The sequence below is a fragment of the Taudactylus pleione genome, unplaced genomic scaffold (assembly GCF_031769625.1).
Source record: "Taudactylus pleione unplaced genomic scaffold, aTauple2 ptg000179l, whole genome shotgun sequence".
Lineage (NCBI taxonomy): Eukaryota > Metazoa > Chordata > Amphibia > Anura > Myobatrachidae > Taudactylus > Taudactylus pleione.
In genome coordinates this window covers 36,449,222-36,737,579 of record NW_028284581.1, presented here as the reverse complement: position 1 = coordinate 36,737,579, position 288,358 = coordinate 36,449,222, and the positions used below count along the sequence as shown (strand labels likewise).

General features: G+C 45.7%; 2 protein-coding genes and 1 pseudogene across 3 annotated transcripts; 2 read left to right on the top strand and 1 right to left on the bottom strand.

Annotated features, from left to right (window-relative positions):
* Positions 1–48,853: 48,853 nt before the first annotated feature.
* MIMS1 (mitochondrial inner membrane scaffold 1) lies at positions 48,854–107,541 on the bottom strand. Of its 2 annotated transcripts, none has more exons than XM_088475932.1 (5): positions 107,376–107,541; positions 88,732–88,842; positions 82,589–83,017; positions 57,377–57,488; positions 48,854–51,165 (listed from the first exon to the last, which is right to left on the bottom strand). In XM_088475932.1, the coding sequence occupies exons 3-5, from the start codon at positions 83,005–83,007 to the stop codon at positions 50,896–50,898; spliced, it is 801 nt and encodes a 266-aa protein (XP_088332058.1). In that variant the 5' UTR covers positions 83,008–83,017; positions 88,732–88,842; positions 107,376–107,541; the 3' UTR covers positions 48,854–50,895. The 2 variants fall into 2 exon arrangements, with proteins under 2 accessions (XP_088332058.1, XP_088332056.1); XM_088475930.1 differs by lacking the exon at positions 107,376–107,541 and adding an exon at positions 106,867–107,029.
* Positions 107,542–107,560: 19 nt separating this feature from the next.
* Positions 107,561–224,363, top strand: RNMT (RNA guanine-7 methyltransferase). Its single transcript, XM_088475929.1, has 14 exons — positions 107,561–107,781; positions 112,228–112,369; positions 113,294–113,458; positions 122,331–122,495; positions 140,146–140,310; positions 153,957–154,092; positions 176,546–176,671; positions 184,882–184,994; positions 186,580–186,761; positions 189,109–189,273; positions 203,547–203,664; positions 205,766–205,867; positions 206,326–206,359; positions 222,818–224,363. The coding sequence occupies exons 2-14, from the start codon at positions 112,340–112,342 to the stop codon at positions 222,853–222,855; spliced, it is 1,539 nt and encodes a 512-aa protein (XP_088332055.1). The 5' UTR covers positions 107,561–107,781; positions 112,228–112,339; the 3' UTR covers positions 222,856–224,363.
* LOC148520003 (5S ribosomal RNA) lies at positions 210,769–210,886 on the top strand (annotated as a pseudogene).
* Positions 224,364–288,358: the final 63,995 nt, after the last annotated feature.

Sequence of the window (288,358 nt, the reverse complement as noted above, 5' to 3'; positions counted from 1 at the left end):
AGGGTAAAGCAGTGTAGGCTGGTAGACAATCTGATGGGGTGAGTGGCAGATATCAGAGAAGGGGAGCAGCTTGGGAAAGGTTTATGATGTGGGATGTCGCAATCCAAGAAGAAGCAAAACGACATTGAGAGGAAGTGTGGACTTAGATGAAGTCAAATGTAGTAAGGGGAGGAGCGACAAAGTGCCTTGAAGGTTAGGGTGAAGAGTTTAAATTGTATTCTGTAAGGGATGAGGAGTCAGTAAAGGAGCAGAGAGGTTGAATTAAAGTGACGTCGTAGGAAGTTAAGACGATCTGCAGCATCGAGGATAGATGTAAGGGAGAATCTGTAGAGAGGAAGACCAGAGAGTAGGTGGTTACAATAGCCCAGACGAGAGAGAAGAGCACGAATAAGAGATTTAGTAGTAGCATCACTGGTGAGGATCAAGGATGACCGCCAGACAGGAGTGAGGACCATGCTGGCAGCAGTAAGGAAAGGGGGTTCTGAAGAGAGGAAGGCAATAAACTTTGTTTAAATAATATTGAGTTTAAGAAAGCGCTGGGACATCCAGAAAAGGTTGGAAGAAAGACAGTTGGAAATGAGAGAGGGGATGGAAGGAGTACAAGGGAGGAGTGCTATATTTCAGGATCATCAGAATAAAGGTGGTACAGTACAGCTCAACAGTATTTTGAATTATCGGTTTTCACGTTTAGGGGCAGATTCAATTAGCTGCAGGGTTTTCCCCACAGCTAATTACTGCGACGAACCAATTCAATTGCCGGGGATTCCTCGCGTGTGAGTCCCCGCAGTTGGACTTTACCTCGCACCTCCATGAGCTGCCCACAATCCACATTAAAACAACCAAATCAGCCTCGTGTGCGGAGAAAAGACACATTGATTCTGCAGTTTATGCGGAATCAATGTGTTTACGCGCGAGTCCCGATTTTACGGCGTGGGAAAGAGACTATTTAATTGAATAGCTTTTACCCGCTCCGCGGGGATTTTGGATGGCAATTAGTCACGGGGAGATCCCCGCGGCTAATTGAATGCCCCTTAGAGTTGGTAACAGTGGTTCGCTTGTCTGAATTGACACTCGAAAGCATATAGAAAGTACACTCATTTCACCTCAGCACAGGTACTTCAAGGATTTTATCAAATATTTTGGGTTGATGGGTCAAAAGTCTTTTGAGGTCTTTGATTGGTAAGTTCCGTCTCTACTGAAAATTGTTTACATTAATCATAGACTGTGTTATGGCATTCCCGACAGGTATGGAGAGAACAGACAGAATATTCAGCAAACGTAAGGGAGGCTGTCATACATTCTTTAAGGCAGGGGCATAGTCAATCAAGCATTGCATGCAATTTTGGCATCTCGTGTCAAATAGACAATGTTTGGTATTGTCTCCAGAGAGTCTGGAGACATGTCAACAAAAAGCTGTGGCAATACCATCCCAGGAAATCATGATCAGGGTGGATAGAAGTGTTATGGAGTGATGAGAGCAAATTTAGTCTGGTGTCCTCTAACCAAATAAGTTTATCCATTGCCCTAAAAATCCAAGGTAGCAGATACCCAGTGTGGTGGGGGACATGTCATGGTTTGGTGGTGTTTCTCTAGCAAGGATGTTTGTCTCATATATCATGTTGAGAAAATCATGTATCGGTTAGTTTACGGGGTGATTTTAGATAAATTAATGCTACAACTTGCGAAAAAGAACATGTCCCGAATATGAATCTTCCAACAAGACAATGATCCCAAACACTGGGCCTGATTCAAACCCGGTTGCAAGCGCTGAGCGCTCGCAACGGGGTCGATGGTGGCCCACAGCACATGCGCACGACGGAGCCGTCTCCGTCGTGTGCATGCGCGAGACCCGGCTAGCGACAGGCAATCCGTCGCTCCGGGTCTCGCACCAAAGGGAGAGAGCTGTCGATGTTGAGTGACAGCTCACCCCCTTTGGTGGGCGGGCCGGGGGGGTGGATTTCCAAACACCTGCCGTTTGGGGGAGGCCCCACTGACATCACAAGTGATGTCAGTGGAGAGCTTCCGGCTCTGTGAGAGCCGAAAGCTCTCTGGGGCTTGCGATGAACGAAACCCTACCACAATGGTCTCGTCGCAAGCCCGATGGTCGCGATGGTCTTGACCATCGCGACCATCATCATGGCCACTCGCTATAGCTGTGGGTGGTCACACACAGTTATGCGAGCGGCCAGGAGGCCGCTCCAAAAAAAAAAGCCCGGCCCTGATTCAGAGCGAGCGGCTCTGAATCAGGCCCACTGTTCCAAAATGATTTAGGACTACTTTCACAAAAAGAAAATCAATGTACTGGAGTGGCCAAGTCAAATTTCCAACCTATAGATGTGTCCTCCTACATCATTGCTGCTGTTGCTCTAAACAGCCCCTCTAGGCGCACCAGGTTCCGTGCAACCCTGCTAGCACCAGGCATCCTTTTTTCTTTTTTTACCAAATCGGGTGTCTTTTTTTTGCTGAAATGCATCTTAGTTGCAATGTGACATGATCAGGATGCATCATGAGACTGTGCTGATTAATTTGATATGCGACACTTGTATATCTGTGTGCGACTGAGTCTCTGAATCTGTACACGAAGTGCTGCAATGTAGCGGCCGCAGCTTTTTTCCATGCCAAGTTCCACTGTGCTTGGTATACAGACTCAGTCGCACATGGATATAGGAGGGTCGCATAATAAATCAGTCAGTGCAGTTTCCTGGTGCATCCTAGTCCCATCATATTGCAACTTAGAAGAGCTTTCGGCAAAAAAGACGTCCGGCGCTAGCAAAGTTGCAGGGGACCTGCGGCTTACTCACACCAGGCGGCGTATTGAGGGTAGATTTATAAGATCACATCTGTAAGTCCCATTTAGCACTTGTGGGAAGAGCTAGTCAGTCATGTATGTAGCCAAAAGTACTTAAACCAGGACACACAAATATTCCTCAGGAACGTTTACTCAATCGTAGCCCGTAGTATCAGCAAACTGTTTTGCAATAAAGTGCTAGTGCTGTTGTCTTAAAATATGCTGTTTAAAGTTATTTTGTTAAGAAACAGGTGACAGGTGAACAAGCCCGACTGTGGTGAAACGTGCATACTGTCTCTCTGACACTTCCCCGCTGCAGGGGGAGAGTGCTTGCGGCAGGCAGCAGGCTCCTCTGAGACAGATTCTCTTCAAGTCAGGTATTTCCTTTTCAGGTGGGTCGCGACTTACCCCGATGGGGCAGTCGGCTCCTGCAATACGTTAACTAATATGGCCCACCTAACACCATGCATGGACGCACTGTCCCCCACGACTCCCTTTTGTTTCTGTGTGTTCCTCTCTCATCCCAGGTCCGCTCAATTTGAAGACCTGGGAAAGCAGAAGTAACTGGACCTTCACACAGTACCTAACCATTATTTGTCCTTTTTGAACCTCTTTGGTTCTTGCTGCCAGCTCATTTATGAATAGCAGTGTTCATGTATTTTCCCCCAATTGTTTTTCCATGAAGTTTAAATAATAATCACAGGAGACAGGGGCTGCAACATTGTATACATGACTAGATGTGTCATTTATTTATTATTGTCTATTATTCGTTTCCAATACATGATACTGAATTGTTGGCATTTATGGTTGAGAGTAAGACAGAGATAAAACAAACTATCTCTCATATAACAAAAGTATATCAAGAATATATCTGTCCTATATGTATATACTATATCTGCAACATTTATCAAAACCGTTATTAGAAGAATTATAGTGGTTAAATTCTAATTTATGTGTATGTTGGTTGCATATAGTGCTACTACATAAATGAATTAATGAAGAAAGGGAGTGAATGTACTAACTGCTAAACCTGCCTATATTACCCATTAGGGGATATATTGTTAATGATTAAATCTGATCACCACAAGGTAATTATTTCATACACAATTACAGAATGTCTAATATATTTATATGTGCTTATTGGTGGATATGATATTTATGTGTGCTTATTGGTGGGTGACTATCATATTTTCATAATCAGAGTCATAATAATTCCCAATTTATTTTAAAGAAGAAGCAGATTAAAATGATTATGTTTCAATTATGTTCATTTTCTGATATCAACTATATGGTATTTATGGGTGTATTTTGGTGGGTGACTCTGTCATATTTTCACACTCAGAGTCAAAATAATCCCCAATCTCTTTAAAGAGGGAACCGATTAAAAGTTATATTGTAATTATGTATATTTCCTGATATCAATTACATCAATTATTTTATTATAAAAGAGTGCCCCCAAGAAGGAATCACTTGCTGCACATTGGCCGAGGCCAATGGAAGTTTTTTTCTAAAGTTATTTTGTTGCAGGCTATGAATTTAATGAAAGGCTTTGTCCTGTGAGAACACTATGTGCCTCTGGATATTGTATTTTCTTATCATACACAGAGTGTCCAGTGACCAATTTTGTTACCACATTTTGTTCTAAGTTTATAAAATGAAAATCAGCATTTGTTGGCAGTGGGGAACAATAATGACATTATAGAAACCTATTGCCAATAGACTTTTTTTTTTGTATCGTAGCCCGAAGGCTTTATAAGTGCAGACCGAGCAGCACAGGTGACCCCCCCACCCCTAAGATTCTGGGTTCCATTTGTTTCCAGATCAATTTTTATTTTAAACAAAAAAGTAAAATGGTCACATGGCCCTTGGCACCCACCTAGACACCAATTCCACAAGGAAGCATTTTAACCCATCTCACTTCAGGTGTCCCCCTGTTAGAGGAATGAAAAGGAGTGAGATATTTAAAGTTACATTGGTTATTAGAATTTTTACATATTGTTAACTATAGATTTTTTTTTTTATTTTAGAGATCATTACTTTGGCCATCTCGGCAGCATAGAGACTTTTATAAATAACAGCTAAAATATATCTGTATTTTCTTTAAAAAGCTAAATATCTGGTGCTATTGTTCCTATGAAGATAACATCATATATACTATCATCACTAACTTTGAATAACTAATTTTCTATCTCTACCCTTTCCCACATCTAACTCCTTCCATTACCTCGTACTCTGCTTCTGACATTGGGATACTTTAAGTGACACTCTACATGTATCAATTTGAAATCTCACCTCCTTACAAACTCGTCTATTGGTGTATATAAACCATCAGAAATATTGAAGCCGCAATGTAGTGTCACCCTTTAATGCAGTGATATACTGTGAATATTTCATCATCAGTCCCTTCTCTAGTGAAGCTTATTTTATAACAAACACGGAGAATAAAGTCCAGTCAAATAGTACCCTGGTGGGACTCACACACAAATCTGTGAGGCAGTAATGCTAACCACTGTACAACCATACTGCCCAATTTGATATTTAAATTTGTTTCTACTAGTGTAAGTGGACTGAATCCCATAGCAGTCAGCTCTGTGGGTGTTTAAGCGCACCCAATATTTGAGGTGCCACAGCCACAAGTCATGTAAGTTTGAGCTATTTTGAATCATATGGGCGAGGGTAACCTAGCCACCCACAATCATTTTTAAAAGTCATCTGAAGCTAAAATGTTACACACAAGGTAAGATTATTTTATTTATGTAGACTATGCATCTCAATACAAGCAATCATCCTTCACTTGCCTCTTGGAGTTTCCCAATTTTGTTCTACAGTGTGCTCAGATTCCTCTAAATGCAATGGTGTGGCCATATTAATATGTAATTCTGGTACCTTTTATACTTGCTGATTCCAAATATAACCCAGATGGATGATGGTTTCTCATCACTATTTAAGAATTTCCAGTATTGTATAACATTCGTACGGATAACACCTCTGACATGAGAGGAAGAGGGCCATTTAAAACTATTAGTTCTCTGGCAACCTTTGTAAATTAAATGTGGTCTAGACTCTAGAGCAGTGATTTTCAACCTTTTTCAACTCGAGGCACACTACGCAAGATTTTAAAATCTGAAAGGCACACCATCCACCGATGCAGCGTGCTTGACGTATAAAAAAATAAAAAAAACATACATATTGGCTCCCACATGAACACACCCATTGGCCTCCACATAAAAAACACACAACATTGGCCTCCGACAGGAATAAAACACCACATTGGCCTCCACAGGAATAAAACACACCACATTGGCCTCCACAGGAATAAAACACACCACATTGGCCCCCGCAGAAACAAAAAAAAAAAAAACACATTGCTGGCCACACAGAAAAAACAACACATTGTTGGCCACACAGAAAGAATAAAAAACACATTGCTCCCCACAAAAAATAAAAACATTGGCTGGCCCACAAAGAAAAAAACAACACATTGCTGGCCACACAGAAAAAATAAAACACATTGCTAGCCACACAGAAAAAATAAAAAACACATTGTTCCCCACAAAAAATTAAACCATTGGCTGGCCCCAAAGAAAAAAAAAACACTTGGCTCCCACTCTCCAAAAAAAAAACAAATTACACTGGCTCCCACATAAAAATTAAATAAAAAATGTTCTGCCCCTACCTGTCCCTCATCGGCTGGGGGTGCACACAGTGCAGAACTGTCAGCAGCGTGCAGGCGTGCTTATGGGCGGGCAGGCGGACAGGCTGGCTGGATGGCTGGAGGGCAGCAAGGCAACGTGGCATGCATGACCTGTGATGTCACGCCGCCACGTCTGCATAGGTCACGTCCCAGACATGCCTGAGCCTCCCAGAAAAGCTCAGCGCTGACCAGTCCGCAGTACAGCAAAGGCGAATCTGATCGTGTGGCACACTTGACAACCGCTTGGCACAGCGGTTGAAAAACGCTGCTCTAGAGCAGGGGTGGCAAAAGTGTTGATCGCGATTGACTGCTCGACCGTGGACACTCAATCGATAGATTGCAGTGACGTCCAGCAGCAGCCAATAAGAATCAGGCTGATTCTTATTGGCTTGCTGTGCTGAAGCCGCGGCTGTCCCTGTCGGCTGTCACATGTGACAGCTATAGCCAAGAAGAATCAGGCTGATTCTTATTTTATGATGCTGTCTCATGTAACAGCTTCCATTGTGCTGGCGCCTCTCGCCGGGGGCCCCCTGGCCAGACCCAGGAACTGTCACTTTGAATTTCTGAAATGAAAAAGATTACAGCTGTGAGGAGCTAATCTGTATGCTTATCACAGCTAGTCCTGAACAGCTATTCAGGTACATGTAATGCCCATTGCGGGGCACACTGATGCACAGAAGGTGGTATTTGATGGAAAAAGTAGTGGGCAGTGGGGTATGTACAGTAAGTGACAGATTAGTGGCCAGGGGTGGCATGTGAGTGACAGGTTGGTGGGTAGGGATGACTTACAGGTTGAGTCTCCCATATCCAAATATTCCGAAATACGGAATATTTTTAACTTGACTGAGCTAGTGAAATCTTTGATTTTTGATGGTTCAATGTACACAAACTTTTTTTAAGGCACAAAATTATTTTTAAAAAAGTATAAAATGACCTATAGGCTGTGGGCCTGACTCTGACCCGCTCGCGAGTGCTGAGCGCTCGCAAGCGGGTCGATGGTGCCCAAGTGTGCATGCGCACGACGGAGGCAGCTCTGTCGTGCGCATGCGCGAGACCCGGATAGCGAAGGCCAAGCCGTTGCTCCGGGTCTCGCACCAAAGGGGGCGTGCTGTCGATGTTGATTGACCGCACGCCCCCTTTGGTGGGCGTGCCGGGGGCGTGACTGCCCAGACGGAGGTGTTCCCATGGGAACACCTACCGTCTGGGTCCGGCCCCACTGACATCACTAGTGATGTCAGTAGGAGTGCTATTGGCTCTGATAGAGCCAAAAGCACTCCTGGGCTTCCGCAGGGTCTCGTCGCAAGCCCGATGGTCTCGCTATAGCTGTGGGTGGTAGGGACGGCCCTGATTCAGAGCGACCGGCTCTGAATCAGGGCCTGTGTGTATAAGGTATATATGAAACATAAATAAATTTCATGTATGTACACAAACTTAGTTTGAGCCACAAAATGACTGAAAATATTGTATAAAATTACCTTCAGGCTGTGTGTATAAGGTGTATATGAACCATAAATGCATTCTGTGTTTAGGTTTAGGCCCTATTCCTAAAACATTTCAATATGGTACACAATTATTCCAAAATACAGAATATTCCAATATCCAAAATACCCCTGGTCCCAAGCATTTTGGATATGGGAGGCTCAACCAGTACTTCTAACTATTATGTAGGTAAAATTAGGAGTACCCGAGGGAAACCCACGCAAGCACAAGGAGAATATACAAACTCCACACATTACGGCCTTAGGGGGTCTATTTCTTTATGTGAAATATCCGGATTCAGGCGGACCCGGATAATTAACATTTGGAGCCAGGGCAATTCATAATTGCTCCGGCGCAGAGATAGCTGATTCTAAAGGAGCAGTGAAACTTAGCACTGCCGAGTCTGAGCTAGAGTTCCTTGAGGTGGACAAAGCCCCAGCGTCTGGTGGAATGATCCAAAAGGATCCCACTTCGCAGTGGGTGTGTGGGAGCAAACGCCATCTGAAGATGGCGAATGCTTCCGCAGTCAAGCTCCAAAAATATTGTAATATCTCCCGTGTTACCTTTATGCTATATGGCCCCAAAACTTATTTTGAACAAAAGCAGGTGAAAATGTTCCACAGGGCCTTATGCAATAGCCTGCAAGATGCATGCATGGGGGTAATTCTGGCGAGATAACCCATAAAGCTTTGCCTTTTAAATGATCGCTCCTTTAAAAACGCAGGCTAACTCACCTGAATCAAGTATCTCACAGGCTACTATATAAGGACCAAGGTACAGTAGGTAGATATCTAAAGCATTCTCACACTGGTAGCGTACACAGAGGCTGGCACACACCACTGGCCCATCAGGAGTGACCCTTTGTTAAAAGGTGGTTTTCGTTATAGACTTCAAAAAATAAAGCTGCATACACACATAAAGATTTTCTGTCCAACCATCCGACTAGTTGATTGGTTGGAATGAAAATCTGGTAATGTATGAAAGCAAATGACAATCAGCAATTTGCTCCCAAACACCGGAAAATGGGCAAAAACTGTTGTGTGAACAAATTTGTATGTGTGTACCCAGCTTAATTTTCACTCAGTGCTACTACCCGTATCCTCACAGAGTGATCTGAATGTATAATACATAAAACAAAAAACAAAAACACAGTGTGTAGTGTAATATGGTCTAAGCAACTTCATATTCCTAATACATTCCACCCTAATGTGTTGAAATCCTAAGTGATCAGAATGTTGCGTTTTATCCATCTCCAGAACAGGAAAGAAGAGTACATCCACCACACACCAACTGGTTACTACTGTATACCCTTACCTCAAAGGAAATCTAATCCCAACCTGGAAGATGATGAATACATCCACCTTACTTAATATGAAAGCATAAGAGCCTTTCAACAATATACTGAGATTGTTTTAACATCTCCAAACCAAATGGTCAGTTTCAACATATGAAAAAAAATAAAAAAAAATAATATAAGGTGAATCAGCCAGTGGATGAACACTACCAGTAAATGAACATTTTCAAATTTAAAAGTATAAAAAAATAAGCATTAATTTTCGAAGATAATCATGACAAGTATATACATTTCTGCTTTGAAGCCTTCTGGTGTTACATGGATTTTGATTGGATCCTGAAGTCCTAGGACTAGGTTCCAAATGGATTTTCTGTTTCTGGTTTGAACTAGTCTGAGCTGCTTTGCTCTCAGTTTACTAAGGTAATGTACAGCCTAATTTGTATTAAACACTTTATAAAATAGCAATGTACAGTGTTTATACCTCAATGCATACGGGTAAAGGCTTTAAAAGGGTTAGAATTGTATACCCTGAGGTGAAAAACTATGTGGGTAGCCTTGGATAAGGTAAGAAGGAGGTGTTCATTTACTGGATAGCACGATAAGTTTTTTTTTTTTAGTAAATTAATAAATTGTTAAATTATTGGGTTTTACAGATTATTGGTGTTTGGGCGCACAGGTTTAGCCGATATATATGCTGTTAAATATGATCTATTTAGGAGCGTCATGAGTGAAAAACTGAAACAATTGAATATTGCCCTGTCCGTTTAGATGGGCAATAGGGGGAAATTCAATTGTTTTTGAGCATCCAGAGAGAATATATAGAGAATATAAATGGAGGCCAACACATGGTCAAAACTGACTATGTTAATGTAGAATATGAGGGAGCGTTTCATGCGGGAATAGTGAAAGATAACATCAATAACCAGGTTGAAGTAAGCACCATGACCATGCCGGGTCTGACTTCTTTGAAATGGCCTGAGAAAGAGGACCGAATATGGTATGATAGCAACATGGTGCAGATAAATAAAATGGCTCAGAGTATAACTGGGCACCGCAGGGCAGGAGTCGTGCTGTTTGGGCCTGTCAATTTTCCAGTTTATTATCATCTCACTTGTAGCTTCCTATTCTTTTATCCCCATCATCTCCTGGCCTTCCCTATCTCTTCCCTGGCCCTTCCCCATGAGGCATTGGCCCTTTTCCAGGTGCTCTATCTTATCTTATGTCCTTATTTAAAAAATGGGTGTGGGGGGGGGGGCGCCAATGCGTAATCTGGCACAGGGCACCAAAAAGTCTAATTACGGCTCTGGGGACAGTAGAGAGAGGTGCAGATTGGACAGCTGGGAAAGGGGGTAAGGGACAGCCAGGAAAGGGGGTAGAAGGACAGCTGAAGAAGGTGGCAGAGGGACTGCCAGAGAAGGAAGCAAAGGGACAGCCGGGTTAGATAGGTAGAGCTACAGCTGGTGAAAGGGCAGAAGCACTGCTAGTAAAGGGGACCTAGAGACACTGGCCCTCATTAAAAGGCGGTCGCAAGAAGCGATCACTCTCTCTGAATGAGGGCGGCCGCTTGTATATTTAAGTGGGGCCTCCTGGTCGCTAGCTAAGCTGTGGGTTACCACCCACAGCTTAGCGACTGACCAGGGTGATGGTCGCGATGGTCAAGACCATCGGGGCTTGCGACGAGACCCTAAGGTTGGGTCTCGCAACTGCAAGCCCCAGGGAGCTTCCTACTCTGATCGAGCAGGAAGCTCCCCACTGACATCACTGCTGATGTCAGTGCGGCCGCCCACAAAATGGCAGGTGTTCTGTCAGGAACGCCTCCGTTTGTGTAGCTACCCCCCCGCACCGCCTACAAAACGGGGCGAGCTGTCGATCACCATCGACAGCCGCCCCAGTTGTAGTGAGCTCCAAAGCGAGAGAGTTTCTCTCTCGCTCCGGGCTTGTGCACGCACAGTGTGGCCGCTGCACGTGCGCAGGGCCTTAACATCGACCCGGTTGCGACCTCTCAGCGCTTGTGACCGGGTCTGAATGAGACCCACTATCCTTAGGGGTTTACAGTGCATACACATTCAAGGTCTGGCCAATGGAAGTAATGGGAGAATTATGTGGAGGAAGGAAATACAGCTTGTCTGGAGGCCCCTCAAATAGATGGGATCCAAGCCCCCAACTACAACTCCCTGTTCTGCCGCTGATGACAGGGAAGCCCAATGCTGCCAGAGTGTAGGGGTCAGGAGAGTGTAGGTAAGAGACTTGCGCAGGGATTAGTGAGGTGTAGGAATCAAGTAAAGTACCTGAGGTCCCCAGTCTAACTCCAGTATAACATCCCAGTCCACATTTTGCAGGACCTGCTGCTGAGGCTGATGAATGCAGGGGGAGGGCTGCTACTGCCATCGTTGAGGAATGTACACTACTGCTGCACGCTGAGAACACGCAGGGGGGGCTTTGCTGAGTACGGGGAAGGTGTCCACTGCTGCCAGCGCTGAGGACACGGGGGGGCCCGCTGCTGCCAGCAGTGAGAACGTGCGGGGGTGCTTGCGCTGAGGACGGGTAAAGGGATCCACAGCTGTCGGCGCTGATGACAGGGAAGGAATCCACAGTTGCCGGCGCTGAGAACACGGGTCCCGGCGTTGAGGATGGGGGAGGGGCTCACTGCTGCCAACACTGAGGACACAGGGGGACCCGCTGCTGCCAGTGCTGAGGACGGGGGGGTTCCTGAGGCTGTTGGCATTGAGGATGGAGGGGCCCAATGCTGTTGGCGCTGTGGAGGGATGGTCCCAATGCTGGTGGCGCTGAGGAGGGAGGGACCCGATACAGCTGGCAATTGAAGTAGTCTGACCCTGCATGGCCCAGCCTCCCAGTTAAAGTGGGCGGAGTTACAAAGCAGGAGGGCCCACTGGGGATTTACCCGACTCCCTGGCGGCCCAGTCTGAGCCTGTATGTCTGATATATTAGCATAATACATCTTCTTCTGTCTCTCACACTCCATATACACAGCATGGCTAGCTTTGGTTACATATTTTGTAAAAATAGCATATTATGGTGCATATACAATTGGAAGATTATAAAACCCCTTCAGTAGCTGTACCTGGAAGTGACGTGAGTGAGGGGGGAAGTGGATGTTTTTGCCCACACTTTCCAGGACAATAAGAAATTCTGCCCCTTGTGGGCTTGCTTTGCTTGCCACACTGCGGGCACGGTGGCTTGCTTTACTCGCCACAGGAATATATTCCCCCTCTATACCCATTTGGATGATAGGGAATGACGTTGGACACTGGCTGATGACATCATCGTTCACAAATGGAAAGGGATCTATGTCATTCCATACACAATTGGGCGCAAGGTTTGGCGAGAAAAAAATCTTGCGCCCCTCGCACCCAATTTAGGAATACTGCGGGTATGCGCTCTCCCGATACCTGCGGTATTCAAATAAAAAAATAGTGGTCGCGGGGTTTTCAGTTGCTTAATTAGTCCTAATGGGGGAGGGGGGTGCCGCCGGGGTGCCAGAGCAAGTCCCACTGATTTCTACTAAAATTTGTGATTTTAGGAATAATCACGCTTACTCTGGAGGTGCGAGAATAAAAACCTCCCGGCGTGCAAAAAAAACAAAACACACCTAATTGAATAGGAAAAAAATGCGCACTTGCAGGAGAAACCTGGCAGGTGCGGGTTTTTTGCTATTCTCGCACCCAATTGAGTATGCCCCTATATATTTTTGTACAGATTACTATACATTTTTGATATATGTTTTCATTCAATGGCACAACTATATATATATGGTTGGAGTATGACTATGTTTCTGTACTCCCTTCTACACTTAGGACCAGGTTTTTGTTTTTTTTTAGAAAATCTAAAGGACATAGGACTGAAGATTTATAGATTTTTGGACTCATATGTCTATACAGATTATGAGCATTTCGTCACCAATCATTAGGAATTAATATATGCATGTTACTTCTGTGGAACATTCTTTCTTGTTTGCCGTAATATGGGACAGGATACAACTGTGCACCATGGGAGATGCATCGATTTAGAGCGTCTGGGAAGTTTAATTGTTCTTTTGTGATGATTACTCTCACACACAGTATTCCAATCAACAAAGTCAGCCTTCTCTAAATGTTTTTGGGAGAACTGATGAGACTATTGTTTCCTAGTTGTTACCATGGATTTGATGGGGGTGGGGGGTTCGGTGCCATGCAACAGCAGCATCCAAAACCATCCCCCCACCCCCCATCTTGAGCCATGGTAACAATCAGATACACTATCCATGATCGATCTCCCTCCCCTTCAGAAGTTAACTAGTTTATACTTATTTTAGGTAACATATATAACATCAACTCTATTCCTCCTTCTACTAAGGAGGTTGTCTATGTCTGAACTCATGTAAGTTATGTTGTACAATTCACCTAGATATGTGCTCATGTCATTTTAAACTGTAAAATGTCCTAAACCCCTCAGAATTATAATCCAAGCTTTTCTATACTAGCTGTTATGTTCATGGTAACTAGATAACATCTGTGATGGCTCCGATAAGCCGCTACCTATGGTATTATCTGTAGTTTGGCACTTATTTTCCTCACCATACTGGAACCTTGTTATGTCTTGTTAAACCCACTATTATTATTACATAGTGTTATACAGATGTTTCCTCGTTCATCTAGCGCAGGCATGTCAAACTCAAGTACCAGTATAGAACATGCCCCACTCACCTGTGCAGTACTTACCGTTCTTCACGATGGCTGCTGGGCACTGCTCCAGTAAACGCCATCTTCACTCCCACCGTCCTGAGTAGACACTGCCACTGACTGGATCTAATTAGATCCAGAGCGGCAGGCACAGGCTCCTCTCATCACGGGTGATGTCATGACATGCGTTGCCAGCTTTAAATAAAGTAAACACTGTCCGATCGGAGCAGGGGTGTGGGCCGCATATTATATATATGTGAGTCCACACTGTCGGGCCTCATAAAATGTTTATTCGGGCCGCATGTTTGACATGCCTGATCTAGCGTCTATACACCATACGACGCGAGAGACGCCCGGCGCAACTAAGATGCTCCAAGAGGAGTAGTGTACCGTATTTTTCGGTACATTTTATATAAATAGCAGAATCAGCGAAAAGCCGCCTCCAGTGTACTAGAGACGCTCGGATGCAACATTAACTGCACCGGAATTGGTTTTACACATGTACAAAGTTGCAGATTAAGTACAATGGAACTTGGCGTGAGGAAACACCATGCCCACTCATATCCAGCCCCTTTTACACAAATTCAGACCCAATCACACACAGATGTACAAATGTGTAATCTAGCAATGTCATTGTGTCGCTTCCAGTTGTTTGATTTACTTGAATAAGACACACATTATAAGCAAGGCGTTCAAAGTGGCTGAGTCACCTGGAACCTGGCGCATGAGAGGGGCTTTTTGGCATGAATGAAGGCACATAGGGGTATTCAATATGGAGCGAAAACGCCGTTTTTGTGAGGTTTTCGCTCGGATGACGTCATTTTCGCAGGTTTTACTTTTACACCGTATTCAATTTGAAAACTTTTTGCCGGTGCGAAAAGTATATTGCATTCAACCCTGCGGAAAAGTATCACCAAGGAATGGGTGGCGAAAAAAAGTGCAGAATTGGGATGTTGGGGTGGAACATTTCGGAAACCACCCTGCAACCTTTTTAGGGGTACAAAGTTAAAAACTAGCAAACTACAATCTAGGGGGGTCCCCAAGTATGCCCCAGGTGTTTTTTTCATTGCAGGTGTTTGCGGCAGGTGTTTTTTTCACGGTTTTTAAAACTTCACTTTAGCAACTTTTAAATATGCTCACCCCCATTTTCAAGAACCCCAAATTTGCTGGGACTACTTATTTTCTGCAAAAAAAACCTTCTAAATACTATTCTTCACCACCTTCCCATATCCCCAAAATAGCAGCCATTGAGCCCGTTTAAAGACCCCAAAAACCTTCAGCAGGGCTAATCGGGGGTATCCAGAGTGATCCCCCATGTCATAGCATCTTTTTGGGGGTGTTAGGGTCATTTCCCCAAAAATCAGCGAAGTTTTCGCTGATTTCACATTCGCCGGGTGCCGTTTTCGACGATTTCATATTGAATACGGGTATAATCGGGGGCGCGCGCGATACTTTTTCGCCTGCAAAAGCTCCGATGTGCGGTGAAAACTTCGACGGCGAAGTTAACGTTTCATATTGAATACCCCTCACAGTGTAAAAATGGCATATCTGTAATATTGCTTAGTGCTTTCAAGCCAATACTCATCCCGTTCTAGTTTACAGTCTAATTAATCTATTTACTATTGGTCAACATTAACTAAGATTTTTCTATCGCTGCAATAAAAAAATCTTTATTTTTTTTTTCTTCAGCTAATTTAACATTAAGGGGTCTATTTACTAAGTAGTGTTAGGAGAAGTGAAAAGTGATAAGGTGCCAGCCAATCAGCTCCCAACTGGCATCTCACAGGCTGTGTTTGAAAAATGACAGTTGGGAGCTGATTGGCTGGCACCGTATCACTTTTCACTTCTCCTAACACTGCTTAGTAAATAGACCCCGAAATTTTGCCGCTCCTTGGTGATATTGTCTAGCAGTGGTAAGGTTACTTTTATGGCTTTACCAGGCAATACTCAAAGTCTCTGCGCATGGATGACCCGGCCTTGCCAGTTAACACATGTATAGTGGACTGAAAGCCCGGACTTGGGCTACCAGTTACACTTTCTTTACAAAATAAATAAAACTTAATAGGAAAAAAAATAATAAGAAAAAAATGTAAGATAATTTGCAAAAAAAAAAAGTATCTATTTTATAAAAAAAATGCTTCATTTAAATAATGGAGCATATTTTCCTAGAGCGGTTTCAATGATAGTGATAAGAGGTGTTCACACCGCCGCAATAATTACATTAAATTCTTAAGTATTTAATTTATTATTTATTTAATTATTATTATTACTCTTTATTTAACCATGATCTGGTGACTACTTCATGGGGAAATTGTGACCAAAAACCCTTACTGGGTAACCCTTACCCTTATTAATATCCAGCTGTGATTTCACCAGCAGAAAAAGTCTGGTAATTAATGAGAAGCTCTATAATAAATAGTCGTGCAAATTCACTATAAAAACAGACATAGGATACATTAACCGACCACTGGACTGTGGGAGAAAAATCAACCATAAACATGGGAGAACATCCAAACGCCAGACAGATCTTGCAGGCTTGGAACGGAGTCCATGGCTCCAGCACTGTGAACCAGCAAAGTTCATTTGGATGATGTTATTGCCAATACCATTGTGTTTTCAATGTACAGATGTGTCCTTGTTCATCTATCCTCAATGCGCCATGCAGCGCAATATGCTAGCGCTGTGCGTCTTTTTTTTACCGAAAATGCGTGCACCAGGAGACTGCTGAATTATTTCATATGTGACACTTGTATATCTATGTACAACTGAGACTGTAAACAGAACTCTGTGTCGAATTACGCTGCGGGCGCTGCATCTTACCACTTTGCATGCTGATTGAGAGACCTGTATTCAATTAAGGCCTGTATTCAATTGCTGGCGAAAAGTCCCGGACTTTTCGCATGCCACAGTTATTGCTGTCATCGCCAATTCAGGCTCCGGAAAAGTATCGCTCTCGTCACCGCGATTCGCCCTATTCAATTGCAAAGGATGTGGAAATGCGTCCCGGCGAAACTCAAACAGACGAAAAGTCCTGTCAGATATGGGGAAATCAGCCTGACACCCCCCAAAAGATGCACTGACATGGGGGATCACTATGGATACCCCCAAATAGCCCCGCTGAAGGTATTTGGGGTGCTGAAATGCTCTCAATTGGTCCTATTTAACGTCTTTACACAAGTGGTAAAGAATAGCATTTAGCAGGGGTTTTTTTTTGCAAAAATAAGTAGTCCCAGCAAATTTGGGGTACATGAAAATGGGTGCAAGCATGGTTTAAATTAGCTAAAGTGCGTTTTTAATAAACATAAAAAACACACCTTCGTGCATGCAACAACAATAAAAAAAAAAAGCTTGGTCATACTTGGGGGACCCCTGGAGTCTATTCCACTACTTTTTAAGTTTGTCCCCCAACTTGGTTTTTTTTTCGCCCCCAAAATGAAAGTACTTTTTTGGGGTGTTTTAGTGTTTTATAAACTTTTTTTTAACTCAGTTTACCTTTGGGGGACTGTCTGATGGCTGCAGGTGTGTTCCCGCAACTTTCCACCCCAAACCCCCAATTCTGCACATTTTTCCGCCTCAATTCACAGGTGAATCTTTTCCGCTGGTTACAAGGCGCAGACTTTTCGCACCGGCGAAAAGTCTTTCCAATTGAATATGGCGGAAAAGATTCCGCCGGCTTGAATATAGCCCTAAGTCGTACACAGATATACAAGTGCCACATATCATATGACTTAGATGCATTTCGGCAAAAATTTCACAAAAAAAGATGCCTGGCACAGTGGCACTAGCAGAGCCTCACGATACCAGGTGCGCCAAGAGGGGCTGTTTGACTCAACTGCAGCAAAGATGACTGAGGACACATCTCTATATATCATCCTTAACAAACTAATTACCTCATATAGGGCTCCATTTACTAACGAAACATAACCCCTTTAGCGCTCACTAAAGGGGGTATGCCACCTTTCTGCATTTAATAAACAGCATCGCTCTCGCCATCTTTTACGAGATAACGAGAGCGATGCAGTCCCCATTGCCGGCAATGGAGACTCGGCAGTGCCTTTCCGGCTTCAGCGAAGCCTTCCAGGCACTGCCAGGTCTCCCTGTCATGCACATGCGCAGACGGACTGTCGCACATGCGCATAACACTGGAGCCCCGTTGCTGTCAGCGTTAGGCTGCCAGCAGCCCAGCAGAGGACCTCACTGAGGAAGAGGACTTTGCGGGAGGGGTGAGTATTATACTAGTGGCAATTTCATTTGTATCACAGTGATACTAAACGAACATTGCCGCTGGTATTTTTGTTTGTTTATAAATGGGGCCCATAGATTTAGTAGATGCTAGTGAGTAACATTATTTCTGATATCGTTTTGGGGAAAATAAACATTTGGTAAGGGAACAAACAACAATAATTATACATGTGCTGTCAATAATAATCATCCTCACACGATTATCACAGAATTAAATATTAATTATTACCAGACGACTAAATCCTCACAATGCTCCAAACTATGTAAATCCTTACAATGACTTGTAAACCGTTAAGGAGATTAAAGCGGTTATGTGGAAACCTTCATTTTGTGTGTTCCAGAAGTTTTCTTGAGAGTAGATTGCAGTCAGCTCCTACATTTCTAATCTCTGAAATGAGCACAGCTACAACCACTAACTATAAGTCTTTATTTCTCCATGTACCTGTAAAGCTTGCTGTCTGTTATGTGCACATTGGCTTCAGCAGCATTGAAAGACATTCTATTAAAATAACCTTCTGTTTGGAACAAACCCATAGTTATACAATAGTGCAAATAGGCAGCACAGACGGTGTAATGGTTAGTATTACTGCCTCACAGCACTGAGGTCATTACAGTGCAGAGTTTGTATATTCTCCCTGTGCTTGCGTGGGTTTTCTACCACACTCCAAAAATATACTGGTGGGTTAATGGTTCCCAACAAAATTAACCCTGGTGTGTAAGTGTGTGTGCATATGGTAGGGAATTTAGATTGTAAGCTCCACTGGGCCAGAGACTGATGTGAATGGACAAATATTCTCTGTAAAGCACTGTGGAATATGTGTGCTCTATATAAATAACTGGTAATAAATAAGTAGGTAAAGTTTCATGTAATGAAGAGACGCATTCAGTTTTCCTAAGCCAATAATATTTCACTGATATATAACTACAGTAGAATGCAATGTATTGTCATGATAAGGCTGGAGCACACTGTCTAGCTGCCCCATCAGGCTTTGTATGCGTTCCGTGAGTCAACGAGTGGGTCACCAAATGCACAAATTTATATTGCCTGACTTGGATAACTGGATTTCTTTAAATACTTGTAATAATAAGTATACGATACGATATTTATAATACTCACTCTTGTTTTAGTGCTCATTGCTAATGGTGAGTGTACATTTAGGTGCATGTCTGTTTATATCCACTCAGGCTATACTCTAATGCCCGAAAAAAAACAGGTTGTGGTAGTATTTATTATATGTGCATTATTCTGACCAACCTTCTGATACTGATTTTATTTGTACTTTATCCTGCTTGTGTGCTTTGGACCCTGCCTGTGGCCTGTTCTACTGTTCCTGGACCTTCTCTGTCTACCCTTACCTTAGACTAACTACTGACTAAGTAGTCATCTGTGGGTTCCCACAGTGACATCCATCTCTCTAATTATAGGGTTCCTGATGAAAACCAGGGTTCCTGTTATACTCATGCCTTAGATCTTGTCAGGGCCAATTGCTAGCAGTAAAGTGATTTCCATCTAAGTAAACTATTTACAGAAGGTCAGAAAGAGTGAGCGTGTGTGTGTTTTTTGTCTAGAGGACTAAATCCTCCATGTCCCTTTAAAAACAAGTACCTTCCTGTTGTGTTATTATTAGCTATACTTACCTGATAGCTGACTGCTAAAGCTACTGAATCTTCGTTCCACACAGATCCCCGGTTGTCATCCAGCTGGATGCAAACTGACATATTGACAACTAAAATCTCACCATACAGCCTACACATTTCTATCTCACTATAATAACTATACTGAGATAGCCTAATATGACACATAATACTATCAAACATATCACAATATAGTAAGGTAACAATGCATTGGTATTTGGTAGCTTGGGGGAGATCTGAGCTGTCAGTCTATCAAATGATATCCAGGCACTTTATAGTGGGTGGTCAGTAATCTGTACCATAGCAATACTGAAACCTATCAAATTAGTATTGCTAGTAATATGAAATCCTTTTGTCTCTTTGGCGGGCTTCAGATATAATGGGCATCTTGCATAAAGAGACTACAGCTACAGTTCCCAGGGTGTTATAGTGGTGACCAGGCATCGAGTGCAGAAATAGGATGGGTGCAGGGAGCAGGATCTCTTAATCACTTAAAAATATGTTTCTCTAGGAAGCTGGGAGACAGCAAGCACAGGAACTAAATAGCAGATAATGAAGCATCTGCAGTAACAGCTTACATTTAGGAGGCTGAATTAAACTTGTAGGAGTAGGTGAGTTTTAGGGATCTCGCTGTCATTCATAGGTTTGGACATTTGTTGCAGTACTACTACACTTGCTCTCACCAAGTGCACTTCTTAGAAGAGGTCAGAGATCACCTTATCAGACAGTTGTATCCATACATATTGTGATAGAAGCGCTGGAGCAGTTTTGAATGGCTTCTATGTCTGTCCCAGATTCCTGTCATATGTGTTTTAAAACCCCCAGGAGAAGTCTGTTTGGAAAAACAGACTAGAAATGTCGGCTTTAGTGAAAAGCCGGAATGGGTCCTGGGGGTGTGGATGTGAGGAGAGGGAGGGCTCCATCCACAGGCCACTCCAGGTGTTGGGCCTTTCAGCCTGGTAGCAGGCTCGTTAGGGCTTGCACCTGAAAGTGGCTCAGATAAACTGGGTTTTGTTATAGCTGAGTGTCTCATACCTGGGAGGGCAGGCCCGCAGGCTAGTTTGCTCTGAGACACTGTGTGATACCACCTGTAAGTACTGTGGACGTGAACTTATTTAGTCTTCTGTTAGTGAGGGAACCTGCTGTCTAGTTAGAGCCCAGATGGGCTAGGATTTTGTTTGTGTTTTGTTTTATTTATGTGTCCGGTACAAAAAAGACTGGCTCCAACCAGCTTGCACAAGAACTCCAGAATTGTGGCCTTTTTTCTCCGGCTGCTGTGTGTGTAAAGAGGGAGTCCATCTACCCAGGAGAGGGACCCCTATCCCAACGGTGTCACAATATATAAATGACTAAAATAACAGATCTAGGTGGCGCTTATACACACCATACACATACTATATTCAAATTAAAAAAAAATAATATTTATTCAATGAACACATTAATAATTCCTGGGAGTGGGCCAATAAAAAGTGGCTTGCCACAAGCAATAACCTAAAACTGCATATATAAAGTACACAATCATTAGACACCAGCCCTCTGTAGTAGTTCTCAGTCTCGCTTTGTATATTCAGTCAGCACAGATAATAAAATCATCATTGGTGTGCTAGGTGAAACAGATCACTCTCTGTACTCAGACAGCTGAATCCATACAGATAAATTGCTATCTTAATTTGAATGGATGCAAGGTTTAAGGTATTGCTCACAGAGCATAGTTTATCTGGCCATGCAAAGGTGAATCCACCAAACTTATACAGAGCATCGTTTTTACCTTGGAGCTTAACCAGCCACTGAGGCAAACTCTGTCTTCCAGAATGAGGTGAGATAAAGAAGCACCACCTTGCAATATGTGCTTTGTATGATGGCTATACAAGACAGAATAGATGAAGTATAAATGAATAAATTATGTCAGATATTATTTTGTTCAGTAATACATAAGATTTCATAGATTTTAACACACAATGGGGCAGATGTACTAAGCTCTGAAAAGTGATACATTAGATAGTGATACACTACAGCCTGTAAGATGACAGTTAGGAGTTGAGCAGCTGTTAATTTATCACTTTCCAGAGCTTAGTACATCTCTCCCAATGTGACTTTACTTACTCTTCATGAAATGCCAAACATATCAGCATCAAAAATAGAAAATTGCATTTTTTTATAAACATCACAAATGAATAAAACCCCAGGGCCTACAAAGATTGCACACCCCAAAGACTTGTTCTCTCACAATGATAATTAGGCGCATTGAACATTACTATACAATTCATTTCCTCACCAGTTAATCCTGAAGTTAATCATGTGATAAAAGGAAAAAGCCTTGCTGTACAGCAGGAAATAGGGAAATACACACCCCATAGCCTTCATTTTCACCCATTGTATTAACCGACCAGGAGTGAGAATAATGATTCAGACTGCAAGGTTAAATCCATTCTTGAATAAGCTATGGGAATATCATCTTGCTATTTGTTATCCTGTAACTGTCATTTTGTTTATTTAATAGATGGGTGACTACACTAATACTTTACCCCTATTTAATGAATGGAGCCTTATGCAGAGATACCACAGTCAGTCTATAACTGAAATTGTCTTTCTAAACCTAAGTCTTCTGCCATGTTTAAAGATTAATAAGTGTTTGCAGCTCTGCAGGAATAATGGACCCTTCTTGTATTACCTCCAGGCTCCCGATGGTTCTAACCCTTATTAACAATTCCATATCCCAAACACTAGCAAGTTTTTTCCTCCCAAACGCTGCGTTTCTAATGAGAGTTTGTTCAGCTAAAATTCATTACACTTCTCTCATTATCGTTATGCTGAAGTGCACCATTTTACATTTTAATTAAAATGCACATTTTAAAACAGCCAAGTTGAATGTATTCCAGTCTTTTTCATAGTGTTTGCTTCTGTGGCATGATTTTATTAACAAAAGATTTTGCAGTTCCTCAGCTCCCACATGAATTGAATAATAAATAATAGCATTTATGGGGAATTTCCAAGAATCACAGTCTGATTGCTAACCTGTTGCTTTTACTTGCAGTCTAACCGAAGGCTGATGTCTCAGTGCTGAAAGGGGTTCCTCTTTGGAGATATGGATAAAATGGTGCAATTATTTCTGAGTTGCCAGTCTATAGAATGTATTTTACACATAATGTTTTACATTCATAAATTCGTATTTTATTATTTTAAAAGTGTGATTTAAAAAAAAAAAAGTCACCCATTATTTTAGTAATACGTTTTGCTATACTCTTAACACTAACTAGAAATAAACACTCAGAGGCATAAATGGATTTAAAGATGTCACAGCCGTAAATGTATTTAATCGAATTAGAATTGTAATTGAAAAGATCGGTGGCAGCAAAAGCGGTGCTCCTGGGCCACAGTCTGATAGAAAATCTAACTAAATAAATAAAGAGGGCGGATCCCCGCCCTAGCGTAAACTGGCCTGAAATGGGACCATTCCCCTCTAATTGGCACAGCCCTGAGCCCTCCCTAAGATGATGTCTTAGCCCCTGCTTTAGGAGAATGACTAACTTGCCGCTATCAAGAGGAAAATGCCACTCAGGCACTCTTACGCCAATAATAGGCTGCCCAGGAGCACTGATTTCAGCCAGGCTGTACCTCCACCTGTTGAACAGAAAAAGAAACAGAAAAATTGCACAATCCAACAAACAGTATACAAACCACATATGTCGGGTGGGCTTGCAAAAACTGCCAAGAGGAAGATGGCTCCTCTACCTTGGCTATTTATGGGACTTAGCAGAGGCCTTGCCTCCTGCTGGACTACAATAGGTTATAATTTTGACTGACACTCTCTAGCTACGCCTTCTCAAACCTTTAACCCCCTAACTGCAGAAATCAGCAAAACTCCTAACAAAACAGGGATGCTTATTTTTCCTCAAACTTATGTAAGTATTCAGAGTCTTACAAATTAATTTGCAACTGCAAAGACCTAAAAGACAACAAAAAAAAGAAAGAATTGTGACGAGACCTCACATAATAACAAACAAGTATTAATAAATATGCAGGAGCTGTACTTCTCTATTTAAATCTAAAATAGAACTCACCTATACTATGCCCATAAAAAACAGTATACGGTCCATACAGCAATCACAAACATAGAATAAAGATAATCCAATAAAAATGAAACCCTAACAGTCATAATATGTATTTCATGAACACTGAAAGCCCCTAACTGGTTTCCATCAATCGGGCCATTTTCAAAGGTAATTTGTGTCTGACTTTTTGAATCTCCACCAGCGTATCTTATTATAACTATTATTTATAAAGCACTGCCATATTACAGTATGCAGCACTACACAATGAGGGGATCATAATGCAAACAAGCAACTACAAAACGTGACACAGAAGGTAAAGATGGCCCTGTTGAAATGTATGTACAGTCTAAGAGGTATGAAGAACACATGATACATAAAGTAGTGGAATAACAATTGTAGTTGCTGGTAAGGAAATTGTGAATGGCTATTGTAGAACAGCCACATTATCTGCCGCCAATAATAAAGTGGTCACTGGTAATTGGTGTTTCTCTGCAGCTACTGCTGGTGGATAACTGATGGAATGAAGTTAGACACCATATTTGAACCAGTCACTGTAGATATCCTAAAACAGTCAGCTGATATTAACCATAACTGTGCTTCACTATTTATCCCAACTGAACCTCCTTTCTCTTCTGGTTCTAGAAAAGGCTTTTAGTTTTGTGCTGCACAGGATCATCCCAGGGGTGAAGTAGGGCTTTCTGTCATTTGTGGCAGAGACTCAACTCAACACCTCTCACCCCGTTTAACAAACAAGACTCAAAGGAAATTATTGCTGCATATACTACACTATCTCACCAACCACAGTGCATCCCAATGTTCACCATACAATACACAGAGCATCACAATGACCACCATACAATACACAGAACAGTGATTGCAATATAATACACAGAGTATGACAATGACCACCATACAATACAGCGACCATCAGTGATTACCATATAATTCAGAGATCGGCATATAATATAGAGATCCTTACAGTGACCAGCTTATAATATAGAGGGCATCACAGTGATTGGTATCTAATACAAGGAGCTTCACAGAGACCAACCATATAATACAGAGAACATCACAGTAACTAACCATATAATACTGAGAACATCATAGTGACCTCCATATAATACAAAGAGCATCACTGTGACCCCATTTAATACAAATAGTGTCACAGTGGCCCCCATACAATATAGTTAGTACCAGTGACTATCATACAATACAGAGTAGTTGTGACCACCATATAATACAGAGAGTATTTTTGGTTGCCAAAAAAAATACAATTAATTCACATTAATTAACCCTTCCTCAAAAATCATTAACTACTTCAGCATCATCATAACACCCTATTCAATACAATTAACCCCTTTACAATCATTACTTCCATAATCTACATTATTAATTAGCCCCAACATTATCCATTAATTCCATTCTTGTACATTAAACCCATAATTACCCATTGTTACCTTCTCTTAGCTATATCCATTCCTTCCTATACCCTAATTTACCTGTTCCTAATCCGATTATCCTCTTGTTGCAGCCACAAGTACGGCCAGAGTTCAGAAAGCGAATACTGCTGAGGCAGTGTGGAGGTGGGCCCATCAGAAAGGATCTGAATCCCACCCAGGATGGTGGCTGATCACTGCTCCCTTGCCTGTACCCTCCCTCCTCCAGCACCCAGGCATGTGGTTTCTGCAGTTCTCACATCTAATATTAGGGTGGCTGGACAGTACTGGGTCATAAACACTCCTTACTGAAATCCATAATATAATAAGCCACCCTTGGCTCATACAGTTAACTGAGTGTAAAGTATGTGTTCCATTATCGGATCAAGTTCATGAGATGCTACCAAAAAAACTTTAATATTGTGACCAATTATTGTTAATATAATTTTCCTGAAAGAGAATGGAGGAAAGGACTAATAAAGTCAATAGGGGCTACAGCAAAAAAAATAATAATACAATGTTGCAAAATGTAGTTCTTAAGGCCCCTGACAGTCCAGGTTTTAAGGTTATCCATGCTTGAGCATAGATGGTTACATCAAAATGACAGAGGTATATTAGGTCCCCTGTGCTCAAGCATAGTTATACTTAAAACATGGACTGTTAGAATGTCTTGAGAATTAAGTTTTGGAAGCAATGCATTCATTGTTGGAATAAGAAAATAATTCTGGTGTCTTCAGTGTTTATGGTGTACATAAGCAACAATGTAAATCTAACTGTTAATTATTACAGATACTTGTTGGCACCTTGGATTTCTATTCCAGGAATGGAACTTGACTGATTTCTAAAATCCTAATAATTTCAAGAACCATTATAATTTGTTATCCCATATTTATAAGCTAATAGAAAGTTATGCCAATAAAACATCATTGTGATACCCTTGTCATACTGACTTTATTCTGAGACATCTACATTGGATTTTTTTTTGTATTTTACTGGTTTCATTAGATAGTTCTGTCTGTTTAATATGCGAATAGAACAGTTACAAACCCAAAAGAGCAATAATCATCTATGTATTATTTACACATTCCACCCACGGATTACTGCAATCGCACCATAATCATGCCAATGAATATCTTTCTTGGATATATTTTATTTGTGCTACAATGAAGTATTGAAATTGGTATGATTATTACTATTAGTCTATAGGACAGCAGAGAGTAGATAAATGAAGCAAACAAAAGCTCAAATTAATCAAATTAACAAAAGGTACGTATTTCAAAAGCCCAGCAAATGTACTCTGAGCAGCCTATAGAACAGTCATCCTATCTATTGCTGCATAAAATGATTAAGTTCATACCCAGTAGGTCCCATCCATTCCATTTTGGAATGAGTCATTCCAGCACGTCTAGTCTTTGGCTTGTGTCCAACCTATTTTGATACATGTCTTGAACTAGTCAACCTCAGGTTCAAATGCAACTGTTCAGATAAATTCCTTCTTCAACTGAATGAGCTACTCTATTGGACGTGAAGTGGGATGTGGGCTAGAAACACGCAGAAGGGTATTATTCACTGTCTTCAATCTATGAAAGCTGGAGACAATTCATCCCTCAGGGGGGATACCAGTGTGGAGGTCCAAGAATGTGGAGAAATGAATGATGTCACTCTATGTAATGACAGTTGGTATTTGCACCCCTGCTCTGTTTAAATGTATGCATTGCTTCACATTAAGGCTTTTTGTGTATAATATTTGGAATAACACGTAAAGGGCTCTATTTGAATGTGAATTGTGTACATTTGTATAGATAAGATTTTGTATTAAAATTTATGAGAAAATGGAGAACCAGAACTGGTACTAAGACACATTGCTGCCAGGGGATATTTCATGTTCTTTGGGTCTTTGTTATTTTTTATAGTCAATTGCTAGACTGATAATTAATTTATAATAATATGTAGGCCTACTAGGTATTTCAAGATTACATGAATGCTGGCATGATACACAGATATTTTATTATGGTCACTGGCTGAACTGAGCCTGTGATCTATATTTGTACAGATCTTCAGTATTACAGAACTTACAGTGCTATGTACAAAATATATTTTTGTGTTTTAAATAAGAAAAGAAAATAGGAAAACACAGTAGCAAGTATAAACTCTAACCATTATTATTCATTAAATATTACATATTTGACAGAGGAAAGAATTTTAGACTGCGCACCACTCCCTTAATTAATTAAGGTCTCAAATGCTCTTAATTAACGGAGTGGTGCGCAGTCTAAAATTCTTTCCTCTGTCTACTGCTTGTGGGAAACTGCACAGCTCTTTTTTTTTGCCTAGCGCCATCTTGGTTTCCAATTTATTAGTATTACATATTTCAGTTGTAGGGTTTAAAAATGTTTCACATGTGCAAATTATAGAATATATTTGTGGTGCTTTTCTGAAAATATATTGGGAGTTTCCCCAGCTATATTTCAAAGGAAACACCATTTGGGTAAGCTGCCGGAAAAATAGAATGGCATAGACATTCATTGATCTCTAATAGGTACTGACTCTCCTCTACACACAAATAGCACTGATATGTACAACTCGGAAGTTGTTGCAGGACTATAATCTCCAGGCCCTTTCCAAGCCGCATATATTACTGCTGTCTATGTGAATAGCAGAGGTAGTGTAGCATTGAGATCAATGAGCTCTACATTGTGCTGTTTCTCCAGTCATTTTCCTGACTTGGTCTGGATTTGAAATATTGCCTGAGAAACTGCTCATGTGGACAAGCCCTTGTATAGAAACATGAAGAAAAAAAAGTTCCCCTTTTGTTATTTTGTGGACGGTTCCTAGCACATACAATTATACATAGTGCTGTACACAGAATTGGTTAGTCACAGTTGTGCCACACATTCAAATTCAGTTTATTGGTGTCTGGGCCATAAGTAGCTGACACTAAGAGCCGGAATGGGGTTTCCAGTATCTCAGAAACATTGTTATATGATCATCAGCCTTAATCAATGAGCAAATAAAAAAGTGCTGGAAAAGCGCTACAAGCACATACACCTCAATGGAATTATTGATGATAAAGGTATTTAATAAACGATCTAAACAATATAAAATAATGACAATACATATGTCATATCATACGAGTAAAATGCAGTCATATATAACAAACAACATATGCTGAGTCTCCTGTATCAATTCTAACACCAGAGTACTTATAGTAGAATAGGGTATAAAAAATGTACAAAAACCAGCTGGGGATACTATTTATCCTATTGGGCAACAATATGTTTTCTGCGGGCTGTGTGATACAAAGTGTCCATTGGACTGCAGAGCAATATAAGTCAATCCCTTAGATGGAAAAAAATGGTGACTGGAATCAATGAGCAGCCATCTTATATACTGTAAAGTAAAACCTATAGTTATATATAGTTTATAATAGGTGAGCCTTACATTTATCTAGATTTGTGAATAACTGCCTTACATCAAACCTAATCCCGTGGGCGTGGCTATGAGGAGTATGTGAGTGCACGCAGCTTGGTGCGCTCTCCTCTATCATCTATCCGGTCCGCTTATCCTGCCAGCTCCCCCAGGATTTTCGACTGCCTACCTGGCTGGCTAAAGGTGCAGTGAGTGTGGTGCACTGTCTGTCTGCGGCTTCGGCGGCTTTTGTACCCGGCAATCCGAATCCGAGTGCGGAGGGGCCTGGTCACGTGTCCCGCTGGCGCCATCTTCTCCCAGAGCGTGGTGTCCCGGCGACTGTCTGTTTTGGAGACCCAGAGGCGCTTCTCATCGGCGGCAACAAGCGGGGCAGTCGTATTAAAGGAAGGTATTCCTGCTGTGGCTGTGTGTGTGTGTGGCTTCCTTCATACCCTGCATATTGGATTTGAGATCCCTGTCAGTGTGCAGCGCTGTTATCTCCCATGCAGCGCTTCACAGGCTATGGTTGCCTACCCTTCACTATACCACCTGGCAACTGCTGCTATTGCCACAACTTTCCTCTGTGTCCCATACTATTAAGGAACAGCAGTCTGTACACTCTTTCTCACAGCACTAGTATCTGTGCTATACAGTAATATACACCCAGACCCTCTCCTGGTATACAATCTCATGATGGGGAAGAATTCCGCGGCTGCGGCGAAGCTGGAAAAATTCTCCAGGGTACCCCCTGCTCAATCCACTTCTACTGCACGGGGTGACAACTCTCCACCTACATCTCCAGCAGAGTCGACAGTGTCGGCTGAGCCATCTGACGCTGCGCTGCAACGCGTTCTCGAGGCAGTGACTGCCTGCAAGACTAGGCTGTCAGAAAAAAATGGAAAAGTGCAGTCGGACCTCTCAATTATTCACCATGACCTGCGTGCGTGCGTGAGCGAGTTGGCGAGGTGGAAACTCGCACTTCTACCCTGGAAGATAAGATATCACCTTTAAGTGTTCGAGTCAATTCTATGGATTCACAGCTCCTTTCTATACAGAGGAAAATGTCTGACATGGAGGGACGCCTAAGGCGAAACAATATTCGCTTCGTGGGGCTACCAGAGAAGGAGGAGGGTCCTAACCCGGAAAAATTCTTGGAAAAATGGCTGTCACACACGTTTGGTCCTACTTCCTTCTCATCATATTTCACAGTGGAGAGAGCTCACAGGGTTCCCTTTAGACCCATGCCGCCTGGGGCGCCGCCGCTCACTCTAATTGCAAAGTTCCAACACTATCGTGACCGTGACTCTGTTCTTAGACTGGCCCGCACTAATGGTCCCTTACAATGGAACGGGACTCGTGTCTCTGTGTTCCCGGATTTTGCTATGGAAATACAAAAGGATAGGGCCCAATTTATCCCAATTAAAAGACGTCTTCGTGACCTTAACATTTCCTATGCCATGATATACCCTTCTAAACTCCGTGTGGTGGCAGATGGGGAAACCAAATTCTTTATGACACCGAAGGAGGCGGCGCTGTGGCTGGATCGCCGCAGACCCGCCAGAGAAGCATTGGCTAATGACTGAATCTGTGTTAGTTTGTGCTACATTAATCCCTTGCCATTGCACGGCCATTGCCTATTTGTTGTGTTTTATACGGTTTGTCAAAAAATGTTCCGTTTTATATGTATAGATACAATAAGAATATAGACGGGTATTCTGGTAACAGTATTGTATACTTATGGTCCTATATCCGACATTCAGTGATATATAATGTCCGGGTGGGGTAGCTATTTCGACCGTCTTTTGTGTGCCTAATTTATACAATCTTTTAGTGGTGGAGTAATATGTGTCGCTCAGCTAGTTAGGTGTCGACTATTTATATACTGTAAGTTTTCAGATGTGTGTTGTTCCCGGGGGAGGACTTCGTATAAGGAGGCCTCCATGTGCCTTGCTCTATTGCCATTATATATTTTGCTTCTTGTTTCTTATTTTTTGTTTTTTAGTACGGGGATATATTTCTATAAATTGTATTGCCTAGTTTAATTTGATAGCGTGGAATAGGGCGTTCTGGTATAAGGTATGCCTAAGTTGGGTCTGGTGTACAGGGTGGGGGGCGGTTTGGGGGTTAGGCCCATATTAGTTGGTATGGGAATTTCTACTATGTTTTTGTGTGTAATGGTTTTCTTCTGTTATGTGTGGTACCATAGAAACCTTCTCCGTCTGTTGCCATGGCTGTTTGAATCTTTTAAAGATCATGTCAAATGACGGACTCGCAAAAGGTTAATATTCTCACTTGGAACATGAGGGGTTTAAACGACAAAGTCAAGAGATCATTGGTGGTTCGACAATTGAAACAGTATGCTTCAGATATAATTTGTTTGTTGGAAACTCACTTAGTAGGGGAGAAATTGTTGTCTTTGAAAAAACCGTGGATAGGCTGGACATATCATTCTACACACACTTCTGCATCAAGGGGCGTGTCCATATTAGTGCGTAAAACTGTCCAGTTCTCTATGGAACAGGTGCAGTGTGATGAATGGGGTAGATATGTGTTCCTAAAATGTAAAATTAACTCTATGTCTATACTGCTGTTGGCATTATATATCCCTCCACCATACTCGCATGAAGTTCTAAAAAAGGTGGCTGAATATATGGCCTTATTCCCGGACACACCTGCTCTGTGCCTGGGAGATTTTAATAATATACTTGACCCATTGTTAGATAGGCATAGCAGGTCTTCTCCAGATATACGGGGGAGGTGCGCTGGGTTTTCAAATATGGTCCGGGGAATGGGCTTGGTAGATGCCTGGAGGACGAGATATCCTACAGTGAAACAGTACTCATGCTTCTCATATACGCACTCCTCGTTCTCCAGGATAGATATGGCTTTGGTTACAATAGGTTTGCTGCCAAGGGTTCATAAGGTTATATATGAAACTAGGGGTATATCTGATCATTCCCCATTGACAATCAGTTTGGATATGGAGGGTCTACGGGGTCAACAATTCTGGAAATTTAACCAGTTCTGGCTGTCACGAATGGGCACTGGAGCAGAGTTGGAGGCCGCTTGGACAGAATTTTTTCTATTAAATAGAGGCACTGTATCCGCTGATGTCCTTTGGGATACATTTAAGTCATTTTTAAGGGGTTCTTTAATTCAGAGAGTTGCTAATTTAAAGTCTTTTTATAAAAAAACAGAATTGGATCTGGAAGCTTCCTGCAAATCATTAGAATTAGCCTATATATCTGATGAATCAGACACAAATTTAAAAGGCATGGTGTGAGGCCCAAAAACTGTGGAAGGATTGCTTATTGGATAAGGCCCAATATAAAATTCTATTTAACTCGCATGTACAATATGCAACAGGAGATAGACCTGGTTCGTACTTGGCTAATTTGGCTCGAATAAAACAGAAGTCATCTAATGCTGTGGTTGAACTAGTTGGTTTAGATAACGCTACTTTTGTGCGCACCCCAGAAATTGCGGAGGAATTTGTTAGGTTCTATCAACAACTATACAAATCTAGGTTAGCATATACTCAACCAGAAGTGCATGGTTTCCTATCTGACATTCCATTGCCGACATTGTCTCCAGAGGCGAGGGTTTTTTTGGATGCTCCCTTGACACTGGAGAAAATTGAGGTGGCATTAAACTCATTTCCCAGTGGTAAAGCCCCAGGTCTAGATGGGATCCCCCTCGAAGTGTACAAAAAACATAATAAAATACTTGTACCCCATTTATTTGATATCTTTAATCAAATGTATATAAACAATACACTTCCTAAATCAATGTCCGAGGCTTTAATAATTGTCCTACCCAAACCAGACAAGGATCCTACCAAGCCCGATTCCTACAGACCTATATCACTCCTTCCAACAGATGTAAAAATCTTAGCAAAAGTACTGGCCTCCAGGATTAATCAAGTTATAACTCAACTGATTCACCCTGATCAGACAGGCTTCATGCCTGGTAAGTCTACGGCTGTCAATTTACGTCGTTTATTTACACATTTACAATTACAAAGGGCAGACGCACAATCATCTGTTATTGTCTCATTGGATGCTGCTAAGGCATTCGATTCGGTCGAGTGGTTGTTTTTGTGGGAAACTATGGAACGCTTTGGTATTGGCCCGGGCTATATTAAGTGGGTAAAACTTTTATATATGAACCCTGTAGCAAGGGTGTCGGTAAACGGCTTCACCTCTACGGCATTTCCATTGTATAGGGGAACAAGACAGGGTTGCCCTCTGTCACCCATCTTGTTTGCTATGGCTATGGAGCCTTTGGCATGTATGATTAGAGGTCACTCAAACATTTCCGGGTTTCAGCTGGATCCTAGGGTAGATAAAATTGCATTGTATGCTGATGACATATTACTATTTATTTCACGCTATGAGATCTCTATGCCCACGGTCCTTGAAATTATCGACTTATATGGGAAATACTCAGGTTTACTAATTAATTGGGACAAATCTTGTATCCTTCCATTCAGGGGAACCTGCCCCAAAAACCCTACTATAGATCTTCCCCTGAAGTGGGTTGACTCGTTTAAATACTTGGGTATTTGGATTTCCAATACACAGCAAAAATATTTATCTTTGAATGTACAACCGCAGATTGAATACCTTAGGTCCCGCATCCCGGTATGGGGTAAATTGCCATTAACTCTAACGGGTAGAGTAAACATAGTCAAAATGGTCCTCCAACCTAAAATTCTGTATATTTTGAATCACTCTCCAGTATACATTCCTCAGAAATTTTTCAAACAGATTGATGGTCTATTGTCCTCACTACTTTGGGTCAATAAGAGAGTTAGGATTAAATTAGACACTCTGACCAGATCCCGTGACAGTGGTGGCCTGGCATTACCCCTTTTTAAATTATACTACTACGCTGCACAGCTATCTCATATATGGGAATGGTTAAATGATAAAAGTTCTGAATCCCTGCCTGCCCTTGTAATGGCACAGTCCAAAACAGGTTTAACGCCATTCAGCCTACTACTGAGTGATAATATAAATATACATATAGTGGATATCCCTTTAGTTAGGCAGGCCATCACTATTTGGAGACTTGTTTCACGTATAATGCAAGCAGAAGGCATAGATCCAGATACCCCGCTGGCTCATGCTAAGTGCTTCAAGGAACTTCATGCTATCCAGGTTGGAGAGGCTTGGGGTCAGTGGAAGGTAGTATCTGTGGGACAGCTATTTCAGGCGGGTGTCTTAAAATCTTTTTACCAATTGCAGCTAGAGTTCGGGGTCCGTAACCATTTTTTCTTTCGTTATCTACAGCTCCGGCATGCTATTAATGCCCAATTCTCTGAGGTTCCTTTATCCATGCAGGAATCTCCTATTAAAACTCTATTATTATCGGTCAGTTCTGGTCGCTTGATATCTGTGATTTATAATAACTTATTGAGCAAGCATCACAAGTCTGATTTGGTATCCATAAAACAATAATGGGAAAATGACATTGGGGTACTGTCGGAAGATGATTGGAGCATAGCCCTTGCCAGTCCTCGCCTTGCCACTATGTCTGTAATATTTTATATTACATAGGGTATATATGACACCTGTCCGGTTATTGAGAATTGGGGGTAGAACGGACTCAAAGTGTCCCAAATGCAATTCCTCAGAGGGTACCTTCTGGCATATGTTATGGCTATGTCCTATAGTGAATTCTTTTTGGCAGAGTGTGATCAGAATTATTGTCTCTACAGGTGTGCCTCAGGACATTTTTACCCCTGCAGCATGCGTTCTGGCTGCTTTAGATGTAGACATTATTGACAAGCCTGTTGTGAGATACACTAATAACCTTTGCACGCTTGCTAAAGTGTGTATAGCAAGAGAATGGATGGCATCCTCTGGGCCTAGCCTTGAATCCTGGATATCTTTGGTTGGAGCTGTTGCCGCACATGAAAAATTTGTTTACACTGCTAGGAGTATAATACTGAAATATTATAAAGTATGGGATAGATGGTTGGACTCTCCATTTGGTCGGTCGGGTGTGAGTTCTCTTTGCCCATGATTTGGTTAGCTCCAAGAATTATATTAGTCGGTCACTACTTCAAATGCAGTGATGTATGTGTTGACATTATTATATGTGTTAGAGTCAGTTAAATTTGTGTCTTCCATTGTTCATATGCGGAGGAATGTGTTGTATGTAATGCTACTGATACAGACAGAAGAGAAACCACACATGTATATTAAGTATTTTAATTGTTTAATAGCAATTTTGTAATGTTTACAATTGCTTCAATGTTGTAACTTTTCATGTACAAGAAGAAAAATTCCAATAAAAATTTATTGGATTTAAAAAAACAAAAAAACAAACCTAATCCCGTGATCTCATGATGAGGCCCTACAATTGGAGTCACAAACTCCTAGTTTACCTCTCGCTGGCAGGAGGCTAGTTGCATAAAAACATTTTCATTGTACAATTTGTGTTTCTACTTCACCGTACGACACTATCGTTATTCCCAGGTTTCCATCACTGATTAAACTTTCAATGTTAATAAGGATTGCCGACACCCTTTCTTATGTTTAATGACTGAAATCAAACTTTTCCTGTTGTGTCAACCCTTATTTTTGTTTATTGACAGTGTTTAACATTTCTATTCAGTTTTTTATAACTTAATAGTGCCTACGTGATTTTAATTAACACTGGCAGAAATTAGCCTGCAGGGAACAATGGGTTTTATTTTTCAGATGCTTATAACCTTTGATTCCTCTGTCAGTCATCAACACCTGCTAATTCATTATGTACAAAAGACAACCGTGTCGGAAGACTGCAATATGTGCAACCTCTAATAATATGCAGAGATGCTACAAATATCCTTTAAATGTTCTATAAAAGTCACTTTGTACAAATACATCCTATTGGATGCTGATAAACCAAGCTCCGTATATTCAGAAGGATAAAATCAGATACAGGGGCGTATTAATAGAGGAGGGGGCCTGTATTTATTTTCCAAGTGATTTTCTACTGCGCATGTGCAAAACGCTGGGGAAATGGCTACGGCAGATCTATTTACACAGACAAAAATCCCGGGTTGATGTGCATCAATTCGGGATTTTTAGGTCGGTGTAAAAGGGGGTTAACTAGTGAAACACTTCACAGGACTGCATCTGATTGGAGTAAAATAGCCAACAATTGGGTTTCCCAGGACCAGCCCTTAACTAAAGCGGCCCTTACATCAGCAATAACAAAAAAGATTCACAGATTCTGTGATTTATTTTTACCCAATTCAAAATTCCCCAATCCACCAATCTGTGCCCATACATTACAGATGTTTCAGTAATTCGCAGATCATTTTCAGGAAAGACATCTGCCAATCTTGAAAGGCTCATCATCTTACTAGTAACCATCTGCAAATCTGCTGATTGTTACCATACACTACCAATCTACAGCCCATATTGGTCTGTGAAATCCAACATGTTGGGACAACCTGATTCACCAATCCCAATAACTTTTTGGTCAGAGACCCCATACAGATTTTTTTTTTAAAGAATCATCTGCAAAACTGCAGATTTGCCCCAATTGATTGCTGATGTATGGGGGTCTTAAGCCAGACATATCTGGTTTAGCTGGTTATACATATTCATGTGTAACTAAGTTTATGCTTGTTTTACTTCAAATTCCAAGGTCATTGAACATGGGTTTCAAGCTTGAAACCCTTTTACACCGCAGGCAGGCCCCAGGTTACTGGGCCTGCTGGCGCTTGGAGACGACATCATCTCCAAGCGCTGGTGTGCTGGATCTTTATAGCAGTGGTTCTCAAACTCAGTCCTCAGGACCCCACACAATTCACGTTCTCCAGTTCACCGAGCAGGTGCACAGGTGTGTTCATTACTCACTGACACATCTTAAAAAATCCACAGTTGCAGCTATTTATTCCACTGGTGATTCTGTGAGACCTGGAAAACATGCACTGTTTGGGGTGCGGAGGACCGAGTTTTAGAATTTGTGCTTCATAGGGTGTTAATGCATAACCCTGCAGTGTGAAAGGGTTACCTGGGTCATCCGTTCACACTGCAGGGTTACATGTTACCGTGTTCAACCTTGCTCGCTACCCAAGTTGGATTGCTGACCCGAGAATCCAACCCTTTTACACTCATTTGTGTCCTGGGTTATTTGGCCAGGGTAAAAGGGGTATGAATGTGCTACTCAACGGAAGAGACCAGCTGCAGGGCTGTGGTGGTAGCAGGCAGGGGTTTGGAAAGGATAGAGCATAGCTGGGTCTGCACACCTGAGATTGTAGTTCTATATACTACTGTACCTAGTCTCAGGAGCAACAAACGGACACAACCACTACACTACTTGCAGAAAGACCTGCTGATCTGTCCATATAGATTTACTTTTGAAAAACATTTAGGAAACTGTACATTTCCTATAAGATTTCTTGATATTATTTATGATTTATTTTTTGTTTTGTGTAATTTGTTGGAAATAATTATGGCAACGTTTCTTATAAGCACTTGTTGCACATTCATAAATGTCACAATTGTTGCATAAATAAGTTATTTCATCAGGCAGCTGATAGCACAGATTAATCGGGTCCTAAGGGGGAACCCCAAAATTCAGGAAACGGAGAGCGGATCATTACATATTTTGTGTATAAGAAGGTTGAATTATACAGTAAGTCTGCAATGAAATACTGGATCTAGGGAAGAACTGCAGTCATATTGAGGCACAGATGTGCTATATTTCTCATTTTCAGAGGTCCCATGGTATGAGGCACAGGGTAGTTACTGACCAAATGACTACACGATGCCACAGTTCTCATAAACTGCGCCTCTGTCTGACAGGCTTCGTAGCTGATTCTTCCTCACAGGTCCAGCTGGGCTCATACATCAGGATAGAGATTTGCAGCATTAATCTTTGTTGACAAAACTTAACTCTTTAGATGAAAACCTTGAGAGTTTGGACCATAACATATAATGTGCAAATAAGAAAATAGCTTTCCTTAGATGAAAATTCTGTTTAAGAAAAAACCTCACATTTCAAGTTACATATTGCTTATCTCTTTTTACAAATTTGATTGTTTATACGACCAAAACAGATTCTACTGGTTTATTTTGTACAGATCAGTGGTCGAAGTGGGGCGGTATACGGCGGTATGACATACTGCCACTTCCCGGCCCCACTTCATTTTAAATGCAGAGGAGAATGTACCAGCGCTGGGATCCAGTATGGGATCCCAGCGCTGGAACAGCGGCGGCAATGTGTAGAGATGTGTCCCGCAGGGGACACATCTCGATCGGGGCAGCGGAGGCTCTGGCATGTAGCCAGGACAAATTACCGGGTCCCGGCTGCACTAGAAGCACCACCACCACGCACTGGGGGGCCGCCAGCCAATGAGGAGGCTCGCGGCCGCCAGCCAATGAGGAGGCTCGCGGCCGCCAGCCAATGAGGAGGCTCCCGGCCGCCAGCCAATCAGGAGGCTCCCGGCCGCCAGCCAATCAGGAGGCTCCCGGCCGCCAGCCAATCAGGAGGCTCGCGGCCGCCAGCCAATGAAAAGCTGCAAAATGGCAGCTTCTCATTGGCACGCATCGGCGCCAGATCACTGCAATGAGGAACCGAGGCTCCCGGTGGCTCCATTCCAGCAGGTCAGAGGGAATTAGAGAGAGGGGAGGGTGTGAGAGAGGGGCAGACAGAGGGAGGCAGGCAGTTAGTATTGTAGGGGGTGAAAGAGAGGGAAGCAGTAAGTGAGAAGGACAGGGTGTGAGAGAGGGGAGCAGGCAGGGAGAAGTTTGTGTGGAAGGGGGGGGGGGTGAGACGTACAATGGGATGTTATGGAAGCAGGGGCCCAAAGGGGGGGGGATTCAATCTCCATACCCCCACCTCTAAATTCCCACTTCAAGCACTATTACAGATCATTAACAATTATTTTACAAGAAATAAACAGAGTAATCTTTCATAAAATATACATTATTCTATCTACACACATCTAAAGTAAAACACAGAGGTGATATCAGATAGGTATATAAATAAAAGGGATCTCAGTGTCAGGAATAGACGAACGTTTTCACACATTAACATAAAATATAATGAAGGCAGAAAATGCCACATTCTAATTCCCTTGGCTCTATAAAGTTCTGGGTGAAGTTATTTAAATCCCAATTTATTCATTATTTCTTCCAGCATGATATTAGCTTACATTTCTCCTCCCCTCAGTTCAGGCTTCTTTGCTTTCAAATTGATGATCTCAAGAAAGGGCTAAAGTTCTCAGTGGTCCTCTTCCCAGCTCTATTTCTGCAGGAATGACTGGAGATTTATTTCTCATTATTTCCTATACACAATCATTATATCCTATAACCAAACTTCAGCTTCTGCAACAGGCAAATCAAACAGATTCCATTTAAGTAGGAAATTATCTTCTCTGCTGTAAACAGTGTAAGCCCAGGAGACTTCATGTAAAGAAGACATATGTTTCTGTGAATCATATTTCTAGGCAAGCAGAGTCAGCATCATGACTTAGTAGCCCTATTATATGGGTTTGCAGGAGTTTAGTAAGAATCTTGTTGGTAGTAGTCAGGGGCGGATTGGGAATTTAAAGTGGCCCTATGTGCGCACGCCTTCGGTGCGTGGCTGGAAAAGTGGGTGTGGTCTCATGGCAAGGGGTGTGGAATAATGTGAAATGCCGTGCCCACAAGCCACTCCCCCATTTTATTCATGCTGGGGGCAGGCCCACAGTCCCTCTATCCAGTGAATAAGCACAGAAAGCATGTGAATGAGTATTTTCTTACCTATATGATTTCTCTGCAATGGGGAACCTCTGAAGAAATTGATCCTCCCTGCATAGGCAGTGTCTTGAGTTGGTATTCACTATTCATGCAGGAGATCCCATGGTCTGGAAGCTGCCTGTTTGTGCTGCAATAAAACCAATGTTATCATCATGCAACAGATGTTCAACCAGATAATAACAGAAGTTTTGTGGAAGGACGAAATGTGAGTTTCCAATATCAAACAATTTTATATTAATAAAATATATTTGCTCATATGGTACCATTTGCATCAGTAATATGATTTCATTAGAATTGTTATCTTACTGATGATTACTCTCCACCAATCTTTTCCTCTAATAGTACTAGCAGTCCTACCATCCTCTATGTGTGTCTCCAGCACCTCCTTAGTGTGTCTCCATACCATCCCCCCTACGTGTGTCTCCAGCGCCACCCCCTGTCTCTCCAGCTCCATCCTTCTGTGTCTACCCAATACCATCCTCCTGCCCTAGCACAGAATAGCCCCCACCCCCACACACAGATCATCTTCCCTTAGCACAGAATAGCCCTCCTCCCCACAGACAGATCATCTCTCCCTCAGATTATCATCCCCTTTAGCACAGAATAGTCCCCTGCCCCACAGACAGATAATCTCCCTTTAGTACAGAATAACCCTCCCCAGACAGGTGCCAATGGGAGTCTCAGACAGTCTTGTATGTTTGTCTCCCAGACAGCCAGCCCTGATTGTCTCCTCTCCACTCTGCCCTGTCCCCAGGCTGTGAAGTTAAAAGTTTAGCTTCACAGCCTCGAGAGGGCACATAGTGGAGAGGAGACAATCAGGCTGGCTGCCTAAGCGTCCCCGTTACTTACCCCACTTGCCGTGGACCCATGGCTCTCTTCTTCTGGGTGCTGGCAGTGTACGAGACAGCCCCCGTTTCTGGTGCAGTTTTAAACAGTAAATAAAGCCTTTTCTTGCGAGAAGAGGCGGGCCGCGGGAAGCTGTGAGCTAGATTAACTGTGACAGGCAACCGGGCTGCCGGTCATGCTAAAAACAAGTGACAGCTGGGTGACACAATTCAGGGGGCAGGGCCACAATTGACAAGCAGCCCCACGGACCAATCGGCCGACCAGGAATCAACCCACTTAAGGTAAGGCCAATCCGCCCCTGGTGGTAGTGGTACCTGATTGAAAGAGATTACTGGCTCCTTTCCTTGTAGCCCATCCAGATGGTGATGATGGATAAACCACAGGGAAAATAGGAGTCTCGTAAGTATATCTTCAAGCTGACTGGTGAAGATGGAGTCTTAAAAGGGGTAAAGTAGGTGGGTAAAATGTAAACAGACACTAGGACAGTCACACTATTAGGGAGTGTAGAATGGATCTAAATTCAATAGAATCAATAGTGCATCTTCTAACTGAACAAATGGAGCGAGATGGTATAACAAGCAAATGCGCAATGCTGCATTAGACTAGGTGGGCTAAAAGGAGAGTTATGGTAAAACTTAACTTTGTCAACTCTCTGTCTTCGAAGTCCATAGGGTCCACAGGGAGACAATGTGGTGTAGGTGGGACCTGGATGACCAGACACCAACAGCAAAGCTTTTCAATCCCAGGATGATCCACTCCTTCCCCCTATTCCCCACCCACAGACTGAGGGCAACTCATTTTTGATAACAAGCCCAAGCCAGGAGCAGGAGAAGAGAGAAGGAAGACTGGTACACTGAAGAATAACACACTCACACAGAAGGATACAAGTGATCAAGAGAAGAAACCCATAGAAGCCAGAAGAAGAAGAAAGAGTTAACAAAGGTTTTACCATAACTCTCCTTTTCTTCTTCAGGGTCCATAGGGCTCCACAATGAGACAATTGGGATGTCTCAAAGCAGTTGTTCAAGGGCGGGAACACTCCTGAGCTGACAGGAGAACCCTACGCTTGAAGAAGCATCCTGAGAAGCAAATGTATCAAAGGCATAAAACCTAAGAAAGGTGTGGACAGAAGACCAGGTGGTCTCCCTGCACAGCTGTTCAGCTGAGGCGCCATGCCAGGCTGCCCGCAAGGCACCCACAGAGCGAGTAGAATGAGCAGATACTGTAGCTGGCACAGGAAGGCCAGACTGTGTGTAAGCCTGTGAGATAGTCATGCAAATCCATCTGGCCAGAGTCTGTTGTTAGCTGGCCATCCCTTCTTGTGGAACACATATAGGATGAAGAGGGAGTCTGATTTCCTGATGGAAGTAGTAGAATCCACGTAGATCTTCATGGACCACATCCAAAATAGGCCTCACTTGCCGAGAGGTCTGATGATGGAAAGGCCGGAACCACAATTTCCTAATTTGGGTGAAAACGAGAAACCACCTTGGGAAGGAAGGCCGGATGTGTTCTAAGAACAGTCCTGTCCCAATGAGAGATTAAAAAGGGGGAGCGACATGAAAGCACCCCTAAATCCGATACCCTGTGGGCAGATGCGATAGCCAGAAGAAACAAGAATCTTCACAGTCAGCCACTTGACATCCACTTATTCCAGGGGTTCGAATGGAGGTTCCTGAAGTGCTTGGAGAACCACTGCCAAATCCCATGGAGCTACAGGAGGGGCAAAGGGAGGCTGTATATGTAGAACACCTTGCAGGAAGGTGTGAACATCCGATATAGAAGCAAGTCTGCGCTGGAACCAGATGGACAAAAGCAGAGACCTGCACTTTCAGAGATGCTAGGTGGAGGCCTAGATCCAATACAGCCTTAAGAAAGGCAAGATTTCTAGACACCTTAAAAACCTGAGGGTTTCTCAGAGCACACCATTGGAAATATGTATGCCATATTCTGCGAAAAATCCTGTCTGAGGCAGATGTACGGGCTCTGAACATGGTCTGGACCACAGAGCTGGAAAATCCCTTAGCCATTAGGAGGGATGTGTCAAGAGCCAAGCCATTAAAGACAGACAGGCTAGGTCCGGATGTAGACATGGACCCTGGGACAACAGGTCTACTCATAGAGGAAAATGAAGAGGAACGTCTATGGAGAGACTTTGGAGATCGGAGTACCAATGGTATCTGGGCCAAGACAGAGCTTTCAACCGGACTGTGCCCCCTTCCTGCTTGAACCTTCGAAGAATTTGAGGAAGCAGGGATATTGGGGAAAGAAATATGCCAAATGGAAGGTCCATTTCATGCACAATGCATCCACGAAGGCTGCGTAGGGTCCCTTGTCCTGGTTCCATATATTGGAAGTTTGTTGTTGTGTCTTGAGGCCATGAGATCCACATTCAGCAGACCCCATTTGTCCACCAGGAGCTGAAAGACTTCTGGATGTAGAGACCACTCTCCTGCATGCACATTGTGATGGCTGAGGAAATCTGCTTCCCAATTGAGAACTGCCGGGATGAATACCGTGGAGATGCAGGGAGATGGCGTTCGCTCCATGTGAGAATGTGGGACACTTCTGCCATCACTGCCTGACTTAGAGTGCAATCCTTGGTAATTGAGGTAGGCCACTGCTGTGGTGTTATCGGACTGTACTTGTACTGGCCTGCCCTGAAGAATATCCTGAGCCAGAGTGAGAGCTCTGTAGATGGCTCGAAGTTCCAAGACATTGATTGGTAACCCTTCTTCGACTGGGGTCCAGCAGCCCTGAAAGGAGTGCTGGTCCATCACTGCATCCCACCCTCGGAGGCTTGCGTCCGTGGTGAGGAGAGCCCAGTCCGGGATCCAAAAGGGGCGACCCTTCTCTAAATGGAATGTCTGTAGCCACCAGGCTAGGGACAGGCAAACCTCAGGGGGGATGGCCCATCATCTGTAATCGAAGTAGGTGGGGTAGCCTGTTCCACCTGGAGATGATCAGGTGTTGTAGGGACCTGGAGTGAAACTGAGCGAACTCCACCATGTCGAAGGTGGACACCATTGATCCCAATGTCTGCATTGCAGCCTGAATTGACACTTGGTGACTGCAGAGCAGTCTGCACACTCGGCGTAGTATTAATGATATCTTGTCTGTTGTCAGGAAGATTCTCTGAACTTAAGAGTCCAAGAGGGCTCCTAAATGTACCATTCTTTGAGAAGGTGTGGAAGACTTTTTCCAGTTAATCGGCCAACCATGTGTTTGTAGGAAGGCAATTGTTACCTGCAGATGGCGGTGAAGAATCTCTGGGGAGCTGGCCAACTGCAAGAGGTCGTTTAAGTACGGGAGTAGTCTGATCCCTTGACAACGAAGGTATGCTGCCATAACTGCCATGATTCTGGTAAAGACCAGAGGGGCCGTTGAGAGGCCGAACGGTAGAGCCTGAAATTGGTAAAGCTGCTGCAGGATAGCAAACCAGAGATATTGTTGATGAGAAGGCACTATAGGTGCATGTAGGTAAGTGTCCTAATTGTCCAGAGGCACCATAAAATCCCCAGGCTCCATAGCTAGGATAATAGAGCGGAGGGTTTCCATATGAAACCTGGACACCCTGATAAAATTGTTCAGAGATTTGAGGTTGAGGATTGGCCGATGTGACCCGTTGGGCTTCTGAACCAGGAAAAGTTTAAAATAACAGCCCTTGCCTTGTTGTGAAGAGGGTACTGAATTCAGTAAGGACTGAATGGCTTTTTTGGAGCAACAGGTACTTGCTTGGGTCCGATGTCAGTCCTGTGCAAAAGAACTGCTGGGGGGGGTCGCCTTAGGAAGGATAGGCCATATCCATGGGAGATCACTTCTCTTACCCAGGCATCTGATGTGGTCTGACACCAAAACTGGTTGAAATGAAGTAGTTGGCCTCCCACCCTGGGAGCCCCCAGGGAGAGGCCCGCCCAGTCAGGCTGTAGACTTGTCCTCAGAATTGGCAGGTGGACGTCTAGCAGTGCAGGCTTGTTTGGCCCTAGGCTTGGAGGCCTTGCAGATTCCTGCTGCAATAGAAAGGACTGACCCTTAGCTTTTCCTTGAGGGTGAAAGGACCAAAAGGATGATGTCCGAGGCTTTGTATTATATGCAGAGGGCAGGAACGCCGTCTTGGAAGCTGCCAAAGTAGTCACAATTTTACCTAATTTTTGACAAAATAGGATATCTCCAGAATAAGGAAGAGACTCCAGAGCCCTTTTTGAGTCTGAATCTGCTTTCCAGGAATGGAGTCAAACAATACAGCGGGCAACTACCGGAGTGGCAGATATCCTGGAGGTCAGGAGAGCCGTATCCATAGTTGCTTCTCCCAAGTAGGAGGCTGCATCTCTAATGTGAGATATGTAGGATAGTTATTCCCTTGAAGTATCAGGGGGAAATGTCTCTTCTAGAACCTCTACCAAACTCCCAATGGCTTTTGACACCCAGGTCGTAACCCTAGCAGGTCGAGTAATAGCTCCTGTAAGAGAGTATATGGATTTGAGATAAGCTTCTATACGTCTGTAGTCTCATTCAAGGAGGTTGCAGTATTGATGGGTAAGATGGCATTCTTAACCAGACGTGTTACATGAGAATCCACTGCTGGGGTAAAACGAACTGAAACGTTTTGGAATTTGAAACCTTTTACCAGGCATATTCGAAGCTTCGCTCATGTGATCAGATAGCTGGTCAGAGTGAGGAAACTCTAGTAAAACAACCTTTTGTCGTTTAAAAAGTGGTTGTTTTTTTCTTAGGAGCGGGTTCTTCCTCTTTTATTTGTAAAATAGATTTTACAGCTCTCACAAGAGCAGGTACAGTATATTTAATTTAGAGGGTGGCTCCTCTTCTCCTGAGATGGCGTCAGAGTGAGAGAGGTCTGCGTTTACTGCCTCCCCAGATGATATCTCAGAATCAAAAAACTATATGGATTGGGAAGATACAGTACGTTTAGTAGGTAAAGGCTTTTCCTTTTGCAGCATTTCCTGAAAAACTGTAGAGGTATTAGCCAAACTCTGTACTGAGGTAGACAGTACATCTACCCATGGGGGAGGCATCGGGGCTGAGGGGCCTGAGGCTGTGTAACAATTCGTACAAAGACCACCCTGAATGAGGTCCTCTGGGGCTAAGCCCGCTGAGCAGGACTTACAAGACACAGAGTAGGAGCAGCAGCAGCATCAACCTGCTTGTTATTCTTTCCTCTGCCAGACATAGCCACAAGAATAAAATACACAATATGATACAGTGCAGTGAACACCCTGCAGTATGTGTAATATGGCACAGTGTAGTGTGCAACCGCACTATATAGTATGTGATAGCCCTCACAAATATAGAGGAGATGTGAGGTACAATAAACCCTCTATGCCATAGTATGTCAGGGTATAATAGAATAAAGGGAAAGGTATAAGCTGTACAATATAGAAAGTAGAGATCAGCGCTAGCACAAGTCACATACAAACGCAGAAAAACACACTATATATCTGCAATTGGCACTACCATCAACTACACAGACCACAGTGGCTAGTAGGATATAGCGCTGTATAACCTGGCCCGTGAAAGAAGTATACAGGGAGACTGGACCCAGCGTTCCCGGAGACCTGTGAAGTAGAAAATGGCTGCCGCGCCTCTCTGAGGGGGCGGAGGGTGAGGGAGGAGCAGCTCAGGGAACAGCTAGACCGCAGTGGAATGGTGCCCTAAGCTGGGGGAGGGGCTGCAGGGAGAGCACCTTCTCCCAGTGCTGACATTAACCACCGGGTCCCCTGGCCTCTAAATATGCCCTGCCCACTATATTAAAGCCCCGGTTGTCTAGTGGAGTCGTGGGCGCACCAGTGTCCACATCAGCATCTCCGGTCTATCTCCTGAGACCGGAGGCTAGACTGCGTAAAGATGCGGGCCACCACAAGCGGGGGTCCCCATTACCAATCCCCTGGATTCCGGGCTGCAGTCTGGGGTCCGTGGTGCCTGCTAGCTAGTCCCCCTCAGAGCCCCATCTGGGAGTACCTAGCCGGGGCTTGGTGTCACGGCACCGCGGAGGGGTGATGGAGCAGCAGCGCAGACGTCCAAGGGACAGTCTTTTGCTGCGGCTCAGTAGTCAAAACACTAGAAATAAAATCATAAAAATAAGCTCCTGCCCAACACCAATGAAACTAAGTTGCCCTCAGGCTGTTGGCAGGGTATAGAGGGAAGGACCGGAGCACTCTTGGATTGAAAAGCTTTGCTGTTGGTGTCTGGTCCTCCAGTTCCTACCTACACCCCATTGTCTCCCTGTGGAGCCCTATGGACCCTGAAGAAAAAAAATCAGTATTTAGGGGAGTGTAAAGGCACATATCCACTAGACGACAGGCAAAAGACTGCACGACTACGGCATTGTAATCGTGCAGTCGTTTGTCTGTCTGTGATGTGCCTTCACTGAACGATATCTTCAATCGTCTAGTGCAGTGTTGGCCAACCTGTGGCTCTTGAGCCACGTGGTTCTTCCGTTGTTCTGATGCGGTTCCAAAGACTGACACTGACTGCCTCCTCTGATAGGCACGCAGCTGTTCAAGGAGGCTCGACCTTTGTTACAGCAGTCTGCTCTGCTCCAGAGGCATGAATGGGCGATGTGGTGATGGCACACCGCAAACAGGAGGGGCTGGAGTGACGCCAGGGGGGGTTGGATTGTATTATGTGAATCTATTTTCTTTGTGGATGTGGCTTTTTCAGTGTATTTTATGTGGATGTGGCTTTTTTCAGTGTTTTATGTGGGGGGGGTTCTGCGCTCTGGATTTGAACCCTAGTATGTTAGGGACCTACCTGGATATGGTGGGTAGGCCCATAACCTTGGCCATGATTATGCTAAAAACCTCTGATTGCAAAATTTTATTGCATTTATAGTTGTGCACCTGAGATTTGTCTGTTTCTGTGCCTGCAATTAGTCTTATCAGGTAGCACCTCCCATTATATATATTCAGGTTGTGCAGTCCAGGAATCTTTCCCATATACTCCACTTTATGTGGATGTGGCTTTTTGCAGTGTATTTTATGTGGATGTGGCTTTTTGAGTGTATTTTATTTGGATGTGGCTTTTTGAGTGTATATTATGTGGATCTGTCTTATTTCAGTGTTTTTTATGTGGATCTGTTTTTTTCAATGTTTTTTTATATTATTTCTGGCTTTTTCTTTCCCTTTTAATAGTTACCTCCACATCATACCAGGGGCGTGGCATAACTGTGCCACGTCACTTTTTGCATGTGCGCCTTCGGCGTGCGCATGATCTCGGCTCTTTGATATACCTACAGATATTTTTTGGTCCTTTTGCCTCTGACTGGTTGGCCACCCCTGGTCTAGTGGATGTGTGCCTTTACTCAAGAGTGGGCCAAACAAATGCAGCACATATCCATGTCATTATGAGCCCAAACCTGCTCCATTGGTTTTGTATAGTGATTAGCGTGTCAGAAAAAGTATATAAAATTATTTTCTAAAAAAATAAATAAATAAAAACATTAAGACAAAGAAATAAGCCCAAATAGACACATCTTGCTAACAGAGCATTAATCGAGAGAAAAAAAAATACATATATTTTAAAACACTTTACAAAACGGCCGCTGCTTCTCAGCTGGTTGACCCCCGAAACTTAAAATGGCAATGCTATTAAAAGCAAACACTGTGAACTTCCGAATATATTTACTAAAGTGTGGGTTTTTAGAAGTGGAGTTGTTGCCCATAGCAACCAGATTCCACTTAACATATATCTAGCACCTACTAGAAGATAATAGTTAGAATCTTATTGGTTGCTATGGACAACAGTCTCCATTTCTAAAAACCTGCAATTTAGTAAATATATACCCTTGTGTTAATTTACTGTCACAACCAAAATGGGAGAACACCGCTTTATTGGGACCTCCATGTGCACCTATATTTAGTATTTTAGTACATTGCTGTGACGGGAAGCCGATGGATAGAATACCGACTGTCGGCTTCCCGGCTTGGGGTTAAATGACAGGCGTCAATATCCCGACGCCTGTCAGTTCTGCGGTGTGCCTCTGGTTAATTTTTCACCTCTCTACAGACCTAGGTACACTTTTGGTTTGAAGAGGTTTTCTCAAAAGTACAAGATGCAGTAGGCGCACACATTAAAGTCTGCTGGGCCGACCAAGCATGCCAAGGCATTAAAAGTGAAAAAATAACAAAAAATGCAATCTATTTCAATGGACAACTTGGTCACAGTGTTGTTAATACAGATATGAAATTTCCCAAAATGTTTTGCTCATCGCTAGTGTTGATAAAATCAGCAAATATTAATTTATTCTATCTATTATGCCACGGGCCAAATCACATGAGTAGGGGAAAATATCAGTTTACCTCAGTATCGTGATGACCTATACTAAATGGTAATTCCACATCAGTAATATAATGAACTGAGAAATACAAGACATTTATATTCCAAATAAATGGTGAGTGTTGTATACAGAATAAACATAGCACAAAACAATCAGGATATTCTCACTGCAGGCTGATTTTTCTAGCTGTATCCCATCCAATCTGTGCAAGGAAATGGCTTCTGTGGTAAGATAGATTACACACAACCAGTAACACAAATACTTTGAAAATGTTTTATTTCTCCCCTTAGGAAGGCTGATGTCTCTGCATTATTATCCATTAATAAGTCTCAAACAGAAATGCACACATTTATATTATTTCTGCCATATAATAAAATCTTAAACTTTTCTAAGAAGTAAATCAGTGCAAAGTGTGTCAGGACCGGAGGAGGCTGTAGTGAGTGTAAACAATCCGATATGGGATAAGATGGACACTAACCCTGTGTAAATGCTTGTAGGCAAAATGTAGGAGAACTGTAAGTGCTTGTAGGCAAAATGGGATAAAGTCACATGAATATACATGGAAGGAAATGGCTACAGAAAATGTTTTAATGGCAAATGCTACATGGAAGATGGAGAGAGGAAATCAAGCATGGACTTTTATTTCCAATGTAAGCACCAGAGATTATAGAACCCAACTGGAACTAAAACAAAACATGACGTATACTTATCATTTGTGTTTACCTCCCTTTTTGCTACCAATTTAAAGTTACATCTACATTCAGTATCAAAATGAGCATTTCTGATTTAACAGGGCTTTCCTTCTCCACACAGAAAGGGCACAGACTAGGCTAAACATGGGGATCATTGATCTATACACTTAGAACCATTTAAACACTGAAGGGATCAAAAAGAAATCATGTATTGATGTCCATCAGTTGTTCCACAAAAGATAGCTGTCTGGATGGAGGAGAGCCATGTAAGTACATTTACTTAATAACCGGGTACAGCCAGCAACAGCTGCAATATACAGGGAGAACAGGCTGCACTTTGGCTGAGTGATGAGGGCTGTCGTCAATGTAAGACCAGTTTCTGGTATTTATCACCAGTTCACTCACAGGCTTTCAACAATGTATTTCTATGCTGCACAGAGCAAAGAATTATATATTTGCTGTAATTCACACAATTCAAACATTAAAGATGCTGCACAACACACTTAGGAAATTACAAGAACAAAACAAAACGTCTGTATAGTCGTTTCAGAAGAGACAGTTATGCTGGCATTATGGTGCGGCAAGGACTCCGCTCCTGTGGTGCTACACCCGGCATGTATGCGAAGACCTGTAAATCTGGGCTATAATTCTGATGACTATGATCTGTTACAGCACCTGTGTGCCAAGTTGTTAAATAAGCCATTAAATAAATTATTCCTATATAAAAGTACTTCAAATAGCACATATACATTGAAGTTTACTTATTTTAAAACTTCACCATGCTAAAAGTGTAATCATGTAATTAAAACTATTATATGCAGCATGGGGGCACTTATGTCATAAAGCACAACTGTGTGTTGGCACAAATGATAAATTAATTATCGGTGACAAAGTAATATTTGTCTTCAGAAACATTTAGTTCTGATCTGCAGGCACAGTAACAAATAACTGCAGGCACAAATCACTGTGCAGCAATATATTGTACTATATGGAACATTGGGAAATACCTTTAAGTGTGTAGACAAGATAATTTAAAGCTATAAAGCCACTGTCGACTTCTCATATAAATAACATTATGCAGACTGGCACAGCTGAGAGACTACATTTCTGCACGGATTGCCCATTGGTATTACACGAGAACACTGGCATCTGCCTATTACCCTTTTCATTCATTAAGAAGTATAAGGAACTGGAGCACGTCTTTAAGTGCAACTAGTCGGTAGGTCATGTTCCACATTTATATTGTTGGCTCTCATTCAGAATTTATATGATGGAATTTTTCAGCAGTCGTCCAAATTATTTTATGCTCTAGCTCTTGAGAAATTATACATTTATATTGGATTTCATTGAAAAAGCTAATATTACGTCAAACTGTATGCAGACATTAAGACATGCTGTACAAAGCCATAGACACGAATAACAGTGCTCTAACCTATATGATTTCTAGGAATATGTGTCGGTGCAGACTAAAGAAATATATTGATGTGTTCAATAGTTCATCAGCTTTCTGCAAAAGTCATATCAAAGCTGGATAAAAAATCATGGTGTTTTCTGCACAGAATTGCAGTAATGTGATAATGTGCAATACTGAGAAATGGTAAATATCACTTTATTCCTCTTTCTTCTTCCTAAAAGATAAGGTATCTTTGGTTTCTTGTATCTTTTCAGTGATTCGATCTTTTGTTTCTTCCATCTTTTCACTGATCAAGTCCCTTGTTTCTTCCATTTTCTCACTGATGCGTTCTTTTGTCTCCTCCATTCGGTCCTGTATATAGTCTTTCACCAATGGTGGCGTGGACAAGTAGCCATATTTCCTGAGATATTTAACACTAATGGAAGTTCCCCCTAATGTGACAGTATATCGAACTGGCGTTGCAATCTGCAAAACAAGGAATATAAATTAGATTTCTGAGTTTTGTAAATCTACTCACACTTGTCATTGTTATACCATCTAACACATGAAAAATACATGTGGTTTTAGCGATACCTGTTTAAATGCTTTGATGAAGACACCATGCAGTTGAATGAATAAAAACATATAGCTTGTTTGCATGGAAATTAGCTCTGCAAGGCACCATACCGTCAACGCAGGGACGTGAGTGGACTGAATATGCACCTAGGTTGTTTTCATACACTTTTGATGCAAAAAAGAACACTGACTACTAATGTGTTATTAAGGGGTGTGGTACGATATGTGGACAGTCATATGTCGACATTCATCACATAGACACTGATGAAATGTCGACATTTTAGAATGTGAACATATTGTCCCTGGTGGCCTAGTGGTTACTCACCTGCTCCCGACAGCTTGAGCGGGGTCTTCAGTGTCTCTTCCGAAGCGGACATACTGTATGTCGGAGCTGTGTTCCAGCAAATATAGTCCCCCTTAACCCTAATGCTTCCTCTAGTGCAGGGGTCTTAACCCTTGGCCCTCCAGCTGCTGTGGAACTACACATCCCAGCATGCACTGCCACCTTTTTGATATAACAGCATGCTAAAACTATGGCAGTGCATGCTGGGATGTGTAGTTCCACAGCAGCTGGAGGGCCAAGGTTGAAGACCCCTGCTCTAGTGCCTAACCCCGTAACCCTTCCCTCCATAGCCTAAGCCAAACCCCCCACCGTAGCCTAGCCCTAAGTGCCCAGTAGTGCCTAACCCCAACGTCCTGAAGCACAACCCAAATGTGGACATGTTGCCTGTCAACATTGGTGTAAATGGACTGAGGAATCTGTATTATTTCTAAAGAAACAATCAGACTACCATTATCCCCAGCATTTCTCCTGTGCCACACGTCTGCTCCCGGAATTATGCAGCTTTTCTCCTTAGGTGTAAAGAAGTGTAAAGTGCTAAATAGTAATCACAGAGATGGCTAGATACAAATAGCCAGCCCACTTTCCTGGAGTGTGAGCTTCAGGTTATATCTCATTAAATACATAAAACAGTAGTAAATCCTTTCATGGTAGCAGGGATATGTCTGCAGTACAATCTCAGCTTTCCTGGTAAGGACAATGTGACAGTTCCCAATCATTACAAGTTCTGGCGCTGTGTCTGACATGTACATGCTCCTGGTCCCTTCACCGCTATGGGCTAATTACTAAGGAATCCAGAGATCTTGTGCAGCTAGCTGTAAGGGACAAATAATCTTATTCTTTGTCAGAGAACCCCAGCCAGGTAGAGATGCTAATTTCTACACATTAAATAGGATTTTTCGTTTAAATTTTGTTACAATAACCATCATAAATACTCTGCTGCATGTTATAAAAGGATTTAATATCACAAAAAAACCCCTCTAAAAATAAAACAAAACCCCTGCTATGTGCAGGATTGAGAAGGCTGCCTGGGGGACTGACACATGTTATACTGACCATGCCTCCAGGACACAAGTCTAATCACCCCAGTAAGAATCAGATATTCACCTAAATACGTTTTCACTCCACGAATGATCAGAGACAGGAAAACGTGTCACATGGATTGTTCAGCTCTCTCAGGCACCTTATGACTGGTTACCACATTTTACATGAGACCGTGTTTCCTCTATATACCCCCACGTAAGAACACAGCCCAAAAAGGCACATATAAAAGTTTCATTTCTCATATATAACATGTGGTGCTAAGCATTATAAAGAGTGATGACTATCAGCAATTAAATAGAGCCCTGTGGTTTACCAATTTAATCCTACAAATGGCTGAATGGAGAAAGGCTTTCTTTAGTGTGTGCCTGCATGTAGTACTTCTCTCAGGCTGTGACGTATCAAACCCTGGCCAACACCAGCTTGTCTCTACCCCTTGGTGGGAGGCAAAGCACCTGCATATGGGGACCACACTACTGCCATAAATCAGTGTCTGACGGGAAATTCCATTGGCTGATTGTAGAACTCTAAGCAATACCTGAATATATGTAGACTACCCATTATAGACATTACATTCTCTATTTTTTTGTATTATTATTTAAATAAGGAAGTAATCCCAAACATACATACTTTTTTTCCTTGAATCTATTTATATATATATGCTGGGGTCCATAACCACCCAAGGCAGAGAGCTGTAACGTTATCATTAAACAGAACACACATCATGCAAGTAGTTAGCTCTCATATATGCCATTTTAATTAAACCCTAATCATGACTTTCAGCACTTTTACTTTCGCACAGTACACACAGAGCGGATGTACCAATATTAAGCACTGGTAAGGTAAGCAGCTTTCTACAAGCTGAAAAGCCTGCTTAACAGTCTAGACATGGGGGAAACATGCTGGAACGGGTGGATAACACAGCTGCAAGCAAGTACAAAATCTGCTCAATTTCAGACTGGTCACGTGCCCTAGATTATATTCACACCTACAGGACTGGTCACGTGCCTAAAGCTGGGTACACACCTAAAGATTTTCTGTCCTACCAGCCAACTAGTTGATTGGTTGGAATGAAAATCTGGTAAGGTGTGAAAGTAAATGACAATCAGCAGTTTGCTCCCAAACACCAGAAAATGGACAAAAACTGTTGTTTGAACAAATCGTTTAGATCAAACATTTAACAAACTTGTCTGACGTCCATTTTCATCTGTTTTCTGGCATTTAGGACCAAATTGCTGATCATCATTTATTCCCATACATTACCAGATTTTCATTCCAACCAATCAACTAGTTGGATGGTTGGACAGAAAATCTTTAGGTGTGTACCCAGTTTTAGATTATATTCACACCTACAGACTGGTCACGATCCCTAGATTATATACACACATACAGACTGGTGACGTGCCCTAGATTATATTCACACCTAAAGACTGTTCACGTTCCCTAGATTATATTCACACCTACAGACTGGTCACGTGCCCTAGATTATACTCACATCTACAGACTGGTCACATGCCCTAGATTATACTCACATCTACAGACTGGTCACATGCCTTAGATTATTCTCACACCTACAGACTGGTCACGTGCCTCAGATTATAGTCACACCTACAGACTAGTCACGTACCCTAGATTATAGTCACACCTACAGACTGGTCACGTGCCTTAGATTATATGCACACCTACAGACTGGTCACGTGCCCTAGATTATACTCACATCTTCAGACTGGTCACATGCCCTAGATTATACTCACATCTACAGACTGGTCACGTGCCCTAGATTATACTCACATCTACAGACTGGTCACATGCCTTAGATTATAGTCACACCTACAGACTGGTCACGTGCCTTAGATTATAGTCACACCTACAGCCTGGTCACGTGCCTTAGATTATAGTCACACCTACAGCCTGGTCACGTGCCTTAGATTATAGTCACACCTACAGACTGGTCATGTGCCTTAGATTATAGACCTACAGACTGGTCACGTACCTTAGATTATAGACCTACAGACTGGTCACGTGCCCTAGATTACATTCACACCTACAGACTGGTCACGTGCCTTATATTATATTCACACCTACAGACTGGTCACGTGCCTTAGATTATAGTCACACCTACAGACTGGTCACGTGCCTTAGATTATAGTCACACCTACAGACTGGTCATGTGCCTTAGATTATAGTCACACCTACAGACTGGTCATGTGCCTTAGATTATAGTCACACCTACAGACTGGTCACGTGCCCCAGATTATACTCACACCTACAGACTGGTCACGTGCCTTAGATTATAGTCACACCTACAGACTGGTCACATGCCCTAGATTACATTCACACCTACAGACTGGTCAAGTGCCTTAGATTATAGTCACACCTACAGACTGGTCACGTGCCTTAGATTATAGTCACACCTACAGACTGGTCATGTGCCTTAGATTATAGTCACACCTACAGACTGGTCACGTGCCCCAGATTATACTCACACCTACAGACTGGTCACGTGCCTTAGATTATAGTCACACCTACAGACTGGTCACGTGCCTTAGATTATAGTCACACCTACAGACTGGTCATGTGCCTTAGATTATAGTCACACCTACAGACTGGTCACGTGCCTTAGATTATAGACCTACAGACTGGTCACGTACCTTAGATTATAGACCTACAGACTGGTCACGTGCCCTAGATTACATTCACACCTACAGACTGGTCACGTGCCTTATATTATATTCACACCTACAGACTGGTCACGTGCCTTAGATTATAGTCACACCTACAGACTGGTCATGTGCCTTAGATTATAGTCACACCTACAGACTGGTCACGTGCCTTACATTATAGACCTACAGACTGGTCACGTACCTTAGATTATAGACCTACAGACTGGTCACGTGCCCTAGATTACATTCACACCTACAGACTGGTCACGTGCCTTATATTATATTCACACCTACAGACTGGTCACGTGCCTTAGATTATAGTCTCACCTACAGACTGGTCACGTGCCTTAGATTATAGTCACACCTACAGACTGGTCATGTGCCTTAGATTATAGTCACACCTACAGACTGGTCATGTGCCTTAGATTATAGTCACACCTACAGACTGGTCACGTGCCCCAGATTATACTCACACCTACAGACTGGTCATGTGCCTTAGATTATAGTCACACCTACAGACTGGTCACATGCCCTAGATTACATTCACACCTACAGACTGGTCAAGTGCCTTAGATTATAGTCACACCTACAGACTGGTCACGTGCATTACATTATAGTCACACCTACAGACTGGTCACGTGCCCTAGATTATACTCACACCTACAGACTGGTCACGTGCGTTAGATTATAGTCACACCTACAGTCTAGTCACGTGCCTTAGGTTATAGTCACACCTACAGTCTAGTCACGTGCCTTAGATTATAGTCACACCTACAGACTAGTCACGTGCCTTAGATTATAGTCACACCTACAGACTGGTCACGTGCCTTAGGTTATAGTCACACCTACAGACTAGTCACGTGCCTTATATTATATTCACAGCTACAATCTCAATTTTATATCATATGTCTGAAGGGAAAAAAATCTCTCAACTAAAAAGATAATTTTTTTGGCAGACAAAAATCTAGATTACAAGTGCAGAGTAGTAACGTAATACAGTGGTGGAAACGTCCCAGGCTTTATGTATTTGTGTTTCATAGGAAGACACATAAGAAAGTGTTTACAGTGTAGATATGTAGGGACTGCAATTTGAAGCTGCTTCATTTGATTTCAAATCTGTACAGTTCCGAATGATTTCCTGAATGTATTTAAAGGGAGGCAGATCCCCCATAGACTGCACACAGGTGTCAGTCATTACATGGCAGGAGGATGTTCTTTTCTCCCACAGATAAAGAACTCTAGCTCGAAAGTTTAACTCACAGAAAGTAAAATTAACATGGAATGGTTAATGCATGTGAAACATGATAAGGGTTAATGTTTTATACCTCTACAAAGCAAATCTATAGCCACTTATAGTAACTATAGAGTTCTCCAAAGTCAGACATGCTGGAGTGCTCTCGTCGTAGATGATGCAATCAGAGGCGATTTCACTAAAAGCAGCATGTGTCAATGTCAAATATTTGTAAGGATAAAAAGACAATGAAGAAAGATCACTTACTACACCCCCACCAGCCCCAACTCTCATCACCATGACTCCTCCAGCACAGGGCTGTCAAACTTGCCAGTGTTATAATGAGCAGGCAATAATGTGGCTTTGTTATCGAAATATATCACTACAAAAAGGGGATTTAGTATGTACTGGCCGCAGCACAGAATGACTGAAGGGCATACTGAGATAATTGATGGCAAGTTAGCATTAATCCCAACTTTGATTGTGCAAGTGAATGAATACAGGTCACAAACAAGTAAGCCAGTGATTGAAGGTGGTCTGTATATCTAGAAGTGTTCGGATTTGTGTTACACATTCCATCATACATCAAGGTTTTTTTTTCTTCTTTTAATTCAGTGATGTCATGCAAGTGGGCAGGGCCTATGAGTTTAGTACATCCAATTCAATACACCATTTACATGCAGTAGGCACATCATTGCAGGTACAGCAGTAAAAGCTACGGGAGCTGCACTGTATGTGTTTTTCTTGTTTTACTGATCTTGATGGAGCATCTTCTATCTGTATGAAGTATTTTAGAGATAAATTAGAAGTCTATGCAAACACAGTACAATAATTCTGTTCTGTTACCTTATACATGGCGTAGGCTGTGATTACATTCCCACTCTGAGAATTCTTCAGAATGTTCACTATACTTTCCGGCAAGCCAATGAGCTCCAGGAAAGGAACCACATTTACTCCTCTGTGGGTAAAAACACAACACTGAAAGACAGGTTTTATTATTCATGCAATATAGATTATTATGAATTTATACTGTAATGTAACAATACACTAAGAATCTGTTCTAAAAAATTTATTTTGACAAATCAGTGCTGATACAGTCTCCCCCCCCACTAAAAACTATAACATCATAATATTGTCAAAGCATTTACTACATAATGATCAAGTCCTGATGACAAAATGTAGTTCACATTCCTGCAGCATTTCTAGTCATAGTGCGCCCTCTCCTGGATGTTTTATGCAACTGTAAACCTAAAGATAGCTAAAGCTTTTCCCATGCAGATTAATCAGATAAAATGACACATTGTAAAGGGGCACATACGCTAGGCGATATTAAAGAGCGATTGTACGATTACGACAGCGTAACCGCGCAATTGCTCATTAAATCGTGCACTATAATGTTGGAAACGACCATTGATGCGCGCTCCCGCTGGTCGTCTCCGACATCATCACCCGAACATGCCGGTCAATTTGTCGATAACGACAGATTGACCATATTCAGGGATGATAGAGGGTGCCTGCACTGAACGACTAATCATTCAGTATAGGCACTGCAGGGGATGGTGAACGACGGTAGGATTACGATGTCGTAATCGTACTGTCTTTCCTTGGTCGGCATGTGGATGTGCACCTTAACATTGGTTGCATATTGTCACAAAGCTACATGTAAACGTTTCATACTTTTATTGAATATGAGAAGTTTACAGTGGAGATAGAAAGGGCATGATTCAGAGATCTATGCAATGCCGATATTTATGCAAATTGTTTGCCATTGCGCATGCGTGTAAGCCATACTGCGCACACACAGCGATTGTTTTGCGATTACAGAGAGGATTAATTTGCAAATAGAGTGATAGGTAGTCAGCATTTATGGGAGGTAACGGGTTAGTTGGGCAAACACAGACGTGTCTGACTGTTTAATAGCCTTTTCATACGCATGCATAAATAAGCTATTGCAATCTCCTTGGCAGAGCGCTCAGCGTGTCAGGAGAGGTGCAGTGTTTCAGGCAGGTCAGACTTGACTCACATGCTGTGTGGCTGCTTGATCTGCGTATATGTTACCGATGGTTACACTATTGAACGTCATCGGATGAATATAAGAAGGCAGCAGTGGGCGTCCCTATGCTCGGGTAAGCTTTGGAAATATTAGCATATTTTCGCACCTGCGTTCCATTCAAAATCGCAGCTGCAATAGCATTACATCTCTGAATCAGGCCCAAAGAGAATAACATCTGCTGTGCAGGAAAAGCCAGCTTTGGCCCGGGGTGGGTACTGGATCCCGGCGGTTAGAATCCCAACTGGGTTAAAATGTCGACAGGGTTTGAGCTCTGCTTGCAAATTCCAGAGACAGAGCATTGTACGTCTAGGTTCTCATAGTACTGCACAAACCAGGTTACCTTATTCAGATTCCTTTTGTCTTTTGTGGGTCCTGTGCTTTATTTTTTTCCAGTGCAATATATTTTTATGGAACATACGAGGACAGTTCACAACCAACTTTTGACAACTGCACAAACAGTCAATTAGCATAATGCGGAATGGGTATGTAATGCTGGCAGCCGGGATGCCTCCTGTCAGAATACAGACAGTGGCATCCCGATGGCCAGGTAAGTTTACTTACCCTCCCCCCTTCCCCCCCTAACCCTCCGTTTTTGTAGCCTAACCCTAACCTACCCCACCCCGCACCGTAACTCTTTCCGTTAGTGCTTAAACCTAACCCTCCCCCCCCAGTGGTGCATGACCCTAATCCTCCCCCCTAAGGGTGCCTGACCCTAACTCCCCCCCCACCCCAAAACCTAATGCTAACCCCGCTACACTCCCTAAACCTAACCCTCCCTTCCCCCCGCAGCTAACGCTAAGGGCGCCCTGGGCTTACCTCGTTTGGGCTGGCGCAATTTCGGCGTTGGGATGAAGATAGGCGTCTGTATTTCAACCCTTAAATCCCTTGTCGGGACTCCGATGTCAGTATTGAGAGCAAACTACATCCCGTTTAATCCAATCCATTAAAATATATTTGTCAATAAAACTGGGATAATTAAGAAGTCAACTAATTTATCATATATAAGTTATTTTTTGACAAAACATTAAACCTTGTAACAAGCAGCAATAAAGAAAACTGGCTTTGAAAATAATTATTTCTCAGTGTAATCTCACCAGAAGAATAGAATTGCAACACTAAACATAATGACCTTTTTAAATCAGAAACTTTGTTACATTTGATCTTAAAACGTTCCTCTCCTCATAGCAAAGCCCAAACAATTGTTACCATTTTAATATTATCTGCTACCAAATAGGGCACATATTCTGATATGTATCATTTTCTATGAAACACAAATCCCTATGAGAAATTATGTTACCAGATCGATGGAGCCTGGAATGAGCCCAGCACTAATGGTGTGTACACACTGGACGATCGACAATGATATCATTGTTCGATCTCCTGGGTGTCCTGGATGATCGATATCGATCATCCAGCACACCATGTACCTACCAACGACTATAACTACCCGTGATTCCCTATAGTAAATTGCTCTATATCGAGCAAGTTAACCTGCATGTACGGACGATGGTCGATATCGACCATACGTGCCTGCGCATTGCAGGTCATTGGTGAGTTTGTAGAGTCCTAAAAATTATCGATTTAAACGATAACCATATTTGCCTGTAACTAGGGATGTGCGACCGGTGCTGCCTGTAACTAGGGATGTGCGACCGGTGCTGCCTGTAACTAGGGGTGTGCGACCGGTGCTGCCAGTAATGAGGGGTGTGCGACCGGTGCTGCCTGTAACTAGGGGTGTGCGACCAGTGCTGCCTGTAACTAGGGGTGTGCGACCAGTGCTGCCTGTAACTAGGGGTGTGCGACCAGTGCTGCCTGTAACTAGGGGTGTGCGACCAGTGCTGCCTGTAACTAGGGGTGTGCGACCAGTGCTGCCTGTAACTAGGGGTGTGCGACCAGTGCTGCCTGTAACTAGGGGTGTGCGACCAGTGCTGCCTGTAACTAGGGGTGTGCGACCAGTGCTGCCTGTAACTAGGGGTGTGCGACCAGTGCTGCCTGTAACTAGGGGTGTGCGACCAGTGCTGCCTGTAACTAGGGGTGTGCGACCAGTGCTGCCTGTAACTAGGGGTGTGCGACCAGTGCTGCCTGTAACTAGGGGTGTGCGACCAGTGCTGCCTGTAACTAGGGGTGTGCGACCAGTGCTGCCTGAAACTAGGGGTGTGCAACCATTGCTGCCGCACAGAGCACAAGGGCTGTCCTCTAACCTTGCTTCTGGCAAGCAGGGTGGCACCCTGCAGCCAGGATCGCTTGTGCAGTGCTCGTGGACGCTCCAGACTGGCACACTGCAGTCTGTGCAGCCGACCAGGATGCTCAGTCAGCACTGCAGTTACCAGTGCTATTGGCCCTGTCCCCTTTGTGCAACTGCAAAAGGGGCAGGGCCAGCGCTGGGTACATTTGAGGCCTGTTATGGCCCTGCAAACTTATCAAATGTATTTGCACCCCTTGCATTTCAACATGGGTTGTCCAGGTGCACAGTTACCTGACGTTTTTTGCTTTAATTCCAAATCAGAATCAGGCCCATAATGTATATCAGTTAGTCAGACAATTCAAAGTAGTGGAAAACAGAGAGCGTGGTCATTAATGGTTAAGTGCACAGAGGAATAAAACCATTTACATACATTATAACAAAAATCTTGTATTGCTAAGTTTATGTAAGTGTCAGTTTCATCGTTGGACGTATTAATGGAGATAAAGTTGAACCCTAAGAATTGAAAAAAGCATAAAGTGTGATTCAATCAGTATAAAATGTCAGAACACAACACATTCTGCTGTCTGGGTCAAAGACCTAATACTTTAATAGCTTGGAACATATAATGCAAAGGAGTACGCTAAGTTTAGATTGACATTTGGGATCAGTAGCTGCTAGAAAGGGCAATAATGCCAGCTGGTAGAGGGTAACTAAAACAAACACTTGTACTAGAATATTCGCTGATGTCAAGTGCTTAGCTTTCCAGCTGTAGGCTGGGTATGTGTATACAGTCTGCCATTGACGTGCATTACACACAGGAAATTGTTTTCCAAAACAGAAACAGGTGTGGAAACAAAACCACAAGCTACACACTGTCAGCGGGACAGACACATTTTATCATCAATGAAGCCATTTTCAATGCAGTTTGTTAACGGGGAAAGGAATCTACTTATACGAAATACAACCTTACTTATGTTTGGCGATTTATGGTAGTTTATTTTCATTATTTATTGTTAACTGTGCTAGCTACACTTATGGGACAGTTTCACAAAATGATCACAAAGATAACAAAACACATTGAAACCAAACTATATCTATCTATCTATCTATCTATCTATCTATCTATCTATCTATCTATCTATCTATCTATCTATCTATCTAATTAAACACATAGGGGTATATTTTCTAAAGGTCGATTTTAATTGATTTAAACATCGATGTTGTGTATCTCTGGGGCTAAATCACACCTTTACTAAATCTAAAAAAAAACAAAAACAAATCACAAACTGACCATTAGTACATGTGTGACTTAGCATAACATTGATGTTGATGGCTTTTCATCGAAGTTAGATAGTAAAAATGAGTAAATCCACCCCTCAGAGTTGGTGGCCTTGGGCCCATACGTACAAAGCTTGTGGGCTAAGCTGGTATAAAATGAACAAATGGCTAATAAATGGTTATGTTTGGCTAGCTTAAGGTTTTGCTAGGCAATTATTGTGCTTACGGAGTATAGTGCAGTACTAGTCACTTTTCCTAGGATGACTGTAGCACGAGCATATAATATATTTTTATATTGTATTGGTATTTTACAAAATAGACAAAACAAAACAGTTTTTCCCAAATCTTCCTAAATCTACCTTTACACAAGTGAAACTTCAATTTGGCCTCCCGACAGTGTGCATTTTAAGCTTTGACAAATAGGGCAAACACCATGGGCACATATTTTACAGGTTATGTTATGCAAGATATTAGCTTCAACTAGACGTGGGTGTAAATAAACATTTTTGCAATAGTGCTTAGGGTGACAGTAACAGAAGATGGGGCAAACAAAACGATGGGTCTGGTTCCTCTTTTGTGGGCTTGGCTATCATTTATTTAACATTTTTCCTACTTTATTTTAGGTCACTAGCTGTGTAGTAGTAACAGATGAAGTTCTCCTCTGCACATCACCATTGCTGGATCACTAGTGATATATGTGATCATTCTGCTTTAAAAATTACAATACTAATTACTTGGCATTTCCATAGCAAATCAATGTAAAGCCATAACTGGATTCTATATCTCTCAGGCTTGTACAAGTCCAGGCTTTGAGGGCTGCTGAGTGATTAGATGTTTTCTGATGTGTTAAAGCAATTACAAATGTAATCAAGCTGACAGTTAGCCTCTGTGACACAGAATTAATAAATGTTCCTTGTTGGTCCTCAAGTTGTGCAGCCTTGGGAAATAGAATATTTATGCAGAAAAGCATTAAAATCTAATACAAGTATCCATAATAGCTCTGCACAGTACACTGTGAGGCCTCTACTGCAAGCGCTCTATGCTCTAACGTCATAGCCACAAGTAGTGCTGGGAAGCACCTGGACACCTGCCACGTTACATCTCACTTATTACTCTGTTCAGTGATTCTTCACTAATAAGGAGGTATGAGGTATTGTCATATGAAAATCTAACAATTTTCAGCTACTAAACACCCATTACTAATCTAGGTTTCTGTTTTTATAAGACAATTATTTGTGTCAAGTGTTTTTTCGTTGTAATTAGGGTCATATTTTTTAGGTTTCTTATCTGAATTTTACAATACTATCCTGTAATTGCAGTTACTGCTTTTAAGGACTTAGGGGGAGATGTACTAAGCCTTGGAGAGACATAAAGTACCAACCAACCAGCTCCTGTCATTTTACAGGTTGCGTTTGAAAAATGACAGGAGCTGATTGGTTGGTACATTATCTCTCTCTCCCCCATAGACTAGGTTGTACACAGTATAATTTGTTGCTTCAGTAACTAAAGTGTGTTAGTGACAACACTAAAAGGGCAACTCAATTAGCATTGATGGCTGGAAGGTGCACCCATATCAACCATTTCTCTGACACCTAGTTGCCACCATCATCACAGATTTGTCTGCCACCCCTTAGAGGTGCGCAGGATAAATATGCAATGTTGCTGTACTATAACTATTGTGGGTTGAGCGCATCTGATCGTCACAGCCGGTATAAGTACCTAAAAGTCTAAAAGATGCTCAAGAAGTTTCTAATTAAATTTGTAGTATGGAGCCGATAAAAAGCAAAAACTACCTAGTGATACATAAATTGATACAGGGCTGCTATAAGGGCTACTGTACACTGGCCAAAAAATCCAGGAATTTAATATGTAATAAATATAGGAGATGGCCTCAAAATATATTACTGGTGAATATTTCCCTTTTATACAGGTCTCCACTACAATCATGTCACCATGTAAAACTCAAGAAGGTGTCACTCTGGAAGACTTTAAATATAGACTCTGGAACCCCACAGCAGGGTCTAGAGTCATTATTTAAAGTTGTCCCAAGTGTCACCCTCTTGAGGTTTACATGAACCTTTCACCGCAAGGAGAGATAATTTGGAGGGCACCAGACGCTATTATCCACTACAGACTTACAGACATATATATATATATATATATATATATATATATATATATAAAAAAAATATATACTGTATATATACACACACATATGCTGTAAGCTGTTATTATCCAGTTTTGTTCTATTAATGCCTACAATTGTAAAGCGCAACGGAATATGCTGCGCTATATAAGAAACTGTTAATAAATAAATAAAATAAATATACATATATTATATAGACACCTACATATATGGGTCATTATGACACCCACCAACTCAGATTTTCAGGAAACTTGTACACATGATACTACCACATAGCTACAAACCCATGTACATTTTTTCTTCTCTAGGCCTCATAGTTTTTGAGATATATGGGGTCAAAGTTTTGAAAAATTGCTCGGAAATGCCACTCCTGATGCTCCGTGTTTAGTGTGAGTTGTATGTGTAAACAAATTCCCATCTCAGTGCCTAATCCACATATCACTTTGAAATTTTGACCCTTCATCAGTCAAAATATGGGAGGTTTCTTGCAAGCTTGGCTGCATTTCAGCAAATAGAGTTGGAGATTTGGTCAGGTTTAATGGTGTCCTCAATGCTGAGAAATACAGGCAGGTACTTAAATGACATGCAATACCATAATGGAGGCATCTGATAGGCTACAAATTTATTCTGCAACAGGACAACGACCCCAAGTATACAGCCAATGTTATTAAACCAATGTAAAGAAGAAGGAGGAGGAGTCCTGGTAGTGATGATATAGTCCCCACAGAGCCCTGATCTCAACATCATGGAGTCTGTCTGGGATTACATGAAGAGACAGAAGGATTTGAGCAAGCCTACAGCCACAGAAGATCTGTGGTTCGTTCTCCAAGATGTTTGGAATAACCTCCCTGCCGAGTTCTTTCAAAAATTGTGTGCAAGTGTACCTAGAAGAATTGACCAAATATTGATTTGATTTAGATTTATCTTCTGTTTATTCACTTTGTATTTTGTTAATTGATAAAAACTAAACTATTAACACTTCCATTTTTGAAAGCATTATTGCTTTGCAGCATTTTTTTTTCCACACCTGCCTAAAACTTTTGCACAGTACTGTAAGATATATATATATATATATATATATATATATATATATATATATATATACACACACAATATATATATACTGTACATGTGTGTATGTATGTGTGTATATATATATATATATACATATATACACACATACATATATACACACACGTACAGTATATATATTATATGTACAGTACACACACACACTGTATGTACACATGCATACATACACGCACACGGTTTAGGTCAGCAACTATACCAAAAATATATTTGTTATCCTGGCAATAAGAATGAAATTCAATCATGGAGACATGATTGAGGTGGAGACCTGTATAAAAGGGAAAAATAAATGAAACAGTATAAAGTTGTTACTTGTATTTTGTATGGAGATTTCATAATAAACACTCACATGGTTTATCTTTCAATAAACACTATGAGCAGACGCCAACTGAATGTATGATATATGGGAGACAGAGATTAAAGAAAATAATGTTATATGGTACTGTGTAGCTCTTGGATTGTGGAGATAGTTATGCATAGGTTATAAGGAACCCTTAAATACACCATAAAGCGTCTATGCATACAATGTCCATTGTTCTCAGGTCCACGATATAAAAGAGAAATCCATAATAGTGTAATAGTGTCAGACATAAATTAGTACACTACAGTAATTACACTCACATTGTTAGAATCACAGATAAGATGATGTTTCAATCACAAAGAAGTAATTAATTTGATATCTGGAAAGCCTTCAATGTATCTTCTATACAGAGTGGTCAGTTTTCTCATAGGTGTATAGAGGAAGTAAGTCCAAAATAGTGTGATCTTGAATAATATACGATAAATACATAATTGTACTAGAACATAAAAGACCTTCCAAGTGTAGAATTAAGTATGAACATGACTTCTAGGGATTACATTGTTATGCATCTGTCATGCTATCTGTATTGTGTACGTGTCTGTCACCAGACAATGTGGCAATAAAGCATGGAAAATAGTGATGGTAAGCCCAGGAAAATCCTCATAGCTGAACTGCAGGAGCCCTTGCACCCACCAGGGGTTTGGACTGAATGTCTGTTTCAGGGTAGTGGGAAGGGACTACCGCCAGTATTTAAACAGTCACTGCCCAATCTAAGACTAGTTCCTAGATAAAAAAAACACAATCATCCCTTTGCTGCTTTATATTGTGTGTATAAAACCTTTCATATCACATATAAGTATATAGCTATGAAGGGAAGCAACGACCCCCTCAAGAGATCTTAGAATGGCATACAATGCCCTGAAGAAGACATTCAATTGAAATACATTGGCAGCACATGCCTGGTTGGTGGAAGGTCCCCATGCAGTTCTACCGTAGAAGCTTGCATTGGAATCTCAGGCTTAACATCACAATCTTTCAGGCTTTATTGCCACCTACTGTCTGGTGAGGCTCATACACTGGGGAAGACATTGATTAACATCTTCACAATTTTGATGCAAGATGCATAGAAAGTAAAGCTTTGGAAGCAGCTTACTACTGTATATTCAATACCTTTTATATTTTATATGCAAGTACAATTTTTATAGGCTATTTATCTTTTATTATATGAATGTCTCTGATATGGAATAAATGGGCTGTAGTTGGCAGACAGGCGGACGGCAGGACGCTGTTCTGAATCCCAACGGTGGAAGCTTGACATGGGAACTTAAGATAGGCGTTGAAACAGGGGCGTCTTAAGAGAGGGGAGGGGCCATGTGCATTCCCCGTCCAGAGCCCCCTCTCCTCTCTCCCCGGCGGCCGGCAGCTGACTGACGCGGCTGGCCGGCCACCGCAGCATCAGTAGACTCTGGGCACTAGGGTGTGCCCAGAGTCTACTGCGCTAGTGCAGATTGACAGGGAAGTGGCATGGCCACCATTTTCCCAGTGATTTCCTCACTATGCATGCGCAAAACACCAGAAAAATGGCCACGGCGGCCATTTTCCAGCATTTTGTGCAGGGCTGAGACAACCCCACGCGGGACCTTGGAGAGGTAAGTTTTAGATAATATGGGTGCGGGGTGTGCTAGTATAGGACCAGGGGCCCCGTGTGCATTGCACATACTGCACCCATTATAGACACGCCCCTGCCTTGCCTATCTTAATCTCAACACCGGAATACAGACAGACGCCAGCCCAAAAGAGGTACGTCGGGGGTTGCCTTAGCTTTTAGCTGTGGGGGAGGGGTGTTAGCTTTTGGGGTGGGGAGCTTAGGGTTAGGCACCCCTAGAGGGGGGAGTTAGGACCACTGGGTCCGGCACGAAGGGGGAGTGTTAGGCACGAAGGGGGAGGCAGGTTTAGGCACTAATGGGTACAGTTAGAGTGCGGGGTGGGTAGGGTTGGGGTTAGGCTACAAGAAGGGAGGGTTAGGGGGAGGGTAAGTAGACTTACCCGACTCTACCGACCTTCGGGTTGCCGGTGTCGGTATTTTGACAGAAGGCATCCCGACCCACGGTATTACATACCCATTCCAAATAAACTTGTATAATTACACATAGTATACTAATGTATGTGTAACAATACTACACTATTTTGAATTTTTCTTTCTCTATATGGTGAAAATGAGAATGTAATTTATATAAAAAGATGAGCAATTCTTTCACTAGCATTCAACCTGGGGACACTGGTTGGATATGATGATATGATAGAGTGCACATATAGGAGTTTGGCCACGTTAAATGTGCCAGTAAAAAATAGAATCTCCTCCACTTTCCTATCAGGAACTCCTCTTGGGGATGGGTGGGGGGAAGGGGGCCATTGTTACTGCTGCTGCAGGTAGTGACTGGGATACCCATGCCTAATACAAACATATGGCTGAGACAGGCATCACACTGCGTACCGAAGATGCGGCAGCCAGATTAGTGGCTCCCTGATCAGAGGGGGGAGCGAAACTGAAGTTACAGTATGGCTAAGTTAGCTGTCCTGTGGACGGACGACATCCTGGGGTGGGGATGTGCTGGTCCCTAGGAGTGAGGTATTATGCCTTTGGGACTTCCTCCTTAGTGTGGTTTCCCACTTGGCAAGCCCACCAAAATGAACAGAGTAGAAATGTTGTGGGAGTGGCCAGCAGTAGTAGCTCCTTCTCCTCCTCACATTCTGCAGGTAAGTAGTGGAGAGGTGTATTGGGGTGCTGGATATTCTGTTGGCTCTTCCCTGTCTCTGGCCTGTGAATTCTGTAGCCCCACATTATCCAGTTTTGTGCAGCTTCAGCTGTCCTATCAGTTTCTTCCCTCAATTTTTCTATGTCTTGGAAGTGAAGTACTTCCAGGGCTAAAAGTTTGAGCAACAGCGAGTTAAATGTTTGCCTGCTTCAAATGTCACTCAAAAATGCTTAGTGGCCAGACCAGCTACGGTAGCTTCATAGACATACAAAGGCAGATCTGTTCTTCTTTAAAATAAAAGGTTTCTATTTCTTTCACACAATGTCTCATTTATTTTCTTTTTATCCATTGACAGTAGGACTATAATTTAGACATTCACATAAGCCCTTGCTCCAATGGAGCTCACAATCTTTATTTTTTGTACCTACCAGTATGTCTTTAGATTGTGGGAAGAAACCTGAACACCTGGGGAAAACCCATGCAAACACTAAGAGAACATACAAACTACACACAGATACAGCCCTGGCTTGAATCGAACCAAAGTCTTCAGAAGATGCTTAAAAATAAAAATTAAATAATGAGGGCAGTTGGGTGATTTTTGCAGCACTGACTTGCCTGGGAGGTCTTAGTACTTTTTGAACATGTCTAGCATTCCTAACATGGTAGTGTAGCGCCTGCCTTTAAGACATGATTTCTCAAGCCAGGGCCCCTTTCATCATCAGTTTACCTTGGCATGGCTGTTGAAGGCAAGATATTTAGAGCTAAAGGTTTTTTTTGATATTGTGGTTCAGCTCATTCGAAAAACCTGTTTCAGACAAGACTTACAAAGGTTTTCAAAAAACAAACCAAAAAATATATACATAACCTGGTAAGAAACAAAGGGGTTTCTTACTGTACAGCTTAATAGTGCGGTTTCATCTAAGGTTTCTGCAGGATGTTCTGGATGGGTATTTAAAAATCAGCTCTTCGAAAGTTCAGGTCTCAGACCTCTCGTTTTGCTTCCAGAGAAAACTGGCTATGTTGCAGACCCTTCTTACAGGGCGTGTTGCACGTGTGGCCTCCTTACATTCTTCAACAGCTGGTACCGACTGCTTTGCAGCATCATCTTGTGAACAAATGGAGTCAGTGGAATAGAAACTCCTTACCTGGAAAACGGTCTTCCTGCCACAGCTAGAAGGGTTTCTCTGTCTTGTAGGTCTCATTTTCTTATCTTCTATTCTGAAATCTAAACTTTTCACTAAGCCAAAATTGGTCTTTAAGTTTCTGTATCAGACTGGGATTGGTCTTCAGAAGAGAGATGCTGTTTTTGATATATGGACTGTGTAAGGGCATTGATAATCTATGTCCAGAGGACCTAAGTCTTGCGCAGGATGCTTGGACATGTTTGTCCACAAAAAAAGAGACTGGAAACTTTCCAAACAGACCATTGCCAGGTAGATTACTTTGGTAATTCACCAGGCTCACCTTAAGGCAGGAATGGCCATTTCTGTACATACAGTCAGGTGCATAAATATTGGGACATTGACAGAATTTTCATATTTTGGCCTCTATTCACCACCACAATGGCTTTGAAATGAAACAAACAAGATGTGCTTTAACTGCAGACTCCGGTGCATTCTTTCTTTTAAAGAATGTTCCAAACAGTTGATTTGGCCACACCTAATGTTTTTGCTATCTTTCTGATGGGTTTGTTTTGATTTTTCAGCCTAATGATGTGTTGTTTCACTGATAGTGACATCTCTTTGGATCTCATATTGAGAGTCGACAGCAACTGATTCCAAATGCAAACTCCAGACCTTTTACCTGCTCAATTTCTAATGAAATAACGAGGGAATAGCCCACACCTGTCCCTGAAATAGCTTTTGAGTTGATAGTCCCATTACTTTTGGCCCCTTAAAAAGTGGGTGGCACATATAGAAACCGTTGTAATTCCTACACCGTTCACCTGATTTGGATGTAATTACACTCAAATTAAATCTGAAAGTCTGCAGTTAAAGCACATCTTGTTTGTTTCATTTCAAAGCCATTGTGGTGGTGAATAGAGGCCAAAATATGAAAATTCTGTCAATGTCCCAATATTTATGCACCTGACTTTAAGAGGTAGCATTCCACCTGATCAGAGGTGGGTGGCACAGTACAGGGCTTCTGCTGAGCATGTGTGTAAGGCCGCCATCTGGTCCTTAGCACACAGCTTCACAACATTCTACAGAATATGTCTGCATCCACAGATGCCAGTTTTACATGTTGCGAATGTAAATTAGGAACAGCTATGGGACATCCCGGTGGCATCCAGCGTCCCCCAAATTTGATGCTAGAGAAATAGCATTTTAGTATTTACATTAAATGCGTTTCCCTCCGGCCATTGGGGGACATTTCTTCTATCACCATTATCCTAGCCAAGAATGTTGCTTTTCTCTCCCCTTCATTCTATTCTCCTGGTTCTATCCTCTGAAGTTCTGTATGTGAAGACACATACTAAAAGGTAACAGGCAGCCTATAAGGGTGTAGAGGGCAGTGGCGGAACTCCCAGAGACAATGGAGTCATTTGCCGCCGGGCGTCAGCCCTGAAGGGGGCACCTGGCTCCATTGTCCCCGGGAGCTGCATGGAGAAGGAGCGCCGCTGCATGGAGAAGGGCCTCACTACTGGGGGCAACTACAGGGGCCTCACTACTGGGGGCAACTACAGGGGCCTCACTACTGGGGGCAACTACAGGGGCGCTCACTACTGGGGGCAACTACAGGGGCGCTCACTACTGGGGGCAACTACAGGGGCGCTCACTACTGGGGGCAACTACAGGGGCGCTCACTACTGGGGGCAACTACAGGGGCGCTCACTACTGGGGGCAACTACAGGGGCGCTCACTACTGGGGGCAACTACAGGGGCGCTCACTACTGGGGGCAACTACAGGGGCGCTCACTACTGGGGGCAACTACAGGGGCGCTCACTACTGGGGGCAACTACAAGGGGCCTCACTACTGGGGGCAACTACAAGGGGCCTCACTACTGGGGGCAACTACAAGGGGCCTCACTACTGGGGGCAACTACAAGGGGCCTCACTACTGGGGGCAACTACAAGGGGCCTCACTACTGGGGGCAACTACAAGGGGCCTCACTACTGGGGGCAACTACAAGGGGCCTCACTACTGGGGGCAACTACAAGGGGCCTCACTACTGGGGGCAACTACAAGGGGCCTCACTACTGGGGGCAACTACAAGGGGCCTCACTACTGGGGGCAACTACAAGGGGCCTCACTACTGGGGGCAACTACAAGGGGCCTCACTACTGGGGGCAACTACAAGGGGCCTCACTACTGGGGGCAACTACAAGGGGCCTCACTACTGGGGGCAACTACAAGGGGCCTCACTACTGGGGGCAACTACAAGGGGCCTCACTACTGGGGGCAACTACAAGGGGCCTCACTACTGGGGGCAACTACAAGGGGCCTCACTACTGGGGGCAACTACAAGGGGCCTCACTACTGGGGGCAACTACAAGGGGCCTCACTACTGGGGGCAACTACAAGGGGCCTCACTACTGGGGGCAACTACAAGGGGCCTCACTACTGGGGGCAACTACAAGGGGCCTCACTACTGGGGGCAACTACAAGGGGCCTCACTACTGGGGGCAACTACAAGGGGCCTCACTACTGGGGGCAACTACAAGGGGCCTCACTACTGGGGGCAACTACAAGGGGCCTCACTACTGGGGGCAACTACAAGGGGCCTCACTACTGGGGGCAACTACAAGGGGCCTCACTACTGGGGGCAACTACAAGGGGCCTCACTACTGGGGGCAACTACAAGGGGCCTCACTACTGGGGGCAACTACAAGGGGCCTCACTACTGGGGGCAACTACAAGGGGCCTCACTACTGGGGGCAACTACAAAGGGCCTCACTACTGGGGGCAACTACAAGGGGCCTCACTACTGGGGGCAACTACAAGGGGCCTCACTACTAGGGCCAACTACCGGGGGCTCATTACTGGAATGTACTGCATAGGGGGACCATTACTGGGGAGCACTACATAGGTGGACCACTACTGGGGGCATTATATAAAAGGAACCGCATAAGGGCGGCAGCTGGGGCTGGCATAGGTGCTGGAGGGTGGTACATTTTAGTTTGGAGGGGGGGGGGGGCCACCGACATTTATCTTGCCTCCGGGCACCTGGGATGAAGTTACGCCACTGATAGAGGGGGAGGCGCTTGAGATTTTTACCAGTAAACTTAAAGTGCCCATGGTCCTGCCACTGCATTCTATATATTAATACAGCCATTGAATTACCATAACAAATATGAGTCACAATATTATACTATTCTGCCTCTTTTCCCTTTACACTTCTCCACTACAATCTATTTGGATTGTTTCCATGGATTTAATTTCATCCCCATTGACTCGTAGATATGACAACGACTGTCTGTATATTAATGGATATACTTGTATATCTCTGAGAACATAGACTATGAAGCACTTTTGTGATCTACATTATTTGGTATTTTGTATACTGGAGGTCAGGTGACCTTCTTGATTTTATACTAATCTGCTTACTTCAGTGTACTATGAATTGATATTACTATATGCCTCACCTGCATCCCTACTTTCACTTAATGTTGTTGCTGGTGATAACTATATAGTTTATTCCTCAAATGACCCTGGATCTATAGGTACAAATTCTGGAGTGTGACTATTCAAATTTCACTTGTTGAAACATCTTAATCAATAAATACAACCCCCCAATTAATAAAGTATTAATAAACAAACAAGTTAATAGAGAGTATTAATACACACACACACACAGCTGGTAAAATAAGTATTGAACACATGAACATATTCCTCAGTAAATATATTTGTAATGGGGCTATTGTAATGAAATTTTCACCAAATGTCAGCAACAACCCATGCAATCCACACATGCAAAGAAATCAAATCATAGATGTCCATAAATTATGTGTAATAATGTGAAATGACACAGGGAAAAAGTATTGAAAACATGAAGAAAGGGAGGTGCATAAAGGCATGGAAAGCCAAGACACCAGCAGAAATCTATCAGTAATTAGAATGCAATCCTGACCCTCAGTGCAAATTAATATAAGCTGGTTCAGTCCCAACTGATGGCCTATAAATAGGTGTCTCATTACCAAGGTGTCACACAAGAAACATCTCATGATGAGTAAAAGCAAAGAGCTCTTTCAAGACCTTCGCAAACTTATTGTTGCAAAACATACTAATGGCATTGGTTATAGAAGGATTCCTCCGTTTGTGAAACCACCCACCGCCACGCCTACGAAACGGGGCGAGCTGTCGATCAACATCGACAGCCGCCCCTTTTGTAGTGAGCTCCGGAGCGAGAGAATTTCTCTCTCGCTCCGGGGCTTGCGCTCGCGCAGTGCGGCCGCTGCGCGTGTGCTGGGCCTAAGCATCGACCCGCTTACGAGCGGGTCTGACTTAGGCCCATAGTCTGGTCAGATGAGACCAAAATGTAACTCTCTGGATGCCATAATAATACACACCATGTTTGGAGCAGAAATGGCACATCACATCAAAAACACCATACCAACAGGAAACACCATACCAACAGTGAAGTTTGGAGGTGGGAACATCATGGTGTGGGACTGTTTTTCAACATACAGTACTGGCATACTTCATATGATTGAAGGAAGGATGAAGGAAAAATGTACAGAGACATTCTTCATAAAAATCTGCTGCCATCTACTAGGATGCTGAAGATGAAACTATGGTGGACATTTCAGACAATGATCCCAAACACACAGCCTAGGACACTCTCAACAGGTTTTAGAGAAAGAAAATAAAGCTGCTATAAAGGCCCAGCCAATCACCTGACTTGAATCCAATTGAAAATATATAGAAAGAACTAAAAATCGGAGTTCATAGAAGAGGCCAACAGAACCTTCAAGATTTGAAGACTGTTTGTGTGGAAGAATGGGCCAAAATCACACCTGAGCAATGCATACAACTAGTTTCTCCATACAGGAGGCATCTTGAAGCTGTCATTACCAACAAAGGCTTTTGTACGAAGTATTAAATAAATTTCAGCAAGTGTGTTCAATACTTTTTTCCTTTGTAATTTTACATTATTACACACAACTTAATTTATGGACATCTATGGTTTGATTTCTTTGCATGTGTGGATTGCATGGGTTGTTGCTGACAATTGGGGAAAATGTCATTACAATAGTCCCACTACAAATATATTTACTGAGGAAAATGTTCGTGTGTTCAAAACATATTTTACCCGCTGTATGTGTGTGTGTGTGTATATATATATATATATATATATATATAATATGAGATATGGTAAGAACTTACCCTTGTTATCTCTATTTCTACGAAGTCCATAGGGTTCCACAGGATACCTTGGGGTATAGGTGTGACGTTAGTCGCTGGGCACCAAAGAGTTAAGCTTTTCAGCCTCCCAGGATGCACTAGGGTCCCCCTCCTATACCCCGCCCCCGAGCCAAGGCACCTCAGTTAGTTATCAAGCCATAGGCCGGAGGAGGAGAAGGAAGAGAGAGAAAAAAGATCTGGACACATACAAGAATCACATTCTCACCAGAGGGAGACGGAAAACCGGTGACCAGAGCAAAGCCCATCTGCAGCACAGGTGCGACAGGTCGGGAGTCCTGTGGAACCCTATGGACTTCGTAGAAATAGAGATAACAAGGGTACGTTCTTACCATATCTCATATTTTCTACTTCAGGGTCCATAGGGTATCCACAGGATACCTTGGGGATGTCCCAAAGCAGTATCCTTTAAGGGTGGGGACGCTCCTGTGCAGAAAGGAGAATACGCCGCCCGAAGGAAGCATCCTGAGAGGCGAAGATGTCAAACCTGTAATACCTCACGAAGGTATGGACAGAGGACCACGTAGCAGCCTTGCAGATCTGAACTGCCGAGGCACCACGTCGAGCTGCCCACGAAGGACCCACAGACCTAGTGGAATGAGCCAGAGAAGGAGGGACCGGTAGGCCTTCATGAAGATAAGCTTCAGAAATAGCCATACGGATCCAGGCTGCCAAAGTTTGCTTTGAAGCAGGCCAACCCTTTTTACGGAAGCCATAGAGGACAAACAAAGCGTCCGACTTCCTAAACGAAGAAGTGCGGTCAACATAAGTCCTTAAGGCCCGCACAACATCCAAAGAGGCCTCACCCACGGAAAGACCCGGTGAGTTAAAGGCCGGAACAACGATTTCCTCGTTAACATGAAACTGGGAAACAACTTTGGGAAGAAACTCGGGCCGAGTGCGGAGCACTGCCCTGTTCCCATGAAAAACCAAGAAAGGGGGTCTACAAGAAAGAGCCCCTAACTCAGAAACACGTCTGGCCGAAGCAATGGTCAGAAGGAAAACAGTCTTAGCTGTTAGCCATTTAAGATCCACTGAGCCCAGTGGTTCAAACGGCGGTCCTTGGAGAGCCCTCAGGACCACAGCCAAATCCCAAGGCGCCACAGGTGGAACAAAGGGCGGCTGAATGCGGAGAACACCTTGCATAAAGGTGCGCACATCCGGGATTGTAGCAATCCTACGATGAAACCAGACAGATAGGGCCGAAACCTGTACCTTCAAAGAAGCAAGGCGAAGCCCATGATCTAGTCCCGCTTGCAGGAAGGCGAGAATCCGAGACAGACGAAACTCCCGCGGTGCATAACCTCTCGGTCGACACCACTGGAAGAACGTATGCCACACGCGATGGTATATCCTCGCGGAAGACGGTTTCCGAGCTCGTAACATGGTACGCACCACAGAGCTGGAAAACCCCCGGGACCTCAGCATGGCCGTCTCAACAGCCACGCCGTCAAAGACAGCCGAGTCAGGTCCGGGTGAAGACAAGGACCCTGAGACAGAAGGTCCGGTCGTAGCGGCAACCGCAGAGGACTGTCCACGGACAGACCCTGAAGGTCTGAGAACCAGTGCCGTCTGGGCCACGCGGGAGCTATCAACAGGAGCATCCCTCCTTCCTGTTTGAATTTCCGGATTACCCGTGGAAGAAGGGAGAGCGGAGGGAACAGGTATGCGAACCGGAACGTCCACCGGACGGACAGAGCATCCACCAGAGACGCCCCTTCGTCTCTTGTGCGAGACCCGTACACCGGCAACTTGTTGTTGTGCCGGGACGCCATGAGGTCGATCTCTGGAAGACCCCACCTGTCCACCAGCAGTTGAAAAACGTCCGGGTGCAGGGACCATTCCCCCGGAAGAACGTCCTGGTGACTTAGAAAGTCCGCCTCCCAATTTAGCACTCCCGGGATGAAGACCGCTGATATGGCCGGAAGATTGCGCTCCGCCCAAACCAGGATCCGAGAGACCTCTACGAGAGCCGCCCGACTGCGAGTTCCTCCTTGCCTGTTTATGTAGGCCACGGTGGTAGCGTAGTCCGATTGGACCTGCACCGGGTGACCCTGGAGAAACCGCTGTGCCTGCTGGAGAGCATTGAAGACCGCACAGAGTTCCAAGATATTTATTGGAAGCTCCGCTTCTGTCGGCGTCCACCTGCCCTGGAACAAGTGTGGACCCGAAACTGCTCCCCAGCCCCGAAGACTGGCGTCCGTTGTCAACAGGACCCAATTTGGAACCCAGAACGGACGTCCCTTGTTGAGGTGGGTCGTCTGTAACCACCACGCAAGGGACAGGCGAACCTCCGGGGTGAGCACAATCGTCTGGGACTTCAGAGACTGAGGCAGCCCATTCCACTTGGACAGGATCAGGTGCTGCAGAGGTCTGGAGTGAAACTGGGCGTATTCCACCATGTCGAACACCGACACCATGGAGCCCAGTAACCTCATCGCCGAGTGTAGGGACACCCGGCAGCTGTGCAGACAACTGCGCACCCTTGACTGTAAAGCAGAGATCTTGTCCTCCGTCACGAAGATCCTTTGCTGTCCCGAGTCCAATAAGGCTCCAAGATGCAGAATCCTCCGAGACGGGATTAGAGTGGACTTCTGCCAGTTGATTAGCCAGCCGTGCCGTTGCAGCAGTGCAATGGTCAGGTCCAAGTGGCGTAACAGGAGCTCTGGAGATCCTGCCACCAATAACAGGTCGTCCAAGTACGGCAACATGCGGACTCCCTGCAGCCGCAGAAAAGCCGCCATGACCGCCATCACCTTGGTGAAAACACGTGGTGCTGTCGCCAGGCCAAACGGTAACGCCCGAAACTGGAAGTGGTCGCTGCGGATTGCAAACCTGAGGAACTGTTGATGGCGCAAAAGAATAGGGACATGCAGGTAAGCGTCCTGCATGTCCAATGACACCATGTAGTCCCCAGGTTCCAGCGCCAGAATGATGGACCGTAGGGTCTCCATCCGAAACTTCGGGACCCGCAAAGACTTGTTGAGTGCTTTGAGGTTGAGAATCGGACGATACGACCCATTGGGTTTCTGTACCAAAAATAGATTTGAATAGAAACCCTGGCCCCTCTGGGAGAATGGAAAAGGCACTATAACTCCAGCCTGGAGCATAGTGTGCAATACCTTCCGCAGCTCCGTAGCCTTGTTCCGGGCCGATGGTAGACCCGTGGTGAAGAATCGAGCCGGGGGTCTGTGCCGGAAGGAGAGGGCGTATCCGTGGGAAACCACCTCCAGAACCCAAGTGTCTGTCGTAGTGGCCGACCAACACTAGGCGAACTGCAGCAGGCGGCCTCCCACCCTGGAATTCCCCAAAGGGAGGCCCGGACCGTCAGGCCGCAGGCTTGTCATCTGGCTTGGGGGCCGGACGTCTGGTACTCCATGCCTGCTTCCGGGGCTTGGCCGATTTCTTAGGACCAGCCTGTCGAGGAAACGACTGTGGTTTGGGCCTGCCCTGGGTCCTAGATGACCGAAAGGACGATGGTCCAGAACCAGAAGGAGCAGCGGCCGATGGGAGACAAGCCGATTTGGCTGCCGCCAGCGTGGCCACAATCTTATCCAGATCCGGACCGAAGAGAACTTCTCCGGTAAACGGCAACGCCTCCAGACCCTTTTTGGAATCTGCGTCCGCCTTCCAGGATCGCAGCCACAAGGTGCGACGAGCAGCCACCGCTGCTGAAGAAATTCTAGACACCAGAGTACTAATGTCTAGGGCTGCCTAGTTGATATAAGTGGCCGAATCACGGAGATTACCAATCAACTCCGCCTGTTCGGCCGGACAGTCGGAATCAAAAGAAGCCTCTAATGAATCCGCCCAGCGCTCCATCGCTCTGGCAACCCAGCAAATGGCCATAGCCGGTCGTGCTGCCCCCCCCCGCAAGGGAATAAGCGGACTTCAGGCAGATCTCCACCTTGCGTTCCGTAGCATCCTTAAGGGAAGACATAGATGGCATCGGCAATGTGGCACTACAGACAAGACGGGTCACGTGAGAATCCACCTGTGGAGGGGATTCCCACTTTGCAAAATAATTATCCGCGAACGGATAAGCCACCGCCAGGCATCTCTGCGGCTGGTACCTTTTGCCAGGCTATTTCCACGCCTCCTCTAAATGGTCCACCAACTGACCCGAAAGAGGAAAGACTGTGGCATCGCCCTTCACATCTTTGAAAAAGGCATACTTAGATTTAGCCGCTGGGGGAACTTCGTCCTCAATCACCAAGGCTGTGCGGACCGCCCGAATAAGTCCAGGAATATATACTTTGGACTTAGCATCAGCGTCCTTAGTATGGAGAGGTTCCTGATCGTAAGGATCCAGAATCTCCCCATCATCAGACGTCCCCTCGTCATCCTCATAAGGAGCCGACAGAGACGCCACCGGCCGTTTATGCGGCCGCATCACAGACTCCCCTTGCAACACATCCGACAAGTGCTGTACAGAACTCGTCAGGGAGTTAACCCACGCTGGCTCCTGAGAAACCGGGAGCGGGGAAATACGGAGATTGTGGGGTACCACCAATTGTCGTGGGAAACCCTGCATGGGTGACGACACCACTGACTGCTGGGATAAACCCATCGGTGTAAACGCGGGCTGCGGAGCTAACTGGCCCACTAAGGCTGTAAGTGCCTGCGCGAAACAAGCCCAGGGCGACTCCTGTACCGGTGCTGTAACCGTAAGAGGCCACGCCATGGACAAACACTGCCGGCAAAGGCCCTCCGCGCTACCCTCCCCCTCCGCTAACGGTACTTTACACGTAGTACACTGTAGCCGGAGGGGAAAATCACTTTTGGACATGATGGCACCACGTATGTGACCTCTCTCACCAATTATAACTTAAATAGGCGAGAGACCACCCTGCAGCACCGCACCACAAGGGCTTAGCAGAAAGAACAGGGACAGTAATAAAGCTGACAGTTTAGAGAAAAGTTACAGGCAGCAGCGCTAGCACAGTCACATACAATGCAAAGAAAATCAATTCCTGCACTAACAGCGCTGATCACTCAACTACGCAGACACAGGGCCTGGTAGGACACAGCGCTGCATACACAGACCTGACCACAGCGGAGGAGAGGTATGCGGGGGGACCCAGACCACGATGCTTCCGTCCAGCGCTTCCAGCAGCGTTCACCATGCGTTCTGGAGAAGATGGCCGCCGAGGAGCAGAGAGGAGGCTGGCCTGGAGGAGGAGCGCTGCCACAGGACCAGTCGGCAGCGTGCAGAGAGGGCTGTGTGCAGCGGGGGAAGCGCCGGCTGTGAGACAGGGAAGGCGCGCTCCCCTGGCATGCATTTAACCCCTGGGACGCCGCAGCGCTACCGCTCTGCTGCGGTCCGCTGTCCCAGGGGGTAGTGGAAAGCGCAGGTTGGTCGCCTGGCTCCACGCTGCAGCCAGTCCCCAGGGAGCCCCCTGCCTGGGGACTTAGGACCCCGCTGCTTACCTTTGTCCCCCTTGGATCCGGCCATGGTCCGGAACATCTGGGGTCACCGCTAGCTGTGACCCCAGATGCTCACCAGCATCCCCGGATCGGTACCGGCGTTCTGGTACCGGCGGGGGTGTAGGGAAGACAGCATGGACGTCAGGACTGACTGTCCATGCTGTACATCCAGATGTGCAGCCACAGCTGCACTGAAGAAAGCTTCAGGGGCTCTTCTAGCCCCCACTCCGACAGGTGCACCCGACGCCGGCCGGGCACCAAACTAAACTGAGGTGCCTTGGCTCGGGGGCGGGGTATAGGAGGGGGACCCTAGTGCATCCTGGGAGGCTGAAAAGCTTAACTCTATGGTGCCCAGCGACTGACGTCACACCTATACCCCAAGGTATCCTATGGACCCTGAAGTAGAAATATATATATATATATTATATATACACACACACAAAAACACACACACACACACACACAAATGTCAGATTTTTTTTAAAAGAGTGCACATATCCACATAAAATAATTTGTTCTGTTTCTACACTGTCTAGCATTGCTGAATTTTGAGACATTATAAATAATATATATAATAATAATAGTGCATACTGATTTGAAAGAGCACTGCTATGCTGTACTTAGGGAGGTATTCATGAAAGCTTGGCGAGAGATAGAATTGTGAGAGATAAAGTACCAACCAATCAGCTCCTAATTGTTATTGTGCAGGATGTGTTTGAAAATGACAATTAGGAGCTGATTGGTTGGTACTTTATCTTTCACAATTTTCTCTCTCTCCAAGCTTTCATGAATACCCCTCTGAATCTCATCTCAAATCAGCGCTTCAAAAAGTGCTTTAAATGGAGACAAAAACTTGTACTCACTTTTAGAGTGTTCACAGCAGGTTATTAGTCTCCTTTCAGATCAGTAAAGCAGCAGGAGGCGTGAGCATTACTATATTACAGCTATCGCAGCTATAGCTAATGCGTCCTCTGCTGAATCTGTACTGCACACCCACAGAACTCCATTGCACTGTAACAGACTTAAACGCTGGTGTATGCTACTGTCAAAGATGAAATGACACTAAGCAAAACTAACATTTGTCAAGTGTGCGCGCAGGTCTTTTCACTTACATTTTAGACTATCAGTTAGTGTTTATCTTTACAAAATTACATAGAGTCTGTATAAAGCGCAATAGAATTTGCTAACTGTTAATCTTATTATTAACGCTCATGTGTAATAGCCCTAGATACCTATATTACCACCGATGATATTTCCAACACAATTAAACAGACAATGCAACCAAGTGCCGCGGATTCCAAATCCCATTTATTTCCATTCTAAAATCGTATATCTTAATATATCCTACTGATGTGGAAATGTGCAATTAGATCACATGGACAAGGCGATTTAGCACTAGGTTTTTCCCACCAAGTACCAACTATACCTCAAAAAGTTATTATCCACATGCACTTATACATCTAGCCTCTATACGCCATGTGGCGCAAGGCACATACAAGTGTCACACATCACATTAATCAGTGCAGTCTCCTAAAGCGGTGTGTCGGATCCGTTTGCTATTAAGATGCAATTTCGGACGAAAAAGACGCGAAAAAGATGCTTGGCGCAAGTTGAGCCACACAGGACCTGTGGCGTCGAGAAGTGCTGTTTGGCACGACTGCAGCTATAGTGTATGAGCACACATCTGTACCTGACAATATCTATGATCGGAAATGGGGAACAAAATAGTCCAAATCTCCATGCATAAAACCCCCACTAATATCGGAATCAGTATGACTGACTGCCGGCGGTTCAAATCCCAATGCCGGCAGACTGGCAGCAGTGGAAATCCCGACAGGGGATTTAGGTAAGTATAGCTAACCCTAACCTCCCCCCCAGTGCCCAACACTAACACCCCCTAAGTGCCTAAACCTAACCCCCTCTTCCTCGCAGCCTAAACCCAAGTCTCACGGGGGGGGGGGGGGGGGGGTGCATAGCCCTCCCCCCCCCTCCCCTCCCCTAACCCTCCTGAGGGGGTGCCTAACTTATCCCCCTCCCCCCGGGAGCCCCTAACTTAATCCTCCCCCCTGCGGCTGTCCGCGCCCGCCGCCTGGCTCTTACCATCGATCGTTATGCGGGGCGTCCGGCTCCCGGCGTAGGTATAATGACAGGCGTCGGGATTTCGACGCCTGTCATTAGTACCCTGCCAGGATTTGACAGTCCGAAAGCCGGCGGTCGGCATTTCGACCGTCAGCTTCCTGACTGCATTCCCCTAAGATCAACTCAAACCATACTCATGTATATACGGGATGAGGTTACACTCTTATGGCATCTAAAAATCAAAACAATCAGATGAAAATCAGGACTGTTAACATGAGGTGCTGGGAGCTTCCCATTTACTCCATACAGAACAGCTAATACAGTCATATTTTACTAACACAACAAAATTCCCTTTGATTAATTGCTGTACAGATACTTACTTCATGGCTGCATAGTAAAAGGCTCCAAGCCACACACTGGATGTCAGTACATGGACGGTAACCATAACTTTTCCATACTGTTTAAAAGTCTTTTTAAACCTCTGGACTAGGCCGATGGACTTGTCTTGTAAAGGATCTGTGTCATCTGCAGCATCAAGAGGGTCATTTGTGGAGAGAGCTTCTTTACCTTTGAGTGAGCTATTGGTATCAGGAGGACGACTGTGAAGGGACTTTTGGTCACGTGGTGAATCTTGCCCAGGGAATGAATGAAGCCTTTGCTTTTCCACTAAAACCGGGCATCCAATCCTAGCTGAAAAGAGGTTTCTCCTCTGCTGTCTACATGCTCGGAATGACAAGGTGGACACGGAGAATATACTGGTTGAAGAACATCTCAGATGTAGTGTCCTCAGTAGATGCATGATGACAAATCTATAAGAAATGAGGAAACATAAAACAAGAGATATTAGCATATTTTCCACAAATTTAAAGACTGAAACAGGGACTTGGCTCAGCATGATTCAAACACAATTACATTCTCCCACAGCACCTTCCATTTTAGTCCTGATCTATCTTAATTGGTCTTCCAACATGAATGTTTTGTGTATGTCACAATAATTAAACATAAGCAAGTCTACCAAAAGATTTCACTTACTAGGGCCATGGACCGCAGCACATTGTAAGGCTATTATGGTTTTATTAAACCAACTGCCATCTGGATAGTGATTTGTGGTCTCTACATGTTAGAAAGCTAAAGAAGTGTTTCTAAATCTAGTGTGGAGAACATCATCACAGAGTGGTGCTCCCTCAGGAACAATAATGATTCTCTAAAAAGGGCCAGAGAATAATATCCTCCAGATTACTACCTGTGTACTAGCACTCAGTACACCCATAAACAAGCAATCGGCCTTTGTACTAGCACTCAGTACACGCATAAACCAGCATGCGGCCTGTGTACTAGTACTCAGTACACGGCAAGCGATCGGTCTGTGTGCTAATACTCAGTACATGCATAAACAAGCACTCGGCCTTTGTACTAGAACTCAGTACACGCATAAACAAGCAATCGGCCTTTGTACTAGCACTCAGTACACGCATAAACCAGCAAGCGGCCTGTGTACTAATACTCAGTACACGGCAAGCGATCGGTCTGTGTGCTAATACTCAGTATATGCATAAACAAGCAATCGGCCTTTGTACTAGAACTCAGTACACGCATAAACAAGCAATCGGCCTTTGTACTAGCACTCAGTACACGCATAAACCAGCAAGCGGCCTGTGTACTAGTACTCAGTACACGGCAAGCGATCGGTCTGTGTGCTAGTACTCAGTACATGCATAAACAAGCAATCGGCCTGTGTACTAGCATTCAGTACACGCATAAACAAGCAATCGGCCTGTGTACCAGTACAAAGGGGGTGATTCAATTATACCTCTTTTCCACCTAAAACCCGGGTCTGACCTTGGTTTTCAGACATGGGAGCTGATTCAGACGCGCTCGCAAGCGGGTCGATGGTCCCCCACTGTGCATGTGCCGCCTCCAGCGTGCGCATGCACGAGACCCGGCCAGCGACGGCAGCTCCGTCGCTACGGGTCTCGCTACAAGACTATGGCCCTCATTCAGAGCCGTACGCTCTGAGCAGAGCGCACGCTCTGCATGAGGGCCGGGCTCCATTTTCATGGAGCGTCCTCCTGGACGCTCGTATAGCTGTGGGTCACCACCCACAGGCTATACGAGCGTGCATTTTGATGGCCGCGATGGTCGTGACCATCGCGACCATCGAAATTGCGAGCCGGAGCCTGCGGTTGAGGTTTTCAACCGCAAGCTCCGGAGTGATTTTGGCTCTATCAGAGCCAAAATCACTCCCACTGACATCACTAGTGATGTCAGTGGGCCGGCTTCTGACGGGAGGTGTTCCCGTGGGAACGCCCCCGTCAGGGAGGCACGCCCCCGGCACGCCCACCAAAGGGGGCGTGCTGTCAATCAACATTGACAGCACGCCCCCTTTGATCGGACACAACGAGCGAAGGAAAGTCCTTCGCTCGTCGTGTCTGGCGCATGCGCACGACGGAGCTCCCTCCGTCGTGCGCATGCTCAGTGCAGACCATCGACCCACTTGCGAGCGGACAGCCGCTCGCGAGTGGGTCTGAATCAGGCCCTATGTCAGTAGTGGACTTCCTGCTCTATTGGAGCAGGAAGTCCACTCGGGCTTGCGGGAGCCGAGACCCTACCACAGGGTCTCGTCGCAAGCCTGATGGTCGAGATTATCGCAACGGCCTCCTGCCCGCTCGCAGAAGCTGTGGGAGGTCTCCCACAGATTTGCGAGCGGCCGGCCAAAAAAACAAACAAAACGCCCTGACTCGCCAACAGCAAGAGGCTCTGAATCAGGCCCATGGTTCCAACCCAGGTCAGACACTGTTTACACAGCACCATCGATCTGGGTTATTCTCAGGTCAGCCCCGTTCACACCTGGGTCTGCCCTGCTAAACTTGTAACATCATAAAAAGTGGGAGGTGACTGCTCCACAGTCACCAATCAGCTAATTTTAAGCATGACCCAGGTCTGATACCCTAGGTTGCGCCGTTTACACTGCACCATTACCCAGGTTCATCCTGGGCCCAACCCTGATAGCTACCTGGATTGGATTGCCAGGTCACTTGACTCGGGTTATTTTTCAGGGACCCTTTTACAACCCGGGTAGACTCAGCAATAACCCAGGTTTTTGCTCTGGTGTAAAAGGGTTATTAATGGCTTGGCAGCTATGTGTCATCCCGCAATGGAACCTCATGATCAGCAACAGTTCTCGTTTTACCTCACACCCACTAGAGGAGAGCATGAAAACTTGCGTTGAGCCTACTGTAATGGGCAAATATGTGCGCAGTTGAACAAAGCATTATGTTCGGTGGCACATCAGCCCCAATGTGACACAAAGCCGTAAAAACTACAGTAAGTGCACCCAACTCATGGGGTTCTCAGACTTATGCACAGAGTAACAACCACAGTAAATTCACAAAACTACTGACAGTATGGATTGTACACTGGCATAAGTGACATTTGATTCGTAAAAAGTAATAAAAGGACACAGGATAATTACACATAAGTGCTTGGAAGCTATGAGAACCGTATTTTGTAGGATTGCCTTTTGTATTCTTGTTGCGGGCAGTCCCTCTGCAGACTCCAACAGTAGACGGCCATCATGTAACAATCCCACTTTCCTTGATATATTTTTTCCATTACCTGATTACCCTGGTGGAACTGTTCACCCTGTTCTTCACTTAACTATATTCCACAACTAGTACACTGTCTCCAAGAAGAACTCATTTTTTCAGCTACAACGTTTTGTTTCACACATTTAGTGCGAACTCAGAACAGAAGCCAAGGACGTACTGAACAAAACAAGCCCAAAGGGCGGGAAATTAGTTGTGGTGGGACAGAGAGAGCCGAACAAAGGTGTGCTAACTGCGTCCCTCCGTCCTCTCCGTTGCTCCTCTCTGTATGCTGGGAGGAGGCGTGGCTGTGATCTGAGGAGGTCCCAGCATTGCACTGCCACGCCTCCTCCCAGCGTTAGTGAGGTGATATGAATGTGTTATGTGTTGCTCCTTTCTGTATGCTAGAAGGGGGCGTGGCTGTGGTCTGAGGATGTCCCAGCAGGATCAGCAGTGCACTGCCACACCTACTCCCAGCGTTAGTGAGGAGATATGAATGTGTTATGTGTTGCTCCTTTCTGTATGCTGGGAGGAGGCGTGGCTGTGGTGTGAGGATGTCCCAGCAGGATCAGCAGTGCACTGCCACGCCTCCTCCTAGCGTTAGTGAGGAGATATGAATGTGTTATGTGTTACTCCTCTCTGTATGCTGGGAGGAGGCGTGGCTATGGTCTGAGGATGTCCCAGCAGGCTCAGCAGTGCACTGCCACGCCTCCTCCCAGCGTTAGTGAGATGTGAATGTGTTATGTGTTACTCCTCTCTGTATGCTGGGAGGAGGCGTGGCTGTGGCCTGAGGATGTCCCAGCAGGCTCAGCAGTGCACTGCCACACCTACTCCCAGCGTTAGTGAGGAGATTTGAATGTGTTATGCGTCTCAAACTTGACTACCAGCTACGTTATCACAAATAAAACTAATTCTTGTTATTGTTGAAAGAGGGTAGTTGTTAAAAAAGCAAAACTAAGTAAATTCTGTTAAGTATAGCAGGCCTAGCCTAATAAGGTACTTCAAATGGGAAAAAATTATTGAATTTTATAATTTTTCATTAATTGAAAACTGGTGCCAATTCAGCTATAGCGGAGATTTAATGCGAAAATAGGACCTGCAACTACTCTCAAACCAATCTTAAAACCTTGGCAAGAAAAAAATAAATATTTTTTTGTTCTCCAGTGTTATAGTACAACCAGAAACATACTCGTATAAGGAGCTTCCCTCATTTGCTTTCAGAGATTGATGGATTATTGCATATATGAAGATTACTTATCACCAATCTGATAATGATTCCATAGACATGGTTATCAGATTGACTTTCCTTGGTTTAACACATCCTATAAAATTAATCGACTCCTAACTGACATTTTTCAAACACAGGGGTCTATTCACTAAAGGTGGGTACACACTAGGACGACGGCCGCCGTTCTGACGATTGGTAAGTGCACACACTTACCAATCGTTGGCCCGTTGTGTCGTGATTAACGTCACGACTGGGCGAGCATTTACATGTGCCCGCCCAGTTGTGATGTCAGTCACCCGTGGCCTGTGCAGATAGATCGGCCATCGGATGTGGTGCACAGCTGACGTGATAGGTCTGTGAATTACGTTGCTCACAGGCATATTGTCTGTACACACTGGCCGAAGCACACTCGATATATCGGCCATTCAACTAAACGGCGGATATGTCGGCCAGTGTGTACCCTGCATAAGCCTTGGAGAGAGATAAAGTGGAGAGAAATAAAATACCAACCAATCAGCTTCTGTCATTTCTCAAACACATTCTGTAATCTTAAACTTGAGCTGAATTTTATTCCTCCCTTTACTCCCTGAGCAGAGAAAAGCATTGCCAGGCAGGGTTGGCAATCATCCAACACACAGTATGATCCTGCTACATGTCATGTGAGTGGTAGGGCACTAGGATACTTATCGGCATGCTGGGGCCCATTAGTATAGATGAAAGATGGTTGCAAACACAGGCCTATTGAGGTGGTCTGCTGACTGCACTTACCAAGATATCTGAGAATGAGGCTTGATTTGGGAATATGGGCATCATTCAGCATAGATCGCAAGTCTGCAATCGAACGCACCTGCTTGCTGCAAAATTATGCAAATCAATGCGATTGCAGCATTATACCAAGACGCCCATTTCAGGCAAACGCAATCTTGCCATATAAGCTGAATGAGGTCCTCTATCCATAAACGTGATAGAAGGTCAAATGTTGTAAACCCACAGCCTAACGACCGAAACAGAGGCGGCCGGTCAGGATGCAAGCGGCCGCCCAGTTTCTGAGCAACCGCTTGCATCCTCCGGACCGCCTCTGAATGAGGACCATAGTGCCTTGGTTACAATCAAACACATGGCCCCAATGTTGCGAGGTAGCAATGCTGTAGCATAGTGCCGTGGTGATATTTATGTGTCTGTATAGAAGGACAAGATCCTGGCCAGAATAACTCATTAGTACACCTTTCCTGCATGAGGTCCTTAAATACAATGGGCCTCGGGAAAAATTGAAAGTACACCTATTGGCGCACTGTGCATGCTCCGCAATCAAGCCTACTCAAGTATGGGCGATACATAGCTATGTAAATTTTAAGCACAACTACACTTGTGACTGAAGGGCATAACTGGGCATTTTCATACAAGCAAAGTTCAGATGGTGATGGAATTGTGGGCCATGCAGAGTTGGTCAGAAGCATAAATAAGTCTATTTCCAGTATGTAAAGTTTAGAAATGCGTGCCAATGATGAGAAGTATCAAACTAAGCATATTGAGGAAGGGCATATGCACTCATATACGGCAGATCAACACATCATCAGGCCCAATACTGCTGCCCTCAGCTTCTACGAGAACCCCCACAACATCATTATTGCATAGAGCCAATAGTGTAAATACAATAGTGCATAAAAACCGCCTACAAATTAGGGACAGAAACTTCATAGCATTACCGTACCTTATCGGGGCACATATAGCAAAGCAGCCAGCGACCCAATATCCAGATAGGAGCTCTCAAGTGTTGTCACAATGATGCCGTGCTTATATCCAGCATACTGTAAGCTAGTGCCTGAGCAAAACAAAAGGGATGAGAGACATTAGGGAACTCCACATACCTATATAATCAGCTTGGTGATGGAACAGCCTTATTTGAAATTATTTAAAAATGCATTCTGCTATTTAGCTTTATGACATGCAGTAATATAGTAATGAGAAGTCAACCCTGCAAAAACATCCGAAAGTATTCAAGCACAGGAATCATAGGGAACACAATGTGTTTTTTTATTTTCGGTTTATAAACTACATTTGCACAGCTTACCTTGTTGCATAAAATACTATTTATCAAGATTCTGTATAAGCGTCAAAATTAATATCTGGAAAACTCAAGAAAGTATTTTTGTGATATTTTGGCAATTTAGGGCACTGAAAATTTTGATAAATCCTCATAAGAAGCCTCCCTCAGTGTTTCATGTATCGACGTCAAAGGAGAAAACTTTAAATATATTCAGTGCAACAAAAGGAAAAAAAGAATGATGCATTTATGTGTTCATATTTTATAAACGTGCAATTGAAATTAAACGCCACAAGTATGTGGTATCAGGACTACAGTAAGGTAAGTTTAATCATTACCCTACCCATAGAATTTTTTGTCCAGGAATGATGATGTTTGTCATCGAAAGATGACGTTTTGCCTCTTTCTGAGCCCCGTTTTTTGGAGGAAAATCTCCGAAACTGGCATGCAAATCCGAACTAATCCGAGCCTGCACATTCCTAGTTTAAAGTGTGGTGTGTTTGTGTGTGTGTTTTCTTTTCCAATAATGTTATTATTACTCAGTATTTTTCCTGACATAGCAGGCACTAGATGCTGAAGCATGTTGTTGCCTGTAGTTATACAAGCACCAGTATGTCCTGGTAGCCATGGGTTTATTTATTCTTCCACAGGCACCAGCATATCCAAGCAGGTAATGGCTACAAGGCTTCCTGGACTTTGCAGTGCAAAGGAGTAATGCTGAATATCTAATTTGCCTCATTACTAGACTAAAAGGTGCCTATCCACTAGCACAGGGTTCGACAAATTTTTCTAAAATCTAGTAGCCAGCTTAAAAATATAGGAGCCAGACCGTCCCAAACCAAAACATATGAAACCTTTGTATACACTACCACACATGCTTGGGGTGGCCCACCTATTAGCCTTTTAGTGACCTGGGCCTAACGCCCAGGTCACTCACACCTATTTTGGGGGGCAGATACCTTATATTGGGCCTAATGCCACCTATGTAGCCCGGGCCTTGTGCCTGCCTATATGCACACAGGCCTATTGCCGGATTTACCCCACGGGCCTAGTGCCCGACAACCCTGGTGGTCTAGGGAGGGGTTAATAGTAGGCCTCACAGAGGGCCTACCTGCTACGGTGAAAGAGGCTGCGGGGGGGAGCTTCATTAGCTCTTTCACTTTCCACCCCTTCAGTCCTCTCCGGTCCACCTCTTCTTTTCTTCTTTCAGCCGGCGCCTCTGCCGGAACGCTTCTCTCTTCTTCAGGAGGTCTTGTCTCCTCCACCTCCGCACTGCTCCTTCCTGCTCAGCGGCGTCTATGACGCGGTGAGCCGTGACTGGCTCGCCCGGTCTGCCTCTTATTGGCTGCTGGACCACGGCTCGCGGTCAGAGCCAAACACCCGCCGCTGTATCAAGGCTACCGGGTGACGGGCTACAGTAAGCCCGCAGACGGAGGCAAGTCCTGACCGCCGCCACTTTACTTTGAAAAAAAAAAAAATACATTACGCTGTTTTTTGCACCAATGGAGGAAAACCAGAAATGCAGTATTAGATGTATTCAATATTAGGGTGTCTAAAACACCCCCACTGTTTTATGCAGAAATGATCTGTTGTGCAGAGCTATAATAAAGGAGTGAGCTAAAAACATAGACTGAAAAAAACCCCAAATGACTATGACAAAGTAATGCTGGCCATACACGGGACGCTTTTCAACACGATTTTGGCAATTTCTACAGGTTGGTCAGACCAACCGTTACTGAATGGATGCCGTGCGCAGCAGTCCTTCAGACTCCGGGTTGCACAGCTGTGGAGGTGGAGGTCCCCAACCTTAGATTTCACCACCTGCGGGCCACTTCGGCCCACGGGTGGAACAGTGGGACAGTACTGCACTAAGGAGTCCTTCCTGTCTTTGGGAATAATGGTAATATAAGCCTCCATGGATTGTCTGGAGGAATTCATATTTCAAGAAATGGCAAACAAAAAAGCATCAAGGAGAATGGGAGCGAGTTTATCTTTGAAAAACGAATAGTAGGTAACTGAAAATCCACCAGGACCTGGAGAAGAGGAATTGGCTTGCACCACTTGCATAGTAAAAGGTTTTTCTAAGGAATTGTCAGATCTAGGTGGGTTTTTGTCACCGACGAGATGACAAATTTTTCTCATTCACATTCATTTTCGGTACATATTACAGGGTGTGTGTCTACAAATCTAACAAGACCTGAATCAGTACATCACAATAAACCATATGTATACTGTGACAGGAGAGGGGCTGGTGGAAGCCCAGCTAGTGAGGCTCCCCCCAGCCTGATGTTATTTGGAGGTGTGCCATGCGGGCACGCCTCCAAATAACGTCACACAGGGGGCGTGGCCTATGTTACTTAGGCCACGCCCCATTTTTGCCCACACATGGGCACCCTATTAAGAGCCAGCACAGGGTGCTCCGACTCCTGGAGCCGGTCCTGATGAGGGGAAACTATATACTACCTCCTCGTTTACTCCCATCTGCTAGAGACTCCCCAACTACTATGATCTTAATGATCAATCGTACACCATTTGACCACATCTTATGAAGAATTTCAAGGGAAATCGTACAACTGATCTTACCAACTTTGAATCTCACCGTGTATGGGGGCCTTAAATTCACAATATCTACACTACAAGCAACTGCAGTCTGCATAACCTAGACAATCATCACTGGACTCTGGGCCTGATTCAGAGCCATACGCAAAAAGCGTGCGCTTGCTCTGAATCAGGGCGGCCGCTTTTTTTTTTTTTAAATCCGGCCTCCTGGCTGCTCGCATAGCTGTGGGTGACAACCCACAGCTTTTGCGAGCGGCCAGGAGATGGTCGCGACCATCGGGCTTGTGACGAGACCCTTGTGGTAGGGTCTCGTTCCCGCAAGCCCCTATTAGAGCCGGAAGCTCACCCACTGACATCACTCATGATGTCAGTGGGGCCGCTCCCAAATGGCAGGCGTTCCTTCGGGAACGCCTCCGTTTGGGCAGCCACCCCCCCTGCCCGCCTCCAAAACGGGACGAGCTGTGGATCAACATCGACAGCCGCCCCTTTTGGATGCGAGCACCGGAGAGCGCGCTTTTTGCGCTCGCTCTGGGGATCGCGTGCGCACTGGCCCACAATCGACCCACTTGCGAGCAGGTCTGAATCAGACCCTCTGTTTGTGTAAGAACTTACACTTTACTTGCTAACATTTGTACTGACTCTCTCATTTCACAAACTCCTGATACCTTACTGTATTCAGTGCCAATTTCAGTTTATTTCTTAGAAATAATGTCTTCCTACCTTTTTTCATTTCCTAGCCTGTCATCTGTCTTCTAATTCCGTTTACTTTAATATTCCATTTCTTTCCCATTAAATCTCCTCTTTTCCTCTGCTCAATAGTAGTTTGGTAATTGTGCAGGCACCTTTTCCTCCACTGTACTATTACTTGATTCTCTGCAAATCTCCTTTACTTCCTTTAACACTCATACTTTATTCCTACTGTACATCTAGTTTTCCTCCCCCTATTCAATTCATCCACACCATTATCATGTGTAATTCAACCTCAACTCATTGTCTATCTAATCCTCTGCTCTGCCCCCTTTTTCCACCTATATCATTTCCCTCTTGTCTTCTCCACCTCCTCCTTCCTTTATCTCCCCTCCTCTGTCTGCCGTCCTCCCTCTCCTCTCCCATTACTCCACTTTCATTCTCTTCTACCCCTCCTATGTCCTACTACCCCACTGGTAATCCCTCCTCCAAACCTCCTCTCCATGTCACCCCACCCCCATCATATTAAACTCCCTCCCTGCCAACCACCTACAGGTTCCCTTCCCAGCACCGGTCCCCGCACAATCTCTCCACTACATTCATCTCGGCCACCCATATTAAACTCACCTTCTCGTTACAGCAACCTGATAATCTAATTCACATCTCTCCCACAAACATTGTCCCTCTATCCTGTGCCCTCTGGAATGCCAGATCAGTCTGTAATAAACTCGTACCCACCCATTACCTTTTCATATCAAACAACTTGCATCTCCTAGCCATTACTGAAACCTGGATTGCACCCTCTGACACCACTTCCCCTGCTGCTCTCTCCTCTGGGAGCCTCATCTTCTCTCACACCCCTCGGCCTGGGGGTCGCCATGGTGGTGGGGTAGGGGTCCTTCTATCCCCCGGTTACTCCTACCAACTCCTACCATCTGAACCATTTCTTACTTTCTGTACATTTGACTTCTCTCCCCTATCCGGTCTCTCTCCTGCCCTGAACAAGCCATTTCCCTACACAATAATTCCCTTACTTTTGCTCTAGACTCTGTTGCTCCGGCGATCACTATTCACCCTCGCAGATTCACACCTCAACCCTGGCATTCCAAATGCACCAGATACTTGCAAAAGTGTTCACAAACTGCCGAGCGACAGTGGAGAAGATCACGCTCTAAGGCTGATTTTCTCCATTTCAAATTTATGCTCTCATCCTACAGTGATGCCCTTTCCCTCTCCAAACAGTAATATTTCAAGAACCTCATCTCCAGCAGTGCTCAAATCCCTAACGTCTCTTCACCACCTTCAACTCCCTCCTCCGCCCACCCCCTCCTCGCTCTCTGCCCTTGACTTTGCTACCTACTTTACATTGACTCCATACGACAGGACATCATATCCCACCAGTCCTCCTGCTATCCACCTCCTCCTTTCCCGGATCATCCCTCTCCATCCATTTTACCGACTCTAACATTCTTCTCCCCTGTATTTGGAGAAGAAGTAATGTCCCTCATCCGGTCCCCCCCCCCTTGACCCTATCCCTTCACAGCCTGCTCCGATCTTGCCCACCTCCCTCCCTATAATCAGGTACTGTCCCGTCTGCATTCAAACATGCCCTTGTCTCCCCCACTTTTAAAAAACCTTCCCTTGATCCTAACACTCTCTCCAACTACCGTCCCATCTCTCTCCTCCCTTTTGCCTCAAAGCTCCTTGAGCGTGTTGTTTACAACTGCCTTACCACCTTTCTTTCCTTCCACTCCCTCCTTGACCCTTTTCAGTCTGCCCTCACAAAAGTCACTGCCCTCACAGTGTCTATGTGACACTGCTCTCTCCTGGCTATCCTCCTACCTCTCTGACCGATCCTTCTCTGTTTCCTCTCATGACTCCTCTTCTCCCCCACAGCCTCTTACAGTAGGTGTTCCCCAAGGTTCTGTTCTTGGACCTCTCCTTTTCTCACTCTATACGTCCTCACTAGGTGAACTCATCAGCTCTTTTGACCTCCAATATCATCTCTATGCGGATGATACTCAGATCTACCTTTCCACCCGACCTCTCCCCCTCTCTCCTCACTCATGTCTCCAACTGTCTCTCTGCCATCTCTTCTTGGATGTCCCAGCGATTTCTTAAAAATGTCTAAGACTGAGCTAATCATTTTCCCACTCCCCAACATAACCACACTTCCCACCATTTCTTTATCACTTGATGACACAACTGTCTCCTCTAGCCCCAAAGTGCGCTGTCTTGGAGTTATCCTGGACTCCTCCCTCTCCTTCAAACCACATATCCAGAATCTCTCGCAGTCCTGTCATTTTCATCTTAAAAATGTTTCCAAGATTAGACCCTTTCTCACCCAGGATGCCACTAAAACCCTCATACACTCATTGGTCATCTCCAGATTGGACTACTGTAACCTCCTCCTATCTGGCCTCCCCAGCTCACTTCTCTCCCCTCTGCCGTCTGTCCTCAATGCTGCTGCTCGGCTCATCTTCCTCTCAAAACAGTCTGCATCTGCCTCCCCTCTCCTACAAGCTCTCCACTGGCTCCCCATCCCTTTCAGAACCCAATTTAAGGTTCTCACACTCACTTACAAAGCCCTCAGCCATTCTTCTCCCATTTACATCTCGGATCTCATCTCCCTTCACTCTCCTGTCCGCCTTCTTCGTTCAACAAATGCACACCACCTCTCATGCCAATTGATTACTTCCTCCCACTTCCGCCTCCAAGATATTGCCCGCACTGCTCCCCACCTTTGGAACTCCCATCAGACTCTCCACCTCTCTTCAAGCCTCCAAAGAATCTCTTAAAACCCACTATTTCATCAAAGCCTTCCAGCTCTCATCTTAACTTGCTGCTACATACTCCTTCCTCCTTGCCTACCCCATCTGTGCCACACCTGTTTGTCTGTCCCTCCCCTTTAGATCGTGAGAAGGGCCCTCTACCCTCTTGTGCTTCTCCTTACTCTACTTTCATCTACTTCTTACTCTCTACTGGGGCACCACACACTTGGTTGCTTTGCATTGTTGCTAATCTGGGTGTCATGGTCACAAATGTAGCAATGTATATTATCCATGTCCTGTATTGTATTGTAAGTCACTGTAAATCAACCTATTTGTTTATGTACTTTGTAAGGCGCTGCGGAACACTTGTGGTGCCATATAAATAAATGATGATAATAATAACATTTAAAAATGAAAACACTACTGTTACCTCATTGAAAGAGTTCAGCAATTCAGAATTCTCATTAATGAAAGTGAGAATTCATCAATTTGTACAGCTTTACATTAGTTTCCCTTGGGATGTAGTCGGCATCTCGGCGGTCAGGATGCCAGTGGTCAGAATCCTTGCGCCTGAATCCGGAACAGCAGTCTGAATCCTGGCTCCAGAATCCCGACCGCTGACATCCCGACAGTTAGTATTAGGGTTAGGTATTAGGGGGAGGGCTAAACTGTGGGAGAGTAGGGTTAGGCTGCAGGAAAGGTGGGTTAGGGTTTGTAAACTTACAAAATAATGTCGCCATCCTGTCGACCTATTGACTGTCTAACATCTGGTGTCTATCTAGACATTCAGGGGTATTCAATATCGGAGCGAAAACATCATTTTTGCGTTAATATCGGAGGTATGACGTCATTATCGCAGGTTTTACTTTTACACCGTATTCAATTTCAAAGACTTATCACAGTTTTGAAAAGTCTTTGATAAAAAACGGGGATAACTTTTCACCATTGAATAGGTGTCGAAAAAAAGTGCAGAATTGGGGTTTAGGGGTGCAGGCTTAAAAAAAAATAGCCTACACCCCTGGGAATGACATTTAAAAAAGAACTGTGTAAAAAAAAGTTTAAAAAAAAAATAGGGACACCCCAAAAAATTAATTTAAAAATTGGGGTGAAAAAAAAAAAAATTGGAAAAAAAATTGTATAACAATAGGGAAATACGTTCAGGGCTATTCTGCAAGTATGTGGCAGGTGTTTTGAAGAATAGAATTATAGCGGCAGGTGCACAAATGCAGAATTTTTAAAAATTTACTTTAGGGACTTAAATATATGCTAGTACCCATTTTTATGTACCCCAAATTTGATGGGACCACTTAAAAAAAACCGAAAAAATTAACCTAAGTGCTCTTCTGCAACACTTCTTCAATGTCGGGAAAAAAACACCTGCTGCGGCTATTTAAATCCCCGACTTTCAATTAAAGGCTAAAACGGGGTACCCATAGTGATCCCTCATGTTTTTACAACTTTAGGGGGGGGGTCTTACAATTTTTTTAAGGAAAAATTCGTAACTTTACGCAAATCCAACTTTTTCCCGTTTTCGTTAATTTTATATTGAATACGGGGATAAGCAGGAGCGCGCCCGATACTTTAATGCAGGTAAAAACTCTGATATGAAACGTTAACTTCGACAGTGAAGTTAACGTTTCATATTGAATACCCCTCTATGTCTACCTTTTTACAGTAGATCTTTAGACTTGATTCCATGGGAAAGAAGCTACAATAAGCTACAATCCACATACCTTTCCCATAAGCTATCCATTTTTTAGTTCAGAGGAGTGACATTATAACGTGCCATTGCCCCATTGAAGGATATAGCTTACATCTAGATCGCCTGCCCCTTCAGCTGGTTCTACATAGACTTAAACCACCTGCACCCTATGTACTGTGAACTGTGCAATCTGATACTTGCCTCCTGCCTGAAAGGATGGCATATCAAAGTCTCATCATAGGCCTTTTGCTAGAATTGAGAACCTTGATGTGAGGATACTGGATCTCACCATTAATCCCCATAAAGTCTAGAAAGATGGCCCCTTGTAGCTGCCCATTAGGGAGCGTCTCAGTTTAACCAAAAGGGAAATGCTTTTGGTCTTGTAAGTGTAGGGCTTGGCTTCCAAATTTAGGATTTACAAACGTAATCAAAGTTAAATACTGTGGGGGAACGTATAGAGTTGAACGTATTCCCCTTTTGCAGGGAGTATTTTCAGGCTATGCATGCTCAAAAATCTAGTACATGCAAATGAGTGAAAAACAACTGAATTCCCACTATAGTGTTTACCAGTTTTAGGGGCATATTCAATTAGGTATGGGGTTTACCACTCGAGGAAAGCTCCAGGTTTCACACCAGGGGTTAAATTCATTTTTATGAATCACTGAAATCTCCTGAGATCAAATTGAACTTGAGCAGCAAATCTCAAATCTACTAAGAATGGATTTTGCTTTCGATCTTCAACTCGATTTCGATCTTGTTTCAGTTTAAGAAGGGATTTGCTGTTCGATTTGGCACATTTATGTCCAAATCGAACAGCAAAACCCCCTTCAAAACGAACTGCCAATCCCCGACTGAAAAAAACTGCTTCATGCTTTCACTTTCAGCATGATCAATTAGTTTTCACACAGATACATGCATACATCAGTGAGATGCCTGAATGTATCTTATTGTAACAAGCTTGGAAAGAGTTACTGTTTAATATAAAAAGTGACTTGGGGTCCCCCCTAAATACACAACCAGCCCTGGACTTTTCATAGCCAGTCCTGGCTGTGTAAGTACAGGAAAAAAAATGTGTAGGGTTCCACTGTACTAATCACAACCAGCACTGGGCTCCGATCCGGTCCTGGCTCTGGAATTACAGGGGGAAAAATTCGTATGGTCCCCTGTAATCTCTAGAAACGGACCTGTTCTAGCGGGGGGCTGATGCCACTGCCAGGGGAGCCCTATCACCGGGCCTCGCAACTGCAGCATCAGCCCTGACCGCTAGTCAGCCCAGGCCAGTGATCCCTGGGGAGTTGGGGACCCCCCCAATAAAGGGGTTCCCCTCTCCAGGGCACCCCTAGCCTAGGCTGATAGCTAGGGGCTATCCCCACCACCCCTGGCCGGTGGCGGGTTGATAGTGTAGGTGTAGTGCATTTGAAATAGTTTGAAATATTGTCTTTTGCTGTGGTAATGTAGGTATGTGTGAGCGTGTATGTATGTATTAAAACTTTATTTTCACGGTGTGTGTCTTGTGTTTATTTAAACATTTTTTTACAGTTGCACTACAGGTACCAGCGGGCCCTTAATGCCCCGCATGCTGGTACTTGTGGTTCCCAAGTGCCAGCATGCGGGGGAGGCTTACTGGGACCAGCAGTTCTACTGTAAAGACAATGTTTACATTAATCTGGCCTGGGCTGACTAGCGGTCAGGGCTGATGCTGCAGCAGGGGGGCCCGGTGATAGGGTTCCCCTGGCTGTGGCATCAGCCCCCCGCTAGAAAGGGTCCGATGCTGGTTCTGGAGATTACAAGGGGACCCTACACATTTTTCCCCTGTAATTCCAGAACCAGGACAGGATCTGAGCCCAGTGCTGGTTGTGATTAGTACAGTGGAAGCCTACGCAATTTTTTCCCTGTACTTAAACAACCAGGACTGGCTATGAAAAGTCCGGGGCTGGTTGTCTATTTAGGGGGGGACCCCACGTCATTTTTTTTTAACACTTAACTCTTTCCAAACTCTTAACAGTAAGATACATGCATGCATCTCACTAATGTATGCATGTATCTGTGTCAAATCGAACTGCTCATGCTGAAAACGAATGCATGAAGTTCTTCAATTTATTTGGGGATTTACTGTTCGAGTTTGAGTTCGTTTTTCATTCAATTTACAAATCGAACATTAGTAAATGAAGGGATCCAATTGTTCTCTATGCGAAAACATCAATGTTTTTCAGAAATTCGATTTCATTTGAAATTCATCGTTCTGTTCGATTTGGTCTTTAGTAAAACCTTTCATATTAAAAAAAAATACATAAAAAAAAATAAATCAAACCAAAATCGAATGCAAAATTGAATAGAAAACAAAATCCTACTTTAGTAAATTTACCCCCTGGAGCTGTTCAATTATTCTGCATTTTTCCTCCACGGTAAACCCAGGGATAATGTGCGGTAACCCATAGATTCTGTGTAAAATGCTGGAATCTATGGGTTTCCCTGCGGGTGAGACCTCAGAGGCTGCATTTACTGCAAATTTTTCCTTGCAGCTTCTGAGGCTGCAAGGAAAAGTCAGCATTACACATGGGAATCAGCACCTGATTGAATAGGTCAGGGCAGTCAATTAGCTGTGGGACTATACTAATATTTTTTTGTCTTACAAGTGTTGAACATTCCTAAAGCACACTTTCTGTTTGTTGCCTGACAAGATAACACATTAGGGAGGTCAGCACCGTCTTCCCTGGAAGTGTTATTTAATCTTCCCACCACATATAGCAGTGAAGAAACCTCTTATAGTAGTGCACCAAGTTCAGGCACCAGGGGCACTAATCTCCTCAGCCCTATCTTGCCCAGCAGAATGTGACTTATTAGAAAGCAGATAAAAAATACAAGTGTATATTTTCTGCTTGTGGATTTTCTATTTTCAATAGAGCAGTAACTATATAATAGATTTTCTATTCGCTTCCAAGAAGGGCACCATATACAGATTAGGCAGCCTAGCAGGAACACTATATATTACACACTGGGGGGTAGATTTACTAAAGCTTCTAGAACAGACAAGTGGTGGTGTTGACCATAACAACCAATCAGATCCCATCTATCATTTTCTAAGATGCAATAGAAAATGATATCTATAATATGATTGGTTGCTTTGGGCAACACCACCGTTTTTCATTTTTACTACAAAAGAATAGTTGCGCAACCAACATCACCCACTTATTAAATAATACACAGTATTGACATAACAAAAATGTAAATACATAAAATGTCGAGTTCTGAAATATATGTGTAATATTCAGTACAAAATACAAATAATAATAACACAAAACTTTGTCATGCATCCAATATATTTAGAGAAGTACAAATGTCTGTTTGAATGAAAATCTCCTTATAGTGAGGAAGTATATAAATAGTTGCAAAAATTGAAATGTTGAATGTAAAGTGAAATGTGCATTAATCGCACTAGCCCAGGGGTGGCCAACCAGTCAGAGGCAAAGAACCAAACATTATCTGTAGTCAAGCTAAAGAGCCAAAACCATGCGTGCGCCAAAGGTACGCTAGCAAAAATGAAACGTGGCCTAGCTGTCACAAGGCCACGCCCCATTTTTGTGTGCACGCCTTTGGCATGACATTCGCAGGAGCATGACCTTGTCTCACACCCCCATTTTTAGTCACACTGCGGGCGAGCCCAGCACGTTGAAAATACACAATTTATGTAACAGTGATCGCGCTCAGCTAAAAAAATTGTGGGTCCCAGGGACCCCTCACTTTAACAAATTGGGGTCCTACTCCAGAGTTTCTGGGTCCCATCACATATTATTATGCTTTTGCGCTTGCCATATACAGTAGCATCAGACCACCCCACATGCCCTACACATAGATCATGGGAAGTCACTCATATTACAGTACGGATAAAGCTTATAATTACATTGCCTTGATCTTACATGGCCAAAAGGTGCAGTGCTGTGGGCAGAGAGGGGGTGAGGGCAGCAGTTGGAACAGTACTGGGGGCAGGTATCAGTTGGGGTAGAGGAGGTTAAGTGTAGGAAGCAGTTGGGATAGAGCTGGGGTAGAGGGGGTTAAGGGCAGACAATGCTGTAGGGAGGTGGGTGAGGGCAGGCAGCAGTTGGAACAGTGTTGGGCACAAGTAACAGTTTGAGTAAAGGGGTGTAAGGGCAGGGAGCAGTTGGTGCAGGGAGGGGGTAGAGGGGTGTAAGATCATGTTGCAGTTGGGGTAGGAAGTTGGTTAAGTGTAGATAGCAGTTGGATTAGTACTGGGGGGCAAAGAGGGAGTTAGGGGCACGCCGTGCTGGGGATAGGGCGGGGATAAGTGTAGATAGCTGGGGCAGTACTAGGGGGCAAAGAGGGGGTTAGGGGCATGCAGCACTGGAAGTAGGGAGGATAAGCAGCTGGGGCAGTAACTAGGGGGCACGGAGGGGTTTAAGGGCATGTAGTGATGGGTATAAGGGTAGATTGCTGGGGCAGTACTAGGGGGTAAGGAAGGGGTTAGGGGCACACAGTACTGGAAGTAGGGAGGGGATAAGGGTAGATAGCAGCTGGGCAGTACTGGGAGTTAAGAAATGGGTTAGGAGCAGGCAGTGCTGGGGGTAGGGAGGGGATAAGGGTAAATAGCAGCTGGGGCAGTACTTGGGTAAGGAGGGGCTTAGGGGTAGGCAAGTGCTGGGGGTAGGAAATAGGTAAGGCGCTAACTGATTATGAACACTAACAGTCCTGAGGGACTACCCTCCGGACCCCCCTCCGGACCCCCCTGCGTGCATGCCACATTGATTAACTGCAGAGTGTTAGCCGTTAGCCTCCGCGGCACCCGCATCCTGTTTGTATTCTTAGCTGAAATGCACCAAAACACACCCCCTCCCACCTTCCCTCCTGCCCGTTACTCGTTTAATAACACTTACTTTGTTCCAGGTCAGAGAATGCAGGAACGTGTAGAGTGACACCTATTCTTCTATAGCCACCTGTATAACGCCAGAGCCGCCTTCATGCCGGGGGCGGTATGTATTAATGCTTACCGCAGCGGTCTAGGCTCTGAATTGAAACCTGATCAAGTCACTGCTGCAAATTCAGAGCCTAGACCACGGCGGTAAGCATTAATACATCCCGCCCCGGGTGTGCCAGCCTTCTATGCTTGGGTCGCCTTCATACTCGATACTCTGTCTGAAGCAGTCTGTCCATATAGTGCCGAGTGCCGGGTCCCACAGCTGCTGTATCTTAGAAGGGTGCCAAAGTGCTGGCTCCTCCTCCACTTTAATAGTCCTCCCTGCCATAGGTAAAACTAGAGATCTGGTAATGGGTGGTCCCAGTTTTAGCATATTATGTATGTATAATCTAGAGTTGCAGGGGGGCTGGGTGACTGTTAGAGAAATGGGAACTTTTGCGCGTGCCTAGAGCGTGCTCCCCCAAAAGGGGTGTGGTCACTCAAATAGGGGGCATGATTTTAAGACACACTCTTCACATTCCACAGCGCTTTACAGAGAATATTTGGCCATTCACATCAGTTCTTGCCCCCAGCGGAGCTTACAATCTATATTTTATATATCTATACATGCACACACATATACATTACGGTTCATTTTAGCTAGGAGAGAATTAACCTATCAGTATATTTTTGTAATGTGGGAGAAAACCAGAGGAAGCACGCGCAAGCACAGGGAGACTATACAAACTCCACACAGTTCGGGCCATAGTGGAAATCAAACCCATAACCTTGGTGCAGAAAATGGGTAATTCTGTAGTGGAGCACAACCTTGCATTACAGGTAAGGGAGGAGGGATTGAGTGGTGCACTGCCTAGCATCACAGGGGGGTGAGAGAGGCACAGCCTGGCATTGCAGGGCGCGAGTGGGGCACAGCCGGGCATTGCAGGGGGTGAGGGAAGGGGGGTAGGGCACACAGCTGGTACGGATGCAAGTTTATTTAGGCAGCACATGGTCTCAGTCACCTGGGTATTGGTTCCTCCCGGGCACTGTCCTCCTGCAGTCCCGGACTCCATGATCACAGCCAGTGACGCTCCTGCCTCTGATTGGCTGCTCCGTTTGCAATCGATTCAATTCAAAGACCGGCCGGGGATAGGGGGGGGGGGGGGACCGTGGAGCCCTGGTCCCAGCACTGGCAGCTCCCTCCCCTTTCTCACCTCAGCGGCCTGCAGCAGGTTCTCCTACTCCGGCATCACCCAGCTCCCCGGCTTCCACTCCCCGCTCTCCTCTTCCCCGGCACCGCGTACACGCTCTGCTGCTGCCAGCCCGGGGACAAGGGCCGCACCTCGGCCGCCCGCTTGGTGGAATCCCCTGAAGAGAAGAGCACCACCTTGGTTTTGCTCCAGCTCAGCCGCAGGACCTCTGAGGGCTTCTTGCAGCTAGGGGAATAGCCGGGGGGCAGTGCGGATGCGGCAATGGCTGCCCGCGTTCTGCTCCTCCCTGGGGTAACCAGCCTCCGCTTGTCATCCCCGCCCATCAGCAATAGGGACTCCCTGCTGCTGGGCCAGGGAGCTGTCAATCAATTTACAACTAGCCAATCCTGGTGGAACGCGTCCCCGGGGACCCACCCCTTTTGAAAAAGTGAGTCCCCTGTGTCCATTTCCGAGTAAAATATGCGCTATAGCGCGTATTTGCGAACACTCTTCCCAATATCATTTTTTTACTGTTGAAGCGAAAGAAAAAGCCAGAGCAATATAGAAATCATTGAAAAACCCTGTTCACATAAAATACACAGAAACAAGCCAGATCCACATAAAATACATATTGAAATCCAGAACCACATAAAATACATTGAGCATGCCAGATCCACATAAAATACATATTGAAATCCAGAACCACATAAAATACATTGAGCATGCCAGATCCACATAAAATACTTTGAAATCCAGAATCACATAAAATACATCGAAAAAGCAAGATTCACATAATACACACTTCAGCTCCTCCATGTGTCACTCCAGCCCCCACCCTTGCCATTCCTGCCCACATTCATGTCATTGCAGCCAGAACCACATAAAATACTTTGAAAAAGCAAGCTTCACATAATACACACTTCAGCTCTTCCATGTGCCACTCCACCCCCCTCCCTTGCCATTCCTGTGTCATTGCAGCCTCCCCGCCCCCCCATGCAATTGCAGCGGCCCCTCATGTGTCACTCCAGCCCCCCCCCCCCCGGAGTTCTCTCAACAGAATCACTGTGCCCCCTGGAAGCAGGCATTATTCCCCCTGCTCTCAGGCTGCCCCCACCCACTGGCTCTCAGGCAGTAGTGCCCATTATGCTGTGCCTCCGGTAGTTGTGGCCCTTCTGCAATGCCTCCTGTAGTTGTGCCCATTAACCAATGCCCCCAGTAGTTGTGGCCCTTATGCAATGCCCCCTGTAGTTGTGCCCATTATGCAATGCCCACAGTAGTTGTGCCCCTTCTGCAATGTCCCCAGTAGTTGTGCCCCTTCTGCAATGTCCCCAGTAGTTGTGCCCCTTCTGCAAGTCCCCTCTGCAGTTGTAGACCTTATGCAATGCCCCCTGTAGCTGTGCCCATTAAGCAATGCCTCCAGCAGTTGTGGCCTTTATGAAATGCCCCCTGCAGCTGTGCCCATTTTGCAATGCCCCCTGTAGTTGTGCCCATTAAGCAATGCCTCCAGTAGTTGTGGCCCTTCTGCAATGCTGTGCCCCTTCTGCAATGCCCCCTGTAGTTGTGCCCATTAAGCAATGCCCCATGCTGCAGTATGACTCACAAGCTCTAGGTGTAGACGACTGCTGGTAGTGCTGCACCTGCAGCAGCAGTAGACCCTTCAAACAGCCGTTTGCAGGGGTGTAAATACAGGAGGCAATGGAAGGCAGTTGCCTCCTGGCGCCAGCCTCAAAGGGGACACACTGAACTTCTCTATTGCTCAAGGGTCTGCCTTATGCGCAAGAATAAGTAGGGAGCCCTGGGGGCATGTGCCATGGTTCTACCTCTACCAGGGCCCCCACCCTGAAATTGAGTCTCTAGAGATGGATATCCAGCAAGGAACCACACCAATGTACATAAAAGGGACATGGCATAGGCTCGAGTACATGGCCCCTCCCCCTCACACATGTAGGACCTGCTCCCTTTACTGTTGCTGTGGGAGCAGCAAATAGCGAGAACAGAAAACCCTGATCAGCAACAGGTAGTATTTGTGTGCTGGGGGTGTTGGTAGTTAATTGGGGGAGGAGTGTGTGTCTGGTAGCTGCTGCTGCGGTGTTGGCATGGCAGTGAAAGCAGGGAGGGAGAGTGTGTGTCTGGGTGCTGTTAAGCTGTTAATAGTGAATGCAGGAGGGGGGGAGGGTGTGTGTCTTGGTGCTGCTGTGGTGTTGGCAGTAAATGCAGTAGGACAAGTGTCTATGACTAGCTGCTGCTGGGGTGTTGGCAGTGAATGCAGTAGGAGGAGCTTCTATGACTTGGTGCTACTGGTGTGTTGATAGAGAATGCAGGGGGAGAAGAGTGTGTGACTGGGCACTGCTGGGGTGTTGATAGTGAATGTGGGTTTGGGGAAGTGCGTGTGAGTGCTGCTGGGACTGGAGTGTTTGTAGTGCATGTGAGCAGAGAGGGGCACTAACAACTCTCTCGTCTCCAGGCGCCTGGTATGAACCTACGCCCCTGGCCGGGCACAAGCCTGGAGCCGGCTGTGTAAATCACCAATGAAAGTGCTGCTTGTAATGCATTTGCAGCAAATATCAGATGGGAGATTCCATGTATGTGCCACAAGCAGACAGCTGCATTCAACGGTTATGGCACTCTGAGTGCACCTGAGTCGGCGGCTGTTTTGGCTTTGCCTAGGGTCCTGATGCCAAAAACAAAGTGCTCCAAGTGGCGAATGGGGTTTTCGGTTGCCCAAGGATCTGCAGCAGCTGGCGGTCTCCTGTCTCACGTGTGTCTGTGTGATCAGTACAGACACACAGTTGGCTGTTAGTAGATAGACATTAGGCAGATCCAGTAGAAATGAAAGCAGCTAGGTTCAATGTGTTACCCTGTCAACCTAAATCCATGTCAACCTTTTAACCGACGACCATTTCTGATGACACAATTGTCGCTGAATTGTGACATCATGGCCCCGCCTCCTGCTTCACAAGGCTGGTAATCTCGGCATTATGTAGCGGTGGCAGAGCCATGATGATGTGGCCACGCTCCGCCCCTAATGCTTGGTAAAGTCCCAGCAACGCCCCCTATGCCGACCTGGCTGCCCCCTCCCGGAGTATGACCTAACAAATTGCTAAAGAAAACCCAAACACCAGGAAGAAGCCCACAGGGGGAATGTTCAAACTCCACACAGATAGTGCCCTAGTCAGAATAGAACCCATTGGCCCCTTTGCTGTGAGGCAAGATTCATTCAGTAAAGCACTTTTTTTGCTCTTAGTGGAGATTTTTCTAGGTTCTCGCCTTACACTGAATAAAATATTTTAGGTCAGTTTTTGTCTAGATAAAAATCACCAGTAACTCTGTAAAAGTCACTAAAACTTGGCATAGCAGCGCTGTTTATTCATGTTATAAATGTGTAATATACTAGTTTGAGAAATAGAAGGCAATAAACACCTTACAGCCTAATGTTTTTCTTGCCCAACCCCTTCTGAGACACTGCCCGAGAGTTATTGCATCTGATTGCATAAGGCTCCCCACGAGTTTGTATGCTATCCCCCACGAGTTTGTATGCGATCTCACAAGCTCCCATTCATTGTGTCCAGTAAGCAGGAGGATTTGTATCACATTAGACAAGCAGTATGGGTGCAGCTACAGGTGCTCACAGTCACATATCTCAGGTATCAAACACAACATGTCCGAAGGAGTAGCCCAGAGATCACTCCTTGCAACCTTGACCCCTGGTGTATGAAGCAATGGGCAGCAATCATCCCGTAATACAAAAAAGGAGGATGAACAATGCAAAAGCGGAGTAACCAGCACAGCAATGACATAGAGCCAAGGGTAATACTCTTGCCAGTGCCCAGGTTATACAGAGTGTAGGATCCTATACAGCTGGGGACATGCAGAAAGGGGACACTCAGGCTGCTGCTGTCCATGCTGTCACATGAAGGGTATGTACTAAGGCCCAATGCGTGGCCCTCAGACAGGGCATTGCCAGTCTCTGAGAGACCCCTGTACCTGTGCCAGCCACCGGGCTACAGCCTCCTTCTGTGCTCCTACTCAGCGGCTGCAGATGACAATGATGTGGTCTCACTCTGACGATCACAGAAGCGGCAGCAGCAGGGAGTGGGGACCATGCACGGTGCTGCTCCCAGCCCCTCCCCCCCGAGTGTGTGACAGCCCAAGCAGCGGGGCATCATGGGAGTTGTAGTCCCACTCTGCAGGCACTGGCATAGGCCATGTGCTACAGTCCTGTAAGAAGTCGCAGCTGCTGCAGTCATAGACACTGTTGTGCCTGCCTGCAGTGTCCTTAAATTCTGCTGCTACCAGCTATCCAGCTGCAATGAAGAGAGCCTATAAGAATTGCGTTTTATTAAACCCATGCTATCGCACTAGACTCCGTGCGGGGACAGCTCACTGTTATTACACAGCTGTATGGACTATAGTCCATCTACACTGGAGAAGTCAGATCTAACCTATCTACTTCATACATGGACCACATGCATACTACAGCCCAATGAGTATACCTGCCAGCAGAAATGTGCGTCACTGGGCTTAAACTATCACAGTCTAGAACTGATCGTTACATCACCAGGATATATTATCCCAGCCGGTGACACTTTCTGATGTTGGTGGAGGAGGCTGGAGTGGATTCTGCCTCTCCTTGTTGTGGCCGCTGTACTGTCTCCATCCAGCCACTGGGGGACGCTGAGCAGGCCGTGGTGCTGCGCACTTCCCGTCTCGATGGTGTATGTCCCGGATACACAACCAGTAACAGATACATTACACACACACGGCGGCTAGTGGAAGCCCGGGAATATTGGGTTCGCTGCTGCTGCTGTTCCTCTCAGCTCTGTCTGCCCGGCTGCGGGTGCAGCGTCTCTTCTCTGTGATCGCCTCAACTGGAGATACCCGTCGCGGCCCCTCATCCCGGTACATGCCTGTGATGATGTGTATTGCTGCTTGTAGTATGGTGTCACTGGCAGCCAGGAAGCGGGTGTACGTAGGGCAACACTCTCGGGAAACGGGTGCATGTAGGGCGACATTCTCTTCAAGCTGGCGTACGTAGGTAGGGCTTTAGTATTGCGGATGATTTGCCCAGAAGTGTCTGAAATTCGTGGCGACCAGGGACATGCAGCCTGGGACGCTAGAACCGTTCTTCTGTTCCAGGAGGTTGTAGTTTATAGTTAGGACGTCTTGTCACTTTCTCAGTCTTATTGGTGTATATAAGAACTTCCTTTCAGCAATGTGGTTATAAAAAAAAAAAAAAAAAAAAGAGGTTGTAGTCGGTGTGTACTGTTGCACAGTGGTGTATGGTCTAATATAAATGAAAATGTAGGACAAACTGAAAACTGTTGTCCTGTCGTGCTTGCTCTGCAATGGATGGATCTCTTTTTAAATCTGTGTTCGGTGTTGTGGTTCCAATACTTCTGGAGATAGGGGGGATGAAGCAACATAGATGGTGGTTAAGCCTCAGCCAGTAATGCTAACGTGGTAGGAGCTGATATAGCACTGTTATGGTAATGCATGGTCCTGCATGCATTAATGATCCGGGGATGGATACATCGCAGGTGGGACGCAATGCATTCCGCCGTCCTTCGCATGCCGGTGTTGGTAATGTCGGTATGCATGACGAGTAACGCAAAGGACCACTTTCTCGCTAAGAGTGGCACTTTACGATGGAGAGACTTCCGGGTCTATGACCAAGAAGCCCCTCTGGCATTCATCTGTGGTGGGGTGCTGGAAGAGATCCGATTGGATCCCCTCTCTGCACTCTCCCGATAGAAGCCCATCGGCTTTTATGGGTATCGCCATCAGACAGTTTGTGTAACCTGATAACGCGATGTGTTCTAGATTTATTTATAACCTTACTTGCTATAAAGGATAATGAAATAATTCACACCAATACAGATTCTAAAATGACAATGCTTTTACTTAGACAGTGTAATTATACATGTATTTTGCCAGTGCAGAGTTACAACAAAAACATAACACTTAGGTTATTTTAGCAGCAGTAGGAATACTTGTAAAATAAATCCATCACACCCAGTGTAGCATATCAAACAGCCAATTTCATACATACGTATGGCAACCGCACCCAGCACCGTGCAGACCCTCTGTGCTCTCTCTCCCTCGTCCACTGACTGCTCCCCTGTAGCTTCTAATTTTTGCTTCTTGTAGGCCAAGGCTATCTTGATTAGCCGCCTTTAGTTACTAAATCTGAGACTTGTCTGTGTTCTTCACACGCTGAAAACTGACAGATTTCAAACCCATAAGCACCTCTACTGCTGAACCATTAAATAAGATGGCTGCTTTATTAGTTCTAACTTGTACATATCTCTGCAGTTAATCACACCTGCATAAAAATAAACACTAATCTCTACCGGTATATACTTATTGATATCTCATTTAAGATCAAACATTAAACAGAATGACTAATGCAACAGGGACTCATCTATTTACTTTGGAGAGGGGAGGGTAGGCCTCAATCCTCTCAAAGCCTGAGACCATTCAACAAATGTGACCCAGCTGCACCTCACACAACTATACTAATACTGAATCTCATCTTAAACATTTCTATATATTCTACATTGCAATATAGGGAAAATAATTGAACATAAATATGCATATATTCATGAATTGCTGAAGGAATATGTACGACCACATATTCCTGTGTTATCAAACCCACCACAGCCAAGCCCTTGAGTGCATCGCATTCCAGCTTGGCGCATATGAGAAATGCGGTCAAACCCGCAGTTTGGCCACATTTCTCAGGTTGCTCCATCCCGCCCCCGAACTGCTTCTGTGGAGGTCCTGGCCTCTTGGGAAACGGATGGTGTCTTAGCCCCCTATCCACCCAGAAACTACAGCAGACTGTCAATCACGGACAGTTTGCTGCCGCTCTGTGCAGGATCACAGACCCGTACTACACATGCACAGAGCGTCTACAATCGGAGATGTGCTAACCATAGGGTTATGGATACAGATGCACCTACACATTCATTAGTCTATGCCAGGGGTTGCCAACCTCTGTTCTCGAGAGCTACTAACACTTCACTTTTTCCAGACCACCTAGCAGGTGCACAGGTGTATTCATTACTCACTAACATATTTGAAAAGATCCACAGGTGGAGCAAATTATTTCACTTGTGATTCTGTGAGGAGTCCTAGAAAACATGCACTTGGTAGCTCTCGAGGACCAGGGTTGGCTACCCCTGGTCTATGCCGATGTCTGTCTGTGTGATGAATATTTACTATAAGCAACCCATAAATACGGAACTATGAGTCTTAATAAATAAAAGGGTCAGGTTGGAGACATTAAGATAGACCTTATTATGGAAATTAAATACTGTACATTTTTGACAATACAAATCTAGTTGTTATGCAATATAAATAAATTCTGATAAACCACAACCTAGACAGCAGCAAACAATTGATATCAAGATAAGATAGCATTCCCGCTAGGCTGTTTTAGCGGGGCGCGGCTTCCTGCCCTCCTTCTGGAGGGCAAAAAGCACCCTGCCCTCCAGGGGGAGGGCAAAAAGCGCCCTGCCGTAACAGCCTGCGCCCGACATCTATTCTCCCTTACTGCAGTGCTTGGGGGCTGCCCGGCATGTCCGTAAGCGCCAGGCACGCCCCCAAGTATGACGAAAAGGGGACGCGTCTTATAGACACGCCCCCTTTTCATAACCACGCTCCCTTTTCGGGCGCGCGCGCCTTCGGCGCACGCACAAGATTGCCCTCTCTAGCTCCGGCGCCCTGCCTGCCGCCGGAGCTAGAGGGAACACTATAAGAGTTGTGAGAAAAAATTATCCAAATATAAAATAAAAATATATTGATAACATAAAAAAGGGAATGAGGGGGTCATTCAGACCCGCTCGCGAGCGCAGGACGCTCGCAAGCGGGTCGATGTTCCCCCACTGTGCATGCGCACGACGGAGGGAGCTCCGTCGTGCGCATGCGCGAGACCCGGCGAGCGACGGGCACTCAATCGCTCCGGGTCTCGCACCAAAGGGGGCGTGCTGTCGATGTTGATTGACAGCATGCCCCCTTTGGTGGGTGTGCCGGGGGTGTGCCTGCCAGACGGAGGCGTTCCCATGGAAAGCCTACCGTCTGAAGCCGGCCCCACTGACATCACTAGTGATGTCAGTGGGAGTGATTTTGGCTCTGATAGAGCCAAAATAACTCCAGGGCTTGCGGCAGCGAGACCCTACCGCAGGGTCTCCGTCGCAAGCCCGATGGTCGCGATGGTCAAGACCATCGCGACCATCATCATGGACGCTCGCATATGCTGTGGGTAGTCACCCACAGCTATGCGAGCGGCCAGGAGGCCGCTCCATTTTCATGGAGGAGGGCCCTGATTCAGAGCGAGTGCTCTGCTCAGAGCGTTCGGCTCTGAATCAGGCCCTGAGTCCTGTTCTAGATGGTATATTACACAGCAAAACAATTGCAATGCGTTTCATGGTCACTTCCTCAGACTGATGAATGTAGGGCTCCGCTGCCGTGGAGCTGGGGTACCCAGGGCTCCGCCGCAGTGGAGCTGTGGTAGCATTCAAATCTATGGGAAGTATGCAGCTCATTGAAGTATCTCTGGATTGGTTGAGGGACGATGCTTCGTAACCAGTATCTTCGCTAATTTTCCCTTGAATTAATTTTCCCTTAAAATGTAAATTTAGCAAAGCCTGTATACCTTAATAGTAAACTACACAGACATCACAGTGATGTTCAGCGACACATCAACATGAATTAAATTGCGCAGTATATATATTAATACAGTAGAACCATTCTCTTTCATGGTATCGCCAGCCTGTTTGTCCCTCTTATTGCCACACAATACAAATTTATCTTGCTTACGCCTACCACAATCCTCATACCTCCTTATTTGCTATAGCGTTCCCGCTAGACCGTTTTAGCGGGGTGCCGATTTAAAAAGGGCAGTATGTGCCCTGCCCTTATGGCGGCTCCCCGCTAAAACTACCTGGCCGGTGCCTCAAATTTCCTCTGAATCTGCCTCCCTCCCAGATTCAGCTCATGCTCTCGTGTTCTAATACTTTTTTTTTTTTTTTGAAGAATGTTTCCCTCCTGTACCTTGTTAAATCCCTTTTATAATAGAAAGTTTCTATCATGTCCCCCTTTCCCTTTTCTGCTCTGACCTATACATATTAAGATATTTTAGCTTTTCCTGGTAAGTTTTTTTTCGTGCTGTAGGCCATGCAGCATTTTAGTTGCCCTTTGTACAGTCTACTGCATTTATATAATTCTGGAGATGTGGCCTTCAGAACTGAACACAATTTTCTAAAATAAATTAGGCCAGATTTACATTGCTGCCATGTGAAATGCTATACAGGTATCATGATTTTATTTTTATTTTTTTTGCAGGAAAAAGGAATGGATTTATTACTGAATTAAAGAGAAATTGGAAAATGTACATGTGGAAAAGATAGGAGTCTCTGTAGACAGAAAATCTCCAATAAACACAGAGTTAGACACCATGGATAGCATCTGCCAAATCTCTGAAAGTGTATGTCCGTCTTAGCCATGTTTTTTATTTTATGGTCTTCAGAAATTATTTGCTATGTACCAGCTTTGGGTATTCTATGTAATGTTTTTCTTTTTAAATAATTTTCCCCCCTTTTAGTATACTTTTTTTTTTTTTAACCATCTGATGTAAATATAAAAGAATGCTATTATGTTCTGAATGGCTGACGATAATATCTCTGTTCCAAACAAATACCAAGCATGTTTGGTGAAGTCTGATGCTCTAAACTGATCTTCAAACCCAACTCAGACAGGTCTTAAGTAAGCTGGACTGTTAGGGGAATATTTACTAAAGTGCGGGTTTTTAAAAGATGTTGCATATAGCAACCAATCAGATTGTAGCTATTATCCTCTATAAGGTGCTAAATAAATGTTAAGTAGAATCTGATTGGTTGCAATGGGCAACATCTCCACTTCTAAACCTGCACTTTAGTAAATATACCCCCCTAGTCTCTCACAATGGGGCTGATTCTGAGTTGGGAGTAAAGCAAAAAAAAGAACAAAGCAAATTTGCACCTTGGTAAAACTATGCTACACTGCGGTGGAGGAGATGTAAAATGTGCAGTGAGATATAGACGTGGAAGGGGTGTGTCCAAACTCCAATCTAAATTGCAGTGTAAAAATAAAGCTGCCCAGTATTTGTTGGCTATATGCAAAGTCGGCCAGTATTTACCCTGCGTGCCAAAAAAATCAATAATGTATTTGTACCCTTTGCATTGTAGCATGGTTTGTCCAGGTGCAAAGTTACTTGCTTTTTTCCTTTGCTCCCAAACTTAAATTGTTACATTAACGTTAAAAATTTTTATTTTCCATAATTTGCCATGCTGAAATGATAGGTAGCTTTATAATACATTTTGACTAATATTACTTTAATATGTTGAAATTCCCTTATTTCTCTTCTTTCTAGCAATGTTCGGCTAAAGAATCAAATTCTGTTGATCAGTGTAGTCCTGTATCTGAGGGTCAACAGTCATGTGCAACTGTTGCTGCAAGCAGTCCTCCTTCACATACTAATTTACTGAGCTCTCCAAGGAAGAGGAAGGCTGATTTTGATTTGCCATCTAAGAAAGCGGTATGTATGCTTTAGAATAAGGGAATTCCATTAGCTGCGTTCCTTTACACTGGCAAACACATGGGATCCTTGTACTTAGAATTTTTTGGCTGAATAAAACAGGTTATAATTGAATTGGCCGAAGGCAATTCAAACGGTAAAATCCCGTTTTACCCGCTTTATGGAGTATAATTGAATTCTGCCTTCTGACTGACAACTGAAAGCCCAGTTCATTATGTTTTGGAAATGTAATCCAGAATGGTCTCGGAAAACTTGAATTTGCTTTTATGATGACTAGATGGGGGATTTTGTCTTAAATGCCTAATTTTTCCTTAAGTGGAGAATGTAGGATGTCTGGTTAAAAATCTGGCATTTATAGGCACAATACAAGTGGCATATTCTTTTCACAAATAATAGTCTCCATTTCCTGCTTAAGTTAAGAAAAAAATAGGTATTTAAATCCAAATCCTCAGTCTAAGGATGATCTGAGTTTGCTAACACTATTGTGCTGTATTACTGCTTGTGCAAGTTACAGCCGCTTATACTGCTGTCTGACTGCATGGTTTCCAGGGAATTGGACATACTGCTATGAATGTTCCAGTCTAATAAAATCCTTAGCTTTAGTTGTCCAATGACAAGCCATGCATTTCTTCCTCATTCCTCTATAAGTAGTAGTCGTGCTGGTGAAACGACTATTTAGGGAAAGGCTAGCAAATCCCTATTCGATTGGGATTCAACAATTTATTTTTCTCTTTCATCAAGGCTGTGGGACACTGGACCATGGGATTGTCGGTTGGGCTGGAGCAGGCACTTAATGACACTGTAGCTTTAACTCCTAGCTCCTCCCCCCTGCAATCCCATAATGCCAGTCTTCGTTAAGTGCCTGAGGAGATAGCAGACCATAAAAATGGTGCCTACGCAGCCCTTAGTTATGCTTGTTTTGCAATTCTCTCTGGTTGTCCGTACTAGGCTGCAAGCCCGGACTCAGTTGCCATCTCACGCTTATCTCAGAGTTTGGAAACTCTACCTCTTGGGGTGTAACCGTTACAAGGTTTCTCCTCTCAGGTTTCAGGGCCTTCCTTCTGAAGGGTTGGGAGGCCGACTGACAACTTTGTCTCGTGATGTTACAGGTTTCAGCCCTGTTATTATCCTTCCAGCGGCGTTTGACCCTTCTTCCAAAGGTCCGAACTGTGTTGGCAGCCTGTGCGGTGTATTTGCTATTGTTTCATCCGCAGGTGAAGCTGTGGATTCTTAATTTAGTCTCCTGGGACTCTCACACACTCTCCAGTTGGAGTTGTTGCATTCCAGGAAATTTCAGTCCGTTTCTTGGAAGCTGTTCTTCCTCATGGCTATGGCCTTCCCTCGGCATAGTTAAGTATTTGCTCGTCTTCCAGAGGCGGTTCTGCATACACATTTACGACTCTAGCAACACTGGTTTCGGATGTTGTCCTACCGGTACTTCCTCCTTTGGTGAATCCTCGGAACTGGGATGATCTGGCTCTGCTTATTGGCTGAGCTCTGCAGTTTTCCTTGGACGTGTCTTCTTTGGTACGGGTTCTTATAGCGCTTTGGAAAATGGCTGGCCAGCTACTCTGCAGACCTTTACGAGTTGAATCAAGTTGGTAATTTTTCAGCCCATACCGGGATGGATTGACCATCACCAGACTGGGTGTCAATGCCTTACGCTAAGGCAGCTGCGATCTCTTGGGCAACATGATGTGAGACTTCAGAATCACAGGTCCACTGTACGGAAATCTGATCCAGTCAGCACGTTTGCACATATTTATGTTTCAGGTTCTATTGCCTCCGGCGGCGCCCACTTTGGATGTACAGTTCTCCGGTCAGACAGCCTGAGCGTTCCCTCCCCCGGGGGCGGCTTTTGAACGTCCCATGGTCCAGTGTCCCCCAGCCTTCATGAAAGAGAAAAATGGATTATTGGTTACTTACCGTAGAATCCTTTTCTCGGAATCAGGCTGGGGGACACTCCGATCCCTCCCTCACGCTCAGTCATGCGAGGTGTTTGGTTCTTGACCGGTCTTTTCCCTACTGGATTGTTTAGTTCTAAACCGTTTCATAGGTTTCCTGCTACTCTTCTCCAGGCTCTTTTAAAGAAGTGCTGGCATTATGGGATTGCAGAGTGGAGGAGCTAGGAGTTAAAGCTACAATGTCTTTAAGTGCCTGCTCCAGCCCAGCTGACAATCCCATGGTCCAGTGTCCCCCAGCCTGATTCAGAGAAAAGGATTCAAATGTAAGTAACCAAAAATCCATTTTTTTTTTTCTTTAAAAAAAAAAAAAAAAAAAATTCTCACCTTTTTTCTTTGCACCATTTTTATAACTTTTTATAAATTTCTCTTTAGAAATGCCAGAATCTGATTAATTTCCTCTTTAAATGTTTTTCATAAATACCCCATACGTTTTTGTAAACTTCCTTTCAGCCTTCTATTCTGTGGTCACAAGTGCAAATACAGATGTGTCCTCACTAGTTGTCCGTACGCCATATGGCACGAGACTGAGCCGCTCTGAGAGTAGTGTACCGTATTTTTCTTAAAATTTTACATCTTAGTCGCATCGCAAACGCTGCGAAAAGCTTTGGCAAATAATTGGTATTACAGACATTAAAAGTTGTGGATAGGAACACAAAGGAACTCAGCGCGGGGAAAAGCAGCCACTGCCGCTCGCATCGGAGCCCTTCTTACACGGATTCAGACTGTCGCGCACATTAATTTGCTCAGTGTAAGCTATCAATGTTTTATTTTGAGAATAAGACAGACATTGAGTGCGAAGGATGCTCTGTGCTGCTGAGTTGCACTGAACTTGACACCAATCGGGGCTATTTGGCACGACTGAAGCAACAGTAAGAAAGGACACGTGTATATTGCTGTGGGGAGCGTGTCTTGTTTCATTATTAAGTCTAAATCCGTACAAGTTATCTGATGGTGTTAGTGCCTGTCCTAATTCACCCAAATGAAGTCCTACAATGAAAGATTTATCTGTAGATAAGATGTACCACATTAAAGAGTAGTTTCATTATGTTATAACACCATCACAAAGAAAACCTGTTCCTGCTAGATTACATTAAATTATCTACTGTTTCTTCTTCAGGGTCCACAGGAGATCTTGGGGGTGTAGTGATGGGATCCAAATCCGGGCACCACGCAATTAAAGCTTTCAGCTCCCAGGATGCATTGGTTCCACTCTCCCTATACCCCGCCCCTCTGCCAGAGGCTTCTCAGTTTGAGTTGGTGCCCGGCCGAAGTTGGGTCACTGTTAACGCGGAGAGGCTACTTAGTAGCCCCTAAAGCTATTTCATTTTTGATTTGATAGTGTTTTTTTTTTTTTTAACTGTCTTCATAGCACACAGCAACACTGTCCATTGGACGTCTGTGCTGTCGCACCGTCACCCCGACGCCAGTACTGACCTGGGGATCTCGGCGGGACCCCGGGGTCCATGCTAGTCGGACCCTGTGGACTTCCCAGACTGCGACTGGACGTACGGGGAGAAGGTAAGGCGGGTCAACGCTTGTGGTGACCCGCGTGTTAACAGTAATTGCATCCGGTCTCAGGGGACAGACCGGAGACGCTGAGGTGGACGCAGGCCCCCCATACCCTGCGCTTCTATTAGACCACCATGGACAGTATCGGCTCGGGAAGCCAGTGTCCCAGGGATTAATCAGCCAGGGGAGTCAGCCTTCCCTGTTGTAGCGGTGCCTTTCCACTGCGGTCTGGCTTTGCTGAGCTGTTTCCTCCTCTGGCCACACCCCCCTGAGGTGTCTGGCGGCCATTTTCTCTGGTGGTTAATCGCAGATTTCTCAAGCCAGCGTGTGGTCCAGTCCCCCTGCATACATCTTCCTTTGGTTGAGGTGTGCAGCACTATAGCCTTCCCAGACACTGAACCTGGGCAGTTGATTGTAGTGCCACTTAGCAGTATACTTTCTGCATTGTATGTGACTTTATTCCTAACTGTCAGCATATATCTATACCTCTAATTCTGCCCTAATACAGGTGTAATTAAGGTGGTTTATTTACCTCACATATATAAAAGATAATATTTGTGAGGTCTGACACATACTGTTGTGTGCTGCACTGTGCCATATTTAGGCAAAGGGCTCTTGCAGCTTACCAAAGTGTCAGACAGGACCAGTGTATCGCATACTTAGGCAGTGGGCTCCTGCAGCTTATCCAAGCATCAGTTTGGACCAGTGTTTTTTGTTGGAACGCAGATATTGTGCTCATACATTGTAAAATATCTGTGTATGGCCGCAATATCTGATGGGTTTCAGCTTGTCAGATAAAATGTCTGGCAGGTATTTTATCTTAGTGTATGCGCAACATAGGTAGATCAATAACGTAAAATACATAAGTGACCACATCAGAATCCTTAGGAGAGATCCTGATTTATACTCTTCTGTATACGAGTGTGATATATACTGTTACTTTTGGAATAGTCAGTGTCTGGCTCTGAAGCAACAAGGAAAACTGTAGTGGGTTCTCACCACTTTCCATATTTTACCAATTAAAGTGATCATCTGTGTACATCAGATTATACACTATAGCCACTGCAGCTCTCAAGTTGCAATGTACTGTTCGGAGGAATAGAGCTACTTTCCTTAACGCATTTTTCTTCTTCAGGGTCCATAGGCTCCACAGGGAGACTTTGGGGTGCAGATTGGATCTGGATCCTGGGCACCACGCCGTTAAAGCGTTTGCTCCCAGGATGCATTGGTCCATCCTCCCTATACACTGCCCCAGAGCCAGAGGCACCTCGGTTATAGTTGGTGCCCGGCCGGAGTCGGGTCACTGTTTATGCAGGGGGGCTGTTTAGCAGCCCCAAAGCTGATTTTATTTTGTTCTTTTGGTAGTTTTTTCTTGTATCAAAGCGTGCAGCAGCAGACTGTCCATAGGATGTCTGCACTGCCGCTCCGTCACCCCGCCGGCGCGGCAACGCCAGTACCGATCTGGGGATCTCGGCGGTACCCCAGGGTCTGTGCTAGCCGGGCCCCGCGGGACATTCTGGACTGCGGACGCACGTACGGGGACAAGTAAGAGCGGGTCACCGCTTACGGTGATCCGCGTATCAAGCAAGTCTCAGGGGACAGACCGGAGGTGCTGGCTGTGGAAGCAGGCACATAATACCCTGCACTCAACTAGACCACCAGGGACTTGTAGTTGGCGAGGGAGCCAGCGTCCCGGGGGTTAATTGCCAGCCAGGAGAGGCAGCCTTCCCTGTTGTAGCGGCTCCTCCCCTCAGCTCAGCGCCCCTTTCCACTGCGGTCTGGCTTTGCTGAGCGGTTTCCTCCTGTGGCCACGCCCCCTCAGCTCTCCGTCGGCCATTTTCTTGAATGATGAACTCGCAGATCTTAGGCCAGCGTGTGGTCTAGTCCCCCTGCATACCTCTCCCTTGCGTTTGTGTATGCAGCACTATAGCCTTCCCAGACACTGAATCTGGGCAGTTGATTGTAGTGGCACGTTGCAGTATACTTTCTGCATTGTATGTGACTTATGCTAGCGCTGCCTGTCTGTGTCTTTGTTTCCTAACTGTCAGCATATATCTATACCTCTAATTCTATCCTAATACAGGTGTAGTTTAAGGTGGTTCTTTTAACTCCCATATATGAGATACTTGTGAGGTCTGACACATACTGTTGTGTGCTGCACTGTGCCATATTTAGGCAAAGGGCTCCTGCAGCTTACCAAAGTGTCAGACAGGACCAGTGTGTTTTTTTTTCTTTTTCTCAGACTATTACCTTAACATACAGGTGTATTCATGGGTTTTCCTGTGCCTCACATTTCTAGAACTACGTATTTGAGGTTTTGTCAACATACATTCGTTGGACTGTGCCATATTTGGGCTCTGTGCTCCTGCAGCTTACCCAGGCATAAGACAGGACCAGTATATATATAATTTATTTATTTTACAGAGTACCAGTAAAAAGTTTGGGCACACCTTCTCATTCAATGTTTTTTTTGTTTATGTAAATTATTTTCAACATAGTAGATTAATACTGAAGACATCAAAACTATGAAAGAACACATGGTAGTATGTTGTAAATAGAAAAGTGTTAAACATTACTGTGAAGATCAGTCGAAATGAAAAATTTCAAGAACTTTGAATGTATCCTCAAGTGCAGTTGCAAAAACCATCAAACGCTATGATGAAACTGGCTCTCATGAGGACTGTCCCAAGAAAGGAAGACCAAGAGTTACCTCTGCTGCAGAGGATAAGTTCATTAGTTACCAGCCTCAGAAACCGCTACTAACAGCACCTCAGATTAGAGACCACATAAAGTCTTCACAGAGTTCAAGTAGCAGACAAATCTCAACATCAACTGTTCAGAGACTGCGTGAATCAGGCCTTCATGGTCGTATTGCTGCGAAGAAGCCAACAAGAAGAGGAGAATTGTTTGTCCAAATTTGAGATTTTTGCTTCCAACTGCTGTCTTTTTGAGACGTGGAGGTGAGTGGATGGTTACTGTATGCATCTGTGGTTCCCACAGTGAAGCATGGAGGAGAAGGTGTGGGGGTGATTTGCTGGTGACACTGTTGGTGATTTATTCAAAATTCAAGGCACACTTAACCAGCATGGCTGCCACAGTATTCTGCAGCGCCATGCAATCCCATCTGGTTTGCGCTTACTGGGACCATCATTTGTTTTTCAACAAGACGATGACCCCAAACACACCTCCAGGCTATGTAAGGGCTACTTGACCAAGCAGGAAAGTGATGGAGTGCTGTGTCATATGACCTGGCCTCCACAATCACCTGACCTAAACCCAATTGAACTGGTTTGGGATTAGTTGGACCGTAGAGTGAAGGAAAAGCAGCCAAGTGTTCAGCACCTCTGGGAACTCCTTCAAGACTGTTGGAAAACCATTCCAGGAGACTACCTCATGAAGCTGATTGAGAGAATGCCAAGAGTGTGCAAAGCTGTCATCCAAGCAAAAGGGGGCTACTTTGCGGAATCTAAAATATAAAACATATTTTGATTTTGTTTAACACTTTTTTTTGTTTACAACATAATTCCATGTGTTCTTTCATAGTCTTGATGTCTTCAGTATTAATCTACTATGTTGAAATTAATTTAAATAAACAAAAACCATTGAATGAGAAGGTGTCCCCAAACTTTTGACTGGTATTGTATATATATTTTATGTAAAACCTGGGCTCCTTTTGTTCAGGTACTGGCCACTATTTCGGACCGCCTAGCGGATCCGTATGTAGTTCCCCCGAGGGGGTTATCACAGCATGAGGTAATGCCCCCTTTGGGGTTGTCACATCAGGTTCAGGAGATACAGGTATCTCCACCATAGGTAGACGTACTCTCTAACTCTGGCTACATCCCATACCTTTCAAACCATGTTGCAAGGCGGGAAACCCACCCAGTAAATAATTTACACGTCCTGTGTTATCGTCACAGATGCTGATCTCTCTAACCTTGATTCTCCTCCTGAGGAGGATGAGTCTGTCAGAAATTGTTGATACTGCCTTAGTGTGAGCTGTCAGATCCATATTATTAATAGAAGATGACAAACCAGCCCCTAAATCCAAACACCCACTGTTTAAACGACAGAAAGTAGCTTCAGCAGAATTCCCTCTATTGGATCATCTAGCTGTACTCATGGCTGCAGCCTGGCAATTGCCTGGTAAGAGGTTTGTGCAAAATGGGAAACTCCCCCTGCTGTGGATTTACATATCACGCGTTTAATTAAAAGCGGTAAGTTGCCTATTCCTAGGGTTACTTCCTTGAGGGATCCTACGGATAGAAAAGTGGTAGCTTGCCTGAAATCAATATACTCTCTCTCAGGGGATGTTGCCCGTCCAATCATGGCTATTGCATGGGTGGCTAAAGCTATATAGACAGCTGGGCTGATGCACTTGAAGACACTTTTTTCCCTCAGATGCTTCTAGGGATCAGATGTCTTTTGTTGCTCACATTTTAGATGCAGCTTCTTATATTGGAGAAGCGACCGTGGATGCCAGTCTCCTAACCTCCAGAGTTTCGGCCGCGGCTGTGTCTGCCCGCCGTACCCTGTGGTTAAGCTCATGGAAGTCAGATGCGGATTCCAAGAAAGGCCTAGTAGGGTTACCCTAAAATGGGGATATCTTGTTTGGCTCAGTCCCTGACAAGTTTGTAACCACGTTGGCAGCATCAGAAACTAAATTTCTGCCTTCAGCAACTACTTCTATCTATTAGGCCTCAGACTACATTATTTAAGTCCTGTCGCTCTCAAGGAAAGCCTAAAGGTTAGTTCTTTCCTAGGCAGTCGGCTTCCACTAGGGCCGCCAAACCCAGGACCTGTTTTCTATTTTATGGTCTTCAGAAATTATTTGCTATGTACCAGCTTTGGGTATTCTGTTTTGTTTTTTTTTTCTTTTTAAATAATTTTCCCCCCTTCATTATACCCTTTCTAAAACCTGCACTTTAGTAAATATACCCCCCTAGTCTCTCACAATGGGGCTGATTCTGAGTTGGGAGTAAAGCAAAAAAAAGAACAAATCAAATTTGCACCTTTGTAAAACTATGCTATGGTGGAGGAGATGTAAAATGTGCAGTGAGATATAGATGTGGAAGGGGTGTGTCCAAACTCCAATCTAAATTGCAGTGTAAAAATAAAGCTGCCCAGTATTTGTTGGCTATATGCAGAGTCGGCCAGTATTTACCCTGCGTGCCAAAAAAATCAATAATGTATTTGTACCCTTTGCATTGTAGCATGGTTTGTCCTGGTGCAAAGTTACTTGCTTTTTTTCCTTTGCTCCCAAACTTAATTTGTTACATTAACGTTAAAAATATTCCTTTTCCATAATTTGCCATGCTGAAATGATAGGTAGCGTTATAATACATTTTGACTAATATTACTTTAATATGTTGAAATTCCCTTATTTCTCTTCTTTCTAGCAATGTTCGGCTAAAGAATCAAATTCTGTTGATCAGTGTAGTCCTGTATCTGAGGGTCAACAGTCATGTGCAACTGTTGCTGCAAGCAGTCCTCCTTCACATACTAATTTACTGAGCTCTCCAAGGAAGAGGAAGGCTGATTTTGATTTGCCATCTAAGAAAGCGGTATGTATGCTTTAGAATAAGGGAATTCCATTAGCTGCGTTCCTTTACACTGGCAAACACTTGGGATCCTTGTACTTATATAATTGAATTGGCCGAAGGCAATTCAAGCGGTAGAATCCCGTTTTACCCGCTTTATGGAGTCTAATTGAATTCTGCCTTCTGACTGACAACTGAAAGCCCAGTTCATTATGTTTGGAAATGTAATCCAGAATGGTCTCGGAAAACTTGAATTTGCTTTTATGATGACTAGATGGGGGATTTTGTCTTAAATGCCTAATTTTTCCTTAAGTGGAGAATGTAGGATGTCTGGTTAAAAATCTGGCATTTATAGGCACAATACAAGTGGCATATTCTTTTCACAAATAATAGCCTCCATTTCCCACTTAAGTTAAGAAATAAAATAGGTATTTAAATCCAAATCCTCAGTCTAATGATGATCTGAGTTTGCTAACACTATTGTGCTGTATTACTGCTTGTGCACATTACCGCAGCTTATACTGCTGTCTGACTGCATGGTTTCCAGGGAATTGGACATACTTCTATGAATGAGGAAGCAATGCAGGCCTTGCTACAATAAACGTTCCAGTCTAATAAAATCCTTAGCGTTCTACTTCAGAGACCATAGGGGGTCCACAGGGTTGACCTTGGGGTATAGCTGGATCTGGATCCACGGGCACCAGGCAGTTAAAGCTTTCACTGCTCCCAGGATGCACTTGGGTCCATCCTCCTCTATACCCCTCCCCCGAGCCACAGGCACCTCAGTTTTAGTTGGTGCCCGGCCGGAGTCTGGTCACCCTGTCGCAGTGGGGCTGCAGGAGCAGCCCCTAAGCTTCATTTTAAAGAGAAAATGTTTTATTTTTTTCTTCTTTTTTTACACTATTAGAGTGGCAGCATCAGACTGTCCTTTAGGACATCCACGCTGCCGCTCCTTCTCCCCGCTGGCGCCGCGACGCCAGTACAGATCTGGGGATCGCGGCGAGACCCCAGAGTCTGTACTGGCCGGGCTCTGGGGACTCCCATGTCTGCTGCTGGAAGCGACGGGGATCAGGCCGCGGATACTTCATATGCAGTCAGGAGCCTCCGGTCTCTGGGGACAGACCGGAGGCGCTAGCAGCGGCGGCGGGCTCCCCCTCTATAGAGGAATACCCCGGGTGTCCACTAGACCACCAGGGTGACAGGCTGAAAGCGGGACTGGCAACCCGGGGGTTAATTGCTAGCCAGGGGAGGCAGCCTTCCCTGTCTAGCGGCTCCTCCCCATAGCTCAGCGCGCCTTTCAACACGCAGTCTGGCGTCGCTGAGCTGCTCTTATCTCTCGGCCACTCCTCCTCTGAGGTCTCCGGCGGCCATCTTCACTGGCAGTCATCGCAGACTCCCAGGCGGTATCAAGTGGACCGGTCCCCCTGTCTACCTCTCCCCTGCTAAAGGACAGTGTACACAGCGCTATAGCCCTCCCAGACACTGAATCTGGGCGGTTGATTGTGGCGGAAGGTGCAGTGAGTATTTCTTCCTGCATTGTATGTGACTATTGCTAGTGCTGCCTTTCTGTGACTTATTCTCCATTACTGTCAGCTTATACCTATCCCTTTCATTCTCCTACGGCCCGGCAGGTGTGTGGGGGAGGGGCGTTTTCTGATACCCTCACTTATGTAAATCACGTATTTGTGGGGTCAGTCACATACTGTTGTGTGCTACACAGTACCATATCTGAGCTGTTTGTGTCGCATACTGGTGAGTGTGCGGGTGTTAAGACCGTAATTCCTCTGGTGATACGTATTTCTTGTGTATTTACGGTATCATGTCTGATGGGGAGACTGAGCGCTCTGTGGCTCCTGTGCTATTTTCCTGCAGACGCTGTGCTGCTGGAGTTGATGGGGAGGACTTATCTCAGGATGGTCTGTGCGGGCGGTGCCAGCTGGTACCGGGCCCCTCCAATCCCCCTGTGTCACAGGACCCTCCTTGGGCGATATTTTCACAGGTGCTGGCGTCCATTGCGGACCGGTTATCGGTCCCTTCTAGGGCGTTGTCGCAGCCCACCATCCCCCATTCCCCGGGTATTCCTTATATATTGCAGTTTTCCCCCGGGGCCCAGACTGTGGGTCCTTATTCGGGACTGCCTGTGTATGTCCAGTCTCCTCCAGGGACACGACAGTCTGTGGTGCCTTTTTAGAGTTTTACTCCGATGGCTCCTCTACCTTGGGTAGATGTTCTCTCCAGCTCTGTTCAGAGTCTGGTGGCTTCCTCCTCGGCATTTCAGTCGATGTTGCAAAGTGATGTGCCACCAAGGACGCCCAAACGTCCTGTTGTGAGTTCACTGGCTGCGCAGTTGTCGGACTCGGAAGTGTCCTCAGATGATGGAGAAATCCATGAGGACTCTGACTCTGATGCCGTGGGGCAGGAGGTGGAAGCTAAGTCCTCCATTAATGTTTCAGCCTTAGTTAGGGCAGTGCGGGCTATCCTACATGTAGAGGATGATGCGCCGGTCCCTAGATCGAAGTTTCCTAATTTTAAAAAAGCCAAGGTAACTTCGAATGTGTTTCCCCTGTGTGATCAATTAACGGATCATATGGCGGCGGCGGCCTGGCAATTACACAGTAAGAGGTTCCATCCACAGAAGAGGTTGGCGTCAAATTATCCTTTTCCTGGAGCTCATTGCAGGAAATGGGAGACTCCGCCGGCGGTGGATTCCCACGTCGTCACCCGCTTGATCAAAAGCGCGACGCTGCCATTGCCATCTATCTCCTCTTTGAAGGATCCCACGGACAGGAAGGTGGAGACTTGTTTAAAGTCCATTTACTCTCTTTCCGGGGCGGTGGCTCGCCCGTCCATGGCTATCTCCTGGGTGGCTAAGGCCATTGAGGCCTGGGCCAATGCCTTGGAAGATGCCTTTCCTGATTATGCTCCAGATATCCAGAGAGCGTTAGTGGGACAGATGCGGGATGCAGCTTCCTATATCGGGGAAGCGTCTTTGGATGCCAGCCTGCTCACCTCTAGGGTGTCGGCTGCAGCGGTGTCTGCTCGGCGGTCCCTGTGGCTGAGGTTCTGGAGGGCTGATGCTGACTCTAAAAAGGGTCTGGAGGCCTTGCCTTTTAATGGGGAATTACTATTTGGTCCGGATTTGGACAAAATAGTTGATACCTTGGCTAAGTCCAAGTCTGCTTTCCTCCCTTTGGCCTCTGCGCCGGCTAAAGTGAGGAGCTCTGCCTTTCGGTCCTTTCGGGTTCCGGGTAAGGTCAAGGGTCAGTCCTTCCCGAGACATTCGGCGACCAAGGCCGCACCCAAGCCCAAGAAGCAGGCATGGAGTGCTCGGCGCCTTTCTTCCAAGCAGGAGGATAAACCTGCTGCCTGATGGGACGGGCCTCTCTCTGGGGGACCCCAGAGTGGGAGGCCGACTTCTCCAATTCGCCCAGTGTTGGCACAATACCACCACGGATGCCTGGGTTCGAGAAGTAGTCTCTCAGGGGTACGCCCTGTCTTTTTGGTTCAGGCCGCCCCACCAGTTTTTCTGCACGAGTCCTTCTCTGGACAAGACCTAAGCTGTCCAGATTCAGGTAGCTATAGAATCCTTGCTACAAGCAGGGGTCATTGTTCCCGTTCCGCAGTCTGAACGCGGGACGGGGTACTATTCTACTCTGTTTCTGGTGCAGAAACCCAATGGTTCTCATCGCCCTATCCTGAATTTGAAGTCTCTGAACAAATACCTCTGTTCCCAAGTTCAGGATGGAAACGTTACGTTCCATCATTCTGGCAATGGAACCCGGGGATTATATGGTCTCTCTCGATTTCCAGGACGCCTATCTCCATGTGCCCATAGCACCGGCACATCAGCGGTATCTGAGGTTTGCTTTCCTGAACCATCACTACCAATTTCGGGCGTTGCCTTTCGGCCTTGCCACGGCTCCGAGGTTGTGAGTATGGTTTCTTATGTGTTCCAGTCTTCCTTCTCTCTGTTTAGTCTCCTCCTCTGGCCTTGGCTGCTTACCAACTGAGGTGCCTGTGGCTCGGGGGCGGGGTATAGAGGAGAACGGACCCAAGTGTATCTTGGGAGCAGTGAAAGCTTTAACTGCGTGGTGCCCGTGGATCCAGATCCAGCTATACCCCAAGGTCAACCCTGTGGACCCTATGGACTTCGTAGAAACAGAGATAACAAAGGTAAGTTCTTACCATATCTCTTGTTTTAGTTGTCCAATGACAAGCCATACATTACTTCCTCATTCCTCTATAAGTAGTAGTCGTGCTGGTGAAACGACTAATTAGGGAAAACCTAGAAAGTTCCTATTCAATTGGGATTCAACAATTTATTTATTTTCTTTAAAAAAAAAAAAACACAATTTTTTATAACTTTTTGTAAATTTCACCTTAAAAATGCCAGAATCTGATTAATTTTCACTTTAGCTGTTTTTCATAAATACCCCATAGGCTTTTGTGTACTTCCTTTCAGCCTTCTATTCTGTGGTCAGAAGTGCAAATACAGATGTGTCCTCACTTACTAGTTGTCCGTACGCCATATGGCACGAGACTGAGCCGCTCTGAGAGTAGTGTACCATATTTTTCTTTTAAATTTACATCTTAGTCGCATCGCAAACGCTACAAAAAGCTTTGGCAAATAATTGGTATTACAGACATTAAAAGTTGTGGATGGGAACACAAAGGATCTCAGCGCGGGGAAAAGCAGCCACTGCCGCTCGCATCGGAGCCCTTCTTACACGGATTCAGGCTGTCGCGCGCATTAATTTGCTCAGTGTAAGCTATCAATGTTTTATTTTGAGAATAAGACAGACATTGAGTGCGAAGGATGCTCTGTGCTGCTGAGTTGCACTGAACTTGGCACCAATCGGGGCTATTTGGCAGGACTGAAGCAACAGTAAGAAAGGACACGTGTATATTGCTGTGGGGAGCGTGTCTTGTTTCATTATTAAGTCTAAATCCGTACAAGTTATCTGATGGTGTTAGTGCCTGTCCTAATTCACCCAAATGAAGTCATACAATGAAAGATTTATCTGTAGGTCATGTGTACCACATTAGAGAGTCCTATCATTGTGTTATAACACCATCACAAAGTAAATGTATTCCGTCTACATTACATTAAATTATCTACTGTTTCTTCTTCAGGGCCCATAGGCTCCACAGGGAGACCTTGGGGTGTAATGATGGGAACCAAATCCGGGCACCATGCAGTTAAAGCTTTCAGCTTTGGATGCTTTGGGTCCACTCTCCTTATACCCCGCCCCCGAGCCAGAGTTGGTGCCCGGCTGGAGCTGGCTCTTTTAACGCAGAGGGGCTACTTAGTAACTCCTAAAGATATTTTATTTCATTTTATGATTTGATAGTTTTTTATAGAGCACACAGCAACAGACTGTCCATTGGACGTTCGTGCTGCCGCTCCGGCCAGTACCGATCTAGGGATCCCGGCGGGACCCCAGGGTTCGTAGTAACCGGGCCCCGCGGATTTCCCAGACTGCGACCGGACCTACGGGGACAAGGTAAGGCGGGTCAATGCTTGCGGTGACCCGCGTATTAGTAGTCATTGCCTACGGTGTCAGGGGACAGACTGGAGGCGTTGAGGTGGATGCAGGCCCCCCATACCCTGCGCTTCCACTAGACCACCAGGGACAGTATCTGCGCGGAAAGCCACGTCCAAGGGGTAACAGTTGGGTCAGACTGCGCTCATCTGTATGGGCAGATAGGGTGTGGTGTGAGGGTGTGGTTTGTGACTAGTATGTGGTTGGGGTGCTGCACTTTCCTTCTAACAGGAGTACCAGGTCCTGCGTGGTAGCTTAATAGAGAGGGGGGTTGGAAAGTGCGCTCTCCCTGTGGGTGCGGTGGTTATGTGAGTGTCTTGGAATAAGTTGGTTGCTAGCGTGGGGTGTAACGAGGTGAGGTGTGGTGAAAGTAGCAGACAAGGATGAGGGGGCCAAATGGTTTAATGGAGTAGTCACAGTGCTACTCCTGTATAGTCCCTGGCACAAGGGAATTGTGTGGTGGTGGGTGCACTAGCTCAGCAATCCATAGTGTACCCCATCCAGCCAGTCCCGGGCGGACCACCACCCAGCCACCTGTACACCAACCTCCAACTCCCACAGCGGTCCCCCCCACCCGCACAGTGGCCCGGCAGCAGCAGACTCACAGCTGCAGTGGACCCAGCACCCCACGCACACCTCTCGGTCGCTGACCTCCACGGGCCAGGTGTCCTCCCCGATCAGCAGCTATCTACCTCTGCAACCGCAGCAGCTCACTTCAAACAGCACCACCTGCAGCAACGTTCATATCTCTACGGCCGAACCAACAACGCACCAAAGCCTACCAGTAGGTACCTGTCTCATACCACCACGCGGGACGCGTCAGGGTGCACACCCATACCCATTACACCTGCTGCCCTACCTTCACCACCCTTCCACTACCTGAGACTTCCCTAAGACTGTCGACCGAAGGTCCTGCAGGGGCAACGTGCCGGTCTGTTGAACCGCACGGAAGAAGCCCCCTGAAAGGGTCTACCAACCTCCCCAGTCTCTCCCACACCCACCACCTCACCATCCCCTTGTGCCAGGGACTATACAGGAGAAGCACTGTGACTACTCCATTAACCCATTTGGCCCCCTCATCCTTGTCTGCTTCTTCTTTTCCCACTCCGTCCCAGGGTTAATATTCAGCCAGGGGAGTCAGCCTTCCCTGTTGTAGCAGCTCCTCCCGTCAGCTCAGCGTGACTTTCCACTGCGGTTTGGCTTTGCTGAGCTGTTTTCTCCTGTGGCCATTTTCTCTGGTGTTAATCGCAGATATCTCAGGCCAGCGTGTGGTCTAGTCCCCCTGCATACCTCTCCCTTGGGTTGAGGTATGCAGCACTATAGCCTTCCCAGACACTGAATCTGGGCAGTTGATTGTAGTGCCACTTTGCGGTATACTTTCTGCATTGTATGTGACTTATGCTAGAGCTTGCCTGTCTGTGTCTTTATCCCTAACTGTCAGCATATATCTATACCTCTAATTCTGCCCTAATACAGGTGTAGTTAAGGTGGTTCATTAAAATATATTTGTGAGGTTTGACACATACTGTTGTGTGCTGCACTGTGCCACATTTAGGCAGTGGGCTCCTGCAGCTTATCCAAGCATCAGTCAGGACCAGTGTTTTTTTTTTTTTCCAGGCTATTACCTTAACATACATTTGTATTCATGGGTTTTGTCAACATACATTCGTTGCACTGTGCCATATTTGGGCTCTGCTCCTGCAGCTTACCCAGGCATTAGACAGGACCAGTCTATTGCTTCCTACTAGTATCATAAATAGATGGTGGTTGAATTATACCCAGTGCCATATTGTGTGCCATTTACTGTGCAGCTTTGTCTAGCAAAGGCAGGATTATTAACAAGCATCTGATATAGATGTTTAGATATATATATATCAATACATCTATATCTCTATATTTAGTGAAAACAAACGGAGCGCAAATCTGCAAACTGAGATTAGTCCCAAATAATAAGGATTTCTTAGACGTTAATCTATATGCGCTGCCTCATATATGCCACATTTGGCCGGCGTTCTTCCTTCTTTTCAATAATCCCTGTATCCACAAAACGGGTAACAAATCACTAAAAAATAAATGGAATGAGCGCCATAGTGCATTATCTCAAGCATTTATTAAAAGTACAATTCCTTTTGGTAATGTCAATCATGACCTATGTTTGATGGAAATTGTTCTTTTAATAAATGCTTGAGATAATGCACTATGGCGTGCCTTCTATTTATTCTTTAATTTTGTGTGTATGTATGTATGTGTGTATGTGTGTGTATGTATGTATATATATATATATATATATATATATATATATATATATATGTGTGTGTGTGTGTATATATATATATATATATATATATATATATATATATATATATATATATATATATATATATATATATTATAATATAATGTCAGGTCCATAAATATTGGGACATTGACAGAATTTTCATATTTTGGCCTCTATTTACCACCACAATGGCTTTGAAATGAAACAAACAAGATGTGATTTAACTGCAGACTTTCAGATTTAATTTGAGGGTAATTACATCCAAATCAGGTGAACTGTGTAGAAATTACAATGGTTTCTAAATGTGCTTTCCATTTTTTAAGGGGCCAAAAGTAATGGGACAAACTAAACCATCCTAAATCTAACTTTCACTTTTTAATACTTTGTTGCAAATCCTTTGCAGGCAATTACAGCCTGAAGTCTGGAACGCATAGACATCACCAGACGCTGGGTTTCATCCCTGGTGATGCTCTGCCAGGCCTCTACTGCAAATGTCTTCAGTTCCTGCTTGTTCTTGGGGCATTTTCCCTTCAGTTTTGTCTTCATCAAGTGAAATGCATGCTCAATCGGATTCAGGTCAGGGGATTGACTTGGCCATTGCATAACATTCCACTTTTTAGCCTTAAAAAACTTTGTTTGCAGTATGCTTCGGGTCATTGTCCATCTGCACTGTGAAGCGCCGTCCAATGAGTTCTGAAGTATTTGAATTCTGAAGTGTTTCGGGCAATATTATATGCTCATATTCAGTCATTCTGCTGCTTTTGTCAGCAGTCACATCATCAATAAATACAAGGGAACCAGTTCCATTGGCAGTAATACATGCCCACGCCATGACACTACCACCACCATGCTTCACTGATGAGGTGGTATGTTTTGGATCATGAGCAGTTCCTTTACTTCTCTTCTCTTCCCATCACTCTGGTACAAGTTGATCTTTGTCTCATCTGTCCATAGGATGTTGTTCCAGAACTGTAATGGCTTTTTTAGATGTTGTTTGGCAAACTCTAATCTGGTCTTCCTGTTTTTGTGGCTCACCAATGGTTTGCATCTTGTGGTGAAACCTCTATATTCACTCTTGTGAAGTCTTCTCTTGATTGTTGACTTTGACACATATACACCTACCTCCTGGAGAGTGTTCTTGATTTGGCCAACTGTTGTGAAGGGGTTTTTCTTCACCAGGGAAATAATTCTTTTGTCATCCACCACAGTTGTTTTCCGTAGTCTTCCGGGTCTTTTGGTGTTGCTGAGCTCTCCGGTGCGTTCTTTCTTTTTAAGAATGTTCCAAACAGTTGATTTGGCCACACCTAATGTTTTTGCGATCTCTCTGATGGGTTTGTTTTGATTTTTCAGCCTAATGGCTTGCTTCACTGATAGTGACAGCTCTTCGGATCTCATATTGAGAGTTGATAGCAACTGATTCCAAATGCAAATGTCACACCTAGAATCAACTCCAGACCTTTTACCTGCTTAATTGATAATGAAATAACGAGGGAATAGCTGACACTTGTCCATGAAATAGCTTTTGAGTTGATAGTCCCATTACTTTTGGTCCCTTAAAAAGTAGGAGGCACATATTGAAACTGTTGTAATTCCTACACCATTCACCCGATTTGGATGTAATTACCCTCAAATTAAATCTGAAAGTCTGCAGTTAAAGCACATCTTGTTTGTTTCATTTCAAAACCATTGTGGTGGTGAATAGAGGCCAAAATCTGAAAATTCTGTCAATGTCCCAATATTTATGGACCTAACTGTGTGTGTGTATGTATATGTATGTATGTATATGTAAATATGTATGTATATGTTAAAATGTATGTAAATAAATATATATATATATATTTATATATATCACACTTTATTTATTTTACTTCAGGGTCCATAGGGTATCCACAGGATACCTTGGGGTGTAGGCATTGGCGGTAGTCATCGGGCACCTCAGAGTTAAATTTTTAGCTCCCAGGATGCACTGGGGTCCCTCTCCTATACCCTGCCGGTGCTAGGACGCCCGTACTGATCCTAGCGGGATTCCAGGACCTCAGCTAACAGAGTCCACGTAGGATCCCAGGACTGTGGCCGGATCTGCGGGGGCTTTCAGGTAAGTGGCGGGTACACGTGGGGGGGACCTGCCGATGCACAGTCCGTTTGTCCCCAGGGTAGGGGGCTCCCTGGGGACGGCCTACAGTGGGGCTAGGCACTGAGTCTTACGACCCACTGGACCACCAGGGATGTTGGCCTGGATGTGCTGCAAACGCTCCAGGATCCGTGGGGTTATTGCAGGCCAGGGGAGCGCGCCTTCCCTGTCACTCAGCCAGTGCCTCCACCGCTGCTCACAGCGCCTTCCACTGCGGTTTGGCGGGCTGTAGTAGTGTCCCTCTGCTGGACCCGCCACCTTTCAGCTCCTCGGCAACCATTTTATCCAAATGTGCAGACGCTGAACGCTGGCCTCTTGGTGGCATTGCGGTCCGGGTCCCCCTGCATTCCTCCGATACAGGTCAGAGTGTGCAGCACTATTTCCTACCAGACTCCGTGTCTGTGCAGTTGATCATAGTGCCATTAGTGCAGGTGGAATTTCTGCATTGTATGTGACTATATGCTAGCGCTGTCTGACTGTTTTTTCTTTTCTCTGTCAGCCATTTTACTATCCCTGTTCTTTGCTTCTTCAAGCCCTTGCAGTGCAGTGCTGTCGGGGTGGAATTTACCTCACAGTTAAAATTGTTTTTTTTCTGTGTGGTGGGTCACATACAACCTACAGACTCCTACACATGTCTGGGAGTGAGGATTCTGCACTTAATGATGTCCCTATCCTTCTCCAAATGTAAAGTAAGGATAGGGGAAGGGGAGGTGGTCACTGAGAGTTTGTGCTTCTTGTCATGTCATTTCACGTCCTATTGCTGTAACTGTCTCTGCACAGGAACCTCCCTGGGCTTGTTTTGCTCAGGCACTTAACAGCCATTGCGGGACGTTTGGCGGCTCCCTCTGTTTCCCCAGTTGGGGTTCTCGCAGAAAGCGGTGGTCCCATCTCCCCTACAGGGGTTCCCCAGGCAGATGTTTGTACCCCAGTGCCTACCTCAGCAGTTAGCACCTCCTCAGGTGTCTAGAGCCTGCTTGGGTAAATTCTCTGTCCACGGTGCAGAACCTGATGGAGACTTTACAGGGAGAATCAACGCTGCGACCTAAAAGACCACTACTGTCCTCTCAATCCACGCACTTTGACGATGACATGTCGTCAGACGATGGTGAGATCCATGATTTGTCTGACTTGGCCTCCTCCTAGGGAGTCGGAGCCTTAAGTCAAAGCTATATATTCCTCGCCTGATACGGGCAGTCTGTGTGGCCTTGGTTATTGAAGATGACGGCCCCCCTGCAGCTAAGTCCAAATATTTTTTTTTCAAGGGTGACGTCGCTGTCTTTATCTGGTCAATTAGTGGATCATTTGGAGGAGGCGAGGAAATCTGGTAAGCGCTTCCAACCTCAAAGACTCTTGGCTTATGCCTACCCTTTTGCGGAGGATTACTTCACTAAATGTTAGACTCCCCCTTAGGTGGATTCTCATGTAACGCATTTAGTGAAGAGTGGGACCTTGCCTATGCCATCCATGTCCTCTTTGAAGGATGTTACGGATCGCAAGGTGGAACTTTGAAGTCTATATACTCCCTCGTTTGGATGGGCTTCCAGACTGGCTATGGCTATCTGCTGGGTAGCTAGAGGCATGGAGCGCTGGGCAGATGCCTTGGAGGCATCTTTTCCTCCGGATACTGCCAGTGGGCAAACTCCGGGATACATTAATGAGGCGGCTTTGGATATCAGCCTCCTCACTTCTAGAATTTCTACTGCGGCAGTTGCGGTTCACCGCTCCCTGTGGCTGTGCTCTTGGAGAGCAGATGCAGAATCCAAGAAAGGATTGGAATGCTTGCCCTATAATGGTCAGGTCCTGTTCGGACCTGATTTGGACAAAATTGTGGATACGTTGGCAGAAGCAAAAATTGTGTGTCTGCCCTCGGCCTCCGCTCCATCAGAGTCCGGGACTTTGTCATTACGGCCCTACCGGCCCCAGGGAAAGCCTAAGGCTCAGTCCTTTTCCAAGACCGTCAGGTGACAGAAAGGCTGCCAAGCCTAAATAACAAGCTTGGAGCACCAGATGTCCAGCTGCTAAGCTCGACAATAAGCCCTCAGCCTGACGGCCTTGGGGGTCCCCAAGGTAGGAGGCCGACTTCTTCAGTTCGCCCAGTGCTGGTGTCTGACCACCACAGACCATTGTGTAAGGGAAGTGGTCTCTCACTGGTACACCCTCTCTTTCTGCAGGAGGCCTCCCCATCAGTTCTTCACCACAGGCCTTCATTCACACCAAGAAAAGGCCCTGGAAATCCAGAAAGTAGTGCACTCTATGCTCCAAGCAGGGGTAATAGTGCCTGTTCTGTTTCCCCAAAGCGGGACGGGGTATTATTCCAACCTCTTTCTGGTGCAAAAACCAAATGGGTCGTACCGTCCTATCCTCAACCTCAAGTCCCTCAACAAGTTTCTGAGGGTACAGTACCTCGGTTCAGGATGGAGACCCTGCGCTCCATTATATTGGCTATGGAACCTGGGGATTTTATGGTGTCTCTGGATATTCAGCATGCCTATCTGCATAACCCGATTTGCTTCAGCTCACAGTTTCTTCAGGTTTGCAGTGGTAGGTCAACATTTCCAGTTGCAGGCCCTACCATTTGGCGCCTCTACAGCTCCACGAGTGTTTACCAAAGTTATGGCCGAGTCTCCAGAGGTACTTTACCGCAATCCGCAACTGACGATATCTGTGTTGCAGACTCACGGCTGGCTGATAAACTGGAAGAAGTCCTCCCCGACTCCGTCTCAGTGGATGCTCCATCTCTGTGCACTGTTGGACTCTCAACAGCAAAGGGTCTTTTTGACAGAGGAAAAGATCTCGGTTTTGCAGACCCGGGTACGCAATTGCCTGCACAGTCGACGAGTGTCCATTCACTCGGCAATGAGGTTACTGGGGTCCATGGTGTCGACGTTCGACATGGTGGAGTATGCCCAGTTTCATTCCAGATCTCTGCAGAAGTTGATCCTCTCCAGATGAAATGGGTTGCCCCGTTGTATAAATGCATAGACGATGGTGCTTTCTCCGGAGGTACGTCTGTCTCTGGCCTGGTTGTTACAGACTTCTCATCCCTACAGGGGACATCCCTTTTGGATCCCAGACTGGGTCCTTCTAACGACGGACGCCAGTCTCCAGGGTTGGGGCGCAGTGACAGGTCCTTAATCGTTTCGGGGATGCTGGATGTCAGCGGAATCTGCTCTTCCAATCAACCTATTGGAACTGTGAGCAGTATTCGGGCTCTTCAGCAAGCAAGACTCATTCTTCACGAAAAACCCGTGCAAGTCCAGTCAGACCATGCCACCGCGGTTGCTTACATAAAACGCCAAGGAGGAACTCGAAGTCAGGCGGCATTGATGGAGGTGTCTCGCATTCTGACATGGGTGGAAGGCAATCTCCCAGTCATCTAGGCAGTGTTCATTCCAGGAGTGCTCAACTGAGAAGCGGTCTTCCTCAGCCGTCACGACCTGCATCCAGAGGAATGGTCTCTTCACCAGGATGTTTTTCACAGGTGGCACGATCCTACTGGTGGCTCCAGCGTGGCCCAGATGGCACTGGTACTCGGAACTTCAGAGTCTCTCCATCGACACTCCGTTGCTGTTGCTTCAACGTCCGGACCTGTTGTCTCAGGGTCATTCCTATACCTGGACCTAGGTCGTCTCTTTGACGGCGTGGCTCTTGAGACTGCTCTCCTCAGGTCAAAGGGTTTCTCCAGCACTGTGGTGAGCACCATGCTCAGAGCTCGGAAACCTTCTGCCAGGATTTACCACAGGGTGTGGCATACCTATTTTGGATGGTGTCGCCCTAAAGGGTATGAACCCCAGGTGTTTCGGGTATCCATACTTTCCTACAGGCGGGCTCATCTTTTTGAAGGTGCATGTTTCTGCCCTGTCGGTGGTGTTTCAGCATAGGATTGCTCCTCTTCCTGATATCCACACCTTTATGCATGGTGTACTTCGCATACAGCCTCCCTTTGTCCCTCTAGGGGCTCCTTGGGATATTGCTGTGGTCTTGAGGGATCTCCAAGGTACGCCATTTGAACCCCTGGGCTCAGTGGATTTCAAATGGCTTACAGCGAAGACTGTGTTTCTTCTAGCTATTGCTTCAGCCATAAGGGTGTCAGACTTGGGGGCTCTCTCCTATCGCCCTCCCTTTTCTGATTTTTCACCAGGACAGGACCTTGCTTCGGACTCGCCCTGGCTTTCTAGCTAAGGTGGTGTCTAGTTTCCACATTAATGAGGAAATTATAGTGCTGGCCTTTAACTCTACTGACCTATTGGCAGGTGAGGCCTCATTGGATGTGGTACGTGCTCTAAGGATTTATGTGGACCGTGCCAGTTCTATTTGGATATCGGACTTCTTGTTTGTCCTGTATGGATTTCACAAGAAGAGATGACCTGCCAGTAAACAGACTCTGGCAAGGTGGATTTACGCTCATGAGGGCCTTCCAGTACTGCCCTCTGTTGCTGCTCATTCTACCCGGTATGTGTGTCCTTCGTGGGCAGCTCGCCGTGGCGCTTCGACTGTTCAGCTTTGCAAGGCGGCCTCGTGGTCTTCTGTCCATTCCTTTGTTCGGTATTACGCTTTTGATACCTTCGCCTCAGGATGCTTCCTTCCGGCGGCGGATGTTCCTTTCTGTACAGGAGCGTCACCGCCCTTGAAGGGATTGCTTTGGGACAGCCCCAAGGTATCCTGTGGATACCCTATGGACCCTGAAGTAGAAAATGAGATATGGTAAGAACTTACCCTTGTTATCTCTATTTCTACGAAGTCCGTAGGGTTCCACAGGACTCCCACCCTGTCGTACCTGTGCTGTAGATGGGCTTTGTTCTGGTCACCGGTTTTTCCATCTCCTTTCTTGTGAGAATGTGATTCTTGAGTGTTCCAGACTTTCTTCTCTCTTTTTCTCCTCCGGCCTATGGCTTGTTAGTAACTGAAGGTGCCTTGGCCTGGGGGCGGGGTATAGGAGAGGGACCCCAGTGCATCCTGGGAGCTAAAAATTTAACACTCTGAGGTGCCTGATGACTACCGCCTATACCCCAAGGTATCCTGTGGAACCCTATGGACTTCGTAGAAATAGAGATAACAAGGGTATCTATATAAATAAAACCTGGGCTCCTTTGTTCAGGTTCTGGCCACTATTTCGCACCGGATCCATCTGTAGTTCCCCCGAGGGGGTTATCACAGCTGGACGTAATGTCCCATTTGGAGTTGTCAAATCAGGTTCAGGAGATACAGGTACCTCCTGTACCTTCACCATAGGTAGACGTACTCTCTAACTCGGTGCAGAGTCTGGCTACATCCCATGCCTTTCAAACCATGTTGCAAGGTGGGAAACCTCTACCCAGTAAATCCTTTACACGTCCTGTGCTATTGTGTATATATATTTTATGTAAAACCTGGGCTCCTTTTGTTCAGGTACTGGCCACTATTTCGGACCGCCTAGCGGATCCGTATGTAGTTCCCCCGAGGGGGTTATCACAGCATGAGGTAATGCCCCCTTTGGGGTTGTCACATCAGGTTTAGGAGATACAGGTACCTCCACCATAGGTAGACGTACTCTCTAACTCTGATGGCTACATCCCATACCTTTCAAACCATGTTGCAAGGCGGGAAACCTACCCAGTAAATAATTTACACGTCCTGTGTTATCGTCACAGATGCTGATCTCTCTAACCTTGATTCCCCTCCGGAGGAGGAGGAGTCGGTTAGAAATTGTTACTGCCTTGGTGCGAGCTGTTAGATCCATCTTATTAATAGAAGATGACAACCCAGCCCCGAAATCCAAGCACCCTCTGTTTAAACGACCGAAAGTAGCTTCAGCAGTATTCCCTTTATTGGATCATCTAGCTGAACTCATGGCTGCAGCCTGGCAATTGCCTGGTAAGAGGTTTCATACTAACCTCATGTTACTCTTTTCCTGTGGCTCATTGTGCATAATTGGAAACCCCCTGCGGTGGATTCACATATCACGCGTTTTATTGAAAGCGCGAAGTTGCCTGTTCCTAGGGTTACTTCCTTGAGGGATCCTACAGATAGAAAAGTGGTAGCTTGCCTGAAATCAATATACTCTCAGGGGATGTTGCCCGTCCAGTCATGGCTATTGCATGGGTGGCTAAAGCTATATAGACAGCTGGGCTGACGCACTTGAAGACTTTTTTTCCCTCAGGTGCTTCTAGGGATCAGATGTCTTTTGTTGCTCACATTTTAGATTCAGCTTCTTATATTGGAGAAGCGACCGTGGATGCCAGTCTCCTAACCTCCAGAGTCTCTGCTGTGTCTGCCCGCCGTACCCTGTGGTTACGCTCATGGAAGGCAGATGCGGATTCCAAGAAAGTCCTAGTAGGGTTACCCTACAATGGGGATATCTTGTTTGGCTCAGTCCCTGACAAGTTTGTAACCACGTTGACAGCATCAGAAACTACATTTCTGCCTTCAGCAACTACTTCTATTAGGCCTCAGACTACATCATTTAAGTCCTTTTTGTCTTCAGGGAAAGCCTAAAGGTTAGTCCTTTCCTAGGCATTCGGCTTCCACTAGGTCCGCCAAACCCAGGACCTGTTCTCTATTTTATGGTCTTCAGAAATTGCTTGCTATGTACCAGCTTTGGGTGTCTATGTACAGTTTATTAAATAATTTCCCCCCCTTTTTATTCATTTTTTTTTTTTTTTAACCATCTGATGTAAATATAAAAGAATGATATTCTGTTCTGAATGGCTGACGATAATATCTCTGTTCCAAACAAATACCAAGCATGTTTGGTGAAGTCTGATGCTCTAAGCTGATCTTCAAACCCTTCTCGGACAGGTCTTTAGTAAATATTCCCCTAACAGTCCAGCTTACTTAACCACTTGCCTGGCATGGTCGTATCAGATACGACCATACCAGACTGGGCTTTCCCTGACATGGTCGTATCTGATACGACCAATCAGAAAAGCACTGTGGGCGGCTGCTGGAAAAATCATTTTCTAGCAACCGCCAATCACAGAGGGACTTCCTGCCATTTTTATGGTATACAGCATTTTTTTTTTTTTTTTTACAAAATTGTGTTGGATAAGTTTTAATAAGCTGTTCCTGACCTAATTCAATCATAAAATAAACCGACAATTTCGGAGTGGTTTTTGGAGAAAGAATTCGTTAGTTAAGTGGTTAAGTGCGGGTTTTTCAAAGATGTTGGACATAGCAACCAATAAGATTGTAGCTATTATCGTCTATAAGGTGCTAAATGTTAAGTAGAATCTGGTTGCAATGGGCAACAACTCCCCTTCTAAAACCTGCACTTTAGTAAATATACCCCCCTAGTCTCTCACAATGGGGCTGATTCTGAGTTGGGAGTAAAGCAAAAAAAAAGAACAAAGCAATTTTGCACCTTGGTAAAACTATGCTACACTGCGGTGGAGGAGATGTAAAATGTGCAGTGAGATATAGACGTGGAAGGGGTGTGTCCAAACTCCAATCTAAATTGCAGTGTAAAAATAAAGCTGCCCAGTATTTGTTGGCTATATGCAAAGTTGGCCAGTATTTACCCTGCGTGCCAAAAAAATCAATAATGTATTTGTACCCTTTGCAGTGTAGCATGGTTTGTCCAGGTGCAAAGTTACTTGCTTTTTTTCCTTTGCTCCCGAACTTAAATTGTTACGTTAATATTTTTTTCCATAATTTGCCATGCTGAAATGATAGGTAGCTTTTATAATACGTTTTGATTAATATTACTTTAATATGTTGAAATTCCCTTATTTCTCTTCTTTCTAGCAATGTTCGGCTAAAGAATCAAATTCTGTTGATCAGTGTAGTCCTGTATCTGAGGGTCAACAGTCATGTGCAACTGTTGCTGCAAGCAGTCCTCCTTCACATACTAATTTACAGAGCTCTTCAAGGAAGAGGAAGGCTGATTTTGATTTGCCATCTAAGAAAGCGGTATGTATGCTTTAGAATAAGGGAATTCCATTAGCTGCGTTCCTTTACACTGGCAAACACATGGGATCCTTGTACTTAGAATTTTTCCGCCGAATAAAACGGGTTATAATTGAATTGGCCGAAGGCAATTCAAGCAGTAAAATCCTGTTTTACCTGCTTTATGGAGTATAATTGAATTCTGCCTTATGACTGACAACTGAAAGCCCAGTTCATTATGTTTGGAAATGTAATACAGAATGGACTCGGAAAACTTGAATTTGCTTTTATGATGACTAAATGGGGGATTTTGTCTTAAATGCCTAATTTCTACTTCAGGGTCCATAGGGGGTCCACAGGGTTGACCTTGGGGTATAGCTGGATCTGGATCCATGGGCACCACGCAGTTAAAGCTTTAGCTGCTCCCAGGATGCACTTGGGTCCGTCCTCCTCTATACCCCGCCCCCGGCCACAGCACCTCAGTTTGAGTTGGTGCCCGGCCGGAGTCGGGTCACCTGCGCAGGGGGGCTGCAGGAGCAGCCCCCAAAAGCTTTCTATTTTTATTTAAAAAAAAAAAAAAAAAAAAGAGCCTGTTAGATTTTTATTTTAAAACAGAGGCTCTAGTGTGGCAGCGACGGGCTGTCTATGCAGACGCCCACGCTGCCGCTCTCCTTCCCCGCTGGCGCCGCAACGCCAGTACTGCACTGGGGATCGCGGCGGGAGGCCAGAGTCCGTACTAGCCGGACTCTGGGTCCCTCCCTGGACTGCTGCCGGAGTCGCCGGGGACAAGGTAAGCCGCGAGTCGCCGATTAGTGGCGGCTCGCGGGTTTTGCCTGCAGATGCAGTCCTTTGCCCCCGGTCCTAGGGGACAGACCGGGGGCCGCTAGCGGTGGCGGCGGGCTCCCCCTCTGAGGAGGAATAACCCGTGGGACCACTAGACCACCAGGGATATATGGCAAGCGGGATGCCGGCAAGCCCTGGGGTTAATATGCTAGCCAGGGGAGGAAGCCTTCCCTGTCAGCGGCTCCTCCCCTCAGCTCAGCGCGCCTTTCAGCACGGAGTCTGGCGTCGCTGAGCTGCAGCTACTCGGCCACTCTTCCTCTGAGGTCTCCAGCGGCCATTTTCTCACAGTGGCAGCGCAGATCTTCAGGGAGCACGCGGACCGGTCCCCCTGTGTACCTCTCCCCTGATTAAGGACAGCGTACACAGCACTATAGCCCTCCCAGACACTGAATCTGGGTAGGTTGATTGTAGTGGAAAGGTGCAGTGAGTATATCTTCCTGCATGGTATGTGACTTTTGCTAGTGCTGCCTGTCTGTGCTTATTTTCTACTTACTGTCAGCTTATACCTATCCCTTTACTTCTCCTACAAGCCCTACAGGTGTGTGGGGGAGGGGCGTTTCTACTGACCTCACTTATATAGATCACGTATTTGTGAGGTCCGTCACATACAGTTGTGTGCTACTCAGTGCCATATTGTGGGCTGTTGTTCAGCACACCGGTGAGTGCGTTTTACTTCTACCCTGGTGCCAGATATATAATATATTCTGTCATGTCAGACGAGGAGGTTGAGCGCTCAGTGGCTCCGGTGTTGGCCTCCTGCGGACGCTGTACTGCAGGAGTAGATAGGGAGGATTTGTCACAGGATGGCCTGTGTAGTCGATGCCAGGTGGCTCCTGGCCCATCCAGACCTTCTCTGGCGCAGGAACCACCGTGGGCGATGTTTTCTCAAGTGCTGGTGTCTATTGCGGACCGTCTGTCGGTCCCGACTGCTCTCCCTACTAGGTCGTTGTCCCAGCCGACCATCCCCCATTCCCCGGGTGTCCCGCAGTTATTGCGGAGTCCTCCTGGGTCTCAGTTGGTGGGTCCCTATGCGGGGTTGCCTATGTATATACAGGCTTCCCCTGTGCCGCAGCAGCCTGTGGTACCTTTTCAGGCCCCTATGGTGACTCCTCCACCCTGGGTGGATGTGCTCTCCAACTCCGTGCAAAATTTGGCGGCCGCTTCCTCAGCTTTTCAGTCAATATTGCAGACTGACATGCCTTCTAGGATTTCAAAACGCCCACTCATGACACGGGCTGCTCAGGTATCGGACTCAGAGGGTTCCTCAGATGATGGGGAGGTCCCTGATGACACTGACTCGGACGCCTCGGTCCAGGAAATGGATACCAAGTCGTCCATTAATGTGCGAGCACTAGTTAGGGCGGTGCGAGCTATTCTTCTTATAGAGGATGAGGCACCGGTTCCTAAGTCGAAGTTTCCTAGTTTAAAAAAAACTAAGGTGGCTTCTGCGGTGTTTCCCCTGTCGGATCAGTTGACGGATCATATGGCGGTAGCTTGGCAGGCGCCCAGTAAGAGATTCCTTCCTCAGAAGCGGTTGGCTTCTAATTACCCCTTCCCTGAGGCACATTGTAAAAAATGGGAAACTCCACCGGCGGTGGATTCCCATGTCACCCGTTTAACTCGGGGCGCCACCTTACCATTACCGTCGATATCCTCGCTGAAGGATCCCACGGACAGGAAAGTTGAGACTTGCTTAAAGTCTATTTACTCCCTCTCCGGGGCGGTGGCCCGACCGTCCATGGCCATCTCCTGGGTGGCCAAGGCCATTGAGGGGTGGGCCAATGCATTGGAAGATACCTTCCCGGACGACGCTCCGGATGTCCAGCGGGCGTTGTTGGGACAAATGAGGGACGCTGCTTCTTACATTGGAGAAGCTTCTTTAGATGCTAGTCTGCTGACCTCGCGGGTATCGGCTGCAGCGGTGTCTGCCCGCCGATCCTTATGGTTGCGGTCCTGGAGAGCGGACTCTGATTCAAAGAAAGGTCTGGAGGCCTTACCTTTCAATGGGGAATTACTATTTGGTCCGGACTTGGACAAAATAGTGGACACCCTGGCTAAATCCAAGTCGGCCTTCCTCCCTTCGGCGGCACTGCCTGCTAAGGTTCGGAGTTCGGCTTTTCGTTCCTTTCGGGTTCAGGGTAAGGCGAAAGGTCAGTCCTTCCCGAGACAGTCTGCGAGTAAGACGGCCTCTAAACCCAAGAAGCAAGCCTGGAGTGCTCGGCGCCCTTCTTCCAAGCAGGAAGATAAACCTGCGGCCTGATGGGACGGGCCTCCCTCTGGGGGACCTCAGAGTGGGAGGCCGACTTCTTCTATTTGCCCAGTGCTGGCACAATACCACCACGGATGCCTGGGTTCGAGAAGTGGTCTCCCAGGGGTACGCCCTGTCTTTTCGGCACAGACCACCCCACCAGTTTTTCTGCACAAGTCCTTCTCAGGACAAGACCAAGGCGTTACAGGTTCAGGAGGCTATAGAGTCCTTGCTGAAAGCAGGGGTCATTGTTCCCGTTCCTCTATCACAACGAGGGACGGGGTATTATTCGTCTCTGTTTCTGGTGCAGAAACCCAATGGTTCTCATCGCCCTATCCTCAACTTGAAGTCTCTGAACAAATTCCTCAGAGTTCCCAAGTTCAGGATGGAAACGTTACGTTCCATCATTCTGGCGATGGAACCGGGGGATTACATGGTGTCCCTGGACATCCAGGACGCCTACCTCCATGTTCCGATAGCATCTTCACATCAGCGGTATCTGAGGTTCGCTATCCTTCAACACCACTATCAGTTCCGGGCGCTACCCTTTGGTCTCTCCACGGCACCGAGGGTGTTCACGAAGATTATGGCGGTCATGGCCGCACATCTTCGGAACCAGAATGTACGGCTGCTGCCGTACCTGGACGACCTCCTGTTGCTGGCGAGCTCCCCGGAGGTACTGCTTCAACATCTCCACCTGACGATCGCTTGCCTGCAAGCACACGGGTGGTTGATAAATTGGAAAAAGTCCTCCCTGATTCCATCACAGCGGATGGTTCATTTGGGAGCCCTGCTGGATTCGCGTCAGCAAAGGATCTTCCTGACTCCGGAGAAGGTCGCCTCCCTACAGCTGCGGATACGCAGTTGCCTGAGCCGTTGCCGCCTGTCGGTCCATTCGGCTATGAGAGTTCTGGGGTCCATGGTGTCGACATTCGACATGGTGGAATTTGCCCAGTTCCATTCCCGGCCCCTGCAGGGGCTGATTCTATCAGAATGGAACGGGTTACCTCACCGGATCCGCTCTCAGGTGCTGGTGTTGTCTCCGGACGTTCGGCTATCTTTGGCTTGGTGGCTTCAGACAGCTCATCTGGTCGAGGGGCGCCCATTTTGGATCCCGGACTTGGTCCTGCTCACGACGGATGCCAGTCTCCGGGGTTGGGGGGCAGTGACCGGCTCTTTGTCGCTTCAGGGTCGTTGGTCAGCGGAAGAAGCACTTCTCCCCATCAACATCCTGGAACTGCGGGCAGTATACAGGGCCCTGCAGTCGTCCGGCCCCGCTCTTCATGGAAGGGCGGTACAGGTGCAGTCCGACAACGCCACCACGGTGGCGTATATCAATCACCAAGGCGGAACTCGCAGTCAGGCAGCGATGTCGGAGGTGTCTCGTATCCTGACTTGGGCGGAGGGTCACATTCCAGCGATCTCGGCGGTCTTCATCCCCGGAGTCCTCAATTGGGAGGCGGACTTCCTCAGCCGTCACGACGTGCATCCCGGGGAATGGTCGCTTCACCCAGAGGTGTTTCAGCTACTCGTGGACAGGTGGGGACTGCCGGAGCTGGACTTGATGGCCTCCCGTCACAATCACAAGTTGCCCGTTTACGGGTCAAGGACAAGAGACACAGGTGCAAGTCTGGTGGACGCGCTGTCGGTGAAATGGACGTTTCACCTGGAGTATCTGTTTCCTCCGATATCCCTGCTTCCTCGGGTTCTGCGGAAATTCAAGCAGGACGGCGGCATGCTCGTGCTGGTAGCTCCGGCGTTGCCCAGACGTCCTTGGTACTCCGATCTCATGAGCCTCTCCATCCACGCTCCGTACCTTCTTCCTCAGCGTCGGGACCTGTTGTCTCAGGGGCCCTGCCTTTACCCGGATCTGGGTCGGCTGTCTTTGACGGCGTGGCTCTTGAGACAGCCGTCTTGAGGTCTCGGGGCTTCTCCAGTTCGGTTATTGGTACCATGCTCAGGGCACGCAAGCCTGCTTCAGCACGGATTTATCACAGTGTGGCACACTTACTTTCAGTGGTGTGAGTCCAGACATTATGATCCTCAGGTGTTCCGAGTTTCTTGGATCTTGGAATTTCTTCAGTCAGGATTGGATCTCGGCTTACGCCTTGCATCTCTGAAGGTTCATGTGTCCGCCTTGTCCGTGTGGTTTCAACGGCGGATTGCAATACTACCAGACGTTCACACCTTTTTCCAAGGTGTTCTCAGGATCCAGCCTCCCTTTGTGCCTCCTGTGGCTCCTTGGGACTTGGCGGTGGTGCTACGGGTCCTGCAGGGTCCTCCGTTTGAGCCTCTTGAGGCGGTGGAGCTCAAATGGCTGACATTTAAGACGGTTTTTCTCCTGGCAATTGCTTCGGCCAGGAGGGTGTCTGAATTGGGGGCGCTTTCCTGTCGCCCTCCTTTCCTGATTTTTCACCAGGACAGAGCGGTGCTCCGCACTCGTCCTGAGTTTTTGCCCAAAGTGGTCTCGAAGTTCCATATTAATCAGGAACTTGTTGTGCCAGCTTTTCAGTCCCCTGATCTTTCAGCTGGTGAGACTTCCTTAGATGTGGTCCGGGCGCTTAGAATTTATGTAGACCGGACGGCTTCGGTTAGGAAGTCTGATTCCTTGTTTATCCTCTTTGGTTTTCACAAGAGGGGTTGGCCTGCCAACAAACAAACGTTAGCCCGTTGGCTTCGTTCCGTTATTTGTGAGGCTTATGCACAGGAGGGCTTACCTGCCAGCCTCTGTTAAGGCTCATTCCACTCGTTCTGTGGGTCCCTCTTGGGCTGCTAGACGTGGCGCTTCTGCTGTTCAGCTGTGTAAGGCGGCCACTTGGTCTTCAATTCAAACGTTTTTGAGGTTCTATGCGTTTGACACCTTTGCCTCTCAGGATGCATCCTTTGGGCGCCGGGTACTCCTTTCAGCACAGGAGCGTCCCCGCCCTTAGTTGTACTGCTTTGGGACATCCCCAAGGTCAACCCTGTGGACCCCCTATGGACCCTGAAGTAGAAAACAAGAGATATGGTAAGAACTTACCTTTGTTATCTCTGTTTCTACGAAGTCCATAGGGTCCACAGGGCGTCCGCCCTGACGCACCTGGCTTCAAATGGGCTGTGTGGCTGGTCACCGGTTTTCCGTCTCCCATTTCTGTGAGTATGGTTTCTTGTGTGTTCCAGTCTTCCTTCTCTCTGTTTAGTCTCCTCCTCCGGCCTTGGCTGCTTACCAACTGAGGTGCTGTGGCCGGGGGCGGGGTATAGAGGAGGACGGACCCAAGTGCATCCTGGGAGCAGCTAAAGCTTTAACTGCGTGGTGCCCATGGATCCAGATCCAGCTATACCCCAAGGTCAACCCTGTGGACCCTATGGACTTCGTAGAAACAGAGATAACAAAGGTAAGTTCTTACCGTATCTCTTGTTTTTTCCTTAAGTGGAGAATGTAGGATCTCTGGTTAAAAATCTGGCATTTATAGGCACAATACAAGTGGCATATTCTTTTCACAAATAATAGCCTCCATTTCCCACTTAAGTTAAGAAATAAAATAGGTATTTAAATCCAAATCCTCAGTCTAATGATGATCTGAGTTTTCTAACACTATTGTGCTGTATTACTGCTTGTGCAAGTTACAGCCGCTTATACTGCTGGCTGACTGCATGGTTTCCAGGGAATTGGACATACTGCTATGAATGAGGAAGCAATGCAGGCCTTGCTACAATAAACGTTCCAGTCTAATAAAATCCTTAGCTTTAGTTGTCCAATGACAAGCCATGCATTTCTTCCTCATTCCTCTATAAGTAGTAGTCGTGCTGGTGAAACGACTAATTAGGGAAAAACGAAAGAATCCCTATTCGATTGTGATTCAACAATTTATTTATTTCTCCTTCATCCACTAGGGGACACTGGAGCTTCATGACAGTGGGGTATAGACGGTGGGTTGAGTTGAGCCTGGCACTTTAAAAATCTACAAGTGTGACTGGCTCCTCCCCCTCTATGCCCCATCAGCCCCAGTTTTTAGAATGTGCCTGAGTAGAGCCGGTGCACAGGGGCTGTCTCCAGCCCTTAAATTAAATAAAAATTGTAAAAGAAAAACAAAGCAAGAGGACAGGCAGACTGTTGGCTGTGACAGTCTGCCTGCATCGTGGGAGCCGCCAGACAGGGGACCACATGGCTACTGCAGCCTGTGTCCGGTCACCCTATGGAGGGGAGGCTGCTTTAGGCAGTTAGGAGTCATCAGACTCAGCGGGGCCCGCCACAGCTAACACTGGCTTGTGTCCGGGTCCCCGCTCTCCCCTCACTGCCCAGCGCTCTGGCCGCAGCAGCCCGGTAAGTAGCACACCTCTCCTGACTAGCAGGAGAGGTGTAAATAATATGCTGGGTCTGAAACAGCGCGCGGCTGTCAGTGCCACGCTGGTGTGCGATAGAACACCGGCGCTGGCTGTTAGGTAGGCGCGCTCACAGTGGTCCTGCCTCTGCGTGCCGGTGCTTGTGTAAAAGGCACCGGCACGTTTATCACTGGCGGCGGTCGTGCCGCTGGCCCCCGCTGTCATTGCGGGGACACATGAGGACGTTCCCACTGTATAAGTGTATGCCGCGCGCATACAATAGCGGTGGCCATTAGGAGGAGGAGCTTATAGGTCCCTCCTCCTCTTCCTCCTTCACTGCCTGGGCTAGTTTGGCGCGCTCTGAACGGGAGTGGCGCCTCAGAGAGAGGAGCTTCTACATTTCCTGAAGGCACTGAGCGGAGGGGGAGAGGAGAAATCTGACAGCTTCTACAGGGGGTCTGTAATTACAGAAGGTGGTTTTAACTACCTTCTGGTCCTATTGACTGCTCCTCCCTTATATTGCCTGTCTGCCCCTGTTACTGAGTTGCATTCTTGAAATTCTGCTCCTCCTATAATGCTTTGCCTGCATTTTGAGTAGCATTATTATTGAAATTCTGCTCCTCCCTTATTGCTCTGTCTGCTCCCATACTTGAGTAGCATTATTATTGTAATTCTGCTTCTCCCTATACTCCTTCTGCATTCCTGAGTTGTATGTGGTGCCTGTCTGTGAGTACATGATGACATCCAGGACAGAAAAAACTGCATCACAAAAGCTGTTTGCCTGCACTAAGTGCAGGAAGAAATTTACCCATGCTCGCTCCGAAGGGTTTTCCCTGTGCGAGACGTGTGAAGCAGACAGTGCTAACACGCAGTCTGTCACTCCCTCCTTCATAAATAGTTTGGCAGGGGTCATGGCGGACCTTTCTTCTGAATTAGCCGCTTCCCGTAGGGAACGGGAGGCTGCCAGAGATCTACCTGGCACATCTCACCCTTCTTTTCTAGCAGAACCAGCGTGGGCTCAGAATTTAGTCCGCTCGGTGAATAGACTTGCTCAAGCGATGGGTTCTGCGTCTAAAGCTCCTGAAGCTACGGTAAGTCGCTCATCTAAGAAGAGGGCTTTTCCGGTGGTTCTCCAGTCGGATGAGGATTCGGCAGCGGATCACTCGTCTCAGGAGGAAGGGGAGATGCTGGACGAATCAGACGTAGAGACTTACTCACAAGAACCTGAGGCATTGCAAGGTATTGACGCACTCATTCTAGCGGTAAGGGAAGTTCTTAAGATTTCTGGCCAGGAAGCTCCAGAATCGTTAGAAGACTCCTTATTTACCAGGTCACAGAAGATGGCCGTCACATTCCCTGTTTCTCTCCAGTTGGACGAACAGATGACGGCAGCCTGGCAGAATTCGGACCGTAAATTCCAGATTCCTAAGCGCTTTTTCTCTCTTTACCCATTTCCTATGGAAAATAGGAAGAGGTGGGAGACCCCGCCACCTGTGGATTCTTCGGTTTCTCGGTTGTCAAAGAAGACCACGTTACCTGTTCCAGGAGCTACTACATTGAAGGAAACCTCAGAGCGGAGATTAGAAACCACTTTGAAATCCATTTATACGGCCGCGGGTGCACTTCTCCGGCCGGCCTTGGTAGGATCTTGGGTCAACAAGGCTGTGGAAAAGTGGGCGGAACAATTGACTGAGGGTCTAAGATCCAACACTCCGCACTTTGGCTTCGTGCCTGGCAAGCGGATGCGGAGTCAAAAAGAGCAGTGGAAGCTCTTCCTTTCACAGGCGATATTTTATTTGGTCCAGAGCTGGACAAATGGACCTCGCTGGCCACTGGAGGTAAGAGTACTTTTCTACCTTCATCAGCACCTCCTCCGCGTCGCTCGTTTAGGGGACCTTCCTTTCGTTCCTTTCGAGCATCTGCAAGATTTCAGGGACGATCGCGAGGTTCGTCTTCAGCGGGGCGAGGAGGCCGTGCTAGAGGACAGGCTCCCATCCCATCTCGGAAATCCGAAGGTGGGGGCTCGCCTCCAGCGTTTCTCGGAGGTTTGGAGACTGACTTCTCCAGACACTTGGGTTCGAAATCTGGTATCTCAAGGATACAAGATCGAGTTCGCTTTCACTCCTCCTGGGCGTTATTTTACAACAGGTTTGCCCGTCGATCCCTTGAAGCAACTAATTTTGCGTCGAGAAACTTTTGCTGGCCGAGGTCCTTGTGGCGGTTCCCACTGCACAAAGACAACAAGGGTTTTACTCAAACCTTTTTGTGGTTCCGAAAACCAGATGGGTCAGTCAGACCCATTCTGAATCTGAAATCCTTGAACCAGTATCTTTCATTTCACAGGTTCAAGATGGAGTCTCTCCATTCTGTCATTGCGGGACTAGAGGCAGAAGAGTTTCTGGTGTCGATAGATATCAAGGACGCCTATCTGCATGTCCCAATTTGGGTTCCTCACCAGGCTTTCCTCAGATTTGCCATCAGGGAAGCTCATTTCCAGTTTCAGGCCCTGCCATTCGGTCTCTCGTCAGCTCCCAGGGTATTCACCAAAGTGATGGCCGTCATGGTGTCTCACTTGCGCTCTCGGGGGGTGACGATAGTTCCGTACCTAGACGATTTACTCATCAAGGCTCCGACGGCAGAAGTCCTTTTACACCAAGTGTCCCTTACACATCAGATTCTCATTCAACATGGATGGATTGTGAACTTCCAGAAGTCTCAGTTGATGCCGTCCCAGAGACTTCAGTTCCTAGGAATGATTCTAGACACTGTTCTGCTTCGTATATTCTTGCCAAGGGACAAGGCCATAGCCATACAGGAGCTGGTTCGTCTGGTGCTCAGACACAGGAAAGTATCTGTGCATCTTTGCATCCATCTCCTGGGAAAAATGGTGGCTTCCTTCGAGGCCATCCAATTCGGCAGATTTCACTCCAGAATATTTCAACTGGATCTTCTGTCTCAGTGGTCCGGGTCCCACCTACAGATGCATCGGCTGGTGCGTCTGTCTCCCCGGACCCGCATATCCTTGCTCTGGTGGCTTCGGACGGAGCATCTGTTAGCGGATCGGCGCTTCGGAATTTGGAATTGGACCTTGGTCACCACGGACGCCAGCCTCCGCGGATGGGGAGCGGTGGTTCTGGACAATCACTTCCAGGGGCTTTGGTCGCAGCAGGAGTCCCTCTCACCAATCAATGTTCTCGAACTGCGGGCAGTCTACAGAGCTTTGATACAGGCTGCTCCTCTGTTACGAGGACTTCCGGTTCGGATACAATCCGACAACGCCACGGCAGTGGCATACATAAATCGCCAAGGAGGAACCCGCAGTCGGATGGCAATGAGAGAAGCCAGTCGCATCCTTCTGTGGGCAGAAAGACACGTAGAGGTAATTTCCGCAGTGTTTATTCCGGGAGTCGACAACTGGGAAGCGGACTACCTCAGTCGTCAGGATCTTCATCCCGGGGAGTGGTCCCTTCATCCCGAGGTCTTTCATCAACTGGTTTGCAGATGGGGGAAACCACAGATAGACCTGATGGCATCTCGGATAAATCATCAACTACCCCTTTACTGCTCCAGGACCATGGATCCGGCAGCGGTGGGAGCGGATGCTTTACTGATCCCTTGGCCGTACAGCCTTGTGTACCTGTTCCCACCGTTTCCGCTCCTCCCTCGGATTCTCAAGCGGATCAAACGAGAGTCGTCCACCGTCATCCTAGTGGCTCCGGATTGGCCTCGTCGGGTTTGGTACTCCGATCTATTATTCCTTCTGGCAGACTAACCTTGGCCTCTTCCGCTACGATCGGACCTTCTACAACAGGGTCCATGTGTGTACCCGGATTTACGGCGGCTTCGTTTGACGGCGTGGCTATTGAGACCGCCATCCTAAGAAGCCATGGAGTTCCTAGGTCGGTCATTCCTACCATGCTTAGGGCTAGAAAACCGGTAACATCAGCGCATTATCATCGCATTTGGAGGGCTTATATCTCCTGGTGTGAAGGTCGTGGATCCTCCACTTCCTCTTTTCATTTACCACGTCTTCTTCTTTTTCTTCAAAAAGGCCTCGATGCGGGGTTACGCTTGGGATCGCTTAAAGTGCAGATTTCTGCTCTTTCTATTTTTTTCCAGCGTCGCCTAGCTCTGATTCCGGAGGTTCAGACCTTTTTTCAAGGGGTACTTAGAATTCAGCCCCCCTTTGTGCCACCCACGGCTCCTTGGGACCTGAATCTTGTTTTATCTTTTCTTCAGTCATCCACCTTTGAGCCTTTGCAGGAGGTGGAATTGAAGTATTTGACTTGGAAGATGATCCTTTTATTGGCCCTGGCTTCGGCCAGACGTGTGTCTGAACTTGGAGCCTTGTCCTGCCGTTCCCCTTACTTGATTTTTCACGAAGATCGGGCGGAACTTCGTACCCGGCCTTCCTTTTTGCCCAAGGTGGTCTCGGGTTTTCAGCTGAATCAGCCGATTGTAGTGCCAGCGTTGTCGGACTCTTCTGGGGATTCTCACTCCTTGGATGTGGTTCGGGCACTTTGCATTTATGTGTCCCGTACTGAGGGGCTACGTAAATAAGAGGCTCTGTTCGTCCTTTATGATGCTAATCGGCGTGGCTGGCCTGCGTCTAAACAAACTTTGGCCAGGTGGATTCGTCTGACTATTCGTCAGGCATATGTTGCTTCTGCTCGACCACCGCCGGTATCCATTTCTGCGCATTCTACGCGCTCTGTGGGTACTTCTTGGGCGGCACGTAGAGGTGTCTCGGCTTCACAGCTTTGTAGGGCAGCGACGTGGTCTTCGGTTCATACTTTTGTACGTTTCTACAGATTTGACACTTTTGCGGCTTCTGCTTCAAATTTTGGTCGTAGTGTCTTGCAGGGCGTTCAGCACTCTCCCCCCCAGGAGGGTAGCTTTGGGAGGTCCCCACTGTCATGAAGCTCCAGTGTCCCCTAGTGGATGAATGAGAAAACAGGATTTTGGTACTTACCGTTAAATCCATTTCTCCGATTCCACAGGGGACACTGGACGCCCACCCAGTGCTTCTTGCCTGTTCTCAGCTGCTTGTTCTGCTTCAGTTCTGTTGCAGTTTGGTCTGTTTTCGTTGTGTGACTGTTTATCCCTGCAGCCTGCTGTGTTCTTGCAGTGTGTCAGTATGTTGGATTGTTTCTTTTCCTGTTCTCCTTCTCTGTTCTTCAGTCTGTTCTCCGTCTTCCTCTCGGGCTTAGTTCTTTAAAACTGGGGCTGATGGGGCATAGAGGGGGAGGAGCCAGTCACACTTGTAGATTTTTAAAGTGCCAGGCTCAACTCAACCCACCGTCTATACCCCACTGTCATGAAGCTCCAGTGTCCCCTGTGGAATCGGAGAAATGGATTTAACGGTAAGTACCAAAATCCTGTTTTTCTATTATAAAATAATTGTGCAAAGAAAAAAAAGTTTTTAGTTTTTTTTTTTTTTTTTTACTTTTTATAAACTTCACCTTAAAAATGCCAGAATCTGATTAATTTCCTCTTTAAATGTTTTTCATAAATACCCCATAGGCTTTTGTAAACTTCCTTTCAGCCTTCTATTCTGTGGTCAGAAGTGCAAATACAGATGTGTCCTCATTTACTAGTTGTCCGTACGCCATATGGCACGAGACTGAGCCGCTCTGAGAGTAGTATACCGTATTTTTCTTTAAATTTTACATCTTAGTCGCATCGCAAATGCTATGAAAAGCTTTGGCAAATAATTGGTATTACAGACATTAAAAGTTGTGGATGGGAACACACAGGATCTCAGCGCGGGGAAAAGCAGCCACTGCCGCTCACATCGGAGCCCTTCTTACATGGATTCAGACTGTCGCGCTCATTAATTTGCTCAGTGTAAGCTGTCAATGTTTTATTTTGAGAATAAGACAGACATTTTGAGTGCGAAGGATGCTCTGCGCTGCTGAGTTGCACTGAACTTGGCACCAATCGGGGCTATTTGGCAGGACTGAAGCAACAGTAAGAAAGGACACGTGTATATTGCTGTGGGGAGCGTGTCTTGTTTCATTATTAAGTCTAAATCCGTACAAGTTATCTGATGGTGTTAGTGCCTGTCCTAATTCACCCAAATGAAGTCCTACAATGAAAGATTTATCTGTAGATAAAGTGTACCACATTAAAGAGTAGTTTCATTATGTTATAACACCATCACAAAGAAAATCTGTTCCTGCTAGATTACATTAAATTATCTACTGTTTTGTTGTTGGTCTATCCCAGCTGAGCATTTTATCATTAAACTTCATGCTTATTGTGTTTGTGTGGACAGCGTGTACAAGAAGGCCATTCCTCAGCTGTTGCTGCACATTACAATGAACTCCAGGAGTGTGGATTACAGCAGCGCAGTCAGTCTCGCATCTTTTACCTAAGGAACTTCAATAACTGGATGAAAAGTGCTCTCATAGGTGGGTTGTTTAGCGATCAATACATACGTGTTGTAAAATATATATAAAAAATATATTTTGTAATTATCTTCATAAATTTTCTTAATTACATTTTTTTTATACATACATATACTGTGTGTGTGTAATATATATATATATATATATATAATATAATCTTGGCCAAATCCCCAAAGTGAGTGAACCTTTATCATAGATGCTGACCATCTAATTTTGAGCTGGGGCTGTAGGGAACTGTGTAAAGCAGTTATAAAGAATAACCAACCTCTGTTGTTAAATAGGTATCTATTTATATGTTTACTGGGATATAGCTGCTGCTCGACTCGATTATGCAGCCTCTTAGGTGAAAGCCGAGAAATGGAACAAGAAAATGCAGCTCTTAGTGTCTTCATATTAAAAATTAAAAAACACAATCTTTAAACTATGTTGCAGAAACCTTGTAAACAGTTAAACTGAAACATTTTGGGTTTTTTTTATTAATATTTATTGAATTTTATGCGGGCAAAGAAAAACAGGCAAGGGATATGGGATACAGCAAAAATAAAGGGGATGGAAAGAGGGTGTACATCAGGGCTACAAATTATTACAAATGCAGCATAGAAACATCCTTAGACAGGGGGTAACAAATATAAAATCAATCACAAAAGAATTCTAACTGAAGCTAAACTTAGTGATTAGTATTTAAGTGACGGTTGTGAAACATCAAGGGAATCATTTAAGTCAAAGTGTAAAGGTGCATACACACAGGACGATGTGCTGTATGACCAATAGTGGTGAAAGATTTCCTTTCAACTTTCTGTAGTGCAGGAAAAACTATATTGGGTGTACACATTGAAAGATATCTTTCAGTGAAGTCATCCTGCCACATCTCTGAACAGGCAATTCTTGACGATCTTGTCCAAATTGGACTGCATATACGGACGACCAAAAATATTGTTTTCTACTTCAGGGTCCATAGGGGGTCCACAGGGTTGACCTTGGGGTATAGGTTGGGAACCAAATCCGGGCACCACGCAGTTAAAGCTTTTAGCTCCCAGGATGCACTTGGGTCCACTCTCCCTATAACCCCGCCCCCCAGCCAGAGGCACCTCAGTTTAAGTTGGTGCCCGGCCGGAGTCGGGTCACCGTTACTGCAGGGGGGCTGCTTAGCAGCCTCTAAGCTTAAGAGTTTTGTTTTATTATTTTTTTACTACTCTTCAGAGCGGCAGCATCAGACTGTCCAATGGACGTCTGAGCTGCCGCTCCTACACCCCGCCGGCGCTGCGACGCCAGTACAGATCTGGGGATCGCAGCGGGACCCCAGAGTCTGTACTAGCCGGGCTCTGGAGGAATCCCTGGGCTGCTGCCGGATCGACGGGGACAGGTAAGTCGCGTGGTCACCGCTTGCGGTGACCCGCGTGTACATGCAGCCTTATGCCTCCGGTCTCTGGGGACAGACCGGAGGCGCTAGCGGTGGCGGCGGGCTCCCCCTCCATGGAGGCATACCCCGCGTGTCCACAGCCCACCAGGGATTATAGCGGCAGCGGGAGCCGGCATCCCGGGGGGTTAATTGCTAGCCAGGGGAGGAAGCCTTCCCTGTCTAGCGGCTCCTCCCCTCAGCTCAGCGCGCCTTTCAATACTACAGTCTGGCGTCGCTGAGCTGCTTCCTCCGCGGGCCACGCTTCTTCTGAGGTCTCCAGCGGCCATTTTCTCTCTGTGGTGCTGCAGAACTCTTAGGATGTCAGTGAGCCCAGTCCCCCTGCGTACCTGGCCATTTTGGGTGAGTGTACACAGCGCTATAGCCTTCCCAGACACTGAATCTGGGCAGTTGAATGTAGCGACATTGTGCAGTATATTATATGTCATGCTTATGTATGTATATATATTTTTCTGCATTGTATGTGACTTATGCTAGTGCTGACTGTCTGCTTTTTCTCTCACCTGTCAGTGTATATCTATCCCTTTTCTTTATCTGCCCTAATACAGGTGTACCTGGGGTGGTTCTGAGACCTCACATATATATATTTGTTAATATCTGTGAGGTTTGTCACATACTGTTGCGTGCTGCACGTTGCCATATTTTAGATGGAACTGTGAGTTGCGTACGCTGATAATGGGTTCCTGCAGCTAATCTTAGCGTCAGTCAGGACCGGTATGGCGCTGCTTAATATTTCCGTCAAGATAGTCAGATATATCTGACCAGGAGATTGCACACGATACTGCACCCATTATTGCTATCCTGCAAGTCATAGCCTGCAGGAATTAGTGCGGAGGATTTTAACTCCGAAAGGTTTACGTATGCGGCACCATCTGGTGCCGGGCCCCTTGCACGACCCCCTTAAAGGGCGTTGTTTCTCAGGATCCTCTCCTTTGAGGATCGCCGGGCGGGCCCCATTGTCGTCACTCGCTTGGAGTTACTTCACCATACTGCCCTTTTGAACTCGGGGTATCTCGCAATTTCTTGCAATTTACCCCTGTGTCACAGACTATCGCTCCCTGCCGGGGTTTTTCACAGTACATGAATTACCTCCGATACCACATCGGTCTGTCATTCCCCTTGCAGGGATTACCACAACGGCCACCCTGGTGGATGTCGTTTTATACGAAATACTAATTGGCGTGATATACGCCCTGTGGTTACTGACCAGTGGCTCTGCCGTGAACTGGATGGTATATTCGGCTCTTTCCCTCTCACATGGGGGGGAGCCGATCTCAAGTATTATTATCCCTGCTTTGGGGCTGGTAGCCAGGCTCATTCTGGATATAGAGAATGTCGATCCTGCACCTGTATCATACATCTCCCGTTTTCTGCCCAGCGGGTGGATCTCATAGCGGGAGTCTGGCTGTCCCCAGATACGAGGAGTCACAAAGGCCTCCTGTTTCCCATTCCCTGAGGGTCCTCACAAGTAATGGAAATCCCCTTCTGGGATGGATTTGTATGTTAATCATCGGGTTACAGGCATTAATACGCCTCCCATCCCGGCCTGGACGGATTTTACGGATCCGTAGGTGGTAACTTTGCCTGAAATCAATGTACTCGTTTTCAGGGCCTGTTGCCCGTCCTACCATGGCCATCGCATGGTGATGCTTTTGTGACGTTTTTCCCCTCCAACACGTCTGAGGTTCAAATATCTTTTTGCCGCTCACAAAATATGCAGTGGTCATATGTGGGATTACCTCATGGGATGCCGGTCTTCTAACTTTCAGGGTTTCGGCGGCATCTGTATCCGCCGCAGTACCCTATGGCTGCGTTATGGGAAAGCAGAGGTGCACACTCCTTCCAGGGGGAAGTTCTTGTTTGGTCCTGACCTTGACAAGATCGTTGCATCATTGGCAGTATCACTAATGGGGAGATACCGTCTTTAGCTACTCCCACTACATTCGGACTAACTCTGTTAAGTCTTTTTGTCCTCAGGGTCAGCCTAAAGGCCTGTTTTTTCCTAGGCTGTCGGCCTCCACGGGGGCCACCATATCCAGTACCGAGCAGTCCTGGACTTCCGGACGACCCTGTTTCTACACCTGAGGATATACCCTCAGCCTGACGGGACAGGTCTACATCTGGGGAATTTCCAGAGTGAGGTACTGATTCTCAACGGCCTCTCATTGCTCATGCAGCCTCCTCACAGGCATTGGTACACGGGCCCTTCTTCAGAACTGATCAGGGCCTTACAATCCCAGAAAGCTATACAGTCTTTGTGGTAAGCAGAGCTATTTCGGCCAACCTCACTATCTCAGTGAGGGACTGGTTGTTCTACTTTCTTTTTGGGGCGGTGACCGACTGGTCCTCCTTTGCCTATACTCTGTCTCAAATCCCTGAATCAGATTCCAACGGTGCCTTGACTCAGGTGGAATCGTCCATGCTCCATCATCCGATGTTTGGAACCTGGGGATTTTATGGTATATCCGAGTATTCAGGATACGTACCTACGGGTACATACAGAGCCCTCTCATCAGCATGGGTTCAGGTTTGCTGTGCCACAGCAACACTTGTAAGTTTCGGGCTCTGCCTTTTGGGGCTGTCCTCAACTCCACCGGGGTTTACCAGCTTTATGGATTTTCTGACAGTTCACCTGTTCAGTGTATCCGAATGCTCCTTTCTCTGGACGGTCTCCTACTTTTAGCAGGATCACCAAGGTACTTTACCGCCAGGTCAGGATAACCGGGGCTTCTTCTCGTCACAGAAAAGTCCTCCCTGCATCCCTCACAGGGTTTTCTTCATCTGGGAGCACTGCTGGATTCTCAGAATCTGAGAATTTTTCTGGCGTAAGACAAGATCTCCACTCTTCAACTTCGAGGGTGCGGATATCTACGCAGTCGACATATGTCATTACTCTTTGTGATGCGCGGTCTACCAGAGTGTCTACCTTTTGGTAGGGTGGAATGTGCTCAGTTCCATTCCAGGCCTTGCCATAATTGACTCCCCTCCAGATGGATCGAGTTTTTTCCATCGGATCACTGTTCGAACGATGATACTTTCTACGGAGGCGAGTTGGTCTCTGTCCGGGTGGCTATGGCCATCTCGTCCAGGGTGTTCTTTGCTAAAGACAGTGTCTGGTCCGCATTCATTTCGGGGCAGTTGGACGTCTGTCGCTTCTGCCCTGCCACTTACCTTGTTGATACTTTAAGCTGTCTTGGACTTTCACTCTGGCCTAACCCATTTGTCACGGTTAACCTGAATAGGTTCAGTCCGACAGTGTCACAACAGTGGCTTCCATCTAGGCAACACTGGTAGTTGGGTGGCAATGTTAGGAATGTCACCCATTCTGACATAGTCCAAGGGTCTTCTCCTGGCCAACTCTGCGGTGTTTATTCCCGGAGCTCTCCATTGGGAAGCGGGCTTCCTCAGCCGTCACGGCGTGCATCCCGGGGACTAGTCTCTTCTCCAAGAGAGGTTTCAACTCCTGGTGAGCAGAGGGGGCCTCCCTGAGGGGATTGATCCCCATGGCCTTCTGACTCGATCACACATTACCGGTGTTACAGTCCAGCTCTAGGAGTACTGAAGCTACCTTCAGTGACTCTTTGTCAGTGAAGTGGTCCTTCCACTTTGTGTACCTGTGTCCTCCGGTCTCCCTTCTTCCTCGAGGTCTTCGGAAGTTTAATTCAAGACGGAGGGGCTTTCCTTCTGGGGGCTCCAGGTCGTCCCAGACATCACTGGTACTAAGATTTTCGGAGTCTCCTCCTCGATGCTCCGTTCCTACTGCTTCACTATCTGGACCTGTTGTCTCAGGGTCCTTGTTTTTCCCTGGATCTGGATCGCTTGTCTTTAACTGCGCCCCTACTGTGGTCCTCGGGCTTCCCTGGCTCTGTCTTCATTGAGATGTTTAGAGCAGATAGGCCAGACTTTGCTGGGATCTGCCACGGACTGTGGCATACATAATTCTTATGGTATCGTACCTGTCGATACGATCCTCCGGTGTCCAGGATTTCCAGATATTCTGGCATTCCTTCCAGCTGGCTTGGGTTTCACCCTTGGCCTGGCCTTCCTGACAGTGCGGATCTCTACACTGTCGGTATGGTTAAGATATGGAATTGCTCCGCTCTGGTATCCAGTTCATCCTTTGGAGTGTTTTCTGGATTATGTCTCCACTTATCCTCCCTAGGGACTCCTGGGGAGTTAGTAGTGGTTCTTTGTTCCCTCCGGGGACAGTCCATGGAACCGCTGGTTGTGATAGCCATTACATGGTCTATTGTTTAAGCTCTCTCTCTCTCTCTCTCAGGGTGTTTAAATCAACCAGGAGAGTGTCTGAATGGGGAGCGTTCTCATGTGGCTCCCTCTTCTGGAGGGCATCATGTCAGGGTGTGAGTTGCTCTCGCCCTGTGTTTCTTCTTAAAGTGGTTTTTAGGTTCCATATTATTCTGGAACTTATGGTATGGCCATTCAGTTCCCAGTCCTCTCGGCTGTTGTGGCCTCATGGACTGTGGTCCGGCCTCTTTGGCTTTATGTGATCCGTTCAAGTTCCTTATGGTAAGCGGACTCCTTATTGGTGGTCTGCGGTTTCTGGTTTTAACAGGAAACGATGGCCGGCCTATAATGAAATGTTGACTGGATGGCCTCGTATGTCTTCCTCAGGGGCCTACCCATGGGTGGGCATTTCTGTCGTTGACGCTTGTTTTTTTCTCGGGCCGTGTAACCCTCGTGGGCGGCTCGTCGTGGCGCCTCGGCTGTTTTGCCTTACTAGGTGTCCACGTGGTCTTCTGTCCATACCTTTTTAAGGTTCTAGGCATTGGTTTCCTTTGCCTCTCAGGATGCTTCCTTTTTGGCGACGGATTCTCCTCTCAGCACAGGAGCGTCCCCACCCTTGGTTGAACTGCTTTGGGACATCCCCAAGGTCAACCCTGTGGACCCCCTATGGACCCTGAAGTAGAAAACAAGAGATATGGTAAGAACTTACCTTTGTTATCTCTGTTTCTACGAAGTCCATAGGGTCCACAGGGCGCCCGCCCTGACGCACCTGGCTTCATATGGGCTGTGTTACTGGTCACCGGCTTCCCGTCTCCTTTTCTGTGAGTATGGTTCTAGAGTGTTCCAGTTTTCTCTCTCTTTTTCTCTCCTCCTCCGGCCTTTGGCTACTTACAATCTGAGGTGCCTCTGGCTGGGGGGCGGGGTTATAGGGAGAGTGGACCCAAGTGCATCCTGGGAGCTAAAAGCTTTAACTGCGTGGTGCCCGGATTTGGTTCCCAACCTATACCCCAAGGTCAACCCTGTGGACCCTATGGACTTCATAGAAACAGAGATAACAAAGGTAAGTTCTTACCATATCTCTTGTTATCGTCCAGTGGGAACGCGCATCATTGGTTGTTCACTGCACACACACTGAACGATATATCGTTGAACAATATCGTTCAAAGATATCGTCTCGCTTGTATGCCCCTTAAGGAATGGATCTAAGTGCCTGCACCCTTCTCTTGCCAGGAGAATCTCTTCATGGGGACCGTGCAGAGGGGCAGAACTCCCAAAGTCTTCATTTCACAATGATGGTAAAGCTTAGATACAGTTTTGGCACTCTAGGTGAGGGAAGAGGCTTCCAATAGTGAGCAATGGCTGCCATGAAAATATGACCCATAATGCACAGCTTATGCTTGGGGACAGAAGGGGGATAAATTGTGAGGAGTGCCAACCCCAGGTCTGAGTCCACATTCATACTAAGAACCAAAAGTGAGTCTTTAAAAACCTCCTTCTATAATGTGGGAATGCCTGGATGGTCCCAAAAACTGTGGAATACTAAAAAACGCTTCATTTGTGCCAGCAACATTTGGAGCAGTGGGGCCACAAATGCAGTTTTTCTACTTCAGGGTCCATAGGGGGTCCACAGGGTTGACCTTGGGGTATAGCTGGATCTGGATCCATGGGCACCACGCAGTTAAAACTTTGCTGCTCCCAGGATGCACTTGGGTCCGTCCTCCTCTATACCCCACCCCCGGCCACAGGCACCTCAGTTTTAGTTGGTGCCCGGCCCGGAGTACTGACACGGGGATCGCAGCGGGACCCCGGAATCAGTACTAGCGTGGCTCTGGGACCTCCCTAGGACTGCTGCCGGACTGAAGGGGCCAGGTAAGCCGCGTGCAGCGCTGTCAGCGCTGCATGTGGGGATAATGCAGTCTTCATGCCGCCGGTCTCTGGGGACAGACCGGCGGCGCTAGTAGCGGCGGCGGGGTCCCCCTCTTCAGGCATACCCCGCGTGACCGCTGGCCCCCGGGGTGTAAGTACCGGCGGGGAACCGGCTTCCCCGGGGGTTTAGTACTAGCAGGGGAGGCAGCCTTCCCTGCTTCAGCGCTCCTCCCCTCAGCCCAGCGCGCCTTCTCTCATGTGTGCTGGCGTCGCTGGGCTGTTATCTTCTGGCCACTCCTCCTCAGAGCTCTCCGGCGGCCATCTTCAGGCAGCATCGCAGAGCTCCCAGGCAGGCATCCAGTGGACCAGTCCCCCTGCGTACCTCTCCCCCTGCAAAGGACAGTGTTCACAGCACTATAGCCCTCCCAGACACTGAATCTGGGAGGTTGATTGTAGCGGAAGGTGCAGTGCGTAATACTTCTCTGCATGGTATGTGACTTTTGCTAGTGCTACTGTCTGTGCTTATTTTCTACTTACTGTCAGCTTTTTACCTATCCCTTTCCTTCTCCTACGGCCCGCAGGTGCGTGGGGGAGGGGGTGTTCTTTCTGTGTACCTCACTTATATAAATTTACGTATTTGTGAGGTCCGTCACATACTGCGGTGTGCTCCTCAGTACCATATTGTGGGCTGTTTGGGTTGCATACTTGGGAGTGCGTGGGTGTTATACGCCTTACCTCGTTTCGGTGAGACACTTTTATTGCAAAAAAGTTTTTGTGTCATGTCTGATGAGGGGAATGAGCGCTCCGAGGCTCCTGTGTTGTTTTCCTGCCGACGCTGTTCGGCAGGGGTTGACGGGGCAGATTTGTCTCAGGACGGTCTGCGCGGGCGGTGCCAGTTGGTACCTGGACCCTCTAAACCCCCGGTGGCGCAGGATCCTCCGTGGGCAATGTTTACGCAAGTGCTGCCGTCAATCGCGGACCGACTTGCGGTCCCGACTGCGGCCCCTTCTAGGGCGTTGCCCCAGCCTACCACGCCCCGTTCCCTGGGTGTGACTCGTCTGGTGCAGTCTCCTCCCGGGTCTCAGACTGTGGGTCCTTATGCGGGTTTGCCAGTGTACGTGCAATCCCCCACGGTGCCGCAGCAGTCGATGGTACCTTTTCAGGGGTATCCTCAGGCAGTACCCCCGCCTTGGGTGGACGTCCTCTCCAGCTCTGTTCAGAGTCTGGCGGCTTCGTCATCGGCTTTTCAACATATGTTGCACAGTGATTTGCCCCCACGGGCGTCCAAGCGTTCCGTTCCGGCTTCACTGGCGGCTCAGTTCACGGACACGGACGTGTCTTCGGATGACGGGGAGATCCATGAAGACTCTGACTCGGATGCCGGGGCCCAGGAGATGGAGGCTAAGTCTTCCATTAATGTGCCGGCATTGGTTAGGGCGGTGCGGGCCATCCTTCACATTGAGGAGGATGTGCCTGCCCCCAGGTCAAAATACCCAAATTTTAAAAAGGCCAAGGTAGCTTCGACGGTTTTTCCCCTGTCCGATCAATTGACGGATCATATGGCAGGGGCCTGGCAGTTGCCCAGCAAGAGGTTCCAACCGCAGAAGCGGTTGGCTTCGAACTATCCATTTCCGGAGGCTTATTGCAGGAAGTGGGAAACTCCTCCAGCGGTGGATTCCCACGTTACCCGCTTAATTAAAAGCGCTACGCTGCCTTTGCCGTCGATCTCCTCCCTGAAAGATCCCACGGACAGGAAGGTGGAGACTTGTTTTAAGTCTGTCTACTCTCTCTCGGGGGTGGTGGTCCGTCCGTCCATGGCCATCTCTTGGGTGGCTAAGGCCATCGAGAGCTGGGCCAATGCTTTGGAGGATACCTTTCCGGAAGATGCTCCGGAGATCCAGAGATCCAGAGAGCATTGATAGGTCAAATGAGGGATTTGGCTTCCTACTTTGGGGAAGCTTCGTTAGACGCAAGCCTGCTAACCTCACTGGTGTCGGCTGCAGCTTTGTCGGCGCGTCGGTCCTTGTGGCTGAGGTCTTGGAGAGCTGACGCTGACTCCAAAAAGGGACTGGAGGCCTTACCTTTTAATGGGGAGTTGCTTTTTGGTCCAGACTTGGACAAAATTGTGGACACTCTGGCTAAGTCTAAATCAGCCTTCCTCCCTTCGGCTTCTGCTCCTACCAAGGTACGGAGCTCTGCTTTTCGGTCCTTTCGGGTTCAGGGCAAGGCAAAAGGTCAGTCCTTCCCGAGGCAGTCGACGACCAAGGCCGCTTCTAAGCCCATGAAGCAGCCCTGGAGTGCCAGGCACCCTTCTTCCAAGCAGGAAGATAAACCTTCTGCCTGATGGGACGGGCCTCCCTCTGGGGGACCCCAGAGTGGGAGGCCGACTTCTTCTATTTGCCCAGTGCTGGCACAATACCACCACGGATGCCTGGGTTCGAGAAGTGGTCTCCCAGGGGTACGCCCTGTCTTTTCGGCACAGACCGCCCCACCAGTTTTTCTGCACGAGTCCTTCTCAGGATACGACCAAGTCTTTACAGATTCAGGAAGCTATAGAGTCCTTGCTGACAGCAGGGGTCATTGTTCCCGTTCCTCAATTACAACGAGGGACGGGGTACTATTCTTCTCTGTTTCTGGTGCGGAAACCCAATGGTTCTCATCTCCCTATCCTCAACTTGAAGTCTCTGAACAAATTCCTCAGAGTTCCCAAGTTCAGGATGGAAACGTTACGTTCCATCATTCTGGCGATGGAACCGGGGGATTACATGGTGTCCCTGGATATCCAGGACGCCTACCTCCATGTTCCGATAGCACCTTCGCACCAGCGGTATCTGAGGTTCGCTATCCTTCAACACCATTACCAGTTCCGGGCGCTACCCTTTGGTCTCTCCACGGCACCGAGGGTGTTCACGAAGATTATGGCGGTCATGGCCGCACATCTTCGGAACCAGAATGTACGGCTACTACCGTATCTGGACGACCTCCTGTTGCTGGCGAGTTCCCCGGAGGTACTGCTTCATCATCTCCACTTGACGGTCGCTTGCCTGCAAGCGCACGGGTGGCTGATAAATTGGAAAAAGTCCTCCCTGATTCCATCTCAGCGGATGGTTCATTTGGGAGCCCTGCTGGATTCTCGTCAGCAAAGGATCTTCCTGACCCCGGAGAAGGTCTCCTCCCTGCAGGTGAGGATACACAGTTGCCTGAGCCGTTGCCGCCTGTCGGTCCATTCGGCTATGAGGGTTTTGGGCTCCATGGTGTCAACATTCGACATGGTGGAATTTGCTCAGTTCCATTCCCGGCCTCTGCAGGGGCTGATTCTATCGGAATGGAACGGGTTACCTCACCGGATCCGCTCTCAGTTGCTGTTGTTGTCCCCGGAGGTTCGGCAGTCTTTGGCTTGGTGGCTTCAGACAGCTCATCTGGTCGAGGGGCGCCCCTTTTGGATCCCGGACTGGGTCCTGCTCACGACGGATGCCAGTCTTCGGGGTTGGGGGGCAGTGACCGGCTCGTTGTCACTTCAGGGTCGTTGGTCTGCGGAAAAAGCTCTTCTTCCCATCAACATTCTGGAACTGCGGGCGGTTTATCGGGCCCTGCAGTCGTCCGGTCCCGCTCTTCACGGAAGGGCGATTCAGGTGCAGTCCGACAACGCCGCCACCGGTGGCGTATATCAACCACCAAGGAGGAACTCTAAGTCGGGCAGCGATGTCGGAGGTGTCTCGCATCCTTGCTTGGGCGGAGTGTCACATTCCAGCGATCTCGGCAGTCTTCATTCCCTGAGTCCTCAATTGGGAGGCGGACTTCCTCAGCCGTCACGACGTGCATCCCGGGTAATGGTCGCTTCACCCAGAGGTGTTTCAGCTACTCGTGGACAGGTGAGAGCTGCCGGAGCTGGACTTGATGGCCTCCCGTCACAATCACAAGTTGCCCGTTTACGGGTCAAGGACAAGAGACGCAGGCGCCAGTCTGCTAGACACGCTGTCGGTGAAATGGACGTTTCACCTGGCGTATATGTTTCCTCCGATATCCCTGCTTCCTCGGGTTCTGCGGAAATTCAAGCAGGACGGCGGCACGCTCGTGCTGGTTGCTCCGGCGTGGCCCAGACGTCCTTGGTACTCCGATCTGAGGTGTCTCTCCATCGACGCTCCGTACCTTCTTCCTCAGCGTCGGGACCTGTTGTCTCAAGGGCCCTGCCTTTACCCTGATCTGGGTCGGCTGTCTTTGACGGCGTGGCTCTTGAGACAGCCGTCTTGAGGTCTAGGGGTTTCTCCAGTTCAGTCATTGGTACCATGCTTAGGGCACGCACGCAAGCCTGCCTCCGCACGGATTTACCACAGGGTGTGGCGCACTTACTTTCAGTGGTGTGAATCCAGAAACTATGATCCTCAGGTGTTCCGGGTTTCCAGAATCTTGGAGTTCCTTCAATCAGGTTTGGACCTCGGCTTACGCCTGGCCTCTCTGAAGGTGCTACACTACCGGATGTTCACACCTTTTTCCAGGGTGTCCTCAGTATACAGCCTCCCTTCGTGCCTCCTGTGGCTCCTTGGGACTTGGCGGTGGTGCTACGGGTCTTGCAGGGTCCTCCTTTTGAGCCTCTTGAGGTGGTGGACCTCAAGTGGCTGACGTTCAAGACCGTTTTTCTCCTAGCAATTGCTTCTGCCAGGAGGGTGTCAGAGTTGGGGGCGCTTTCCTGTCGCCCTCCTTTTCTGATTTTTCATCAGGATAGAGCGGTGCTCCGCACTCGTCCTGAGTTTTTGCCCAAAGTGGTCTCAAAGTTCTTAGAATCTATGTGGACCGGACTGCTTCGGCTAGGAAGTCGGATTCATTGTTTGTCCTCTTCGGTTTTCACAAGAGGGGTTGGCCTGCCAACAAGCAAACGTTAGCCCGTTGGCTTCGTTCTGTTATTTGTGAGGCTTATGCACAGGAGGGTTTACCTGTGCCAGCCTCTGTTAAGACTCATTCCACTCGTTCTGTGGGTCCCTCTTGGGCTGCTAGACGTGGAGCCTCCGCTGTTCAGCTGTGTAAGGCGGCCACTTGGTCTTCAATTCAAACGTTTTTGAGGTTCTATGCGTTTGACACCTTCGCCTCTCAGGATGCATCCTTTGGGCGCCGGGTACTCCTTTCAGCACAGGAGCGTCCCCGCCCTTAGTTGAACTGCTTTGGGACATCCCCAAGGTCAACCCTGTGGACCCCCTATGGACCCTGAAGTAGAAAACAAGAGATATGGTAAGAACTTACCTTTGTTATCTCTGTTTCTACGAAGTCCATAGGGTCCACAGGGCGCCCGCCCTGCCGCACCTGGCTTCAAATGGGCTGTGTGGCTGGTCTCCGGTTTTCCGTCTCCCATTTCTGTGAGTATGGTTTCTTGTGTGTTCCAGTCTTCCTTCTCTCTGTTTAGTCTCCTCCTCCGGCCTTAGCTGCTTACCAACTGAGGTGCCTGTGGCCGGGGGCGGGGTATAGAGGAGAACGGACCCAAGTGCATCCTGGGAGCAGCAAAGCTTTAACTGCGTGGTGCCCGTGGATCCATATCCAGCTATACCCCAAGGTCAACCCTGTGGACCCTATGGACTTCGTAGAAACAGAGATAACAAAGGTAAGTTCTTACCATATCTCTTGTTATTAGGGATAAGATATAGCCTATGGAGCAGTTTCAGCTGCATATCTGTGTGGTTCAGGTATTTAGACTAGACTGAAGCATTTATTAAATGATAAAATAATCAAACAGAAACTTCTGATATTTAAATAGTCTCTGTAGCTGGCATGCATTGTCTAATTATCGTCTTGATCAGCCGATAATCATCTGAGCCAATGATTGAACAATGTATATCCAAGACCAATCAGTATCGGTCTGTTGGCAATGCAAAATAGTCTAACATGTCCAAAGGATCTGTTAGTCAGCCGCATCTGGCAGTGTATGCAAGACATTTACCCTGTTACTTCACTTGGGAGGAACGCAGATATTGTGCTCATACATTGTGAAATATCTGTGTATGGCCGCGATATCTGATGGGTTTCTGCTTGTCAGATAAAATGTCTGGCAGGCATTTTATCTGTGTATGCGCAACATAGGTGGATCAATAAAGTACATAAGGGCCACATCAGAATCCTTAGGAGAGATCCTGGTTTATACTCTTCTGTATATGAGTGTGATACAGGTTGAGTCTCCCATATCCAAAATGCTTGGGACCAAGGATATTTTAGATATCGGAATATTCCGTATTTTGGAATATTTGTATATCATAATGAAATGTCTTAGTAATAGGGCCCAAATCTAAACACAGAATGCATTTGTGTTATATACACACAGCCTGAAGGTCATTTTATACAATACTTTCAATAATTTTGTGGCTCAAACAAAGTTTGTGTACATACATGAAATTAATTTTTCATATACACCTTATACACACAGTCTATAGGTGATTTTATACTTTATTTTTAATAATATAGTGCCTTTAACAAAGTTTGTGAACATTGAACCATCAAAAATCAAAAATTTCACTCTGTCATGGAAAAAATATTCCGTATTTTGGAATATTCCGTATTTCGGAATATTTGGATATGGGATACTCAACCTGTATATACTGTTACTTTGGAATAGTGAGTGTGCCTGGCTCTGAAGCAACAAGGAAAACTGTAGTGGGTTCTCTCCACTTTATATATTTTACCAATTAAAGTGATCATCTGTGTACATCAGATTATACACTATAGCCACTGCAGCTCTCAAGTTGCAATGTACTGTTCGGAGGAATAGAGCTACTTTCCTTAACGCATTTTTCTTCTTCAGGGTCCATAGGCTCCACAGGGAGACTTTGGGGTGCAGATTGGATCTGGATCCTGGGCACCACGCCGTTAAAGCGTTTGCTCCCAGGATGCATTGGTCCATCCTCCCTATACACTGCCCCAGAGCCAGAGGCACCTCGGTTATAGTTGGTGCCCGGCCGGAGTCGGGTCACTGTTTATGCAGGGGGGCTGTTTAGCAGCCCCAAAGCTGATTTTATTTTGTTCTTTTGGTAGTTTTTTCTTCCATCAGAGCGTGCAGCAGCAGACTGTCCATAGGATGTCTGCACTGCCGCTCCGTCACCCTGCCGGTACAGCAACGCCAGTACCGATCTTGGTGGGGTCTGTGCTAGCCGGGCCCCGCGGGACATTCTGGACTGCGGACGTACGTACGGGGACAAGTAAGAGCGGGTCACCGCTTACGGTGATCCGCGTATCAAGCAGTCCTACCTGTGGAAGCAGGCACATAATACCCTGCACTCAACTAGACCACCAGGGACTTGTAGTTGGTAAGGGAGCCAGCGTCCCGGGGGTTAATTGCCAGCCAGGAGAGGCAGCCTTCCCTGTTGTAGCGGCTCCTCCCCTCAGCTCAGCGCCCCTTTCCACTGCGGTCTTGCTTTGCTGAGCGGTTTCCTCCTGTGGCCACGCCCCCTCAGCTATCCGTCGGCCATTTTCTTGAATGATGAACTCGCAGATCTTAGGCCAGCGTGTGGTCTAGTCCCCCTGCATACCTCTCCCTTGGGTTTGTGTATGCAGCACTATAGCCTTCCCAGACACTGAATCTGGACAGTTGATTGTAGTGGCACGTTGCACTATACTTTCTGCATTGTATGTGACTTATGCTAGCGCTGCCTGTCTGTGTCTTTGTTTCCTAACTGTCAGCATATATCTATACCTCTAATTCTACCCTAATACAGGTGTATCCCATATATGAGATATTTGTGCGGTCTGACACATACTGTTGTGTGCAGCACTGTGCCATATTTAGGCAAAGGGCTCCTGCAGCTTACCAAAGTGTCAGACAGGACCAGTGTGTCGCATACTTAGGCAGTGGGCTCCTGCAGCTTATCCAAGCATCAGTCTGGACCAGTGGTATTTTTTTCTCGGACTATTACCTTACATACTGGTATATTCGGGGAGTTTTCCTGTGCCTCACATTTATAGAACAAAGTATTTGTGAGGTTTTGTCATACATTCGTTGCACTGTGCCATATTTGGGCTGCGTGTGCTCCTGCAGCTTACCCAGGCATAAGATAGGACCAGTATATTGCTTCATACTAGTATCCTACTTACACGGTGGTTGCATTATACCCAGTGCCATATTGTGTGCCATTTACTCTGCAGCTATGTCTAGCAAAGGCAGGAGTAACAGGCATCTGCCCCCCATACTGGTATCAAGCAAGTTTTGGGCTGCAGGCTTAAGTGAGGAGGTTTTGATATGGGATATATATATATTTTTTTATTTTCTACTTCAGGGGCCACAGGGTGACCTTGGGTTATAGGTGATGCAGAGTCATCCGGGCACCATACGCAGTAAAAAAAAAAATTCTCCCAGGATGTGGGTCTCCCTCTATACCCCGCCCCTGGGCCAGAGGCACCTCAGTTTTGTTGGGTCCCCGGCCGGAGTCGGGTCATTGACGCGCAGAGCAGCTGTTAGCACAGCCCCTGAAGATTTTTTTATTTTGAAAAGTTTTCTTCACAATAGTGGCAGTGCGGACATTCCAGGGGACGTCCGCGCTACCGCTCCGTCACCTCTGGGGTCTTGGCTAGCAGGGACCCCGGAGGATTCCTGGACTGTGGCCGCGCGCTACGGGGACACAGGTAATCTTCGTGTCACCGCGCTGGTGTGCGCCGAGTCTGTCTTTTTTCCCCCAGGGCTGGGGATGACTGCAAGTGGGGCCATGCACTGAGTCCTGCGCCCCCACTAGGCCACCAGGGACATTAGGCTGGAGTTCTGCGGATCGCTCCAGCGTCCCAGGGGTTAAATACAGACAGGGAAGGCTGCCTCCCCTGGCCAAACAGCTGGCTCCTCCCCACTGCACAGCGCGCCTTTCCACCGCCGTCTGGCTGGGCTGTGGAAGCTTCCTCCGGAACGGCCCCACAGATCTCCGGCAACCATTTTCTCCTGTCTCGAAGTCGCAAATCGCAGCAGGCGGTGCAGAGCTCAGGTCCCGCTACATACCTCTCCTGGACGGTGGTCAGTGAATGTAGCACTTTTGTCCTACCAGACGCTAAGTCTACGTAGTTGACCAGTAAGTGCTTTTTAGTGCAGGTGTTATTATTCGGCTTGGAGTGTTTACCCTATAATGGTATGGTCCTGTTTGGCCCTGATTTGGACAAACTTGTGGCTACGCTGGCAGCCGCTAAGTCAGCTTGCCTGCCTTCTGCTCCTGCTCCCTCGGGGTCTTGGACTTCGTCCTTTCGGACCTATTGAGCCCCAGGTAAGGTTAGAACCTAGTCCTTTCCTAAGCCGTCAACCACCAAGAAAACTACTAAGCCTAAGAAACAAGCTTGGAGTGCGAGGCGTGCGAGGCGTCCAGCTGCCAAGCCTGGTGACAAGCATCTACGTTTCAGTCCTATGCCTGGACCTTTGGACAAAGGGACAGGCATATTACTGAAACGTTGATGATGCGATAAATTGCACTTTTTGTATGGAATAAAAAAAAATTATGTTTCTATGAAGACTGGTTAGTGCACCCCTGTTATTTTTACTTTATCTTTGCAAGGACCCTTTTTGAGCGTCCTATATGGGTAGCTGCCCCAGCAAACTGGATTATCAAAATGTGAGTGTGGACCTCTCTGGAAGTGTGTGTGTGTGTGTACAAGCTCCTCTAGTGATGCATGGTAGCACTACTAAAGCAAAAAAAAAGCGGCACTCCCAGTTGGCATAATATAAAGGTGTTTAAACTGACAAAAATATCAGTACAGAAAGAGTATTTCTGTAGTGATGTTTTTGTCCATTTAAACACCACCTTATGCCAACTGGGAGTGCAGTCTTTTTTTTTTTTTTTTTTTTTACTTTTGTGGTGCTGCCCCATGCATCACTAGAGGAAGAGCTTGATTTATTAGTGTGAAGGAGGGCACCCCACACTATTTAATCTTAAAACCTGGGCTTCTTTGTTCAGGTACTGGCCACTGTTACGGACCGCCCAGCGTATCCGGCTGTAATTCCCCGAGGGGATTATCACAGCAGGAACGTAATGCCCCCTTTGGGGTTGTTACACCAGGTTCAGGCGATACAGGTACCTCCTGTAACCCCACCATGGTTAGACGTACTCTCTAACTCTGTACAGAGGGCCTGATTCAGACGCGCTCGCGAGCGCTGAGTGCTCGCAAGCGGGTCGATGTTGGCCAAGTGCGAATGCGCACGAGGGAGCCGGCTCCATTGGCGCATGCGTGAGACCCGCATAGCGAAGGCCAAGCAGTCGCTATGGGTCTCGCTACAAAGGATGCTTGCTGTCGATGGTGAGTGAGACCGCCTACCGTCTGGGGCCGGCCCCACTGACATCACAAGTGATGTCAGTGGGAGTGCTCTCGGCTCTGATAGAGCCGAAAGCTCTCCAGGGCTTGCGGCAACGAGACCCTACCACAAGGGTCTCGTATCAAGCCCGATGGTCTTTACCATCGCGACCATCTTCCTGGCCGCTCGCTATAGCTGTGGGTGGTCACCCACAGCTATGCGAGCGGCCAGGAGGCTGCTCTAAAAACCAGAGGGCCAGCCCTGATTCAGAGCGAGCGGCTCTGAATCAGGGCCAGAGTCTGATGGCTAAATGTAATGCCTTTCAATCCATGTTGCGAGGTGGGAAACCCTTTACACATCCTGTGTTGTCGTCCCAGTCCACGCACAGATGCTGATTTCGCTAACCCTGACTCCCCCCCCCCCCCCCCCTCCCCCCCCCCCCCAGAGGAGGATGAGAGTCCGTTATAAATTGTTATTCCTGCCTTGATGCGAGCTGTCAGATCCATCTTATTAATAGAAGATGACCAGCCAGCCCCTGAATCCAAGCACCCTCTGTTTAAACAGAAAGTAGCTTCAGCAGAATTCCCTCTATCGGATCATCTAGCTGAACTCATGGCTGCAGCTTGGCAATCACGAGGTTTCATACTGACCACCTGTTACTTTTTTCCTGTGGCTCATTGTGCAAAATGGGAAACGCCCCCTGTGGTGGATTCACATGTTGCGCGTTTAATTAAAAGCTATACGTTGCGTATTCCTACAGTACTTCCTTGAAGGATCCTACGCATAGAAATTAGAAACTTGCCTGAAATCTATATACTCTTTTTCAGGGACTGTTGCCCGTCCAACCATGGCTATTGCATGGGTGGCTAAAGCTATAGAGGGCTGGGCTGACAAACTTGAAGACTCTTTTCCTTCAGATGCTTCTAGGGATCAAATGTCTTTTGGTGCTCACATTAGAGATGCAGCTTCCTATTTTGGAAAAGCGACATTAGATGCCAGTGTCCTAACCTCCAGAGTCTCGGCCGCAGCTCTGTCTACCCGCCGTACCCTGTGGCTACGCTCATGGAAGGCTAATGTGGCTTCCAAGAAAGGCCTAGAGGGGTTACCCTACACTGGGGAGATCTTGTTGGGCACAGACCTTGACAAGATTGTAACTACTTCTACTAGGCCTAGGAAAGCCTAAAGGTCAGTCCTTTCCTAGGCAGTCTGCTTCCAATAGAGCCACCAAATCCAGGACCAAGCGGACCTGGAACACCAGACGCCCTGCTTCAAAGCCAGAGGATGAACCCCCAGCCTGACGGGACTCCCTCTTGGATATCCCAGTGTGGGAGGCCGACTTCTTCAGCTCACCCAGTACTGGTGTCAAAACACCACAGATACTTTAGTAAGAGAAGTGGTCACAAATGGGTACGCCCTCTCATTTCTCGACTGTCTCCCCACCAGTTTTTCTACACAGGCCCTCATTCAGACCTGAACAAGGTCTTACAAATCTAGAAAGCCATGCAGTCCTTGCTGCAAGCAGGGGTAATTATGCCAGTCCCACTATCTCAGTGAGGGACTGGTTATTATTATTCTACTCTCTCTGGTTCAGAAGCCGAATAGGTCTCATCGGCCTATCCTCAACCTCAGATACTTAAACAAATTCCTACGGGTGCCAAAGTTCAGGATGGTAACCATACACTCCATCATCCTAGCTATGGAGCCTGGGGACTTTATAGTATCTCTGGATATTCAGGACGCGTACCTATAGTGCCCTCACATCAGCGATATCTCCGGTTTGCTATACTACTTCCAATTCCAGGCTCTGCCCTTTGGACTTTCCACAGCTCCATGGGTATTAACCAAAATTATGGCTATCAGGGCGGGCCCTCCTGAATGGTCAGGGTGTCCGACTGTTTCCATACCTGGACGACCTCCTCCTCCTAGCAGGGTCCCCAGAAGTGCTTCACAGCTGTCTATAGTTAACCATTGCCTTCCTGCACAAGCGCGGATGGTTAATCAACTGGAAAAAGTCCTCCCTGAATCCCTCACAGAGAGTGATTCATCTGGGAGTCTTCTGGATTCTCAGGATCAGATATTTCTGACATCAGACAAGATCTCCACACTTCAGCTACGAGTGCGTAGATGTCTCCACAGTCGCTGAGTGTCGATCCACTCAACAATGCAGGTTCTGGGATACATGGTGGCCACCTTCGACATGGTGGAAAATGCTCCGTTCCATTCCAGGCCTTTGTAAAGGCTGATCCTCTCCAGGTGGAACAGGTTCCCACCATCTGATCAAAGATCAGACAATGGTGCCCTCTCCAGAGGTGCGTCTGTCTCTTATCTTGGTGGTTACAGACATCTCTTCCAACCAAGGGTCGCCCCTTTTGGTTCCCGAACTGGGTAATCCGAACGAGTGCCAGTCTCCCGGGCTAGGGCGCAGTGACCGGTCCACGCTCCTTTCGGGACTGTTATACATCGCTCGAATCAACCCTGCCAATGAGCATATTGGAACTTTGAGCTGTCTACAGAGCCCTCAACCTGGCCCAGCACATACTTCACAGAAAACCTGTACAGGTACAGTCCGACAATGCCACAACAGTGGCTTACATCATCCATCAAGGAGGCACTCTAAGTCGGGCAGCATTGACAGAAATGTCACGCATTCTGACATGGGCCGAGGGTCACCTCCCGGCCATCTCTGCGGTGTTCATTCCCGGGAGTTCTCAATTGGGAAGCAGACTTCCTCAGCTGATACGACGTGCATCCCGGGGAATGATGGTCTCTTCACCAAGAGGTTTTTCAATTCCTAGTGAGCAGATGGGGCATCCCAGAGGTGAACCTCATGGCCTCCCGACACAATCGCAAACTGCCAGTGTACAAGTCCAGAACAAGAGAAGCCGAGGCAACCTTTTGTAGACTCATTATCAGTGAAGTGGACCTTCCAGTTTGCGTACCTGTTCTCTCCAGTCTCCCTTCTTCCTCGAGTTCTTTGGAAGTTCAAACAAGACTGAGGCACTGTCCTGCTGGTGGCTCCAGGTTGGCCCAGACGTCATTGATACTCAACGACCGGACCTGTTGTCTCAGGGTCCTTGCAGTTTACCGCACCTGGGTCGTTTTTTCTTTGATGGCGTTGCTCTTGAGAGATCCCTTCTGAGGTCCAAAGGATTCTCTAACTATGTAGTGAAAACTATTCTCAGAGCATGTTAGCCAGCCTCTGCTTGGATCTACCACAGGGTGTGGCATACATATTTCCAATGGTGTCGTACCAGAAGCTACGACCCCCCAAGTGTTTAGGATTTCCAGAGTCCTGGCCTTCCTTCAAGCTGGATTGGACCTTGGACTCTGCCTGACCTCAGAGAAAGTGCATGTCTCTGCTCTATCCATTTGGTTCCAGCGTAGACTTGCTCCACTTCCGGAAGTCCACACCTCCCTCCAGGGTGTCCTCCGCATACAACCTCCCTTTGTCCCTCCAGTGGCTCCATGGGATTTGACAGTAGTGCTTCTTGCCCTTCATTTGAACACCTGGATTCTTTGGAACTCAAGTGGCTCACAGCGAAGACTCTTCTAGCTATGGCGTCTGCTCTAGGGGTGCTCTCCATTTCTGATATTCCATCAGGACAGGGCTGTGCTTCAGACTCTCCCTGGTTTCCTTCCTAAAGTAGTTATTAGTTTCCACATTAGTGTGGAAATTGTAGTCCCGGCCTTTCAATCACCAGACCTATCGGCAGGTGAGGACTTCTTGGATGTGGTCCGTGCCCTCAGTATATACGTGGACCGTACCAGTTCCCTTTGGAGATCAGACTCCTTATTTGTGCTCTCTGTATTTCACAAGAAGGGGTGGCCAGCCAACAAATAGTCATGCGAAGCCATCTAGTGAATGTCTATCCCAAAGGCTTACACGCAGACAGGCCTTCCTGTACCGGCTGCTGTTACTGCTCACTGTACTCGCTCAATGGGTCCTTCATAGGCCGCTCGCCGTAGTGCCTTAGGTGAACAGATTTGTAAGGCGGCCACCTGGTCCTCTGTCCATAAATTTCAGAGGTTTTATGCCTTTGTTACATTTACCTCCTCAGGATGCTTCATTTGGGTGCCGGATTCTCCTCAGCTCAGGAGCGCCCCACCCTTAAATGACTGCTTTGGGACATCCCCAAGGTCTCCCTGTGGAGCCCTATGGACCCTGAAGAAGAAAGTTATGGTAACTTACCTTTGTTAACTTTCTTCGAAGTTTATAGGGTCCACAGGGCACCCGTCCTGACGCACCTGGCTTCATATGGGCTATGTTTTTGGTCACCGGTTTCTGTCTCCTTCTACGTGAGAGTGTGATTCTTGGGTGTGCCAGTCTTCCTTCTCTCTTCTCCTCCAGTCTTTGGCTTGTCACGAACTGAGGTGGCTTGGGGGCATGGTATAGGGGGTTGGACCAGTGCATCCTAGGAGCTGAAAGCTTTAACTGTGTGGTACCCGGTCCTCAACCACCACCTACACCCCAAGGTCTCCCGGTGGACCCTATGGACTTCTGTTTGTCATTTAATGTTTCATACACTTAAACCTTCCTCGACAAATGCTCTATAGAATAGTGAAAAATGCATCAAAATCTGTTCAGTTGTTCTCGAGAGTTGGCCAAACCAACTGACAGATGCCTACCAGGGACTTTAGTTTATACTGCAAGTATGTATAGATAACAACATATTTATTTTATTTATTTTTTACAGGTGAGTTTTTAGAAAAAGTACAAAAGAAGAAACATGGGAACATCAGTGTGCTGGATCTGGGCTGTGGAAAAGGTGGAGATTTACTAAAGTGGAAGAAAGGCAGAATACATAAACTTGTGTGTACAGGTATGCCCTATTAGATTTGTATGTATAATTGTGTGGTATAAGCTTCTCTGAAGCACTACATGTGCACACAATTTATGTGTGTGTATACATATGTATATATATATATATATGTGTGTGTGTGTGTGTGTGTATGTATGTATATATATATATATATGTATATGTGTGTATGTATATATATAAAATATATATTCTCTCTAATGAAGTGTCTTCCCCTCCCTTTCTGTACAGGACGAAATGAAGCTATAAATGCACTTTATAACGTTACATATGCCATGTAGAGTGTAGGTAATAATGATAAAACCCAGATGAGTGCTATATTACATTGTTTGGGCCCCGTTTCCCTCATGCGGACCAGTTTGCTAATAGGTCATGATGCTTGTTAGATTCTTTCCCAGCTATCATCCCAGCTCCTCTGCTTTTTTTTGGTTTGGTATTGGAAGAAACATGTACTAAGAAAAATGTTGCTTGTACCATTTTACTACTCTGTCTTCCATAAAGCATTGTGTAGAGATCACTAATCCCTGTACGCTGAGCTTCTTCTGTGTCTGATCTCTATCTGGAGAAATCTGCTCACCTGAATAAGCACTTTGATCTTTGCTGCTAACCACCAGTTACTGATGGGAAAGCAGTGTTCTCCCCAGGTTCAATTTCACAGGTTGCTCCATCCGTGTCTTTTAACATGTCACCCAGCACTGACAGCACCAATCATATAGCTCCTCAGATACAGAGCTCTGCCAATAGTACCCCATTTCTACTTCAGGGTCCATAGGGGGTCCACAGGGTTGACCTTGGGGTATAGCTGGATCTGGATCCATGGGCACCACGCAGTTAAAGCTTTGCTGCTCCCAGGATGCACTTGGGTCCGTCCTCCTCTATACCCCGCCCCGGCCACAGGCACCTCAGTTTTAGTTGGTGCCCGGCCGGAGTCGGGTCACCCTGCGCAGTGGGGCTGCACAAGCAGCCCCTAAGCTTTATTCTTTATTTAAAAAAAAAAAAAAAAGAAGATTTTATTATTTTATTTTTACTGTCTTCAGAGCGGCAGCATCAGACTGTCCATCTGGACGTCTATGCTGCCGCTCCAACAGCCCCGCTGGCGCTGCGACGCCGGTACTGATCCGGGGATCGCAGCGGGACCCCGGAGTCAGTGCTACCGTGGCTCCGGGACCACCCAAGTACTGCTGCCGGACTGAAGGGGCCAGGTAAGCCGCGTGCAGCGCTGTCAGCGCTGCATGCGGGGAAAGTGCAGTCTTCATGCCGCCGGTCTCTGGGGACAGACCGGCGGCGGGCTCCCCCTCTTCAGGCATACCCCGCGTGTCCGCTGGCCCCCGGGGTGTAAGTACCGGCGGGGAACCGGCTTCCCCGTGGGTTTAGTACTAGCAGGGGAGGCAGCCTTCCCTGCTTCAGCGCTCCTCCCCTCAGCCCAGCGCGCCTTCTCTCATGTGTGCTGGCGTTGCTGGGCTGTTCTCACTCGGCCACTCCTCCTCAGAGCTCTCCGGCGGCCATCTTCCTCAGGCAGCATCGCAGAGCTCCCAGGCAGGCATCCAGTGGACCAGTCCCCCTGCGTACCTCTCCCCCCTGCAAAAGACAGTGTTCGCAGCGCTATAGCCCTCCCAGACACTGAATCTGGGAGGTTGATTGTAGCGGAAGGTGCAGTGAGTATAACTTCTCTGCATGGTATGTGACTTTTGCTAGTGCTGCTGTCTGTGCTTATTTTCTACTTACTGTCAGCTTTTTACCTATCCCTTTCCTTCTCCTACGGCCCGCAGGTGCGTGGGGGAGGGGTGTTCTTTCTGTGTACCTCACTTATATAAATCTACGTATTTGTGAGGTCCGTCACATACTGCGGTGTGCTCCTCAGTACCATATTGTGGGCTGTTTGGGTTGCATACTTGGGAGTGCGTGGGTGTTATACGCCTTACCTCGTTTCGGTGAGACACTTTTTTTGCAAAAAAGTTTGTGTCATGTCTGATGAGGGGAATGAGCGCTCCGAGGCTCCTGTGTTGTTTTCCTGCCGACGCTGTTCGGCAGGGGTTGACGGGGCAGAATTGTCTCAGGACGGTCTGTGCGGGCGGTGCCAGTTGGTACCTGGACTCTCTAAACCCCCGGTGGCGCAGGATCCTCCGTGGGCAATGTTTACGCAAGTGCTGGCGTCAATCGCGGACCGACTTGCGGTCCCGACTGCGGCCCCTTCTAGGGCGTTGCCCCAGCCTACCATGCCCCGTTCCCCGGGTGTGACTCGTCTGGTGCAGTCTCCTCCCGGGTCTCAGACTGTGGGTCCTTATGCGGGTTTGCCGGTATACGTGCAATCCCCCACGGTGCCGCAGCAGTCGATGGTACCTTTTCAGGGGTATCCTCAGGCAGTGCCCCCGCCTTGGGTGGACGTCCTCTCCAGCTCTGTTCAGAGTCTGGCGGCTTCGTCATCGGCTTTTCAACATATGTTGCACAGTGATTTGCCCCCACGGGCGTCCAAGCGTTCCGTTCCGGCTTCACTGGCGGCTCAGTTCACGGACACGGACGTGTCTTCGGATGACGGGGAGATCCATGAAGACTCTGACTCGGATGCCGGGGCCCAGGAGATGGAGGCTAAGTCTTCCATTAATGTGCCGGCATTGGTTAGGGCGGTGCGGGCCATCCTTCACATTGAGGAGGATGTGCCCGCCCTCAGGTCAAAATACCCAAATTTTAAAAAGGCCAAGGTAGCTTCAACGGTTTTTCCCCTGTCCGATCAATTGACGGATCATATGGCAGGGGCCTGGCAGTTGCCCAGCAAGAGGTTCCAACCGCTGAAGCGGTTGGCTTCGAACTATCCGTTTCCGGAGGCTCATTGCAGGAAGTGGGGAAACTCCTCCAGCGGTGGATTCCCACGTTACCCGCTTAATTAAAAGCGCTACGCTGCCTTTGCCGTCGATCTCCTCCCTGAAGGATCCCACGGACAGGAAGGTGGAGACTTGTTTTAAGTCTGTCTACTCTCTCTCGGGGGCGGTGGCCCGTCCGTCCATGGCCATCTCTTGGGTGGCTAAGGCCATCGAGAGCTGGGCCAATGCTTTGGAGGATACCTTTCCAGAAGATGCTCCGGAGATCCAGAGAGCGTTGATAGGTCAAATGAGGGATGCGGCTTCCTACATTGGGGAAGCATCGTTAGACGCAAGCCTGCTAACCTCTCGGGTGTCGGCTGCACCTGTGTCGGCGCGTCGGTCCTTGTGGCTGAGGTCTTGGAGAGCTGACGCTGACTCCAAAAAGGGACTGGAGGCCTTACCTTTTAATGGGGAGTTGCTTTTTGGTCCAGACTTGGACAAAATTGTGGACACTCTGGCTAAGTCTAAATCAGCCTTCCTCCCTTCGGCTTCTGCTCCTACCAAGGTACGGAGCTCTGCTTTTCGGTCCTTTCGGGTTCAGGGCAAGGCAAAAGGTCAGTCCTTCCCGAGGCAGTCGACGAGCAAGGCCGCTTCTAAGCCCATGAAGCAGCCCTGGAGTGCCAGGCGCCCTTCTTCCAAGCAGGAAGATAAACCTTCTGCCTGATGGGACGGGCCTCCCTCTGGGGGACCCCAGAGTGGGAGGCCGACTTCTTCTATTTGCCCAGTGCTGGCACAATACCACCACGGATGCCTGGGTTCGAGAAGTGGTCTCCCAGGGGTACGCCCTGTCTTTTCGGCACAGGCCGCCCCACCAGTTTTTCTGCACGAGTCCTTCTCAGGATACGACCAAGTCTTTACAGATTCAGGAAGCTATAGAGTCCTTGCTGACAGCAGGGGTCATTGTTCCCGTTCCTCAATTACAACGAGGGACGGGGTTCTATTCTTCTCTGTTTCTGGTGCGGAAACCCAATGGTTCTCATCGCCCTATCCTCAACTTGAAGTCTCTGAACAAATTCCTCAGAGTTCCCAAGTTCAGGATGGAAACGTTACGTTCCATCATTCTGGCGATGGAACCGGGGGATTACATGGTGTCCCTGGATATCCAGGACGCCTACCTCCATGTTCCGATAGCACCTTCGCACCAGCGGTATCTGAGGTTCGCTATCCTTCAACACCATTACCAGTTCCGGGCGCTACCCTTTGGTCTCTCCACGGCACCGAGGGTGTTCACGAAGATTATGGCGGTCATGGCCGCACATCTTCGGAACCAGAATGTACGGCTACTACCGTATCTGGACGACCTCCTGTTGCTGGCGAGTTCCCCGGAGGTACTGCTTCATCATCTCCACTTGACGGTCGCTTGCCTGCAAGCGCACGGGTGGCTGATAAATTGGAAAAAGTCCTCCCTGATTCCATCTCAGCGGATGGTTCATTTGGGAGCCCTGCTGGATTCTCGGCAGCAAAGGATCTTCCTGACCCCGGAGAAGGTCTCCTCCCTGCAGCTGAGGATACACAGTTGCCTGAGCAGTTGCCGCCTGTCGGTCCATTCGGCTATGAGGGTTTTGGGCTCCATGGTGTCAACATTCGACTTGGTGGAATTTGCCCAGTTCCATTCCCGGCCTCTGCAGGGGCTGATTCTTTCGGAATGGAACGGGTTACCTCACCGGATCCGCTCTCAGTTGCTGGTGTTGTCCCCGGAGGTTCGGCAGTCTTTGGCTTGGTGGCTTCAGACAGCTCATCTGGTCGAGGGGCGCCCCTTTTGGATTCCGGACTGGGTCCTGCTCACGACGGATGCCAGTTTTCGGGGTTGGGGGGCAGTGACCGGCTCGTTGTCACTTCAGGGTCGTTGGTCTGCGGAAGAAGCTCTTCTTCCCATCAACATTCTGGAACTGCGGGCGGTTTATCTGGCCCTGCAGTCGTCCGGTCCCGCTCTTTACGGACGGACGGTTCAGGTGCAGTCCGACAACGCCACCACGGTGGCGTATATCAACCACCAAGGAGGAACTCGAAGTTGGGCAGCGATGTCGGAGGTGTCTCGCATCCTTGCTTGGGTGGAGTGTCACATTCCAGCGATCTCGGCAGTCTTCATTCCCGGAGTCCTCAATTGGGAGGCGGACTTCCTCAGCCGTCACGACGTGCATCCCGGGGAATGGTCGCTTCACCCAGAGGTGTTTCAGCTACTCGTGGACAGGTGGGGGCTGCCGGAGCTGGACTTGATGGCCTCCCGTCACAATCACAAGTTGCCCGTTTACGGGTCAAGGACAAGAGACGCAGGCGCCAGTCTGGTAGACGCGCTGTCGGTGAAATGGACGCTTCACCTGGCGTATCTGTTTCCTCCGATATCCTTACTTCCTCGGGTTCTGCGGAAATTCAAGCAGGACGGCGGCACGCTCGTGCTGGTTGCTGGCCCAGACGTCCTTGGTACTCCGATCTGAGGGGTGTCTCCATCGACGCTCCGTACCTTCTTCCTCAGCGTCGGGACCTGTTGTCTCAAGGGCCCTGCCTTTACCCGGATCTGGGTCGGCTGTCTTTGACGGCGTGGCTCTTGAGACAGCCGTCTTGAGGTCTAGGGGTTTCTCCAGTTCAGTCATTGGTACCATGCTTAGGGCACGCAAGCCTGCCTCCGCACGGATTTACCACAGGGTGGGGCGCACTTACGTTCAGTGGTGTGAATCCAGAAACTATGATCCTCAGGTGTTCCGGGTTTCCAGAATCTTGGAGTTCCTTCAATCAGGTTTGGACCTCGGCTTACGCCTGGCCTCTCTGAAGGTTTATGTGTCTGCATTGTCCGTGTGGTTTCAGCGTCGGATTGCTACACTACCGGATGTTCACACCTTTTTCCAGGGTGTTCTCAGGATACAGCCTCCCTTCGTGCCTCCTGTGGCTCCTTGGGACTTAGCGGTGGTGCTACGGGTCTTGCAGGGTCATCCTTTTGAGCCTCTTGAGGTGGTGGACCTCAAGTGGCTGACGTTCAAGACCGTTTTTCTCCTAGCAATTGCTTCTGCCAGGAGGGTGTCAGAGTTGGGGGCGCTTTCCTGTCGCCCTCCTTTTCTGATTTTTCATCAGGACAGAGCGGTGCTCCGCACTCGTCCTGAGTTTTTGCCCAAAGTGGTCTCGAAGTTCCACATTAATCAGGAACTTGTTGTGCCAGCTTTTCAGTTGCCTGATCTTTCAGCTGGTGAGGCTTCCTTAGATGTAGTCCGGGCACTTAGAATCTATGTGGATCGGACTGCTTCGGTTAGGAAGTCGGATTCTTTGTTTGTCCTCTTCGGTTTTCACAAGAGGGGTTGGCCTGCCAACAAGCAAACGTTAGCCCGTTTGCTTCGTTCCGTTATTTGTGAGGCTTATGCACAGGAGGGTTTACCTGTGCCAGCCTCTGTTAAGGCACATTCCACTCGTTCTGTGGGTCCCTCTTGGGCTGCTAGACGTGGCGCCTCCGCTGTTCAGCTGTGTAAGGCGGCCACTTGGTCTTCAATTTAAACGTTTTTGAGGTTCTATGCGTTTGACATCTTCGCCTCTCAGGATGCATCCTTCGGGCGCCGGGTACTCCTTTCAGCACAGGAGCGTCCCCGCCCTTAGTTGAACTGCTTTGGGACATCCCCAAGGTCAACCCTGTGGACCCCCTATGGACCCTGAAGTAGAAAACAAGAGATATGGTAAGAACTTACCTTTGTTATCTCTGTTTCTACGAAGTCCATAGGGTCCACAGGGCGTCCGCCCTGACGCACCTGGCTTCAAATGGGCTGTGTGGCTGGTCACCGGTTTTCCGTCTCCCATTTCTGTGAGTATGGTTTCTTGTGTGTTCCAGTCTTCCTTCTCTCTGTTTAGTCTCCTCCTCCGGCCTTAGCTGCTTACCAACTGAGGTGCCTGTGGCCGGGGCGGGGTATAGAGGAGGACGGACCCAAGTGCATCCTGGGAGCAGCAAAGCTTTAACTGTGTGGTGCCCATGGATCCAGATCCAGCTATACCCCAAGGTCAACCCTGTGGGCCCTATGGACTTCGTAGAAACAGAGATAACAAAGGTAAGTTCTTACCATATCTCTTGTTTTCTATCCTAGCAGTGGGATGCTATTGGCTAAGGTCTAGGTCTCACAGAACAGCAATGCTGATTATGCTCTGCAGATCGCTTGTCTTGGGTGAGCTATCTGATTGGGGTCTGTCTCTTAAAGATGGGGAAGGAATCTGATAGGAGGGAGACCTGTGACTGTGCCCCAGATCAGATTGGCTCTTTACTTACAGTACTTTGACAGGCACAGTCACAAATCTCCCTCATATCATAGATCCCCAGAGTCTCTTTTCACTGATGTTACTGTGACAGTCACAGAGATCCCGCCACTGTATTTATTAGGCAGGGCGTGATTTTGACATCAAGAACATTGCAGAGGGAGTAGACTGAGCATGCAAACGTGCACTATGTCTTAGCTTGCATTGCTGGACACCATTATCTGTGTCCAGCCAGGAAGTGGGCAACATCTACAAGAGTCTTTAACAATTATATCAACATTTTTCATTATTGTGAAATATTCCACTGCCCCCACTTGGCTACTTCTTATTGCCACCTGGCTGCAAAGTTTTTCTATGGAGGACACTGAAAAGGGGTATAATTGCATAATTGGATTTCTGGTATCATATGATGGGATGACTCCCTCATTTGCTTCATTAGGGTCAGAAGGGTGAGGATGTTCTTTACTAAAGAATAATTCTTTTAAGGAATAATTAAACCCCAAAATAGATATATTCATACCTGAAAAGTCTGAAAATTAGCTTTCATTAAATAATAGTACAGACCCCATACTGGTATAATAAAAACATCATTTATCTCACTTGATTTATTTAGTTGAGTAATACAAATACTTTAATATATTGTAAAGAGTTGGATTAAGTTGCTCTTTTAAGCTTTTATATGTACATTTGGTGACTACTGTGGCCCTACGTTGCAAGTTCACAAAGTTCTTTTGCTCCTTTAAATTGTGATTTAGTTATTGGAACGGTGAAAGCCTGTAGCACAGATTAGCCATTTTGTCACACGCTGCCCTGAACACATTGCATAAATGTAATTACTTTGGACAATTGCTTGGTACTTTCCACTGTTTTATTAGAAGGTGTAACAGGGCTCTCAAATCTTTATATAAATTATAGGGTGTGAAAAGATCTTTGTTAGCTCACAGAGAATATTAATTATGTAAAGTTTGGTTTTCAGTCACATTACTTTACAATATGCAGCAGTCACTGTTCTAAGACTTAATGCTCTTTTTCCACTAACTAGCCATTAAAAATAGGTTTGACTTCTCATTGGATGTATACAGCTGTCACCTGTGCTAAGATTCATTGTATATATTTTTTTCTTTGCCCCAGATATAGCAGAAGTCTCTGTCCAGCAGTGTGAACAGCGGTACTCTGATATGAAAGATCGAAACCGTCATGAGTATGTTTTTGATGCAGAATTTGTGACTGCTGATTCTACAAAGGTTTGTCTCTGAACTTTGTTCATTTTCAGGCTCCTTTCTCAACATGCCTGTTATTTCCCAGCTTATTGAGAACAAAACAAATTTATATTTAAAACAAATAAATGTTGTAAAATGTCCAGCAAACAGTATGGTGGTGATTGTGTGACATGGCTGAACAGTAGGTTTTCAGCGAAAATGACAGAATACAAACAGAGATTGCCGCATTCAAGAATACCTTTATTTTCTTTTTCCATTCTTGATGGTAACAGCCATAGGTACTGTACTGATAACCATCATGTGAAAGGCAAGGGAAATTGACTTCCTTTTTGTAATGTATTATGATCACACTAATCTGTGATTCTTTGCCCTGTACCAAAAGTACAGTAGTTGTGCGTGTGAGTTTCCTGCCAGGCATGTGAATATCAGTTTGTTGGCATTGCAGAATGTGTAGTGGCAGCATGGAGTGCCCACATGGAAAATGTGCTCCTAACATCTGCTGTTAGTTCACCAACTCAAGTATACTTTGTTTTATGAAGATCTGGACATTTTGGACTTGGCTAGACTTGAGAATTGCAATGTTAAGATTCATCTATGCGCTTAGCTTTGTGAAGTGTGGTGTGTGCTACGATCAGTGGTCACCGGGCAAGTATACTAGTAAATACATATTAAGCTTGTTGCCATGGAGCACTGTGGAGTAATTGGGGGGTTGTAGCATTTGCTGGATGTGCTTGGTGTGTAGGTCCTCCTGCTAACTGTTTGAACAGTTTTCCTGTGCCATTTAGTGAGGGATTCTCTCTGCATTCCAAACATAGTGTATAGATGGAGGGACAAAGACAAGTAATGAAAATTGACAAATGAAAAGTTAATGTACATGGTATAACCATCTAATGAAACTTCCACTATGTGTAAGTCATAAATGAAGTACAGATGTCATGTATGCGGTTGAATGCAAATTAAGATGGTGTGTATTGTGAGAGACAAACAAAAAGTGCATAGTGTAAGGGGCTGAATGATAGTGCTATTAAATGGTGTTTAAGAATCTGTGGAGGGTGTGCTGTTGGCAGTTGGTGGACAGGATTGTGACAGTAGGGATGTAGTCATAATGTTGACATTCTGCATGGACCGGCAGTAGAGGGTTTGGCTATGGGAGGGGAGGGTTAGGCACTATGGGGAGGGCTAAAGATACTCACCGCTGGAAACGTCTCAGGACGTTACAGAAGTCGAACACGCCAAATTCGCTGTACCAGGTAAGTCACCGCTAGACCACCAGGAACCTTTTGCCGGCATTCTAATCATGTGTACGTTTCATCAGTGTCGTCATGGCCAATGTTGACATCGTGAATGTTGACAAAATATTTCAGTGGTTGCTGTAACACATAAGAATAAGAATATAAGGAAATTATAAGAAATGAATGTGAGACAGGTAGCTTGAACGGTCTCAAATACTCAGTGGTTATTGCTCTTATGCCTTTCTGATCACACACAGATTAAGGTTGTATATGTCTTTCCTCTATAAAGCATTGTGATCTGAATTAGTTTTAAAGAAAAGCATTTCAGCAATATGATAACTAAATACCTCACTACTAAATATTGTTTTTCTCTTTAGGAACTTTTGTCTGATAAGTTGAGAAATCCTGAGACGACCTTTGACATCTGCAGCTGTCAGTTTGTGTACCATTACTCATTTGAGACCTATGAGCAGGCTGACATGATGCTGAAAAATGCTTGCCAACTACTGTGCCCTGGAGGCTACTTCATTGGCACAACTCCAGATGGCTTCGAGCTTGTGTAAATGTTTTTGATCCTTCTTGTTGTTCTGTAAACTGCTCAGAAAAATGTATGCCCTGTATGGTTATGCTGCCAAGCACTGGTAAACAGACGTCCTCTTGTGACAGGTTTGGCAGAAATATCTATAGGAACTTTTAAGTTTCTATATCAACACTTGGCGACCACAAAACAGATGAGTCAGATTTTATAGATTTTGGAACATCTGATATCATTGTAAATTAGAATTTATATTGGTTACTTCCAGTTGCAGAAATGTTACATTCCTGTTTTTTGGGCATTTTGAATTGAATTCATAACAATCTGCTTTCTGCACTGGTATCAGTCTCTCTAGGCTACGTGCCATTCACAGCTCTCAGCTGCCCTGTCCTAAAGAAACACATGGTAGAATGACTGTGTAGTCACCTCTGTGCCATTACCACTGTACATCTGTGTAGAACTGTGTTGCATGGAGCTTTATAGTTATCACCGGGCTGCGCAATTGGGATGAAGCATTCTGTCAGATCGGGCTTAATGAGCTGCAGCTGGGAGCTGTAGGTTTTGCAGAACCTGGAATGACTGTCGCCAGAGATGACAACTAGGAACTGTGGGAATTCTGGAAGCTTGTTATAGGGTAGCATTTACTGATAAATGTTACTTACAATTGGCTATTAAGTTGGGGAGTGAGCCTTTTAACTTCTAGTTTCCTCCTTGTTGATATTAGCAGATACAGTGGTGCTTGAAAGTTTGAACCCTTCAGCATTTTCTATATTTCTGCTGAAATTTGGCCTAAAACTACCTCTGGTTTTCACACAAGTCCTAAAATGATCCAAAATCACGTATCTGTGATTGTCAAAAGTATGTGAACTTTAGCCCTAGCAAATATTTTGAAGATGAAATTAGAGTCCGGTATTTTCAGTCTATGGGATGACAATGAGGTATGAGTGGACAACCTATCTATCAAAGTCTGATATGCACAACAAATGTTTGTGGAAGTGTATTCATGCCACGAAAAAATTAAATTTCTGAGGACCTCAGAAGAAGAGTTGTTGATGCTCATCAGGCTGGAAAAGGTTACAAAACCATCTCTAAAGAGCTTGGACTCCGCCAATCAACAGTCAGACAGATTGTTTACAAATGGAGGAAATTCCAGACCATTATTACCTTCCCCAGGAGTGGTCCACCAACAAAGATCACGCCAAGAGCAAGGCATCTAATAGTTCACCAGCTCACAAAGGAACCAAAGGTAACCTCTATGCAACTGAAGGCCTGTCTCACATTAGCTAATGTTCACGAGCCCACCATCAGGAGGACACTGAACAACAATGGTGTGCATGGCAGGATTGCAAGGAAAAAGCCACTGCTCTCCAAAAAGAACATTGCTGCCCATCTGCAGTTTGCTAAAGATCACCTCGACAAGCCAGAAGATAGTTGGACCAATGTTTTGTGGACAGAAGAGCCCAAAATAGAGCTTTTTGGTTTAAATGAGAAACGTTCTTTTTGGAGAAAGGAGAACACTGCATTCCAGCATAAAACCTCATACCATCTGTGAAACACGGTGGTGGTGGTATCATGGTTTGGGCCTGTTTTACTGCATCTGGCCCAGGATGACTTTCCATCATTGATGGGACGATGAATTCTGAATTATACCAGAATATTCTAAAGGAAAATGTCAAGACATCTGTCCATGAGCTGCATCTCAAGAGAACGTGGGTCATGCAGCAAGACAACGACCCAAAGCACACAAGTCATTTGACCAAAGAATGGTTAGAGAAGAATAAATTAAAATGTTTGCAATGGCCAAGTCAAAATCCTGAGCTTTAGCCAATCGAAATGTTGTGGAAGGACCTGAAGCGAGCAGTTCTTGGAAGGAAATCCACAAACATAACAGAACTGAAGCTGTTTCTTATGGAGGAATGGGGTAAAATTCCGTCAAATCGACTAATCAACAATTACAGGAAACGTTTATGAACAGTTATTGCTGCACATGGCGGTCATACCAGATACTGAAAGTAAAGGTTCACATACGTTTGCCACTCACAGATATGTGATATTGGATAATTTTCCTCAATAAAGAAATGAGCAAATTTATTTTCTTTGTCTCATTTGTTTGATTTGGTTCCCTTATATCTACTTTTAGCACTTGTGTGAAAATCTGAGGTAGTTTTAGGCCAAATTTTTTAAAAAAGGTTCTCAAACTTGCAAGCACCACTATAAGGTGTTAAGGCATGTTTATAAAAACTAGTGTAAAAATAGATTTTATTACATTTGAATGTATCAAATTCCTGTTTAGTCCTTTACAATCATATGCCAAGTGCCGTCTGAGCTGCTGTAATGGTTTAGCTAATTTATTTATTTATTTTTATTTCAGGAAGCGCCTTGAGGCCTCTGATACAAATTCTTTTGGGAATTCTGTATACGGTGTCACATTTCAGGAAAAAGGAAATTATCCACTGTTTGGATGCAAATATGAATTTAACCTGGAAGGTGTCGTTAATGTCCCTGAATTTTTGGTGTACTTTCCAGTGCTCATCGAGTAAGTGTCCCGGTTGGTTCCTTAGAGGAAATGTGAAGCTTTCCGGGTAGTTTACACGATCTTCTAATGGTGTAAACAGCTTTAAGCCTATGGAGGCTGCAGGGGCAGTAGAAATATATTCTGATCTATATCCTGCAGCCTCCGGCCAGCTCCAGAAGCTGTCACTGTGTGCATGCACAGTGTTAGTGTCCACAGGAGAAGTCTTTCACAAATGCGAAAGATTCTACTAAATGCCAGGGATATGACTCGCAGGGACAGTGGTTACTGCAACCGCTGCGAGTTCCCTTTGTACATGGTAGGGATATTTTCAGTAAAATATGAAAATATTCCCTGCGATATGGATACACAATAAATCACAGCAGTCCTGCGATTTTTAATTTATAGGCCCCCTGGTCCCTCCAGTGAAATCAGCATCAGATTATTTAGTGTGTTCTGCTTCATGCTATCCCTTTTAAACAGGCTTTAATTCATTTTAGAGTAGAAAATCCTCTTACATCAGCTGTGCTTACAGGTATAGTCAGCCCAATAGCTAGTTTTACTAAATTTGGAAAAAATTCTTGAAGCTCAGACAGTTTCTGCATTATTTGTTGTGCATCTAGATTTTTGTAGGACTCTAGTTCAAACAGTTTTGTTGTAACTGTCCATTCTAGTTTTACTATTTTCATAGTTTTAGATTGAAGGACTTCCAATTTTCTATCATGGCTCTCTATTGAAAACTCTTTAAAAACAGGCTATGATTGGCATATCTGGAAATCTTGCTTCTAGGTGGTTAATAACTGTCTATGTAGTTACCGTAATATGAATATGTCTTAAAAACAGTAGCGATAGCATCAGGACAATTTATTCAAAACTGACCATTCACCAGCAAGATGTAGATGGCGTTTTTTTAAATGATTAGCAGTCGTGATTTTCATTTCCCTAATGCATAGTTCTGTAGCTTCTAAAATGTGGGGCCAAATGTAATAGGGTGGGAGTTTAGAAAATGTGAGAGTTTAGCAGTAACTCTCACATTGGTCGAGTTTTATCTTCAAAATGGGAAAATATCTAGTAGAGAGTTTAAATCTGGAGTTATGTTTTTAGACTAAAAAAAAAAATAAAAATATAAGTTTGCATGTTTTCGGACTATTACTTTGGCCGAGTTTAAAAAGTGTGAGTTTACTGCTAAACTCCCACTTTTTCTAATCTCTCACCCTATTACATTTGTCTATTTCTGTTAAATTAAAAACTTGCCTTTACCAACCTCTAGACAACTTAGACAAATGAGGCAGCACATCCGAAGCATCGTAAGTACAGCCACAAAATGTTCTCATATATTGCTTAAACCTTCAGCTGTGATGTCCTCTCTCTGTGTCCTCTTTCCAGTGCAGCAATGACACTCACCAAGGATTCTCTTAAAGACTGTACAGAAAAGTTAACAGACAGCCACCTAGTGTCACTTGCCATTTTAAGTTTAATCTGAGGACTGTTCAGTATATTTTGGATGTCAGTAAAACCAGCTATTCTAAATGGGGAATTTTGAAAAACAGTTGTAACATACGTGGTCATGCTGAACGAAAAAATTTATCTGAATTAAGATTTTCTGTGATAATCTAACATAGAGAAATAATGAAAGATATAAACCGTTTTATAAATCTTATAAGTGCACTGCGCATGTGTTACAGCAGTTACCGGACAGAGATGCAGATCCATGCAATATCAATTTGGCGTTTCTGGGTAGTGAAGGGGGGTGGCTACCAGATGCATGTCCGTGTCAGCATTGATAGAAGTCTCTTTTACCCCACCTGATGGCTATTTAATAATGCTTGCTAAATATGGGCCTGACACTGAATCGCACGCAAGTCAAATAATGAAAGCATCATGTGATTTGTTAGCAAACTGCATATGCAACTTGACGGAGGCTACCAGCGATTCTTAGCTGGACATTGTGTTGCTTGGCCATGAAATGGCCATTTCTGGGTGTCAACTGGGCGTTTACTTTGTGGTCACACACATAGGAGAACCATTTTGTTGGAGTACCAGAGGAGTTTTGTGGGCGTGTAGCCAGAGTTCCGTGCAATTCTGAGATGTGTGGATGGTGAAGAGTGCATATTTCAGGTGGATTTCTTGCACCCAGCATGTGGTGGGTGTGAGCACCGATACTAATGACTGTTTTGGCTGCATACTGAGGAGAAACAGTAGGCTGTGTGACTTTAAGAAGCCTGACCGGATGGTTCATGATCTGGCTGCCGCAGCAGTCCAGGCTCGTGTCCGCGTTATGTGCAACCTGGTATCAGTCCCAATATCTGTACAATATACTGTGGATGATTTGTGTCAAATAATATACTGTACTAATGCCCATAGGCCAATTAATGACTTCGCTATGCTTCTGATCAATATAATGGCAAATATTTTCAAATGTCTAACATGTATAGCAGAGCCAATAGGTAGTCATAAAACCTGCACACACTTGTTATGTTAGAAGCTGCTGGTATAAAGGGGTCTATACTAATTCCCCTAATAAATAGAGTACAATAATGGACAATACCTGCACTTGATGGTTTGAATGGTAGGCAATGCCTCAAGTAATAGGAACAATGTAAAACCCAAATGTTGAAAAAGGTATTATTAAATAGGGATGGGTGTAAATAGCAGATAGAAATGGGATCTATAGGTAGTCACAGTGCTACCGTGCTCCCACTATATCTACATAAGGATATAAGGATGTGAATGGGAGGAAGGGGGTGAGTGGAAAAAAAGGAGGAAATCTGCTTAGAAATGTCACAAGTTCACCTTCCTGACCGGAAGGTTGTAAATAGTCCAGGGGTTAAGAAATGAAACAATCAAAAAATATTAATAAAAACTGTGCAGGGATGCTACATACAGAACTGTATGTAGCTTCCCTGCAGACATTTTATTAATATTTTTTGATTGTTTCATTTCTTAACCCCTGGACTATTTACAACCTTTTGGTCAGGATGCTGCTGCTCCTCAGTGTAGCTACAATACAAATCCCCCGTCCATGTTACTCCTTCCCAGCACATACCAGTGCCCCCAGCCAGCTGCAGGAGAAATTGGGAACCGCAGTACTCCGATGCAGAGGCCTCCAGGGGGGGCTGGGTAATGGTCAGATGCCCAGCCATTTGCTCTGTCCATCTCACTGTGTCTGGTAGCTCCCTGATTGTTACTGGTGTCTGCGAGGCTGTGGCGGCGTGTTCGGAAGTGGTGCAGGGCGCATTTCAGCTGTCAAAAATGGCCAAAGCAGCCTATTGGGAACACTACATTAGCGTGTCCTCAGAGACCCACTCATTTTCTATAAAGCCATCTTAGGGTAATAGACATGCTATAGTGTGCAAGTGCGATCATTATTAAGATACTGTAATGTTTACTAAATAAGGGCACCCCAGTAGCTGCTTGGGCACTAGCAAGAGACATTTGGTGATTTATACAATGACCATGACCAAATATCCACCTGTTTCATCTTTTAATACTTTTGCTACCCCTTTGTGTTTCCCAATCATGACAGCTGCTCCATCTGAGCCAAGGCCTGCCAAGTTAGATTTTTTGCAACTCTATATTGGCAATTTTTTAATTATTTTGTTAGCTATAGTTTCAGCTTTGCCATCTGTTACTACATGTTCATATAACAGTATTCTATTTTTAATGTTGGCAAACATTTTTAATGTATATAATAAGCTGCTTCAAAATTGATATGTCCGTTTCATCACAGAGAACACTGAAATCTGCCAAATGCAAATGTTTAAGTATTTCAGATTTTAGTTGGGAAGCTAAGATGTCAGCCAGTTCTTGCATTATTCGTTTTGAAGTGTAAGCAAAAAATATGGTAGTTGCTCAATCAGCTTAATATACTACAGGTGCTTGTAAAGGGCGGGGTTTACACTGAACACAGAAAAAAGAAAATTGCCCCCCAGCACACTGCAGATAAATCAAAAATACTTGAATCCTACATGATAATAGAAATTCAGAGGTATTGGTTTACATACATTTGCAAATATATGAATAAGCGCTGGGCCGTCATCAAGGCTCCTCTATACCAGCGTCCCTAAAATTAAGGGGTTCACGTCCGAGAAGCAAGGCACCCCAAAAAAATTCCAGCCAAGGACCATCCCCAGGGTATCGCACGAAAAGGGGAAAAAAGGTGATAGTGAAGTGTTAAAGGATAGGTGTGTAAAGATAAATCAATAAGTGTTAATGAGATGTATCTCATGGCATCACCACTTAATTCACATAGAATATTTTTTCACTTTTCCATGCGTTTGTGTATTATGTATGTCATTTTAATTCTTTTACATCTCATTAACACTTATTGATTTATCTTTACACACCTATCCTTTAACACTTCACTATCACCTTTTTTCCCCTCTTCGTGTGATGGCCTGGGGGGATGGTCCTTGGCTGGAATTTTTTTGGGGTGCCTTGCTTCTCGGACGTGAACCCCTTAATTTTAGGGACGCTGGTATAGAGGAGCCTTGACGACGGCCCAGCGCTTATTCATATATTTGCAAATGTATGTAAACCAATACCTCTGAATTTCTATCATCATGTAGGATTCAAGTATTTTTGATTTATCTGCAGTGTGCTGGGGGGCAATTTTCTTTTTTCTGGTTTCATTTTGAAGTGTAATTTGTATTCTTTCCAATGTCAATATGATTTAAATATGTACAACCCATAGCCTTGCAGAGCTCAAGAAAATTTCCATTCAGTGTAGTAGTTTTCAAGTAAATTTGAACACAAACAAGTAGGGTCAATGAAACTGTCTGTCTTCTTCCGATTTCATGGGGTCCACAGGGATACCATGGGGGTATGTAGTATGAGTAATCCCATTGCACCAAACAGCTACAGCTTTCAAGCTCCCAGCATGCACTGGGGTCAGGGGTTATAATCTCCGTTCCTGTGACGCAACAAGGAAGGGGTTATTATTCAAATTTGTTTTTGATTCTGAAACCAAATCGGTTGTATCGTCCTGTTCTGAATCTGAAGTTTCTCAACAAATTCATCCATGTATTCAAGTTCCGTATGGAAACCCTGCGGTCAATTATGCTGGCAATGGAGCCTGGAGATTTCTTGGATTCCCTGGACATACAGGATGCACATCTGCATGTACCTACTGCACGATCCTACCAAAGGTTTCTGAGGTTTGCTGTGGGTCAGCAACATTACCAATTTTAGGCTCTGACCTTCGGTCTGTCAACAGTCCCTCGGGTGTTCACCAAGATAATGGCGGCTCATCTCCGACAAGCAGTTGGGATACTACCATACTTCGATCTCCTGATATTGGCGCAATCTCTGGAGGTTTTACAACATCATCTCCAAATGACCATTACCTGTCTACAAGAGCACAGCTGGATAATCAATTGGAAAAAGTGTTCTCTCTCCAACTCAGCAGATGGTACATTTGGAGGCACTGCTGGATTCCCTGGGGCAAAGGATTCTTCTACCAGTGGACAAAATTGCTGCCCTACAACTACAGGTGCGCAAACCTCTCCGCAATCAGTGTGTGTCAGTACAGTTAGCAATGTAGGTATTGGGGTCCATGGTATCCACCTTCGACATGGTGGCTTATGCCCAGTTCCATTCCAGGTCTCTGCAACAATGGATTCTGTCTCATTGGGATGGTCCGTATCATCTGATAAACTCTTAAACCATCCGCATCTCGCCAGAGGTTCGGCTCTCCCTTGCATGGTGGCTGCAGACGACTCGTTTAAACAAGGGTCGCCCTTTATGGATCCCAGATTGGGTACTCCTCACCACGGATACAAGTCTGCAAGGATGGGGCGCGGTGACAAGTCATCACACCTTTCAAGGAAGATGGACAGCTCAGGAAAGTCACCTGCCCATAAATATTTTGGAGCTTCGTGCAGTGCACAGGGCGCTCATTCTGGCGCAGGACCTCCTTCACGGCAGGCCTGTCCAGATTCAGTCCGACAATGCAATCAATGGCCTAGATCAACCATCAGGGAGCCACACTGGGAAGCGGACACACGTCAGAGAATGGGCTCTTCATCCGGATATCTGTCAGCTCCTAGTGGACAAGTGGGGACTACCAGATGTAGACCTCATGGCATCACGTCACAACCACAAGGTCCCCAGATACGGGTCCAGAACAAGGGACCCCTCAGCCGCCTTCGTGGACGCTCTGGCAGTGAGGTGGAACTTCAGGTCGCCATACCAGTTTCCTCCAATCTCCCTTGTTCCAAGGGTCATCAGAAAATTCAAGCAAGAAAGGCAGGATGATACTAATAGTTCTGGCCTGGGCCAGGAGACATTGATTCACCGATCTGACATGTCTATCTATAGACAGTCCACTTCCTCTACTGCTGGATTTGCTAGTGCAGGGTCCCTGCCTATATCCGGATCTACCTCGGCTGGCTTTGACGACATGGCTATGGAGTCTTCAGTCTTAAAGGCAAAAGGTTTTTCTACTTCTGTGAAGCAGACGATGCTTAGGGCAAGGAAGCCTGCTTCGGCCTGCATCTATCACAGGATTTGGCATTCATTTTTTCGTTGGTGTGCCCACAGAATATATGACCCTAACTTTTTCAGGGTCTCCCCGAGATCTTTCTTTTCTGCAGGCTGGACTAGACCTCTGTCTTTGCCTGGCTACTAATTGTCAGTTTGGGTCCAGCACAGACTCACTCTCCTGCCGGATGTTAAAGTTTTTTTGCAGGGTGTTCTCCACCTTCAGCCACCTTCTGTACCTTCGGTGGCACCGTGGGATTTATCTTTGTCCTCAGGGCGCTGCAGGCTCCCCCCTTTGAACCCTTGGATACAGTGGACCTCAAATGGTTGACAGCGAAGACTTTTTCTACTCGCTATCTCCTCAGATCGTAGAGTTTCTGATTTGGCAGCACTTTCATGTCGCTTTCCATTTTTGATTTTTCACCAAAATAGAGCTGTCCTACGTACAAGGGCGGGTTATCTTCCGAAAGTAGTATCCCGTTTTCATATGAATGAAGAGATTGTTGTCCCAGCCTTTAAGTCTTCTGGCCTTTCGTTAGGTGAAGCTTCACTGGATGTGGTTCGAGCTCTTTGTATCTACATGGATCGTACCAACTCCATTAGGAAATCAGATGCGCTTTTTGTATTACATGGTTTCCACAAGCGAGGCTGTCCAGCTAACAAGCAGGCGCTGGCTGCGTTTTGACTATTTCTCATGTGTATACTCGGGCTGATCTCTCTGTTCCGAACACTGACACAGCACATTCTACTCGGTCTATGGGGTCCATCTTGGACGTTTAGACATGGCGCCTCTGCAGAACAGTTGTGCATGGCAGCGACATGGTCTTCGGTCCACACTTTTCATCAAATTCTATGCATTTGATACACTTGCCTCCCATGATGCTTCCTTTGGGCGGTGGATTCTACTCTCTGCTTAGGAGCGTCCCCACCCTTAAGGGAACTGCTTTAGGACATCCCCATGGTATCCCTGCGGACCCTATGAAACCCGAAGAAGAAAATAAGAGCTATGGTAGACTTACCTTTTGTTATCTCTTTTTCTTCAGGGTTCATAGGGACCACAGGGCACCCACCTTGACCCGCCTGGCCTCAGTTGGGATCTCTTCCTTTCTTTTTTTTTTTTTTTGTCACGAATTCCCTCCTTTTGTTTGAGTGTTTCTTGTGTACATTGTACTTCCTTCTCCACTTTCCATCTCTTGCCATTAGGCTTGTTTACAAACTGAATGCCTGTGGCTAGGGGGCGGGGTATATAGGGAGGAGGTCCTTTGCATGCTGGGAGCTTGAAAGCTGTAGTTGTTTTGGTGCAATGAATTACTCCAACTACATATAGTATCCCTGTGGACCCTATGAACCTCGAAGAAGAGTTAACAAAGGTAAGTCTACCATAACTCTTATTTTTAAAAATCTTTTGCATGGAGTAGTCAACCAAGCCCCTTCTTTGTTTGTGGCCAACCTCTCTCCATATTTCTACTTCAGGGTCCATAGGGTATCCACAGGATACCTTGGGGTATAGGTGTGACGTCAGTCGCAGGGCACCAAAGAGTTAAGCTTTCAGCCTCCCAGGATGCACTAGGTCCCCCTCCTATACCCCGCCCCCGAGCCAAGGCACCTCAGTTTAGTTTGGTGCCCGGCCGGAGTCGGGTGCACCTGTTGGAGTGGGGGCTAGAAGAGCCCCTGAAGCTTATTCTTCATGCAGCTGTGGCTGCACAACTGGATGAACAGCATGGACAGTCAGTCCTGACGTCCATGCTGTCTTCCCTACACCCCGCCGGTACCAGAACGCCGGTACTGATCCGGGGATGCTGGTGGGCGTCTGGGGTCACAGCTAGCGGTGACCCCAGATGCTCCGGACCATGGCCGGATTCAAGGGGGACAGAGGTAAGCAGCGGGGTCCCGCGGTGGGTCCCCGCTGATCACATGGTCCTAAGTCCCCAGGCAGGGGGCTCCCTGGGGACTGGCTGCAGCGTGGAGCCAGGCGACCAACCTGCGCTTCCACTACCCCCTGGGACAGCGGACCGCAGCAGAGCGGTAGCGCTGCGGCGTCCCAGGGGTTAAATGCATGCCAGGGGAGCGCGCCTTCCCTGTCTCACAGCCGGCGCCTCCCCCGCTGCACACAGCCCTCTCTGCATGCTGCCGACTGGTCCTGTGGCAGCGCTCCTCCCCCAGGCCAGCCTCCTCTCTGCTCCTCGGCGGCCATCTTCTCCAGAACGCATGGTGAACGCTGCTGGAAGCGCTGGAAGGAAGCATCGTGGTCTGGGTCCCCCCGCATACCTCTCCTCCGCTGTGGTCAGGTCTGTGTATGCAGCGCTGTGTCCTACCAGGCCCTGTGTCTGTGTAGTTGAGTGATCAGCGCTGTTAGTGCAGGAATTGTTATTTTTCTGCATTGTATGTGACTGTGCTAGCGCTGCTGCCTGTAATCTTTTCTCTCTAAACTGAAAGCTTTATTACTGTCCCTGTTCTTTCTGCTAAAGCCCTTGCGGTGCGGTGCTGCAGGGTGGTCTCTCGCCTATTTAATACTTAATTGGTGAGAGAGGTCACATACGTGGTGCCATCATGTCTGAAAGTGATTTTCCCCTCCGGCTACAGTGTACCACGTGCAAAGTACCGTTAGCGGAGGGGGAGGGTAGCGCGGAGGGCCTTTGCCGGCAGTGTTTGTCCATGGCGCGGCCTATTACGGTTACAGCACCGGTACAGGAGCCGCCCTGGGCTTGTTTCGCTCAGGCGTTAACAGCTTTAGTGGGCCAGTTAGCTCCGCAGCCCGCCTTTACTCCGATGGGTTTGTCCCAGCAGTCTGTGGTGTCGTCACCCATGCAGGGGTTCCCACGACAATTGGTGGTACCCCACAGTCTCCCTATTTCCCCGCTCCCGGGTTCTCAGGAGCCAGCGTGGGTTAACTCCCTGACGAGTTCTGTACAGCACTTGTCGGATGTGTTGCAAGGGGAGTCTGTGATGCGGTCTCATAAAAGGCCGGTGGCGTCTCTGTCCGCTCCTTATGAGGATGACGAAGGGACGTCTGATGATGGGGAGATTCTAGATCCTTACGATCAGGAACCTCTCCATACTAAGGACGCTGATGCTAAGTCCAAAGTATATATTCCTGGACTTATTCGGGCGGTCCGCACAGCCTTGGTGATTGAGGACGAAGTTCCCCCAGCGGCTAAATCTAAGTATGCCTTTTTCAAAGATGTGAAGGGCGATGCCACAGTCTTTCCTCTTTCGGGTCAGTTGGTGGACCATTTAGAGGAGGCGTGGAAACAACCTGGCAAAAGATACCAGCCGCAGAGACGCCTGGCGGTGGCTTATCCGTTTGCGGATAATTATTTTGCGAAGTGGGAATCCCCTCCACAGGTGGATTCTCACGTGACCCGTCTTGTCCGTAGTGCCACATTGCCGATGCCATCCATGTCCTCCCTTAAGGATGCTACGGACCGCAAGGTAGAAATCTGCCTGAAGTCCGCTTATTCCCTTGCAGGGGGGGCAGCACGGCCGGCTATGGCCATTTGCTGGGTTGCCAGAGCGATGGAGCGCTGGGCGGATTCATTAGAGGCTTCTTTTGAATCCGACTGTCCGGCCGATCAGGCGGAGTTGATTGGCAATCTCCGTGATTCGGCCACCTACATCAACGAGGCGGCTCTAGACATTAGTACTCTGGTGTCTAGAATTTCTTCAGCAGCGGTAGCTGCTCGTCGCACCTTGTGGCTGCGATCCTGGAAGGCGGACGCAGATTCCAAGAAAGGTCTGGAAGCGTTGCCGTTTACCGGAGAAGTTCTCTTCGGTCCGGATCTGGATAAGATTGTGGCCACGCTGGCGGCAGCCAAATCTGCCTGTCTCCCGTCGGCCGCTGCTCCTTCTGGTTCGGGACCATCGTCCTTTCGGTCATCTAGGGCCCAGGGCAGGCCCAAACCACAGTCGTTTCCTCGACAGGCTGGCCCTAAGAAATCGGTCAAGCCCCGGAAGCAGGCATGGAGTACCAGACGTCCGGCCCCCAAGCCAGATGGCAAGCCTGCGGCCTGACGGTCCGGGCCTCCCTTTGGGGGATCCCAGGGTGGGAGGCCGCCTGCTACAGTTCGCCCAGTGTTGGTCGACTACTACGACAGACACTTGGGTTCTGGAGGTGGTTTCCCACGGATACGCCCTCTCCTTCCGGCACAGACCCCCGGCTCGCTTCTTCACCACGGGTCTCCCATCAGACCGGAACAAGGCTACGGAGCTGCGGAAGGTATTGCACACTATGCTCCAGGCTGGAGTTATAGTGGCGGTTCCATTCTCCCAGAGGGGCCAGGGTTTCTATTCAAATCTATTTTTGGTACAGAAACCCAATGGGTCATATCGTCCGATTCTCAACCTCAAAGCACTCAACAAGTCTTTGCGGGTCCCGAAGTTTCGGATGGAGACCCTACGGTCCATCATTCTGGCGCTGGAACCTGGGGACTACTTGGTGTCATTGGACATACAGGACGCTTACCTGCATGTCCCTATTCTTTGGCGCCATCAACAGTTCCTCAGGTTTGCAATCAGCAGCGACCACTTCCAGTTTCGGGCGTTACCTTTTGGCCTGGCAACAGCACCACGTGTTTTCACCAAGGTGATGGCGGTCATGGCGGCTTCTCTGCGGCTGCAGGGAGTCCGCATGTTGCCGTATTTGGACGACCTGTTATTGGTGGCAGGATCTCCAGAGCTCCTGTTACGCCACTTGGACCTGACCATTGCACTGCTGCAACGGCACGGCTGGCTAATCAACTGGCAGAAGTCCACTCTAATCCCGTCTCGGAGGATTCTGCATCTTGGAGCCTTATTGGACTCGGGACAGCAAAGGATCTTCGTGACGGAGGACAAGATCTCTGCTTTACAGTCAAGGGTGCGCAGTTGTCTGCACAGCCGCCGGGTGTCCTTACACTCGGCGATGAGGTTACTGGGCTCCATGGTGTCGGTGTTCGACATGGTGGAATACGCCCAGTTTCACTCCAGACCTCTGCAGCACCTGATCCTGTCCAAGTGGAACGGGCTGACTCAGTCTCTGAAGTCCCAGACGATTGTGCTCACCCAGGAGGTTCGCCTGTCCCTTACGTGGTGGTTACAGACGACCCACCTCAACAAGGGACGTCCGTTCTGGGTTCCAAATTGGGTCCTGTTGACAACGGACGCCAGTCTTCGGGGCTGGGGAGCAGTTTCGGGTCCACACTTGTTCCAGGGCAGGTGGACGCCGACAGAAGCGGAGCTTCCAATAAATATCTTGGAACTCCGTGTGGTCTTCAATGCTCTCCAGCAGGCACAGCGGTTTCTCCAGGGTCGCCCGGTGCAGGTCCAGTCGGACAACGCTACCACCGTGGCCTACATAAACAGGCAAGGAGGAACTCGCAGTCGGGCGGCTCTCGTAGAGGTCTCTCGGATCCTGGTTTGGGCGGAGCGCAATCTTCCGGCCATATCAGCGGTTTTCATCCCGGGAGTGCTCAATTGGGAGGCGGACTTTCTAAGTCGCCAGGACGTTCATCCGGGGGAATGGTCCCTGCACCCGGACGTTTTTCAACTACTGGTGGACAGGTGGGGTCTTCCAGAAATCGACCTCATGGCGTCCCGGCACAACAACAAGTTGCCGGTGTACGGGTCTCGCACAAGAGACGAAGGGGCGTCTCTGGTGGATGCTCTGTCCGTCCGGTGGACGTTCCGGTTCGCATACCTGTTCCCTCCGGTCTCCCTTCTTCCACGGGTAATCCGGAAATTCAAACAGGAAGGAGGGACGCTCCTGTTGATAGCTCCCGCGTGGCCCAGACGGCACTGGTTCTCAGACCTTCAGGGTCTGTCCGTGGACATTCCTCTGCGGTTGCCGCTACGACCGGACCTTCTGTCTCAGGGTCCTTGCCTTCACCCGGACCTAACTCGGCTGTCTTTGACGGCGTGGCTGTTGAGACGGCCATGCTGAGGTCCCGGGGGTTTTCCAGCTCTGTGGTGCGTACCATGTTACGAGCTCGGAAACCGTCTTCCGCGAGGATATACCATCGCGTGTGGCATACGTTCTTCCAGTGGTGTCGACCGAGAGGTTATGCACCGCGGGAGTTTCGTCTGTCTCGGATTCTCGCCTTCCTGCAAGCGGGACTAGATCATGGGCTTCGCCTTGCTTCTTTGAAGGTACAGGTTTCGGCCCTATCTGTCTGGTTTCACCGTAGGATTGCTACAATCCCGGATGTGCGCACCTTTATGCAGGGTGTTCTCCGCATTCAGCCGCCCTTTGTTCCACCTGTGGCGCCTTGGGATTTGGCTGTGGTCCTGAGGGCTCTCCAAGGACCGCCGTTTGAACCACTGGGCTCAGTGGATCTTAAATGGCTAACAGCTAAGACTGTTTTCCTTCTGGCCATTGCTTCGGCCAGACGTGTTTCTGAGTTAGGGGCTCTTTCTTGTAGACCCCCTTTCTTGGTTTTTTATGGGAACAGGGCAGTGCTCCGCACTCGGCCCGAGTTTCTTCCCAAAGTTGTTTCCCAGTTTCATATTAACGAGGAAATAGTTGTTCCGGCCTTTAACTCACCGGGTCTTTCCGTGGGTGAGGCCTCTTTGGATGTTGTGCGGGCCTTAAGGACTTATGTTGACCGCACTTCTTCGTTTAGGAAGTCGGACGCTTTGTTTGTCCTCTTTGGCTTCCGTAAAAAGGGTTGGCCTGCTTCAAAGCAAACTTTGGCAGCCTGGATCCGTATGGCTATTTCTGAAGCTTATCTTCATGAAGGCCTACCGGTCCCTCCTTCTCTGAAGGCTCATTCCACTAGGTCTGTGGGTCCTTCGTGGGCAGCTCGACGTGGTGCCTCGGCAGTTCAGATCTGCAAGGCTGCTACGTGGTCTTCTGTCCATACCTTCGTGAGGTATTACAGGTTTGACACCTTCGCCTCTCAGGATGCTTCCTTCGGGCGGCGGATTCTCCTTTCTGCACAGGAGCGTCCCCACCCTTAAAGGATACTGCTTTGGGACATCCCCAAGGTATCCTGTGGATACCCTATGGACCCTGAAGTAGAAAATATGAGATATGGTAAGAACTTACCCTTGTTATCTCTATTTCTACGAAGTCCATAGGGTTCCACAGGACTCCCGCCCTGTCGCACCTGTGCTGCAGATGGGCTTTGCTCTGGTCACCGGTTTTCCGTCTCCCTCTGGTGAGAATGTGATTCTTGTATGTGTCCAGATCTTTGTTCTCTCTCTTCCTTCTCCTCCTCCGGCCTATGGCTTGGTAACTAACTGAGGTGCCTTGGCTCGGGGGCGGGGTATAGGAGGGGGACCTAGTGCATCCTGGGAGGCTGAAAGCTTAACTCTTTGGTGCCCTGCGACTGACGTCACACCTATACCCCAAGGTATCCTGTGGAACCCTATGGACTTCGTAGAAATAGAGATAACAAGGGTAAGTTCTTACCATATCTCATATTTTTATACACGTGGACCACATCATTCCACTATCTTTTATAACAGCCATTGAAATGTTTTAAACCAGTCACAGCTTACTCCTGATATGCTATGTTTACCCACCTGCCTGGTGTGGTCGCATCGTTTGCGGCCATGCTTAGCTGTGCTTTACCTGACATGGTTGCTTCAGGAACAGGCCATCTGCAGTGTGTTCAGCTGCACAGACATTTCTGATACATGGTAATTACTTTTCTTTGTACAAACTGTCTACTCTAACCTGTCAAAATGACCTGTGCAGTTCTTCCAATGCCCATTAGATGTCACTGTGCTTGTTCAAAATGTTTTGTGTGGGGGGCATGGAAACAAATGAGTAGATGGAGATATCAACAAGAATAGGCAAGGAGTGACAAATGAAAGTAGCCAGTCTCTTTATTTTGCAGAATGGCCAAGAAATATAACATGAAACTAATTTACAAGAAGACCTTTCAGGAATATTTTGAAGAGAAGGTTAAAAATGAGGAACAGAAAATGTTGCTGAAAAAAATGCAGTCTTTGGAGGTAATTTGTAAACTCTGTTTAATGGCAGTAAAGATTGCAGCCCAACATAGTGTGTCATTAGAACAGTAAGGCAAATGTGGAAATAAACCAGCGATACATAGAAATGAAAGCCCTGAGCGGTCTTGCTGCAGAAGGAAATGCTTTTCTCATTAATTTTCAGCATTGTGCCTGTGGGGAAAATACTGCACAGCAAAATGACATTACTTGTTCTGTGGGGATTCTGTACTCTGTATATACATTATCTCTATGTTTGGAGCTATAGACAAAGAATTATAAAGGTAATTGTTCTCCTACTTTGCATGTAGAAGATGTGAAATGCAATAACAAGACCTATATTATTTGTCTGTAGTCAGTATTTTATGAATATCCTTTCCTAGGGCAGTCTATAGATGACATCACAGCCACTTAGCAGCACTGATCATCCCATTGCTAACAAAAGAGGTTTATGGTTCTGATTTTCATTTGTCATTTTTTAAAACATTGGATGAACAATGGTGGATAATAAAAATATCTATCTATCTATCTATCTATCTATCTATCTATCTATCTATCTCTTCTCACCCACCTGCACAGCAGAGAGCATAAGATAACCGCCCAGGAAGCAACAGCTTTGACATTTAAATTTACTTTGGACATGGACACCTCTCTAGTGCTGTTTGACACTACAAACATGTTCTTTATGTAATTGTACATATTAAATACGTTAGCCCTGTAGTGTACTAAGTATAAAAGGGAACATCCTAGAATAATCAATTTGCATTCTATAGAAGATAATAATTCTGTAGTATTTGTCAATTCTTACATGTAGAGTTATTGACATCCCGTTTTAATTTCCATATTTAACAGCACAATTATCTAATCAATTTGACTATCTTCTGTCATTAGTGGTTTATGGATTGTGGTATTGGCTTTTCCAATCTGTAGGTTATATTTTTGTTACATGTGTAACAAAAGTTCTACAGTCCATAATTATGCAAATTTGGGTTCACATAGATTTGACGTAATATTGTACCTCTGTAGCTTTCACAAACGTCCTATTGAGCACAAGTTTCTGAATATTAAACATTTGTCTTGTTTCCGTGCAAAGGAATTGGTGCATAACTTAGTATCAAGTGTTTTTCAAGAAATATGGGGCACCTGCTGATACATTCCGTGTATGCTATTTATACAGTACAGTAGGGGCTACAGGATGTTTTTAGAGTAGACAGCATTACTTTAATTTTGCTTTTATTCTGTGACAGTTACCACTAATACTTTTGTTTGTCCTCTCCAATGTTTGTTCTCTAATTAAGAGAATCTAAAATTCTTCCAATCCTCAATATCCAAACAATTACTTGAAATGGTACAGTACTTGCCTTTGACCAACCTGTGTGTGTGTGTGTGTGTATATCAATCTATCTATACACACACTCACTGTATATACATATGTGCAGTGATCGCGCAAAGTGGAAGAATGTCAAACACCTCACTTTAATAACTGGGGTCCTACCTGACTATTTCTAAGTCCCTTGTCTCCTATAACACGTAGAGGACATGCTATAGAGTGTAAGTGCAATCATTGCTACCCTGCTAAACATCCCCACTCTGCAACTCAACAGTACCTTTCCCTGAACATGCCCACAGTTGACATCTGTAAGCAATGCCCCACACCTGCACAGTTGTTATAGCTAAAATATTGACATACACTAACTTATACCAGTATTCCTGTTATACAAACAGGCTGGGTGATGGCCATCCACAGGCCATTCATTTAAGTGCTTATGCATTAATTATAACCCAGCTGGAATGAGTGCCCTGGTTGGGAGACAGGGACGGATAAATACAGACATGCAAGCACCACTTATCCCATATAGGGGTACATCTCTCCTGCAGTTCCCTCACGCGAGCCAGGTACCTGAACCTCATTGTGTCTCCCCCTGCTTCCTCCTTGATTCTCCTGTTCTTATACAGACTCGGAACGACCAACATCCGTACACCACCTCTCACTGACCGCTCATTGCCCAACCATGCTGCCTCACTGCACAGGGGGATATTACCGTGTCTGAGTGGTAAACGTTGTGTTATAGTTATAACTTACCCGTTGTTCTTCATTTTGTTGTAGCAATATCCTCCCGCTTCAAGCTCCAGTTTAGACTCCAAAAAGGATGAAGAGTATGAACATGCTAGAAATCTCAAGGAGAGTGGAAAAGCTAGGCTTCCATTGGTATGTATTTTCCTGTAGATGATATTTCTAATGCTAGACTACTATGAGTACTATAAAATAAATCTGTTATGCTAGATGGGTGTAGTGTTTTTACAGTGTTTGTGTGTTTCTCCTTAACGGTCAGGTAATGTTTTGTTCCATTTTATGGTTTTATTGACCAAAATCTGCAACTGGAGCCCTAGGGGCATATTTACTATAAGTGTGAGTTTTTTTAATCAGATTCTAGCTATTATCTTCTAGAAGGTGCTAGATAAATAAGTAGAACCTGATTGGTTGCTATGGGCAACAACTCCATTTCTAAAAACTCTCACTTCAGTAAATATGCCCCCTAGAGTCAATTAAACCCATTTGTCACCTCTAGTATTGTATCATACTAGTATGTTCTAGGTAAGATATTAGTCGCTTAGGGACAACTCCATAATTATAATATTTTTAAACCTTTTCCTTTCTTTTTCAAGGGGACATTAAGCAAATCTGAATGGGAAGCAACAAGTAAGTAAATCACTAAGAAGTCTGTGCTAAAATGGAAAACTTAAATAATGCGATTTCTTTGAAAACCATTGGTGTTCACGTAGTGCAGTGATTCCCCAACTTCAATTTAGTTAATAGAATTACTTCTCAGTACTTTAAGAATACAAATTGTTCTTTGTTATGGTCATATTTGAATATTTTGTACATGATTCTATTGATGACTACAGATCTAGAAGTATATATTTAGTCTGTGGTTCCAGCAGTACAAAGGCAGTGAAGTATCTCCAGAATACTTCTAAGTTTCTCTGGGGGAGAGTTATCAAAGCGTGGAGAGGGGTAAAGTACCAGCCAATGGACTCTCAACTGTAATTTTTTAAACACAGCCTGTAAAATGACAGAAGCTGGCTGGTTACTACTTCATCTCTATCCAAGCTTTGATACATCTCCCTCTACGGCTGGGTACACACCATATTATTATTCTCCTTTATTTATATGGCGCCACAAAGATTCCGCAGCGTCTTACACAGTGCATAAATGAGCACACTAGAAAAACCGTTATTAGCCGTACAAAACAATGTAGGACAAGGACATGGTTTATGAACATAGCTGCATAACACAAGCAGCAGGACATGAGCAACCAGGTGTTAGGTGCCGTTGTGGGGAGTTAGGAGTAAATTATACTATACATAGGGGGAGGAGAAGCACATGAGGGATGAGGGCCCTGCTCGTGAGAGCTTACATTCTAAAGGGGAGGGGTAGATAGACAGGGGTGATACAGATGGGGTAGATAGTGAGGATGGAGCAGTGAGTTAGGATATGTGCTGCGGAATGTGTGTGTATAAGATAAACTGATATGTCAAAATTAAGTCCTTCATTCATATATCTGTCAAAAAATAGATTTTGATTGTGTTATTAACATGAGAGATGTACAAAATAAAGTTGTAGCACTTTAATTATTGTGTTACATTCTAGCATCTAAATACATCGAGATAAAAATGCAGCTATTATGGGGCTGTCCTGCCATCCTAATACAGTAGTGACTACTTTAATCCCAGCTGCTGGGTGCTATGCCATGCTCCTGTGAGTAAGTGCATTTCACATGCTAGATCCACCCACAAATAGGTGCAGCCATACCCAACATGCTGTGGTCCCACAGGATGTTGCTGTACCTGGGCCCATAATTTGTCTTGGCAGCCCTGGAGGTGACAGGCAGAACCATGAGGGCATAGGGCTTAGTGGTGGGGTAGCAAGGCCATGGAGGCAGGGAGGTGGCTGAGAGTGGAGTAACAGGAAAGGCGGGGGAAAGAAGTAGAGGCTTGGAAGGGAGACTGATGAGAGAAAAAAGGGGGATCAGCAAGTGGAGTAGACAAGAGGGGGATGATGGGGGTGGATAAAGTAGAGGATTATGTGGGCACTGAATAAGGGGGGTGTTTGAAGTAAGAGTGTTCATGCCGTGGACGAGGTAATAAGTGAGATGAAAACTGGAGTTAAATGTTCAGAAATACAGGTAAAAGAACATTGCTGCTAATGTATGAGCACAGCTCCAAAAGTGTTATATAAAGAGGTGTGCAAGTAGTGGGTGCAGGAATTTGTTATTAAAAGAATGATTAAGGTGAACATATGTGACGCAAATGAAAAAGGCAATACAAACAAGATTTTTTTGTAGTATGAAGGGAAAAATGACAATGTACAGAGCCAATCCAGTCAGAAATGACATGAACAACAAAGATCAATCAATAGGAGCAGCACGCAGATAGGGGGGTACTTGCAATGTCCAAGCAGTGAGTGCAGCAAGGATTATCCTGGGTATTCATACAACAGCAGATGGTGAATTTGGTAACTCAGTTAAATATGTTGCTTGATGTCGGTCAGAAGGTGTTCTGGCTTTGAGGAGGTTTTCCCTCAGTTTTCCTCCAGCTTAACTCCAGCGTAACTGCTTCTTAGTTATTAAATTGTAATTACACTTATAATCTAGCACTTTGAATCTAATGCAGCCTACGTCTTTGCAGCCTTACTGATCACTAATAACTAATGTTTCAAACGTGTCTCTGTGCTCACTGATTGGGACCCCACCCCCTGAGCTCAACACACTAAAGTGGGATGCAATAAAGTCTAAAGGTGCCCACACACATACCGATCTGCCCACGATCAGCCGATGTGTACGATTTGTGTACGATTTCCCTTGAAACTCTCCCCGGCAGCTCTGCACACGATTTGGTGTCCAATCTTCAAACGATCTCTCCTGCAGTCAGACTTTTTACAGTGCATCGCGTCCTAGATTGTCAGATCTGCCCAACTGCACGGCAGATCTGAAGATTCGATGTGCGACCAGCGGGGACGCGCATCGCATCGTGATCGGGGACTCAAGATTTCCTCACGATTTGGCCATATTTTACACGATCTGTCGTTTCAATGTGTCGGAATTGGCCAGATCGTGTAAAATATCGCTATGTGTAAGGGCACCTTAAGATAAACAGTTTGTGAGAAGGGAGTGGACCATCACAGATTCACAAAAAATTCCTAACTTCCTCTATAGAAATTGCTGCTAATATAGCAGTAGTGATAATTTACCTAGAATAAATCTTTAAAGCTGTGCAATAGCAATCAAGGTAAGAGCATCTGATGAGAACTGTAGTAGCAGATTACCTGCAATCCAGAGAAAGGGAGAAGTCAGATCAGTCTGTGCATGGTGTGCGTATGGCTAATAAGATCTCCAGCGTAACTGCTTCTTAGTTATTAAATTGTAATTACACTTATAATCTAGCACTTTGAATCTAATGCAGCCTATGTCTTTGCAGCCTTACTGATCACAATATATCTATTCGATGCAGTTCGATATATCGTACACATTGTATAGTTTGTACGCCCGATCTGTCGTGAATTACGCTATGATTCTACATGCAGCATGTAACGACACGTACGGCGCACAGAATGTATTGTTACATTATTTCTCCTTCATCCACTAGGGGACACTGGAGTTCAAGACAGTGGGGTATAGACGGTGGTAGAGCAGAGCCTGGCACTTTAAATAATCTAGAAGTGTGACTGGCTCCTCCCCCTCTATGCCCCATCAGCCCCAGTTTTTAGAATGTGCCCGAGAGAGCCGGTCGCACATCAGGCTGTCTCCAGCCTTTCTCATATAATTATATTTTAAGCTTTTATTACAAGCACTGAGGACAGGCAGGCTGCTTACTGTGGCAGTCTGCCTGCTACGTGGGAGCCGCCGGGAAGGGCACCACACGGCTACTGCAGCCTGTGTCCGGTGACCCTAAGGAGGGGGCACACATACTGGAGTCATCCGACCCTGCGAGGACCCGCCACTGCTCACACCGGCATGTGTCCAGTTCCACTCCGCCCCCTCAGCCTAGCATCCCGGCCGCAGCTGTCCGTAAGTATGACCACTGCTCCTGATTAGCAGGAGCAGTGGAAGTTAGCTGGGCTCAGTGACCTGCCGCTAGCGGTCACTGTTGATGCCCGCCATTTCAGCGGTGCCATTTGTTACTGAGCTTCTGTGGCTCAGTGTTGAGGCGGGCTCTCCCCCTGAAAGGCAGTGCAGCGCCGACAGTCCGCAGTCCGGGTCCTCCTCCCCAGATGGGGAACAGGAGGTGTAGCCGCGGTTGGCGCGCTAAACGCCCGCCATTAGCGGGAGCAGGCAAGCTAATAATTGAGCCGCGCCGGGGCTTGTAATGTAGAAGCTCCGGCGACTGCATTGACGGGGGCACTTGGAGAGCCGCTTAGCGGCTGTCTGTAATCACCGCGCCAGTGCTCACAAATAACTCCGGCGCCGAGTTGATCTCCCGCGCGCCGTTAGACGCCGCTACAGTGGGCCTGTCTGTACCTGCAATGTCCCTCCTCTTGTTACAGGAGGAGACGCTGCACCGCTGAGGAGTGGTGCGATGATAGCGGGAGAGTCTCCGTTGCACCGCGCACCCTCTTGCCCTGTATTAGTACAGCCTATGTGCCCCAGGCAGCAAGTGCAAAGAATCAGATAGACGCGGAGGCCCGCCATTCTCCATAACAGGAGCGCTGCGTCTTCCCTTTTCAGAAGGCGAGCTAGTATACGCAGCTGAGGCACAGTCAAGCTACAACAGACCTGCTGGACATAGAGCAGCGCGGTTCTGCTATCATTGCGCCATAACACAGATAATGGTTGGCATGACTGCCTTTCAGCGCTGACGTGGGCTCAGATCCCACCGTGGCCCTTGCTGTGTGGAGTTTGTGTGTACTCTCTGTGCTTGCAGCACTGCCTTAGCTATTAGCAGCTCTCGTCTAAACTCGGGAGGAGACGCTGCATCCCGCAGCTCCTGGCGGGGCTGAGCAGGCTTCCCTTTTGGCTAGTCTGTAGCATAGGGCTAATAAATAGCCTTAATGTTATACCAAATGCAGCTCCCCAATGTAGCGCTGTATGACCGTCACGCCCTGCCATAGCAGCTTACGGCCACACCACCCTGAACACGCCCGATCTTGTCTGATCTCGGAAGCTAAGCAGGGTCAGGCCTGGTTAGTACTTAGATAGAGACCGCCTGGGAATACCGGGAGCTGTAGGCCTAGAACAACATCAGTGCTCCCATGAATCCTCTCCGGTCTAGCAGGAGAAATGTTTAGTTAATGAGGGGTTTTGCATCAGGAGCCTTGAATGCTCCCCCGTTTTCCTGGCACAAACTGGATTTACAACTACTCCGCTTTATGCAGTTCTATTAACGGGGCTAGCAGTGCTGACTGGAGTGTAACACTTTGCACACTCAGAGCGGTATTCCAGCGCCCCCTGCTTCCCTTCTAAGGACAGTAATTATAGAACATACATTTCATGGCTCTTAATTATTGCTCATGTTCTTATTTAGAAAATGTTACTGTCATCTCCTGCACGCAGGTAGTATAGCTTAGTGCACTACCTGCAGCAGGGAGTGCTTTAGCATGGGTCTCCTATGCCCTCCCCCTCCCACGCGGGGAGTGCTTCAACGCAAACATTAGGGATGCCTGTCACTGGGTGACAGGAGTATAGTGATGGCTGGTTTGCTAGCAGAATGGGAACTAGCCCAATCCCCTTTTATTTTTGAACTAGAACACCGCGTTATGAGGTTCTGAGAGGGGCCAGTTATTCAGCTGGTGCATATCCCGGCTAGTAGCGCTGTGCTGACGAGACACAGTCCCGCCAATTGCAGCGCCTGCTATTACCCCCTGTCAGACTTCCCCTTGGAACTGCCTCACCGCATCTATCACAAAGGGTGCCTAGCTTCATCTAAAGTCTGAGCTACCTCATGGTATACTAACTACCTTGCCTAAATATATAGTATTAGCCGCTGTTCTGGCGCCACGGTTAGCACTTATGGTTATAGCATACCCTTCACTCAGGGTTAGCTCTTTTTTGCGTCCCTTCCCCAGGCTTATGTCTCACATTGGCTCTCCTTTGAGAGGGGCAGTACTCTTCCCATGTATATATGTGGAAACCCATATACTACATTTAAGGCTGATCTTAAAACCTTTTTCACCAGCTTTCTGTGCTTACCTTAGAGGGTATTGCATCTATATAGATTTATATCTTCTGTGCTCCATTCGGTGGCACATACAAGAAGAAGTTAGTGATGCACGGCTAGTGCGGTGGCATTACTGCCTCACAGCATTGAGGTCGTCTTTTTGATTCCCACTTCAAAAACGGGTTCATCTGGAGATAAAATGGCTCACCTGATAAGGCGAGTACACCAGTAACAGAAGGGTCCCAGGATCGAAAAACCAGTCTGGGACAGCACGCTGCTAAAATATCCTGCCCCTACGCAGTAGCAGAATGACGGCCACACGCGGCACATGAGCATGGGTGGAGGCAAGCCACGTGTGTATGCGCGTGTGTGTATTTACAGGTTGAGTCTCCCATATCCAAATATTCCGAAATACGGAATATTTTCAGCATGACTGAGATAATGAAACCTTTGATTTTTGATGGTTTAATGTAAATAAACTTTGTCTAAGGCACAAATTATTATAAAGATTGTATAAAATAACCTTCATGCTGTGTGTATAAGGTGTATATGAAACATAAATGAATTTCATGTATGTACACAAACTTTTTTTGATGCACAAAATTATAAAAAAAATTGGCTAAAATGACCTGCAGGCTGTGTGTATAAGGTGTATATAACACATAAATGCATTCTGTGTGTATATTTGGGTCCCATTTCCAAGACATTTCATTATAATATGGAATTATTCCAAAATACGGAATATTCCGATATCCAAAATACCTCTGGTCCCAAGCATTTTGAATATGGGAGACTCAACCTGTATATATATATATATATATATATATATATATATATATATATATATATATGTGTATGTGTGTGTATGTATATATATGTGTATAATATCTACATATGGATACGCGTACCTCATACAACCATATATCGCTTCTTAACCTTACCATAAGAGCAGAGGTAAGATCTGCTCTTATCTGTTTTGTCTGATACCTAGCATATTGATAGAAGGAGGCTGCGATTGGAGGCTGGCTCTCCTGATGCGGTTGTTGGTACAATAACTCCGCTTTACACACTCTCTCCCTGGGGTTTGAGGTGTGTGTGTGTATATATGTGTATATATATATATATATATATATATATATATGTATATATATATATATATATATATGTATGTAGGTATGCCTATACTTCCACAATCATTGGGTTTACCTATAATTCCACGCATGCGAATGCCGCCTGGGCTTCCCAGAAGCTGTAGGCTAGATCCATACATATTATATGGTGCTCTATAAACTAGTCGTGTGATGCGGCTTACATAGTGATTGTCTTAGGCATTGCTTCCAGTATGGACCCTATACATGTCCTGGGGCCTTCTTGTATGTCCACACATGTATATAAAGATACGTACTTACACCCTCCTGGAGTTACAGTTTGGTTCCCGTTAGTCTATATCTACAGCGCCCCGTTCGGAGGACCCATTATTATTTACAATGATGCACTTGGTAGAAAACTTATTAGACACCCATTCCTTTTATGAATACTTGGGATAACAAATGCGTTCCTTGTATGAATACTTGGGATGACAAATGCTTTCTATGTCTAAGTACAGGTACCCTTAAGTACAGGTACACTTCTCAATATCAATTCTGGTACTCCATATTATTGTCACATATCTCAATAAAATTAGTCTCTAAGGGGCCCTTGTGTACACTTCATATCATGAAGGCCTAGAGCCACCTGCCGATATAAGTAGTGTCATGCCTGGGTGGCATTAGATTGGTGGGCATAATACGCACTTCACCGTTATAAATATTTATGTAAGGGTACTTACACTAGCAGATCGTTTTAGGGGTATATGTATAGTCTAAACACGACTATACAGATACACATCTCTTATGGAACAGGCTCAAGTATAGAGTCCTGTTCTACGATCTTCTTGTCTCCACTAACATTTTGCTAGTTTCCACAGTATTTTATACTGCACATCTCCAGATGGATGTCCGTGCTGTAGAGCATTGGTCTTGGCCCACTGAAGCTACTCTCTATTCCTAACGTGGCAGGTTGCTGTGTGATGGTAAAGGTCAGTGACATTCTACATAGCGTCCAGAGGGCTTTTGGTCGCTCACAGGTAAGAGCATACCACACTAATGCCTCGGAAGATGCTCCTATTTCATGCAACCTGACATACATAGTGTTATTCTCCCTTATGCACCCTAGCTGCTGTCCTTCCAGCCATCCACTCTTTTAATCAGTTGGCTCTACACTTTAGAGTTTTCCTGGTGTGTGGGTGCATCGTTACAACATTGGATTAGTGACACTATCTACTAGAATCTGTTGGGGTTTTGGACCGAAGCGCACCTATGGGCTAGTGCACGTCTTTACATAGATGTGTAACAGTCACTATGTTCCACGCAGGGGGCCTGGTTGGGTTTTCTGTTCTATAGCTGTTGATATTTGATCACACTGACATGTACCTGATGGGTACCTTCATGGTTGTCCTAGTGCTCTAGCCTTGCTGACTGGATGCTTCCCTATATTGGTAGCTCTCCCTGGTTGACTGTTGCATTCGTGCTCTTTTACTGGTAGGGTTTGGGCCAGCAGTTGGTACTGACTAGGCACTTCCATCATGCTGGAAGTTGTTTTTCTTTTTAGCGGCAGCGTTTCAGTTGCTGTTTTATCCCTGTTTTCAGAATGGGATGTACTGCTGTCTGACCCTCTGAAGGGGTTTGTAGTCTCAATCCTCTCTATTTCGCCTAGGGCTCATGCCCAGTGGGATCTCCACTCTTTGGAGACTTCTATGGCCTAACCTTTCCGCTGGTTAACAACTTTGTTGTAGTTGGACCTCAAGGATGGTTCAGGGCGACTGTTCGGTCTAGTCTTTTGACTCCCTGCATACTCTGTTAGGAGTCTGTGGACAAGTTTAGCTCTGTATATTGATATTGTTATACTTCTGTATATACGATTATGTCCAGCTGTGCTGGGATTCTGCTGTCTGCACCTGTTGCAGCTTCCTGTTTAGCCTCTAATACGGTTCTCGAGTTTGTTCTCGATTGCGGCCCTTCTATGGATTCTTGTTGGTGCTCTCGGCTACCAACGGTCCAGTTTGGTCTATTTCAGTTGAGATAATTGGTTCTGACGTTTCTCAACTGTCTTTGTTCTCTCGCCAGCCGTTCTGTTCCTTTTGACTTAACCTGTACGTTATGAAAGTTTCTATGACTGTTTAGCGAGGAGTGGTATTTATCTCCTGTGCTCTACGACACTTAATCCTCAGCTTCCGCTGGGCCTATGGTTCTTGGCGGTCCCTGTTTTGGTTTGGCCAAGGGGTCAGCAAGTTCTCCGCGCTTCCCACCCAGGAGGTTGGAGTTCAAGACAGTGGGGAAGTCCCAAAGCCAGTGTCCCCTAGTGGATGAAGGAGAAAACAGGATTTTGGTACTTACCGATAAATCCCTTTCTCCGATTCCACAGGGGACACTGGACGCCCGCCCAGCGCTGCGTACCTGCCGTTTTGTTTGGTTTCTATAGTTGTGTGACTGCATGGGTTCCCTGCAATGGGTTCCTTTGTTCTCATTCAGTCGGTCTTGTTCCGTACTGTGGTCTTCTCCTTTTCCTAATTTTTCTGTTGTCCTCCGTCTCCTCTCGGGCTCAGTTCTTAAACTGGGGCTGATGGGGCATAGAGGGGGAGGAGCCAGTCACACTTCTAGATTATTTAAAGTGCCAGGCTCTGCTCTACCACCGTCTATACCCCATTGTCTTGAACTCCAGTGTCCCCTGTGGAATCGGAGAAAGGGATTTATCAGTAAGTACCAAAATCCTGTTTTTGCACTGTCAAAGGGTCATACATTGTATAGTGTGTACCCAGCTTAGGTTTCTAAGTCTGCTGGTTGCTTTGTCTTCACATGTATTTCATTTAGGCACAGGATAATTGTCAGTGAATTGATTATCATCTGCTGCATTTTCACAATTCTTCCACCAGCTGAAATGTCTTCCCTTAGGTAACAATACACATTTTCATGCTTTTATGTTTGCATGCCACACACAGCTGCTAATTGCTGCTTGCTTTTCATTTTATCTCTTATTATGGTCTAAACACTGCCTCATATTGTATATATTCCACACTGCAGTCATTTTTTTTCTTAAGCCAATAGTTTAAGAACCTCTATACAAGTATTTTCAAAATAATCACATGGTTCATTTACTCAATGGGCAAACATTCCTATGGTGTGGTGAGTGCACATCTGACACTGTCTTGTGTGTTTTGGTACGTGCCCTTTTAGATAAAAAAAAATAAGTGTATAAATCCATTACCATGTTCTTTGCATGTATTTAGAACATCCAAAGGTAAGGGCAGTTTTGTCAGAAGTCAAATGACTTTCCGGGTTATTTTTTGTGCTGTGGGAGGTAACCGGACCCTTCAAAGGAGAACTGCACATAAACAGGTTGAGCATACAAAGTTCATAGATTCATTGCTGACAATGAACCCAGCCCTATATTATCTGATAATCAAAAGTACAGAAGGCATGTATGCTTACTTTTTCTATGAACTCCTGCTACCTCAACAGCTAAATGGGTTTATGTACTTACTAATTAAGTTTTTTCTTCAGTCCTCCATGGCAACTTACATGAATGGGTTAAACCCCCCTTCTCCATGTCAGTCCACTCCTCCCTGTGTCTTCTTCAGGCTTAGCCCAAGCAGTAAATAAATACTGCACACTATACATTAATAACCACTTGGGGACGAACAACCAGTATGTTGCCATGGAAGAGTCAAAAGGTGCATACACACGGTACGATATCTATTAACGATATCGTTCAATGATACATCGTTCATTTTTATGCAGTGAACGACTATGCGCGTTCCCGCATGAACGATAATGATATGTATGATCATCCGTTCATGCTGGCCAACTTGAACGATATTGTCAACTTTGCCTGTTCAGAGATGTGGCAGGATGGTGGTACAGATCGTACCGTGTGTATGCAGCTAAAGAAACCTAATTATCAGGTACATAATGCCCATGTCCTCTTCCTACTCCCTGGCAGCATATGTGAATGAGTGATACCAAAGCAATCCCTTCACCTACAGTGGGTCACCAAATAACAGTGTTTATGAGACTAATGAACTACTACCACCATAAATCGAATAATAGGAGTTAATTTCGTCACTCTAACATATATGATTACATTATAGCACTTTAACTCAATGGGCCGAATTCAATTCAGTGTGATGTTGAATAGCCGCTGGAGGGAGCTCCCGAAGCTATTCAAAACACCGCGCTGTTTGGGCTGCTAATGGATTTCTTCTCGCACCCCCGTGGGGATGCGAGGAGAAATCCAACAAAAGTGCCGTGCGCGCAGCTGTTTGCCGGCTTAGCGCAGCGCTAACAGCCGCACTCCCGGCACTTTAGTCAGAGAATGCCGGTTACCGCGCCTTAACACCCAGACATAACCCATTCCCAACAACGCTAACAGCGTGTTGAATTGAATTGCTGCGGGAACTCCCTCCTGCGGCTATTCAACATCGCACTGAATTGAATTCGGCCCTTTAAAGCTGAGTTGAAGGTATGAGCAAACTACCATCCTGCCACTTTACAGAGCTCCTCTATTGAAGCAGATACTGCACTTATTGCAGGAGCTTTAATGGCTTCTGCTACTGGGAAGCCCCTTTGACATATATGAGAGCAACACAAGTTTGTTTTTTTACATGAAACTGTGACACTACCTTTGGTAGGAAGGATTGTTTTACGTTCTACCTTGTCCTCACATATATTGAGAAACTGCTCTTCTAGCCAAAGCACTTGTAACTGATATTTTTCTAGCAGTTGTAACTGCTACGAAGGATGCAATCTTCCATATAATGCCCCCATACATCAGCAACGGATTGTCACAATTCCCTGATCCCCAGACGCCGAGGCATCAGTGAATTTTAACATGTTGGATTTCCCTGATTTGCAGATCTTGATCAAAATAAGATTGGGATCGGGAATTTTTAATGTGAAGAATTTAACAGTCAGACAGGCCATCATTGGCCGGCGATTAGCATTTCCAACCGGCAGATTGGCGGTTTCAGTCAGATTGGGGAAACGGCCGCCTGTTGTATGGGGGGGGGCCCTTTAGCCATTTAAAGGTGTCTCAGTTCAAACTTGGTTTAGATCCCATAGTGTGCCGAAGGTTGTCTAAAATCAGGTCTGAACTTAATCTCTGTCTGCACAAACCTCACGATATATTCGGCAGGGAGATAGCCCGCTAGCTAACGGACAAACTTAGCATCTGCAGGAGGCTGCACTTTCACTCTATGATGCTAAGTGAAGATATGAAGAGACTACCGTCCTGCTGCCTTAAAGAGTTCCTCTACTTCCTTCTGTGCATAAGAAGCTGATACTGCACATGATGAAGGAGCCTTAATGCTCTCTGGTACTGGAAGCCCTTTTATCCTATGACATTCTTGAATACTGAACTTAATTAATCTAGAAATTGATGCTTTTATGGCTGTTTGCCCTTTGTTTTTCACACCTACTGTACGAGACAAATAATTGTTTAGATTTTCTAAAATCTTCAGTTCTCTGTAAATACATTTTGATTGCTCTCACTAAGCCTAAAAAATGAAACTTTACATGTAAGTCGTTTTTAGGAGACCTCTGTTCAAAACTTGTCTCTGTTAAGAGTTCCAAAGGTTTTCTTAAGACAGGCCTGAAGTGTAGGCTGCCAACACTTTGTCTAATCCAGGCATGGGCAATAAGAGAACTTCCAGCTGTTCTGGAACTACACATTCCAACATGCCCTGCCCCAGTTTTACTATCAGGGCATGCTAATACTGTCAATGCGAAACGAGGCATGCTGGGATATGTTCTTCCACAACAGCTGGAGAATCGCTTATAGGGAAGAATTTTAGTACTATTATTGTTGTGAAAAAATATATATATTTTGTTTGTAACATAGTATATGTAATTTGTAATATATTGCAATAACTTTTATTTAGGTTTTTACACAAGGTATATATATCTGGAAAGATTATTTTTATTATGCTTTATATGTGAGGTTGGCAATCACTTCTTTCCTGTGGCTATTTACCTTACAGTCCTTTTGTGGTACTCTGGTGCTTGGTTTTTATTTATCAAGCCAATGCAGACCGGTTCAGAGGTACTAAAGATGCAAATAGTGTTTTGCTTCTAAGCATTTTCTGTGTGATCTTTAAACACAGGTTTAAATAACTGCTCTCTACTCCTAGTGCTATACGTTTTTGCTATGAGCAGAGATTAATAGCACACTTTTTAGATAATACATTTTACACCTACACAAAAGACTGATCACTCGCTGGATTCCTCTAGTGCTACAAATAAATGCTTTGTCCTCTGGATCAGTTTTGGAAGTCATTTTGATGACTTCATTAAATATTTATTTGTAATCTTCATTATCGAAATCTGTGCTAAGTTCCATAAGTGAAGCAACAATGTTAGTTTTTGTTTTGTTCTGGTACATCTTGCTAGTTATGTGTCTGGGTCAGACAGCTTTTCAAAGCAGTCTTTAATCTGACCTGCCTGTAAAAAAACAAAACAAAAATAAAACCAAAAAAACCACCACACAACAAATCAAAATATTTTAATTGACTGTGAAGCTGCAGCAGCTGAGTGTCTGAATTCAGTCACTGAGCATCTGCAGTATCCAGCCAATATTCTTCATGAGTGTTCAGATGGAACCTCTAAGACACATGAGCTTTGCCATTTTATTAAGTTTTATTACTTAACTTTATTTAAAAGTAAAATACACATGTATTTAAACAAGGTGGACATTTATTCAAGTTTAATAATATATTGTACACACTTGCATTCTTTTATTTACTCCTGTTATGCAGTGAAAGAAGTGTTCAAGGGCATGTGTGGTTGGCTAACATTTTAACCCATTCACTGCTGGGGTACAGTGCCAAGCTGACCCATCAGAGGCCCCAACATTTGTTTTGCATTTTTTCAAAAGAAAACTACACAAATATGAACAATCATAATTGTTGTTGTGCCTGTCTGACCAGTTACATTGTAGTGCAGGGGTGGGGAACCTTTTTTTCTGCCGAGGGCCATTTTGATACAGTACCAGTCAAGTTTGGACACACGTTCTCATTCAATGGTTTTTGTTTATTTAAATTCTTTTCAACATAGTAGATGAATACTGAAGACATCAAAACTATGAAAGAACATACATGGAATTATGTTGTAAACAAAAAAGTGTTAATTCAAGATTTTTTTAATTTTAGATTCATCAAAGTAGTCCCCTTTTGCTTGGATGACAGCTTTGCACACTCTTGGCATTCTATCAGCTTCATGAGGTGGTTTGGAATGGTTTTGAATTAACAGGTGTTCCTTGTCAAGAGTCAATCTGTGGAATTACTTGCCTTTTTAATGTGTTTGAGACCATCAGTTGTGTTGTGCAGAGGTAGGGTTAGTACACAGTGGACACCACTATTTGACTACTGTTGTAATCCATATTATGGCACCAACCACTCAACTCAGTAAAAAGAAACGACAGTCCATCATTACTTTAAGACATGAAGGTTAGTCGATATGGAAAATTTCAAGAACTTTGAATGTATCCTCAAGTTTGGTTGCAAAAACCATCAAGCGCTATGAAGAAACTGGCTCTCATGAGGACTGCCCCAGAAAAGGAAGACCCAAGAGTTACCTCTGCTGCAGAGGATAAGTTTATTAGAGTTATCCGCCTCAGAAACCGCTACTAAACAGTACCTCAGATTAGAGACCACATAAAGTCTTCACAGAGTTCAAGTAGCAGACAAATCTCAACATCAGCTGTTCAGAGGAGACTGCGTGAAGCAGGCCTTCACAACAACAACAACAAGAAGAAGAGAATTGTTTGGGCCAAGAAACACAAGGAATGGACATTAGACCAGTGAAAATCTGTACTTTGGGTTGATGAGTCCAAATTTGAGATTTTTGGTTCCAACCGCTGGGTCTTTGTGAGACGCAGAGAAGGTGAGCGGATGGTTTTTGCATGTGTGGTTTCCACTGTGAAGCATGGAGGAGATGGTGTGGGGGTGCTTTGCTGGTGATTTATTCAAAATCAAGGCACACTTAACCAGCATGGCTACCACAGCATTCTGCAGGGCCATGCAATCCCATCTGGTTTGCGCTTACTGTTTTTCGACAAGACAATGACCCCAAACACACCTCCAGGCTATGTAATGACTACTTGGCCACAAAGGAAAGTGATGGAGTGCTGTGTCAGATGACCCGGCCTCCACAAGCAACCGATCTAAACCCAATTGAGCTGGTTTAGGATGAGTTGGACCGCAGAGTGAAGGAAAAGCAGCCAACAAGTGCTCAGCACCTCTGGGAACTCCTTCAAGACTGTTGGAAAATCTTTCCAGGAGACTACCTCATGAAGCTGATTGAGCAGTGTTCTCCCCAGGCTGTTTTCTGCAGGCGCATCGCCCGGCAGAAACAGCCTGCTGCCCGGCACTTTTCTCCGCCGACCCCCGCTGTGGAACGCTGGCCACTGAAGTGACCGGAGGCTAAAGAAGCCTCCAATCGCTTCAGAGGCCAGCGTTCCCAGTGATGCACTGCGCAGGTGACGTCATGACTTCACCCGCGACGTGAGGAGCCTGCCCCACGCGCCTGCTGGATCTAGTTAGATCCAGTCAGCATGAGGCAGCGGGAGCGGCCAGCAAGTAAAGGGAAGTGCTGGGCTGAGGCCAGTACCAGTCTGGGGGCACTGCATAAGGGACACTATTAAACCTGGGGCACTGCATAAGGGACACTATTAAACCTGGGGCACTGCATAAGGGACACTATTAAACCTGGGGCACTGCATAAGGGACACTATTAGACCTGGGGGCACTGCATAAGGGACACCGTTAAACCTGGGGGCACTGCATAAGGGGCCAGTCTGGGGGCCCTGCATAAGGGACACTACTTCAGCCAGGGGCCAATGCATAAGGGCAAAGTTAAACTACAGGGGGCACTGTATAATGGGCACTTTTGACTGAGAGCCAGTGGGGAAGCAGCCTGAGACCTGTTGGGTTGGATTGGTAAGGGAGATACCCCTTTTCCCGGTGCGCGCATAATTGCGAAGGCCCCCACCCGGCTACTTTTGGATGCCACCCGGCTGGAAAAAAATTCTGGGGAGAACACTGTTGAGAGAATGCCAAGAGTGTGCAAAGCTGTCATCCAAGCAAAGGGGGCTATTTTGAGGAATCTAAAATATAAAACATATCTTGATTTGTTTAACACTGTTTAGTTTACAACATAATTCCATTTGTTTTCTTTCATAGTTTTGATGTCTTCAGTGTTAATCTACTATGCTGAAAATAATTTAAATAAACAAAAACCATTGAATGAGAAGTTGTGTCCAAACTTTTGACTGGTACTGTATATGTAACAACGTTTGCGGGCCTGGTGTAGGCCATGCTCCTCTGTGTGATGTCACACAGGGCGAGGCCACAATCGCCAGTGATTACAGCAATGCCCAGAGCATCCTGAGGATGCTCCGGGGAGCTGTAAGGCCAGCGGTGTGACCGTCTAAAGTGTCCCAAGGATGCTCCAGGCAGCACTGCTACATAGATTCTGGCTGCAGAGTGCAACTCTAGACACCCTGCTAACCAGATGAGGCTAGCAGAAAAAAGCTCAGAGGGCCAGAACGAATGATTCTGCGGGCCTGAGGTTCCCCATTCCTGTTGTAGAGGAAAGAGGAAGTGGGACATTTTAAAGTACAGTGTGTTATATTTCATTATAACCTGCAGCTTATATATAATACTCGTGAAGATAGAATAGGAACGCCGTGTACATGTTTCCAGCAAAAGGAAATCAGGAAAGTTAACAATTTGCAATTTCTTTAATAAGGTGTCAGGATAAGGTGTTTTTCTAAGTACTGTTTAAACATGAAAATTAAAAGTTTGAAAATATCAAACACATTAATTGGTCACTGTAGTTTTGTTAGGATATATTGCACGTGTTACTTATTAATTTCTTAGCACAACATTTATATCTTTTACTTTTTTCTCTTTCAGGTATATATTTATTGTTTGCATTTGAAAAACAGACTTGAATGAAAATACATTCAACAATTCGGAGATTGGTTATCTTTACTATGTTTTTTTATTTTCTTTTTTTCACACTGCGTTCATGTAAAGTGCCAGTTGCAAATGCCTGTCTGTGACGGGCTCATTGTGAGTGTATGTGTATATATAAATATATGAAATGTGGTCCTAGGTATTTTCTAAGGAAACTTGAATGCTTTTCATGCAGGATAGAATAAATAGGAAATTGTCTAGTGTGTGCACACAGTGTTTGTTTTTGCATTTAATTATAACAAAGTTAATAGTGTCTACTTTGTTCTGGAAGAATAGGATACACTTGTCACCATTTGCATACTTTTTTTTTTTTTTACAATATTGTTGTTCAATTGAACAAAGAAGCAAAATTGAAATAAATGTCTGAAGTATGTTTAGAATGTCTACTACAGTTCTCTTTAACAATGTATGTCCTTTTTTGTTGTAAACATTCAGAATGTATTCACCATTTGTTATGTAGGTCAGTAATCCCATCTGTCAGGCTCACAATGATTGTGATGTGTACTGTTCTACCTGTTTTAATTTTGTCTAATATGAGTGTTCAGAGTTCATCTTCTTGAAATAGTTCTCACGCATAGTGGTGACGATCAGACTGCCATTTCATTGTCCTTAAGTGATCACTGCGTTTTCTTGAGAAAGCTGGAGGGTTGCCATGGCTACACAATAAGGACTGTCTAAATTTAGACCATCAAAAGTCAGAAGAAAAAAAACAAGCAAGTTACAGTATATAAACAATCCAAATTGCCATATGTGCTCATTACTTGCACTAATATTTCCAGCATACATATTAAATTATGAACTACACAATGATATGGTATTAAGCCAAAATAATGCTTTAAAGTGGTATAAATGGGCAGTATTTCTTTAGGGGGAAATTGAATTCTATGATAACAGTGAAAGGCCTGTCGTAACGAAGGCATTTCACGGACATGAACATGGGGCCTGATTCAGAGCCGGACGCTCTTTGAGAGCGCTCGCTCTGACTCAGGGCGTCCCTTTTTTTAAAATTATTATTATTTAAAGACTGCCTCCTGGCCGCTTGCATAGCTGTAGGTGACCACCCACAGCATCTGCGAGCGGCCAGGTGATGGTTGCAATGGTCAAGACCATCGGGCTTGGGCCGCGACCCATGTGGTATGGTCTCGTGAACGCAAGCCCCAGTGGACTTCCTGCTCTAATAGAGCAGGAAGTCCACCTACTGACATTACGAGTGATGTCAGTAGGGCCGCCCACAAACTGCAGGCGTTCCTTCAGGAACGCCTGCGTTTGCCCAGCCACCCCCCCTGCCTGCCTCCAAAACGGGGTAAGCTGTCAATCACCATAGACGGCTGCCCCGCTTTGGTGTGAGACCCGTAGCGACGGAGCGCCCGTCGCTGGCCGGGTCTCACGTACTCCGGCATGCGCAGTGGGGGACCATCGACCCGCTTCCGAGCGGGTCTGAATCAGGCCCATAGTTCATTTTCCCTCGCATCCCATAGAGATGTTTTGGAGTAGTAATGATAGTGGTGTACCACATTCTACTGTGATGTGTCCAAACATTGCAGCAGCTCACAATTGATATTTTCCCCTTATAGATAGATGGATATATCTATTTCACAAACTCATAGAACCAAGACACTCTGGTAGCTTTGTACCTAGCGCCTATACACCTTGCAGAACAGGATGCCAAGTGTGAATGAGCTGCTCCAAGAGGGCTAGCAGACAATAGTTTTCTTTTAATTTTGTGTCTTATTCACATCGCAGGTGCAGCAATAAACTCCATGTTTATTAGAGACGCTGGACTGCAACTTTACCAGCACTGGAATTAGTGTTAAACACATACAAAGTTGCAAATTAAGCACAATGGAACTTTTCGTGAAATAAAAAAAAAAAAAAAAAAAGCTGTGGCCGCTGCATCTTAGCACTTTGTGTACAGAATCAGGCTCTGAATATACAACTGATATACATGCCCACTGATCTACAAATGTTGCACATCAAACTGCTCAATGTAAGCTAGCAATGTAGTCCTGTCTCCCCCCTCCTCCCTCCTATTGCTTTATTTAATGCAAATAAAATACACCCATCTTCAGGGTCCATAGGGCGACAATGGGGTGTAGGTGGGACCTTGGAGGACCGGACACCAACAGCAAAGCTTTTCAGTTCCAGGATGTTTCGGTCCTTCCCCCCCCTATACCCTGCCCGCAGCCTGAGAGGGGGGTGGGACTAGCGAGCAAGCTCCCCGAACACCAGAGTGCAGCATGGAATCCAGGAGACAGGTAAGGCGGGGGTCCGTGTCTTTACGCGTCTAGTCTCAGGAGATGGAGCAGAGGCGCTGATGTGGACACTGGTATGCTCACAACTCCACTAGACCACCGGGGCATTAATATAGTGGCACAGAGGCATATTTATAGGCCAGGGGACCCAGTGGTTAACGTCGGCACTGGGAGAAGGTGCTCTCCCTGCAGCCCCTCCCCCAGCTTAGTTCCATTCCACTGTGGTATAGCCGTTCCCTGAGCTGCTTCTGCCTCACCCTCAGAGACGCGTGGCAGCCATTATCTGCTTCACAGGTCTCCGGGTACGCTGGGTCCAGTTTCCCTGTACACCTCTCCCATGGGCCAGGTTATACAGCACTGTATCCTACCAGCCACTGTGGTCTGTATAGTTGATGGTAGTGCCAATTGCAGATAGTGTTGTTTTTTTCTGTTTGTATGTGATTTGTGCTAGTGCTGATCTCTACTTTCTATACTGTCAGCTTATACCTTTCCCTAATTTACCCTGACATACTAAGGTATAGGGGGTTCATTGTACCTCACATAAAGTATATACATTTTTGAGGGCTGTCACATACAATATAGTGTGGTTGCACACTACACTGCCATATTACACATACTGCAGTGTGTTCACTGCACTGTATCATATTGTGTGTGTTATTATTCTTGTGGCTATGTCTGGCAGAGGAAAGAATAACAAGCAAGCTGATGTTGCTGCTCATACTCTGGTGTCTTGTAAGCCCTGCTCAGTGGACTTAGCCCCAGAGGACTTCATTCAGGATGGTCTTTGTACAAATTGTTGCACTGAGCCCTGGTGTCTCCACAGGAACCACCCTGGGCTGTTTTCTCAGGTACTGACAAAGATTGCGGAACACTTTCCAGTCCCTGTGGGATGGCCACAGCAGGTACTTCCTCCAAATCCTTTGCCTCCCCCATGGGTAGACGTCCTCTCTACCTCAGTACTGAGTTTGGCTAATACCTCTACAGTTTTTCAGCAAATGCTGCAACAAGAAAAGCCTTTACCTACTAAACGTGCTGTTATCTTCCCAGTCCACCCAGATATCTGATTGCTGATATATCTTCTGGGGAGGCAGAAGACGCAGACCTCTCTCACTCTGACTCCATCTCAGGAGACGAGGAACCACCCTCTAAATATACCTGCTCTTGTGGGCTGTAAAATCTATTTTACAAATAGAGGAGGAAGTACCTGCTTCTAAGAAAAAAACAACCACTTCAGGGTCCATAGGCTCCACAGGGAGACCTTGGGGGTGTAGGTGATGGATCTGGAATCCGGGCACCACGCAGTTAAAAGCTTTCAGCTCCCAGGATGCACTGGTCCACTCTCCTTATCCCCCGTGCCAGAGGCACTTCCGTTTCGTTGGTACGCAGCCGGAGTTGGTCACCATTATGCAGGAGGCTGCTTAGGCAGCCCTTAAGCTTTTTATTTTTATGACTTCTTTATTTTACTTTTACCAACTTAGAGTGCGCAGCAGCAGACTGTCTGTGGGACTTCTGCGGTGCCGCAACGCCAGTACAGAGCTGGGGATCTTGGTCGGCTTCCCTGGGTCAGTGCTAGCCAAGGCCCCATAGGAGGACCCAGACTGCAGCTGGATGCTAAGGGGACAGCTAAGGTGGGTCACCGCGAGCGGTAGCAATTATACCTCTGGTCTCGGAATAGACCAGAGGTGCTGAGTGTGGACGCAGACTCTAGCCACCGCGATCCACTAGACCAGGGCTCTTCAACCTTGGCCCTCCAGCTACTGTGGAACTACACATCCCAGCATGCACTGCCATAGTTTTAGCATGCTGTTATAGCAAAAAGGTGGCAGTGCATGCTGGGATGTGTAGTTCCACAGCAGCTGGAGGGCACTAGACCACCAGGGACATTTGGTGTGGGAACCAGCGTCCCAGGGCTTAAATAACACAGGTCAGTGATGAAAGTTTTTTTTTTTAACGAATTGATGTGATACTTGAAGGTTTTTGGCTTCTGAATAAGAAAATTTCTCCCGATTTTGCATATCACATCACGTTTTTCTGTAAAATGTAGTTATGAATAATTTTTTTTTCATATTCTTTAAAGTAATAAATGTATTCTGTCTACATTTATTATAAAACATTGTCTTAGATGAATCCAGTCGCTAGTATCGAACGTTGCAATTCAATACTCGTCATAAAACTTTCCCCTGCCCAGTGCCAGATTACGGTCCACATGGTCCTGGAGCTGAAATGTACTAAGGGCCTAAACCCCATACTGTCTAAAGAAACATTGCACACACACAACAACTACCAGGTGTGCTGGCAAAGGTGGAACCAAATACAACAGATGCAACACAGTTTTGTCCTGTGCCGGCTCATTTTAACCCCTGCCTACCAACACACACACTACACACCGCTCATACAGTACAAGTGATTTAAAAATATTCAGGCAATGTCAAGGATCCAAACTACAAAGAAATTGTCAGGGAAATGCTTAATAGTTACAGAAACCTTGGCTGCAATATGAGTTTAAAGGTACATTTTGTGAATTCCCATATTGAGCATTCCCAAATAATCTTGGGAGACTACAGTGAAGAACAAGGTGAGCGGTTCCGCCAAGACGTTAAAGATGTAGAAAGAAGATACCAGGGTCTTTGGGACGTCAGCTGACTACTGCTGGATGATACACAGAGACGACACAGAAAAAGCTTATAAGCGAAAAGCGACAAAACTACGTTTGAAGACAAATAAAAACAAGATATTACTGATTTTTTTCAATAATTATACTTTTGTTTCTATTGTTTGATTTTATTGTTATTTTATTATGTAATTAAGACAAAAACACAGTGATCTCATCTACACTTCTTCGTATTTCACAATAAAATGTAAAAAATTAAACTTCTTGTTTTTTCTTAAAAATGTATGTAACCCCCTTATAGGTAAATGTGATGTAATAATTTTTAATATACTATGTCTTGATATACACAGGAGTATAAGAAAATAAAAGTATTAAAAAAAAGCTTTCAATACCTTGAGGAGATGGTCTCCATTACAGCGGCTCCTCAGCTCAGGGCGCCTCTCCCCTGAGCTCTGGCTTCTCTGAGCTGTTCTCCGGCCATGCACTCTCTGAGGTCTCTTGTGGCCATTTTCTTCAGTGGTTCAGTCGCAGCTCTCTGAGGACAGTGCGTGGTCCGATCCCCCTACATACCTCTACCTGGAGGTAGCGCTATAGCCTACCAGCCAATTTGCAGTGTGATTTCTGCATTGTATGTGACATGCTAGCGCTGCCTGTCTGTGTCTTTTCCTAACTGTCAGCATATAGCTATACCTTTTCTCTAATTCTGCCCTAATACAGGTGTAGTTAGGGTGGTTCCTATACCTCACATATATTAAAAAAAAAAGTAATATTTGTGAGGTCTGTCACTTACTGTTGTGTGCTGCACTGTACCATATTTGGGCAGCAGGCTCCTGCAGCTTACCCAAGCATTAGACAAGACCAGTGTATTGCTCTCCTACTGGTATATATACTCCTGGTTGCATTGTACCCAGTGCCATATTGTATCTCATATTACTTTACATTCTGCTATCTTGCAAGTTTAAGTGAGAAGGGTTTAGTTCGGGATTGTGTGTGAGGTGTCATAATCCATGCATCTCAAACCCCCCAACACCTGTACAGGAGCCCCCTTGGGCTGCTTTTTCTCAGGTCCTGGCCTCCATTGCGGGCCGCCTAGTGGTCCCAGCTGTTTTTACCCTCTATGGGGTTACCTCAGCAGGGAATACCACAGGTTATGCAGACTCCTGTACCACAGCAGACTGTCATTCCCTCACAGGAACTTCCATAGGTTATGCCTCCACCATGGGTAGATGTTTTCTCTACTTCAGTGCAGAGCCTGGTGGCTTCTACTGCCCTTCAGACCATATTGCAGGGTGAGAAAACCCTAAAGCCAGCTAAGCGTCCTGTGTTGTCATCTCAGTCCACACAACTTTGAGTCTGAGATGTCATCTGACGACGGAGAGATTGCTGATGCCTCTAACCCCGAAACCCCTCAGCAGGAGGTGGAGATTAAGTCAAATATTAATATTCCTACCTTGGTGCATGCTGTCAGGTCCATATTGATAATAGAGGATTACGAGCCAGCCCCTCAATCCAAACACCCTCTGTTTAAATGGGTAAAGGTGACTTCGGCAGTATTCCCTCTATCAGATCAGCTAGTAGAACACATGGCTTGTGCCTGGCAATCACCTGGTAAGAGGTATCAACCTCAAAAGCTTTTGGCCTCATGTTACCCATTTCCTGAGGCTCACTGTAAAAAATGGGAATCACCCCCTGCGGTGGATTCCCACATTACACGTTTAATTAAAAGCGCTACATTACCTATGCCTTCCATTTCTTCTTTAAAAGATCCTACAGATAGGAAAGTGGAAACTTGCCTGAAATCCATATACTCTCGAGCTGTTGCCCATCCGTCCATGGCTATCTCATGGGTAGCTAAAGCTATAGAGAGCTGGGCCGATACACTTTAGTACTCCTCCTCGGAAGCCCCTGAGAATCAGGTGTCATTGGTTGGCCACATTCTGGATGCGGCTGCATATATTGGTGAGGCGGCACTGGGATACCAGTCTATTGACCTCCAGAGTCTCGGCTGTGGCTGTGTCTGCTTGCCGTTCCCTGTGGCTGCAGGGGGGGGTAAGGGGGTTTGCTGATTCTAAGAAAGGCCTGGAAGCCTTACCATACAATGGGGAGATCTTTTTTGGGCCAGACCTGGACAAGATTGCTGACACATTGGCAGCATCTAAATCTGCGTTTCTGCTCCTTCAAAGTCTCGAACCTCTTTCGGTCCTTTCGTCCCCAAGGAAAACCCAAAGCACAGTCTTCCTAGACTGTCAGCTGCCAAGAAGGCTGCCAAGCCTAAGAAACAGGCCTGGAGCACAAGATGCCCTGCTTCCAAGCCAAAGGATAAACCCTCAGGCTGACAGGGAGGGCCTCCCTCTTGGGGATCCCAGAGTGGGAGTCTGACTTCAGTTCGCCCAGTGCTGGTGTCAAACCAACAAGGACGCTTGGGTAAGAGAAGTGGTCTGATTCCTTCGAAGACCTCCCCACCAGTTTTTCTGCACAGGCCCTCCTTCAGACAAGAACAAGACCTTACAGATCTAGAAAGCCATACAGTCCTTGCTGCAAGCAGGGGTGATTGTGCTAGTACTGTTGTCCCAGCAAGGGACTGGTTATTCTACTCTTTCTGGTGCAGAAGACGAATGGGTCTCATCGGCCTATCCTTAACCTCAAATCCCTGAACAAATTCCTCAGTGTACCCAGGTTCAGGGTGGAAACCCTACATTTCATCATACTGGCTATGGAACCTGGGGATTTTAGATTTTATGGTATCGCTGGATATTCAGGACGCATACCTACATGTTCCTATAATGCCCTCTCTCCGGTTTGCTATACTAAAGCAACGCTTCCAGTTTTGGGTGCTACCCTTTGGCCTGTCCACAGATCCAAGAGTGTTTACCAAAGTTATGGCTATCATGGCGTCCCATCTACGGAGTCAGGGGATCCGGCTACTACCATACCAGGACGACCTCCTCCTGTTAGGTTCTCCAGATGTGCTTCGCCACCACCTGCAACTGACAATTGCTTTTCTACAGGCGCACAGGTGGTTAATCAATTGGAAAAAGTCCTCCCTGATCACATCACAGATGATGGTTCATCTGGGAGACCTTCTGGATTCTCAACAGCAGATAATCTTTATGACTTCTGAAAAGATCTCCACATTACAACTACGAGTTTGCAGATGCCTCCACAGTCGCCGGGTGTCTGTACACTCAGCGATGCAAGTTCTGGGATCCATGGTGTCCACCTTCGACATGGTGGAATATGCTCAGTTTCATTCCAGGCCTCTGCAGGGACTGATCCTCTCCAGGTGGAACGGATTACCCCACCGATCAAAGCTTAGACAATGTTGCTCTCTTCGGAGATGCGTCTGTCTTGGTGGCTAATGACTTCTCATCTAACCAAGGGTCGCCCCTTTTGGATCCTGGACTGGATACTCCTAACAACGGACACCAGTCTCCGGGGCTGGGGCGCAGTGACCGGTCTGCATGCTTTTCAGGGCCGTTGGACAGCAGTCGAAGCAACCCTTCCAATCAACATATTGGAACTTTCGGGCTGTGGTCCTGATTCAGAGCCGCTCGCTAGATGCGATGCTCGCACAATGTGTATGCAAAATGCGTAGGAATGCCCAGTATTTCTTAGAGTGATCACATAGTGTACGCAGACACCCACCAGCCTGTTTTAAGATGCTCACTTGTGCTGTGTTTTAATTATGCACACCTCTGAAATGCTGTTGAGATGCTCAGGAATGCCTGCGTTTGCATCTCCACTCCTCCTTTTTTAGTGGCCAGCCTGTCACTCTGCTGGGCTGTCTATGCGCAGCGAGAGAATGCATTGTGAACTTTCGCTAAGGTATGCACATGCGCACTGCGATGCATGCGCACAATGCATACACACTGCATACCATCGAAAGCTGCGAGAGTATGCATCTTAGCGAGCGGGTCTGGATCAGGCCCCTCAAGCTGGCCAAGCACATACTTCACGGAAAACCCGTCAAGGAGGCACTCGATGTCGGGCAGCAATGACAGAATGGTCGCGCATTCTGACATGGGCCGAGTGTCACCTCCCAGCCATTTCGACAGTGTTCATTCCGGGAGTTCTCAATTGGGAAGCAGACTTCAGCCGTCACGATATGCATCCAGGGGAATGGTCTCTTCACCAAGAGGTGTTTCAACTCCTAGTGGACAAATGGGGCCTCCCAGAGGTGGACCTCATGGCCTCCCGACACAATCACAAATTACCAGTGTACGGGTCCAGAACAAGAGATGCTGATGCAACCTTGGTGGACGCTCTGTCAGTGAAGTGGACCTTCCAGTTTGCGTACCTGTTTCCTTCAGTCTCCCTTTTTCCTTGAGTTCTTCGGAAGTTCAAACAAGACTGAGGCACGGTCCTGCTGATGGCTCCAGCTTGGCCCAGACGTCATTGGTACTCAGATCTTCAGAGTCTCTCCATCGACAGGTCCGGACGTTGAGGCAATAGGAACAGAGTGTTTTCTAAGGGTCCTTGTCTTTACCCGGACCTGGATCGTCTGTCTTTGACAGTGTGGCTTTTGAGACATCCCTCCTAAGGTCCAAGGGATTTTCTCGCTCTGTCACCATACAATGCTTCAAGCGTCAGTTTCTGCTAGGCTCTGCCACAGAGTGCGGCATGCATATTTCCAATGGTGTCGTCCAAGAAATTACAACCCTCTGGTGTTTTGGATTTCCAGAGACCTGGCCTTCCTTCAAGCTGGATTGGACCTCAGTCTTAGCCTAGCCTCGTTGAAAGTTCATGTCTCTGCACTGTCAATATGGTTCCAGTGTAGACTTGTTCCGCTACCGCATATCCACACATTCCTCCAGGATGTCCTCTGGATTCAACCTCCCTTTGTCCTCCCAGTTGCTCCTTGGGATTTGGCGGTAGTTCTTCGGTCCCTCCAGGGTCCTCCATTTGAAACACTAGATTCAGTAGACCTCCATGTGGTTAACAGCTAAGACTCTTGTGGCGAATTGCATCTGCAAGGAGAGTGTCAGAGTTTGGGGTGCTCTCCTGTCGCTCCCCTTTTCTGATATTTCACCAGGACAGGGCTGTGCTTCGGACTCGCCCTGGATTCCTTCCTAAAGTTGTTTCTAGTTTCCATATTAATGAGGAAATTATAGTACCGACCTTTCAATCACCGGACCTCTCGGCAGGTGCGGCCTCTTTGGATGTGGTCCGTGCCCTCAGGATTTATGTGGACAGTACCAGTTCCCTCTGATAATCAGATTCCTTGTTTGTGCTCTATGGAATTCACAAGAAAGGATGGCCTGCCAATCAATAAACATTGGCTAGATTGCTTCGTATGACTATCTCGGAGGCCTACACACGGGCAGGCCTTCCTGTTCTGACTTCTGTTACCGCTCATTCCACTTGGACTGTGGGTCCCTCATGGGCAGCTCGCAGTGGCGCCTCGGCTGTTCAGCTGTGTAAGGCGGCCACGTGGTCTTCTGTCCAGACCTTTCTAAGGTTCTATGCTTCTGATACCTTCGCCTCTCAGGATGCTTCCTTTGGGCACCGGATTCTTCTCTAAGCGCAGGAGCGTCCCCACCCGTAAAAGCACTGCTTTGGAACATCCCCAAGGTCTCCCTGTGGAGCCAATGGACCCTGAAAATGAGTTATGGTAAGAACTTACCTTTGTTAACTCTTTCTTCGACGTACATAGGGTCCACAGGGCACCCGCCCTGATGCACCTGGCTTCATATGATCTATGTTGCTGATCACCGGTTCTCCGTCTCCTCCTTTGTGAAAGTGTGATTCTTGATTATACCAGTCTTCCGTCTCTCTTATCCTCCTCCGGCCTTTGACTTATTAAGAACTGAGGTGGCTCGGGGGCGGGGTATAGGGAGAGTAGACCAGTGCATCCTGGAAGGTGCATCTCACATTAGAGATGTAGCCGCCTACTGGGGAGAAGCAGCTATGGATACGGTTCTCCTAGTCTGCAGGATATCTGCCACTTCGGTAGTGGCTGCCGTATTGTTTGGCTCTGTTCCTGGAAAGCAGACTCAGGTTCAAAAAGGGTTCTGGAGTCCCTTCCATATTCTGGAGATATCCTATTTGGTCCAGAATTAGATAGAATTGTGACTACTTTGGCAGCTTCCAAGACAGCGCTCCTGCCCTCTACATATAACACAAAGCCTCAGACGTCATCCTTCGGTCCTTTCACCCTCAAGGAAAAGCTAAGGGTCAGTCCTTTCCACGGCAGCAGGCATCAGCCAAGGCCTCCAAGCCTAGGGCCAAACAAGCCTGGGCTACTAGATGTCCAGGCTGTATGCTTGTCCTCAGACTTGGCAGGTGAATGAGTGGGCCTCTCCCTGATGGCTCCCAGGGTGGGAGGCCGACTTCAATTCACCTAGTTTTGGCATCAGACCACATCAGACGCCTGAGTAAGAGAAGTGGTCTCCCACAGATATGCTCTATCCTTCCTATGGCGACCTCCCCCAGTAGTTATTTTGCACAGGGCCCCCATCGGACCCAAGAAAGGCCCTGCTGCTCCAAAAAGCCATTCAGTCCTTACTGAATTCAGCAGTAATAATTCCGGTCCCCTCCTCACAACGAGGCACGGGCTATTCTACCCTTCTCTGGTTCATAAGCTAGGTGGGTCTCATCGGCCTATCCTCAACCTCAAATCTCTGAACAAGTTTATCAGGGTGCCCAGGTTTCGTATGGAACCCTCCACTCTTTTCTGGATATGGAGCCTGGGGATTTTATGGTGTCTCTGGACATTCAGGATGCTTACCTACATGTACCTGTAGTGCCTTCTCATCAACAATATCTCCGGTTTGCTATCCTACAGCAGCATTACCAATTTCAGGCCCTACCGTTTGGCCTCTTAATGACCCCTCGGGTCTTTACCGAAATCATGGCAGTTATGGCGGCCTCCCTTCATCGTCAAGGGATTGGACTACTCCCATACTTAGATGACCTCTTGCTGTTGGCCAGCTCCCCAGAGATTCTTCACTGCCCTCTGTAGGTAACCATTGCCTTCCTACAAACGCATGGTTGGCTGATCAACTGGAGAAAGTCTTCCCTGACACCTTCTCAAAAAATGGTACATTTAGGAGCCCTCTTGGACTCTCAGGTTCAGATAATCTTTCTAACAACAGACAAGATCTCTCTAATACAACACCGAGTGCACAGACTGCTCCACAGTCGCTGAGTGTCAATTCACAATGCAATGCAGACATTGATCCCACTCCACCATGTCAAAGGTGGACACCATTGATCCCAGTTTCACTCCAGACACCTACAACACCTGATCCTCTCCAGGTGAACGGTCTATCCCATCTACTTCGATCCCAGACGATGGGCCTCCCCCCGGAGGTTTGCCTGTCCCTAGCCTGGTGGCTACAGACATTCCATTTAGACAAGGGTTATCCCTTTTGGATCCCGGATTGGGCTCTCCTCACCACGGACACCAGCCTCCAAGGGTGTGGTACAGTGACCGGCCAGCACTCCTTCTAGGGCTGCTGGACCTAGTCGAGGCAAAGTTACCAATCAATGTCTTGGAACTTTGAGCCATTTACAGAGCTCTGGCTCAGGATATTCTTCAGGGAAGGCCAGTACAAGTACAGTCTGACAACGCCACGGCAGTGGCCTTCCTCGATCACCAAGGAGGACCTCTGAGTCGGGCGGCAATGGCAGACGTGTCCCACATTCTCACATGGACCGAACGATGTCTCCCAGCCATCTCCACGGTTTTCATCCCGGGAGTTCTCAATTGGGAAACAGATTTCCTCAGTCGCCACGATGTGCATGCAGGAGAGGAGTCTCCACATCCAGAAGTCTTTCAGCTCCTGGTGCACATTTGGGGTCTGCTCATGGCCTCAAGACACAACAAAATTACAGTATATGGAACCAGGACAAGGGACCCCGGTGCAGCCTTCGTGGACGCATTGTCAGTGAAATGGACCTTCCATTTGTCATACCTCTTTCTCCCAATATTCCTGCATCCTCAAGTTCTTCGGAAGTTCAAGCAGGAAGGGGGCACAGTCCTGGTGATAGCTCAGACTTGGCCCAGACTCCATTGATACTCCGATCTTCAGAGTCCATAAACGTTCCTCTTCACCTTCCTCTTACGGGCAGACCTGTTGTCTCAGGGTCCATTTCTACAACCGGACCTAGCCCGTCTGTCTTTAACGGCTTGACTCTTGAGACATCCCTCCTAATGGCAAAGGGATTTCCAGCTCTGTGGTCCAGACCCTGCTCAGGGCCAGTAAACCGGCCTCAGCCAGGATTTAGCACAGAATATGGCATACATATTTCCAATGGTGTGCTCCAAGAAACTATGACCCCCAAGTTTTTAAGGTGTCTACAATTCTTGCCTTTCTTCAGGCTGGATTGGATCTAGGCCTCCGCCTAGCATCTCTGAAAGTGCAGGTTTCTGCTTTATCCATCTGATTCCAGTGCAGACTAGCTCCTCTACCAGATATTCACACCTTCCTGCAAGGTGTTCTCCATATACAGCCTCCCTATGTCTCTACTGTGGCTCCATGGGATTTGGCAGTGGTGCACTGCGAAGACTCTGTTTTTCAGGCTATCGCATATGCCCGTAGGGTATCAGATTTAAGAATGCTTTCATGACGCTCCCCCTTTTTAATCTTTAATTGGGACAGGGCAGTTCTTGGAACACGCCTGGGCTTCCTTCCCAAGGTGGTCTCTCGTTTCCACCTAAATGAGGAAATTGTGGTTCCGGCCTTTCAATCCCCAGACCTCTCGGCAGGTGAGGCCTCTTTGGATGTGGACCATACTATCATCAGGAAATCGGAGTCCCTCTTCGTCCTATATGGATTCCACAAGAAGGAGTGGCCAACTAACAAACAGTCATGCAAATCCATCTGACCAGAGTCTATCTCACAGGCTTACACACAGTCTGGCCTTCCTGTGCCTGCTACAGTATTTGCTCATTCAACTCGCTCTGTGGGTCCCTCGTAGGCAGCCTGGCGTGGCGCCTCAGCTGAACAGCTATGCAGGGCCACCACCTGGTTATCTGGCCACACCTTTCTTAGGGTTTATGCCTTTGATTCGTTTGCCTCTCAGGTTGCTCCCTTCGGGAGCCAGGTCTCCTCAGCTCAGGAGCGTTCCCGCCCTTGAACAACTGCTTTGGGACATCCCTATTGTCTCCCGGTGGAGCCATATGGACCCTGAAGAAGAAAAGGAGAGTTATAGTAAAACTTACCTGTTAACTCTCTTTCTTCCATAGGGTCCACAGGGCACCCGCCCTGACGCTCCTAGCTTCTATGGGTTTCTTCTCTTGGTCACTATATTCCTTCTCTGTGTGAGAGTGTGATTCTTCAGTGTGCCAGTTTCCTTCTCTCCTCTCCTGCCTTGGGCTTGTTAACAAAACTGAGTTGCCCTCAGGCTGTGGGCGGGGTATAGGGGAAAGGACCAGAGCATCCTGGGATTAAAAAGCTTTGCTGTTGGTGTCCGGTTCTCCAGAGGACCCACCTACACCCCATTGTCTCCCTGTGAACCCTATGGACTTCGAAGAAAGAGAGTTAACAAAGGTAAGTTTTACTATAACTCTCCTTTTTGATTGAGAGACGTATGGCTGAGTAGGCCGGGAGGGGCAGTTTGGTGCGACTTAAGCCATAGTCTGGGGACACATCTCTAAAAACTCTCACTTTAGTAAATTTACCCCATGGGGTCTTATAACTAGTAACCAATTTAGAGCTGCTGTCTGGTCTGTCATATGCTGCGCAGCTCCTTGCAGAGCATGCTACTGGTGCGCTGCAGGCTTTTACATTTTTTTCCAAATACATTGGAAGAAAGAAGTGGATTTTTCATAGGTTTTAAGTGAGCAATAAAGTTGTGAATGATGGTGTTGGGGTAAGGAAGGTTGGGGTTGTGTCTCCTAGTGAAGTCAGCCCTGTGCTGTTCAGGTAGGGCTTATTTACACAATAGGCAATCTCATGCTGTTTGTCCCTCAGAACTTGCCACTACCAGGCTAGGCTATGAGTTTTGGTGCTGGGAACGCATTTGTGGGAGAGAAGTCACACAGCTATGTTTTTGTTTTGTTTTTTTTATACATATATATAACGATATTTAAAACCAGTCTTCATTATCACGATAATGATGGTGACTGATTACTCAGCAGTATGATAATATGCAATTTTTGTGTTTGGCGAAGGACTGAGCTCCAAAGACTAAATTCTTTTAGCAAAGGTAACATTTTATGACAAAATGTTGAATAAAGTAATTTTTTAAGAATCCTTTTAAGTCTAAGAAATAGGTGTCCTAGAATAAAAATTATGGAAGCATGAGAGAGAGCCCAAGAGAACACTGGTTTGATGTTATTTGAGTAGTTTAAGGGATTATGCCACATGTGAGCGCACTACAAATGACAGAAGCTCTAAACTATCAATCTATAACCTAAAAGGCACTGAAAGCTAATGATTGTCATATGGATGTGAGTGGGCAACTAGTAGTGAGAGTCAACAGTGGAGTTATAACTATGAAAGGATTGAAGTCTATGGCACATTGATATGTAAAAGTGACATATGGCACATAAATTGCCGTTTGTGAAGATCTTTTCCTTGGTTAAGTGTGAAAGTGAAATGATTCCTTTTATCATGAAGTAATGTCATTTTCATTTGGTTGTAGATCTTAAAAGAAACATGTAATCCTTATTTAAGATATATCAGGGCCGGATTAAGGCCTGTGGGGGCCCCTGGGCAACAAACGTGTGGGGGCCCCTGTCAATAAAAGTTGAGATATATATATATCTATCTATCTCAGGAAGGGGAGGACTGTATATACACAGGGGGACAGGGAGGGGAGGACTGTATATACATAGGGGGACAGGGAGGGAGGACTATAAACACAGGGATAGGGAGGGGAGGACCCTATATAAACAGGAGGAAAGGGAGGGGAGGACTGTAGTCATAGTGACAGGGAAGACAGTATGTGCACAGTAAAAGATAGGCCTGTGATATACTCGTATGTCACCTTTTTCCTCCTGCTGTGGCTGCTCCCTGTCACTTTCCCGTGGCTCCGCTACATACTCCGGCTGCCCTCCTCGGGGTCCTGGCCGAAGTCTTTTCTCTGCTCTCTAGGCTGATCCGGTTCTGAGAGAGCGGCTGCACATTAGTCTGAGCCGTCCAGCCCCACCTCCTGCTTCTCCGCAAAGGACGCGAAGCTGAAATCACCCCGTGACTTATGGACTGCCTGAGCGACCAGCTCTGTGGCTGCTGTTGCTCAGCTGTCTCTCCACGGCTGGGCCCGGCATTAGCTGAAGGGGAGCAGGGCCCAATCGGCAGGCATACCCCATGTAGGCGCTAGCAGCAAGCATCTCAATGAGGGAGAGGAGCTGTAGGGGAAGAGCTACACAGTGACACACCGAATGCCAAGCTCCACAGTGCAAAATGCCGGGAGAGGCGGGGCTTAGTCGCGGTCCCCAGCAGGCTCCTGGTAATCTATGGGAGCAAATGACAGTCGATCATATGGTCTTAAACACTGGAAAACGGACAAAAAACAATTGTTCAGCTTGGTTAAATTTGTGTGTTTTAACCATTTGTTTGAACCACCATTTTTGTTTGTTTTCCAGTGTTTGTGAGCAAATTATGTATGTAATTTGCTCCCATACATTACCAGATTTTCATTCCAACCAGACAGATATCTGACAGATAATTGTATAGTGTATGCCCAGCATAAGTAATGGCAAACAAAAACCACTTGGGTTTGCAGGTGCTTGTAGAACTACAAGTACCTGCACACCCATGGCTGAAAAAGCATGCTGGAGCTAGTAAGACTATCCAAGTACCTACTGAAACCTGTAGTGCTACACAACAAAATACTGTTAAAAAACACAAAACTTAAAAAAAATTTGAATGATTCTCTTCTAAAATCCCTCTTTGACCAAATTAACTGTACTTGGCCTTCACTTACAGATGTGTCCACATAGATCTTATTTCCTTGCACAATAAACAGCTCTTCTAGTCGCGTCATGCCGTAGCTTAATTTGGTAGCGCCGAGCTTCTTTTCGTGTGACTTTTTACCTTTAAATAAGTCTTCACAAATTGATTAAAATAGGACGAACAAGCAGCTTCTGATTAAAATGGTATGCGGCATGCCTATATTCTGTGTGCAACTGCGGTGTATCTATGCGAAGCGCTGCGTTACAGTGACACAGTCGCTGACACTGTAACATAGTATTTTGCATGCAAATACACCGCAGTCGCACGCAGCATATAGTCAAGCCACATACCATTTTAATCTGCAAAAGCTGCTTGTGTGTCCTATTCGCATCGCTTAAGACACATTTGAATGTAAAAAGTCGCACAAAAAGACACTTTTCTACCGAGTCACATGATGCCACGTGACTTGTAGCGCAAGGAGGTAAGATGTAATTGGTCAAATTTGTAAATGCAGTGAATATGACCAACAGCACTGGCGTGATAACCACAATGTAAATGGCTGTTTAAATCCTTCATCCGGAATAAAGTGTAACACTCCAAAGACTTCCTGGGGTTATGTGAGGAAAGAGGGTTAATCTCTGGCATTGTAATGGAAGCCCACAGTAAACCCTACACATACTTAAGGATGAACAAGTCAGAGATACACAAAAAGCTGAAAAGGGACATAGGGTATGCATATTTCATTTGGACGATCAGTCTAATAAGGCATATTACACAGTTTAAAAAGGGCCTTACATCCAACTCTAAATGACCCCCAGAGTTAGCACTGTAAAACTATTTTGTCTACTGGTGAAGCATAATGGTTATATTGTATACTAATCAAACTGAATATTTATCAATTGTGAAGGTCCATTGCATAGTATACATGATGGGGTGTCTACTTTATCTTCAGCATGGCCAACCACTGTATATTGTATACTGGGCACAGAGACTATGGAAGAGATTCAATTAGCAGCAAGTTTCCATCAGAAAGTCGCATACTTATGTAATGCTGGTTATCCGGCAGGAAAACCTAACTCCTTTTTGCTGGCACCCTATATATGTGCTGAAATAACTAGTCTTGGTCTCACTATTAATGTCAATTCAATGTATAAATATCCTAAAACAGTATTTTTAGTTTCAGTTTAGTTTTTGTATAATTTCAATTTCTTGCTTGTGTTCTAGCCAAGGAGCAGTCTTGAAACATGGAAAGTAGATCGAGACCGCAGATTAATGAAATAAGAAAGAGGTGATAGGAGCTAAGTAATTGAACTTTTGGATGCAGTAAAAGAGATGGTAAAGGGACAGATGTAAAAAAAAAACAAAAAAAGGGGGGAATGGAGTCCGCACTGGTGTTAATGTAATAAGGATAATAATGGTATCTCAATTATAGAACCAAATTCAAGTCTATCACCAAAGTTAAAAAGGATTTTTACTCTGGATGACTTCTTATTGGTGGTGCACCCAAAACAATTTGTGCTATACACATATACCATAGGAAACAGAATTTGCAAAGAAGAGCAAAGACTGAAAAAAGACAAATAAGCCTTTTTTGGGGCACTCTTGAAAACAAATGTCAGTAATGAGAATGTTAAAAAATATAAACTTTTAATTAATTGCCTTGGCTAAAAAATCTAATTCACAACAAATTGAGTTAAAGACAAACATATACACTAAATATATAACACATAGATACACATAATAGACAGATCACAATCAGGATCGTATGATCTGTGGTGGCATGTACATGAGGTTGATATGTCCTGTATTAGGTAGATCGTAATTACTGTCGTAAGCTCTGTACCAGTGTATATACGAGATTAATAAATCTCATTAAATTACATAATCTATAGTACTTGATCTACCTTTAGGGACAGCATAGATTATATTACCATGTACTGATGATTAAATCAATATGGATAAGCGAAAAATATGAAGATGTCTAGGGTCCTATTTAGTCACCCACTCGATAAATATCTATTTGGGTACAAATAAAAATATAACACACATAATAAATAGAAAGAGTGATCAATATATCAATAAATTGTGCAATAGAAAACGAGAATTATTTCATGATCATATCTATTGGTCAAATATAAAGTAGTTATTCATGCAGCATATTTCAAGACTTCTATAGACAATAAGTACATCCAATTAATTTTGGTCCGATGAAAATTCCAGTAATAGAAGAAAATAACCAATTAACAGGTAAGTATGAGTTGTCATACAATGGTCATATCGATATTGATGTAATATGTATTCATAATCTCAAAATGATAACGATATAGCATTACACTCATACAATAAGACCACAAATGGTATACCTGTATAGGAGAAATAAAAGGTAACATTTGTTATGTGGTTTATAAGTGTTCGCTGATACACTGTTATGGAAAAAATCAAAGTGATCGCATTGGATAAGAATCCATATCACATGGAAATTATAATGGTGTGTGCCAGAGATATGACAAATGTAGGGATCAGAGATGAAAAAAGCAAGAACTGTGGTACTGGAAACGCATACCCACTTCTGCTTTCCCTGGTCCGGTTCTGACAAAAGATGAGAGAGTGGGACAGCGTGACACACAGATGAAATAAAAGTTATGCACTTCTGCTGTTTGAGGAAAAGCTGTGTCTCTCCCCTGTTACCATGGGGCATTGCAGGGGGAGTCGCATGCAGGGAACTCAAATGAGAGAGTGCTTTGAATGGATAGTGAAGTACCTGTCTTGAAGTAGAGGAAGAACCACAGCTGCATGTGCTGTGTGTGAGGACCCTGGTGCTAATGCACTGTTCAGGACGCGCGTTTCGCCGGTATAGCTTGGTCAGGTGACCGGCGAAACGCGCGTCCTCCTTAATCACATTAACATTTCCAACAGTCAAACAGTAAGAAACATAATTAATTTAAAAAAAGCTGTAGCAGGCCCCCCTCATCCCTTAGTCTGCACAGCATATCAGATTCACTTAAAGTGTGGAATAAATACGGTTATTTGGTGATTTTACACTTCCTTCAGTTAATATTTCTACATTAGTAGTTTCCAGGTTGATCCCTGATTTAGATTTAGATAAGTGGCATACTCTAAGGGGTAAATTTACTAAGATTCGAGTTTGGTCCCCCTATATTTAAAACCAGCACCGACCCAAACTGACTGAGGTGTAATGCCACTGCCATGAGACCTATCATGGGGTCTCCATGGCCAAAGCATTAACACTCCAAGCCAGGGATCTCAGGGGATGTGGGGACCCCCCCAAGACGTCCCCCCTCTTCCAAAACCCGAGGCTTGGGCTGAAGCCTGGGGCTCTTCCCCGCACCCCTGGAGTGATGGGTACGGGGGTAATAATGTTGTATATAGTTCAAAACTATTGTAATTTACAATGGAACTACAGGTGCCAGCATGCCTGCCCTTTGGCACTTGTGGAACTACAAGTGCCAACAGGCGGCCGGCACCTGTACCTCCACTGTAAATTAAATAGTTAAAAAAACACAGTACACACACACCATCTAAAGTAAAGTTTTATTACACACCTACCTACCTCACTCACACATACTTACATGTGCCCAGCTGGTCGGTCCCCTTCTCTAGTAGAATCCATTTGGAGTACCTGGAATAAAGATCCTATACTCACCTCCATCCTCGCGCTGGCTCCGTAGCATCCAGTGGTCTTGGCAAACTAAAAAAACAGAACCTGATCCATATACTTACTGTCACAGTGTATGTGTGTGACCACATACACCGCTACCCGGCTCCTGACTGATCAGTGTGAACTGTCAGGAGCCGGCAGCCAATCAGCAGCCGCTAACTGTAGAGCAGCCACTGATTGGCTCCTGCTCCTGACACACTGACCAACCCACGTGGGAACTGTCAGAGCCGGAGCCGGGAACGTCATTTTTTAAGAAGATTTAACCCTTGTTTAACAGGTAGACCTCACAAGCAACACAAACACAATTGCCGGTAGGCGCTTAACACTAATTAGAGAAGCACTATATAATTTATGTCAGCTCAATAGCTGCTCTAAAATGGAACTCTGCAGTTCCACAAAAACAACCTGGAATATGTAATACTATTGTAAGAACTGCACTGAGTTGACCATATAATGAAGTGCAAATACCATACATGAAATAATACAATTAATTAAAATATCCGCTTAATGAGTAACATTAAATGCATAGGTCCAAGCATAAAAATAAAAAAATCTATAAAATGACACAGACAATGGATGTATATAAAATTTATCAATAGATAGTATTCAAAAATTATCACCAGAAGACCCTTACTCAAATCCAATAGATGTATTGGAAAATATTGGAATATACCGTAAGTGTCCTTTAAATGTCAAAGACCTCACAAGCAGCCTTCACATAGCTCACTGATATGTGCAGGCTGCTTGCTCAGGAGTTATTTTTCTTTCAGAGAGAAAGCACTGCAATCTCTTGTGAGTAATCTCATCTCAACTTGCTACTTGGGAGAAATCTCGATCTGCTTCACCATCAGCCAACTCACTTTCAGCTAAACTCAGTTCTTAGTAAATTTGCGAGTTTACAAACGGGAAAAATCACCTGAGTTTCGGCGATGCAAATCGAGTTTAAAAAACAAACTCACTCGATCAGACTCGATTCTTAGTAAATTTACCCTTAGGTATCTGGTCGATGAAGGATTTTTATGATGTAACCTGTTTTAAATTCTTCCTTTAACTTCAGAACAATTCTCTATCCCTACACATGATTTCTATAAATATTTACATATTCGTCACTGGAGCTCTTCTAATACAGTTAACTCACATCCTTTACCAGGGGCGGATTGGGCCACCAGGACAGCGGGTAAGTTCCATTCCACCCTCTGCTGGGCCGGCCTACCCTGCCTACCAGGCCGGCCAACCCTGCCTACTAGCCCGGGCTGATTTATGCATCTGCCCGGCCGTTTGCCGCACACCCTGGATTTGCATACCACAATGGCCCGCCCTGCCTACTAGCCCGGGCTGATTTATGCAGCTGCCTGGCTGTTTGCCGCACTTCCTGGATTTGCATTCCACAATGTGGAACGCAAACCAGAAGTTCTCATGGGCTCCCGGCTAGCGGGCATTTCCAGGTGCTGTTAACCGAGAGCAATAGCATAGGGTTGGAGCAGCTGCTTCTTTGTTTTAGCAATGGCATCATGCATGCTTATCCTGCACTCAGCATCCGGCACCTGGCACCTCCGTTCAGTGTGCTGACAAGCCGGCGTCAGCAGCGTATAGTAGCATCTCCCCTCCGGTGCTTGGCAGCGGCAGTTGACACACTATAAGGCACTATAAGGCAGCAGCAGAGTCAAGCCAAGTGTGAACGGCATTTAGGCGCTTCATACTCACCGCCACTGGATGCCTGCTAGTCTGACCAGGTATATAGCCGCTGGTCCCTGTTACTAGCGCTGCTTTTGTGAGACTTCTGGGAGTTTAATAACTTGCAGCAGATGACAGCATGATGAATACAGGTTGTTTAAATAGTCTTCAGGATAAAAACCAAGACAATTATTTGATGTATTAATAATTTTATTTATTGTAATAAATGTGATTTTTGTTGTTTACTGTATTTGGACTGAGCTCCTCATTTTTTGGTTTATTTGCAGCCAGCAGGCCAACCACACTTATTGTATATTGCCTAAAAGCTCGTGTGTGGGTGGAGGTGGAGTGTTATAAACTAAACACCCTCCGCCCCATGACATAAACTCCCCAACTCCTAGACGCAGTTTCCTCATCAACCCAGGGACATACACTCTACACTCCCCAGCCCTAGGGTCATATACTGCAAATGCAATAGCCCACAGGCCCCAGGGACATACACTCCCACCCAACTTACTGGCCTCCTAGACACAGTGCCTCTTGGCTCAGGGGCATACAATATACACCCTACCACCATCCCCCTCTCCTGCCCTAGGGACATACACTATCCACCGGCCCACTCTACACCTCAGCCCCAGGAACATACAATACCCACAATATCCCCCCAACGTCCGCAGGGAAATCCAATCCCCATCCTGTCCCAGTGCCAGTGTGTGTGTTTTTTTCCTGTGGAGGGACAATGTGTTTTAGGTTTTTCCTGTGAGGTCCATTGTTATATGTTTTCCTGTTGGGGGCCTTTGTGTTTTATTTTCTTTTTATTGAGGCCAATTTATTTAATATTTTTCCTGTGGGGGCCAATGTGTTTTATTTTTTCTCATCTGCTCTTACTTCTGAGATGCTCCATGCATGCATTCTAAAAGGTGATCGTACAGCGTTGCAGTACAGATGCAGATGCACGCACCAAGAAGTATATTAGAAATGGGTTGTTACAGGGGGTTGACTATTAAGACTTAGGGCCGTATTAAATTAGAAGCAACAAGTACGTTTCCACGATACTTATTCGCCGATGACGTCATTTTCGCCGATTTCATTTATTCCCCTATTCAATTGTAGCGTCTTTCGCTGGCACAATAACGCAATGCAATGTAATAGGCGAAAAAGTTTTGCTTATCAATACCCAATGGAAAAAAATGCAGAATTGGGGTTTTGGGGTGCAATGTTGCGGAAACCACCCTGCACCCATTAGACACCCCCCGTAATGCTAACTGTGTAAAAAAACGCAAAAACCCCCCACAAAGGACACCCCAAAAAAGCACTTGGGCAAAAAAAAACAAGGTGGGGGTACAAATTCAAAAACTAGCGAAATAGCCTTTGAGGGGGGGGTCTGGAAGTATGCATTTTTGATTGAAGGTGTTTTCTGAAGGTGCATTTTTGGCACTTTTTAATGCTTGACATTAGCAACGTAAAAATATGCTTGCACCCATTTTCATGTACCCCAATTTTGATTGGAATATTTATTTCGCCCCCCAAAAAGTTGCAAAATGCTTTTCTTCACCAATTGCTGACAGACGCTAAATAGCGCCTATTGAGACAATTTAAAACCCCCAAATACCTTTAGCAGGGCTATGCGGGGGTACTCATAGCGATATCCCATGTCAGAGCATCTTTTGGGGGGGTGTCAGGCTGATTTCCACAAAACTGACAGAACTTAATTTCACCAGGTCCCATTTTCGATTTGGAATTGAATACGGGGATAAGCGGGGGTGCGCAATACTTTTTTGCACCTGAAACCCACTATGATGGCAAAAAGTCCGGCAACAGACTTTTCGCTTCTAATTGAATATGGCCCTTAGATGTAACGTAATACGGGAGTGTTACTGGAGTGACACGGGCTTGTTGATGAAAGTGGTTGTGTACAGAGACGCTGAATTGCTCACATTGTTCTGACGGCTGATCTGCACCTAGCATAGGGCTGGTGAAAGTTTCAATGATGTGACTGATGGTGGCATCTAAAGATGCACAAAGCATGATCTGTAGATACTGAAAGTGGGCGGATGTACACCAGAGAAGGGCTTTGTAGCGGCATTAGCATAAAGTCACAGACGCACCTGCAGAAAATAACACAAGGAAGGCCGCAACTGCATCCAACTCAGAATCAGGCCCTATGAGGATGGTCACACCCTCTCAACAGGCCCCAACCCCCTTACATTCACCCCATCTTATATAACATCAAAATGTTCTACTTTGTCTCCTAGAGGTAGAATATTCCCTTGGTATAGCACACTTTTGTCCTCCATAGAGGAGCAGTACTTAACCATCCAGACTAAATGGGAGGAGAACTTTAATATTTCACTGTCTAGTGAAGATTGGGATGTGTTGTTCAGAAATGTTTTCAAAATGTCTAAATGCATTATTCACTCTGACATGTTATTAAAGCTTATCCATAGAGCCTATCTTACTCCTACATGGCTACATCAAATCTGGCCTGCCTCCTCTAAGTTCTGCTGGAGAAATTGAGGATTGGTAGGCTCTTTGCTGCCTATTTTTTGGACGTGCCCAAGATTCAATCACTGTGGCTAGAGATTTTTTATTTAATTACTCTGGTTACTGCAATATCTCTGCCCCACCTTCCTGAGATAGCCCTTTTACATAATTCCCCCCCCTCTGTCCCATCTCATACCAAATATGTTATTGGCCACATTCTTATAGCCACTAGGGCAGCAATTGCCCCATACTGGAAGAGATCAGATCCTTCTTCCCATCTACAAATTGTCTCATCCATTCAACATTTGCTACGACATGGAAATTCTGGGCTTTAAGTGCTCCACACGCGCTTCTTCCCCTTTTGTAAAATGGAATCTTTGGTTTGATTATTATGCTTCTCTACATGCCCCGTCTACTGGTTCTTTCCCCTCAATCCAGTTAATTTCCCTCTTTGTGCTAGATATTGGTCCCTCTATTACCTGTAATACTGGTGTTGTCCCTTCCTGTTCTCTCCCCCCTTTATATTCTTCTTGTCTGTGTATTACTTTTTTATTTTTGAATTTATTGTGAATACTTATGTCCACAAGTTTTGTAACGTTTGTAATGTTTTATATTCAATAAAATCTATTGAGTAAAAAAAAAAGAAGCTATGTATTGCAGCAAAGGTTGATACGGTAAAAATATAGTGGATATTAGTACAATATGAATAATATAATTTGTATAACATTTCTGCATTTTGTAGATAATGGGGTGTCATTTGTTGTATTTTGTCTCATTAAGTTGTTGATATCTAGTAAATCATGACATAGAAGGTGGAAAGAACGGTAAACAGTGTAGGGCATAGAGCTGAATAAGGGGGCACAGGACTGGGAAGGGCATGAGACTGAAATGCAGGTTACTGGACTACATATGGACTGTGGTAGATATCAGTTTGATAAACTAGGCACATAACAGTATATTTCAGGCATAGGACCATGATGGCCATGAGACTGATACACTGGGTACACTGCTGCTTACTGTGGAAATTTAGTTGTATGTTGAGGGCAGGAGGCTGCTATGTGATGCTAAGATCTGTATATGGTAAGCTTAGGTCTGTGTGATGGGCATGAAGTTGGATTCTAGTTAGGGGTGTGCACCGGCCACTTTTTGTGTTTTGGTTTTGGATCAGGATCTTTCTTCGTGTTTTGGATCTGGATTGGTTTTGCCAAAACCACTCTTCTGGGTTTTGTGTTTTGGATCTGTATTTATTTGGATAAAAGCATAAAAACAGCTAAAATCACAGAATTTGTTTTTGTGTTGTTCCTACGTTATTATTAACCTCAATAACATTAATTTCCACTCATTTCCAGTCTATTCTGAACACCTCACACCTCACAATATTGTTTTTAGGCCAAAAGGTTGCACCGATATAGCTGGAAGACTATGCGAAGCGAAACAAGTGGGCGGCACAAACACGTGGCTCATCTAGGAGTGGCACTGCAGTGGCAGACAGGGTGGCAGTTTGAAAAACTAGGCCTCAAAAGGCACTGCACGGTGACTTATTGCGTCACCCATCGACTGCTGCTGCTGGGCACAGGACGGGACTCAGGAAAGAGATGGTCGCCACCGAGGCTGATAGGATGCTGTTCGTGGGGAACTTAGATCCCAGGGCCAAAGAGTAGATCCTGTTCGAGCCGGTTCTGCAGGCTGGTCCTGTAATTAACGTTAAAATTCCAAAGGACAAGGATGGAAAGTTGAAACAATTTGCTTTTGTCAATTTCAAACATGAGGAGTCTGTTCCCTATGGAATTAGTTTGTTAAATGGAATCAAACTCTTTGGGAGGCTGCTGAAAATTCAATTCAGATCAGGAAGCAGCCATGGCTTTGCAAAAGCAAATAGTGCAGCCTACTCACCACAAGGAAATGGCAGTTTTACTGGAAACAGTCCATCAACACATGACCGCAGGCATGATGGCAATAGAGAGCTCACGAAATACTCTGAACTTTCACCTCCTGTTCCAAACTATCAGAGATCTTACTCTTCTCTGGACAATCTTCAAAGACAAGCAATGATTAATAACTTCTATAGGTCGGAAACCCCTCATGGATCCAGCACAGCAATGATGGCCCAACCCAGTTACTCGCCATCACATTATTCGCATCACCGAAGTCGGTACAGTCATGGATCTGATCATTCTCCCCCACACGGATAGGTTTCCTCTTCCAGCCACCAATCCAATAGCAGAGACTAGGAATGTGCAGGCTCTGATTAGTTCGGATTTTCTCGCCAAGTTCAGATTTTTCCCGCCAAAAAACGAGTCTCAGAAAGAGGCAAAACATCATCTTTCATGGACTTTTGTCCAGGACAGCCCCTGTAAAAATTATTTTGATAAAGGGCAGCGTACAACCCACAGGACAGCCCCTGTAAAAATGAGTTTGATAAAGGGCAGCGTACAACCCACAGGAAAGCCCCTGTAAAAATTAATTGTATGAGTGTACCCCTACAACAGACAGGGCACCCCTGTAAAAATTATTTGTATGAGCATACCCCTACAGCAGAAAGGGTAGCCCCTTTAAAAAAAATTTGTATGAGCATAAGCCTACAGCAGACAGGGCAGCTCCTGTAAAAATTATTTGTATAAGCGTACCCCTACAGCACCCTGGACAACACAGCACTACAGCCAGCCAGCCCCTATGGACAGAACAGCCAGCCAATATATGGACAAGGACAGTAGCCAGCCAGCCCCTATGTATATGGACAACAGTAGCCAGCCAGCCCAGCTTTTTACACTGGGGTGGGTGAAAAGAGCACCCCTGAAGGACAGAGCATCCCCTGGACAACACAGCACTAGAGCCAGCCAGCCAACCCCTATGGACAGGAAAACAGCCAGCCCCTATATGGACAAGGACAACAGTAGCCAGCCAGCCCCTATGTATTGTATATGGACAGCCAGCCAGCCAGCCAGCCCCTATGGTCAGCATCAGCAACAGCTCCCAGCTCTCCCACCCTCCCTCTTCACAGTAGCCTGCCAGCAGTACTTTATTATTTTTATTTTTTAATAATTAACTAACTAACACACAACATTGAGCTCCCAGCTTCCTAACTCTGCACACTCCATGAGCAGGATGATGATGATGATGATGATGATGATGATGATGATGATGATATTTTGCCTCATTTGGGAATGAAATCTGAACCTGCTCATCCCTACTTCTAGTCAGTGTTTTTTTTTTTTTTACATACTATACACACTGAGTTTATTTGGGACTGGTATGTGTTTTTGACATTGGGACTGGTATGTATTTTTGACAATCACAATGTTGACAATGAGGGACACTGTTATGTCAAACACAACATGCTAGTAATACTATTTAAAGCATAATCACAGTGCCAACATACTGAAAGAATTTCAAACAGACCTGCTGTTTTGAAGTTCTAAAGCAAAAACTGTTACATAGCTTTAAATCACATTAAATACTAGAGATATGTGCCGAACCCCGTGTTTTGGTTTTGAATCTGTATCTATTTTGTCTTTTGGATCTGGATTTGTTTTTGGCAAAATCACCCTTGCGTGTTTTGGTTTTGGATCTGGATTTTTTTTCTAAAAAATCATAAAAACAGCTAAAATCACATAATTTGGGACTTTTTTTGTTCCTACAGTAATATTAACCTCACATATATTTCCAGTCATTTCTAGTCAAATTTGACCACCTCACAGCTCAATATATTGATTTCCTCCAGTTTAGGCCAAAAGGTTGCATCCAACTAGCTGTCTGACTAAGCTAAGCGACAGCAGTGGACGGCACTAACATGTGGCAGTTCAGCTTTCAACATGTCACAGAGTGACACTGCAGTGGTCGACGCAATGGCAGTTTCAGAAACTATAAAATTAAAAATATCAGTCAGCAATGCCCCAAACAGCACATACAGTAATGCAAAAAAAAAATAGCTGCAAGATTTAATTGTCCTTGGGCCCTCCCACCCACCCTTAAGTATACAGGACATGCACAATTTAACAAATCGATCAGTTCAGCGACAGGGACTGCCACTTGTGCCTGATATGATTGGTTTGTTTGGGCCCCCACAAAACAAGCTGCCAATGTGCAGTGGACATTGGCGAAAATGATCCAAGCCGCCAATGCAGTGGGCATTAGCGGCAATGATCTCCATACACAAACTGGCTTTACAATATAGGTAAGATGAATCAGATGTCGTCATCATCATCATCATCATCCTAATCAGTGTGTATATCCTCTTCTTCACACAATATTAATTTGTCCCCGCTGGAATCACCATTACAGGTGCCTCTGTATTTTGTTGAGTGAATTGCTGGTAAAGGTCTTCCTCGTGGAACTTGTAATTCAATTTAATGAACATCGTCTTTTCCACATTTTGGGGAAGTAACCTCCTATGCCAATCGCTGACAAGGTTCCCAGCTGTGCTGAAAACACTTTTGGAGTACACCCTGGAGGGTGGGCAACTTAAATAAAGCAAAGCCAGTTTGTGTAAGGGCCTCCAAATTGCCTCTTTTTCCTGCCAGTGGTGAATCGGACATTCTGACATGCCTATTTGGATGTTATCCCTAAAATAGTCTTCAACCATCCTCTGAATGGTGACCATATCAGAGGAAGTCATGGTAAACATGTCAGTAATTGTAGGCAGTTCTTTCAGACCCGACCAGATGTCATCATCATGTTTTGCTGATTGATCTGCATCCCCACCAGCAGTGGGTCTTTTACTAAAATGTAGTTTATTCCTGGCAGCTTCAGAAACTGAAGGAGGAGATGCTGCCATGTCATGTGCCGCTTGAGCTGCCAATTATTTCACCAACAGCTCTTTGCATCTTTTCAGATTTATGTCCATCGGAAAAAAAGACACAATGTATGAATAAACCTAGGATCACGTATGGTCGCCAAAATATACTGATCTTATTTCAAGAGATTGTCGACACTTGGATCCTGGCAAAGTGAATCAGGGGCTTGATCCACAAGTCCGCCATACTTAGTGGAATCGTTCCGTTTCAGCTCCTCCTTCAGTTTCTCCAGCTGCTTTTGCAAAAGTCTGATGAGAAGAATGACCTTACTCAAACTGGCAGTGTCTGAACTAACTTCACATGTGGCAATTTCAAAGGGTTTGAGAACCTTGCACAACATGGAAATTATTCTCCACAGTGCTTGAGTAAGGTGCATTCCCGCTCCACGGCCTATGTCATAGCATATAGAGGGTAGGATTCCACCTAGTTACTACCTTTTGCTTCAGCAGATGGCAGGGCAAATTCAACAGTACTGGAGCTGCAATCTTTGACATGCAGTTGCTGAATGTCGAAAATGTCCTGAAATTTTTCGGGCCACCAAGAGCATATCCTGTATGCCCCTATTATTTTTAAAAAAATGTTACACCACCAAATTAATTGTGTGAGCAAAACATGGGACATGCTGGAATTTGCCCAGATGTAATGCTCTCACAATATTGGTGGCATTGTCTGAAATCACAAATCCAGAGGAGAGTGCAAGCGGGGTAAGCCATTTTGCAATGATATCATTGAGTTTTCTTAAGAGGTTTTCTGCGGTATGCCTCTTAGTGAAACCGGTGATGCAGATAGTAGCCTGCCTCTGAATGAGCTGACATTTGTTAGATGCTGCTGCTGTTGCTGTTTGCACCATTGTAGGCAATACACCTATCCAGTGGGCTGTCACAGTCATGTAATCCTTGGTTTGCTCTGTACCACTTGTCCACATATCAGTGGTCAAGTGGACAGTGGATACAACAGCATTTCGGAGGACATTAACAAGTTTTTTTTTAATGTCCTTGTACAGACTGGGAATTGCTGTTCTAGTGAAGTGGAAACTAGAAGGGACCTGGTAACGGGGACACAGGACCTCAATTATCTGTCTAAAACCCACTGCATTAATGGCAGATACTGGACGCACATCTAATACCAGCATAGCTGTTATGGCGTCAGTAATCAGCTGTGCAACTGGGTGACTGCTGTCATGCTTGCTCCACCTTGCAAAGGATTGTTTGACAGTCAATTATTTTGTTAAAGTACTACAAGTAGTCTTCCTCCTGGTCCTCTTCTAGGATGAAGATCCACTCACAGCAACAGAGGCAACAGGCGTAGCAGTCAAGGATTCTTCTAAGGAATCATGGATAAGATATGAGTCAGTCATTCTTCTTCAGAAATTGGATGCAGGACTACTTCTGATGAAGATTGAGGATGTTGATGATGCAGGTGTTGGTGGTGGAGATCGCAGGTGCTTGGATGTAACAGAGAGGAGGGAGCAGTTAGGTGACACTGGACTGCTCATTGTTACATTTTTGTTACCCAAACTGTCTTCATTTTTCAAACATTTTTGATGAATGCACTGCAAGTGATGCAAGAGAGAGGAGGTTCCTAGATGGTTAAGGTCCTTACCTCTACTCACTCTTGCATTGCAAAGGGTACAGATGGCTTGACAGTTGTCCGGATTTGGGTGGAAATAATTCCACACATGAGAGGTGGATTTTTTTGTCTTTTGCCCCGGCATGACAATGGGCTTTTTCATACCATGGGCAACTTGCCTGATTTGCACAAACAACATCCTCTCGGCATCAACATCCTCACCAGCAACATTCTCATCATCCTTATTAGCGGCATCTCCAATTACTACAGGAATATCATCATCTTCCTGGGGCAATTCCACAGAAGCATCCTTGATTTCTACATCATCAATGGAATCGCATGGCCGGCAGTTCGATTCCCAGCAGCGCCTGGCCGACTAAAAAAAAGCAGAGTTCCCAGCAGCGGAAGCCAGACAGCGCTGGAATCCCGATCATTGCTAAGGTAAGTATAAACTAACCTAACCTAACCCCCTAACCTTAACCCTCCTTAGGGGTGCCTAACCCTAATCTCCCCCCACTAAGTACCTAACCCTAATCCCCCCTCTAAGTGCCTAACCCTAACCCACCCCTTCCCCGCTGTCTAAACCTAAGTCCCCCGGGGGGGTGCCTAACGAAGTCCCCCACAGGGTTGCCTAACCCTAACCCTCCCTCCCCCTAGCATAACCCTAACCCTCCTGGGGGGTGCCTAACCTGAAGTCCCCCCGGGTGCCGGTCAATTAACCCACGCCGGGATAAAGCAGTCGGGAAGCCGGCTGTCAGGATTGTATACCGTCAGCAATATGTTGATTGCCCTTCCCCACATTTACAGAGAGCACACAAATGTTGGAAAGAGGAACCTCTTTAAGTACACACTTTGCAAGGTCAGGCTCACACATGGCAACCGCGGACACACTTGCACTCTCCTAGAGGATTTGTGATTTTTTTCGGAGCACACAGTTTGTTCTGGTGTCTTACTCGTCTTAACAATTAAATTTTTTTTATACGTCTACTACAAGCAGAAGGGCTTAAATCATCACAACTAGAACCACCAGTCATAAATAAAGGCCAAGTCCTTATCCTTTCCTTGCAAATTCGTGTAGCGAATGACATATTGCCTATTTTTTGTTTCTCTAAAGCCAACTTAGCTTTAGATTTATTTTCTTTAACAGTGTAAAAGTTGATTTCACATGGCCTGACTTAAGCCCTGGGGCATCGGCCTTCATAGATGACATCGACGGCCTTGCATCGTCATCATGACTGCTGCCGGCAGCTACAAGACTGGTATGTGGTTCCTGCTCTCCGATCATGTGACTGTCCTCCATACTCACTGCAGTCTTGCAGCAGTGTCACTAAGCAATTATAGCACAGCTAAGTTGTGGCTAACGCACACAACCACACACAAAAAGAAACTAGTTTTAAAACTGGAGAAGAGCACCCCTGAACAAGGCAGCAGCCCCTTGATAAACGACACAGGCAGCACCCCTGCACAGCTTCTTTGCTGATAAGTGTAGCTAACGCACACGCGCACAATGAAAAAAACAATTTTATTCATTTTTTTTTTACACTGGGGGGGGAGAGCACCCCTGAATGAGGCAGTAGCCCCTTGATAAATGACACAGGCAGCAGCCCTGTGCAGCTATGTTGCTGATAAGTGTGGCTAACATGCACACACACAGAAAAAAATACACTTTTATAAAAAAAACTTATTACACTGGGGGGTAGAGCACCCCTGAATGAGGCAGCAGCCCCTTGATAAACAACACAGGCAGCACCCCTGGCGCAGCTATGTTGCTAAGTGTGGCTAACGCACACAAACACAGAAAAAAACCCACTTATTAATATAAATATTTTTTTGCACTTGGTGGGGGGGAGAGCACCCTGAACAAGGCAGCAGCCCCTTGATTAACAACACAGGCAGCATGCTTGGCGCTGCTACATTGTTGATAAGTGCGGCTAACACGCACACAGAAAAAAAAACACTATTTTTATTTTTTCCACACTGAGGGTGAAGAGCATTTCTGATGGACAGAGCACCCCCTGGACAACACAGCAGCACCCCTTTATGGACTGCAGTGACACAGGAGCCATAGACACCCCCCTCTTCTTCTGCCTACAGCACAGCTCCTATAGACAACAACACAGCCCTTATAAACAACAGCACAGCCCATCCAGCCCTCATGGACAGCAGCAGCCAGCCCCTATGGACAACAGCAGCCAGTCCCTATAGACAAAAGCAGCCAGCCCCTATGACAAAAGCAGCCAGCCCCTATGCATAGTAGCAGCACAGCCGCTATGGACAACAACAGCACAGCCCCTCCCTAGCTTTCTCTTCACTCTCCACTCGGCGAGCGCGGGGACCTTTATAGGATCCAAAACCTAGCAAGAATACGACAGTTTGAGGATGACGTTTTGCCTCGTTTTGAGATCCAAGTCTTGCGGGAAAACCCAAACCGGACTCTGTTCTCACCCCAGATCCTGAAGTTCGGGTGGGTCCGGTTTTCGGGTAACTGGACCTGCTCATCTCTATTAAATACATGTCGGCATGCTGTGTTCGACCTAACAGTGTCCCCTTCCTCATTGTCGACATTATGATTATGAAAAGATACTGGATATTTAAAATAATCATAAAAAGTGATATTTTATGTACTATATGGATTGGTTTTCTAATAATAAAAACAATTATTTTAACTTCATAATTATTGGAAAATAACGCCACATTTTAAGAGATTTTTGTTTTCTTTGTTTACATTAATAACATTGTATATATATTTTACACTATATGGTCATTCTCAAGAAAATATATTTATTTTCCATGCATTAAGTTTACCATTTCTGATGCCCTGTACAATTATATGGCAATCAGCTGTGATCACAATGATGACAAGTAATTAGCTTTCAGATGGATGTGTGGGGACAATGTAATGTGCACTGCCATTCCCTAGGAAACAAGTCTATAAAGATAATGAACTAATTAGCTAGTTGTCTTCACTACACTACATTGCACAGCATTAATACAGATGACAATGATGTACCTTTCTTTAAGAAATGACTGATACTAGCTGCATACCCTGGGATCCCTTCATCCTATCTAAACTAAGGTTTTTAGCACACTTTTTACTTATTTATGTCAATTTGAAGTATCACAGCTATTCATCTAACCTGTAATGCAGGAGATATCACTGATATCTCCTGTTTACAGTCAAACTGCATTCATTTCCATACTCCCCATACTTTAGTATTGGGATATAGAAATAAATGTATTCATCAAGTTTGGAAAATCATAGATTTTCAGAAATTGCATGTGTAACTGTATGCCATCCTCAGATGGCATACAGCTCTCGATAGTATTCACAAGCTGCCATTTACACAGATCCCTCCCTGTTTTCTACTGGCTGCCTGCGGTGATCAGCTCCCCCGTCCCTCCTCCCAGCTTCACTGCACTCACGTTGCATGAAAGGAGTCTTAATGCCGGCGGTGGGTGGGAGTCTCTCTCTTCCAAAAAACTGACTTCGTAGAAACAGCAGTTTATTGGAAGTGATAATTTAGGGCAGGAGGCATGATGAATGCCTCCCAAACTTTGGGCCTGATTCAGCAGTGGACGCAAATGCAATCGCAACTGCATTCGCCTAATGGATCGCAGTTGTTAAAATATGCTATTACTTGCCAAAGCACAGCTAACATAAAGACACCCACTGCTGCCGTCTCATATCCGTCCAATGTCACTCTTCTGCGTAAACATCGGTACCATTGATGCACATCGGGAAGTCACACAGCATTTACAAGTCTGACCAACTTCAAACACTGCAAGTTTCCTCGCACACAGAGAACTCTCATGCTGTGTATGCAATCACAGTGGCTAATTTATGCACACCCGTGAAATGGCTTTTAAACAGACGGGACACTCTTGCATTTTTATGACAACTTCTCTATCACCACCCCCAAGTGACAGTGACAGTCTGTCACTCACTTTTTGATGGATTCCTCTGTGCATCTGTCATCGCAGTGTAATCGCTGCGCATGTGAAGTGTGGCTTATACGCATGTGTGAAGGCAAACAATCGCTCGATCTTCATCCGTAATTGCCATTGTGTTCCGTTGCTGAATCAGGCGAGTTCAAACCATAATTATTACAAGTGATAATTATGTTTTGATGAATGTACCCCACAAATTTTGGAATATCTCTCAGAATAGTTATAATCTCAGTCATATAAGTCTCCTATCAGACATTAAACGCCTCTAAGAAAGCAACCTACTTCCCCAAGATGTCTCTTTGGATAAACAGACAAAAGGATGTGGTTTAGTCGCCAATCCAACCTAACAGAATCACTTGTCATGTATAATTCAGCAGCCCCAAGAAAAATGGAACCCTCCTAAGGGGCACTTTGGTCGACTCAATACCAAAAACAACACAATCTGCTCCAGCAACTGCAGTACATTATACTGGGGCAACCTATAACAGCCAGCTATAGGGGCCTATTCATCATACCTTAAAAATCGATGGAGGTAATTAGGTTTAGAACTCGCATGGAGTTCTACCTAATTACAGGAGGAATTCATCATTCCTCCTCTCCATCACTATCTGTTCCGAAAAGCTGTAATTTTTGCGATGACAGCTTTTCGGGAAATAGATACTTTTCCCTCTCTACTCTACCTTACCGCAGCTGGAAACAGTGCTGCGTATGCGCTGTTGCATTCGTAAACCCAGCGCATGCGCAGCACTACCAACAGCGGCGGTAAATTACTCCACTTGTATTTTTATTATTGTGCACTCCAGAGAAAAGCACTGTATTCACACAGTGCACCATCACTGTGCAATCGGAAGCCACCATGTCAAATCTGCCAGCCTGCGCAGATCTCCAAGACTTCTCCATTTCTTGTAATTGATGGGAACAAAAATAAATAATTTTGGGCGGACTATCTGTACAACCCAACAAATCACCTCTTGCGCTACATTAAGGTGAAGACAAAGCAAAGCACTGAGGAACATGCACATTCTCGTTGGAAGTAGTACCAGCCACTACTGGCCCCTCATCCTGAATCCCAGACACATCATAGGTCACAATGTTAGTATAATCCTGTCTCCAAGAAGGTGTCCCTGCAGACAAAACCTCAGCCGGCCCTGAAATTTTGGTGAAGCAATAACAGGAACAGACTTCTCAAAGACATCAAAGGGGAAGTAATGATGCATGGGGTGGGACTACGTTAAAATAACCTTCTCCAGACAACAAAAATTCTGACAATGGAAGATAATGGGGCACAAAATGGGAAAGCACCAGCTGTACAACAGGATAGGAATTAGATGAAGAGGTGGAAGAAATTGAAATCACGAGGCCCAAACATGAGTTGATGCCAGAATACCATAGTGCAACACTGGTTGTTTGGACCTGACCTGTGGCACTGTTTGGGCTCATCAATCAGGGTAAAAGGGGTTGGGAAAAGGAGGGCAGAGATTCCTGAGTAGGGCCAAACTCACCCAAGGGTATGCAAGCACTGATGAGCCAGACAGACGGGGAGCTGGCAGAGAGGGAGAAGTAAAAATAACTGGGGCAAAAATTATGGAGGAAAGGGATCAGAAAAACAGGGAAAATGGTTTAGAAAAGGGACAATACAAGATGGAGAAAAGGAAACACTGAGAAAAACAAAGGGAGGATAAATCAAAGCAAGTGAACAAAATATGAAGGTAAAACTGGCAAAAACAGACAGGTAAGGCAAAATACAGATGACAGTTTTTATTCAAACGCAACACAGATATAGTACAGGCACCTGGAATTCCAGGCTGGAAAAGAGGATGCATTAGGGATGGTTATTGATGGTTGATGTTTAAATTTTTTTTTATGTTTTTCTTTCCATGGTTGTGTTTTTACCATTTGATGGTGGCATTCTGATGTTTACCACCATCAAATGCTTTTGATTCAATGGTGTTCTGATGGTTGCGCTTTTTTTGCCTTTTTTTAATGTGACAAATGTAACTATGAACTTGTCACATAGTGAAATCAGCAGCATGAGGCTCACTATGTGTATTGTGTGCGCTTTGCATGACCAGGGTGCTTCATGCTCACTGTGTGCTGTGGCTGGGAGGGCCAGGAAGGATGACCCAGGCAGTCACTGTACTTTTCCTCCCAGACTCCGGGAAACACATTGCCCTATCAGAGACTGGGGAGGGTCAGCAGGACTTTACTACCCTACTCCCTGCACCAAGGAGTGCTTTGCTATGCTGCTGTGAGTCACTGGCAGGGGCGTCATTTTCGTGTTCTGCGCTGCCTCCTCCAATGACAGAGGAACTCTGCCAACTCCATCTGGAGGCGCAGCAGGGACATTGTGCATGCACAGATTTGGCTAACTGCACATGTGAACACCATCACAATGGATTTACCATCGAAAGCTTGTGATGCATCCCACCATTCAATGATGGGCTTCCAATGTGAATCCCTCGGCTGCACTTCCTGAGTTAGCTGCTTAAGAGCACACAGAAATCCCTCCCCTCATCTACTTTAAAAGGCCAGCACCAAATCACGTCATAAGAAAACTACTAGTCACAAAAAATCCCATTAAACTAAGGAGCTTACTGACACTTGCACCTATTCCTCGCTTAATGTTCTCTCAATATTTCCACACTACTTTTGTTGCACCATTGGGGATAAATCAATTAGCCATGGTAATTTACTGTGGGCTAATTGATCTGACAGAAATATTCAATTAACCCTGAAGGCAGCCCGCAGACTGCAGTTAATGGGGATTTTTGGGGGGCTGATCAGACACGAAATCAAATCCTTGATAAATAGCCTGTGACTATGTTAACTCAAAAGTCCAGGAACTTATCCCAGATTCTATGTGTGTTAACAGCCGTTACCAGGGTAATTTAATGGGCAGCAAAAAGGGTCTCTAATTGAATAGCCTCAGACATTAAAGCCCGAGGCTACCATCCTTTTTCACACCCGTTAAATTAACGAGGTTAGTTGAACCCCACCTAAAGTATGGCTGTTTAAATAACAGGGTGTAAAAAGGTGTCAGTGGTTGTTAAAAATAATGATGAGGGATTAAACCAAATATTTAAATTGTGCCCAGATACCCCTAAAACTGTCATTATGAGTAAATAAAATTGAAAATTGTTTGCATGTACCACTGGTAACTTGTCAAATGGCAAAACCACCCTCAAATGTTATGTTTTTGTCTTTGCCAAACCTACCCTCAAGTGTTTTAGTTCAGATTTGGATTAGGATTTCTTTAAAATCATGTAATTTGGACATGTTTGAATACGATTACATACAATCCAATACCAAGATCCGAGAGTTCAGAACCCGAACTGGGATTAGGTTCTTCTCGGAACCCCAAAAATGATCCAAGCTGGGACTCATTTCGACTATGGGGTGTTCGTTTTTCAGAGGAAAAAAAACGCATATCTCTACTTATATCTACAGTGGGCAGCAGGACTGTCTGCATACATTCTATGGGGCACATTCAACTGGGTGCGAGGTTTAGCATGGAAAAAACCTTCCACCCCTCACACCCAATTTTGAACTACCGCGGGTATACGTGCTCCCGATACCCGTGGTATCCAATTTTAAAAAAGTGGTCATGGGGTTTTCAGCTCTGAAAACCCTGCGCCGCGTAGAAAAAAAAAAAAAGAATTCTGCACTTACCTGCCCGGGGTCTCCGTGGCTCCCAATGGCCTCCCCTCTATCTTCTCACTGTATATGGGGCTGCTGGGAGGCTCCAGGGGCTGGTGGGAGGGGCACACAGACACTGGGGGGGCCACACAACCCCGGGATCACATACTCACTCATACACACTTACAAACAGTAACAAACACTCACACACACTGCTGCAGAAGACCTGGCTTTCGACGCTGGCTGAAGAAGACAGCGCTGCAGAAGGTAAGTAATTAAGGACTACTTAAGCTAATTGGAAACTTCCAATTGCTTAATTAGTCCTCAGGGGGGTACCGCCAGGGTGCCAGAGCAAGTCCCGGTGATTTTTCCTAAAATTAACGATTTTAGGAAAAATCACACTTGCTCAGGAGGTGCAAGAAAAAAAACCTTGCGGCGCGTTAAAAAAGAAAATAAACACGCCTATTTGAATTGCAAAAAACCCGTACCTGCAGGAAAAACCTCGGGGTTTTGTGCTATTCTCGCACCCAATTGAATATGCCCCTATGTATCCATAATATTGGTTTATAATATCCAAATTTCTTTTCAGATTCAGAACATCTGTTGCAGGGAATAAACTGTTCCCTTAGCTGAAACCACTATGTTGCTTGTGTCAGTGGCACTGTTACAGTATATGAGGTATCTTTAGCATGGTCACTGGATTTCACCAGAAAAATGATGCAAAGTATTTTAACTGTCTGATATATACAGTACATTCCTGCCTTTACATCCAAATACTGTGCCAGATATGCAACATTTTATAGGCAACCAGTGGGCAAGGTATTTATGTTATTAAAAAATATATAATTTAATACAAAATATATATAAAATCCAAGTTAAATTAAATACAATCATCTGTTTTTTTACCCTTTAAGAAATCAAATGGAAACTTAATTTCCTGCTGAAACCCTCATGGAAATATTAAGTAAATAGTAATGTGAATAGACAGCCTTACTCCTATTATTCATAGTACATTAAGCATATGTATGCTAATGATTCTCTTTATGTTGCCACAAGTATATACTTAATACCTCACATGTCATGTATACTTTTTAATTGCACTTTGCATGGTGCACCAATTCCAATTCCAACTCTTCATACTTAAAACAAAGGCCAAAAGTCACACAATAGCAATGGCATATTTTTATACAGGGGTGACATGTAGTGGAAAGGAATCAATCCATTTTAATGAGCTTATTAGCAGAGAATGTACCTAGTTGTAAGTAGAGATGAGAGGTTCAGATTCCTTGGAATCCGAACCCGTCCGAACATCAGGAATCCAAGTTAATGCGAGCGGCGGCTCAGATCTTCCCGTCTGACTCCACGCGGCTCTCGGCGGACCTGATTGGGGGTGCACACTGCTGTATGCTGTGCTGTACTTTGCTGTATATAGGCTGTGCTGTGTCCATCAGTGAAGACATTCACATGCATTTATAAACCCTGTGGCTCCACGCAGTTTGAGTAAAGCTGTGACATCAAAACATTTAGTAAATTCTATTATTTGTTCTGTTTGGTACGCTTTACCCTAGTGTGCTTTGTTCAAGTGCATATATAAGCCCTAGGGCTTCACGCAGTTTGAATAAAGCTACGACATTAAAAAAAAATAAAAATAAATTAAATTCTATTGTTTGTACAGATTGGTGCGCTTTACCCTAGTGCTCTTTGTTCACGTGCATATATAAGCCCTGTGGCTCCATGCAGTTTGAATAAAGCTGCAACATCAAAAAAATAATAATATTTAATTCTATTGTTTGTACTGTTTGGTGTGCTTTACCCTAGTGCGCTTTGTTCATGTGCATATATAAATATGGAGCTGCAACATCAAAAATAACTTAAATTCTATTGTTTGTTATGTTTGGTGCACTTTGTTCACGTGCATATATAAGCCCGAAGCTGCAACATAAAAAAGTAAATATATTTTTTTTATTCTATTGTTTGTACTGTTTGGTGTGTTTTACCCTAGTATGCATTGTTCACATGCATATATAAGCCCTGTGGCTCCAGTTCACACAGGAATAGAGCTGTGACATCAAAAAAAATATTTTCAATTCTATTGTTTATACTGTTTGGTGCACTTTACCCTAGTGTGCTTTGTTTATGTGCATATATAAGCCCTGTGGCTATGCAGGAATAGAGCTGCAACATCCAAAAATAAATTAAATTCTATTGTTTTTACTGTTTGGTGCTTGTACCATAGTGCACATTATTTACGTGCATTTATAAGCCCAGAGCTGTAATACAAAAAAATAAATAAAGAAATGAAATTCTATTGTTTGTACGGTTTGGTGTGCTTTGCCCTAGTGTGCTTTGTTCATGTGCATATATAAGCCACACAGTGATCTGCGAATTGAAAAATAGATAATGTTCAATTTAGAGAAGAGCAACCAAATACTGTTGCTGCAGCTGCATCCAGCACTCATGAATATACTAGTCCTCTTTCACCTCCTTCTACCATTTCTGCACATTAAGGAGCAGTGCAAGTAAAGATAGAGGACATAATGATAAGGACATAATGGCAATCGAGGATGCTTTTGTGGAAGTAGAACAGGATGAGGGGGATATGTGTGTACTACTACTATTTGACAGTGAGGATGAGGATGTTGATGATGTTGTTTGTGTAAGTCAGTCACCAGTGGCTGCAGTTCTTCCCTGTGATAAAAAGAAAGTGATTGTGGTGCCTGTGCAAAAGACCAAAAAAGCCACCTCTTGGTGTGGGATGATTATTACCCAATCCTGACAATTTTTATGAAGGCAACTACTACATTTGTGAGGCCAAAGTTAGTAGAGGTAGGGATGTTAACCATCTAGGCACCTCTTCCATGTTATGTCATTTGTGGAAAGTTCATGAAATGTATTTTAAAAAGAAAGTGATTGTGATTCCTGGGCAAAAGACCAAAAAAGCCACCTCTTGATGTGGGATTATTATTACCCAAATCCTGACAACATTTATGAAGGCAACTACTCCATTTGTGAGGCCAAAGTTAGGGGAGGTAGGGACATTAACCATCTAGGCATTTCCACGTTACGTCAATTGCGTAGAGTTCATGAAATTTACTTTACAAGATTATAATGTAATTAACACCCTCATCATCAACCTTCTTATTAGTGATCGGAGGTAGTCCTTCCAAAAAATTGGTTTGTGGGGGCCCAAATAAATCAAGCACTTCAGGCATAAAAGTGGCAGTCCCCGCTGCTGAAGTGCTTGGTTATTTAAACTGCGCATGTCATAATTTTTAATATCCAACATAAAGGTGGGTGGGAAGGCCCAAGGACAATTCCATCTTGCACCACTTTTCTTTTCATAATGGGCTGCATTTTGGGGTGCATTAGGGATAGTCTATTTTCCATAGACAAACATCACCTCTAATAAAGGAAAAGTTTACTGCTGAAAAATATGAAATTGTCAACGCTGGAATCCACTATTACAGAAGTCTTTGTACTTTGCTGCATTTTGCGGCAAAGGTCTTCCTCATAGAATTTGTAGTTCATTTTTATGAACATGAGTCTTTTTCATATTTCATTATTTGCTACTTCAAATTGGCTTGTTGCTGTTCCTCAATTCACTGAAGCATATAAAGGGTGCAATTCCACCTGGTCACTATGGAACTGTTCTTGCAGCCACTGCAATCTTCTACATGTGGTTGCTGAATGAATGCTGAAAATGTCCAGAAATTTTTCAGGCCACAGACAGCATCTCCTGCACGCCCTGTCATTTTAAAAACAATTCTGAACCACCAAGTTTATCATGTGGGCAAAACATGGGACTTGTTGAAATTCACCCAGTTGTAATGGTCTCAGGATGTAAAATATGTTATTGGAAATGGCAAATCCCGAGGAGAGTCTTAGTGGGGCAAGCCATCTTGCTATGACATCCCTAAGTTTTTCTAACAGATTGACAGTGTTGTGCTTCTTAGTGAAGCCGGTGGTACAGAGTAGAATTAAACCTTTGAATAAGCTGGCATTTTGATGTTACATACTACTGCTTCAGAAGACAATACACCCACCCAGTGGGCTGTCACAGTCATGTAATCTTTAGTTTGACCACTTCTGCTTGTCCACATATCTGTGTTTAAGTGGATAGTGGATAAAATGACATTTTGTAGTCCAAGAATTAGTGTTTTTTTAAGGTCCAGGAACAGGCAAAAAATGTATTGTTTTGATAAAATGGAATCTAGATAGAATTTGGTACCAGGGTCACAATTACATTTTCTTAGTCAATCAAACAGTCAATTAATCAATCAAATCCTTCTTTCTTTCTTTTACAGGAACTAGGGCAGTATGGATCGTGTAATGGTTAACATTACCTTCTCACAGCTCTCAGGTCATGGGTTCAATTCCCATCATGGCCCTAACCTTGTGGAGTTTGTATATTCACCCCATGCTTGCATGTGTTTCCTCCAGGTGCTCCAGTTTCATCCCACAATCCAAAAACATACTGGTAGGTTGATTGCTAACAACAAAAAGATTAACCCAAGTGTGCAGTAGATGGAACAAGTGGTTCTTATCTGCCATCATATTCTAATCTAAAATAATCCTTCTTTCTTTCTTTTACAGCAACTCAGAAGAGAAAAGGCAATGAAAGAAGTAAGTTTGATCATTACCGTCCCCAATGCCTTCCTTTATTAACATTTTTGGAATTAAAGAACTAAATTAAATTAATTTACGAATCAATCCTTCCTTCTGATCTAGTTCTTAATTAATGAAAACATTATTGGTTACATTCTATGGGGTCATACAGTTTATTAAACTGCCATCCTGTCTGCCACTGCAGTGTCACTCTGTTTCCTAGATGTTTCATGTTTAAAGTTGAACTGCCACATGTTTGTGCCGCCCACTGCTGTCACTTAGCTTAGTGAGGCAGCTAGCTCTGTGAAACATTTTAGCTTAAACTGGATGAAAACAATATTGTGAGCTGTGAGGTGGTCAAAACTGACTGGAAATGACTGAAAATGAATGTTATTAAAGTTAATAATGCTCGAGGAACAAAAAAAGGCTCAAATTATGTGATTTAGCTGTTTTTTGTAAACATTTGGAAAAAATCCAAAACCAAAACTAGACTCAGCATTCTGGCAAAAACAAAACCAACCCACGAATTAGAACCAAAACCAGCAAAAATGGTCCGGCACACATCTATTTGTAAGTGATGGTGGTGTTATAAAAGCGTGGACTTAGGGTCTCATTCAGAGCCGCTCGTAAGCGGCCGTTCGCTCGTTCCGATCGATGTTCGCACATCTGCGCATGCTTACGGTTTGTAATACGCATGCGCGAACCAGTCAGTGCGGTCGAAAATCGTTTGTTCGCTATATAGCGAATGCCTGCTATTTTGAGTGACAGGAGGAGGCGTATGTGGGTGGTAACAGGGGAAGGTGCTTGAAAACGGGGAGTGGAATTCAGAACGTAGGCGTGCTTAAAGGTCAAAACGGGCGTTTTATGGGTGTGCATAATTAATACAGCAGCGTCATTGACCACGTCACTTGTTTTTTTTATAGTCAGAACTGCTCGCAATATAGCGGTAGGAAAAACCAGCCACATGAATAGCGAGCAGTTCATACGCTGTTCGATGTACTCGATTAATCTAATAAATAGCGGACATGACGTATGGTGCGAGCGGCCAGGGGGCGTCTTTTTCAAAATTACGACCGCAAGTTTTGTTCACTCGTTCAGACTTATAGGCGTGAACAGACCGCAAAGAGCGAACGGTTCATTTGAATAGCCACCCCTTTTTTGTGAACGAACGACCGCAAATAGCGTCCGGCTCTGAATCAGACCCTTAGTAACAAGAGAGAACACTGTATATTCCTTTTGCAGCAGCCTTTCTTGCTGTCCCTTTTGGAATCACACTGTGAGAAAATAGTTTCAAATAGGTAGTTATGCTGGTGAATACAAACACATTCATTTAGAGTTGGAAGTTAAATATGCATTTTTTTTACACAACATGCATTTTTTTTAAAAGGGGTGTGGTCACACCTCCCAAATTAGGCCACACCCTCTGAAAAGACCAGCTCTGTATTAGCCTGGTTATATATACTGGCAAGGGAGCTATACTGGATGAAAGCTACAGAGAATTGCCATTGCCTTCACAAATTGTAATGATGCTCATGAAATCATTGATCATTAAGGGATATAGGGGTCTATTTTTACCTGCAATTGTATAAATTAAGTGTCTGTGCCATTTACCAAAAAGGTAAAGCAGGAGATATCACTGATATCTCCTGCTTACCTTTCTCTCGCAGAATGACCCAATAATTAATATAATGAATAGACCTCATAGTCTCACAACTGACAATTTTTACAAGGCTCCTCAACTGGCCAATATATTATTAACCCATCGAATGACCCATGAGACCATGATGGTCAACAGGAAAGATATCCCAGGTGCACTGAAAAAAAAGAAGCTAAACAGTTGAGAAATTATTTGATTTAAAAGAGGAAATGAATGCGTTCCCCAGTGGAAAAACAAAAAGGATAGTTGCAAAAATTGAGAAAGTCCATGCAAACGCAGTTACACCACAGGCTGTGGCTGACTATAGTTTCACAATGGGTGAGATACATCTTGTATATCAACATCTGGCAAACTACCTTGTAAGTCATAAATGATGCCAGAACCAAAGGAGATCCCACGAAGAAACTTTAATACGTATGTAATTAATATTTAGAAGACCAACATGTATACATGTAAGTCCCATCATATAATGGGAGTAACATATCTGGTTGAGTCTTCTTTTCTCTCCTATTGTCTGAAGTCATAAAAGGTGTAAGAAATTTGATGTCACTTTTTTAAGCCACCTATTAAACCAAGCAAGGTGACAAAAACATCTGAAATTTAGAATGACATTGGTAGAGTTGAATGATTGAAAATATCTGTTCAGCAGAGGTCTTCATGTTAAAATGCGGTGGCAAGCAACCAGCCTGTACCCCAGGGCCATTCAAGCTGAGCGGGCGCCACCCCACAGGGGGCGCTTTGTGGTCACCACCGGGACCAGCAGGGCCGGTGCAAGGTTTCTTGGCACCCTAGGCATTTCTACAGCCTTACGCCCCCCCTGTCCCCGCTCTTGATAGCTACACAAGCCCTTATACAGTGCCCCCAGTAGTGTCCCCCTATGCAGTGCCCCCAGTAGTGGTCCCCCCTATGCAGTGGCCCCAGTAGTGGCCCCCAATATAGTGCCCCTTATACAGTGCCCTCAGTAGTGCCCCTTATACAGTGCCACCAGTAGTAGGTCCCCACCTATGCAATGCCCCTTATATAGTGACCCCAGTAGTAACCCTCCCTATGCAGTGCCCCCAGTAGTAGTCCCCCCAGCAGTGCCCCTAGTAGCAGTCTGCCCTAGCAATGCCCCCAGTAGCAGTCCCCCCAACAGTACCCCTAGTAGTAATCCTCCTCTATGCAGTGCCCCCAGTAGTACCCCCAGCCCAGCAGTGCCCCTAGTAGTACCCACAACAGTGCCCCTAGCAGTACCCCCAACAGTGCCCCTAGTAGTACCCCCATCAGTGCCCCTAGTAGTACCCCCATCAGTGCCCCTAGTAGTACCCCCATTAGTGCCCCCATCAGTGTCCCTAGTAGTACCCCCGCAGTGCCCCTAGTAGTACCCCTGCAGTAGTCCCCCCCGCCAGACACACACGCACACATGAAAAAAAAAAAACCCTCCACTTACCTTAATCCCCGCTCCAGCATGCTCCTCCGTCCAGCATCCTCCGGGCTGGCCCACTCTGCATGATGGGAGAGACATCATAACGTCTCTCCCATCAGCCACTGCGGGAGCCAGAAGCCCGACTCCGGCAGTGGGGGCGCAGCAGCCGATGAGAGTCTGTTTGACTCTCATCGGCTGCTAAAGCAAACACACAGCTGCCGGTGCTGGTGGCTGTGTGTTTGTTGCTAGTAGTGTAGTGCGGACGGCAATTATGTGTCGTCCACACTACCGCCCTGCAGTGGCCGGCACTCTTAGGCAAATGCCTAAGTTTGCCTAGTGGTAGCGCCGGCCCTGGGGACCAGTAACTGGTGCTGACCTCAGGCAGCACTCATTAGAGCAGAATTAACAAAAACTATTGTGCGCTGCTTGAATCCTTCCCCTGCGTGCTACAGGTAACTACAGGAACACACAGTTGTCACCCCTTGCCATAAAGAGGGCCGTTCTCACTGCTGGCACTGTGTGTGCTTCATGGTGGTTTGTCCTTCCCCAAGGACCAGCCACCAATATGTTGTTGTGAGGAATTCCTTCTCCCTCCTCTCACTGAGACCCCGGAAACCCCGCCCTTCTGTTTCCTTCCCGAGTCACATTGTCTCTTCCTCCTGTCTGTCCTATACTGGAGCTGCACAATGTGACTGTGAAGAGACCACCAGCTGTCACCAGACTAGTGACAGCCCTCTTCAGGAGTGGTGGTAAGTATCTGGGGAGGGTATATTAATGCTATATGTGGATGGGGTGGTGGTCTATTAAAGTTATATGGGGTGGGGATGTATTAATTCTATTTGAGAGGTGTGGGGTATATTATTATGTGGGTGGGGGATATATTAATGTGATCTGAGGGATGGGAGGTGTATTACGTCGTGTGGAGGTATATTTTTGTTATTTAATGGGTGCACTGTGTATTATTATGTGGGGTGGGATTGTATTATGTGGTGTGGGGGTATATTATTGCTATTTGAGGAGTCCTCTGTGTATTATTATGTGAGGTGGGGATGTATTATGTGGTTTGGGGGTATATTATTGTTATTTGAAGGGTGTGCTGTGTATTATTATGTTGGGTGGGGGATTATTAATGTTATTTGTGGGGTGTGTTGTGTATTATTATGTGGGGTGGGGGTTTATTATGCGAGGTGGTTAGTATATTAATGTGATCTGAGGGGAGGGCAGGGCCGGCGCTACCACTAGGCAAACGTTGGCAGCTGCCTAAGAGCGCCGGCCACTGCAGGGCACCTCTGGAATAATGTGTAGTGCGGCCATGATGATGGCCGCGATGGTCAAGACCATCGCGACCATCGGGCTTGCGACGAGACCCTTGCAGTAGGGTCTCGTTGCCGCAAGCCCCAGTTGACTTCCTGCACTATTAGAGCAGGAAGTCCACCTACTGACATCACTAGTGATGTCAGTAGGTGGACTTCCTGCTCTAATAGTGATGTCAGTAGGGCTGCCCACAAACGGAGGCGTTTCTGCAGGAATGCCTCTATTTGCTCAGCCACCACCCTTCCCCACCTTCCAAACGTGGCAGCTGTCAATCAACATCGACAGCTGCCCCTTTTGGATGCGAGCTCCGGAGCAAGTGTTTTTTGCGCTCGCTCCGGGGCTCGCGCACGCCGCGTGTGTGCATTGGGCCACCATCGACCCGCTTGCGAGCGCATAGCGCTTGTGAGCGGGTCTGAATCAGGCCCAGACTCTCATCGGCTGCTGCGCCCACTGCTAGAGTCGGACTGGGGCTCACTCATGAGATCCATTTTCCAGCTCCCGCAGTGGGTGATGGGAGAGACGTCATGACATCTCTACCATCATGCAGAGTGGGCTGGCCCCCGGGGACAGATGAGCAGACTCCGGAGTGGGGATTAAGGTAACTGGAGGTTTCTTTTTTACGTGTGTGTCTGTCTGGCCCTGGGATCACTGCTGGGGGTACTGCTGGGGGACGGACGGACTACTACTGGGGTACTGCTGGTGGGGACTACTACTGGGGGCACTGCTGGGGGGGCTACCACTGGGGGCACTGTTGGGGGGGACTACCACTGGGGACACTGCTGTGGGGACTACTACTGGGGCATTGCTGGGGGGGACTACTACTGGGGGCATTGCTGGAGGGGGACTACTACTGGAGGCACTGCACTGATGGGACCTCTGCTGGAGGCACTGCACTGGTGTGATCACTACTAAGGGCACTGCATAGGTGGGGATTACTGCTGGGGAAACTGCATAGGTGGGGGACTACTACTGGGGGCATTGCTGGGGGAGGACTACTACAGGGGGGACTGCTGGGGGGACTACTACTGGGGGCACTGCTGGGGGGACTGCCATGGGGGGCACTGCTGTGGGGTCTACTACTGGGGACATTGCTGGAGGGGACTACTACTGGAGGCACTGCACTGGTGGTACCACTACAGAGGGCACTGCATAGGTGGGGATTACTGCTGGGGGCACTGCATAGGTGGGGATTACTGCTGGGGGCACTGCATAAGTGGGGGACTACTACTGGGGGTATTGCTGGGGGAGGACTACTACTGGGGGCACTGCTGGAGGGGACTACTGGGGGCATTGCTGGAGGGGGACTACTACTGGAGGCACTGCACTGATGGGACCTCTGCTGGAGGCACTGCACTGGTGTGATCACTACTAAGGGCACTGCATAGGTGGGGATTACTGCTGGGGAAACTGCATAGGTGGGGGACTACTACTGGGGGCATTGCTGGGGGAGGACTACTACAGGGGGGACTGCTGGGGGGGACTACTACTGGGGGCACTGCTGGGGGGGACTACCACTAGTGGCACTGCTGGGGGGACTGCCATGGGGGGCACTGCTGTGGGGTCTACTACTGGGGACATTGCTGGAGGGGACTACTACTGGAGGCACTGCACTGGTGGTACCACTACAGAGGGCACTGCATAGGTGGGGATTACTGCTGGGGGCACTGCATAGGTGGGGATTACTGCTGGGGGCACTGCATAAGTGGGGGACTACTACTGGGGGTATTGCTGGGGGAGGACTACTACTGGGGGCACTGCTGGAGGGGACTACTACTGGGGGCACTGCATAGGGCGGACCACTACTGGGAGCACTGCACCGGGGGGTTAGTACTGGGGGCACTATATAAGGGGGACTACTACTGGGGGCATTATATAAGGGGCACTGCATAGGGGAACCACTAGCTGGGGCACTATATAAGGGGCACTGCATAGGGGGACCACTACTCGGGGAACTGTATGAGGGGAACTACTGGGGGCACTGTATAAGGGGCACCACTGGGGGCACTGCATAAGGGCTTGTGTAGCTATCCGAAGGTGGGGGGGTGGGCGAAAGGTTGAAGAATGCCTAGGGTGCCAAGAAACCTTGCACAGGCCCTGGGGGAGGGTGTGTATTATGTGGGGTGAAAGTATATTATTGTCATTTGAGTGGTGTGGGGTATATTATTATGTGGGGTGGTGGTGTGTTATGTGGGGTAGGGGTTTATTAATGTTATTTAAGGGATGTGTTGTGTAGTTTGGGTTTGGAGATGGTTGTGTTGCTGTAGTGCAGGCGTTGTGGGTGGGGCAATGTGTCCTGTGTGGCGGGAAATATGTTTTCTTTTCTCCTGTGCTAGCAGACCTGGGGAAGGCCCAGCTGTACGCCTTATGGCTAACAGAGAGGCACTTCCCAGAATTTTGTTCCTCCAAAAGAGGAGACAATCTAGCAAGAAAATGTGGTTTGCTGCTTTATGAAAGACAAAAGGTGTAAGGAAACACAGTAATTCTGCAAAGTGGAATATAATTTTCAAATAGTTTTTAAAAGTTAAAAAAAATCAAATTTTTTCATAAAAAAGGTTGACAATATTCTGCTCTGTACTGTGTTTCCAAATATACACTACTGAAAATTCTGACGATTTGTTAATAAAATTGTTCTTAACCTAATTGATTCCTAAAATAATTTGTTTGTTAACAATATTAGCCAGATAAGTGGCTAAATAATATTTTGTTGTGTCTGACCCTGTGATTAATCACATGTAAAAAATGTGGAACACCGCACAGATTCTATCGATGACCACCCTATGAATACACAATAAGTATTTTGTCTCAAAAATGTTTTTGTCTATGAAGGGGGTGTGCTACCTACTACCATTAATCATAGGTACAACAAAGAAAAGGGAAAGGTAGTATATAGGCAGGGGCGGATTGGGATGGAAAACCAGCCCGGGAAATTTCTGCAGCAGCCCTAAATGGGAGGAGGTGGAGTCTGTGAAGGGGGCAGGATCTGATGACATATCTAAATGGATCGGATGGTATATAGGGGGCAAGTGGAGGAGAGGCAGCAAGAAATCTCAGAGAGAGATGGGGGGAGAGAAACAAACGAGAAAGATAGAAAGAGAGAGACAAAAGCTGTTTTTTTCTTCATCATTTATTAATGTACAATCCCATCTCCTCTATATAATAATAATAATACCACATATCAGTGTATGCTGGGGGCTGTTTTATTCCCCCTCACATCGCTGTATAGTGCCTTCACCTCAATGTAATATTAATACCACATATCAGTGTGTGCTGGTGGCTGTGTTATTCCCCATTCTAAATCACTGTACTGTCCCATGTCACCTATAAAATAATAGTACCACATGACACATATTAGTATGCTAGGTGCTGTATTATTCCCCCTCATATATCACTGTACAGTCCCCTCTCCCCTATATAATAATACCACATATCAGTGTGCACTGGGAGCTGTGTCCCCCCTCTCTCATATATCACTGTACAGTCCCCTCTTCTCTGTATATTAATAACAATACCACATAGTGTGTGCTGGGAGCAGGGCCGGATTAACAATGGGGCGGATGGAGCTACAGCTCCAGGCCCTCCCATGAAAATAGGCCCACACCACCAAAGAGGATCCGCTGGAGACAGGAACAATTTTTTTTCCTGTTAGAACAAGCGGAAGTCCGAGGTCCTCCCCTTTCAAACCGCACCCCCACCTACCACCTCCAGTCCACACCCCCCCTCAATCCCACCCACCCGGGAGAACTTTCTCCGAGTCCTGGCTGCCTGAGCGGTGCAGTGGAGGGCTTCGCTTCACAAGCCCTCCCTGCGCCGCGTAGCGTACCTCAGCTACTCCTCTACACCATGTGATGTCAAGCCTCGTCACGTGACATAGATGCTACCGCGCGGCCTGCGCCGGGCTCTCATGGTGGACTAACGAGGAGACACACCTGGCGCTGACAGCTCCTGATCTGATCTTCCTGTCAGTACCTGTACCAGTGGGGAGAAGACCGGAGCCGAGGCAGAGGAACAGACAATAGAGAAGGTAAGTGAACTACGTGAAGGGGAGAGCGTGTACAGAGAGGGGGAAGGGGAGGAACACTATAATGGACACTGAGAGGGGGCATAGTAAATTGACACAGAGGGGGATGGCAGTGGCACATACTAATGGACACAGAGGGGTGAGGACATAATGATGCACAACAGATGGGACATGATAATAGACAGAGGGGGGGATAATAATGCACACAGGGGGATATAAAAATGGATACAGAGGGGGTTGTCATATACTAAAGGACACAGAGGGGGCATAATAATGGACATAAAAGGGGGAGAATGGGGACAGAGATGGGGCATAATAAAGAACACAGGGGGGACATAATAATGGACATAGAGGGGGTAATAATGGACACAGAGGGGGGCATAATAATGGACTCGGGGGAATATAATAATGGACACCGCGGGGGGGCATAATAATGGACACAGAGGGGAGGGCATAATAATGGACACAGAGGGAGGGAGGCATAATTATGCACACAGGGGGATATAAAAATGGATACAGAGGGGTTGTCATATACTAAAGGACACAGAGGGGGCATAATAATGGACATAAAAGGGGGGGAATGGGGACAGAGATGGGGCATAATAATGGTCTCGGGGGAATATAATAATGGACACCGAGGGGGGGCATAATAATGGACACAGAGGGGGGCATAATAGTGCACACAGGGGGAATGTAATAATGGACACCGAGGGGGGGCATAATAATGGACACGGAGGGAGGGAGGTATAATAATGCACACAGGGAGATATAAAAATGGATACAGAGGGGGTTGTCAAAAACTAAAGGACACAGGGGGGATATAATAATGGACATAGAGGGGGTATAATGGACACAGAAGGGGGGAATAATAATGGACTCGGGGGAATAAAATAATGGACACAGAGGGGGGCATAATAATGGACACATAGGGGGGGTCAAAATAATGACACAGTAGGAGGAGGACATAATAATGGACACAGAGGGGCACACAATAATGGACACGGGAGGGCATAATAATGGATAAAGGGTGGGAGGACATAATAATGGACAAAGGGTTGGAGGACATAATAATGGATGCGGGGGGGACATAATAATTGACAAAGGGTGGGAGGACATAATAATGGACACAGAGTGGGAGGACATAATAATGGACAAAGGGCGGGAGGACATAATAATGGATGTGGGGGGGACATAATAATGGACATAAGTGGGGACATAATAATAGATACAGAGGAGAAGACATAATAATGGATACAGGGGGGACATACTAATGGACACAGGGGGGACATAATAATGGACACAGAGGAGCCGGAGAGAACATGTTAACGGACACAGAGGAGAAGGAAGGGGGACACAAGACAGAACATACAGATGAGGGGGGTAGCACAAGACAGAACTTACAGATGAGGGGGGTAGCACAAGACAGAACATACAGATGAGGGGGGTAGCACAAGACAGAACATACAGATGAGGGGGGTAGCACAAGACAGAGCATACAGATGAGGGGGTAGCACCAGACAGAACATACAGATAAGAAGGTAGCGCAAGACAGAACATACAGATGAGGTTGGGAGCTTAGTGCAACACATATAGTTATGGGGGGAGGGGTTAGACAATACAGGACATACAGACCAAGAGGGGTACAATCAGACATATCAAAGGACGGAGGATAACACAAAGAAAAAATGTAAGATGGAAAGAATAATGTAAATAAAATGGATCTTATGACTGCAATAGTAATATTAGAATAAAGGCTGTCTATCTGAGTATATAAAGCTGAGAAGGTTAATGGGCTTCGTCAGAATAGATAATTGTCAGTTACTTATATTATTACTTTACCCCATTTACCTTCTCTATGAGAATGTTTGAGGTTAATATATTTAGTGTGTATATAACTATATACTGTATTTGTGCCATTTTTTCTTTTGCATTTTGTGTACCCCCTTTTAAAACGGTCTACCCCTGTGTCCCAGGCCAGTGACAAAAAGACAGCCATAGAGAAGTTTCTGCATAATGCAGCTAGCAGGAGGACGAGTGAATAACAACAGGCCCACTGAGAGGTAGGACAATTTAATTTAAGAAATTAAAATGTTATAAATTTAATTTGGTGTTTTTCTTTTGATGTCAGATTTTGAAAATGGTATTGTGTGTCTGTTATGTGGTCAGGGCATGATGGTGAGTGAGGGGTATATCAGTGTGTCAGCATTAGGGTCAGGGAGTGGTGGTGAGAGGAATTAAAGATAGTGAAATATGGGATCGATGAGCGATAGTGAATGATGGGTACTTCAGTGTTTGAGAGATGGTCTCTATGAATGGTAGTGGGTAAGAGGTTTGATATACAGCATTGATTGATGGGCAAAAGGTATTTCAGTGGGTGGTAGGTAAGGTAGTGTATACAGGCAGCAATACTTACACCTGTGGCTGCACAAAGGTGATGCGATAGGTGACTACTATTGGCCTACTAAAATACGTCTGTGTGGGGGGGAGGGGGGGGGGTCACAAATATATATGTGAAGAGGAGAGGGTCATTGGGGTGGTGGAAGGTAGGCGCTAGCTATGCCCATCATGGTGGTCTCCACACCCCCTGTACAGACCACTCCCCAACACTCGTCACGCCCCCACATCATTAGTCACACCCCTGTGACACTGGTCACACCCTTGCGGCAGCATACAATAGGCCCTTCATAAATTTCAGCTCTAGGCCCATTTGGACCTTAATCTGGCACTGGCTGGGAGCGGTGTTATTTCCCCTCATACATCAGTGTACTGCCCCTCTCTCCTATATAATAATAATAATATCATATATCAGTGTGTGCTGGGAGCTGTGTTATTCCCCCTCATATATCACTGTACAGTCCCCTCCCCCTATATAATAATACCACATATCAGTGTGTGATGGGAGCTGTGTTATTCCCCCTCATATATCACTGTACAGTCCCCTCCATCCATATAATAATACCACATATCAGTGTGTGCTGGGAGCTGTAGATTTCCCCTTTTATGTCACTGTACTGTTCCCTCTCCAGTATAAAATAATAACACCACATAGTAGTGTGTGCTGTGGGCTGTATTATTCCCCCTTTTATGTCACCGTACTGTTCCCTCTCCCCTACATAATAGCAATGTCACATATCAGTGTGTGTGTGTGCTGGCAGCTGTGTTCAGCCCCCCCAAAGGGTCACTTACCTTACCAGCCTTTATCCAATCCTGGTCTCACTGCTCCACCAGCCGTGTTCAGATAGAAGAGCAGGAGTTCAGACAGTGATGCTGCGCAAGCTGTGCTGTCTAATGAGGAGGCCACACTGGAGTGAGACACCTGGTGGTGGGGAGAGGTAACTGCAAGGCAGTGTTACTGGCAGCCCTTAGAGACCGTGCTGTCTGCACGGCCCAGCCGCCTGACATCTTCAGCTTCTCCACCACCGCCGCTTCTAACATACGCGGCCACAGCAGTGAAGGCCCTGACGGGGCTGCTAATGACAGAGATGTCCGGCCCAGCGGGAAGTACCCCAGTTTCCCGGCGGCCCAATGCGCCCCTGTATATAGCTGCACTGACCGATTAATAGTGTAATTAAAACATAACTTTTATTAGATATGCATTAGAATATACAACCCCTCTAGGGATACATAACGGTGAAGTATTAAAATATAGGTTGAAGAAAGAAATTAGAGTTAAAAATGATAAGCTAAGGGTCTTCTCACTTCGTTGGGTGAAATAATATTAATACTTTCTTCTAAAGAGATCAACTATCCCATCTGTAATCAGATACAATTTAAATATGCATCTATACAAGTCCATATATATATGTATGTATATATACCGAGGGGCCCATGTTCCCCGCACCCTGCACCCATTATAGATACGCCCCTGGAGAGCGGCATCCCGACAGCCAGAATCCCGACACCCATATTTTCCCTACCCCTACCCTAACCCTCCCTCCCCAGTGCCTAAACTTAACCCAGCCCCCCCTTCCTAGTGCCTAAACCTAACCCCCCCCTCCCCGCACCCTAAACCTAAAACCCCCTCCCCAGTTCTGAAACCTAACCTCCCCCCTAGTGCCTAAACCTAACCTCCCCCTCCCCGCACCATGATCCTAACCCTCCCTCACCGGTGCCTAACCCTAATCCTTCTCTTATGCCTAAACCTAACCCCACTACCTAACGCTAAGCTCCCCCTACACCCCGATACTTACCATTCAGGATGCCGAAATACTGGTGCCGGGATCCCGTCCTGTTGGGATTTCATCGCCGGTATTTAGACCATCGGCATCCCGCATGCAGGGATGCTGACTACATCCCTGTGTCATACACACTAGCGGGCAAATGCAATCCTATGCTCTGCAAACTGCAAACAGGCTACTGTTTTGCGCTGCAACTATGCTCTTGTGTATAATTGTTAAAAAGCGAGCTTGCACTTTTGTTTCACAAGGGTATCTATAACTATCTAGTATCTATCTACACTGTAGTATACAGTATTATATATTGTCACTGTGAATAGCGGCAGATACAGTGTGATTTTAAGACTATTTGTTCAAATAAATACTGTGTTGTGTCTGACTGAGTGAGCAGCACCACAAACAAGATCTCTTTTCCTGTTATAAACCTGTAGTCTTTTCTAATTCAATTTCAATTGTATTTTTCAAGAAGTGTATGTTTTTGATACAGCATACTGTATATTACTGTTCTTACTGTGTGCAGTGTTATCCCTGTAATCTTTAATGAGTATGGTGATGATGAATGTGTTTGACAAGAATAAGTTGATAAAATTCATGAGGGGGATGTTGTTTGTGTCAAAGTAAGTCAGCCAGCAGTAGCAGCAGTACTTGCCAGTGTTAAGAAGAAGGACATTGCCTGGGCATATCACCAAAAAAGTCACCTTTTCCAAAATCCTGACAATATTTGTCAAGACATCTGTACCATTTATGAGGTCAATGTAACTAGAGGTAGGAATGTTAACCATCTAGGCACCTCCTCTCTGTTATGTCATTTGCAGAAAGTACATGCAAAGTATTTATCAAAATCTAAAAAAGCCTATCAAATAATAACAAGCAGTCCAGCATCAACTACCAGTAGCATGGATTAATCCCAGCAAATGTAAGCTCCACTGTCAACACCTTCATCATCAATATCCTCATTAATGATTAGATGTAGTCCTCCTGCATCCAATTTTCCAAGACTATCTGACTCCTCCCCTATCCAGGACTCACTAGAAGAACCCTTGCACACTAGAGCTGCTGCTGGGGGTGAATCTTCATCATAGAAGGGAGACTAGTAATTTCAAATAACAATTGACTGTGAAACAAGCATCTGCAAGAGGAACCAAGTATGCCAGCCGCCATCATGTTGCACATCGGATCACTGAAGCCATAATGGCTATGATAGCATTAGATATGCATCCAGTATCCACCATCAATGAATCTGGTTTTAGACAATTAGCTGAGGTCATGTGTCCCCGCATTCCTCACCTGTACTGGGACGTAAAAAAAAGTTATTCTTGGACAAGAAAATGCCACTGTACTCACTAACCATTGAACTACAGATATATAGACAAGCAGTACTGGTTAAACTCAAGATTTGGGTGGGTGTATCACCTTCAGCAGCAGTATCTAACACATAATGCCAGCTTATTCACATGCAGGCTCACTGGCTTCACTAAGAGGCATATCAGTGTCACTGTTGACAAAACTCAGGGATGTGATAGGAAAATGGCTTATCCCACTAAGACTCTCCTCAGGATTTGTCATTTTTGATGATGCAAGTAACACTGTACAAGCATTACAACTGGGTGATTTTTAACATGTTCCATGTTTTGCACACGCAATAAACTTGGTGGTTCAGAATGTCTTTAAAAATAAAATTCTAAGCATTTTTGGCATTCATCAACTGCATATAGAAGATTGCATTGGCTGCAACAACAGTATAATTTGTCATACCACCAACTGAAGTAAAAGGTAGTAAGCAGGTGGAATTCCACCCTTTATACTGGAGGAACAGCAACAAGCCATCCAAGCGTGCATAACAAACCATGAGATAGGGAGAGGGGGAGCATGTTACCTCCAGCAGTGGATGAAACTCTCCGTTTTATGCAAGCTACTGAAACTAGTTGAAATTGTAACCAATGAAGTGAGTTCAGACACTGCCACGAGTCAGGTCATACCCTTAATTAAACTACTGAAAAAGCAGCTAGAGAAGCTAAAGGAGGAGATGAACCTAAGTGATTCCGCTAAGTATGTTGAACTTGTAGATCAAATTCTTTTTTTGCTTTGCCATGACCAAAGGGTTTGCAACATCTTGCAATTGGATCAGTACATTTTGGCAACCATGTTTCATCCTAGATTTAAATTGTATGTAATATCTTTCTTTTTAGCTGACACAGATCTTAAGAGGTGAGAAGAGCTTCTTGCAAGCCTGTTGTCAGCTCAAGTGGTGCATGGCATAATGATGTCTTCTACATCAGTTTCTTCTGCAATTGCTACTACCAGGAAAAAGAACTTACCAATTTTCAGAGACCCACAGGTGATGATGATGAGTCAACTCAGCAGACCAGAGTAAAAATAATGACATCTGGTCAGGCTTAAAAGTATTGCCCACAATTATTGACACCTCTACCATCATTCAATCTGTACAGTAAGTATCAGTAGAATGGTGGAGGAATATTTTAATGATGTACAAATTAGCATGTCATATAGCCCCTTTCACTACTGGAAGAAAAAAAGGCAATTTAGAGTCCCTTGTATAAACTATCTTTGATTTATTTACGCTGTCCATCCTCCATTTTGTACTCTGAAAAGCAGTCTGGAATCTTGTGAGTGATCAGCATAGGAAACTACTTATAAAAACAAAATTTTTTGGAAAAACTGATGTTCATAAAATGAACTACAAGTTCTACGAGGAAGACCTTTCCTGCCAATTACAACAAAGTACAGAGACTATAAAGATGATTAACAACACTGTTAGCCACTTTAAGCTCATTGGTAGTTTGGTTCATGGGGACCCAAACAAACCAAGCACTTTAGCTACAAAAGTGGCCATCCCTGTCACTGAACTGCTTTGTTTGTTAAACTGTGCATGTCCTTTTTAATATACAACATAAGGGTGAGTGGGAGGGCCCAAGGACAACATTTTCACTATGGGCTTTACCAAGATTGTGTGTGTTTGACAGGGAGCATATATTACTGTGCTTTACTGGGGCATTCTTTGGTATATTGTAAGGCCATCCATCACCAGGTTCTCATCCAGGTTAATATGTACCATTTTTTGCAGCTTCTCATTAGATACAGAGTAGTATCATCAAATCATATAATCATGTAATTAATAATTATCTACTTCAACTAGACTGTTACTCTGCCTTGAATCTCTTGTATTGTCCTGAGGCCTGTGATTTTCTGGATTCAGTTTCCACTTTTACAATCTGATTGGGAGTTTGGAAGCTTGTTTTTTAATAGTTTTTTTCCATGTCTATGATTTGTTTTTCTTGATAGCTAATATAGTGCTGTTAGTAATTAATCAATCAATCAATCTTTTACATGGCTTCCACTAAATACTCCATCTCCATTTACCTGTGCTGACCTTGGGACTCTGATCTAATTCTTGAATTAATGAAAACATTCTCTAGAATTATACAGTTCATTAAACTGCCATCCTGTCTGCCACTGTAGTGCCACTATGTTTCATAGATCCGCTCTTTTGACATCCATTATCATCTCTATGCTGATGATACTCAGATCTACCTTTCCTCACCTGATCTTTTCCCCTTTCTACTGACTCATATTTCCAACTGTCTCTCTGCCATTTCTTCCTGGATGTCCCAGCGATTTCTCCAACTTAATGTCTAAGACTGAGCTGATCATCTTCCCACCATCCCACATAACATCATTTCCCACAATTTCTTTATCAATAGATGGCATAACTATCTCATCTAGACCCAAAGTGCATTGTCTTGGAGTCATCCTGGACTCTTCCCTCACCTTCAAACCATAAATTCAGAACCACTCACAGTCCTGTCGTTTCCATCTCAGGAATATTTCCAAGATCAGACTCTTTCTCAACCAGGATGCCACCAAAACTAACCTCCAGATTGGACTACTGTAACCTCCTCCTATCTTCCCATATTTCTCCTATCCAGTCTGTCCTCAATGCTGCTACTTGGCTCATTTTCCTCTCCAAACATTCCACATCTGCCTCCCCTCTCCTACAAGCCCTCCACTGGCTCCCCTTCCCTTTCAGAATCCAATTCAAGGTTCTCACACTCACTTGCAAAGCCCTCACCCATTCCTCTCCCATTTACATCTCTGATCTCATCTCCCTTCACTCTTCTGTCCACCCTCTTTGTTCACTTAATACTCGCCACCTTTCATGCCAATTGATTACTTCCTCCCTCTCCCGCCTCCAAGATTTTACCTGTGCTGCTCCCCACCTTTGGAACTCCCTCCCTCTCCCCATTAGACTCTGCACCTCTCTACAATTATTCAAACAAGCTCTTAAGACCCACTACTTCATTAAAGCATTCCAGCTCTCATCTTAACTTGCTGCTACATCTTCCTTACTCCCCGACTACCCCATCTTGGTCACTCCAGTTTGTCTGCCCCTCCCTTTTAGAATGTAAGCTCTTTAGAGCAGGGCCCTCTACCCTCTTGTGCTTCTCCCTACTGTATTTTCCTTTATCTCTTACTCCCCACTAGGGCAACTAACACTTAGCTGCTTATGTGGGTGTAAAGGTCGCTAATATATAGCTATGATTATTATCCATGTCCGTGTCCTGCATTGTATTGTATTGTAAATAGCTGGTTACTTATTTGTTTATGTACTTTGTAAGGCGCTGCAGAACACTTGTGGCGCCATATAAATATATGATAATAATAATAATAATAATAATAATAATATATTCTTTTAAACTGCCATGTGTTTGTGACACTACTCTGTAGCTTACTTAAGCCAACCAGCTTGCTGCAGCCTTTGACCAATATGGGTGAGAACAATATTGTGAGCTGTGAGGTGGTCAGAATTAATTGGAAATTAGTGGCTTTAAATGTTATTGATGTTATTAATACTGTATAAACAAAAACAGGCCCATAATTTAGCAGTTTTTTATCAATTTAAAAGAATTCCAAATACAAAACCAAAACATTTTTCAGGTGGTTTTGCCAAAATCAAAACACAACAAAGATTAAGGGGTCTATTCATTATGTTAATTATCAGGGTCCGGACGGAAGATGATAATTAGCATTCCTACTGGCGGCGAGCGCTGATGCAATTCATCATTGCTCTGGTGCAAAGACAGCTGATCCGAAAATCAGCTATCTCCTTGAACGTTTTCACTGCTCCAGGCGCATAAAAGCCCCGGCATCCGGCGGAAGGAGCCAGACAGGGGCAGAAGGATCCCTCTTTGCGCCCGTGACTCCAGGTTGCGGAAGAATACGCCATCTGAAGATGGTGAATGCTCCCGCAGTCCAGCTTAGAAAATATTATATTTTTGGAGTTTGATGAATTTAGGACCCCATACTAGGGTATGGGGACAGCAGGATATATCAGGAGAGAAAGGTGATATCTGTGATATCTGTTGCGTTACCTTTATAATGAATGACAATATACCTTAATTTCTACTAAAGCAGGTGAAAATTTTCATTTTCACCTACTTTTGTAGAAATTAGGTGATACATAGATTCCTAGAACCAAAACCAAAACACAGGGGTCCTCGACCCTGGGACCATAATTTAAACATTAGACGATCTAAAGAAGAGAGAGAGTATTTTTCTTGTACATGTACATCAACAGAAAATGTTAAGGCAAGAAGCTTTAAATAAGTGACTATAAATACACTTAGAATAATATTTATGCTTTTCTGCACATAAATAAGAAATGTAGACAGGAATAAATTGAAGTTTAACATGAAGGTCGCAATAAATAATGGTTGAAGGCATTTGGGCCACAACTGGGATACACAGCTGCACATCTAATGTAAACATTGGATTCTGTTTTTATTTATAAGGGGCTATAATTATAGCAGCAGCAACAATTTTTTGGGAAAAGTTTCTCAACATACAGCAAGAGACATAAGATATATATGAGGCTATTTGGATACAAGGGGCAGAAATAAAAAAAAATGGAGAGAAAAAACATCATATTTCTAATGAACTTGAAGGGCATGTTAGTCATCCACATGAAACAATTAATTTGAGACAATCAAAGGCTGTTAAAGAGGAAAACAAAATGATTTTAAAATACAATACAGAGATTAAAATAAAAAGGAGTTACTAAGAAGAACAAAAAAAAAAAAAATGTACCGTAGTCTGGGAAACTGTCACATAGTAGAGAGATGTGCGTAGACTCCCGTGTTTTGGTTCTGTTTATAAATCTTCATTTTGTATTGCTTTTGGCAAAACCAGCCTCAAATGTTTTGGTTTTGGTTTTATTTATGTATAAAACAGCTAATATCATGTATTTTTTAACTGTTTTTGTTCCTACAGTATTATTAACATCAGAAACATTAATATCCAGTCATTTCCGGTCAATATTGAGCACCACACAGCTCACAATATTGTTTTCACCCATCATGGCCAAAGGCTGCAGCTAGCTGGCTGGCTTAACTAAGCGACAGAGCATCTGCACAAACACATGGTGGTTTAAAAGATTATAACACATCTATGAAACATAATGGCACAGCAGTGGCAGACAGGATTCCAGTTTAATAAACTATATAACCCTATAGAATGTTTTAATTAATTAACAACTAAAAACCTAAAAGTAAATGCCTAGTAGAAAAAAAATATAATATATTACCAACACATGTCTCCAACCAGCAAATCAGAAAACACATGCTTTAGGGCTATACAAACCATATAATCCAGAGTAACAGCAGAGTAACAGGCTAGTACAAGAAATTTCTAATTCATAATTATTTAATACTTATCAATTAAACTAAATGACAGAGCAGCGGCACAAATACACGGCAGTATAAAAGAATATAACACATCTATGAAACATAGTAGCACAGAAGTGGCAGACCAGGATAGCAGTTTAATAAACTATATGACCCTATAGAAACAAAGATGTATGGGTAGATAATAGATATTAGAAATATCAGAAATAAAGAAATGCTAGTTTCAAATGTCAAACTTGATATATTGTAGTATATAATTAGTGGGTTGGGTAGGGAATGTCGGCGCTCAGGATTCCGGCACTCAGAATCCCGATGCTGGCATCCCGACTTACAATGCCAACACATACCACTAAGTAGGCTAACCCTAACCCTACCCCTAAACCTAACACTCCCTCCTTGCAGCCTAAACCAAACCCTCCCCACTTGCAGCCCAAACCTTACCCTACCCCCTTGAAGCCTAACCCTAAACATCCCCCTAGTGTTTAAACATAACCCCTAAACCTAACTCTAACCTTCTCCCTAACCCCAATACTTACTGTTGGGATGTCAGCGGTCAGGATGCTGGCACTGGGATACTGACTGGTGTCGGAATTCTGGTGCCGGCATTCTGAGCACCGGCATCATGACCGCCAGATCATAACTACATCCCTAATTAGCTCATGGTTTATTGGTCTATACATGCAGCATGAAAGTTGATTTTACAGACATATCTTGTGTGCTTCCATACTGCACTTGATCCAAAACTATGCGCACATAAGTAAGGGTGATTAATAGCTGTATACAACTCAGTCGCATCTCCACTTGTGGCTGAAAGGGTGTAACCGGTTGGTAATAGGGTTTTGACACACATAGGCTAAGTTCGGAGAGGGCGTGTCAATGGAATACCAGGCTATGTAGAATTGTTCATATGCCTAATTATACCTGTTTTCAAATGGATGTTTTGCACCAGAGACTGGGCTGGTGCAAGTGCACACTGATAATGGTGACACAGTGACTGAGATATATAAAACTCTACATATAGGTGAATATAGGCATTGCTCAATGCACTGAATGCAGGAGAAATTACATCTGACTTTCATTCAAATCTGCATTAGTCCTTTTATGTGAGATAAAAGGGTTGAAGCATCTTAAAAGAGAATTTAGAAAATGAAGTGGTACCAGTCAGGTTTGTAGGAACAAACCTAGGGGCTGATTCAGCAGTGCACGCAAGTGCACTGCTGATTGCAGATTCCCAATTATCGATTAGTGGCACGCAGCCCCTTCTGTGCCTCTGCCTGATTGCAGGCAGAGGCATTTAAGGAGCGCTTCGGGGGCAGCCAGTGTTCCCGGATTCAGGGGCATGTTCATCCTGTTTTCTGGGAGTGGCAAGGCCAGGGACTGTGTTGACGCAGTGTCCTGGCCTCGCAAGCTGGCCAGCCTGAGTAAGCTGCGGCTTATTCAGCTGGCTGGCGGTCCAGCTCCTTCCACCATCACAACCATCAACCACCAATGGATACGATAGTGATCTCAGACTGTATCCTCCGTCGCAGTGCTGGGATCGCAAATGCAGCAGGGGGTGCATCATCGAAATTTACGCCAGCCCTATGGCAGGTGCAAATTCTCCATCCATGTATGGCCTCCTATGTGCATGGTCGGGCATCTGTGTATGGGCATCCATAACTACCATAACAAGCCTATAATTACAGACCATCTCTGTGCATGCGCTAAGACACCTCTCTATCACTGTCCAGAGCCTCCCCTGTCATACTCCTTAGATTTGATATAAAAATAATTAGAATAATACAAAGAAGATATTTATAACATATAAAGTTTATAAACATCTTTGTTTATTGTAATAATTTTTATTGTTAACACTCACCAGCTTTGTGAACATCCCTGGGACTGCAGGGAGATGAGAGATGAGGCAGCAACAGCTCAGCCTCGCTTCTGTATAGTCAGACACTGCTTGCAGAGCTGGGGATGGGGCCACACCGAGGGCAGTAAGCTGCACAGAACGAGTGCTAATAGAGGCATGTCTCTCAGTATGGGGGCATGCCTTGAGCACTGATGGACACCTTGGATGTGTCATGTGACCAGGAAATGCACTGCACTGTTTAAAGATTGGAACAGTGATGCTGGTAGTAGAATCAATGTACACTGAAGCTTAGTGTAGTGAGGGGAGAGTTACAGTCAGTAGGGGGTGAGACAGGGTCATAGCACTCAGGGCCTGATTCAGAGCCGCTCATAAACGGCCGCTCGTTCGCTCCGTGCGATGTTCGCACATCTACGCATGCGCATGGGTTGTAATGCGCATGCGCCAACCAGTCAGTGCGGTCGGAAATCGTGTGCTCACAAAATAGCGAGTGCCTGCTAATTTGAGTGACAGAATGAGGCATTTGTGGGTGGTAACAGGGGAAGGTGCTTGAAAACGGGGAGTGGAGATCCGAACGCAGGCGTGCCAAACGGTCAAACGGGAGTTTTAAGGGTGTGCATAATTAATAAAGCAGCGTCATCGACCACGTCACTTGGTTGTCTTTTAGCCTGAACTGCTCGCATGATTGCGGTAGGAAAATTCTACCACAAGAATAGCGAGCAGTTCATACGCCTTTCGATGTACTCGATTAATCAAATAAATAGCGGAGATGACGTATGATGCGAGCGGCCAAGGGGTGTCTTTACAAAATAGCGAGCGCATGTTTCGGACGCTCGCTCAGACATAGAGGCGTCAACAGACCGCAAAGAGCAAGCACTCAATTTAAATAGCCAGCCCCTTTTTCTGAATGAGCGTCCGCAAATAGCGTCCGGCTCTGAATCAGGCCCTCAGACCCATCTCCATGTGTGGTCCTCCAGCCATTGACCTCACCGCACATCACTGCACAATACCACTCTTAAAGTGACTTTCAGCATATATTCATATGGCAGGCGCTTTCAATGTAGTGTGCATATTTTAAGATATGTGCAGCTCTACAGAGTAATTTTTTTGGATGCAATTTACACCTGCATTTTTTGTAGAAAATGCTTCCAACCCTACATCCACAGTAAATACATCAGTACAGAAAGCTGTGAGGGGGGGTGGGCATGTAGATTCAGTAGTGCTATATTGTTCCAATTGTTCAAACTTGCTACATAATAAAC

Excerpts from the sequence above, each read along its gene's own strand:
- MIMS1 (XM_088475932.1), bottom strand. The coding sequence starts at position 83,007 with ATGCATCTACTGAGGACACTACATCTGAGATGTTCTTCAACCAGTATA. Across the intron at positions 57,489-82,588 it reads TTTTACTATGCAGCCATGAA|AGGAGTAAATGTGGTTCCTT; the intron begins GTAAGTATCTGT and ends TTTTACCCACAG. Across the intron at positions 51,166-57,376 it reads CAGCCTACGCCATGTATAAG|ATTGCAACGCCAGTTCGATA; the intron begins GTAACAGAACAG and ends CTTGTTTTGCAG.
- RNMT (XM_088475929.1), top strand. The coding sequence starts at position 112,340 with ATGGATAGCATCTGCCAAATCTCTGAAAGT. Across the intron at positions 184,995-186,579 it reads TGACTGCTGATTCTACAAAG|GAACTTTTGTCTGATAAGTT; the intron begins GTTTGTCTCTGA and ends TTTTCTCTTTAG. Across the intron at positions 205,868-206,325 it reads GAAAAGCTAGGCTTCCATTG|GGGACATTAAGCAAATCTGA; the intron begins GTATGTATTTTC and ends TTCTTTTTCAAG.